General features: G+C 38.2%; 6 protein-coding genes across 9 annotated transcripts; 3 read left to right on the top strand and 3 right to left on the bottom strand.

Moving 5' to 3' along the window:
- Nucleotides 1–47,417: 47,417 nt before the first annotated feature.
- LOC117406061 (gap junction alpha-8 protein-like) lies at nucleotides 47,418–51,045 on the bottom strand. Its single transcript, XM_034009780.3, has one exon. It carries the CDS (start codon nucleotides 51,039–51,041, stop codon nucleotides 49,917–49,919), a length of 1,125 nt encoding a protein of 374 aa, XP_033865671.2. The 5' UTR covers nucleotides 51,042–51,045; the 3' UTR covers nucleotides 47,418–49,916.
- Nucleotides 51,046–80,288: 29,243 nt separating this feature from the next.
- On the top strand, nucleotides 80,289–100,485 carry LOC117405526 (gap junction alpha-5 protein-like). Of its 2 annotated transcripts, none has more exons than XM_034008640.3 (2): nucleotides 80,289–80,431; nucleotides 94,910–100,485. In XM_034008640.3, exon 2 carries the CDS (start codon nucleotides 94,938–94,940, stop codon nucleotides 96,015–96,017), a length of 1,080 nt encoding a protein of 359 aa, XP_033864531.1. In that variant the 5' UTR covers nucleotides 80,289–80,431; nucleotides 94,910–94,937; the 3' UTR covers nucleotides 96,018–100,485. The 2 variants fall into 2 exon arrangements, with proteins under 2 accessions (XP_033864531.1, XP_033864532.1); XM_034008641.3 differs by lacking the exon at nucleotides 80,289–80,431 and adding an exon at nucleotides 87,349–87,424.
- A 2,427-nt stretch (nucleotides 100,486–102,912) lies between these two features.
- acp6 (acid phosphatase 6, lysophosphatidic) lies at nucleotides 102,913–109,925 on the top strand. Its single transcript, XM_034008500.2, has 10 exons — nucleotides 102,913–103,765; nucleotides 104,266–104,394; nucleotides 104,974–105,104; nucleotides 105,203–105,282; nucleotides 106,060–106,147; nucleotides 106,989–107,121; nucleotides 107,379–107,479; nucleotides 108,001–108,090; nucleotides 108,639–108,804; nucleotides 109,381–109,925. The coding sequence occupies exons 1-10, from the start codon at nucleotides 103,568–103,570 to the stop codon at nucleotides 109,510–109,512; spliced, it is 1,248 nt and encodes a 415-aa protein (XP_033864391.1). The 5' UTR covers nucleotides 102,913–103,567; the 3' UTR covers nucleotides 109,513–109,925.
- Nucleotides 109,926–119,839: 9,914 nt separating this feature from the next.
- Nucleotides 119,840–217,882, bottom strand: LOC117406352 (B-cell CLL/lymphoma 9 protein-like). 3 transcript variants are annotated; one of them, XM_059029945.1, is made up of 11 exons: nucleotides 217,646–217,882; nucleotides 163,429–163,615; nucleotides 155,877–155,957; nucleotides 134,846–135,144; nucleotides 132,115–132,449; nucleotides 127,984–128,094; nucleotides 127,609–127,795; nucleotides 126,691–126,790; nucleotides 124,106–126,437; nucleotides 122,627–122,848; nucleotides 119,840–122,192 (listed from the first exon to the last, which is right to left on the bottom strand). In XM_059029945.1, exons 4-11 carry the CDS (start codon nucleotides 135,088–135,090, stop codon nucleotides 121,042–121,044), a joined length of 4,683 nt encoding a protein of 1,560 aa, XP_058885928.1. In that variant the 5' UTR covers nucleotides 135,091–135,144; nucleotides 155,877–155,957; nucleotides 163,429–163,615; nucleotides 217,646–217,882; the 3' UTR covers nucleotides 119,840–121,041. The 3 variants fall into 3 exon arrangements, with proteins under 3 accessions (XP_058885928.1, XP_058885929.1, XP_033866204.3); XM_059029946.1 differs by lacking the exon at nucleotides 217,646–217,882 and adding an exon at nucleotides 165,555–166,005 and having other exon boundaries at nucleotides 127,609–127,735; XM_034010313.3 differs by lacking the exon at nucleotides 217,646–217,882 and adding an exon at nucleotides 165,555–166,004.
- A 23,712-nt stretch (nucleotides 217,883–241,594) lies between these two features.
- Nucleotides 241,595–251,133, top strand: LOC117405384 (Golgi pH regulator-like). The gene is made up of 14 exons (XM_034008399.3): nucleotides 241,595–241,801; nucleotides 242,448–242,507; nucleotides 243,082–243,185; nucleotides 243,835–243,941; nucleotides 244,314–244,415; nucleotides 244,607–244,727; nucleotides 245,350–245,430; nucleotides 246,753–246,862; nucleotides 247,471–247,559; nucleotides 248,063–248,155; nucleotides 248,887–248,982; nucleotides 249,518–249,607; nucleotides 249,865–249,930; nucleotides 250,397–251,133. Exons 1-14 carry the CDS (start codon nucleotides 241,760–241,762, stop codon nucleotides 250,601–250,603), a joined length of 1,368 nt encoding a protein of 455 aa, XP_033864290.1. The 5' UTR covers nucleotides 241,595–241,759; the 3' UTR covers nucleotides 250,604–251,133.
- A 52-nt stretch (nucleotides 251,134–251,185) lies between these two features.
- LOC117405154 (Na(+)/H(+) exchange regulatory cofactor NHE-RF3-like) lies at nucleotides 251,186–259,084 on the bottom strand. Its single transcript, XM_059029944.1, has 9 exons — nucleotides 258,993–259,084; nucleotides 257,669–257,880; nucleotides 256,886–257,114; nucleotides 256,543–256,679; nucleotides 255,890–256,085; nucleotides 255,232–255,428; nucleotides 254,110–254,352; nucleotides 253,436–253,855; nucleotides 251,186–252,695 (listed from the first exon to the last, which is right to left on the bottom strand). The coding sequence occupies exons 2-9, from the start codon at nucleotides 257,876–257,878 to the stop codon at nucleotides 252,645–252,647; spliced, it is 1,683 nt and encodes a 560-aa protein (XP_058885927.1). The 5' UTR covers nucleotides 257,879–257,880; nucleotides 258,993–259,084; the 3' UTR covers nucleotides 251,186–252,644.
- Nucleotides 259,085–263,436: the final 4,352 nt, after the last annotated feature.

The raw sequence follows: 263,436 nt of genomic DNA, 5'->3' as shown, positions 1-263,436 counted from the left end.
TCGACCACTGGCCTGCCGTTGGCTGGATGTCCTTTGGGTGTTGGACCATCCTTGATACACATGGGAAACTGCTGAGCGTGAAAAACCCAGCAGTGTTGCAGTTCTTGACACACTCAAACCAGCGCGCCTGGCACCTACTACCATAACCTATTCAAATGCACTTAAATCTTTTGTCTTGCCCATTTACCCTCTGAATTGCACACATACACAATCCATGTCTCAATTGTGTCAAGGCTTAAAAATCATTCTTTAACCTGTCTCCCCTTCATCTACAGTGATTGAAGTGGATTTAACAGGTTACATCAATAAGGGATCATAGCTTTCACCTTGGATTCACCTCACCAGTCTATTTCATGGAAAGTGCAGGTGTTCCTAATGTTTTGTACACTCAGTGTAAATAAATTATATATATATAATAATTTAGAATCCGACCCTTCCTCACCAACTACACCACCCAGCTCCTGGTCCAGGCCTTGGTACTCTCCCGCCTAGACTACTGCAATTCCCTCCTGGCTGGCCTCCCTGCATCCGCCACCTGTCCGCTCCAGCTCATCCAGAACTCCGCTGCTTGCCTGGTGTTCTCTCTGCCTCACTTCTCCCATGCAACCCCACTGCTCCGCTCACTCCACTGGCTCCCGATCACCGCTCGCATCCAGTTCAAGACTCTTGTACTAGCCTACAGATGCCTTGACCAGACTGCACCCAGCTACCTCCAGACCCTCATCTCTCCCTACACCCCCACTCGACCTCTCCGCTCCGCCTGCACTAGAAGACTGGCTCTACCTCCTCTACGCTCCCCTGCCTCCAGAGCCCGCTCCTTTTCCACCCTCGCCCCGCAGTGGTGGAATGACCTTCCTACAGATGTCAGGACTGCCCAGTCCCTGACCACATTCCGGCGCCTCCTCAAGACTCACCTCTTCAGAAAGAAGCTGTAGAACTCCTCTGTTTTTCCCCTGGGACACTTATCACCCTTCCTTAAATGTGCTTTACTTGCTCTTATCTGCCCCCTATTTTACTGCATTTAATCCTGTACTTTAGAGTACTGTAATCTGCCAAGTGTTATTTAATCTGTAGTATTTTGTATTTAATTATATCCTGATGTAACTATCACTGACACTGTTATCTGCTGTATTATTGAATCGTATTTTGTCACACTTGTACTTGCTTGAACCAAAGTCATTGTATTTATCTTGCTCTTAATTGTATTATTACTTGTACTGTGATTCTTGAAATGAACCTGAAAGAAAAACCTGAACTACTACGAGAGCCTGAGGTTAGTGGGAGGAGAGAAGTGTACTTGGCAAGCGTCCGTCAACAGCCAGTGAAGGCACTGTCAAGGTGTGACCTACCGCCATAAAAAGCTCAGCTGTTTCCACCATTAGGTGCCTGTTGTCAGGCAAATGTAGGGGGTGACCTACAGCAGCCAGTGGAGGTGCTGCCACTGAGAGGAAAAGTACCCCTGCAACAACAAAGACCCAAGATGAGGGGTGCAGTCAGGAAGTTAGGAAACAGGCTGGCAGAGCAGAGAAGGATGGCAGAGACAGGTGCATCCTGTTTTGTTTGCAAGAGAGACGTGGAGCATGCGACAACCTGTCACTTCCAGAGCCAAATCCCAACCCCACAGTCAGTAGAAGGAGTACTGTGTGACCTGGAGCAGTCACTAGAGGTACTGCTGAGGGAGATACGATTAGACAGACCACCACAGGAAGAGCAGTTAGCACCAGTAATGGATGGTTGTTTCCAGAAGAAGGGAATTGATAACTAACATCAAGTGCAGCAATCAAGTGAAGACGGTGGAGACAAATTTTCATGGAACAGCTGAAGGCTGATCGCTCCCAACAAGAAGTAAACCGGGAACGAAGAAGGAACAATAAGGAACTGAGGATACAACATCTGGCAGAACAGACCCGGTTGGTGGATAATGGTGCTGTGTTTTGTTTCATCTGTAAGGCGTATGTGGAGGATGAGACTAACTTCCACTTTCAGAAAGTAACAGAGTTACTAAGAAATACAGGAGAAGAATTCCCACCAGAAGGAAGTGCCGACTGGCGGATTTAAAGTGCCTGAGTGTCAGGTGCCCAAGAAGGGAGAACCGCAACCATCTTCTGTGACAGAGAGAGACGGCCTGCTCTTCTGTTCTCCACCACCAGAGGAAGGTGACTGGGTGGAGATGGCACCGTCCATAGGAGCAGAAGAGAAGCTATTTCAAACTTTAGCGAAGGATTCCCTACAGAAGGAGCCAGAATCACCATCAAGCCTTCTCGAGGTGTCGTGGTCTAGTCGACGAAACACCGAGGATGGAAGGTGCCCACTTGAAGACTCCAGAGATGTACCCTACTTAGCTCAATCCAGATGGTTGTCATGCTGATGCGCTGGGGAGACCGCACTGTGGTTGATCCCCAGAGCCAGCGTCGCAGCCGTTGTGTGTGCTGATGCGCTAGGGAGGCAAATAAGCTGATCCCTGGAGCCAGCATTACACTTCAGCAATCAACACCAGGCAGAAGGATATCTACATCATCATATGGAAGGAAACGCAAATGGATGGAGACACAGATGGATCACATTAGTTTACTGTAAAGCTACGTATTAGTTGGTGCTTATCTTGGCGAGAGCCGAGATCAAATCAGCATGAAGTTTTAACATCTACTCTCGTGTAATGGAAATCATAAATCGAAATATTAATTTAAATGCAGATCAATATTCTATACAGCCAGCACCTCACATCCAGAGTCTATACTTACATTTCTCTGAGATACCTTTGATTTATTTCTAATCTGATTTAAGGCTGAACTATGTATCTAGTCTATTCACTGTGTTCTCTTTTTGAGGTTGAAATGTATATAAAGAGTTCGGAGTTCAGCTTTTGTAGGGAAGGCACATTTTTCAGGCTGCTTTGAAATTGTGTTACAAAATCCTGAGGGATAACATATGTTGAATCATTATTGTGGACCTCAGCACTGTAAAAGTGTCATTTACTGCGCTAAATCCTCTATCGTATTCTACCGCAATGAATCCAATCTCGCAAACAGCATGTGCTGGCTGATGATCTGTTTCTCCCAGGGGCTGGCTGCTGTTGGGTTTGTGTCATCCACACTTATCTTGCAGCTCTGAATAATTTGTGAGAAAAGCCACACAGGGCACCTTCACTAAGACTGCACAACAACTGACAAGCTATGCATCTGACATGAAGGGCGACGGATGTATCTGTTTTCCTCATCTGGTGTGCATTTCTCTAAACCATTCAAGTGAAGAGGACTCATCGTCTTTTTTTTCCATGAGCACTTATAGCCGAGGTTGATGTTAAATGTACTGACAAAGGAAAATTGAGCTTTACTTCTCTCCAGTGCTGACTCAAATGAAACTCGGGTCCTCAGAGATTCTAAATAATTTATATCTGATGTTAGGGAAGCAAAATACCCTTACCTAATGCCTACCTGATTCCAAAAGGGAAATTTACATTTCGACTAAAGACTTGCATGTTAAGCAGCTGAGTAAGCGGGTAGGGTAGTCTTTTACTGGTGTAACCCTTGTCTGGAGATAATAATGCTGATCTGGTATTCTAGTGGGTAGGCCTTGTTTTATGGCCATAGTTAAAATATATTTGGTGCTCCTGAAGATTGTATTTTATCACCCATGGCATCTTAGTTTAATCTCCTGATGGCAGAAGATGGGCAAGATGGTTATCGTCTTGGAGGCTAGCTCCTCACAGACAGTAAAGCGCTGAGGGTATGAAGGCCATCGCTTTGAGATTCTGCCATGTTCCCAACTAGCATAAATACAGTACGTTTAGAAGAAGGTCCTACAGGGTTTTGGGAGATCAATGACTTATTTAAAAAAGGGTCACACTGTGACTGCCCTGCAGTAAATTCTTCATTATGACTATGTATTAAGTATTCTGACTTTCTCTTCAGATGTAACTAGGATTGCACCATCAACTTGAATTTTCTGTTTCTTTACTGTGATTAAAAGATCGAGGGACAGCTTTGACAGATGAAGTATAGAAATGTAGTATGGAACGACTGGACTCTGGCCCAGGATCTAACCAAAGTCTGTACTTTCCAGAGAGTAAGCTGTGTGCTTGTGATAGGAATCACCACACATAGATTGGTAGAATGTGTCAGAGATCTACCAGTGTGATTTGTGAGATGAGAAATGCCTTCTCTTTAAAGGCAACAGAGGTTAAGGTTAATGGAATCTCTTCACAGGTGGGTGGTAATAGGAAATGCTGTTAAAGAAAGGGTAAGAGCAAACAGACTCAGCTCCTTCTGCCACCTCCAGTGCATATCACACAGCTGGGGGTATTACTCCCAGAGAATTGTTAGAATAAGAATTAGTGAGCCAGAGAGATTTTGAAGTATGGGGGCAAGATCAAGGATTAAGGGTTTTTGGCTCTCTAAATACAGATAACTGTCCCATCTTCTTAATCAGCTAAATACAATGCATTATATTGACTGAGTTAAACATTCTTTTTTTAAATTTTACTCCCCAAAACAGATTTCTGTAATACTAATATGTATATGTTTATAAAGTGGTGCAGTATATATTTTTTTTAAAAAGTTGCAATACAACATTATTAAATTAAACAGGTGGGTTTTAATTGCTTTTTTGAAAAGCTAGCCATGATTTCAGTTGAAAGAATCTCGAGTGCCTTTGATCTAAAGCAAAACATGAAAGCCACATATGAATGCATGAGAATGCCCTGTTATCTTGACCTCCTATACTTCATAAAGATTCAATTTAACTCCTGTGCATTCAATTACATTTTTTTTTTAGCAAAAACTCAATCAGAGTAAAACCCTGCCAGGCTCAGTAAAATACCTAATTATTAAATTACTATAAAATGTAACCGGGAGTGAAACACACAGGAAATAGTATACCCATAAATGGAATGATTACAGTTGAGTACTTGCTGTGAGGGCAGTCTGAGGAAACAGCTGAATATACTGTAGGTGCAGCTTGCCTGGAGGATGTGACTTTGGAAAACCCCAGGGTTATCACAAGTAGTCGTGTACTGTATAATGTGGAAATGTTCAAAAGTAACAAACACGTAGATTATTCAGCATATTCATTAAGTATTTCATAGGGAGTGTACGATCCATATTTTGTTTTATGAAGAAGTTAAACCGTTTGCATAGACTTTGCCTATTTCTTTAGGCAATACATTCTGTATTGTCATCTGTAAAACATTTTTTTTAATCGCCCTGCACAATTTAAATTGATCACAACTGATTTTGCTCAAGCATTCAAATTATTATTGTTCAAAGAGCGTGCATTTTTTGGCAATTTCCTCATCAGAATGATGTCAGGAAATTGAATGACCCATATGTGGGGGACTGCTGGTGTACAGTGACAAACTGTTGCTTCTCTGAAAAACAGCTTTTTAAAGTACAGTGTGCTGAATATTCATCTATTTAAAACAGTACACGAGGCCCCTATTCCTAAATAAAAAAAACAACTTTACATTTTCCTTTCTGTGTAAAACTGCATCATTCCAATTTGTAGTGAAATTATAAACTCTGGAACGTATTTATTAGCATATTTGTAATTGCTTTTACTATCCTGTTTTCACTGAGAGAAATACAATTTCATGCTTTTGAGAATTAGCATATTTAACAATGTCAGTGGACTTCAACATGCATAGGCCACCACCAGATATGTCTAAGATTTTTCTTGCCCCTTTTGTCCTATTTACTGACATAGCTGGTGGTGCTGTGGCGATTTGGTTTTATTATTTCTTTAGTTTGTGTTAAAGGCACAGGAATTGATTCAGCTTTTTTTTAAAACCCATAAGAGCATGCATATGGTTAATGATGGTGCAGTATTTAATGTTTAAAGTATATTGTGAAATAAATATTAGATAAAAAAAAAATTACAGGTTTGTATTGCATGTCTGTTCGTTATCTTTGAGCTAAATTAAGTATTTTTGCGTTTATTTAATGCTGTACATATCTCTTGGATGTTTTTGAAGATTATGTTTACAGTAGTAAGCAGAGGGTTTGAGTGGGGGTAAAACGAGTAACCCATTCACAACTTTGTTTGTTCTCTACTTACTCATCTGTCCCAGCATTTGTCTGAGGGTAGAGTACAAAGTTGTGTTTCACCTGGATGTGCAGCATCCAGAAAAAAAGGGTTGCTGGTGGATGATGCTTGAGGTGGAACATGTATTTCCCATTGCATTAAATCCACTCAGTCAGCTTGTTTACTAAATATCTTGGTATCTTTGAATATACAACTGTCCTCCTCCTCAAAAGTAGGCAACATATGTTAATAAACAAGACATCCCACAAAGGCAGTGGCCTCACAAATGTCATTAATGTATTACCAATACAGAAAAACTAGGTGTCACATTTGCTCCTCCTTTTACCTCAAAAAACCCTTTCCGCAAAGATGACAGATAAGACAGGCGTCACATTTATATCAGTCTGGTATGGTACCCATCTTGGCAGTTACCATTGTAGAATCCATTTTTGGTGGTAATATGAAGAACACATGTCCTACGAAGTCCTTCTGCAATATTTTATAAGAAGGGATGACTATCTACTCAGGTATATTTAGTTCTCAAGGGGTGAGTGGGGTAAAACAGGCAAGAAACCCTAAGAGCCCCAAACTAGCCATGGTGGTCCAGCGGTTTTTCAAGGAAGCTGTACAGTGCTTGTAACTTTAATCAGTCCTGAGTCATGTTTCAAAACTGTTCAAAAGCATGCCTTGGGTTTTCACAACTCTTGGACCACAACCCCCTACTGTTACCTTAGCTAAGGTATTTCTATGTTAGTGCTAATCGAGGTCTGTGAAACCAGATGTTGGCATTTTTAAATTCAGTACAGCCAATTCGTAGGATTAAAAGCCCCCACTCTGAGATCTGGGAAACAAATCTTCTTACCAGTGCCAAAAAATACTTTTGCTGTAAATTGAAAATGAATGTTTCAACTGAATCTTTTCTTTGGGGAACCTTAGCACTGATCTTTAAGCAAATATATAAAAAAGTTCACATTTTTTTATCAATGCATTATAAACTAAAATGGAATGTAGCAGGTAATAAATTGCTATAACATCTGCTACTATTATATTATGACACACATTTCTACTGTATGTACAGATTTTAGTATATCAAATGAAAGCTATTGACCACATGATACAGTAATGTATTGGAATGTTTGGTGGGGTAACAGTTGCCATCCACAACCTTAAACAAAAACAAAACAACCGCTGAGTTTTAAGTTATGGTTGTCATGAGATTTCATATATTGTGGCACTTATGCCTGCAAGTAACATCACAGTCTTGGGTACTACCAAGACTATATACCCTTGCTAAATAGATCTTCCTGGAAAATTAAACGTGTCCTTAAAAAGAGAAGCATGCAAATCCTATGTAATATAAGCTTTTTTTCAATTTACACAAAATGACCTGTGAATTTATTTTAATTCCCCAAGGTTCATGGTCTACAAATGTATTAAGTAATAAGGAAACTCAGATTTACTAAAACATATATTACAAGGACTGGTACCTTGTCTGTTGTATTTTCCTGCCAGAAGTTACTATACTGCACAGCCACCAATATGCAATATCATTGATAACACTTTATTATGTGACCATAGCCAAGCAATTAAGCCAATTAAAAGAGCACTTTGTATAGAGCTTCTATTTAGAGTTAAGACAGCTAGAAGTGTGCACTTAATAAAAAATCACAGAATCTTTTTTTTTTATAATGGAACAAAAGTTCCTTTTAAACGGCAGGAAACCCCTAAAAGAGAATGATAGTCATTGGCAATGTACCAATATGACCTCATTTAGCGTCTGGAAGGGTGTACCATTCAGGCAGTTAGCTGCAACAACATGCTGCCTTGTCAAATTGATTGAACGCTTTATTGCTGATAAGATGGTAAAATAAGTCTCTCATGTTTTGATTTCAGGTTTAAGTTCTGTTTCATTATCAACTTCGACATGTTTCTTGCAGGCTTTCTTATTGTTTTTAGCATGTATTTGTTAATATGGCACTTTTGTTTCCTGGACTGAACAAATAGCCTTTTGTGTGGGACTGCTGCGGAGGAAATGTGTGTTGAAAACTCTTTCTTCCTAAAACACACTGCATAGGCACTGCAGAGAAGACCAATGAGAAGTTAAACAAGGTGAGTCCAATAAAATGTTTAGATTAAGTATTTAGAACAATTAACAAATATTCAAAGAAAAAAAAATATAATTGAACCCACTGTAATCCCTGCATTCTTCTTTTTTCCCCTCCACCAGTTAGTCTTGCCATGTAACACAATGGATGCCTGTGGTGCACAAAAGTGGAAAACGTACATCACTTGTCTCCCACTAGATGGCATTATCAAACCTCAAGGGCTCTTGTGGACTGTGAACAAGTTCAGTCTGCCAGGGTGTATATGAGGTTTGGGTCCTCATTAACTGTCAAATAACCGCAGAGTTATTGTTTTCACAATCAGCAAGAATGGAACCGGTGATATTTTGAAACCCCACAACTGGGATATCATGTGCAGTAATTGTACATTATTGCATTTGAAAGGGTCTAATATAAGGCAACCAAGATGAGGCTTTCAAGATTTCATTTATGAGGAAAAGATAAGGAAGTTGCTATTTTTCCTACTATAAAATTTGACCTAAAAGATGTTTAAAACTATAATTAGAAAGACAAATTGCTGACACTAGTAACAAAGTGGATAGCTGTTTCAGTAAATGCATTCCTGTTTAAACTGATTTAAGGTGTTGTTATGAAAGGTAAGTATTGACATTTTGTATTTAGTGTTCACGTTATTAGATTTCATTTAACTTAGATGAACAGATTAACATCACATTTACCAGATAAAAGCTAACAAGTGCTGGGAAGAAGATTGCAGGCTTTCCCACTATTGCACAAGCCTCCTACATACGTCTAGACAGCTGGTCCTACACTCTAGCCCATCCAATAAAACCTTATCCACACTACTTAAATAATGTGCTATCATTAAGCTTTCAAAACGTCATTGTGAATGAAATGAATGGCAATGACATGGATTCAATTTGTGTTAGAACTGTCTCTCTATATAGATGTCAGGTACATTTCCCAGTACATACTTTCTGTAAGAAAGACACCTGGAGGAGATTAGAGTTTTAATACCACAGGTTAATATCCCCCTCCTGGCTGAACTAAACACAAACACGAACCCAGTGCATGTTCCCAAATTCACTACAACACAGTACATTGCATCAAGTCAGCTTCCACAATCCCACACACTGGTGCCCAAGGGCAGCTATGGGGTTCTCTGACACACTTTACTGTACACCCAAGGATTTAAAAAAGGCCAGTAACAGAAACATGCAATTCAGATATTTTCTGTATTGGTAATGGTGTAGACTTGTCAAAGAAATGCAGAGGTTGTAGAAATTATATTTTTATATCTGTTTTACACTGTAAAGATACAACCATTTTTTTCCATATCTACCTCAAATAAAAATGCCATGCATTATCAGTTGGTTTTAGAAAATCTTTAGTTTATTGAAACGATTTTTGAAGTCCTGAGCCAGCAATCATTTTTAAGCACAAAAGCCTACAATCTTCTGAGGTGTCTGGCCACATGGCTGACCGTGAACAGCGCCTCGTTTTTATGTAGGATGCAGAGTATAATTGCAACTAAACATTGTGCGCTATACAAGCGCCTTTTCTCCTCGCTGTGCACATGTTTCTTTTGTTAAGTGGGGGTCCATGGCCCTGCCTGGGACAGTATGACTATAAACTGCCCCCTGCTCTGATTTGATGTGTTCTGATTTGCGGATAGGGTCTTGGAGGCAGTGTGGTCCAGTGGTTAAAGTCCAGGGCTTATAAGCAAAAGGTCACCAGTTCAAATCCCACCACTGCCACTGACTGACTCAGTGTGTGACCCTGAGCAAGTCGCTTAACCTCCTTGTGTTCCGTCCTGTGGATGCGATGTTAAATCAATGTCCTATTGTAAGTGACTCTGCATATAATGCACAGTTCACAGCCTACCTCTGTAAAGCGCTTTGTGATGGTGGTCCACTATGAAAGGCGCATATAAAAATAGATATTATTATTATGGGCGTGTAATGACTTGACGTTTCTTTTTTCTTTCTTTTTTAAACCTGTTTTTAACTGCCTGTTTTCAACGGCTGGGTTTACATGCACATGAAAATCAACTCTTCAGTCTTGACTCTGTGACGTTGTCACACGAATCTGTGACGTTGTCACGCAAAACAGCAAAAGAATGATCAGCATGACTTTAAGGGCAGGGTCAATCGCTTTCTCACGATAAAAATAGCTGTAAAAACTCAGGTAAAGCAGAGCAGGAATCGTGCTTGTGTCTCATGAGATTTCAGCAGTCAAGATCCCGTTTTTCTGACTATCACGTAACCTCCAGCAGAAAGGCCGTATAAAACATTAACACCGCCCAACACACACACACACTGTACATTTATGGACTACTTCAACACTAGAACCGCTGCGGTTATACCTACAACCGCCGATACATTTTAAAACCATCAATATTAAAATAAAAGATAAACTATCAAGTACAACTCAAAAGTTTTATTCCAGCACATCATATCAAACATATGCACAGCCAAAAGCCGTATTTAAAAGATCAATTAAACATAAAAGGGTTTATGTTTAATTATTTTCTAATTTACCACACTAGTTAAAAAAGCACTACTTAAAAAAAAAGAAAAACTATAATAAAATAAACATTTAAACAGAAACTAGTGTGTAAACAGGTATATACATATACAAAACTGTAAAAACAAAAGCAGGTTTTAATCTAAAACCAAAGTAACATGATTTATCTTGTGTATGTGTCACTCGCAGCACAGAATCCAGGTTGAGCTGCTGCAGCCTGCAGCTTTGCAGGTTTGTGATCCAAATGTTTCTGCTGAAGCGCTCTGGTTAGCTTCAAGATGAAATCTCTCCTACCTTGTACAAAACAAAGGAATTGATGGCTGCCAGGTCCAGTAGAGATAAAAACAGGCTTGTATATTGTGTGTGTGTGTGTATATACATGTATTGTAAAAGGCTGTTCTAGTGTTAATGAAATGTAACTTTTAGATGTTCCACAAACACACACACACACACACACACACACACACACACAGACAAATATAAATTCTAAGTAGTAAAACTTGTACAAATTATATTTTATATAATTGTGTGTGTATATGTGTGTATATACTGCTTGCTTGTGTCTTTTCAACAATGCATTGCAACATAACATTTGGGCTTTTCTTAAATTTTCACCCAAATTGTGGACTGTTAAGGTACTCTAACTTGCGTTATTTATTTTTTGTGTCCATCCCAGTTCGTTTAGAACAATCTATAGACATCTTTTTCGTGTTAAAGTTCATTGTAGTTTATTCTGGATTCCTGCTTTGTTTCAATATGTTTCAAATGTAGTTTTTTAAATTATTTTTAATCCTGTGCTTGGCTTTGTCTCCCTCTTCTGGCCAGATTCAACAGAGTGATCAATTGCATTGATTGCCACCAGCAACTGTTTCTGCTATTGCCATTTTGCTCTCCAAATTAAACTGGATATCATGCAGTGGACCTCATCCAATCTATTATGTAATAATACAGGTATTTACTTTGTAAATTGCAATTATTACTTTTGACACACCAGGCTTCTGTTTGCAGACTAATGATATTTGGCCAATGATAACTGCTACTGATAAAGTATGTAGGATAAAATGTCTAACGGTTTTCAGTATAGGAGGTTCAAACAACACATAGCTGTGCTCTCACTGTATCAAGCAAACAGTTTTAGTGTGACTTTGAGATAAATCAAACGACATATCTTCCCAGCAGAATCCTCTAATATGTTATGCAATGAACACCGAACAAGCAAATTAAGTTTACCCACAAAAAGATGTGTGCTCTTGTTCACACTGTGTGAATGTGTGTGCAGGCAAGTGTGAGTGTGTGTGTGGCCTTCTGCTTGCATAGCAGAGAGTGAGGCTCATTTCACCACTTCCTGTCTATACCCTCTGCTAGGAAACTGTAAACTGGCCATTTAGCCTTTCACTCAGTTTTGCATCTATGCATGTTCCTTAAAATGTATACTTGATCAAGTTAAGTACAGAGAACAATGTACTGGATGCTAACTTACTTCTGTACCAATCAAAATAATGAGGAAAAATGATTGCCTGTAAGATTTACAGCTGACTTTATTTATATTATTTATACCAAAAGGTGCTAAGATATGTATGATACTGATGCACAATTTATCCATTTAAAAACTTGATGAAAAGCTTATTTTGCTGAGAATGCTGCCTGCAGACTTCTCCTACAAACACATCTGATGCTTTAAAGTGGTCTAAGCTCTTCATAGTGATGAGAAAACCACATCCTATCGGCATTACCTTTCAAAGCTCGTTTGTGACCTCACCCAACAATATATTTGTACATTGCATAAGCTTTGCAGTGTTTATAATACAGAAACATCATTATAATACAAGAGAGTTGGTGCTGTTATAAAATTTTACCAGGGTAAATTTTCACTTTTCACAATATATATATATATATATATATATATATATATATATATATATATATATATATATATATATATATATATATAGGTATAAAAGGTATTGACAATGTCGACCCACGGGACTTTTTCGACCTGAAAAAAGAAACAAGGACCAGGGGTCACAAATGGAGATTAGATAAAGGGGCATTCAGAACAGAAAATGGGAGGCACTTTTTTACACACAGAATTGTGAGGGTCTGGAACCAACTCCCCAGTAATGTTGTTGAAGCTTGATCCTTCAAAAAGCTGCTTCATAAGATTCTGGGATCAATAAGCTACTAACAAGCAAATGAGCAAGATGGGCTGAATGACCTCCTCTCGTTTGTAAACTTTCTTATGTTCTTATGTTCTGATTATATATATATATATATATATATATATATACACAGTATATGCTTTACACAGTATCTGAATTAAAATAATGCTAATAAAAAGAAAAGGTAGGGTTAGGGTTAGGGTAACCTCTTTTATATTTCAGAACAGTCAGTAGTGATAGCTTAGTGTTTAGTTCCTACACCCTCAGTTGAAGGTTTAGTACACTCCTCTTGGATCAGTTGTGGGAGTCAGGGTTTCAGGCATGATAACAGACCAAGACCTTCACCTGCTTCTAGGAATGAACTAACTGAGTAAATGAACGAGCTGCACTTAGTGATTTCTCTGTACGGGTGGTAGTGGAGAGGACCAGGCCCAGGAGGCCATATCTTTAGATCTAATCTATGTTTAGAATTACTTTCAGGAAGCTAAAACGGTACATTCTCTTCTATGATGACCTATTTAGTCACCCATTTAATTTATACATGATAAAAACAGGTATGACCAGAAGGAGCTATCCAGTTTTGGCTTGATAAACAACATATTGTACTGGTTTATTTATAGAATCACCGCTCTTTGGCATTAACAGGGTTTAATTAAACACGTACAATCTATAAAGATAATTATGTACTGATCTAGTTTGACCTTTATTAAATATCTCAATTGCACCTTTGGATCCCAAAAGAAAGTAATTACCATTTAAATACACCAAATGTTTCATGTTAGCATTCTTTCTCTTGCTCACAAAGTTGGAAATTTTTTGAGCTCTTGAAAAAAACCTGAATCAAACACATGTCGCCGAGCATTTTTTTGTCTCCCGTTCTTGCTTCACCATTCTGTTAAATAATGTGCATGTCTTGTATATTCCTGCTGGATTTTGTAACGTGTGTAACCCTTATGAAAATAACCTATAGGTTACTGTGGCAGAAATATAATGAATCTTGGTTGTAAATCGCCCTCCCGGCCTGTGGGGGCGCTAAGCAGCAAAAATAAAGTTCTTTGGATGGGCTGGCCTGACAGTTCTTTCCTAGGGCCGGGAAGTCAGTCAGTCTGGAAAAAGGCGAGACTCCGTTGCAGGAACGAATTGACCCGGAAGGGAAACGACGTAGCAGCTGCAGATTGTAGAGACAGCTGCACTCGTTTACCAAGGGGACGGAGAATTGCAATCTACTCCTTCGCTTGGTTTTGAGGGAGCGAAACTGGAAGGACCGGGAGAAACCCAGAGAGAATAAAAAAAGGATTTGTGTTTTTTTGTTTGTTTGTTGCTATTACTAATTGTCTTTTGTTTTGTAAATCACTAGACAGCTAACATGTATCCAGAGCTGTCACCCTGGTCCAGCACTATCTGGAAAAACAACACCACAGTCACTGTATAATTGTTATCACCCACCGTGGTGACCGTGTACAGTATTATTGTGGGGCAGATAACTTGTGTTTATTATTTGGGCTGCAACCCATTATTATGGTTACCTCCGTGCTTTACACATTGGTGTGTAGTGCCGGAGGTTTATTGTTTGGTCGCCAGACCGGGATTACAAATAAAAGACCCCTTTTTCCAAACAGATTACAGTTTCCTGGTTTGTGATTATTTCTGCACTGCATCACCTCTGCACCTGTTCTCACTCAGCAGCCACTTTTCCACAGTTACCTATAGAATACTTCTATAGGCTATTGTATTTAACCTATAGGTTTTTATAGAGAATTGGGACATTTGGCCTGTAGGCTATAGAAACCTATAGGTGCCTATAGAGAATTGGGACATTTGGCTGATTGGTCTATAGAAACCTATAGGTTATTTTCGTAAGGGAGGGGTAATGTGATAATTTAGTTTGACATTTGAAATTAACATTAAGTTAACCCTAAGAAACAACCATTATGTTTGCCTCTGCCATTGTGATAGCCCAAAACACACCCGCCGGCTAATTTCATAGTACATAGCGATTTAACTTTTGATGTGTTGTTTTGCTTTAGTTTTATTAACGTTAGTTTGTCTGTTACTTTATTATAATAGTTTATTAACATACTTGCCTATTGTTTTGCTTTTACTTATTCAGTTCATTTCATATGTTGATGCAGATGCGCCATACATATGTATTTATTTATTGATTGATTCATATTGTGTTCTGAGAACACTTCACTTGCTTCGTGAGGGTGTTCTCTTTTCCGGAGACTGCAGTATGTGAGGTTAGTGGGATATTAATGGACCAGTAAATGGAAGTTAAAACTGGATTTTTTAATTTTTATTAATAAACAGAATTTTAACACTCAAGTTTGAATCACATATGTCATCATTATCTAAAATACAAATTGGTTCTCATTTGACATACATGGTTAAAAGTTACCTTGCCCTAATCAAGCCCTTCTCCCCGCACTTCAATTCATTTTTTGTGTTTTGTGTTACAGTAAATATTTTTAACAAAATGTACTCCCTATCTAGTCACACCCATACTCGTAATCATGCTTATCTGCTTTGTATTGTAATTCTGCCTCAGCCCTCTCATCCATGGCAAGCATTAGTTAGATTTCTGTTAGTCATGCAAGATCTAAAGTCATTCATCATGTATTTCATCACAGAAAAGCCTCTTTCACATTCCAAAAAAATTCTAGAATTGAATGTTGCTGGCCCTATATGAGGAACCCTTGCACTAGAATCTAGCGCTATAGCACCACATTTGCACCCCTGTATGGGCTTGTGTGCATTGCTTGATCATTGCATCTGATTGATATACATGATCAATATTTATACTCAGTGTAGACTGAATGTAGACTTTGGTTAAAAAACACTTGCTGGAATGGTACTCACTGGTCATGCAAATACAACTGTATATGTCTAATGACTGAAAATATAATCATAGTCATGCACATGATGTTTCTGAACATGTGTGTATAATGATGGGTTCTTTATAAAGTCATAATGTAAACTATGCTGAATTAGAATAATAAAATAAAAAAATAAAAACAGTAATGTAGTAAAAAAAAAAATATTAACTGACCTAAACCATTAAGTATATGGCAATTATTTCTTATTTTTTAATTTTTCTAGAAAAAGTGCATTACTGATTTTTTTTTTTAAATTAGTGATGCAGTCATCAGTTCCAGCTCAGCTCAACCCATCCTCTCAATTTGAAAAACAACAAAGCACAGTTAAATCACACCTGTGAAGGAGCAACATGAATTCAAAAACATGGTTCAGACCAACTCTGCAATTACTAATCTACTGGACAGTTCTACTATTTGCGAAAGGTAAAAAGCTAACCTCTTTTAACTTATCAAATGATTGTGGTATTTATAATTCTAAAAACAATTACAGTTCCCCTTTCTTTAACACATGTATGGCTGGTTTAATACATCCTAATAAGCACTAATCTTGCACTACCTTATTTAACCAGTTGTTTATGCACTCTTACAGCGTTGGAATGATTTTTATGCATTAGTATTTTTTTTTTTTTTGTCAACTTAAGTAGCATTATTTATGTTTTATTTTATATTGCAACAAGTTTTGTTTTTATATACTGTATTATTATTTGGTTCATCAATTACTTAAAGACAAAATACATGAATATTTAAAATAATAATAATACAGTCAATAACAAATAACATTTTAAACATGACTATTTTTTTAATTCAAAAAGTAGTTTAATATTCATTTCCAATCCAATCAAATCTGTCCAGTTCTTGAGCCTTACCGTAGGAATCGCTTAACTCTTAATTACAGAAAACACAAGACTTAAAGGTCTGTGACAATTCTTCCATTTGCTTGACTTGATCCACCAGATCAAACCTTTTACTGGAATCCATCTACTGTTTTTGTAATCCCACCATTAAAAATACATTTAAATATAATGCAAATGATACTGTATCAAGACTGATATGAATTTACAGTATACACCACCATTATTACACCAAGCTATCACTTACAACAGAACCTCACTGCAGTTTCAAAGTTTGTATTTTGATATATATTTTGTTGATCCTGTTATCGGTAGCATCTTATGAAGATAGTTAGTGCCACATTCCTGTCATTTTTGGCAAATGCTGAGACTCTTACTTGGAAGCTAATTTAGTATCCTAAATTTCCATTTTATTAATTGTTTTAAAATGAATATTATTCAGCATCGGTGTTGGGGAGTGACGCATTACTGTAACCTGATTACATTTTCCAGCAACTTTAATGGTTCCTTTTTCAGTCAGGTAACGAAATATGGTAGTGCCTTACATTTGTAAGTGTCTAATTACTGTGTATTTACATTGTACAATTGCTTAGTAATTACATGTATACTTACACATGACTGGAATGTTATTATGCATAGTTACAATGTACTTAATGTATAAGTCTTTTTGCACTATTTATGTAAGTGCACAATTGTATTAAACTAGGGTTAGATTTATTGTTAGGGTTACGGGGGTTAGGGTTAGGTTTATACTAGAGGTAGGGTTAGGAATAGGGTTAGGGTTAGGGTTATATTGTGCAAAAAGATTTACACATTAACTAAATTGTAACTATGCATAATAACATTGTAATTATGTGTAAGTGCACATGTATTGTGGGTTCGATAGCTGGATCTTAGTTAAGTTTGTATTTCCAATGGATAAAATGTGATTTATTTCAGGGAAATGTAACAGTAAATATTAATAAAATCTCACTCCCAGTGTCAGTCAGTATCTGTTTTATGGCCTCATTTGTTCTTTGAGGTGAGTGTTGGTATTTATTTTATATACTGTATAGTTGGCATGATATGGAAAAATTGCACCTACTCTGTTTGTAAGAGATGGTTCATGAACAGTATAGATGGGAGCTAGATTATAATAAATACATTATATACCAAAGACTTCCTGCCTTTCAAGATATTTAGGCCTATTTTGCTGAAACTTTATTTTGGAAATCAGTTGTTTTTCTTTCATTCAGACCACAGAAGAGCAGCAGCATTGACCAGCAGGATTGGTCTTAATACGTCTGTGGGCAAACATGTCACTCTACAATGTAACTCTACACATCTTCAGAATATAAATCAAATAACTTGGCGGAAAGATTATTTTGGAAACAAGACATTCCTTGTGAGCTGCCGATCAAACTGCACTTATGGAGCCAATGTGACAGAAAGGATAAGAGCGGAACCTGCAGACCCAGCGAAGCTTCAGATTAGCGATGTGCAGCTCTCCGATCAGGGGAACTATACTTGTGAGGTTACATCATCTCTGGGCCACTTCATCACAATATGGAATCTTGTTGTAGAAGGTATGTTTTTGTGCAAAGGCTGATGCATCACGAGTGATTTGGAATTATACACCACAAATATTACTCCAAGCTATCACTTACAACAGAACCTCACTTCAGTTTTTAAGTTTGCAATTCAATATATATTAATATCCCAAATTTCCATTTGATTAATAGATTTTTTTTATATAATTATTATTCTTCAGCATCGGTGTTGGGGAGTGACGCATTACTGTAATCTGATTACATTTTCTGTAACATTAATGGTTCCTTTTTCAGACATATAGCAAAATGTGATAATGCCTTACATTTTATGTGATAAAAAAATGCAGTTACATTTAGTTACGATTTTAAAAAAGGACTATGAATAACGCATAACATAAACTGGAAAGTGCTTCAACACTGCAAGCCAAACCTCACATGTCACATGAATGCGCTTTTCATATCATCTTGCTGGAAAATGGTGTCAGCATGTGGGTTTGATAGCTGGATCTTCAAAGTTAAGTTTGTATTACCACTGGAGAAAATTTGATTTATTTCAGGGAAATGTAACAGTAAATATTGATACAATCTCACCCCTAGTGTCTTACTATAAAATGAATACAGTGTAGGTTTGTAATGCATTTATCATAATTGAAGTGATTCAGTAAAGCAACCGATATAGGTTGAATTTAACCTGACTTTTCTATTATTCAGAACAAATGATCTTTTTTTCATTATTATTTCATTTTTTCACTTTTCAGAAAACAATGACCTTGCAGAAAACAATGACTTGCTTTATATTCCAGTACTCCCAGCTCTCCTGGTAGTTTGCATTTTTTGCATAGCAATGTACTATAAAAGAAAGCATTGCAATACGGTGAGTACTATTTCAAAATAAAAACATGAAGAAAAAGTTCAAATTTTCCAAGACATTCTTCTGCCTGTCTGATCTGATACTTATGGACTGCAGTGACATTACTGAAGCTGCAGCAGAACATTACTGCAGAGCAGCTGGAAAACAAGTGCAAGCTTTTTTACGTGAATGTTGCCTGATATTAAAATATGTTAAGTGTTGAAAATATGCATGTCAATATATTTCAAATAAATGGTTTGATACATATTTAATCTACTTTTCATATTGGTAAAAAAACTGCTTTAATTCGCGTAATTTCAAACTGCACGTGTGGTCTTCATAAGTGGCTGTGTTGACAAGTCACAAAAATCAACTATGTTTTATTATTTGCACTACTTTTATTAAAGGACTGGATTGTTGCTTCTCTTTCAATACAGTACGTGTAATATGTACATTTTTGCTCCAATATGAACCTTTTTTTTAAATCTCAATATGCCTTTACCTGGCCTTTAGCTGCTTTGAGCTCGTCTGGAAAATTCTGTGCTGGCTCTGACCAGGCTTCCTCATTCCATAGAAATCATGTTAAATTTATGTGACCGTTCAGCTCTCTCAATATAAATGTTTTGATTAGAAATGTATGGGGATGTTGCTCAGCCAGGTAAAGGCTGATTTTGAGGGAAAGAAATTATAAATTATATTATTATGGAGGCTGTGTGGTCCAGTGGTTAAAGAAAAGGGCTTGTAATCAGGAGGTCCCCGGTTCAAATCCCACCTCAGCCACTGACTCATTGTGTGACCCTGAGCAAGTCACTTAACCTCCTTGTGCTCCGTCTTTCGGGTGAGACGTAATTGTAAGTGACTCTGCAGCTGATGCATAGTTCACACACCCCAGTCTCTGTAAGTCGCCTTGGATAAAGGCGTCTGCTAAATAAATAATTACAAGACCACTCAGAATGCTTGAAAATTAAATGTAACAAAAAAAGATAATTACATTTAAAACAACTTACTTAAAGCCCATGGACACAGTTTCGGTTAGAAAGGCAAAAGTTTGCAGTATGTGTTTGTTACACGGTGGAGGCTGGGTGCAAACTAGCAACCCCCCGCTGCAAGTGAGCTTCTTAACCACTATTGAAAAAGAGCCGGGCTCATCTGCATTGTGGTTTTAGAGCTTCTAACCTCATCTCACCGACAGGACAGGACAGAATCTGTGTGTCACACAACACTTCCATTGTATATATTTTAAAGCATAAACTTAGTAGCTTCTAATGTACTATTATATAAGGATGAGTTATTCGTTATCATTATGCCTGCTCCAGTAAAATAAATTCAAGGCTAGTCTATTGCATTTCTGCTTAGCTTTTACAGTTCCTGCTAATAAGGATGCTGTGTACATGCAAAATGAATAGCTGCATTTTTAGAATGTATTGTATACTGTAAATACATACAGTAAGGTAACTCTGGTGTTAATATTTTCAAATTCTAACTTTGGCAATAAAATACTTCAATGAAACACATTTAGCTTTTTTTTTTTGCTCTACGTTCCTTCTCTCCCTGTGTTTTAGTTATAATTGTACCCGCAGAAAGTTCGTTTCTAATGTGTATTGTAAACCTCAGGGATCATCTCAGTCAATCCTATTCTGAGGAGGAGAAAGCAGCAGTATGGCTGAAAATGGTATTCTCTCTCTACACAACAGAAAGGGTTTTGGCTGCATTAAGTACAAGCTAAAACTACAACTTGCCCTTTACAAGGTAGTATCGTATTATATTTACTGTATAACTAGGATATGCTGGCGGCCTGTTCAACATTGCTAGGGAATATATCTAAAAAAGTCATTTTATTAAATAAACAACAGAATACCTTAGGCCTGCACAATACAAAGCACTGCCTGGTCCAAATGTAACTAGTGTAACTGAGTAACTGAAGGAAACAATAATGATCAACCCTATATATATATATATATATATATATATATATATATATATATATATATATATATATATATATATTGTAACCCGGCCGGCACTCACGGTCGTTCGTTTCCCCTTTAAAAGCAGACCCAGGACACAGGAAATGGAGTTTTAAGCGCTTACGTGCTATTTTTAATACACAATCAAAACAAAACAAACACCTAGTTCTAATACACACTACTAAACACTTATGCAGGTCCCTGACTAGCTTGCAGGACGGCTAAGCCGTTTACCTGGCATAAAACAAAACGCAGTTTCCTTTTTGACTGCTCGGAAAGAGAGCATGTCTTCTGTCTCCTTCTACTCAGCAGTCACCTGGCAGTCACCTGGCATTAATTTACAATAGTTACCAGGTGGGGGTGATAATTAAACAATAAACAATTAACAAAACAATAAAACAATTAAATAAAATGTGCATACGCACATGTTTTATGCAGGGAGGATATTAACCCCCTCCCTGCTGTGTTACTATATATATATATTGTACAGTGCCGAGAAAAAGTTTGTGAACCCCAATGATAATTATGGAAATTCCATAGTTTTACCATGATAGCCTTCTTGAATCAAAACCTTTTCTTAAATATCCAATAGGGGTTATATTAACCAATTCCATGTCTTTTGAAACAAAATTATCTATGAATTAGACAAACAATGAGTAATTAAGATTTCAATGAGTAATTAAGACTCAACTATCACAAAAAGACTGAACAAGAATGGTGTTCATAGAAGGATAGCCAGGAGGAAACCACTGCTCTCTACAAAGAACATTGCTGCCCGTCTGAAGTTCACCAAAGAGCACATAGATGATCCACAAGACTTCTGGAACAATGTTCTCTGGACAGACGAGTCAAAGGTAGAACTTTTTGGCCTCAATGAGAAACATAATGTTTGGCAAAAACCAAACACTGCGTTCGAACAAAAGAACCTCATCCCAAACGTCAAGCATGGTGGTGGGAGTGTGATGGTTTGGGGGTGCTTTGCTGCCTCAGGACCTGGACGGCTTGCCATCATTGACACAACCATGAATTCTGCATTGCATCAGAAGATTCTAGAGGATAATGTCAGGCCATCCGTCCGTGAGCTGAAGCTGAACCGAAAGTGGGTCGTGCAGCAAGACAATGATCCTAAACATACAAGCAGATCTACAAAAGAATGGCTGCAGAAGAAGAAATTCCGCGTTTTAGAATGGCCTAATCAAAGTCTGGACCTAAACCACATCAAAATGCTGTGGCATGACCTGAAGCGAGCTGTCCATGCAAGGAAGCCCTCTAATGTCCGAGTTGAAGCAGCTCTGTAAGTAGGAATGGGCCATAATTCCTCAAAACCGATGTGAGCGACTGACCAACAGTTATAGGACCAACAGTTATATATATATATATATATATATATATATATATATATATATCAGATGTGGGAGTCATGGTTCCAGACTCACAGAATAGCACATTCAGCAGCCCCCAGACAGAGTGCACAAGCTGCAGAATTTTGCTTCAGTTAGATCATGCATGGGGGTACAGAAGTGATGATCTACCCAGAAGAGCAGTTATGGTGGGAGCAACCCAGAGTAGACCTGTTCACAGACATTGCTCATGGCCAAGGAGTCTGTATAGCTATACACCATAGTAATCCAGTTCTGGAAGTAAGTGAGTTAGTCATATGAATTTAATATCAGCAAAATACATTATCCATGTAATCTATATGTCTGTTAAACTGTGGGTAAAATCAGACATTGTGTTTTAGTATATATATATATATATATATATATATATATATATATATATATATATATATATATATATATATATAAACAGTTGATGTTCTAACATCGTGGATTTGTTTAAGAACACTGCAGTATCTTCATTTTTGATCTGTTTCTGTTAAATAGATTAAAGTACTTTACTAGTTTTTTCTTCAAATTGCATTACTGTATTTATTTATAGTGTGCTCTTAATATGGCTGTATGCAGCATTGATGCAATTGAGTATCTAAGACTGGTGGGTGATAAAGCAGACGTCAGTACTAAGGCGTTGGTCTTCACATAGCTAACACGTCCCTGTCAATTTGAAAAGCACTTACACAATTATATCATTATACCTGACAAAGAGCAACATGGACTCAAAGACGTGGCTCAGACCAGCTTTGAACATTTTCATCTTCGGGACTTTTTTACTACTCTCTAAAGGTAAAACCTAAATCTTTTATTTACCATTTTGAATTAGCATCGCATTAATAATAAAATAACTTTGTCATTCATCTTTAACATTTATTTTACAGCTTTACTTAATTTTTAAATCAAACAAAAAAGTATTTATTGCAGTTTGTCATAAAAAGTAAGTAACTCGGCACAATTTCACTATACTGTTAACTTAGTTTTGTCAGTTATTAATATTTTAAACATTGGTGTTTGTGTTTTCTTTTAATCTGGTAATGTACACAGGAAACACTTTACTGTATAAATCATACATAGAAAATATGGGGCTATTCTTAGAATGCAGGTACATTAACAGGCAAATAAACGACACTGCAGTTGTATTGTAATTATACTATAGTAACAGTAGTCAAAGGACTGACTAGATGGATAATTGAAAGTTGCATTCTGTGGTTAGTGTTTTGTACATATAATTTTTAACACATGTAATGAAGCAGTTCAATAATGTGCTACTATCTTGTGATAGATTTTGTGTCAATAGAGTACTGAATACTACTGTATTGTGATAGCATGACTCCAGTGTAGTTAATCTAACTGCGTTTTCAGATGTTTCAGATCTAAATTTAGTGACGAGTTTAAAAAATCTAAATTGATAAAAAGGTCTGCATAAATAAAAATAATGAAATGTCTTAATGTTTATCTTTGTTATTAATCATTATGAATACATATTCACAGAGGTATCAACGCCACACTAGCAATGAGCCAGTATTTTGTGCAATCTTAATTGTCCTTAAGATTTTACTTTTGAAGGACCCATTACCTTTATAATACCATACTTTTGTGTATCATACAACATACACAGCTAATGAAATAAATGAAAAAAATGTGCTTTAATTCTTTTGGCTGGTTTGGTCCCCAAAATATATTTTTATAATATTTTTTAAAATAATAATACTACAAAAGGGGCATTTTCTATACAGTTATACTTGATTAAACATTAAATTGTGTAAACCATCTGTTTCTACTATGAATACGAGCTCAGCCGATTCAGAAATAAATACATTTTAATTTATTTGTCATTTTATGTATGTGTTTGTTTATGTATTTCTCTGTCAAATGCAGAATACTCTGAATAGTTTACTTTCTTTTTTGTATTTAAAAGTATTTTGGTGTTGATGATTAAGACTTTGGAAAACACAAATTATACAATGTTATCCACATTGTCAATAAAGTAAAGTCCCTTTGTTGCGAAAGTACATCATGGACGAGAAACGTGCAGCTCTCTTAATTGAGTATTTATCACAGAAAATGTTATTTAAAGATTTTATTTTCAGATTTTATGCATAAATCAAGTTTGATATTTATGAAACCAACCCAGACTGTTGTTAGAAAAAACAAAAACAATATATCACACTGTAACAGTAACAATACATTGTTAAACAGGTAAAGATCCAGTCTATTTGTGTATGTATTATAGAAAGGCCATGTGAAGCTGCACATGTTTTTTGTTCATGTTAAACACAGTATGGTAGAGTAAGTGAATTGTTATTAAAGCATATATTACACAGAAACAAACAAACTCAAGGTGTAATTAACTGTTTATTTTAGGGGCATTTGCAATATGGTCAACTGTAGTGTTCTAATAATAGCAAATAACACAGGAGTAGATTCATAATGATGTAGTGTGGAGTAGTGGTTAGGGCTCTGGACTTTTGACCGGAGGGTTGTGTGTTCAATCCCCAGTAGGGGACACTGCTGTTGCACCCTTGAGCAAGGTACTTTACCTAGATTGCTCCAGTAAACACCCAACTGTATAAATGGGTAATTGTATGTAAAATAATGTGATATCTGTATAATGTGAAATAATGTACAATGTGATATCTTGTAACAATTGTAAGTCGCCCTGGATAAGGGCGTCTGCTAAGAAATAAATAATAATAATAAATAATAATAATGATGAAAAGACAATAGCAGCCTCCTGGAATACAAAACACACAATGAATAATCATGCAAAAATACATTGCATACATTCACTGATCCTGAAAAAAAAATAATACATGCATTTCATTCTCAGGGTGCTTCTGAGCAAAGTGACTCGATAAACTCATTTTGATTTGTTTGTTTAAATCTTTTGTTCTTGAGTTAATAAAAGTGTGTCTGCTTTTCCAAGCTGGCACCATATGTGGTCGTGTGGTGCCATGGTCAAGACTGGTCAGCAACAGGAAAGCAGACACAGAGGCAGGATACTGAAGTTTAGTGCGAATGCACAATTTTATTAACTCAAAAACAAAAGATTTAAACAAACCAATCAAAAGACCAACACCCAAGCAGAGCTATCACAGTGTTGAGCAGGCAGCACACGCTGCTGCTCCAATTCTGTTCCTTAAACTAGCCTGCTAACCAAGGATCTGGCTCTTCAGTTATACAGGTGGCCATCCCCAAACTGACAATCAATTAACCAATTTGGGAATGGCCACAGTCCCATCCCTGCCAAACTACAACAGAACTTATTTACATGCAGGGGCATCCGGCCTGCCACAGGGACTACAATCTTAAGTTTATTAACAGGCTATACATATAGCAAACTGCTTCCCAAAGTACAAAGCCCAGGGAAGCTAGTTAAGGGCTATTTGATTGTCGTAAAACCAATATACTATGCATTCATCTCATATCACTGTCATCAACGTTAGCCCTTCCTTCTTGAGAATGCTGAACATGATACAATAATAGGTGGGTGTTAAAAATAACTGTCTAACGGAATTCTCTGTGACAAGGATTTCACATAAATTAATGTGAAAAGCTTAAGTTAATGCAATATGGTTGTGTCACGTTGACAGTAAATGGAATATGCTTCTCTTCTGATTTTTGCAAGTTTTTAGATCTGAAATCATCTATCATGTAAAGTTTGCATCACCAGCTAATGTAGTGGGATATGTATCTATTGATTTCAGTTACACACAGTTGGTGTGCATACACATTTAAGCAATGCATTTCTTTTGACTATTAGGCAAAGGTTTTAGTCTAATTGATTGTTGTTCAACTTCATTTATTTTTCACACATAGTCCATGCCTATAAATAATAATGCATCAACATTTAAAGTGTTACATAGATAGAATCAGTGTTCTATAAAGAACAGGGTCTAGTATGACTTACGTTAAGTATTACTCAAATTGAAATGTTACGTTTGGTTTAACAATGTAACTGACTTGCATGTCTGCCTGTCACACTCTACCTGCATTGATTTAGCATCACATCTTCACCAAATCTCTAAAGTTGTATTGTATTATACACTAGCCACCAATACTAGTTTCAGATTGCATTATTACATGATTATGAGGACCCCTCTGCACAGTACGTGCCTGCTCTGGTTATTTTTACAGAGGCAGTCTTGATTTCTGCACAAAGCACAGCCTACGGTTCACTTCATACATGTGGGTGTGTTGGGGTGTAGGTGAGCTAGACATTTTTTCAATTACATTATTATTCTGTTTTATAATTTAGATTGTAAATAGCCCTATGATGCTTTTCACTCCTTGTCATGGTAACTGTAAAATAATGTGATATCTTGTAACAATTGTAAGTCCCCCTGGATAAGGGCGTCTGCTAAGAAATAAATAATAATAATAATAATAATAATAATAATAATAATAATAATAATAATAATAATAATAATAATAACGGGGTCATTCAGTTGAGCCAATTACCATTTAAATGACTGTACAGTACCTGTTTATAGCCTCTTTGAGGTGAGTGTTGGTTTAATACAGTAAGTATTTATTTTATATACTGTATAGTTGGCATGATGTGGAAAAATTGCACCTACTGTTTGTAAGAAATGGTTCATGAACAGTATAGGGGAGAGCTAGATTATAATATGCATGTAATATACAAAAGTGTCCCCGCCTTTCAAGATATTTAGGCCTGTTTTGCTGAAATTTTTCTTTCATTCAGACCACAGAGGAGCAGCAGCATTGACCAGCAGGATTAGTCTTAATACATCTGTGGGCAAACATGTCACTCTACAATGTAACTCTACACATCTTCAGAATACAAATCAAATAACTTGGCGGAAAGATTATTTTGGAAACAAGACATTCCTTGTGAGCTGCCGATCAAACTGCACTTATGGAGCCAATGTGACAGAAAGAATAAGAGCGGAACCTGCAGACCCAGCGAAGCTTCAGATTAGCGATGTGCAGCTCTCCAATCAGGGGAACTATACTTGTGAAGTAACATCATCTCTGGGCCACTTCATCACAATATGGAATCTTGTTGTAGAAGGTATGTTTTTGTGCAAAGGCTGATGCATCACGAGTGATATGAAATTATACACCACCATTATACTCCAAGCTATCACTTATAACAGAACCTCACTTCAGTTTTTAAGTTTGCATTTCAATATATATTAATATCCCGAATTTCCATTTGATTAATATATTTTGTTTATATAATTATTATTCTTCAGCATCGGTTGTTGGGGAGTGACGCATTACTGTAATCTGATTACATTTTCTGTAACATTAATGGTTCCTTTTTCAGACAGATAGCAAAATGTGATAATGCCTTACATTTTATATGATAAAAAAATGCAGTTACATTTAGTTACGATTTTAATAAAGGACTATGAATAACGCAAACTGGAAAGTGCTTCAACACTGCAAGCCAAACCTCACATGTCACATGAATGCGCTTTTCATATCATCTTGCTGGAACGTGTGGGTTTGATAGCTAGATCTTCAAAGAATATTTCAAGCTGCAGCCTGACCAAACCGAAAAACATACATCTGTAAAATGTAACCTGTGCCTGAGGAGTGGCTGTTTGTAACTGTAACAAGTTACAACTTTGTTCAAGAAACTTAAGTAACGTTCCTGGTGTTATTTAACACTGAAAAATGCACACCACAGCTGCAACAGTATCCATTGGTTACCAAGATTTTAATGTCCAATATGATCTCTTAGTTAAAAAATAATGTGCTTTGAAATAAACATTTGCTTTTTTTTTACTTTGCAGAAAACAATGGCCTGGCAAAGGACAGTGTACTGCAACATTATATTGTTTTGTATACACCCCTGGCTGCAATAGCATTTTTTTCTGTATCTTTGGTCATCTTCTCTACAAGAAAAAAAATGTGTTTGTGAGTACTGTTTTAAAAAAAAAATCTAAGGACCAAGTTGGTGATGCACCGAATCCAAGTGCACCGAATCCAAAAACTGTGAAGAAAACTGAAGGAAACTGTTGAATGAAAAACAGACTGGCAGCTACTAACAAGGGTCGTGCACAATCTATCATTTTGAGCCTTTTATTTTATAGTATTTGTATTACGAATGGAAATATATCCCTGAATAAGATTTCAGTTTGAAAAATGTACCACTAACCCCCTCCCCCCACAACAGAAATGTCAAAATACAGAACCGATTTCTTTACCTTTACAAGAAAGGAGAGCTGCATCGTTGCCTAACCCTCTATTTTCTTTAATGACTTTTCAACCTGTGTCACATGATCTGAGAGCTATGAAGAAAAAATTACCGTGATGACTGACCTGAGTTTAACTGCGAAATAAAACCCACGTTGATTTAAATGCACCGTGTGTGTAACATCAAATAGGCTACGAAATAGTTTTAAACATATTTTAATAAACAACAGCAGTTCCCAAATGGTTCAACTTGTATTGGCACATTACAATAACATAATTTAATTTATTGTACATCTGACAGTTATAAAAGTTATAAAAAATATATATTTCTGTGCACCGATTTTTATTTATTTATTTATTTTATCTCAGCATTGACAGACAAAGCAACAAAGCACAAAAGTCTACAACAGTTTGCTGTTACTATATATATATATATCACATATATCAGGTCAGATGCCAGGAAATGTATGCTGTATAAATTCCTCCCCCATCTGGGTCCAAGTTCAGTTTGAAATGTTAACCACATATACAAATAAATGATGTATTTGTGTTTGCCAGAACGACCAATAGTGAATCGGTGCACATGGACAATGGTCTTTAGCCTATGTAGTCGTAACCATTCCTTATTTATATCAAATGTTAGTATTTAATGTGTCATTTTTTTCTTCCACCAGATCACAACCAAGTGAAGAAAGTCACAAAAATAAGGAGGTATGCATTAATCTTATTTGTTCTTAAAATGTTCAATACTACAACACCTTAGCTTACTTTACAATGACTCCGTAAAGTCATAGGCCAGTGCTTTTCAACCTCAAGTCTAAAGTTCTTAGGTCATGAACAATATTAAAAACATTACCATATCTACAATATAACGTACAAATATATGTGTAGATATAAACAATAAAAAAACAATGTACATTTCAGTGAACCACAGCAATAACAAGATAAGTTTGTTATTTCACTGTTTTTTCTATTTTTTCTTTTCCAGAACGACTGCAGCAGTAACACAAGACAAGAGAACAGCAGTTTTATTGAAAGAAAAAACTCTTTTTATGAAGGAATAATACCGGCTAAAGAATGTCACATCTCAGGTGCTTCAAATGCATGAAGTGAAGAACAGTTATTGAGAAAACTCTCTTGTTTCTGATTTATTAAACTACATGTTCATTTATCTGACCTTCAACGTGATAATTATCACACAATAAGAAATGATTTATAGAAAAAAATATCTTGCAGTCATTTTTTATGATTAGTTTTATGAATACTGTGGCCCAGGCAGCTAAGATCTTCAACCTTGTGGGATTCAAAGCATACAGTAATTGCATGACTCACAATCAGTGTTTTTATTAAGTAACTGCAGACCCCAGAGTCAATTTCCTGAAGTCAAGTCTCTGTACAGTATAAAATATTAGTTTTTTTTTTAATTGAAATTGTTACTTTTATCACAATATTTGACTGTTTTTTGTTTTTCATTTCTATTTTGTATGCCTATTTTTAGTCTATTAAAATGTAATGCTGTATTTTAAAATAATGTACTGTGTATCAAAACATAAACCTGTAATATTACACTGGCTATGCTAGAAACAAGTCTAACAGCACACATGTCTGAAAGAGCTCTTCAGACTCTCTTAGTAGTGGGAACAAACTAATTAGCTGTACATCCACCCCCATGGAAATAAAGCTTTTTCCATCTGAGTAAAAGGTGAAACGAAAATAAGGATGTTTATTCTTAGAAACAAATGATCAGCTGATGTTTGTTCAGCCGTGGGCAGTATGACATCCGTCTGATTTGATGTTTTCAAGTTTGTTTGCACTTGATGCACCTTGTTAAAATTGCAGTAAAATCGACAGCATTCATGCAGAAAGCAAAGACCAAAATGCAGAAAAGTCTTGGGTGTCTGTTCAATGGATGTAAATGGTGGCAGATTTCATTTTAGCTATCTTTTAAATCATTAATAGAAGTGTGCCTTTAAAAGTAAGTAAAATAACAGGTTTGGTTCTAATTTATTACTGAAATGGTGGCTGAATTTAGATCTGCCTCTTTGTGCAGCTGTGTGCTGTGAGCTGAACCACTGATTGATTGTTAGGAATCCCAATTTGGAAAACATGTATTTGCAACAGTATAGTCGACAGAGATTGAACATGTTGTATAAAGTAAAACTAACAGGAAAGTAAAATAAGAATATTTGAGAGTCAAGAAAACTCCTCACTCATTCAAAACACAATATACTGAAAACCAGAAACTGGATTTAGTAGCTTTGGTCATTTACTGTAGATGTCACCATTGTTTAATATCTTGCTGTTGTGTTAAAAGGTTTATTGCTTGTATTTACACACTGGTAATTACATGTGGAATTATGTATTATATTTAATAGTTCCAATGCATGCATTTAAAAAAATAACTATAAGACATGCGTGGACATAAAATCTCTAGTTGTAGAAAAAAGAAAATATTAAACACTGACCACAGAAAAGGTTTGAACCTGGTAACCTGTCGATAGCTCATTCAATCACATCATGGCACTCTGCATACCATTATGCAGGTGGTTTTGGAATCCTTTGATCTTTTATTTGAAGGCCTATTCACGGCATATCTAAAAAAAAAATTATAATATAGGTAGTATGTGCCTTCTGATACCACTGATAAGAACATCAATCTCTTGAAGTCTAGTGATTATCGCTATCTAGTGTTCCAAATAAACCCTTATCATTCTATATAACTATCCAGTCAGATCATGTCTTATTCAAACCTTCAGACTGAATCACCTGACTGTCTTGCCTCCACACAGAATATTGTGCTACTATATCTAGAAATCACTGGTTCCCTAGGGCCCTATTCCCAATAAGATTATGGACATTTTAAGGACTTTAAAACATATTTTTTTATTAATTCGGTTCAGCTTGGTATACATTAAACTTTTCTAGACTTCATATGGAAGTTGGTAGTTGTTTACATGCTGTCTAGGAAAGTGTTAAACATATAAAACCTTATTTTTTGAACAAGGCGAGATGATTAAATGTCACTTTTGTAATTTACCAAAGAAGTGGACAAAGAAGTGTAAACAGCCACCAGAGCTCAGACCATCACACTCAGACCATCAGTGGAAGAAACCTATCACAAAAAAATAGTCTCGCATCTGACAGGTTAGAATGTTTTTCCATCTTTTAGGATATTATGCTGGTGAAGTTGTGTAGTTAAGAAATCTTTTCCTTTCTTACAATATTTTTTATCTCCCAATGGTCAATGGGCTCAAGGCTAAAGTTTATTCTGTTGGCCCAGGCCTTAGTGTATTTTTGGAAGGGGAAATAAAGGGTAAGAGGTTACAGCTTTGTATAGATATTGGCACTCAGGTTTTGTTATTGGATTACCGGTATTGGCAGAGGCAGTATACAGGGAGTTCTGAGGAAATAAAGGAGTATAGAAAAAAGATATATACTGCGAATAGGGGTCATTTAGAGATTGAGGAAAAATGGGAGGTTTCCTGCAATTTTGATGGGTTGTTACTGAATATTGATTTTCTGGTTGCTAAAAACTTGAGCCAACCTTCTCTGGTTGGAATGGACTTCTTAAAAAAAATAGTGTACAGAATTGGATTTAGTTAGAGATTGCTGGTGTATATTGGGGAAATGGCTCCCCCTCGTGTATGGGTCTGGAGAGACATATGTTAGGCTAGTGGTTATGGGAAAGGATATTATTATTATGCCACAAACTGAGATGATTGCATGGGGGTGGGTTGAAGGTAAGTCGGGTATGGTAGAGCCTGTAGGGGGCTCCACAGAAAGGCATGATGTGCTAATGGAAAGGGTGATGACTAAATAGGATCAGGGTTATACTCCACTAAGGCTAATTAATGTAACCTTGGAGTCGCAGGTATTACATAAAGGAATGAAAATGGGTGAATTCCATAGCCGAGCTGTGGTTATAGATAAGCTGGGGGAGGATCAACAGTGGGAGATGCTAATACTAATTCCATAAAATGTTGAAATGTCCCCAGAGCGTTGCATAATCCAAACAGTAAAACATTAAACTCATATAAACCCTGCCCGGTTGTAAAAGCAGTCTTTTCTCAATCACTAGGGTCAATCTCCACCTGCCAGTAGCCGCTGGCCAGGTGGAGGGTAGAGAACCACTTTGCTGCTGCCAACGCATCCAGTGTGTCGTCAATACGGGGGAGTGGGTATGCATCTTTGCTGGTTACCTCGTTCAAATGTCTGTAATCGAAGCAATCAGATGGGTGGTTTGGGGATGTATGATACGTCATAGCTGGATGACAGCTTCAGAGGAAAAATAGATCGAACTATTGCCCTAACATCCTTACACCACCAGTCAATAGTCTTGGTCTGTCATGTGATTGGTTCACATCACTGTCAGTCCCGCCCCTTTTTAAAGGAATGCCCCCCCCCCCCCCCCCCCCCCCCGTAGTCTTCATAAGAAAAAATGTTGAACACTGATTCTATGAGTCAACTGAAAATTAATTACAAAACATACTACAGAAGAAAGATGCTCCAAACACTAAACTGGTGATTAAAACGTCACTGTCACTGTTTTCTGACTCTGAAATTTGAACAAATTCAACTCATCTAGTGCTTGAACTGCAACTCCCTTGTCTCTGAGTCTCACTCCTGCAAATAGCACCGGGCCCACAGCGCTATCCTGTCACAGTTTAACGAGTTTAAGGGCCGCAGTATTTTGACGTGGCGCTGCTTTGATGATTCAATAAAACACTGTACAGTACATGTATTTTAATTTGCTTCATTACCTCAAAGACACAGACGCACAGACGGAAAAAAAAAATTGCTAACAATACAGTATGAACTTAAAAAAAATGTTATGTTATTTGTTATTTATTTATTTACTTATGCTGTATCAGCTATATTTAAACAAAAGACTATCATAGCATTATAGCCCCCTGTCAGTAACAGGACCTCGGAGCAGTATTTTCTACTATAGCCCTCCTCTCCAGTACATATATATATATATATATATATATATATATATATATATATATATATATATATAGTAGGCTACTTGCTACTTGCTCACGTGCAACCCTGTTTGTTGTGTTAAAAGTAAAACCTCGTAGCGACTTGATTTTCACTACAATATAAGTTTCAAATTGAGCAGGGCTGGGAGACTGCGGCCTCTGCACAGTTTCATCGCTAGGTGGGGCTGTTGTTTCTTTGTAAAGATACATTCTGTGTGTGTCAGAAGTACTTTCAAAGCAGTTTTATCGAGTTCTTAAAACAGAAAGTCCATATCAGTTTCAGGGCTGATAATAAACTCTCTACTTTAATTGTGTGACAGCAAGGGAATCACAGACAATGACATGCACATTGTAGTATCGGCCCATTTATAAACTCAACAGGCAAGGATTCTTACATACTTAATTTTAGACTAGAGAGGCCTATATAGATAGAAAATCTATTTAATATAAACTACATATTTAATCCACAAGCGTGGGTATATCTAGCACATGCTTATCGTGACTAGTTTCTTGCATTCAAATCCAGCGGTGTACTGCTGAACTGTTGAAAATGAAAGTAAAGATCCGCCACTTAAAATAATCCCTGAATTAACTGATTTAAAATGAAATTGGTAAGTATTCATTTGTACTCGTTAATCGCCACTGCCCTACTTCAGACAGTGCGCATTGTATTCATATGTCATCTTTTTATAATTTACCAGTATATGTTCTTCCAGGTCTTTGTTCCATCAATGTCATTAATTGCCAAATGTTCTACAGGAAAAGCGCTATATAAAAATACAATTGATCGATTGCTTGATAACAAACGGTGGCTTCAATTGAAGTAATTGCTTCTGTTACCCAGGTCGAGCATGCTTCGTCAAAAAGCAGTGTGAAATCGCGTCGCCGACCCGCATTACACCGGGTCACAGCCAGGTAGAGCATGCCAGTGTCAAAAGGGCTTAAGTTATTACATATGCAGTATCATTAGAGAACCCGGTTGATCTGACTGATTTGCTTTGAACTGTGTCTCAGTGGCACATGGACGTATGGCACGTGATGCTTTGCAATGAAGGAATTAATAAATACTGTGTGTTTCACCTGGTTCTCAAATTAACAGTGTCTGCTGATACTTTTTTTTTCAATCAGCTCAAAGTTTTATCTGATACGAGGGCTCCAAACTCCAGTATCTTTCGTACAGTGATACAGTAACTTGAGCAACTGTGATGCATAGAAACTGATTGACCTGCAGGCAAGACCAGAGGAAATCTGGAGGAGAGGAAAACCTTGTTGTCCAGGCTAGACATTAACAGATGTGCAATTCTGAAGGGACTGGCAGCCACCAGCACCTGAAGTGAGGATGACTGTGGAACATCTTGTATAGAAGAATGTTTATTTCCAACAGTATTTAGGTTTTTATACAGCAATATAGTATAGTAAAGTGTATTTTATTTAAATTGTATGTCATACCAACCTACTGCATTAATGTCCTACACAGTGGTCGTTCATTACCTGCTAGATAATTGACACATAAATTGACATTTATGTGTCCCTAACCAAAGGGGAGGGTACTTAACATAAGAAAAGGTCAGTTATCTACAGTTAATGACTGCTGCATTGAACGTTAAAATACTGTAATTGTAGCTAACAAAATAAATCCATACATCTTACCCACTGTGCACCTCCATTAGAAACATAGGTCTCACCCTCCAAGTGAAATGAGCCAGGAAGTGCAAAATGATCTAAAACTATGGCTTGGGATTTATTTAACCTACCTGTTATTATTATTATTATTATTATTTATTTCTTAGCAGACGCCCTTATCCAGGGCGACTTACAATCTGTTATTTAAGCTGTAGTGTAATAGCAGATAACATGTTTAAAATTAAAATACATGTTTGATAAAATTGTACAGTGCAAATCATCTAAATGCATACTGAAGGTTGCTTCTGTTTCTTTGCTGTTAGTAGATGAGAGCCAGTAACACTGCAACATTTTCCACACTATTGAGGTATGCCTTGCAGTGCAGCTTGTTTACACAAACACCCTGGCAGGATGTGGTTTATAGCTTCACACTTCTTAACAAAGTTTAAATGTAGAGTGTTCTAGGTTTTATTGGTATTAGTACCAGTATTTAACAGTTTTGTTTTGCTCTTTCTCAGCTTTTGGTTAATGCATTTGGCTGGTGAAATAAGCATTGTGATCTGTGCTGTGATTAGAGGAATACATTTTTTTTTTCTCTGAATTGTGCTTTCGATATGAAACCCAGCAAGATAGTCTAACAACCTTCACATCTGTAGGTTCAAAATAAAAAACGCTTTGGTAGGCTGACAGGATTCCTGGCAATATGTTCAGTCAGGAAGTACTTTCTAATACGGCAGATGACCTTTCAAAGGGATGGATGTGCCTAGTTGTCTACTTGTGACTGTAGCGCCTTCTCAGGCAAGATATGACCATTTGTATCAGTCCATTTGATAAGGAACACTAATAAAAAATCTTAAAAATAAGAAACAGTATGATAACCCTAACAGCAGGCAGCTCTAGAACATTCTGCTGAGAAATCTTTGGGGTTATACCTTAGTACTGTTGTATCAAAAGTGTTTTTCCAATGGGGTCTTGGAGATAATGAAGCAAATGAAATATACATATACTGCACAATGTTTTATTGAATCACACAACAATATAATATATCACGTTTGCAAATCTTAATAAGCCAGTTTTCAATTATATTTAATGGAGTACAAATGATTTAATGTGTGAAATATATTTTATCATCAAAGCAGCGCCACGTCAAAATACCTCGGCCCTTAAACTCGTTAAACTGTGACAGGATAGCGCTGTGGGCCCGGTGCTATTGGCAGGAATGAGATTTAGAGACAAGGCAGCTGCAGCTCAAGCACTAGTGTGCACATTTATTAAACACAGACACAAAGAAAAAGGGCACAAGGGCCAAAATAAATGTTCAAACAATAGACTAACCAGTTGTATGTTGGGCAATCGCCTTTACTACAAGTAATCAAAACATACATACCTACAGTACAGTAGGGTACAAAAAAACTCACCAAACTCCCTACACCACCACACAAAGGCTTTCTCCTCTCTTATATACAGGTGGCCATTCTCCAATTAGCATTCAATGACAGATTTAACCCCATCCCTGACAACCTTACATTCCCCCACACACTATTTACACCAGCAGGGCTTCTGCCCAGCCACATTCTCTAACACAGACCTTGTTCCATTGACTTTGAATTGTCAAGATCATTACAAAAAGACCCCAGTGTGTTTATTTAAGGGGACCTAGACATACACAATTTATTTTTGCTTTTTTGGGGAAAAATAGGTAAACTGCACTGGACAAAAAACTATAGTCAGCAAATGATCCCACTATTGAAAATCGATTGATTTTATTTTTTCCTCCAAGACTGTCCACGCTTTTTGTACCACACTCGTAGGCTCCTTCTGGTCGATATTGGTCAAACATGCCAGTACGATCAGGTCCACAGGAAGCAGCTCCCTCGGGTTGTGTGTCTATGTTGTTACAATCTCTCCATAGAGAGGGTTGATTTTTTCAATATAGGTACTATCATAACTATTACGTCTAGTGATATTTTCAGGGGGTTCCTAGAAAAAAGAAGATATGCATTATTAATATTATTATTATTATTATTATTATTATTATTATTATTATTATTATTATTAGTAGTAGTAGTAGTAGTAGTAGTAGTAGTGGTAGTAGTGGTAGTAGTAGTAGTAGAAATATTAATATTAATATTGAAGTGTATTTATTCTAATTAGTTTGTTCCAATTCAAAATTTATACTGTTCCAATTCTAGAATACAGGCATATGATAGCTGGAACATATTTACTCTTCGAGAATGCCCTGATGTTAACACTAACATAAAATATGTTTTGCACCATCAAGTATATATGTTGATTTAAAATAGTAACATCTAATTGGTTATATATATATATATATATATATATATATATATATATATATATATATATATATATATATTTGTATTTGTCTATTTACAAGGTAGTGATTAAGCTGTCTGCTTTACCTGTTATACTAGTGTGGATCATTTTAAACAAGCACAAAATATATGTTTATATATTACCTGCAGCTGCTGAATATCATTCCCATGTGTTTGCTGGGATCCATTGCTGAGAACAATAAGAGAAAATACACTATAGTAAAAAAATAGTCAGATTGACAATTTGTATAAAAAGCAGCAGAAAGAAGAGTTTAGAAGTAGCAGGGAGTGCACATGTTGTGAAATGAAACAACACGACTTTGCAGCTAGCTCTGCTAGCCCCATTGTGTATCTCTTTGCTAGCTGTTGTGTCTCCTTCTCTACGAGACCTGTGTATTACTCTGGTTTTATGTCACTACCTGACAATGATTATCACTCACAGGATATGAAATCTCTGACGACAGGGATATACAGTAGAAGTGGTGGTTGTATGTAAGTTTGTGTGTACTATGTGTCACACTTTACATTTTGTAGAAAACCACTTATCCAGCATTGATGAAACATGGTATGGTATTAACATTATTAAACAAGTTAGTGAGAGTATTCAATTCTGAGCATATATGGGGTATCTGTTTGTCAGTACGTCCATCTGCATATGTCCCAGTTACGTTTGTCATAGATCTGGAAAACAGCTTGTTAATTTGTGGTACTGCCGTAATTAGCATTAGGTATTGGGTGTATCAGATTGTGGGGATATGTGGCGGTGTCTGTACATTCTTGCCACTCTCTACATGTAGTTTGAAAACAGAAGAAATAAGTTCACATACAGTAAATTAGACAATTTAATATACTTTACAGTGATACTAACACTTCATTTGCTTACCTAGTGACATATAGGTCTTTACTACCACCTATCCAATTTTCATTAAACTGTTCATTTCCATTTCGTGTTCTCTATAATTATGTGGAGTACATGCTGTTGATGTACATCATGGTAATCATTTTTTGTCAATTTGAATTTATAGTTGTGTCGAGGATGTATGTTACTGATGTAAGCGTTACTTATCTTGTTTAAGAATACAATTAAAGAATGTGACGCAATAAACAATGGTACATTTTATGTGGGCATATTTATGCCAGAATATTGCTTATATATGTCAGTTTTCTATAATTTATAGTTTGAATGCTTTGTAGTCTGAATCTTACTAAAAGTACACCTTTGACTTCATGGTTGTCTCACAGAGTAATAATACAATTTTAAATTGGGAAATAACAAAAAACAAGACACCACAGAGTGTACTGTACAGATATATATATAAAAAAAAAAACTTTAGAAAAGCTGAAATAATATAAATTGTAATGCTATGCGATGTAGTACATACCCTTTAGCCATCCTTAAGAGGGTGACAACAAGAATGAAAAGACCAATGAAACAGGGTACGGCTGTGGAAATAAGGGTCATTCTTGCAAAATAGTTGATGGCCACACTCACTGTGAAATCTATGAGAAATATTGAAAAAGATAACAGGTTCTTGATAGAATATAATTAGGGGAAAATGCTACAGTTTAGTTTAAGTCAACTGGGCAATCCTCTTCACTGGCTATGTGATGTTATACACTTCATTAATGCATTATATATAATAGTGGACGGAGTTGGCAGGGAGAGACTCAGACACAGAAAGCTGCACGGATAAAATGCGCTCTTCAATAAACAAAATAAACAAAAATAACATGGTAGAATCTGTAACAAAAACAGACTTAACAAAACAAAAGGGTTTACAAAAAAATCAAGAAAACGCAAACAATCAGACAGCCCAGCACGAAACACTAAACACAGACCTTCTCCTCTATCACCATCAATTCCAATAACTCCCTAACACCCGTCCACACCTATTGTATACATCTGTGGCTGGAGCCTAATTAATCATTTAATCATTTATGCAGTTGTGGGCTCCAGCCACATTCCTAACATACCAGCAGGCCTCGATGGCTCAGCTTAACAGTAATACTAACAGTAGAAGCATACAGTGAAATGTGAAACATGTACAGCCCAGGATGAAAGGATTGACACCCTATACTTAATATACGATCATTCAAGAAAACATGTTAAATACAAGCATTTAGTGAACATTAGCCACTAATTTAATATGACAAAGACCAAAAAGCAAAATGTCTGGTCTTTTAACAAACAATCTTTATAAAAAAAACAAATGCAGTTAAGCAAAGTGCACAGCAAACCCCTGAACATGTATCGAATGAATCAACGAAGCCCGCACTGTATGACAAAAGTACCTTTTTTGTTAAAACACAAATACTGCACATTTGAAAATATTATTGAGATACCTACTTGATGGAGGCTGAGTTGTTGAACTGTTCTCAGATTCCCCTTTTGTAACTGAAAGTTAAGAAATACTGGAACAGTAAATCAGTGCCCCAACTGATTACACATTTTGAACTGGATGAACTATAACTAAGAATGAAATATATCCACCTTAAGGAAATAAACAGTACACATTGCTGCAATAACTTACCAATAATAAAAATAACTGTACATGTTTAAAACCTCGGAATTAGCCATGTGAACTGTTCCGAATGCATTTACCAGTTTCAAAATCACATGTATTTAATTGTACGCATACATTTAAACAGATTTAAACTGTACCTGATAAAAGTATTATGATCAGAGTTAGCATTTTCAATGAGTATTCTGACTTGCTGGTTGACAAAATGAAACTGACAGCCTTGTATCTGTCTACAGTGTGTTGTATAAAGAAGGAAATGGGCTGAACTTGAGGAACCTTAATGCAAAATAAAAAAAATGCAGCCAAATCAATAATTTCACTTTGAGTGGGATGTACATTTTACCAGTCCTATGATATAGTTGGCAAGCACATGTCAATAGGGGCACTACACCTTGTAATTTACTTTTACAATGATTTCAGGTTTATTAGTTTTACTATAAGCCATACAATAAAATGCAATACAGTCTATAGATGTATACTTAGGTTGTTAAAGGGAATATCTTATTTATCTTGCTAGAATTTCGCTCCCCAGGCTAACTATGCACTTTTTGGGTACTTTCTGGTATGTTCCTTGTATAGTGCCATTTCTTTCCTATCAGGAGCTGTCAACTTGGACTCTACAGGCACTTATACTATTTTTAGGTCATCAAAGAATATTAAAAATGAAAAGACACCAAGAAAAGACACTAAGGGGTAGATGTACTAAGATGGGCCAGTCGCAGCGCAAACATACTGCAATTTGCATTTTTTTGCGACAATTTGCAAAGTATACATTTTGTTGTAAGCACTAAGAGCAGCAATATACTAATTTAAATATTTGTTGTGTCTTCTTAGTGAGATCTCTAGCATACATTGCGACATATGTTCAAATAAATCGCAGGAGTTGAGTTGTGGTTTGCTGCAGCAGAGAGTGCCCGAAGGATAACGTCTATATATGTAAGTGTGCTCCTGTAGACTCGGTGTCTCCGGGTGTGCATTTTATGGCTAAAAGCACTTAAAGGCGCTCGGTGATTACACCCTCTCAGGAGGGCTGTTCTCCCCGAATGGAGCCTTAATATTGTACTGGAGGCTGTCACGAAGGCCCCGTTTGAGTCCATACAATCCATAAAGTTGACCTTCCTCGTGGCTATCACCTCCGCTAAGCGGGTCAGTGAGCTGCAGGCGCTGTCTGTGCACAGCTCCTGCATGCGTATTTCGGAGGATGGCAGCAGGGTGTCTCTACACACCGACCCTGCTTTCCTCCCCAAGGTGATCACAGCCTTCCACATTAATCACTGTGGAACATTAATCACTGTGGACACAGTCTCGACTGTGTATAATGGTGCTGGCCTGTGCCCACCTGGGAGGGTAGCCGCACACTCCATTAAAGGGTTGGCTACATCTTGGGCCCTCTTCAGAGGGGACTCGCTGTCCGATATTTGTACTGCGGCTAGCTGGGCTATGCCGCATACCTTCTCCAGATTCTACTGCCTTAATGTGGTAGACCTTGCCCTGCCTTCATGTGGCACGAGGGTCATTGAGGGTGTAAGTTCACACCGCTAACCCCTGGGTTAGGCAGTGCTAGTGCGTCCCTCATATGCTGCCGTTCCTTCTCCCTCGCGACAGCTCTGGTATACATTATCCCATACGTATGTCATTGGTGGTCGTCTTTGAATTGAAAGGGAACGTTAGGTTACTTACCATAACCCTGGTTCCCTGAAAGAAAAGACGACCACCAACCGTAAGATTGCATCGGTCGCCCTCACGGGTTCAATGGAAAAAGAGAAATGGCTTCCTCAGGATGACGGTTTTAATCCCTCGGTGGGCGTGAACAAGTGCATCATTCCAGGAAGGGGCCTATCGGCAGCTCTGGTATAGAGAGCTCAGTGATACCTACCCAATGGGCAGGCATATCCCATAAGTAAAGTCATTGGTGGTCGTCTTCTCTTTCAGGGAACCAGGGTTACGGTAAGTGATCTAATGTTTATTTTCTAACTTACCACATATTAAGCACATTAGTGTGTAAACAGGTATATGCACATACAAAACTGTAAAAACAAAAGTAGTTTTTAATCTAAAACAAAGTAACATATGATTTGCCTTGTGTGTGTGTGTCACTTGCAGCACAGAATCCAGGTTGAGCTGCTGCAACCTGGCTGCAGCTTTGCAGGTTTGCGATCAAAATGCTTCTGCTGAAGCGCTGTGGTTAGCTTCAAGATGAAATCTCTCCTACCTTGTACAAAATGAAGGAATTGATGGCTGCCAGGTCCAGTAGAGATAACAACAGACTTAATATATATATATATATATATATATATATATATATATATATATATATATATATATATATATATAATTGAATATTGTATGTTATATTCAGAATAAAAACATGTATTGTAAAAGGTGGTTCTAGTGTTAATGAAATGTAACTTTTAGATGTTCCACAAACACACACACACACACACACACACACACATATAAATTCTAAGTAGTAAAACTTGCGTGTGTGTGTGTGTGTGTGTGTGTGTGTGTATTGGAAAGGTAACCAGACAAACAAGTAGCTAATGTGCGACGCAATTCAGAATGTGTGTGTCAACACGTTAATTCATGTACCTTTTAAATGTTTTTATCTTCATGACAATGCATGCAAGCTCTCCTCACGATATTAAAAGTTGTTCTTTCCCTAATTAGTATGCAGACAGGGACACTTAAATATCCCCTCCCCTAAATCACTATGACTGCAGTAATTTGCATTGTCATGGCCCGATTTGTCCTAAATCATAACTACATGGAAACACAATTCCTGATAAGTACGGTCAAAACATTGTCAGGAAAACTGTCATGACTTGTCCATGTAAACACTGTCAATGTTAACTATTTTTACTAAAAAAATCTGTGGTAGTTTGTCCATGCTAGAGGGTTCATCCATTGCCAGTATACCCCAGTACTTCTTTCCTGTCATCACTGACCACTGTGCATCAGGCAGAAGGTTGCATGATATAGAGCTAAATTAAAATAACACTTTTCTAGTCAAGCTGCTACAAACCACATCCTAGATGTTATAGGCTACACAGATCCTTCAAATTAAGTTATCAAAAAATAGAAACATTCTTGCATGTTATGCTTCATATTTTGTACTAAACTCGGACGTTTTACATCATCCTGTAGTTTACAGAAGTATTGTGCCTGATATTAAGTATATTAAAATGACACCATGTTAAATAACTTTTTTTGTGTTCTCAAGATACATGTTAAAATGTAAATGTGACATGCCAACAGACATATGTATAGTCAGCGGTCCAGATAAGCTGTGTACCTGCTGTTTTTATGCATTAAAAAATCCCAAATATGCACTAAATATTTATTTCATGTTGTGACAGAGATCGAATGAGTCTTAGTGTTAGATCTCCCTCTCGACCTGTGAGGGCACGGTGCACGAGGAACAGAGTACCCTTAATGAAGTGGCACAACAATTTATTCCGTAGGGTAGATGGAAGTCGGTCAGTTCGGAAAGGGGCGGAGCTATGGCACCCGAGCTCAGTGACCCAGACGGTAAGCGGCGTGGCATCCGAGGACTGGAGGAGCGGATGCGCTCGTTAACCTCGGGGTCATGGGCGAGGGTATAAATAGGGGGCATGGCTTGAGTGATCTGTTCCTTTGCAGATGGTTAAACCAAATAACCTAGAAGGAGCCCGTCTTGTTTGTGCTAAAAACCGTGAGTGATTGCTTGTTTGTGTATTTACACTGTTTGTCTTGTGTGTCGTTTCTCACAAAGATTACTGAGCACGATCCGGAGCTGCAGCCGCCGGCCAGTGAAAAACCCGGACTTCACCACGCACCTTTGCACTACAGGAACTGTCTTTTGTTTGCACCTTTAGCACTTTAATCACGCACTGTCTTTGTGTTTGTGTTTAGTGTGGGTGTCTGGACGGGACTTTGGGGTTGCAGGTCAAACCCGTAGGATTTACAAATAGAAGTGATACACGCCGCTGTATCACTTCCAGCACTATTATTATTTGCAGGTTTTGCCTTAAGGCTCTGGACATTTATTGAATTAAATAAACACCCTTGCACCTGTACCAACGTTGTCTGTGTGATTCTTCTGCACTGCACTCACCTGCACGTCATTACCACTTTGCCACACATGTGTAAAAATATGCATTGAAATTTTGCTGCACAGGCTGTCTGCAACCACTCCCGCCTCCCCTAAAACTTCCACTAACAACTACATCTCCCAGAATACAATGTCTTCAGTTACTAGGAAACTGTACACTAGAAAAACCACCCTAAAAACATTATCCAATCTCTGGTTAGCCCTGTTGTCTTTGCAGCCAATCACAGTAAGAATAAGAAAAAATCGAAGCTACACAGGTTGACGCATAGGGGTGCTCTTTCCACCCCCAGTGCCCCCCTAAAAGGACAGAGAATCTGCAACAGGGGACCCAGGAGACGTGGATAGGGTCACTGGAACGCAGGCTGGTGACTTGGCAGCTGCAGCTGCAGGCAGAGATGAGAGCCTTGACGACGTCTGGTTCACCAGGGGGAGCAGAGCAGGTGTCTGGGCGAATGACCATGCCTGGGGGTGTGGAGACATGAAGATTGGGTGTCTGGGAGCACGGGCCGGGGGAGCTGACCCCTAGGTGCCGGATTGGAGCGCGGGTGTGGAGGTCGAGGCTGTGGTGGAGCTGGTCTCCTTGACTGCTCCACCTTCAAAAGGGCTTCTCAGGGACGGCCACACCAAACAATAACAATTTAACAGTATAGTTTTCACAGTTTTAACTGTATAGTATAATTGTGTGCTCATTGTAATTCCTCCACAAACCTTCAATTATCCTATAATATTGTTTCAGCTCCTCCTCTTGTTCTGTATAGCTATGGGGGGGCTCTACAGAGCGATTTTCTTAGCGGGCTGGTAGGATCTACTCTGGATAGCTCACTATCACACATCTTGCTTACTAACTAAGAAAGTGTCTGTAAGGCAGGAAATGACTTTTCACCAAAATAGTTAAGTCAGTTTCCATGTCCTCAAATAGCTTGTTTAATAAATGATAGTGGTTGTGAAACTGAATCCTACTGCCTTTGCTTGTTTTCCTGCCTAAGAACATCTATGACAACTTGACCAACACTACACAGGGGGTGTCAAATAAAGCACAATGATTACCTGACATGTGTGTCCAATAATATCTAAATGTAATAAGTATGCACGGAAATGATGATGTTTTAATTACTAATGCTGTACACTGTTTTCTCCACCTTGGCTACCAAGGTATTGTAATTGTGATACTTGTTTTCTTTTGGTTTCTCCCGTCTAGATAACTTGGTGTGGGGCAGTCGCTGAATTATATTCCTGTTTCCCGGTAGTGCAAGGGTGCCCAGAACACGGCCCAACAAGCCCTTTAATGTGGCCTACAGAGTCTCCCCAACTGAACCTTATATGTGGCCCGCAATGAACCAGGCAGCTGCCAAGGACTTGATTTACAGTAGCCTTATATAGCAGGCAGGAGAGCAGGATTACGTAGGAACTCGCATGATAATATAGGAATAGATTCTTGCACGTACTACAGATAAACACTAATGACAGAATGATTCAGCTAGTAAATAGTGAATTCAGTTACGCAAGCAATGGCAGCAGCTGGAAAAAAAACCGAAAAGCTCAAGAAGAGTTTTGAACATTTCAAGACCAATGGACAGAACAATATTTTGTAATCGAAAAATTCTGTGCAAACAGTCCATTGGAGTCATGAAAGACTATAATGTTAAACACCACTATGAAACAAAACACGCAGCATATGATCAATACGTGGCTGAGCAGAAGAAAAGGCGGGCTGGAGAGTCTTCGCAAGGAATTAACAACGCAGCAATCATTTTTTTGAAACTAATGACATAATTAACTCTCCTTTAACTTGAAATAAAACATGAAAAAATGCTAATGATTTAATTTTACAGTTTATTTAATTGGCTGTTACTGTTACTGGTATGTTTTTAAAATAATGTCTTGGGTTAATGTTCTTGACAGAGGGAATAAATACTAAGAAATGGGTTAAATGTATTAAGTTTGTAATTTATTAAGCTACAATATTAAATTGGTTAGCAACACAAATAAATGCACTTGAAAAAGGTACTTGAAATTTGCAATCCATGCAATTTGGTCACTTTGTGGCCCACTGTAGCCTTGCTCTTCGGCCCTCTGCTCTGTAAACTTCGGGCAGCCCTGCGGTAGTGAGCCGCTGACCTGTTTCCCTGTCCAGAAGGGGCTGCAATAGGCTTCATCTCCTTGTGGCAAGTCCATTTTTTTAGAGCACAGATCTGACAGACTTTGATATAGAGCTGTAACACTCAGAGGGGCTGCTTTAAAATCTCGGTAATTCATTTTTAGGTGTTTTTGTGTCTGTGGTGATCTTGGTCAATTTTCTCATTTTTGTTCAACCCCTGTGCATGTTGCGGTCTGTGATGTAAAATCAATACAAAGAAACACTTTTTCCTTGACCAAACAACTTTATTGGCTGTGTTCACAGTTTTCAAAAGAGGATACTTTCACACAACTATGATTAAAGAGGACTACATGTTAGTTAAAACAGTTGGCTAATATTAAGAAACTGCAGTGATTAAAAAAAAAAAAGGAACTGAGTATATAAAACAACATTGTTAAAAACCTACACATTTAGTATGGGTTTTTAAGGCATGATATCAAGATGCTGGTTATTATTTGTTTTATAGTAGTAATGTCAATTTAAAAAATAAACAATTATATATAATAACAGAAGAATTCAACTCAGTATAACCTCTCATGCATCCATTCATTCTGTCACTTGCACATCTGTTTAGTATATATATATATATATATATATATATATATATATATAGTGCGCCCTCACTATAATGCAGGTCTCGGGGGACACACAATATGAGCGTTATAACTGAAGAGCGTTATAAATGGGGGAGGGGGTGGGGGCGCCACGGGACACAAAACAACACCCATGTGACTAAAATACAAAAGAAAATAACTCCCTCTCTATATTGCACATATACTGAAGCAAAAATGTAACTTTCTGTGAATGAACCATGCATAAAGCACCATGTAATCAATGCTATATTTTTTACAAAAAAAAAGGCAACATTCCCACTCATGGATCATTTTAATTAGCAGTTTTTAAACTATAAATAGCCTGGCTAAACGGCGGTCGGGAGTTCAGTTCGAAGTGACAGACAAGCAAACCAAGTGCGAGAAGGAGAGCGGATCGGGCGAGGGGAAGAGGGAATGGGCTCGCTCCAGGTTTACAGTTTGAACACTGGCACTGTATTTACTGTAGAAATATTGCATGAATCACTAGCATAGGGAATTGGGGGACATGCTGTAGGAGCGTTATATCCGAGTCACGTTATAACCAACAGCCTTATAGCGAGGGAGCACTGTATGTGTGTGTATATATATATATATATATATATATATATATATATATATATATATATATATATATATATAGTTAAATTATTTAGGATATACCTGATTACTTGACTCTTGGGGTCAAGTTTCTATTTATTTATTTATTTTTAAACTTAAACTAGCAACACTAAATGCACAATTGAATTATTACAATGTTCAGAGTATTATTCCAGAGGATTGTCAGCATCCAGAAACTCCTTGGTCTTTCTTTTTAAATATTTTTCTGCTGCAGAATTCCTTACCAAGGAAACAAAATTTTCAGTGAGATTTCCTAATGCACTTAAATATTTAAAATAAATTAAAAACTTCTAAAGCAAGGCAAAGGTTGAGTAACTGGAATATGTGATCATATAGTTTATTATTATTCTATTAAAGATAGTCTCCTTTAGATTGTGCGAGGCCTTACACATCTTTGAATGAATGTCCATCTTTCTAGGTGCCTGTAAATCCTGACAGTGGCCATTTTATAAAATAAACATAAGGTACTTTAAACACATACATATATAATCTCTCAGGCCTTCTTATTGTTTTGTTGTAAACACACATGCATTTGTGCAAATGCAATTACATGAAGGCAATTTTGGTGCAAAACATCTTTTTTTTATTTTTTTATTTTGCTTATAACTGCCCTTTTTAAATGCTTTGGGTATGGCTCGAGTCTCATTTGTAGGTGAAAGTACAAATGCCAGCATAGTTTTAAGAAAATTATTCCATACTTGAAATATCTTAAAGATGTGTTTTAAAGGTACACAAATTACTCCATTCAAGTCAGCTAAAACAATACAATGTTCCATATACAATGTCTAAGGCATGTTTAAAGACAGATACGATACCATACTTTTTTTTTCTTTTCATATAAGGTGCTTGCTGAAATATGAATACCAAGCAATTGATTCCCTTGCAGTGACATAAGCTTATTAATAATCAGAAACAATAAATGATGTCTAGTATTGTATAGTATTGACATTTTTGTGAAGTTTTGACCCTGTAACATACAGAGATTTACACTTAAAGCAGTGTTTTATTTTAGGCACTTAGGACATTATTGTAACTAGGAACTTACATGGTTGCATTTTTGTTTTCTAATTTAAAAAACTGCTTTGTTTAGACACTCTTAGTTACATGTGGCTGTTGTGATCCCTGCGCATTGTTGATAACTGAAGCCCTGAATACTCTTGTTTGAGTAAAGATATATGGAGGATGCTGTGTAAAATTGTAGTAGTCAATTATTTGCCAAGTTGTAGGTCTAATGTATTGTACAACACTGATACATAGTGTGTTCTGGAACCTGAACAAAAATGAATTTTGAAAATGATGATTTTAAGAGAATTTGTTTCGATTTCTTGTTGAACATGTGACTGCAGTTTATTTTTCTGTCTAAAATATGCTGTAAGAATATTACAGCAGACAAACACAACTAGTGTAGCTTCCAAAGAGAGGCTGTTTAATGCTTAGATAGCGTTAATCAATACAGTATACTAAACTTTTCAATGTTTTTGTTTACTTGTTTGTTTGCTTTCAGGCTTTGCTTTTTAATTTATAGAATTGTTTTGTAAATCAGTAACAACACATTAATACCTTAATATATTACATTTCAACATTACACAATTTATATTTAACCCCAATATAGTTCCCATAGTATCATATCCAACCACAATAATCATGGATAACAAGAGATCCCTCAGGACTGATTAAAACCTTTGCTATGTTTTAGCTGTGTTTCTCATTTTGGATTTGTTAGAGACATATTGAACTAAATTGGGTTGTAAATAAAGAAAAATATATTGAGAGGAGCATACAAAATTATTATATGTCTGTTTCACGAAATGAGTGAATGTTGGTTTTATATTATTATTATTATTATTATTATTATTATTATTATTATTATTATTATTATTATTATTGTCTCTAGCTAAACAATACTTTGTGTTGATTAAGCATGATCTTTATCAATATGACAAGCTGTTTCTATAGGAATAAAGGGGAGGATTTGGGCCAGCAGTTGTTGCCACAGTTCAAATTCTCAATTCAAGTGCTAAAAAGTATGTTCAGACTGCACCATTTCTATAATCTTCTTTCTTGTTTTAATAAATATTGTGTTCAGTTCAGAAAATACATTTGATATATATATATATATATTTAGTAAAAAAAAAAAAAAAAAAAGTTTGTTATATTTTGGTTAACTAATTGAAACTCAAAAAAGTAGAATATTAGTACTCAGTATTTTAAGCCTGATTGTTTCATGTGAATCCCCACCTTATGCTAGATATTTAGTAAGCCCAGTTGTAAACATAGACATCTTTGGTAGCTTTTTTAACTGAATGTATCCTTTCAGAAGGAAAATTAGCATATTACTATTAAAAAAAGTAAAACTATTTACTGTAAAACTGATCATATATGACTTCGTTCAACCTTGTTTTTTTTATTATTTTATTACTTTTATCAAAAATGCAATTCAATAACAATATATTTGTTTTTAACGTGTTTTCTTACAAGCTTGCATAGTTGTTTCACCGAGTGTTTATTATGCCTAGTCAGTGCCTGATTTCATTTGTAGTAAATTGACCTCCGCTTTATAAAATTATTAATAAATGATTTGCTTGACTCATACTGTTAAATCATCTGACCTGGCCCTGCTGCTTGCTTTGCTTAAACTGCTCAAAGGTCTTGTATCTTCTATCGTCTCAGTGGCTTCTGCGGGTGGTTCCTCTTGAATTTCTTCTTCTTGCTCGGTAGTCTGAACATAGGATGGTAATGTTTCATCATAGACCTTGGAAACATCTTGCACAAGACCTGCGTCATTACTCTTCTCTTCAAAAGTTGCAAATGGTGCTGGCAGGTTACTGGTTTCCATCCCGACTTCTGTCAAAGGATAGAAATGAGACACAGCCTTGTCTTCCTCGAGGAGCTTGTAACCCTTGGCTTTCTGGATAGAAGAAATAGCAATGGAGTGCAAAGGCTTCTCAGAAACCAGCTCCCCTTGCTGCTGGGGGTGCTTCCTAAAGGCAAACCTAATTTTCTTCATTCCTAGGTGACTGATCTCCACAAAGTTGAGAAAGAGTGACACCGAAGCCACTGCCAACATGAAGATGACAAACACCGTCTTCTCCGTCGGCCTGGAAACAAAGCAATCGACTGTATTGGGACAGGGCCACCGGCTGCATCTGTACAGAGGGAAGATGCGGAAGCCATAGAGAAAGTACTGTCCCACCACAAAGCCAACCTCGAAGATGGTTTTGAAGATGATGTGGCATATGTAGGTCCTCAGCAATGTTCCTTCCAACCTGAACTTCTTGTTGCCTTTCATGCTGGTTTCCTTGGTGGTTCTCACACTCCCTTGATCTGGAGCCAGAGGCAACCGCTCCTCGTTCATCTCCTGCTGCCTGGTCATCTCAACTTCCTCCCTCTCCTTCCTCTTTTCTTCCATCCTCACATAATGGACAGCATGGCCCACATAAACCAGTGATGGTGTGGAGACAAATATGATTTGGAGAACCCAAAGTCTGATATGAGAAAGGGGGAAAGCCTCGTCATAGCAGACATTCTCGCAACCAGGCTGCTGGGTGTTGCAAACAAAGTCTGACTGTTCATCTCCCCAGACAAACTCGGCAGCGGTGCCAAGGATTAAAATCCTAAAAATGAAGAGCACTGTCAGCCATACTCTTCCTATCACAGTGGAATGTTCATTTACTTCTTCTAAGATGTTTCCCAAAAAACTCCAGTCACCCATGGTCGTATTCTGTGAAATAAAGAAAACAAACTAACTTAAAAATATAAGCATATCGACGCAAATGTGCTGTTCACATTTACACCAGTCTCCTAAGAATCAAAATAATAAATATTTCTAATTTAGCCAGTTATTTCTAATTGCAATTACATGCCATGCAATACTGTCTTGACTATTGACATGACAAATGTAGTTAAGTTGTGCTTTAAAAGAAAAATACAAACAATATTCAAATATTTTTCTTGAACATAAATCAGTAATCATTTAAAACAGTAATGCAGACTGTATTAACAGAACCTCCAATTAATATCCAGCTGAAATAGTGATACAGATTAGTGCTATCAATTGGGCAACTTGCCACAGAGAAAGCTCCGGTGTAGGCCTGTGGTGGACAGTGAACTTGTTTCTCTCTCTTTCCTGCCTAAAGCCCTGTCCTTGTCGCACGACTGAGCAGATGTGACTGAATTTGGTCTGATGGTTAGTTTTTAGTTTGCTGCAATATTTAAGCTCAGAGCCAGACAGTATTTACTGAGTGGGCGACGTTTGGTGACGCAGAAAACAAAAGGATCAAAAAATGAATAGGAATGCATGGGACGCTGCTGTGAGAGATATGAGCATGTATACCTGAAAATGTGTAAGTCAAGTGCATAGAAGTAAATGATCCCTCAAGTTATGTCTGATTTCTTCTCTTTGTGATGTGCTATATTAAGAACAAGAATAGTACATTTTAATCCAGTGTACTTCAAATTGATATCAGATGTTAAGCATTATGGAGAAAGTAGCAGATAAGATACTGTTTCTTAATGAAATCATCAATTGGAAGGTAAATTACAATATTTTGTTTTCTGATTACAAGTATTGTGTATTTTTGATTGTAATAAATGGTTGTACTGTGTGCTTTTTAAGTGTTATTAACATGCTAACAACGATGTACAATTTAGTGCAGATTGAAAAGAAACATATTTTACACAATATCCTTTAGTTCCATGCTGTCTTACACACTATAACTAAAAGACAACACACCTGAGTGTAACATTTTCAATGCTTTATTTCCATACTACATTTTTAAGGTTGTTTATTCATTTCTCAATATTGTAATTTCAGAATTAAATTGACATGAATGTTCCCTAAATCTAGATGTTGTGGACAGAGGGGTAATAATAATAATAATAATAATAATAATAATAATAATAATAATAATAATAATAATAATATACAGTACTTTATATGGCTACCGAACTTGGCTGGCGAATGAAAGAACCAGGGTTAGAGAAGTTAATGAAACTCCATTTCTTTGTTTGTCATGTTGGCTCAAGAAGCTCTATAGTTCAGTGTCAGGGTCACAGCAGTGTCAGTTTTCTATCCTCCTCTTGGATTATTGGCTTGAAACAGACAGTCTTGGTTGTGGTTTGTACCAAAGCCCTCTAGAAGAGGAAGAGAGTTACAGATCATTTGTCTGTTTTTCATAGAATACAAATAGCTTGGTACTGTATGTTTGGTTGTTTTGCACGTTTACAGAAAATTACACATTTTGTGCTTTCCCTATTTGTTTTATAAAACTATGCTACTGACACATTTATTATCATCAGGTTGGGTCCATTTTCAGACAGTGGTTGACCTCTTGTGCACTTCCTGTTCACCAACTCACTACTGAGAAAGAATACTAGGTTGTGTATTATAATCCAGTAACACTATTAAGGGAAGGAACACACATTTCAACACATACTGTAAAAATATGTCCATGTTTAGTACTACGTGGACGTGATGGCATTCACAGCAATGACAGTTCTAGCCTCAAACATCATTATACAGGAGTTCAAATACAGTAAAAACAGTTGGACGTGAAGACCATAAAAAAAAATATGACTGTGATTAATATAAATCATATCGGCATAGAATAATCACATCTAACATGAGCAGTAGGGATTGGCAAGAAGTAGACTAGCCTGTGAGCCACTCCTAGATGTTTTTATTGGTATGCCTAAAAATAAAATACAGTTTTAAAGAAATTGCAATATTGTGAATAAACCAAACAGTACAGAGTGTGCTGCAGAACAGATGTATCCTGTGCCTTCATTTTATGTTGAAGTACCTGTATATGTAATAAAGACATAATTAAAAAGGTCTGTACTGGTCAACAAAATCTTGGAAGATGTTTTGAAAAATCTGTTTTTCTACAGCAATAAGTAAATGATGTTCAATCCAAGACAATCTTATTTATGTGTGCAACTGTGGGCTTGATTCTCAAACTATTTTTTTTTGCGCACTTTTGTAAGTAAGTTGTACGTTTCTGTGAAATTCTAATTTAAAATAGCCTGCTAGCATTTCCTTTGTGAACCAGAGTTCAGAAGCTGTCTGCACTTCTAGTTTCTAGTTGTTGCTAACATCCTATAAATATTATCCTAACATTATACATTCAACCCCTTCCCCTTCCTTCATCTTAAATACCTCCCTCGTTGTCCTAGCCATCATTTAAAAAAAAAATTGTAGCCCACATAAATAAGGAAGACTGGTCTTTTAAAAAGCTGGGCCAAGCGCATACAAATGGAATTGCTTAGTATCTGCCTGTTTTAAATAGCAATTCACTGTTGTTTCCAATTTGTTGCGACAGTATGACACCATGATTTAAGCACTCCATAAATGAACAGACCTAACCTCGCATGCAGCTGAATGCAGCCATTGTAGTGTTCATAATATCTTGTAGTGTAAAAAAATCTTCTAGAAAACTACATTACAGATATCTTTATATAGAGTAGAGTCTAGCATATCCAATCCTGTAGGATACGATACCCTCTATTAACCGATGGATCTCTGGCGTGTGTCATTCACACATTCTGCTACCAACTGAACAGTACTGATGGAAACTGAGCAATGCACATTGTGTTATGGGTTGAGAGGATTTGATTTCAATCAGCTTTTAAAACAGTCAATGCAGAAGTTAATCGACATGCATTGGTACCCAGTTGTAATGGTGAGGGAAGGACAGCTTTTCTTGCTTTGCAGTCAACACATTAACTTTCTTTTTCAGTGCTTTTATTATATGCTTTGAAATCGGACACATTTAGCCTTCATTACACCTTCATGAAAGCTACATAAGACTGTATAACTATGTGCAGAATCCCCCACAACCACTTTGAAAACAGACATAACATGCATACAAGTACACATGTTGTCATAGTATTTGTTACATTCTGTACCGAAAGTATTGCAATAAAAAATTGCAAATGCATTTCTGTGACTTGTAGCCATTGACACATTTACTGATAATAATATATTTGACATTATTGTAACAAACATTATGCATACTTCTATATGAGGATGTTATGAATGTTACATACTATTGTCCTATTAAAAAAAAAAAAAAAAAAATTGTAGGAGCAGTCAAAGCAATGGTTCTGGACCCTCCCTTTTAAAGCAGTACTTGTTGATATAGCAAGCGGTACCAGCTAAGCTGTATGTAGAGCTGTGATGAATGCAGTTGGGATTTCTAACAAAGACATGATGTCATGATTGAGAGCGATGCAGCTATTGAATAGGGGAGCTCATGCGTGAGGCGAGGTTGTGCCAATAAAGCAGCCTCTGACCTCGGCTAATCAGAGTGCCACTTTTAACAAAGCTATCTCACGCCGATCTGCCTACATGTGGCGCGCCACACGCTTCCTATTCTTGGTGACTTCGCTGACTACCAAAAAATAAAAATAAAAACTTTGCAATAAAAAGATCGGACAATTAGGAATTGATCAAGCTTTGTGTAAGTAAGTTTTACTTACAAGTAGCAGATGCACAAGCCCCGCCACCAACGTGTTGTGATGCAATGGGGTGATCTGTGCGACAGTGTAAGGGTCTATTGCAGGGGACTATTCAAGCAGCCATTCAGTCTCTTTAAATCCAGACCACCCGTAAAATGAGGCAGCTATTAATTATGCATTTCCATGTGGGGCAGGTTTTGCTGAACAGGAATTTGTTATGCAGATCTACAACTACGGCCAAATGTTTTGCATCACCAAGAATTTTAGGATTGAGACATAATTAAAAAAAATAAAATGAATATCATGCAATCAAAGAAACTACAACATGATATCGCAAAATGGAAGCCATAATAGTAATACAGTATTTCATGTTGGATTTTGTAATGTCACATTTTTCAATTTTTGTCAGTTTTTCATTAAGTATATGGAAAACTACAAAGCGGTATGTAATTCAATATGTTAAAGTAACATTATTCAGCAGGTTTCATTCGACTTTATGAAGCAAAATTAGTTAATTCTATAGGGTGATTTATATAGGGCAACAATTTTAGCCGTACAGTTTCACATATCCCTCCTTCAATTTACTGAAATGCATTTCAAATGTTGTTCAAGTTCCAGATTCCCTTATTATTTGCACTGGCAATATCACTGATCATCCTTTTATTCTGCTGTTTCTGAGTTTCAGTGTTAAAAGTCAATTCCTCCTGGTATGATACCACACCCTGTGCTGCAGCTCAGTTTCAATCCAATGGTCCGCTGTAGCTGCAATAAGGCAGTCTGACCTAACCAGGATTTATTTTCTACAGCATTGTACTTGACAAAACAGTGTGCCTTGAATTTGAGTACTGTAAATAAAAGCATAGAACTTTAGTTAGGACAGAAGGACTGGCTCCACACTAATTATGTCATCTACCAATCAGACACCCCTGATTATGTACAATTGATTCACATCCCTCCACCTCCCCCAATTGCTACCCCTGGATACCATTCATCCACTACCATTTCAGAATGGATACCATTCATCCACTACCATTACAGAATGGATACCATTCATCCACTACCATTACAGAACGGATACCATTCATCCACTACCATTTCAGAACGGATACCATTCATCCACTACCATTTCAGAACGGATACCATTCATCCACTGCCATTACAGAACGGATATCATTCATCCACTGCCATTACAGAACGGATACCATTCATCCACTGCCATTACAGAACGGATACCATTCATCCACTACCATTTCAGAACGGATACCATTCATCCACTGCCATTTCAGAACGGATATCATTCATCCCCTGCCATTACAGAACGGATACCATTCATCCACTGCCATTACAGAACGGATACCATTCATCCACTGCCATTTCAGAACGGATATCATTCATCCCCTGCCATTACAGAATGGATACCATTCATCCACTGCCATTTCAGAATGGATATCATTCATCCACTACCTTTACAGAATGGATACCATTCATCCACTGCCATTTCAGAATGGATATCATTCATCCACTGCCATTACAGAACGGATACCATACATCCACTGCCATGGCTGTAAATTCAAAAGTAGATCTGTCAGTTAAATAACAAAGCAATCATCTTGACCTAAATCCACTGTATGTACGGTCTCAGACATATGCCTTCATATAGGTGTACCCCTAGATTCTGCTACTTTCAGCAGCTTGTGCTGAAGTATGTCCACTCCAGGCCAAGTTTTATCACAACTGAATACATGCTTCTCTAGATGTAAAAACTTTGTGTGACATACTGGTGTAGAGACAAACACAGTGCCTCCTTATACTGTGGATTGTTGTGCTAACAAAAATATCATCATCATCATCATCATCATCATCATCATCATCATCATCATCATCATTGGATAAGCGCTTCTCCAGACACATGAAAGAAATGTGGGCTATACAGACAGGCAGCCTCTACATACACCCAGTATAATGAAACACTCTTGGTTCTCTGGATATATGTAAATATGTAAGTGTGACATACAGACCGTCAGACAGACAGGAGAATGTGTGGTCCAGTGGTCAAAGAAAAGGGCTTGTAACTAGGAGGTCCCCGTTTCAAATCCCACCTCAACCACTAAACTCATTGTGTGACCCTGAGCAAGTCACTTAACCTCCTTGTGCTCCGTCTTTCAAGTGAGACGTAATTGTAAGTGACTCTGCAGCTGATGCACAGTTCACACACCCTAGTCTCTGTAAGTTGCCTTGGATAAAGGCTTCTGCTAAATAAACAAATAATAATATTTACCCAAAGATAACAATAATTCAGTTACTTGTGTGAAGGAAGGTCCTTCGCAAATGTTGTCTCTATTGTACAAGAAGGTAAGAAAATGTATTTTAAAACTTCTTTGACCTTTTTCCCAACAATTACATTTCCCTTCTCTCTCACTCAACCTTGATGAAGAAAGATTTCCCAACAACCCATTCTCAATAGTGAGGCCTGAAGGAACATGCATGAAACAGTATGCTCATCGAAGACACTTTCCAGGGTGGTTTTGGTGGGTTAATAGTGCCTGCTCTATAAGCCTACATAAGATGAGAGAATTCAGTCTCTACTACACAACCTACACAATCCTTATTGCCAGACTGAACAATGGATCTCCCTTGATTTTATTTCTCACGAACTGACTCAGCCTATGACTTTTGTTTTCTACAGTCAGAATAATAATTATAAAATACTGTTGATCCCTTACTCAGGTATACTGTAACATACAGTTACTATTTACTTTTTACAAGAATAATGCCATTATATTGCATAAGTGTTACTCCAGAAAACCTACTGCATCCAAAATTCTGCACTGTTTTTTGTAAGGTACAGAGCCAAATATGTAGTGGTAATGCAGGGATTGAAATAAGACTCCCATTGCATAGCAGTTTGATCCATTCCTGGTTTCACTATGAGTCTTATAGGACACACCTGAGCTTGTTACCTACACATGTGGATAGTCGAGCTCGTACAAAACCTGGAAAAGGTGAAACTGGCAAAACATTTGGCGACATCTAGTGGATTTACTTAAAAACTGCAGGCAACATAAAAAGAAAACATCTCCAAAGTGTTCAAATATAAAACAAAAATGGTTTAATGAAATGTATCTGTGAACGGATGGCAACTGTGTCAGTATAAATAACAAATCTAAGAACTACGGTGGTATGTGTACAGTACTACTCAAGTATAATTCCTATACAGTTTGAGATCTTATATAAAATCCCCCCAAAATATTTTTACATGGTTACTGCCTGGATTTGCCCCCTATGTTTTCTGCCTTGGTCATTCTGAGGGATATCCATTTTATAGCTGCACTCGCTAGCTGTTTGGTATTTATTAGCTGTACTACTCTCAGGGCCGGATTTAAGGGGGGGCAACCGGGACATTTGTCCCGGGCCCTGAGCTGCCGAGGATGCCCACAACCCTGGGCTGGTGAGGGGGCCTTCAGCCCAGGTTAAAATAAATACATAAATAAAAATCACTATTTTACAGATGAAAATCCAATCCACTTGCCCCGTGATCGTGCTAGCTAAACACTTGCGTCTCTTACTGGTCATGCGCACGCTGGAGGACGGCTATAGAGAGAGAGAGAAACTAACAAAAAAAATTGAAAAACTTAGTGCAGCGGAAAAAAAAAAAAGAAAAGCAAGCTAGTGAAAAATGCCTGTTGGAAAACATTCAGAGACTATCAAATTCTAGTTTTAAATCCTATAAAAATGAAGTAACGACAACAACAAATTAACCTGAATAGCTGTTCCAAATAACGAGCCTGAAGAATTAAAAAGTAGTACAGAACAAGGAGTCGGACCCAGTCAGCCCACATTGCCAATTAACGATCAAGGTACTGTATCTTCAATCTGTCATTCGCTTTACCCACAGTATGGAGCCAGCTGAATGGAATGTGGACGAACCGTTTCACATACAGGACGAGGCCCAAGTGATTGCTGGAATTGGCTTGACACGAAAAAAACGAAAAAGGCCATAGCTATCATCTGCCTAAAAACATTTTTAAATGCAGACTTCACAACGGGGAAGAAGTTGACCGTGAGTGGTTGTTGTACTCGCCTTCATAAGGCTGTGTGTTTTGTTTTGCATGCAAGTTGTTCTCCTCGAAGAAAAGCACGTTGTCTGATTCTGGGTTTGATGACTGGAAACATGTTGCAGTCAGATTGGTAGAGCATGAACAATCCCCAGAGCACAATCAGTCTATGCTTGTGTGGCGTTCGAGAAGACGGGAAGCTGGGCGAATTGACACCTCACTGGAAATCCAGGTCAAAAAGGAGCAGGGGTTGGGGGCTCCCGAGTGGCGCATCCAGTAAAAGCACTCGCTGGTTCGAGTCCAGGCTATTCCACAGCCGACCGTGGACGGGAGCTTCAGGGGGCGGCGCTCAATTGGCCGAGCGTCATCCGGGGGGAGGGAGGGATAGGTCGGCCAGGGTGTCCTCGGCTCACCGCGCACCCCCGACCCCTGTAGTCTGGCCGGGCGCCTGCGGGCTTGCCTGTAAGCTGCCCAGAGCTACGTTGTCCTCCGACACTGTAGCTCTGAGGCGGCTGCACGGTGAGTCTGCAGAGTGTAAAGAAGCGGGCGGCTGACGGCACACTCTTCAGAGGACAGCGTGTGTTCATCTTCGCCCCTCCCGAGTCAGCGCAGAGGTGGTAGCGGTGAGCTGAGCCTAAAAAATAATTGGGCATTTCAAATTGGGGAGAAAATAATAAAAAAAAAAGTAACTGGCAATGACTAAATTAAAAAAAAAAGGGAGCAGGGGTACTGGAAAAATGTACTGAAATATGTAGTTCATGTAATTATATTTGTTGCTGAACGTGGTCTGCCATTTCGTGGAGACGATGAGACAATTGGTTCACCACACAACGGAAACTATATAGAAATACTAGAGCTCGCCTCTCAGTTCAACCTATTCCTGTCTGATCACCTTGCACGATTTGGTAATTCTGGAAGTGGGACCACAGCTTATCTTTCCTCCTCTATCTGTGAAGAGCTAATCAGGTTAATGGGTAAAAAAGTCATACAGACAGTCATTCAAGATATTAAGGATGCAAAATATTTTTCTGTTCACTTTGACAGCACCCCCACACACAGATCAGCTTACCGACTTTCAGAACATTTCAGAATATGACATCAAAAACAAGGCTGCTACACTTGTGCAAACCTATCCTTCAAATATGGATGAATATTTGCCATCAGAAATATTCATTTACTAAATTTGTTTCTGGCAAAACAGCGTTTGTCCACCTTCAACTTATTCTGAATTCTCAAGTGATTTCCACGTTTCCAAATATCACCACTGCTCTGCGCATTTACCTATCCTTAATGTGCACTAACTGTTCTGGTGAACGATCATTCTCGCGCATGAGACTCATTGAGAATGAACTGATAGCCACCATGAACCAGGATCACCTAAACAGCCTTGGCATCATGTCCACGGAATGTGGTCTGTTCTGGTTCCTTGTCCAGGGGCCCATGATACCAAAATCCGGCCCTGACTACTCTATTCTATCTGAGCACATACCAGTGATGCCAATCATAATACTGAGGCTTAAGCCAATTCAGACTGCTGTGCTTCTGTATGTCAAAGTGCAGAATATAATATTGGATAGAAAAAAATGGGTTGAGAGTATTAGGAGGTATGTAAAATAAAGTAAATCTGCTGAAGATTAAGCTTGAAGAAGGTACAGTGAAGTCTCGGGGAGACAGTTGTGTGTTTTACAGACGGGTAGCAAAATGTGAGTTTGCTATTACTGATGGACACATGTCAGACACGAGTATTAATAGTCTTTGACTTTAAAACCACCTGGCTAGCCAAATAAAGATCAAATAATTTGCCCTTCAATTAGCATGGCATGTCTTCTCTTTGTTATGCACAGTTGCTCACTATGCTATGCCTTATTTTTTCTTTGATTTGTTTCATGTTTAATCCATGAACAAATGTGTCCCATGTTTTATTATATTTCACCAGAGATAAATTCCATTGGATTAGACAAAAAATAGTCAGTTCTGCAAGCGGTTATGTTTCTATTTTTAAGTACATTTTTAACAAATATATTTTAGGGGTTTAAAGTTTAAATCATTTTAACACAAAAATAAGACTTGTTTAGAATATTAATCATGTCCACACTGTTATGGGTAATACAAAAACAAGAGACCAAAAAAATCAATAAACTGCTAAATTGATGTTAAATCTCACATTCACCATAAGCATTACAGATGCAGCATTGTGCTGTAAAATGAAATGTGTTTATTTTGGATATCATGGGGTGATCAGTACAACCCTGCTTCACTTCCCGTGCCTGGGTAAAGCTAATAAAAGCTTGCCAAGTTAACAGAAAAGTAATACCCAGTAGAATTTGTTATCTCTGTTTTGAGCGCATTCATTGTTTTGCATGAGAAGTTTTAAAATGCTTAGCTTGGACAGAGTGAACCACGTTAAGTTTATACGTCCTGATTGGGGAAGCCAAAGGATATACAAATAAAATACTGCCCTCCTGGTCCAGGGGTTAATACATGTTTGGCTTCTTGGATTGTTTTACAATCACTACCTGTATTTGTGTGGCGTTGGCTCTTTGGGAGTAGATTTCCCTTCCCATGGATTTTTACCATGCCACTGCAGTAAGGATGTTTGTGGGAGAATTCCTGTTTTAGTCATGGTTTTCAGTAAATAGTTTACACAATAAGGAATTGGGATATCACTTTTGTAACACTAGTATTTGTTAAGTGTGTTGTATTGTATTGGCAATGCATTTCAAAAGTAGTAAACAATAAAAAAAGATCACTTTTTCATTTTCTAAGGGATAAACATTTAAATAAGCATTATGAGACCTTTTTTAATTATTGTGCTGTGGTTATAAGGTATTTACGTATTAAGGTCAAATATGATGTTATAAGTCACACTTTTTGGAATTAGTTTATATTTTCATCCTTGAAATGATCAATGTGAATATCACCTCACTGATATAACCCACTTACTGATCAGTTCCTGCTGTCACGCCAACAGTAAACCAAAAGCTCACTAGGTAAGCTGTGGAGACTAACTAGGCAGACTGGAGACTGAAGATTTGTAATTGAGATTAAACATTGGGCTGACTTGCCTTAATAGTTTATGGTTAGCTTTTAAACAAACAGATGCTTAAAACTCCATTCTTTCCAAGTTAGTTCATGGGCTGTAATGTCACTTTTTTTAAAAACACTAAGGGTATCAACTTAGTCTGTCTCATCATTCTATTGTTGTGTCAAACATAATACATCAACGATCCAAAAGTTCACAAGTCTTTTTGTTCTTTAAAGCGTCTCCCATGAATGAACAACACAATAACCTTTTCGAAAAAGTGCTTAGTAAACTTGAACCAAGAAATTAAAAACGATCAATTGTCCCCTCCAGTTCATTCAGGGCAAGCAATGGAAATGGCGCTTCCTTTTAACATGGTGGGATTATTGCATAGGGTTGAACAATGATGTCTGGGACAAATAATGTCACATTGTTCACAAGCTTAGAAACTTACTTGAAAATCACTTTCAGGCAAATTCTATTTAAAAGCGCTTTGCCATGTTAGCAGACATATAGCAACAAAAAAAAAAGGAAGAAAAGATCAATTGTTCTGTACAATCTGTGAGGAAGTGGAGATGGTGTTTCCCATTAGGTTGGTGGGCTAAAACAAACATAGAGAGGAAAAAAGAGCACAATAGGTTAGCACACAGAGGAAGAGAGTGGAGGGGGCAGAACTGTTGCGGGGGGCTGTGAACAAGCCTCAACAGCACACTAAACCCTATTCCAAATATGATTTCACTTGTGTGCTCATTGCCAACCCCAGAATATAATGTTGTCAGCGGATACCAACACCTTGACTTGTCTACAGCCTTCACACAATTGCCATTGTCTGGACTCACCCTTTCCACCAACCTCTCATGTGTTTCTGACCTGAATAATGCCTGTCAAATGCTAGATATACAGCTGCTGTGGCTCCCATGTCAATGGTACACACTTTGTTTCATGATAACCTTAGCCACCAAGGTGGTTTTATCAGTCGAATGTGATAAAGTACAGGGTGTCACCTGCTGTGGATATAAAAATAGGTTGCACTGCATGATCAAGTGTCTAAATGATTTTATTTTTCACACATACAGAGCGATTGTTTTCCGAGAGATTTATAGCTGCAGTCGCGCTGATATTAACGTTTTATCGGATAAGCCTGGTCATAGCATTCCTTATTCTGAATCTGCACCTCAGCTGTGATACATGAAGTGGGGCTATCACCCAGTTTGATATTATACAGTACATTTTTGCTGAATAAATCAATTGTTGTAGCTGCGTAAAAAAAGTGTTTTCTGTGTTTTATAGGACTATTTCGGAACTTGAAAACACATACATCTCCTGTGTGTTAATGTTTAATATAAATAAACATGTGCCTTCATTCAGTTTTCTCTCTGCCACTGAACAAACATTTCTGGATGGGATATTTCAAATAAAAGCTTATGAGTTTTTTTTTTATTTATTTATTTATTTTTTTTAGTATATACGATTATATTGCATTGCATTATATTCACATGGTTTCTAAAATGTGTTTTATACTTAATGGCTTTACTGTTTTAGAAGCAGAATTCTGTAAAAAGTCTCTAGATTTGGCATCTCCATTTTGAACCTGCCTCCATTGAACTTGATTTGTGAAGACAACTTCATGTGACCAAAAAGAGGCAGTGGGTTTTTAAATAAACAATTTTATGAGTGATATAGTACATACAGACACATTTATTATATATTTTTGTTGAGTTTTTTTGGCCATTGGGACACTGGGAGAATATAACAATGGACTCTGAATGAAGCATGATGTATCGTATATTTGAGACTCTTGTCTGACAAATCTGACTGACAGATAGACATCGAGATATGACAGTCATTTCAGATAATAATATTGGTACAAAGGTAAAGGCACATTTACACTGTGGAATAAAATATGTTTTACTGTATAGTATAAATTCGATAACAAATTATTCAAGACAATAATTGAACTGATCCTTCTTTCAATGTTTTTTCATTGAACTCGTAATGGAAGGAATAGTGGATGGATACCAAAACCAGCAAAAGACTAATTAACTTATTCACACCATTAAACCAACAGAACACAACAGCAAATTTATATAATTTAATTACGAAAAGCAGTAAATGGAAGTCATTATATAAAGGTACACACTTTACAAATGGCAGAGCTGCTGTCCAAGCTGTTCTGAAATCAATATGTTAAAGTGTTACTGAACAGGCTGTAGAGTTTAAAACACAATTCATTACTTTCGCTAGCTTTCTGCTTTGTTGCAAGCTGTTTACTAAATCGACAGTGACAATGCATGAGATTGTCACTATTGATTTAGTAAACAGCTGACATGAACGTCACTGTCCTCCACAGAAGGTGGCAGTATTTGAACGACAGGTTACTGCTAATGAGGTGAGCAGGTACATCTTGATTCCTGCTCTCTTTAGTTTGCGGTCTCAGATCCACTCTCGCAGCTATTTTCAAAAACAAGTCAGCTTTATTAAACCACTCTGCAGGAGGCAGGTCTCTCCAAAATGGAAATGCCTGAGAGTGCAAAACACAGAAACACAAACTCCTTTTAATAAGTAAGGTACAAGTGTTCATAATTTAAAAAAAAGCATGCATGTAAAACTCATCATTACAAACAACAATTACATTTTACTCAATTGTACATTTCTGAACATAATCTGTTTGATGTAACTAGGACCGTGCTATTAAAAATAAAGAGGGACTTCCTGTTCCCCCTTGTCTTGTGTTACATCATCATTCTAGACCAGGCCTGGAATGAATGACAGATTGTTCTTCCTTATATTTAAAAATATAAAGAAATTGAAATAAGTATACAAATAAAAGGGAACAGTTGTTCTGGCCAGTACTTGAAGAAAATAATATACATTGTGAATATTACAAAGAGAAAAACATTCCCTTTATTATACCATGTTAAGAAATTAGTGGCAAGACTGCAACAGATAGAAAAACATTTGATAACAGTGTTAAAAGTGACTGAAGATGACTGCTCCAGTACATGTCATATACTGAATAGAATTTTTGGAAAGTGAATATTAAATATGTAGAATGTATTCATCCATAACTTTAAAACAACTTACCGTATAACAGGTTTATCGACCTCAACTGCGTTACTGTAGCTTTTAATACTACTGCATCTGTATATCACTAAAGATGCTTGGAAACCTAGACAGGGTTTTTTGGTAGACTTTAAGGTTACATTTCAGATGTTCTACATTTGTGTTTGAGATCAAAAGTCTGTAAATTAATTTAACTGCAAACATTTGCTGGACGCCGAGAGGTTAATAAGATTGGCGGGGGTGGTGGTGTGTGTGTGTGTGTGTGTGTGTGTGTGTGTGTGTGTGTGCTAGGTCAAGTTTAAAACACATTTGCTCATCATAGGATTATAGATGAAAACTCATGTTGGCAGATTATTTGATCCAGTACAACATGAAGAGTCAACGAGGGACAATAATTAATTTGAGACATTAATTCAATCTTACTGGCAGAGGAGAGAAACCCCAGTAAAGAGAGAAGTTCTGAGTAGACATTGTGACCAATATGAACTGAACCAGGGTCCATGAAGGTCTTCTTATGAAGTAGGTGACAATTGGTAGCTCTGGAGGAACGAACAGGACCCAGAGCAGATGTCAAGGAACACAAAGTATGGGAACAACAAGTAGAATAGTTTCCCTCAGAAGTTTGGTGGGCCAGGGGTCAATGGAGCAGGTGGTATGGTATGTCTCAATTGGCATAGCATCTTAGTGGCAGCTGTGCCAGTGATCCTGAATTTATCCTGGTTGGATACTGTGCATTTACCAAATGCTGACAGAAATAGGAAGTAATGTAAATGGAAAAAATTAAGCTTGACCTGGTAGATTTTGTGAGAAAGAATACAATCAACAAAAAGTATAAAACACTAACAGCCATCAAGACTTTCACTCACCTCTGAACACCATTATAATTATGACACAGGTAATGTCTTTGCAAAAACCAAGCAGGGTTTTCTTTCCAGCTACGTGCTTCAATACATGCTCTTTTGAATATGGCCGTTTGCTATTCATTCAGCTTTTGTAAAGCTTCTTAGCTGGTGGCATATTTGAATGTTCCCAAGTGTCCTTGTGTTTTTGTGGGAATGTGATTTATTAAAGAATTTTCCATTCCAGAAAGGGAGTTGAGACAGAAATTACTTTAAGGAGAATAAAGTTTAAAATTAACCTACAATGTACACGTAAAAACAAAAACAAAAAATGGAAATGTGAGACATAAAATGTAAGTTTGCCTCAATAGCTAGCTTGTAAAATATCAAAGATAGATCTTGGAAAGTCACTTGACCTCTTTATTTTTCAGTGTCCATCTACAGTAGACCAAGGGCGGACACTATATTTTGTCTATGTTGGGCTTGGGAAAATCATATGTAAATAAACACTATGTAAGTTTAATTTATATTTATCCATGGTTAAAGGGTTGTTTCCTACTAAACACTTATAATGTAGACACACTGGTGGTAACAATAGTAAACATAAAAACGTTGCACAAAGACTCCATTTTGGAAATACTTTTGTTAAGAAGTTAAGCAGTGCTGAGTTTGCAGTGGCACAAAGGCATACAGCAGGCATGTCAGGTATAATATGTTTAGAGTTGAATTCCCTATACAGTATTACCATGTATGTGATATTTTTGAATTTGAAGTCTATTTGTTTATATCTTCCAGTCTGAACAGAACATTTTATTGGCAGAGGAATATGAAGGACCGACTGGTGTAATATTAGAATAAATATTGATAAGAGGTACACAGATAGTGCATGTGTATTAAGAAAAAATAAAGTACTGTGCCCTAGTATTACAGCTTCTATTCAGAACTGTTATCAAGAATGAATCAGTTCATATCCTCATATTTGAATTGCTTGTTCTGTGCAAGTACTCATGATACACCTCTTCCTGTATTTGTTATTTTCTATACCAGGGTGGTGGTCCTAGCTACAGTATTTTAGAAACACTTTACTATGCTTGACTTTGCACGTTTCCTAATCTGATTAACTTTGTTGTGTTGTTGGTCAAATGTACTATGTTTGAAATACTTACATTTGAGCTTCGAATAATTCCAGCAGCTAACTTAAAGTGAGTGGAGTTTTCCCTTTTGAAATGTATTTTAGAATTAAGAAATAAACAAAAGCAAGTGAAGGGGAACTGAGGGTAAAATAACCGATTTTCCTATTGCTCACTTGCGACCCTACTAGCAGTTTCGCTGTCACAGACTACCTGGACTGCAGCCCCGCTCAAACCTTTATAGCCTTGGGCCTGCCCCCACCTACAGTAAGTGCAGGTCCATCCATTCACTCAGGCTACTCCAACATCCCACGACTCAGCCACTCACTTTGTATGCTTGACTAAAAGCCCTCCCCCATGAAACACAACAATAGAACGACCCCCCCCCCCCCCCCAATCTAACAAAACACTCACCACCCCCCTACATACAATCCCCTTCACCCCACAGTCCAAACTACCCTGACCACTCCACTTCCCTGTGTGGTGCAGTGGTTAAAGAAAAGGGCTTCTAACCAGAAGATCCCCGGTTCAAATCCCACCTCAGCCACTGACTCATTGTGTGACCCTCAGCAAGTCACTTAACCTCCTTGTGCTCTGTCTTTTGGGTGAGACATAGTTGTAAGTGACTCTGCAGCTGATGCATAGTTCACACACCCTAGTCTCTGTAAGTCACCTTGGATAAAGGTGTCTGCTAAATAAACAAATAATAATAATAATATTATTATTATTTATTTCTTAGCAGACACCCTTATCGAGGGCAACTTACAATTGTTACAAGATATCACATTATTTTGACATACAATTACATTATTATTTTTTTTTTTTTTTTACACATTATTTTTTTCACATACAATTACCTATTTTTACAGTTGGGTTTTCACTGGAGCAATCTAGGTAAAGTACCTTGCTGAAGGGTACAGCAGCAGTGTCCCCCATCTGGGATTGAACCCACGACCCTCTGGTCAAGGGTCCAGAGCCCTAACCACTACTCCACACTGCAGGCCAATAAATATGACCTACTCATATGACCTTGTTAGCTTCTGACCTTGATTGGTTAGTCAGCACTGGAAAAAGATACATGAAATTGAGAATCGTAAATGGCAAGTCCTGGTGATGCTGTGTAGAACCCATGTCATTGATTTCTATATGGAGCTGATCCCCCATCTGTTGGGGAAAAAGTGTTACTGCAGACCAGCAGGGTAAAGCTTGTTTTAGAAGTGCTCATTTACATACTGTGAATGAGTTCATGGTGAACTGGGATTATTTCATGGTTATTTCCTTTGTTTCTTTTTTTTATTGGGGAGAAAGATTAAATGGCAAGCCCACTGGATAAGTAAGAATGGTAATTTTGCAGGAAATCATTATGGCTGCAAAATCTGGAATCCCTGTGCTTTATTTAGTTCTCTCTGCCCGTGTAATACCACTGTATGTCTGCAGTATGTGACCGTACAGTCAAACCTTCACAGTATTATTATTTTATTTCTTAGCAGACACCCTTATCCAGGGCGCCTTACAATTGTTACAAGATATCACATTATTTTTACATACAATTACATTATTTTTTACACATTATTTTTTTTACATACAATTACCTATTTATACAGTTGTTGTTTTTTTTACTAGAGCAATCTAGGTAAAGTATCTTACGCAAGGGTACAGCAGCAATGTCCCCCACCTGGGATTGAACCCACAACCCTCCAGTCAAGAATCCAGAGCCCTAACCACTACTCCACACTGCTGCCCTGTATACTTTTAAAGCAGTCTGACAACTGAAACAGTTGTCCTTAGGTTTATGACAACTAAGCACGTGCCTTTCCCATTGTAATACATTTATATATATATATATATATATATATATATATATATATATATATAACCTGTGAACGTATAGACTTCACAGTGGATTATAATTGATCCTTGTGACAACTGCCACTACAATCTTTAATTTCTATTTTAAGACAAAGGTTACAATATAGATAGTATGTATCAGGTTAGTTCATCTTTTTTTTTGTAAGACCTGTACGAGAAGAACAGCAATGTAACTGTAACCCTATAAGATGTTTTAGAGAGAACAGCTGAGAGGACTTTGATCCCACAAGCCCTGTGAGGGGACCTTGAAGCACCCCCACTCTGTCAGCAGGGTATTATATATATATATACATACACACACACGTGTCAAGGATCATGTGGCATATACTGTAATTTTCTAACATTTTTTTGACTGTCATTTTCAAACATGCACTTGTGAATAATGTGAATAACAGAGCATCCTTTGGTTCCATCGCTTGTGTAAAACACAGTAAAAACACTGCAACACGTGTATACTGTGCACCAATATAACGTGCAAAACATGCAGAAGCTCTCCAGATATTTAAAAAGGGGGTGCATTATACTCACAGACTTACAATAAGTTACTTGTTAACTAGAACTAAAAACAAAGTTATATCATTCAATTCTCTTAAGCAATCCAGTTGCTTATTTTATCGGCTTGTAAGATTAACATATTTTCCAAAAATAGGAGTTAATTACAGACTGCAGTAAATGCTTTATATGGCAAAAAGGGTCCCAGGCACTCGAAACAGTGCATTTGTTTGTTTGATATTTTACATTATCTATTTTATTTATTTATTTTTTTAAATGTGACTTTTTTTTTTTTTTTTTGGCAGTGTAACTTTGTTCCATCCCCCAGTACATGGCCTAATCTTACAAACTCTTATGTTGTAGAGCCTTTAACCTGCGGGGGCAGTGTGTATATGTATGTATGCAATGCACTCATTGTACAGTGATTCTGTGTTTGTGTGGAACAGAGAGTGAGCGTAAATTTGTAAAAGAGACCTCAAACCTTTGGTGACCTCTACCTTATTCACTGGACAGTAATCAGCTTCATTTAGATATACTTCCTGTAGATAATCTAGACCACTGTTGAACTGACACGTGTGGTGAGACCTACAGTACTACCAGCTTGATATGACCACACTCAAAAACAGGCTGTTCAGACTTGGAATTGGTGTGAGGATGTGTTGCTCACAAGAGCCGTGTGAACATAATGCTGGAAATAAAGAAATGTTAGAGAACACAGTGCAGCTGTTAATTATCGAAAATGCGAACTAGAAATTTCATGGATCTGCAGCTGCAGTTTTATTTGTTTAAGACATAGGTCTAAAATAAGTATCCTTGAGGAAGTCTGGAGACCAAAACAAAAGTAACATATAGTGCATTGATATGGCACTGTGGGTGCTGACATTGATGCTGTCAACATGTTCAATAATATGGGGTGTAAACAGGAAAAAGGGAATGTCGACACAATCAAATGCCATCACCTAGTGTATTACCAGCAGGCATTCAAGGTCATGTGGTGAATGAGATAATGTTAAATAAGCAGGTTACCTGACTAAATCAAAGCCAGACATTTCTCGGAAAAGGACTATTTACATAAGAGGACACGCATCATAAACAATACAGAACAAGGTTTTTTTTTTCTTATATGTTACATGGTAGATAGCTAAGTCAAATAGTGTTTTTTATTATTATTGTTTTGTTCAAAATATTATATTTTCTATTTCCATCAATTATTAAATAAATTAAATGAAAAGCAGATTTCTTTATTTTTTCATTGTGGACATTCATCATGTCTCTGTTGTGAGGCTGACAAACAAATCTTAACTTTTTAAAGGATGATGTTCTGTTGCGTGCTAATATTGTCTCTTTGTATTGTCTGTGTGTGGATTACCCAGGAATAAAGAAACCTTATTCCTTTTTTCCTTGTTTATTATCTGAATGAGTTAAGGTACTGGAAATCAATTTTAGTTCATCCAAGTTAATAGCAGTAGTTATTTGTAATGTGTTGGACATTTTGTTAATATTAGGCAGGGTGGGTGGGTCACGTCATTAGGCATACAAAGGAGGTGTCACATGTTTGACAGTTTCAAAAAAAGAAGTGTGAAATTGGTTGAAGCAGATTGATGAGGGTTTGAGACTAAACAGCTTCTACTGTATACGACACAGTGATAAGTCTATGACTGTGCAGTCAGAAATAATTGGTCCCTATTTTCATCCAAGTTGTTTTATGCCATCCTACAGAAGCATTGATACCCATAAAAGAATGTCAGTTTCCATGGGGGCAGGGCAGTGGGTGAGTATTTAGCTTGCCTTACATCGCCAGCCAACGTCTCCAGTGCTTTCAATTCACCACATACAGTAGCAACAATGTACTTTTCTTCATGGAAGTAAACACTGCAATTACAAATACCCTAACTATCATAAGAACAGCCTCCTTTGTGCCAGTATTTATTAATAGTCACTTTATTTAAATCCAGAACTTGCACATCTAGAACATACTGCCTTGGCACATGGTGGTACAGACCTTCCGCATGCTGCTCCCAGCCCCTGCAGCATTCTGCTGCTGTCATGAGTGCAGATTAAAAAGGGGGAAACTATTTTATCAGGTCCCTTGCAAGGCGAGGGAAGATGAGATAAGAACGTGTTAAAAGTTAGTGAGGTGCCGTTGACAAGAAGGAGAGCTCCGGCCACACGTCCAGCAATCATGTGGCTAGATCCAGTGTAGTGAGCACATTGGAGTTGGCTCTACATAAAAAAAGGTGTGAATCTCATTTACTCTTTGCAATAAAAGTGTCTTCCTGCTATCCAAATGCTACATAACACCAACATCAACTTTACAAGAACAATTACAAGACAAACATTATTATTATTATTATTATTATTATTATTATTATTATTATTATTATTATTATTATTATTATTATTAATTAATTAATTAATTAATTAATTAATTAATTAAACCTCAGAACTTTCCTCCACCAATCAGAAAGCTCCATCTAATGGCACTGCTAACAGAGCAGAATATCAAGTTTTAGTAAAACAAAACGATAGTAAAACATTCAAAAGGTAAATTAATCTGCAACTAAAAGATAAACAAAGATAAAACAACAGCAGTGTCTAATCTCAATAATAATAATAATAATAATAATAATAATAATAATAATAATAATAATAAAGATTTGCTGGCATTGTCTTGTTGAACTTGCCTGTAGGGCTGATATTTTCTTCATGTAATGTTATAATGCTGCTGTTAGAAAATGTTAATTCCAAATCTATAATGTAACTTTATTTATAATACACATTACATAGCTCTCATGACTGGCATGTCATTTTAAAAAGAACAGTTCTGCAGCAGAGTGGTATTTCTCAGAGTGTGTACATACAGTACAGCTATTTTCCATTACACTAATTATTTCCAAAAATGTAGTTTGAATGTGAGACATCAAACAGAAACTGCAGTGCTGGTTATCTTTTCGGTAACACTTTACATTAAGAGCCTCTAATTACTGTGTATTTCCATAGTAGTATATTCATGTGTACTCACACATAATTACAATGTAATTATGCATTGTTACACTTTACGTAATGTGTTAATATTTTTGCAAGACATAACTCTAATCCTAACCGTAACCCAAAATCTAACCTTAACCCTAACCCTAACCCTTTTCTGATACATGGTGCAAAAATATTTATACAATAAGTACATTATAACCGTGCATAATAACATTGCAATTATTTGTAAGTACACATGTATTTATTAGGTAGCTGCTATGCAAATACACAGTAATTAGCGCCACAATGTACCATGTGTTACCATCTTTACACTGTGTTACCATCATTTGAAATTTGTATACAATACTGTTTACAGCTATCCTCCAGCGATGTCAGCTGTTTTCCAGCCAAATATGGCTTGTTTTGAAAGCATCTAATGGTTCAATATTGTCTAAGGCCATTTAGCTATTTTTATAATATGTTTTAAGAGAGAGCACGAGCACGAGCACGAGCAAGAGCACGAGTGAGAGCAAGAGCAAGAGCACGAGCACGAGCAGGAGCAGGAGCAAGAACAAGAGCAAGAGCAAGAGCACGAGCAAGAGCAAGAGCGAGAGCAGGAGCAAGACCAAAAGCACGAGCGAGAGCGAGAGCAAGAGCACGAGCGAGAGCAGGAGCAGAAGCACGAGCAAGAGCAGGAGCAAGAACAGGAGCATGAGCAAGAGCACGAGCACGAGCACGAGCAAGAGCAAGAGCACGAGCAAGAGCATGAGCACGAGCAAGAGCACGAGCAAGAGCAAGAGCACGAGCACGAGCACGAGCAAGAGCACGAGCAAGAGCACGAGCAAGAGCACAAGCAAGAGCAAGAGCATGAGCAAGAGCACGAGCAAGAGCACGAGCACGAGCAAGAGCATGAGCAAGAGCAAGAGCACGAGCAAGAGCACGAGCACGAGCAAGAGCAAGAGCACGAGCAAGAGCATGAGCAAGAGCAAGAGCACGAGCAAGAGCATGAGCAAGAGCAAGAGCACAAGCAAGAGCAAGAGCACGAGCAAGAGCACGAGCAAGAGCACGAGCAAGAGCAAGAGCACGAGCAAGAGCACGAGCAAGAGCAAGAGGACGAGCAAGAGCACGAGCAAGAGCAAGAGCACGAGCAAGAGCACGAGCAAGAGCACGAGCACGAGCAAGAGCATGAGCAAGAGCACGAGCAAGAGCAAGAGCACGAGCACGAGCACGAGCAAGAGCACGAGCAAGAGCACAAGCAAGAGCAAGAGCACGAGCAAGAGCACGAGCAAGAGCACGAGCAAGAGCAAGAGCACGAGCAAGAGCACGAGCAAGAGCAAGAGGACGAGCAAGAGCACGAGCAAGAGCAAGAGCACGAGCAAGAGCACGAGCAAGAGCACGAGCACGAGCAAGAGCATGAGCAAGAGCACGAGCAAGAGCAAGAGCACGAGCAAGAGCACGAGCAAGAGCACGAGCAAGAGCAAGAGCATGAGCACGAGCACGAGCAAGAGCACGAGCAAGAGCAAGAGCACGAGCAAGAGCACGAGCACGAGCACGAGCAAGAGCATGAGCACGAGCAAGAGCACGAGCAAGAGCACAAGCAAGAGCACGAGCAAGAGCATGAGCACGAGCAAGAGCACGAGCAAGAGCACGAGCACGAGCAAGAGCACAAGCAAGAGCAAGAGCACGAGCAAGAGCACGAGCAAGAGCACAAGCAAGAGCAAGAGGACGAGCAAGAGCACGAGCAAGAGCAAGAGCACGAGCAAGAGCACGAGCAAGAGCACGAGCACGAGCAAGAGCATGAGCACGAGCAAGAGCACGAGCGAGAGCACGAGCAAGAGCACGAGCAAGAGCACGAGCACGAGCAAGAGCAAGAGCAAGAGCGAGAGCAGGAGCAAGACCAAAAGCACGAGCGAGAGCGAGAGCAAGAGCACGAGCGAGAGCAGGAGCAGAAGCACGAGCAAGAGCAGGAGCAAGAACAGGAGCATGAGCAAGAGCACGAGCACGAGCAAGAGCACGAGCAAGAGCATGAGCACGAGCAAGAGCACGAGCAAGAGCAAGAGCACGAGCACGAGCACGAGCAAGAGCACGAGCAAGAGCACGAGCAAGAGCACAAGCAAGAGCAAGAGCACGAGCAAGAGCACGAGCAAGAGCACGAGCACGAGCAAGAGCATGAGCAAGAGCAAGAGCACGAGCAAGAGCACGAGCAAGAGCAAGAGCACGAGCAAGAGCATGAGCAAGAGCAAGAGCACGAGCAAGAGCATGAGCAAGAGCAAGAGCACAAGCAAGAGCAAGAGCACGAGCAAGAGCACGAGCAAGAGCACGAGCAAGAGCAAGAGCACGAGCAAGAGCACGAGCAAGAGCAAGAGGACGAGCAAGAGCACGAGCAAGAGCAAGAGCACGAGCAAGAGCACGAGCAAGAGCACGAGCACGAGCAAGAGCATGAGCAAGAGCACGAGCAAGAGCAAGAGCACGAGCACGAGCACGAGCAAGAGCACGAGCAAGAGCACAAGCAAGAGCAAGAGCACGAGCAAGAGCACGAGCAAGAGCACGAGCAAGAGCAAGAGCACGAGCAAGAGCACGAGCAAGAGCAAGAGGACGAGCAAGAGCACGAGCAAGAGCAAGAGCACGAGCAAGAGCACGAGCAAGAGCACGAGCACGAGCAAGAGCATGAGCAAGAGCACGAGCAAGAGCACGAGCAAGAGCACGAGCAAGAGCACGAGCACGAGCAAGAGCATGAGCACGAGCACGAGCAAGAGCACGAGCAAGAGCAAGAGCATGAGCAAGAGCACGAGCACGAGCACGAGCAAGAGCATGAGCACGAGCAAGAGCACGAGCAAGAGCACAAGCAAGAGCACGAGCAAGAGCATGAGCACGAGCAAGAGCACGAGCAAGAGCACGAGCACGAGCAAGAGCACAAGCAAGAGCAAGAGCACGAGCAAGAGCACGAGCAAGAGCACAAGCAAGAGCAAGAGGACGAGCAAGAGCACGAGCAAGAGCAAGAGCACGAGCAAGAGCACGAGCAAGAGCACGAGCACGAGCAAGAGCATGAGCACGAGCAAGAGCACGAGCGAGAGCACGAGCAAGAGCACGAGCACGAGCAAGAGCACGAGCACGAGCAAGAGCACGAGCAAGAGCACAAGCAAGAGCACGAGCAAGAGCATGAGCACGAGCAAGAGCACAAGCAAGAGCACGAGCAAGAGCACGAGCAAGAGCACGAGCACGAGCAAGAGCACAAGCAAGAGCACGAGCAAGAGCATGAGCACGAGCAAGAGCAAGAGCACGAGCACGAGCACAAGCAAGAGCACGAGCAAGAGCACGAGCAAGAGCACGAGCACGAGCAAGAGCATGAGCACGAGCAAGAGCACGAGCAAGAGCACGAGCACGAGCAAGAGCACGAGCACGAGCAAGAGCACAAGCAAGAGCACGAGCAAGAGCACGAGCACGAGCACGAGCAAGAGCACAAGCAAGAGCACGAGCAAGAGCATGAGCACGAGCAAGAGCACGAGCAAGAGCACGAGCACGAGCAAGAGCACAAGCAAGAGCACGAGCAAGAGCAAGAGCACGAGCAAGAGCATGAGCACGAGCAAGAGCACGAGCAAGAGCACGAGCACGAGCAAGAGCACGAGCACGAGCAAGAGCACAAGCAAGAGCACGAGCAAGAGCATGAGCACGAGCAAGAGCACGAGCAAGAGCACGAGCACGAGCAAGAGCATGAGCACGAGCAAGAGCACGAGCGAGAGCAGGAGCACGAGCAAGAGGACGAGCACGAGTACGAGCGAGAGCAAGAGCACGAGCGAGAGCAAGAGCACGAGCACGAGCGAGAGCAAGAGCACGACCACGAGTACGAGCGAGAGCAAGAGCACGAGCACGAGCGAGAGCAAGAGCAAGAGCACGACCACGAGTACGAGCGAGAGCAAGAGCACGAGCGAGAGCAAGAGCAAGAGCGAGAGCAGGAGCAGGAGCAAGAGCATGAGCACGAGCACGAGCACGAGCATGAGCACGAGCGAGAGCAAGAGCAAGAGCACGAGCACGAGCACGAGCGAGAGCAGGAGCAGGAGCGTGAGCAGGAGCAAGAACAAGAGCAAGAGCAAGAGCAAGAGCAAGAGCACGAGCACGAGCACGAGCACGAGCACGAGCGAGAGCAGGAGCAGGAGCGTGAGCAGGAGCAAGAACAAGAGCATGAGCAAGAGCACGAGCACGAGCACGAGCACGAGCACGAGCACGAGCAAGAACAAGAGCGAGAGCAAGAGCACGAGCAAGAGCGAGAGCAGGAGCACGAGCACGAGCACGAGCGAGAGCAGGAGCAGGAGCATGGGCAAGAACAAGAGCAAGAGCAAGAGCACGAGCGAGAGCAGGAGCAAGAGCACTTATTGCCAGTGACGGGACTGTTTTACTGTTTGCTGTAAATATACATAAACCACAGGAGACCTACAGACATATTTGAAATACAGTGTACAATAGGTTTGCTTATTTATTTCAGTAGCCTAATATGTTATTATTGCACACATGGTTATATCCAAGGTAATATTAACACACATTTATATGCAAGACAGAGATACCAAGGGGTGGCTGTCCTAAAGAGTGAGATTCACAGCCCCAAAGAGTGAGATTCAAGGACAATAAGAGACCTAGGTGGCGTGTTAGGTCATTGCTTAAGACAGGGACTCTCATCTTTGGTCCTTGGTGACATCCATTTTAAAACAAACTTAATCGTTTGTTTTAAAATGTACACTGATTAATATTGCATATGAAACTCTTCAATCAGCTAAAATAATTAATATTTAACCCTCAGTAATACGGTACAGTTTGCAGGCACATGCTACGTACAATCAGAATTTGATTTATATTTTATCAGGACAATTGGCAGCTTTAACTTAAATAATATACATAATAAGAAACTTGTGTACTTGCTGTTCATAAGCCACTTCTCTCACGCGACTTTTAAGAACATATTCTGTGGTAGAAAGGTATAAATTGGCAAAACCGAACATGCAACACAATTGTTTTGTTTTGCATTGGGACAGTTTATAAGTATAGAAACTACCATGCAAATGAAACCACTGCATTAATGAGGTGTGGAATAAATAAAAACATGTGTTATTATTTTCTTTAAATTAGTGTTCAAACTATTTTCTTGTAGGGATCAGCTGTTTGCACAAAATCTCACCCAGAGTATTCCGACCTAGAGTTTATGCACGTGTGCAATTGTTTCAAATGTAGCGTTCTATAAATTAGAAATGTACTTTTAAAGTTTGCCATCTGACATCACAGTTAGCAAAAGCATCAAGTACAGTAAACACTCGTAGCGCTTGGTGCTGATAAAATCACTGATAGGTTGAAAACAAGAACGCCCGCCCTTGCACATTATTGCTTAGTGCCAATTGGTTGAAACGCTAAATACCAGCACCCGCATGGCAATACAAGTGGCTGAACAGTTGCTCGTCTCTCCTCTCACAGGCTCTTAATGTAGTAAGTCATTTGAAGTCTTTTCTATTTGATTAATCTACATGCACCAGAGCTGCCAGATGGCCAGTCTGGGCCTGCTTACTGGTGTAGAAAGCAAATGCATTCATTGATAAAGGACACACAAGGAGGACAAAACAACCAGGTTGAAATGTTCTTAAAACAAAAAACAAAACTAAAATAAATTATCATGTGATTTTTTGGAGTTTTCAGCAGGCAGGTTTTTGAATAAAACTGAAAACCACTTCCTATCACGCTAATGCTCTATGAATACAGCCTTTTGTATCCATGTTACCCAAACAGCCACTGGAAAAGTACAGAAAATTCCCTTATCTAACCATGTATCACATCTCCACACTGGTGACATGGAATATTTTAAAATAGGAGCAAAATATGCATATCAAGAAAAAGACTACCAACAACACTGAAGATTAGAAATCATTTTCCCTCACATTATAAAGTTAAAAGTGTATATATTTATTTAGCGCCTTTTACACAGTGTCCCGAAGCACTTTACAATACAATAAAATCAACAACAAGAATACAGTAGAATTGAACACAGAGTTCAGAAAAAATAGTAAGACTGATAACAAGAGAGGAGTAAAATAACAGTTATTAAGCAATAATCAAAAGCAATAATCAAAAGCAACACAAATACAGTGAAAGAAAAACATACAGTAAAATTAATAAAAAAAAGAGAGGAGTACAATTACCATATTAATAGACTGATACATAGAATCAGGACTCAAAAGCTAATCTAAAAAAAAAAAAACTCTGCTGGCACTCTAGTCCACAATCTTGGTGCATTATAGCTAAAAACTCTTCTGCTCTCTCTTTGTCTTACAGTCTTTGGAATAGCCAGAAGGCCAGCATCAGCTGACCTTAGAGCATGGACAGGTGCATATGGGCACAGGAGCTCTTTTAGATAGTCAGGATCCAGACCATGGAGCACCTTATAAGTCAGCAGCAAAATCTTAAAATCAATTCTAAAACATACTGGAAGCCAATGAAGTGCAGCCAACACTGGAGTTATATGAACATTTTTCTTTGTTCTACTTAGCACCCTGGCATTTTGAACAAGCTGCAAACAGAATAAGGCATGATTTGGTAGCCCAGATAACAGAGCATTGCAATTATCCAGTCTAGATGAAACAAATGCATGAATTAGCTTCTCAGCATCAGACAAGGATAGAAAAGACCTAATCTTGGCAATAGTACGTAAATGACAAAAATACATTTTAGTGACATTACAAACATGAGCCTCGAAACATAAATCTGAGTCAATTGTAAATCCCAGGTTTCTGGCCTTGGATGTTATATTTGAATTATATTTACCAACATTTATTTTTATGGAATTTGCCAGCTCCAATTGATGCTGAGAACCTAACAGCAAGACGTCAGTCTTACCTGCATTTAATTACAGAAAATGTTGGGACATCCAGCTTTCCACCTCCGACAGACATTCAATTAGGGTGGAGACAACTGATTTATCCCCAGGTTTTACAGAGATGTAAAGTTGTGTGTCATCAGCATAACAATGAAAATGTACGTGATATTTACGGATAATCACGCCCAATGGTAGCAAGTATAAGGAGAATAATAAGGGGCCAAGAATAGGGCTGGATGGTTGCTACCAAAGTCACCTCCATTATTTGTATGAATTTGTCATCTGAATTAGTCTGTGAATAAAACTATTTCAACTACTGCTATTGTGAGAAAGTAGAAAACAGAAACAAAGGGAAAATATTTTGGTTGCAATTTCTAGCTGATTAATGACCTAAAAACTGCCAAATGTAAAAGCCCCAATGTATTTGATTATTAGATAGTAGTTTATGTTATTAATTTAGTTTCCAGTTGCATGTTGTGTTGTAATCTTGCTGTGTCTGAAGGTGCTCTGTGGGAGATTTAATAAAGAATATATAGATAATTGGGATTATTGGGATCTATTGGTATGCAAAATAACAGGACGTGGTCAGACTCAGAGTGGCAGGGGCTGACTTTTTATTAAAATGTAGGACCGTAAAAAACAAAAGTTAACAGCACTTACTAGCTATAGAGTGTACTTGGAGACAACGACCTCCCTAGATAGTAATAAAACCTTTATTATGAGTATCTGCTTGTGCACTTGATGTGCCCTATCACATCCATAAATCCATAGGCATTTACAGTACATAGTTATGTGCATGCATACATACAAACTGCGCATGCTTACATGTATAACAATGTATAAAAAGGAATGCATGGTGACAAAGTACTACTGAAGCAATACAATGAGAGTACAATTCCATCTTTTCCTTGTTCATGAATCAATGAATCAAGCACTGCTTGTTATTAATGAGGCCCACACTGGAAACTCTGGCCCTCAGAGAGGGGAGTTGGAGATTTGTTTTAGAATTGCCTTTGTTTTCTAAATACAATCTAACTTCCCTTCTGATACAGATGCATTATTCTAATAAAAATAGAGTACCAGGGAGACGGGGGGGGGGATGGAGGAAATGCTGAAGCAATGCCAAGTATTTCTTACAATGCACCCTGCATAAGATTACATTTATCCTAATCTGTAAGCACTTCTTTAAATAAAAGTAGCCTGCAGACAGCTGCCACCGTTTGTCAGCTTGGGGTCTCCTCTACTCCGTCTGCCTTTTAAATAGTTGGTCAGAAATGCAAATAGAGAGAACCTGTCCATAACTATTCTTCCAGAGCCACAAGTGGAGTCAGCCTTATGTCTGGCAGCCTAACAGGTAACTTACCAGATGCATAAATACTTTCATGAGGCTGTTATTTTATACCGTTTAACTGGGTGTTGAAAGCTGGAAGTATCTCATGTACCAGACAGTAAGTCATTGCTGTGATATTTTAAAGTCTACAGAAATTGTTACAGTTGTTTTTAATAAATGTGTATGTTCTGTTATATATTTAACAGTTGTTAAAAAGTGCATATATTAACATTATGCTCATTTAAAGTGTATTGATACTTATTTATACTTGTTCAATACCGTACAAGTGTCAATGTTTGTTTTATTTAGTGTCGGGCAGTACTAGAAACACTGGTAACAATTTGAAATTTAGAAATGACTTGTTGGAAAGAAACATTATACTTTGAATAAAAAGTTATTATATAGTACTTTGGCATTTCTATTTAGTATACATATTATGTTATATATGTTTTGTTTGAAGTCAAACACATTCATTTTCAACTTCAAAGGTATATTATTGACAATAACCACATACATTGGGGAAAGTTGAAAAAGATGCTGTTTTCCTTTCATTTTCAAGATTTACCGGCCATTAATGAAAATAACTAGTGCATGTTGGTGTAAGTTAATAAAATATACTGTTTGTTTTTTTAAAGATCATTGTTGGCAATAATCAAGCATGTTGGTAGAGGCTGAAAAAAGATCATATCCCACATGCATAGAAATTGGTTTATACCATTAAATATTGAGCGCTCACAGTTCTGGATGTGAAACCAAAAACTTCCAGTGAAACGAAAGTTTAATTATTGACAATAACTACATTGAGTCCAACATAAAGTCTGTCCTTAAGCAAGTAAATATAACAGGGGAAGAACAGGGATACATTTACCACGTGATGGCTGTAACACTCGCTACAAGGAACAAAATGACGGATGGCAAGTCATTTTCCATGGAATTTAATTTTTCTTTAACATGCCTTATTCAGAAACACAATGATGTGATCATATGATAGCCTCTGGTGTTCAGCAAATTAGCTTATGAGTGTTGTTTTTTATGTCCAAAACCTGGAGGGTCGGGTCAGTGATGGATGTAACTTAAATTATGAATTACCCTGGTATTTGGCAAACCAAAATTATTTCTGAGAAAGTTTTGCTAAAAGTTAAATATCTGTTTTAATAATGGCAGTTTTTTTTATGTCATTCCAAATATTGTGTAAATACTACTGAGACCAATATAAACACAAACACACACACATATATATATATATATATATATGACAGGGTTGTGTAATATATACGCTTCAGGAGTGTTGAGGTTCATGACATGTCAGTTCAAGATTGTCACAAAAAAAAAAATCATACCAAAGAAACTGGTTTGATAAAATATTATTTTGTTCATTTTTTATTTGCGCTTGATTAATAAATATATTGATAAATATCCACAAAAAAGACTTTATAATGCGATTTTACAAAAAAAGACAACCAGGAAAAATGAATAATTGTTAATCAAATATTATTTTGTTGATTTTGTATTAGTGTTTGAATAATAAACACCTAAATAAATCAATAACTACAGTATAACAATCCTATAATGCCTCCAGAGAGAAAGCTCAGTGTCTGCTACTCTTGTCACACTTGTTAACAGATCTTCTTCAGCGGAAACACCCTGATATATGTGTCTGTGTTTGAAAGTTGCTACAGTTGCAGGGAAAACTGTGTCACAGACAAAGCCAGGAAGCGTTTAGAGAGCAAATCAGAAAGTATGCACACAACATGGATGCAAACAAATAATCCTAAGAAATGGCGTGAAGGATTGTGCTTTGTCCAAATGAAAAACAGAGCCGATTGGGCACCAATCATTAACAATCTGGCAGCGTGGTTTAATATAGAACCTGTCATGAACCCAGCTGAAACCCCTCATATTCTATCTGCAAGGGACTGGACAAGGCTTCACTAAATGTGCTTGCAAATGTCATGGCAGCTTGACATCCTGCAACAAATAGAAATTGTATACATGCCCAGCCTTACACAATCCATTTTAGAATCAGGCAGGTGTCAAACACAATTTGAGAATGTCTGTCTTATTGTTCAAAAATATATACTACTCAAACACTAAAAATTGAAAAAATAAAATAAATAACACAATGAACATACAGTCAAAAAAGTTGTTAAGGCATTAGCTTTTTTCATCTTCTTCAATACATTTTGCAATTGCCCCTCAGTTCTGATGCAAGATAATGCCTGCTGTCATACTGCCAGGATTGTCACTCTCCAGCAAGAAGTCCAGACCTTAATTGAGTATTACCACCTTTAGGAGCTTGTCAGACGTTGTGTTTGTCAGCATTGCTACCCTCCATTGACATCAGAAAGCATGGTTGGTATTGCACTGACTGAAGAATGGGACAAGATCCCTGCTGCCTGATTAGAAGCAAGCCACAGGAGCCAGTACTAGATACTGAGACATTTATATGGACCATTTTTAAACGGTATGAAAAATTGATCTTCACAGACCAAGCCTAGAGGCATTTTGATTTGAATGAGTCTTGTGTGCAAATGCATGACGCTGATTTTACTATTGCATCATTTTACTCTGTACTGAGCACATGCAATTACATACAATCAAAGATAGTTAAGCTGTTGAAATATTTCCATAATAGTGGGGACAATACTAAGGTAGATAGAAGTAACATTATATTAAGACAAATGCTGTGTCCACACATACACATTTTGGTTCATGCATGAAATTATTCTTGAAAAGAATACAACACAACATTTAATAAGAGGATATTAAAACATACTAATAAATCTGTTAATAAAATAGGCTATTGACAGCCTCATTATTATTATTTTTTATATATAATGTAAAGGGTTTGAAATGTCTTCAAAAATACTTCTGTCAGAGGACATACCATATAGGTAATAAAACAAGAAAAACAAAATTAAAATGTACCATTAGCCTGTATCACAATGACATTAAATGATGATGTCTGCTAAATCTGTACTTGTAGTGCATATTTGAAACAACTGAATAAACAGGGCACATTTTTCTTGCTGCTTTTTTAGGAAATACCTATGGTGTCAATAAATGCTTGGCATGCTTTTGATATCTGTGCTCATTCTCGCTGTACTTTGTTCACTTGGTGAACAGCTTCCTGTATCTAACCTCCTGCGGGTTATTGCAGTCTCTGGCAGGTGCGAAACTGTAAAGTTCATTCAGTGGAGCCAGGTGTCTGAATTGAAAACCTGGCCTCAATAGAAAACTGTTCTGTAGCCCATTTGATTGCTAAAGCCAGACTTCTTTGATTTTTAATGAATGCGTGTTTTGGGTGTCTATGGGAATGATTCGTGTAAATCTTAACATTTGTGTAAACTTTCAAGAACACCAACTCCTTGGTTTATCATGGGTTTATCAGAGTTTAATATGAATCCGCTAATGTGGGGCCATGCTATATAACAAGACACAGCGTATTACAATGTACTCTGTAGATACATATTTAAACAACTATATGTTGCTAGTAATTAGTAATTATGTTGTATGCAGCAGTGAAAGTACAGCACAGCGAGAAGCAGCATATACTGTAGCTATATTAATTGCTACTAAAATGTTCAATGGTATACAGTCTCCTACAGTAATTAACACCAATCAGGCATTTTTCTGGTGGTTAAATCTGTTTGAAAGTCTATTTAAAAGATCAGCCATAGCCAGAAGTGTAGTATACCCGAAATGCAGTGTATCGAGGAGTGGTACATTGAGGCGTGGATGTACTTTGTGAAAAGATGCCCCAGGATGGACTGTTGACTTGAATTTCTATGCTTCTAAAGAAGTTTTTTTCTTAGATATGAAACGTAACAACATCAGGTTTCTTTTAAAGTGTCATTACAATTATTTTCCCATGGGTTATCCCAAATTAGAGACTTGTTGGTTACAGTCTACAGCTTGTCTGATGTGAACAGAATGCCACACAAGACCTCAGTGTCGGAGCTGGGATCCTTGGCAGTTTCTAACTGCAACTGTCAGGTCATGCCTCAAGCATAATGTGTACATTTCAATAAAAACATACAAAGAAAATGACATGCAGTTCAGTCAGCCGGTCCACATGATATCACATGCATCAGCGCTGTAGAGAACATATTGTTTGAATGCTTTCATTGTGAGCTCAGCAGCCTGCAACCACAGTTGGCATCTAGCTTTAAACAAGTAGCACCCTGTTATTTAATGTAACATTAAGCAATTAACTTGAAAGCTAGGCTTAGAAGCACAATCCAAACAAGTACCATCTCTGCATCTCATGCAATCTTTAGACCCTAGGTGCAATAGAAATACCAGTGTCAGGTATATAGGAGGCTGTGCTTTGAAACACTTCAGCACAGTGAGAGCAACACATTGACACTGACTGGATATAGAGAAGGTCTTGAGGTTTGTGTTGCTTACATTGCAATTTTTGTTGGATTGTATTAGAATCTTTTAAATATTGGAAATACACCAATACTGGCTTTAAAAACAAAATCTGATTTATTGACTATGAGGTACATCAAAATTAATAGAGTTCCAAAAAAGTTACAACATATGCCATAGTTATTTATTTTTCATATTTGAGATGTACCATGATGCAAACAAAATAACGTAAGAGGAATGGAGGTCTATCATCATAGATAAATAAAACAAAGATTATTTGACCAGTCTTTCCCAATGGCTTATAAAGACTTCTAGACACATTTTTTGCAATAGATTGCTGTCATTATTTCTGATCATTATTAAAGGGCTTACTGTGTTAAAGAAGACATATACAATTTAATATTAATGAGTAAACTGCTTCAAATATAATTTAAAATGTTTTGCCATTAAAAACTTCCACGGATTTAAACAACAATCCTGTATCACACAACTTATATTAGATAAAAAAGTACATAAAAATACTATTAAACAAAAACAACTGCTTCTTAATAACTTCGTACTGTACAGTGACTTCTGTAAATATATATATATATATATATATATATATATATATATATATATATATATAAATGATTATGCTATCTATATAGAATAGTATTCCTGTTATGTATTACGTATCCTCCACTACAGATTATGGGTTTAGATTTTTATACTGTATCTGTTTTGAATGTATATGAGTACATGACTGTATTACAAGATCACATGTATGTCATTTGAAAATGTATTGTAAAATATTTTAAAAGAACTAAATGGTAAACCCACAACCAAAAGGATAGGGTGCTGAATAAGGCAGTATAACACCACTCCAGGATAAGGCAGCCTACCAATGTGCACAGCTGCTCGAATCTCTCCTGGTGCCATACATACCATCTTGACTCACACTGAGCCCTACCCGGTATTCTAAAGTAGGAAGTCATTTATTCCAGTAAACAGAACCTGTTCTTTACTTACTATATCTGGCAGGTGTACTTTCGCTGTGTTTTATCATTGTAACCAGTAATTCTGACAGCATGTGGCAACACGCGCTTAAAATTGTTTACATTTTTAAAGCTAACTTTTACAGAGCTACAGAATTCCTTAATGGGTTAATAATATATGTACATATAAGAATACTATTGCAGGTCACTTTGCATGTATATTCTGCTCCATTTCCCGTTTAGTCTAACCATATGTTTGTTCATATAAAGAATTTGTCCTTTTCAATTCACTGTAAAGCTGGTGCTTTCAGGTTGTTTTCTAACGGGTTAAGTTGTTGATTCAGCTGTAAGCATTTTAAATACTTATGCTATGACTTAGCTATAAACCTCTGTGTTGTTCATGATCTTTAAACAAACATCAAATAAAGGTGGTGTAAATCATTCTGGACAGTGAGCCCTGCCAGAGTCCCGTCAGGTGCATTGTTTTGGAAGTTTAAAATATCAGTTGTTCATCGACCCTCTTCCTGTCCTTTGCCTTCTGTTGCAATCGGCTCATTCAAACGATATCCTTTGGCAGTCAGAGTACTAGGAAACTATATTGTTTAAAATGACTTCCTTCTGAAAAAACACATGACCAAATAAACGTCTCAGCTTTGAACAGATGGATATTTCCTACTTCCCTGATAACCGAATATCATGTTCTGTTCCCACAAGCATAACCCCATTTGCATCGATATAGTCAAAAGGCAGGGTGGTGTCCAGATTCTTTGGAAATGTTAATGTCTCATATAGTCATACCAGGTTCAGTCCTCCAGTGGGCAGTGTTATAAAGTGTTTCTAAATCTATATTTTCAAGGTCTATGACTTCAACTTCTTGAATCTTAACAATTACTAGACAATGACAGAATCTGCCCTTTCTAGGAATAGTGGCTACGGACTAATTACAATTTTGTAAAAAATGTTTTTGAATTCTGTACCTGCAAATTCTTAACATTTAAGATGTGCATGTCAGTACTGGGACATAAAAAAATGTAATTAAGCCTTTCTTGTTGTATAATGCCTTGCTTACTCATTTTATTACAATGAAGAAATGCTCTAAAAAAAAAAGCATTGGCTCAATGACAGTTTGCATGATGAGTTGCAATGGACTAATATAGCTCAGGATCCCCATCTTAACATGATGACCTACAGTGTGGCACTGAGTGACACTCACACACACACACACCACTACTGACTGACATTTTAGGCTCTTGTAAGCTAAACACAAACTGTGCCACGTTTCAGATTTAAAATGCATTATTTAAAAAATAAAAATGTTTTGAATTTGAATAAAGTAGACTAAGTATGAACATACTTTAGTGGTTGATGTGTCTCATACCGACCCATTATTAGTAGAGCTTGATTTGTTGTATTGATTTATTTCAATTTGTGTCTGTATCTTCTCGTTTAGACTCCTCCAGTGTTAAAAAAAACAGACTTCCTAACAAACACCCCCCCCCCCCCTCACTGAACACGCATAGATTATATGAAGCCTTGCCCCCTCCTCTGGAAACTCTTTAAACACAAGTGCTGCTTCTGTCCATGTATGAGCTGAGAGTTCAGGAACATCCAGTGACTGCTGCAGTTTACTACTGTCTCAGTGCTGTTCCTACTTCCATTGGAGCTGGTAAGAATTTGTCAAGTTTTTTAGGTGCTGGGTACTGAACTGTCGGTTTCCAAAGCTGTGCTGTTTTTAACAAATATTAACTGGAGTTTGAAGAACATGTACTTTATATATATATATATATATATATATTGTTATAATCTATTATAAGGATCTTCACTGGCCTTGTAAGTAGTACTGTAAAGTGCTTTAACTGTATAATGGTTACCTATGGAATGACATCTTCAGTCTGGACTTCTGAACAGTGTACTGGTGTGATTATCAATGTAGGTGTTAAGGTAGCATAGTAAGCAAGTTCATTCTGTGGTTTTATTAAAGGTTATTTAAAAGAGGTAATCCACAACTCCGCATTTTTGTATGGAGAAAAAAGCTACCATATTTATCTAACTTCTAAGTAGATGTTATGGCCAACACATAATGTATTGCATATGATGTTTTGTAGGCTGTATTGTAAAGACAATAAACTAAAGAGGGTATAAGTAATATACAGTATTATATGGGATACATCAATTGGGACTTTTGTGGTGTGAGTTTTGTTTTTAGAAGAACAAACAAGAATACTACCCCTATGACTGGCTGCTACTGACGCGTGAACGAGAGTTCAAGTTGTATGGAGTGTACTAGAACAGTTATTCAAATACAATATTCCGATATGTTTTCTGAAAAATATCTTTACTATATGACAGGATCAGAATTACTTTTTTCTTTTGTCCTAAATACTGTACTTGTCTAATTGTATATGTAGGTTACGGTACCTTCGTTTTTAAAAGTCAGTGCAGCTGCAGAGTTTTCACATTTACATGTAAAGTTCAAACTTGACAGTGTCATTGGTGAAGATTTCTGGATTTTGTCCTAAGTTGTGGCTGCCAAGCTCAGCCCTTACAGGGGACACATTTGGCTCACAGGTGGCATGCTGGCTAATCTTGAGTCTTGTAACGCTCAAACCTACTGGAGAAGCGGGCTGGCGTCATTCACGCTCCACTCAGTCATTACAAGATGGTGTCTTGTCAAAATTCTTCTCAACATGTTCCTGTTATTCAGAATGTCTCTGATATTTCGGCAATGTTTTGGCATCTCTTGGGGGCCTTTCTGTGAATTACATTTTTACATTTTCTCAGAACGTTGATTTGAATGTCATTGACGGGGTAGCTAGGGTATAAGAAACAGAGATTTTTTTAAAAAACCAACATCACAAATAGTGCAATCACAAAAACTGCTATCAATTATTTTAATGTACCCTCACTACCTTTAACAGGATGAAGATGCTAAGTTTACTATGTCTTTAAATAATGTATTACATTTAGTGTACGTATGTTTTTGACTGTAAATTAGCCAAATTAATTCCATTAGTATCTTCTGAAAATATATTTACTCTTTAAAGGCTTAAAAGGATCTATTCACTGTTTAAATTGTTTAAATATAACTGAAGCCAATTAAACGTATAAAAGGGATTTTAAGAACCTGGTTAATACACCTGTGTATAGCTTCAACATAATTGGTTAAAAAAAAACAATTCTTACTTTGTCTCACTATGTCAGTGACATAGTGAGATGATTGACGTAATAAAAAAATATAACTGCAGTTCTCAGGACCCCCCCCCCCCCTTGTTGGACACCAGAAACATAAAAATATTGTGCCTCTGATTCCCACTGACCCTTCTCCAAAGTAGAGCTCAGTCTATGTTATGAGAAAGGTTGTTGCTGTCTGCCCAGGGCTGCAGAGTTCTTCAGTTTTCACAGAGTGAGGCTGCTATTTATAAACTGCTGACATGTTGTCAGACCTTCCCCAGGGAACGATGCTGAACTTTCCATTCTCTAGAACCAGAATGTCACGAAAACCTCTCAAGGCAACTCTAGTAGAATTTCCGAGGAGAGTATAAACATTGATACTCCCTTCCAGATAAAAGCACAGTATGTATTATATGTGGTTTTCAGAGCTGAAAAAAAAATCCTTTGAAAGTTCTGAAGGACCAGGTAGTCTATTTAGCTAGGGAATGTGGACTCAGTGAGCTTGTTAGATGGTCAATCTGATGTAGACTGTCTCCCATATTGAAGTGGCTACCTCCTTGGCATGATTGAAGGAGATGCTTGGGAGTTTTATTACTGTCAATGGCCCTGGGGTATATAATGACAGGGAAACCCCTCCCAACTATCTCTAGTAACTTTCAACATACTGGATTGCACTACTGTCCAATAACTATCAGTAATCTTGCATCAGAGAGCAACTGCCTAAGAGAGGAAGGCCGTGTAGCTTGGTGTACATAAATTGCCAGCATGCTACATTAATTTATTAACATGTTTTAGTAAATATCTACAACAAAGTATGCTGAACTGAATCATGATCTGAAATTGTTTATTATTGTAAGTGAACAGGGGTATAAGTAGGGCCCTACTTAATTCGCGATATTGCGTAAATTGCGGATCCCGCAATATTAGGCTTCTACCGCAATGTCTAACAGTGCACCGGAGCAGCGTTGCAAAACACGGAACCTCTGCAAGTGCTACCTCTGCATGTTACAAAATCTCAGGGCTTGACTTTTACTTCACGGCACACACAATCAGCTGCTGGAATTTGCAACGTAGCCTGATTATTCTCCCCGACTTCCCTCCCCAGCAAAAATGTCCACGTTGGCTCAACAATGGCCCAACATGGGCTGAAATATTGGCCCATAACTGGCAGCCAGTGTGTGCTCCACGTGGATTTGCACATAGGGGCCATTGTGAGCAGCCAGCACTGTGCCATTGTGAGCAGCCAGCACTGTGCCAATGTGGGCAGCCAGCACTGTGCCAATGTTAGCAACCAGCACTGATCCAATGACTTGGGGCCATTCTGGCAAATCCACGCAGGGCCCACAACGGCTGCCAGTTATGGGCCAATATTTCAGCCTGTGCTGAGCCATTACTGGGCCAATGTGGACATTTTTGCTGGGATGTAGATTTGACTATTTCCCCCCTCATGTACAGATCAAGAAGGCGATATGACGTTATTACAATGGAACAAGAGTCTAAAACAAGTACTCTGTGTCAAACACAAAAATAAGACACTGTATTAGCTAACTGCATACAAAACACTCCGTGAACACATAAATATTTCACAACATACACTAATCATTTTAACTTAATTAAACCTCCTTTTTAGTGTTTTTTACCTGAAACTTTTTTTAGTATTTAATCAACATACCCCAGTTCCCGCCATTCAATTTTTTTGGAATTTTTTAAAATTTTTTTTATTTTTTTAATAAATAAATAGAAAATAAAACTAATTATGAATTTCCAAGACTCACAGAAAATAAAGTACCAAAAAAAATAAGAATCTTATAACTTAAATAATTATTTATCACTAAACAAATTAGTTACTGCTGAATCTCGTAACTGCCGCTTCTACAACAGTAACAAACTCTCCCAGTCAAATCACTATACTAAGATGTCAATCATGATGGTTGTCTATTATGATTGGTGGAGTGGCCAGGAAAAGGTGGGTACAGGCAATCTGCAAATTATTATTTATTAATTATTTCTTAGGAGACGCCCTTACCCAGGGCGACTTACAGTTGTATACAAAAAAATATATACTGTATACATATCAAGAATTGCAGTACAATTTGAAGAAAACTTTTGTGATATTTTCTTAACAGTCTATATTTTTATTTTCACTGAAAAAATATCTAATGAACAGAATATAGGTGGTTTGTCTTCATCTTTGTCATGATATTTATTTTTTGTTTTGAATAAAATTTGATTACACAGAGTGGGGCCCTCACTGGCCCATGCATCAGCCCAGCTATGGTGACTGTAAGCTGGTACACCCGTGTTGGTCCAGTGCGGGTTTTACATGGGCTGCCTATGCCCATGGTGCTCGCTCTGTGCCAGCATGGGCCCAATGAGTACATTTTTGCTGGGTCCTAAACTAGAGTAGTAAGGTACACGCCACATCTTGCGCTGCTATTGAGTTTAACAAGGTGTGTGTTATGGGATTGTGACAGACAGTGCCACATACTGGTTAGGGCTCTGGACTCTTGACTGGAGGGTCGTGGGTTCAATCCCAAGTGGGGGACACTGCTGCTGTACCCTTGAGCAAGGTACTTTACCTAGATTGCTCCAGTAAAAACCCAACTGTATAAATGGGTAATTGTATGTAAAAAAAAAATATGTATGTAAAGAATAATGTGATATCTGTATAATGTGAAATAATGTATAATGTGATATCGTGTAACAATTGTCACCCTGGATAAGGGTGTCTGCTAAGAAATAAATAAATAAAAATACTGTACTCAGGCATATAATGAAGTACTATGTAGTCTACGTCCTAATTCGGTGCATATAACCTGCACTGCACACATTCGAAGTCTGGCTAGCAATCGGTGGCATAACATTTTTCTAAAGTTGACAAATTCACTGCTGCAATGAAAAACATTAAAACACTGCCCAGCTCACAAACAGCGTTTTAAAGCTTTTCTTGCAGAAAAACAGTAGACCAGTCATGATCAAGAGCTTCTCTGTCCAAAACCAGTGGTTTCAAGCAGTTCTATACCATGCTGAGCATGTTAATGTATACAGCGAGTTAATTGAAAGTGAAATGAGGATTTCACCTGATACACTATTGGGCACTTTAATCTCACTTTAAGCAACACATATTTGCCGCTTGACATTGAGTTCATTACACAGAATGCCAAACCATTGATGAAAACTATCAGATCTTTTGAGATGTTCTGCTTATATCTATGACGTATAGATCACCTGTAGTTCTACAGTGGTTTCCAAAGTTAACAAACAGCAAAGCGATCTCTATCAATCTTGCCAAATTCTGTAAATGTTGAGCGTGCAGCATCTCGGTATGGACAAGTCTTCACAAAGCAATGACAGGACGTGCATGAGAAGACTGCCAGTGGGTGTTCTGCTCTGACCTTCAATGCTTCTAAAATGCAAAGGTCTAAAGATAACTGGAGTCGATATTGTCCAGCATTTTTGTTACAACTATTAATACCTTAAAAAATGTACTGGGGAGACTATAGACATGTTTTTTGTTTGTTTATTTTGTTTAGTATGAATGCATAGTTACGGTAAAAACATTTCTGGTTATGCAAATACATTACACTATGTAACACAATTTTTGTTCCTGGGTAGTAAGTGTTATTTCCTAATTGCTTATGCCTCAAAAGTATAGAAAATAGCTATTATTCCCCACAAACTTTGCCTTTGTGACCAGGACAGTGATATTTTGAAATTTACCTATTTCCAATGAGAAAACGGGCGAATTTGTGTATTTTCGTTCACATAAAGTCAGAAAAAAACAACATATGAATCCAAATTAACATGTATTTATACTAAAGTAATACAAAAATGACTACAAAAGATTTAGAAGTGAGTAGTTTTTCGAGATTTACGATTATACTGTAAATCACTTTCAGGAATCAGCCCCCAAATGTAGTCTCCCATCATGTTCTCGTTATACTGTCCTTGGTAGCGGCGTTCAAAGTCCAGTATATCCTGGTGGAAGCGCTCGCCTTGCTCCTCCGAGTACGCTCCCATGTTCTCCTTGAATTTATCAAGATGAGCATCAAGGATATGGACTTTGAGGGACATCCTACAGCCCATTGTGGCGTAGTTCTTCACCAGAGTCTCAACCAGCTCCACATAGTTTTCGGCCTTGTGATTGCCCAGGAAGCCCCGAACCACTGCGACAAAGCTGTTCCAAGCCGCTTTCTCCTTACTAGTGAGCTTCTTGGGGAATTCATTGCACTCCAGGATCTTCTTTATCTGTGGACCGAGGAAGACACCGGCTTTGACCTTTGCCTCAGACAGCTTAGGGAAGAAGTCTTGAAGGTACTTGAAGGCTGCCGACTCCTTATCTAGAGCTCTGACAAATTGTTTCATAAGGCCCAATTTGATGTGCAGTGGTGGCATCAGTACCTTCCGGGGTCCACCAGTGGCTCCCACTTGACGTTGTTCCTCCCCACAGAGAACTCGGTCCGCTGTGGCCAGTCCCGCCTGTGGTAGTGCGCCTTGGTGTCCCTGCTGTCCCAAAGGCAAAGATAGCAGGGAAACTTGGTAAAACCGCCTTGGAGACCCATCAGGAATGCCACCATTTTGAAGTCTCCTATGACCTCCCAGCCGTACTCATCATACTTCAAGGCGTCCAGCAAGGTCTTGATGCTGTTGTAATCCTCTTTGAGGTGCACCGAGTGAGCCAGGGGAAGAGACGGGTACTTGTTACCATTATGGAGCAGCACGGCTTTGAGGTGCATTCTTGCCAGTCCGACGTTTGGAAGGGTCCACCATGCAGAAGTAGCAGTTGCTTGAGTGGTCAGTGGGTTCCCACCAAATTCTTGGGATAGCGAACTTCATGGCTCTCTTTTCCCCTCTGTACCATCCTACAAAAATACATTTATTTCACCCATGACTAATGTGTAAGAGATTCGCAACATTTTTCATATATGATATATTTTTTCAATAACATTGAAAATTGTAAAACATTTGAAAATTAAAAACTTTTACAATTTTAAAAATTTTAACAAATTTTATAACATAAAATTCCGAGCAACAATTGTCCATCCTACCTTCCAGAGTTTTTTAGCAGTGCTCGCAGGTGAAATGAGGTGCCCAGGGTTTGTCTTGATCCCCGACAGGCATGCCGAAATATGCCTTGTAGGCCTCACACATCTTAGCAGATGCTTCCACGGAGTACTTTTTCGCTCTTGTCTTGATAAATTGGCCTCAGACATAGCAAAATGCGTCTGCCGGATGCTTGCAGCCTCTTGATGCCATCTCAGAAAAATGCAGATATGTATCCACTTAGGCAGCTGGAACTAAACTGAACTGGTGGGCTTAAGGCCCCTGTATTTATACTACTATTTATATTACTGGAAAGTTCTAGAAAGTTCTAGAAGTTACTCCAAGTTTACTCAGCACTGAATCTATCTGGAATGTTCTGGAAAATAGGTAAATTTCAAAATATCACTGTCCTGGTCACAAAAGCAAAGTTTGTGGGGAATAATAGCCATTTTCTATACTTTTGAGGCATAAGCAATTAGGAAATAACACTTACTACCCAGGAACCAAAAAAAAAAAAAAATTGTTACACGGTGTTATTTGGCATACAAAATAATGCTACACTGTTTTTATCATTTCAGCACATCATTTTGATTTAATAAAAAAAAAATGAATAGCTTTGGATTTTGTAAATTACCGCAATTATTAAAGAGCTATAATTATTTTCTGCAATTTTTCTTACTTTGCCCGCATGTGAGCCGCAATTTTTTTTTTTTTTTTTTTACAGTGATTTAGATAGGGGCCTAGGTATAAGCCTATAAACTAGGAGATAGGCTGAGATAGGCTGAAGCCACAACAGATGAGCTGATGTTCAAAATTAAGTTCATGAGGTTTGACAGAATGCTGATGCCTCGTAATAACCTATCCAGGTAAATATGTGTACTGGATGAATACATATTTAATGATAATAAAATATTTTTTTCTGCCTTGTTTTTGTTAGGCCTCTTCGCAGCTAGGTGCGAGCAGTAATGGGTGACTGGAGTCTTTTGGGAAACATCCTTGAAGAAGTACAGGAGCACTCAACGATAGTGGGAAAGGTCTGGCTCACTGTGGTCTTTATTTTCCGTATCCTTGTCCTGGGCACTGCAGCCGAGTCCTCCTGGGGAGATGAGCACAGCGACTTTGAATGCGATACCCTGCAGCCTGGTTGCACCAATGTGTGCTACGACAAGGCTTTCCCCATCTCACACATCCGCTATTGGGTTCTTCAGATTATATTTGTTTCAACCCCCTCCCTCATCTACATGGGACATGCTATGCATACAGTCCGCATGGAGGAGAAAAAGAGACTCAGAGAGCATGAAGACAGGGCCCAAGGTGGCAAAGAGTATCTAGAAGACAAGGTGGACGTATCAATGAAAGAAGAAGCCACTGTCAAGATCAAGCTCAAGGGGACTTTACTCCAGACATATGTCTTCAGTATCCTCATCAGGACTGTTATTGAGGTGGCTTTCATTGTGGGTCAGTATCTTATTTACGGGATCTTTCTGAAACCCCTCTACCACTGCCGTAATTGGCCTTGTCCTAATCCTGTGAACTGCTTCATGTCCAGGCCAACTGAGAAGAACGTCTTCATAGTGTTCATGCTTACTGTGGCGGTCTTCTCACTGTTTCTGAGTGTGGTGGAGCTTTACCATCTTGGATGGAAGAAGTTCAAGCAGTGTTTGAGAACCTACAACTCCTCCCCTAACCCTGTTGCAACTGCCCCCATCTCCAAGGAACCTGACGCACCAGCCAGACCCTCTCAGGCTTGCACACCTACACCAGATTTCAACCAGTGTTTGGTGGCGACCAATGGCCATTGCAACCCTTTCAATAACAAGCTGGCCCACCAGCAGAACTCTGCCAATATGGCCACAGAGCGTCACCATAGTCGTGACAACTTGGAGGGTAAAGATTTTCTCCAAATGCACTACCTGCAAGGAAGTGAGACCTCCAATAGTTCAGCTGCCCCTCCTGGGCATGAGAACCTTTTTAAGGATAAACGTAGACTCAGCAAGGCCAGCGGGTCCAGTAGTAGGGTGAGATCTGATGACCTAGCAGTATAATCCTAAATGCTGAAGCCAACCCATTTATCCCTATGGGTTGATTTATTGCACTGTAGTAGTGTGGTTTAGCAGCAATATATACTTTCTCTGGGCTAAGTGTGTTGTCAACTTTCCCTTCCTATTGGAGTGCTGGTCGGTCTGCAAGAGAAAACTCAAATTTGGAATCAAATGTTACTGTATGTCAACTATAGCTATGGATTTAACAATTAAAGAAATTAATTTCATATTACCCTTTTAAAATGAGGATCATAGATAGCCTTTCTGAGATGTGCAGTGGTTCACTGTGTAGAACAATACATTGCAATACATACATATAATACAGCAATGTCAGAATGATATATTCTCCTCCTCAAAACGAACTTAAAGCCACATGGAAAGCCCTTATCAATTGTTATTTAATAAATTACAATGATTGGTTATGTTGCATAATAACCCAACCCACATAGAAAACAGACATACACAGATGCAATTTTTTGTTGGTAGATTTGAACACTTTACTTTTTTTTTTTTTTTTTTTTTTAAATTAAGTCGTTGCCAATTATTTTTTATTATTTTCTCCCAATTTGAAATGGCCAATTATTTTATTACGGTCGGCTCACCGCTATCACCCTGCGCTGGAGGGCGAAGACGAACACACGCTGTCCTCCGAAGCGTGTGCTGTCAAGCCGACCGCTTTTTTTCACACTGCATACTCACCATGCAGCCCAAGAGCTACAGCATCGGAGGACAACGCAGCTCTCGGGCAGCTTACAGGCAAGCCTGCAGGCGCCCGGCCAGACTACAGGGGTCGCTGGTGCGCGGTGAGCCGAGGACACCCTGACCGACCTAACCCTCCCTCCCCCCGGGCGACGCTCGGCCAATTGTGCACCACCCCTTGGAAGCTCCTGTCCTCGATCGGCAAAGGAATAGCCTGGATTCGAACTCGCGACTTGCAGACTATAGAGCGCATTCTGCACTCACGTGGAGCGCCTTTACTGGATGCGCCACTCGGGAGCTCCCCTTGAACACTGTCCTTAAACAGAATATACGTATGGTGCGCCATTTGTGCAAAAACTATCCAGCCATTCATTTGTCAATTCATTTGTCAATTTGTTTGTCAATTCATGAATTGGTCCATTTGTCCAGCAATTCGTCCATAAATTCATCAATTCATACAGTAATTCATAAACGTATTTGTTAATTCATCTACTAATTCATTAATTAAAGCAGTAAATACAGCTACTGCTGATCACACGTCATAGATTATAACAGCTTTCGGAAGTAGGTAACGGGAAATTTAAAAGCTATATCATATCAGATATATTTTATTACTATTTTAGTGTATGTTAATTATTTGTGAAATCATTTTATAACAAATATACGGATGAACATTACGCCCTTTCTAATAAACTGCAATATTATTGGCTGAAGCAGTTCTGAGTGAGGCTGGATTTTCATTGGTTAAAATATTAGTGTGTGCTCCCATTGGCTAGAAAGGCTGAGTGTTTTCTGCACAGTGCAAAATTGACAGTTGGAAGTTTGTCTGTTTGTTGGGAAGTTCGTCTGGTTGATTGGAAATCTGCAGGTCAAGTGCCGAGCAAACGCTTCAAACTAAAGTTCGTACAGCCTTTCGTATTAATGACCAATTCATGAATTTGCAAATTAATGGCTGGATAGTTTTGGCACAAATGGCGCTCCATACATATGGAAACTACAAATATGTGAAGTGTTCTTTTTCTAGAGAACTGTCCTAACGTATCTAGAGTATCCCCACACGCCTAATGATAAGATAGCAAAGGTGGGAGATTAACCTCAGCTACTGTATTAAAACTAAAGCACTCCAAACGAAGCTCTACCAGGTGGTTCTTTATTAATGGTTATTTATAATCATTTAAACTGTAGTATGGACCCAATCATTCAAACTGTAGTTTGAATCCAAGCATTAAAACTGTAGAGCTGGGTCCAAATTACTTGGAACATTCAGAATTTCTTCTTTGTGTTTTTTACTCTTTTTATATTTAACCACATAGTAAACCACATCCCGCAGTAAGAAGATCCTCCAGTTTTCATCATTAGCTACAACCAGCGGTCCAAATAAACTCTGTACCTGCATTTTTTACGCATTAAAAAATCTGAAATACACACTAAATTTAAATGTAATGCGTAAAAATATGCAAAATAGCAATTTTTTAATGCCTAAACCATTATCATTAAAGATTGTACAGTATTTATCGAGATTACTCATGACTTTAAGGTAATGTTGCATTTTACCCCCTGAAAATACATTTTACTCTCTCAGTGTTAAAATTAGAGGGTAAGTTACTCCCAGACCCAAAACCTTATCTGGATTGCTGGCTACAAACATCACCTTTTTACTGTGATTATTTGATTGATTATTTCATTTTTTTGTAATATGAAATGTGGATTTGTTTTTGGTCTTTAAATGTTTGTTAATAATTGCACTGGATCCATTTATATTAATTTGCCTCTCATGGCCACAGTTCTCAATAGCTATAAGCTCAGTCCTATGCAGTATTAATAATAATGATGGTATGCATTATTCTTTAAATACTGAATACATGTGCTGCAGAACAGAATATGTAATCGGTTTGCTTGCAATACATTTAATACTTCTTCCTTGTGTGTTTTGTCTTAGTGTTGTAATATGCAGCAATCATCATCAGTAAGCACAACTAAAAGGACATGTTCTTGCATGTTTCAACCTAATGGACAGAAACAATATAATCATATAGGTTAAGCAAGTCATGCCCACGCCTGCCTGTATGCTTTGTTCTTTTTAAAAGCTTTGTTTCATTTTTTTTCTTTCTTTCTAATAATGTGATGTGATGTGTTCCCTTACAGTGAAGTAGTTGGATATGAAAAGTTTCATGCCTAATTTCTAACATTTCTAAATTAGGTGAAACTCATTCAAAATGGGTGTTTATTCAGATACTGAAATTAACATTTGTTTTCTCTGGTTACTTTGGTTGATGATTCCACAGTTTCAACAATTCTATAGTTTTAAGTTGAATTGTAAAATTAATTTAAAGCCTAAAGAATGATGCTTAAAGAAGATTTCTGAAAATATCAAACTTCATTAAATCAGTTCTAAATCAGAGATAATTAAAACTGCTTCAGAAGCCGTTTTATAGCCTGATGTGGAGTATGATTGACATTATAGGGATTTAATTGTTAAAACTGTTACCACAGAAAATTGGTGACTATTTTAATGTACATTTTGCTAGTTCATGTTTTTGGAGTAATTGTTCAGATGTGATTTATACTGCCTTTTTAATGTCCACTTACTATATATATATATATATATATATATATATATATATATATATATATATATATATATATATATATAGACAGAGGGAGTAGGTGGGGCTGAGAACGATGACACTGTTGCATTGAATGGAAAGAGGAAGACTTTGGCAGTTATGATTCCACAGACTGATTTATAGATAAATTATAGTAGCTCAGTATTGGAGCAACACAACTCAGAACCGCTCGGAATTATTACAAAGACCAAAAATTAAAGGGATACAACAAAAGTGAATTTAAAATCACTGTATTGCTGTTTCAGTGATACAGCACTGAATTGAGAAATTCCAATTGACTTGGTTACTGAACTTCTGATGAGAAACAGAATTTATTTGGCCACTAGATGGAGACTTTTTTTTTTGTTTGTTTACCTTGTTAAAGGACAAAACATTTAATAATGTATATTTTATATATAGATGTGCAGCTCTTTTCTTAAAATTGAATTATTATTAAACATGTATTGCATTGTGGTATCTAAAATCTGAATTTAAGTACATGTTTAAAGATGTAATCGTTTTTTTGTGTTTTTTTTCATTGTTGATTGAAAGTGTATCAGTTCAAATTAATGATGTTATTGATTGATGATTGGTAAAGAGGATGTGGTGGTGTATATTGCGCTCAATGTTCCTGAATGCATGGCTGAATACATTTTTACTACTCCGATGAGTTATTTCCATGCATTTCATATGAGAATATTGTGTATCTTTTCTTACTGATTGTTGAGACCAGAAGCAGTAAAGGCTCCTTCTTGGCTTCTGTTATATTAAAACTACAAAACTCATTTTGCCAATGTAGCTACTACTGGATTGTATTTTTCCCCATTTAACTTTTTGTTTTTTACAACTTTTTTATATTTTACAAACTGATTTGAGTTCAGATATTTGAAAGTCTTTTTAAAGATGGAAAAAGTGAGGGAAAATCAATTTTGCACTATATTTTGTATAAAGTTTTGTTTACTAATTGCTGAAGTAGACTTGTGTGTAAACCATATACTCTGCCTTGTTTAGCTTTAATGCTTTTTTGTTGTTTTCAATATTTTGTTGACTGCAAACTTGAATCTTCATTTAAAAACATCTGCATTGTTGTGTGCAAGTTTAAAATGTGTTATACAGTACATCCTGTACATTATTCTACAAAACGAATAAAGTTCATGCACAGTTTATCTGTGAGTGTTTGTTGTTATTTAATTGAACAATTAAAGCTGGTCATCAAATAACACTTCATTTTAGCTTACCACAATCCTATCCTAATCACCACTGGGAAAATGTATTCAAATTTATGAGCGACTCTATTTTTGTTGTTTTTAAATATCCTAGAGACCTACAATAGCAGTAGTCACATCCTTTCAAGTGGGGAGGAGTGGCGGAGGTCTATTTTAGGTTGACACAGATATGAATAAACTATTTTTATCCCAGATGGTTTACAAATACAGTGACAGAACATTTTTTTGTGAGATGAGTTAAAATAATCAACCTATCAAAAAGTACCAAAACTCTGCTGCAGAGTATACACAAATGTAAAATGATTAGCGTCTATTCAATCTGTTCTGAAAGATTATAGTAACAGGCAAGAAGAAATAGAACAACATTTGCTATTTTGTTGATGGGTGTGATTTTGCCAATTACAATAACAGACACAGAATTTTTAAGAACAAATCTAATATACTCACATCACAGTTGTGCCCCTTTAGCAGTGTATCATAGTAAAAGCAAAGCAAAGTGTAATAAATTATAGTGAGAGCCTGGTAAAACATAGGTAAGCATTGTAAAGAATAGCGAGATATGGTAAAGCATATTAACAAATATGGCGCAAACTACAGAGTAAACTACAGTAAATGCACAGTACGACCATGGGAAAAGCATGTGCATAAATGTAGTTCGAATATACTGTGGCAAACTTTTATAAGGGTACCCAGAAACCAATTATTGACCTATCAATCTTAAGAAAGTAAACCAGGCCCGATATGATCATTGTGGTGCAGACCAGAAAAGTATGAGTTACTGTTATTAATCTGTACAGAGGATACTGTTAGAAAAATATTTGTGGGGGTATTCTAAAGATATATCTCTATGTGCTAATAATGTAGATGTAACATGTATGTATTAACAAGTAGAGATAGATTATAAGATGATGTCTAGAAATAGCCAGTATGTTTACTAGAACATCGTAATATCAAAATATTTTACTTCACACTGTCCATGGATGTCCCTGGGGTCATGCTTACAATACACCCGGACAACGGATATGCCAACACTTTCACGAAAGAATGTTATTTAAAGCATGCACTGAGTATGTTCTCATTAAACAAAAAATGTATTTCATTTTCATAAATGAGAGACCCAGTATACATATATATTATTATTTTAACAGCTCAAAACATTAACAAATAATTGCACAAACAGTTTCATTTTACAAAACAAAGTGCAGATAGAAACTAAAAAAAAAAAAAAACGCAAACTCGTTTTCAGTTAAATGTGGCTGCTCGTTTTCACTGCATTTTCTCAGGTACAGCTAACCAAAGATATTGTATGTATTTTTATTCTATTAAATAGAATCTCTTTGAGCTAACCGTAGAAGTATTGCGCTACGTCAAAGGTCAAACGGCATACAAACATTCAAACTCGAGTCGTACTGAAAAATGTATCAATGTTCTATAAATGTGTTGGCTGCAAAAAAAACGTAACAGACAAAATATATATATATATATATATTTTAAAACAACCTTGAGTGACAAATTCAGCGACATTTTCAAGTTGTGTTAACTTTTTTAAGTTATGTTGACATACTATTGAAAAAGAATGTGTAATTTCCATATTTTGTTGCCTTAAATCAATAAATCGTATACAGGAGGCAAACCTTAAATGACAAAGTTTTTGTATTTTTCTTTACATTTCTAATACTACGTAGAAATAATTATGACGTTTTGAAACCACAGATACCTTAAAATGATTAGTAAATTGTACTAACATCATATATGCAACTGAATCGCTAGGTCAATGTACAGACTAGTATAAGATTATAATTATGCAATATCAGAAAACATTAAGCTGACAATTTAAGGCAGAGGTGTACATATATTAATCTTTCGAAAAAAGAGGAAAAGTTTTTTCTTCTTTTTTTCTAGTAAATGATGAGATTATACTTGTCATGTACACTTACTTTAATATAAATCTAATAACATATTAGACAGTTTCATTTGACTGCGCCAAAATTAGGCTTTGCTGACATCTTGCGGTTCATCGTTGTAACAATTTTAAATACACATACTATTACAAATTACTATTTCCTGCTTCAGATTTTATTCAATACATTTTACAACTGTATCAAGACTGAAAATATTCATTTCGTAATTAATTTCATCGATTGACTGTCCTTCGTATTTATTGTTTGGTAACATAAATGTATTTTATAATATTAAAAACCTTTTGGTTCCGAACATGACAACCGAATGCTCGAATAAGATGTCCCGCTTTTGTATCACGTCACTAGATTTGTGTACGCATCCTCCAACAATTATTAACCATGAACATTACTGTCCTACTGTGTATGCAAATACTGACTCATAGCCAACACCACCTAACACCAAACACCCACCTTATCAAACGAAAACACACAAAGCGCACAATACAAATACATTTTTAAAAAGCGCACGACATGATGCGTTTTCAAATGTACTATGGGTAATGTAGTTCGGTTAACAATTATTTAATTTGCCTCGATTTCAACATCATCTTTAAAAACTACAAATCCCAGAATATAACGAGTTTTGTAATATACAGTAAAGGAAGGAACAGAATGCAGAAGGGTGAATGATTTCGAAATAAACATCTACCAGTTTGTATTCCTGGGTCTTTTAAACAGTGTTATAAGTATTTAGAGTATAAAGCTTCGTGTATGTTTGATAGTTCAAAAGCCTACGGAATAAATGTGCAGATTCACATATCTCACGAGTATTTCAAGGGTATGAAACAAAGGTAATTGAACATATGCGGTAGAAACTTAGTTACTGGTAACTTTAGGAAAGAAGTCAGTTGTTTTCCAGTGTGCAAATATAGAGTAAAATGACAGTGTGCATATTTTAAGGCTATGTAATTTGATATGAATAGTTAGTATTTACAGGTATTTTCTTTCAAAGCGTGTTTTATATGCACGTAGATTGAGTTTATTTTACAACATTGCGTTTTGTAATTTGTTTAACAGGAAATTTGTATTTATATTCCCAAACAGTAGACATTTCATTGAGAATGGGTATTTGGGCTAGAATAGGTGCTTTAAGTACAGTAGCGTGTGGTGCTGTTGTGTACTGGCTACAGCCACATAAGAGGGTAGTACAGGCAGATCGTGGTCGTGCACACCCTTTTCCGTATGAACTCAAACTGGTTCAGGTTTTGTTCAGACATGGGGCCAGGACTCCGTTGAAATCGATACCGGACATACAAGTGGTAAGAAACGACTGAAGTTGTGTTTGTTATTTCACAAATATTTTTATATTCATAAATTATATTTTTTTACCTATATTCATTACAGAATAATTGCAGTGTATTGGTTCTTAAGACATGCCTTTTTAACTTATTCTAAAGTATACGTTTCTTAGTTTGATATACTGTGTACAGACTGAGTAATGTCATTTTAATTGTGTCATTGTAGAAAACTAAAAAAATAAATAATAATTTTGCGCTTGGCTGGTTCCAAAGCTGTGTTTACAATCTCCTTGATGGAGCTGAATAAAGTGCTTTGGAGTAGACTGTAGCAATCAGCGCATACTGAAAAGATGGCTTTTGCCAGGCAACACAAAGTCCCATAAAGTTGCTGAAAACCCAGACAGAAGAAAGTTGAGACTGAAAAACAAAAAAAAATATTAATGAGGGATAACATAAAAAAGTACATCTTGTAAGTACTGTGTGTGTTCAAATTAATGCACCCACTGTTTGTTGTACCACAGGCTGAATGGGTTCCAAACCTTTTGAAAGATCCTTCTCACACATCTATGAATTATGTAGTCACTAACCTGAGTGGTGGTCCCAAACCACCCTCCCCGATTGAGGACAGCTACAGAGCGCACACACTTACGGTAAGGTGGGTCTACCTTGGGTTGAAATTGGCGTTTGAGACCTCTGTATGTTGCGCAAACCTTTGTTTGAATTGGTATTACTATAAATAATGTCTTTGGATCAGTAATGTCTTAATCACCACTGAATTCACATAAAATCTGAAAGGAGAAAAAATCATGTAAATATTATAAAACGAGAAACAAACACCTTCAAAATATTGAAGAGAACTTGGATTATAGTACTTAGTTTGTAGGTTCAAGTTTTGTACAATTAACAGGCAATTTACCTCTTTCAAAAAATAAGTTTAATTAAAGACTGGAGAAAACACTTTGAAAATGAGGCCAGTAGAGTAAATGATGTATATCTCATGCTAGTTTTCTTTTCTCTTTTATTGCCACTGTCAGCAGTACAGTGGATGAGCAAAGCTGCAACAGCCTTGTTGGTGATTAAATAATTATGGCCAGAAGTAATTGCTGATAAAGTTGTATATTAACCCTTCAATTTAAACTATAAGTATTGCTTGAGCTTTGCTTTCAAGTATATTATTTTCTCATGTACAGTACATGTGAGCCATATAGCCTGTTTCTTTTCTACTGAAGGGAGGGACATTTCCTGGCCAGCTTACCACTTTAGGAAAGCAGCAGCTGTACGATCTGGGAGCCCGAATAAGAAAAACGTACATAGAGGAGTTCAACTTTCTCTCCCCGATCTTCAGGTCTTCAGAAGTCTAGTAAGTAAAAAAAAATCTGACTGTCTGATTGGGAGATCGTTAATCTTTTTTTTTAATTGCCCTTCTGCTAATTCAGTTATGTGCATTTTATCACCCAGTGTCCGTTCCACTAACATTGTACGAACCATCGAATCTGCAACGTGCTTGCTGGCTGGGTTATTTCAGCAGAAGCAGGAAGGTGAGTTTTATTCTCCTGCACTGGGGGAGTAAACAGTATGTATGTATGTATGTATGTCACACCAAAGAGTTTGCATGCCCCATTTATCTTATTGTAATGGAAATTAGTGATCTATCAGAATCTGGGAGTAAGACGTTTCCTTAAATCACGGGACTAAGAAAGGGCTCTGTCATATGAAAACAAACATCAAAACTACATCTAATCGTTATATTATGTTGAGCATTTGCATAGATCTGTCATATTGACATGAAACTAATGTGTCTGTACATAATCCGTCCAAACCAATACGAAACAAGGCCAAACTATGAATTCTGTGTATACATTCGTCACACCACGCTGGCAAAACGATTGCAGGCTATTTTTCAATGTGCAGTCAGACTGGACAGTGTTCTTTCTCAGCAGGCCGTTTCCCTTCCCTGGGCCCTGCTCTCCGGTAAACCAGTTGCTGTGTTTATTTCCCTCATGAGGATGGCTGTAAACAACACACCCTCCCATTTTGGGGGCTGATCAGTTATCCGGCTTTCCTCAATTGTAGAAAAGCTACATGAACATTCATGGAGTAGTCTCTCTATATAGCCTTTTGGTGAATTTCCACATATGGCAATTGCTGGGAGGATTTGAACAGTTTCCGGAACCTTCCAATACTGACAAGTTATACATTGTGTTGAACTTTCTAATACCAAATAATAACACTGCCTGGTTACCTTACACATCCTTATTCTCTGATGTGATGTGTGAAAGAGTGTTTTAATTGATACAGTTCAATTACCTCAACAGGAGCAGTGAAAATCCAAACTTCTGAAGCAGAGACAGAGATTTTATACCCCAACTACCATGGATGTAAACTGTTAAAGCTACTGAGCAGGTAATTCATTAAAGCAGACCTATACCATGAGCTGAGCGCTTTGTTGAAATAGAAGTGTGTTATTTGCCTTGAGTAAATCAGATCTGGTTACAGATGCAAAGAGTTTGTGCATTTGAGAATCTGGACTGTTCTTTTAAATATATGTTTAAAAGAACAGCCTAGATTATATAGCGTGGCAGAGAGTGTTTTTGCACCCCCTTTTGTTTAAAAATGTTCATGAGTGAAAGCTAACCCTGTGATGCCCAAGTATTTTTGTACAGAGAAAAGCTTTTATATGAATCCAGACCACTAGGTTCCTTAAAATATGGATGTATTTTATGTGAAATGTTAGCTTTTCTGCCTTGATTGTAAACACTGTATACTACAGAGGATGTCAAAATGTGGTATGATGTGCACTATTGGGCATTACAGGGGTTAAAGTGTTCCAGAACACCCTGCAGTGTTTATCTTTACTGTGTCCCATGTGGGTCCGTATCACAGTGTTATCATTTTAAACATACTGCCGACTCTTTTAAAAATGTTAATCGTACATCATGGTTCATGATTTAAATAAAATAGGTAATATATTTCTCAACATTTACTGAGGAACGTTGTCCATGAGAAAACAAATGTCTTCAAAGGATTGTACCCAGACCACCCTCCCTCCTGCAACATTCATTTCAACCAGAGCACCAGCATTATAGCAGCATAATGCATGTATTTATTTATTTTATACAACAAAAAACTAAACTAAACTAAACTATCAGGAATATGTTGAAATCAAATTGCTGCGATGTGAACAGCATGTAATAAAGCAAAGGAAAGGCGTTCTTGAACACTTTAAAGTATCCTTTTTATTTAGACACAGATGGACTGAATCTGCTTTACTCCCGGACATCGCTGAGGATCTGAAACGGATACAGAGCTTATTGGGGATTGTTGGGCACAAACATGTAGATTTCATTCAACTACGGGACGACCTGGTGGCTAGAGAGGTAATACAGCAGCTGTGTTTTTTTTTTTTTTTAGCCCTAGATAATGGTTTTAAAAAGACAACAACAAAAAGCTTCTATTCAAATACTGTAACACAGCACTAGGTAATCCACAGTACGGATATACCTCAAGCCAAGCAGCTCTATGTTATACAGCTAAATCACAAAAGTGCACTGCAGAGTTTTAACCATTGGTTATTAACAGACTGTCTTGGAAGGCATCACAATACAACGTAAGACTGTGTGCCTGCTTGTTTCAGGCTCATGGTTTACCGTGTCCCACCGTGCTAAAGAACTGGCAGAAGACAGTTGAAGAGCGAGCTGTGGAAATGGTATATTACATCTATGAGCCAAATAAAAGGTGAATATATGCAATCAGCACTTTTCCTGTAGCTTTTAGTACTACATCTCAAGTTCTGCCACAGAGAAGGGAAGGACTGTTTTTACATTATCAACATTGCTTTTAAAGCTATTTTTGTAAATTGACCTTGTATTTCCTTAGTATTCTTATTGCAACAAAATCTCAGATGCCAGGACTGGCGCCACCTTAGTATTCTGATGTCAGATTAGGTCACAAAAAGTTAGGTTACAAAAAACTTTTCAAATATAAACTTGTTGATGAAATCATCACGCCTTCTTTTCTCATTGTTATTGTTGGAAATATTCTTCTCCAAGATCACTGTATTGATTATCAAGATTGAGGCCAAAACTAAATACTCTGACTGGCTTGAAATAAAAACATTTAAAAAACTGACATAAACAAAATGTTTCTGTTAAGTATATGCATCAGTACGCGTACATTTGTGACTATTCCTAAATATTGTTCATTAATGAATCAGAAAAGGGGGTGTGCGTTTATTTGATTTATTTTTTCTCTGCTAGTGAAAACCTTCAGTTGTCTGTCGGACCATTGCTTCACACCTTGATGGCCAATATTGAGAAGAAAATTGAGAAGTCTTCAGATGATTCCCGGTATTTATTTTGATTTGTATGAGCACATGAAGATATATATATATATATATATATATATATACACACACACATGTATATACTCTGTGTGTGTGTATTTTATATATATATATATATATATATATATATATATATATATATATATATATATATTATATATATGTATATATATATATATATAATATTTCTTCATGTGCTCATTCAAGTCAATAGTTTGTGAATGTGATAACTCTTAATATAGTAAAATAAAAAAAATATATAGCAATCGAATTATAATTTTTTTATTCTGAAGTAAATTTTTAATTAACAGAATCACTAATGAGTTTTGGTACTAGGGGCTTGTGTGCTTTAAAAAAAGTTTAGGTTAAGGCCTAAGGGAACAATAGTAATTTACACAATACATACATCATGTCAATAAAATGTTTCTATTCATCACTGAATCCTCAAACCATATGTTTCAGACACAAAACACAACAGAATGGTGTTGCTCCATATGCCTCCTCGAACTAGCTGCAGTGTGAAGTTTTCTTGTTCATCTTGTCCCCTGGTAGAAAGCTGTACTTATATTCAGTACACGACACAACTCTGATGCCCTGTCTGATGGCGCTCGGCATCTTTGACATGAAATGGCCTCCATACGCTGCGGACATCGCCCTGGAACTGTATGAGCACCGCTCTACCAAGGAGGTCTATATCAAAGTGTCTTATATCGGTCAGGTAAGTGGAAATATTTATCAGTGAAGGATTAGTCATTATTAGGGGTGTGCGGATACTCGTACCTTAATTATCTTTAAGAAGTATTTATCGACAGGTATTAAATAAATCCATTACTTAATGTGTTGATTTCAAAACAAAAAAGCTGTCCTTCCCTCACTGTTACAATTGAGTTCCAGTCAATGGCAATTAATTTTCACATTGGGTCTTAACAGCCGATCGGAATTAATTTTCCTCTTACCAAAGGCACTGACATTTTTACAGCCATACTGAGGCCATAAACTGACAATGAAAATAATATTTTATTTTATTGATAAATACTATGGCTTGTATAAACCACCACTATTTTCTCACTCTTGTTACAACAGAGACATGGATTTTAAAAATAAATACTGTAAGCCATAGGAAATCATTACAATTAGATTCCAAATAATGACAGGTGTTCAGTAGAACTTCACTAGGCACTTGGAAAAGACTTGCAAACAAGAATGTGTATTGTTTGGTTGTTGCAGTGACATTGAGCTAGTAAAAAAAATGTTTTTTTTTATTTTTCACTGACTCTTTTTCCCTCCAAATTAGGATCAGCTTGTCAGAGGCTGCAGTGATGTCTTCTGCCCACTGAATGAATTCAGAAAAGCCCTTTTACCCTACATGCTGGATTCCAAGAGACATGGTGCTCTCTGTAATCAAACTGAAAATATTACTAAATGAATAGTGGTTTACTTGAATTTTAGTATTTATTCATTTTCTGACAATACCAGATCTTGGACTTGGGAAGACAACAGTAGTGCTAATCAGGGTCTGTGAATCCATGTCAGTATTTTTGTTTTCATAATTTTTGGCATCTTGCACTGAAATAACAAATAAATGGGATGGTATTTTCAGTAGCAAATATAGGGCTTGAGTATTTACTTTGAATTTGATTTAGAAAGTATAGCTTAAAACACTCAATGAGATAAAACTAGAAAACAAATCAAGTTGCACACAAATATTTATTCTACCGTTTTATTTTTTATGCAGCTTGTTTTTGAGTTTTATTTTTTGTCACAATCGAACCATTTTGCTGGATCTAAACAGTTTGAATATAAATATCAAAATAATACTTCTGACACTGTACTGTGGCGTTTTGCCTGTTGCCTGGTTACCTGCTTACAGTACAGTTTTTTAAAGATTCTAAATTGACCTTGCTGTACAGCACATAAGCAGTAAGACACGACAGGATGTTGGTTGTGCTAGTATAACCACACGCTCAGTGCCTTTAGCCCTGGGAAGTGCTGTTATTCTAGCACAACCAACACCCTGGAGTGTCATATTGCGCTTATAAAATAGGTTATTAGTTTTTAGAAATAAAGATATAGACACATTTTTATTTTTTCCTAAATATATTACTACGCTAAGAAAAATAGTTCCAATAAATGTAATAGTTCCAATGAATTTAATAGATAAATTATTTTTAATAATAAATTAAATAAATATTCAGAATATTTTCAGTATTTGTGTGAGGAAGTTGACTGTACCAGGGAATGTATAGTTTTCTCAATTAAATGGGTGGTTACACAGTTAGACAGATTGTGCAGTAGGTGGCACTGTCTGCCTTTTGTTTACGAGTTGATGACGGTACTGCAGAGAGGATGTAACTCCAGGACTTCCTGTCTCTCAGCTGGTGCCCAATAGCTTCTTAAACTACCTTATCAGATGGGTTGGGAGATATCTGCGTCCTGACTACCGATGACTTAAGTTTGTTTAAGTCTGTTTGGGATACAGCAGGGTGATGTTGTGACTTGTCTTTTTGTTGTCGCGTGTAAGTTTTCATGACAGAAATGAAGACGCTGTTTGCTGTTTTAAAGTGGGTAACTGAAATTAGGTTTATAGTACGTCCAACTGGGAGAATTTAAAAAACGATTCAGACCAGCTCGCATTAAGCTCGTGTAGCTGCTAACTGAATACTGTGTGCCAGCTGATTATATCACTTCAGCAAAGAAAATGTGTTTATTTCAGTCTTAGATGCAGTTTTTTTTTTTTTTAATTTAGGGGTTGCCAATTATTTTTATTGTTTTCTCCCCAATTTAGTAATGTCCAATTATTGTTGGGATCAGCCCACCGCTACCCCCACTGCGCTGACTCGGGAGGGGCGAAGATGAACACACGCTGTCCTCCGACGCGTGTGCCGTCAGCCGACTGCTTTTTTTTCACACTGCAGACTCACCATGCAGCCACCCAGAGCTACAGTGTTGGAGGACAACGCAGCCTACAGGCAAGCCCGCAGGCACCCGGCCAGACTACAGGGGTCACTGGTGCGCGGTGAGCCGAGGACACCCTGGCCGACCTAGCTCTCCCTCCCCCCAGGCGGCGCTCGGCCAGTTGAGCGCCCCCCTCCGGGAGCTCCCGTCGGTCAGCAAAGGAATAGCCTGGACTCGAACTCGCGACATCCAGACCATAGGGCGCATCCTGCACTCCACGCGGAGCGCCTTTTTTGCGCCACTCGGGAGCCCCTCAAATTTTTTTTTTTTTTTAAATGTTCTTAAACGCTGGCCGCAATAATAGCTGTTTGTAAAAAGTCTTTGTTGCTGGGACTTGTTTTTACCCATTGGTTGTACTGTAATGGCTTGGAATGTCTATCAGCCAATCAGGACGCAGTTATCTCCCAACTCATTTTATAAAGAGTAAACAACAGCCCTTAATAATAAATGCATAATATAATAATCCATGTGATAGAACTAGGTTTTTATCTGGATTTTTCTACTATGACATTTCATATGTAACATCCCAGGAAGTTATTAGGTTAGTAATCCACATTTCTGGCATAAATGCAAATCTATTTTACATTGATTAAGGTATCAGTTAAATAATAACATAAGAACATAAGAAAGTTTACAAACGAGAGGAGGCCATTCAGCCCATCTTGCTCGTATGGTTGTTAGTAGCTTATTGATCCCAGAATCTCATCAAGCAGCTTCTTGAAGGATCCCAGGGTGTCCGCTTCAACAACATTACTGGGGAGTTGGTTCCATACCCTCACAATTCTCTGTGTAAAAAAGTGCCTCCTAATTTCTGTTCTGAATGCCCCTTTATATAATCTCCATTTGTGACCCCTGGTCCTTGTTTCTTTTTTCAGGTCAAAAAAGTCCCCTGGGTCGACATTGTCTATACATTTTAGGATTTTGAATGCTTGAATCAGATCACCGCGTAGTCTTCTTTGTTCAAGACTGAATAGATACAATTATTTTAGCCTGTCTGCATACGACATGCCTTTTAAGCCCAGGATAATTCTGGTTGCTCTTCTTTGCACTATTTCTAGTATCTAACAATATCCATTTTGTAACGAGGTGACCAGAACTGAACACAATATTCTAGGTGAGGTCTTACTAATGTATTATAAAGTTTTAACATTACTTCCTTTAAATTAAACACTTCTCACAATATATCCGAGCATCTTGTTGGCCTTTTATATAGCTTACCCACATTGTCTAGATGAAGACATTACTGAGTCAACATACTCTCCTAGGTCTTTTTTATAGATTCCTTCTTCAATTTCAGTATCTCCCATATGATATTTATAATGCACATTTTTATTGCCTGCGTGCAGTACTTTACACTTTTCTCTATTAAATGTCATTTGCCATGTGTCTGCCCAGTCCTGAATGCTATCTAGATCATTTTGAAAGACATTTGCTGCTGCAACAGTGTTTGCCACTCCTCCTATTTTTGTGTTGTCTGCAAATTTAACAAGTTTGCTCATTATACCAGAATCTAAATCATTAATGTAGATTAGGAATAGCAGAGGACCTGATACTGATCCCTGTGGTACACCACTAGTTACCTCGCTCCATTTTGAGGTTTCTCCTCTAATCAGTACTTTCTGTTTTCTACATGTTAACCACTCCCTAATCCATGTGCATGCATTTCCTTGAATCCCTACTGCGTTCAGTTTGAGAATTAATCTTTTATGCGGGACTTTGTCAAAAGCTTTCTGGAAATCTAAATAAACCATGTCGTATGCTTTGCAATTATCCATTGTCGATGTTGCATCCTCAAAAAAATCAAGTTAGTTAGACACGATCGCCCTTTCCTAAAACCATGCTGACTGTCTCCCAGGATATTGTTACCATATAGATCTTATTAGTTTCCATAAGTTTACATATAATAGAACTTGAATTAGATTCTTATAGTTTTACCCCTGATGGAGAGGCATTTATGTATGCAGTACATAAAGTATTGTTTTCAGTTAAAAATGTATGTTATACAAATAATGACCTAGTGACAAAAACCTGTTGACTTTAATATCACTTTATGTGATGTGCTTGAAAGGACAATGGGTATTTTGCAAGTGACCAAAAATTGAATATTTACTGTGGAACTACTATAGGTCAGATTTCCAGAAATGAAATGGTCTGTTGCCACATTGCTCTTTATCCCCATATGTAATTGAATCCTATGTAGGCCAACATATCTAAGCAACTTTAGTCTTCAGTATTTTGTTAAGCATTATGAGATGTGATCAGCATTAAAATATTATATTGTTTCAAAGATGGCGCTTAAATAAAAAAAGATGGATGCAAAGTAGGAAACATTAGCCACATTGCACAAGTGGGACTACATAGGATTGGATACACATGGATAACATAAGCATGTCAGTAGACAAGTTCATTTCTGCAAATGTAAACAGAATCCATGGTCAACATGTCATGATTAGCAGCTACAAAATTCCCATCTGGCAGCTCCTTGTCCTGTACCTGGGGATAGTATAGTTGTGCTTGTCAACAGGTGGCTAAGTGATATTTACCCAAAGGTTTGCATTAGGTCTGTGAAACTGAACAGGGCAATTCCATGGCTAAACAACCAGGACTGCTCTGACCATTGCAATACATGTGTATTGTTTGTGTATTTGCTAACAGCATAGACTGTTTCATCAAGATATCTTGAATAACGGGTCCTAGAAGCACAGTACCCATATATAGATTATGAAAAGTTGGCCATAGCAATCATTTTTAATTTTATTGCATTGCACAAATTAAAAACATTGCTATAAATGTCTAATTGTTTTTTTGAAAAAAAAAAATCATGATTGGACCTATTAAACAATAAAATTGTTGCTTAAACTCCTGTTTGTTGTTCAAAGTTGACCAAAAGTTCAGGTTTTCACACAGTGAATAGAGGGTACCATGTTTACAGCTGCATGTTTCTGCGAATACATTGCTGGTTGATATTGTACTCTGAAGAAAATATAAGGTGAAAATGTGGTTGATTGCTGTAAAAAGACCCAATGCTTTTATTCACTTGTTTTCTAAATTCCACTGATAATAGTGAAGAAAAAATAAGTATCCTGATAATAATATACGAAAACAGCAGTATCAAATTCTCTTCATTTAGTGAAACGCCTCAAAATGAAAAACACGTTCCTTTATGTAGTTGTCTGCACTAATGCTCCATACCAAGAAGATGGGAAGTCTTGTAGCCTTCATGTGAAGTACTGGAGGATAAGAAAGGGAATTTGGCAGCTGTCATGGTTGCACAGTTAATTTGGAAGTAAGCCGTCCACAAAGATCTTTTCGTGAACATCAATGTTAGAGAATACTAGCGTAGCCATCCACCAGATGGTGCTGTCTCAGTTTGAAGATCTCTGTCAGTACTGTAGATGGGTTAATTAGATTTACAGCTGCCTGGCTCTGGTGGGAATATTAACGTTAATACCCTGCAGAGATGAGGACGTTTATTATGCTTAGTCTCTGAACAGACACTAACGTATTCTAGTAGTCACCTCCAAAATTATTGGAACCCTTGATAAAGATGAGCAAAAAAGACTATAAAATAAATAATACCAGTAATGAGCTATATTGTAATTTTCCAACATGGAATATGTTTGACTTTATTAATGATTCAATAGAATCAACCAAAATTACACATTTCTCAAATTATACATTTATTTCCAAAAAAAATGAAGTGTCACAATTATTGGCACCCTTGTTTTCAGTACTTAGTGCACCCTCTCCTTGCAAGGTCTTTTTCTATAATGTTTAATGAGATTGGAGAACACATTGGTAGGGATCTTAGACCATTCCTCCATACATAATCTTTCCAGATCCTTGATATCCTTCGGTCTGCGCTTATGGACTGCCCTCTTCAATTGAAACCACAGATTTTCAATGGAGTTCAAGTCCGGAGACTGAGATGGCCATTGCAAAATGTTGATTTTGTGGTCAATTAACCATTTCTTTGTAGATTTTGATGTGTGCTTGGGGTCATTGTCTTGCTGGAAGATCCACTTGCGGCCAACTTTCAGCCTCCTGCCAGAGGCAACCAGGTTTTTGGCTAAAATGTCCTGGTACTGGGTAGAGTTCATGATGCCATTTACCTTAAGAAGGGCCCCAGGACCAGTGGAAGCAAAACAGCCCCATAACATCAAAGAACCGCCACTATTTTACAGTAGGTATGAGGTTCTTTTCTGCACACGCATCCTTCTTTCGACGCCAAACCCACCACTGGTGTGCATTGCCAAAGAGCTCTGTTTTCGTCTCATCTGACCATAGCACTCGGTTCCAATCGAAGTGCCAGTGCCGTTTAGCAAACTCCAGCCGCTTACATTTGTTGGTTGCTCTCAATAAAGGCTTTTTTTTTATGGCAACCCTTCAAATAGCCTATTGGCATGGAGGTGGAGTCTAATTGTAGATTTGGAGACTTGGTGACCCCAAGATGCAACCAAGTTCTGTAATTCTCCAACTGTGGCCCTTGGATTTCCCTTTGCCTCCCAAACCATCTGCCTCACTGTGCAAGATACACTTGTGTCCTCTACCAGGCAAGTTTACCACTGTTCTAGTGGTTTTGAACTTCTTAAATATTGCTCTAATAGTGTTAAGTGGTATATTTAGTTTTTAGCTATTATTTTGTACCCATTGCCTGATTTATGAAGGTCAACAACCATTTGTCTCTTCATTTGTGAGTTTTTTGCCTTTCCCATGGTGATGGATGACAAATGGATTTCATATGCATGTTACCTCATTTTTATACCCCAGTGAAACAGGAAGCCATGGAAGGCCACAAAACAGTTCCTTAAGACTGAGATGAACTTAAAGAAGTAGAATGTTAATGCAGATTTAATTTTGTTTGATTTTATTTATAAGAATCTTTAAGGGTGCCAATAATTCCGGCACGTATCTTTTTGAGAAAAAAATCTATTGTTAATAACAAAAACTTTTTCTCTGAGCAATTGTATTAGAATAAAAGAATATGGTTTTCCCATATATCTTTATCATCTTTATCAAGGGTGCCAATAATTTTGGAGGTGACATATATATATATATATATATATATATATATATATATATATATATATATATATATATATATATATATATATGAAATTATAATTGAAACCATTTTTTTTTTGTCATGAAAAGAGCCATCATTCTTTCTTTAGGACCCCTATTTACAATTAAGTTTCTGTTGTGACAAGTGCAGTCATCTGCTGCTGAGATAGCTCATGTTCCTTTGAGAGAGAGAGAGAGAGAGAGAGAGAGAAAGAGAAAAGAGCAGGTAACAAAAATGCTGCACCACCATGAAACATTTCAAATACTGATTTGTTCAGATGAATCTCAGTTCTCAATAGCATTATTTTTTTACAAACTTTTGCCTAGGTCATGGGTGGGCAATTCTGGTCCTGGATGGCCAGTATCCCTCCTGGTTTTTGCTCCAACTATACCCTAAATTAATTAATTTGACCAATTGAGTGCTTATTAGCAGGGGAGGAGGGGAATGCAAGCCAGTTAGCCGCAGGCATTTCTGCTTTCACATTTTTTAAATGGTCAGTTTGAGAAATAAACTTTGTTCAACAGCTGACCCTGCTTTAGTACAAAGCTCATGCTACATACTGTTTTACATAATGGTAACCTTGCTTTTAAATTACTTCTGGCTGATTCTTTGGCTGAAGAGATTATCAGTTCATCATCTAACCATGGAATCTTGTGCAATTAAATCACATAAACTCCTGACGGTAAACAATGTAACAAAATCTACCGGGATGCAAGACGCAAGAGATGAAAAAAATCTATTCGTGATGACTCAAAACTTTATTTAGGCACTCTACGATTTGACTGGCGAAAGATAACATTGGTTTATTAGACTTCACAAAGCTTGGTACGGTAACCTTTTCATGTCCTTGTTTAATTCTTGTTCCTTTTTGCTGCATTACAGCCCTTCATCAATTACATTAAGTTTTCAGGGCATTTTGTTAATGGCATGTGTGCAAGACACAAACCTTAAAGTGTATTTTTATTTGTTGCTGTTCTTGTTCTACATTGTCTAAACAACTGTTCATTTTAAGCTACTTTTTTTAAACAACAGTTCTCATACGTTTGGTCACCAACTGTTACAAGAAACTGGGGTTCATGTATTCTGCTGGTGTTAATATACCTGATGAAAACACTTTAGTGTCGAAAAGCATTATTTTTTTTTTTTTAAATCAATAGAGATTTTGATGAAGAATATAAATGAGCGGGAGTCACCTCTATGAAGCAAAACGATAAATTTTGTTAGGTAAGCAATTTAAATATAGTTTGGCTGAAAGAAACAGTGGCGACTCATGGCTTTAAAAACTGGTGGGGCACAGCAGCCCCCCCCCCAAGCGAAACTGTGCTCAAACCCGATGCCTGATTTTAACCATTTTTATGTAAACATTAAGCTAGGTTTCTAACATTACCAGATCTTTCATCACAAACAGTTCTCCGCCAGATTGTCACAATCAAGAGAGCTGCAAACACTTTACAGGCAAGGGTCTCATCGACAGACAGCTGCACCTGCACTAACCTGAGCGTTTGAAATGGAAGTATCGTGCCGTTAATAACATTCTGAACTACAGAAGAGTCAGGTTCGGTTTCTGTTGATGTCTCTGGCATTGGTGGTTTAGCTTTTTTGTTGTAGAAAAACTCCAAACGTAGCTGTTTTTTTTGCCATTTTAACAGAGCTATATCAAATTCACATATTTCCGCTGACTGAAAAAGTGAGTCTCACACGAGAACAAATATAACGGTGAAGGGTCTTAGACAGTCTTTGGTTGTCATTAAGGTTTGAAAGTTTGAAAAACTGCACACTTACGAAAAACAGCAGAAGCGTAGCCAGGATTTTTTTTTCGGGAGTGGATGGAAATGGTAACTTTAAGGTGGGTAATCACAGTGGTGCAATTGGCAACCTGATTTCTTATTCGTGCATTGACGTTTTATTTTCGAAAAATAAAGATATAGATATAGATATTTTAACAGTTTATAACACTTCCAATTAAAAACAAAAAAAGGAAATACAAAGCAAAGGACTTGAACTTTTAACATGCGCATCAGATTTCAATTTCACATTATGATAATAAATAAAAATAACTAATTTCATTTGTACTTATGGTTGTTCATTTTTGTTAATTAACATTTTGTGTTCAAAGCAAAGCATTTTATTTAATCTCACTAATCCTGACATATTTCACGTCTCTCACTCAGTGTTATGTAACGTTGCGCGTCCATTTGGACTGTAAAGTGTAAAAGCTGTGTGCATTGTCCAATCAGAAGAGTTCAAGGTTGAACCTCTCGTGAATAACAGTAAATGTCCCAATAACAAACAGAAATTTGAAACACGCGCTTTGGCAGACAGTAAGCATGTCATTGGTCAGTTGTGAGTGGCGGTTCATGTGTATACTAATTGAAAGTGGTACTGATTGAAGCATATTGAGGCCACCAAAAAAAAAATGGTTTTCAGCACTTTTTTCCTGTACTTGGTTGCACAGAGTAGTGGCAAAGAAAGTAACTAACTATTGTGCACATTGGTCTTTTTTGTGTATGACAGTTTAGCGTGAGGTACCGGTTGGACATTTTAGTTAGACAGTGTTCAGAAATTAGGATTTTAGTTATGTTTTTGTGCACATTGTACTGTTTTTACTCAAAGTGATTCCTGTTCAGATATTTATGAATGGGAATAATAAGAGACATGCACTTCTTTCTTGTTTGATGACCAAGAAAAATAACTGCATTTCTAAAATGTTCAAGTATACAAAGGTGCCTAATTTAAAGGATTGATAAAAACGTCTGTTTAGTTTTTGAAATTTATTTTGTTTACATTTTTTTTTATTTTCACTCCGTGCATATTCTATGTGATTTCACAACATTTATTCAAATGAATAAAAGACAGTTTAGATTAGGTTTATTTATAATGTTACAGGTTTAAACATATAAAATGTTTTTAATTTAACATTTTCCCAAGGAGTGCTAATAGAGGGCAGTGCCTAATGCAGCTCAACAGGTGGGCCTCGGGTAAAAAAAAGTTTGGGAACCCCTGCCCTATGTCATCCTATATATATATATATTATCTATCTATCTATATATATAGTAATTGATCAATATTAAATCATATAAAAAAAAAAACCTTTCAGTTCTAAGATCAAAAAGCCTTTCTAAAATGAGCCTGGAAACTACCAAAGGCCTGGCACTAGACCAGAAGTAGGCAACTCCACTGCAAGGACAATGCTGTGATTAGGTACTGCAGTGTCCTGGTCAGGGGTTTAATAGAGTACATTTATTAATGAAGCGCATGATTGGAACGGTGGAGGTTTCCTACATGAACGCTCCACCTTAGTCAAACACAATGCAACAGAAGTGCACGAGTACCAGAACTTAGTAAATCCCTCGTTAACACAACTCTGTCTCCACCTGCACCTATTGTGTCCGAAAGAAATCCATTACAATGAATGGATTTGATTGTTAGGGTCAAATTACTAATCTGGAGTCAGATGCGATTTATTGTAAAGTCTTGAGGTTTGGGCTCAGATCTGACTGTCATCTAAAAATCAGAAAGCCTTATCCCTTTCTAGCTGCTGAGAGACCAAATGTATTCATAAGATATACTTTTTTATGATTAGATTAAGGATATCAAGAAGTCATTGTTACCAATTTCAACACTATTCAATTTTAATATGCAACAGCTATCAACTTCACAGGCCAGGGAAATTAGAGACATTTTAGTTGATATAATCCACGAGGTGCCCCTAAGAAAGACACAGGGTACTGGCCACTTTATACGAAACAATATATTTTATTTTTCTTCCAACACCACAGCCCTGGCAAGTGGTTCTGTACCAAATTTAATGGAGTTACACATGACAGTTTTACATGTGGGAGAGGGAGATAAAAGAAAGAAAAACACAAAACACAGAAATTTTACAATAAACTGGATTACTGGACATATCCAGATCCACTCCCAATGCAACAGCGGTCTTGGGAAATTCTTGAACAAAATGATACATACTGCAGCAATTAAAAAAAAGAATCCTGCACTGTCACCACAAGGTTTGTGACAACCCTCAGTCAAAACAGGATCAATGATTTGAAAAATGAGGTGCGTAGTTTCTTATTCTCTAACCCCCCCCCCCCCCCCCTAAAAAACAAAAAGATATCGCAAGAAACGGGAGGACAAACAAGATTCCACTGTTTCTACAATTATTTTGCCCTTAATGACAACTTTGACAATAAAAAACACTTTTACAGTTAATCCATTGTTGTGCTTTTAATACTATTATCTGTATGAGGTCATAGTTCGGTTTGTTATACACTGGAATTAAAAAAAAAAAAAAAAGTGATCATGGTTGACCCTGCCCTAGTAAACAGACATGTTTAGTGACTGGTGCAGCATATTATTCGGCAAATTGCTCCCCCCAAAAAATTAAATTTGTAATGAGTCACTGCTAAAATCCCTTTTACAATACAAGTACAGTACACAAATACAAAGATTATTTGATTTCCAGAGGAAACAGATCCATGACGTAAACACACAGCAAGAACGGTGCAACTTGTGACAAAATGGCGACCCTTTGTTTATTTTAATTATTTGTAAAAAAAAAAAAGGTACAGCTACAGACTGCTAAACCTGGAGCTTTTTTTCCCCCCACATCCCGAGTCCACAAAAATTGATTAAAAAAAAACAAAACAAAAAAACTAGGAACTGTTGTACTAATGATGTAAAAATTCACCGTAGGTTAATCTCATACATTCAGGAGTTTCCAAAAAACAAAAACAAAACTCTTCTGCTTTCTTGTTTTTATATACCCCTCTTGGCATTTGTTCTCCATGTCACAGTAAGACTGTTACACATGCAAGTCACTTTTTGTTTGTTTGAGGTTTCCCCCCCCAACTGTACACTTGTTTAAGTGATGCCCATTTCCAGTAGTTCCAATCTACAATACATGTGCTTGTGAGTACAAGTCTTTTTAGCAGCTTAGAACATTATATTCCCTGGGTTTCCAGGCCCCTGGTTGAATACCATTCCCACATCTGCTGCCATGCCTCTAGGCCTCATCTGAGACGGCATCATCATAGTTTGTTGCGGGCCACCCATCCCGTGTAAAGACATCATCATGTTTGGCGACCCAACCGGTCCCGGGTGATTATAAAGACCCACCGGTCCTCGCTCTTTGCCTTGCATCATAGCTGGGTTACCCATCATGCCAGGTTGCCCAGGCATGCCAGTTTGTCCAGGTGACAAGATCCGATGCTGAGGTCCCATCATGCCTTGTGTAATAAAGCCTGGGGGTCGCATAGGGTTATGGGCTGGGTTTCCCATGACCATGTCCTGAGGGCCCATGTGGCCTGGTCCACCCATACCTGGCATGGGAAGTCCCATTCGAGGGTTTTGCTCCCCCATCATTCCTTGCATTTGTGGAAAGCCAGGGACTGGGCCCGATGGATGGGGCATTTTGCGGCCAGGGCCTTCTCCACGTGGGAAGTATGACAGTGTCTGGCTGGGTTTCTCAGAAGGCATGATCCGGGATAAGTCGAACTCTGGAATCCCTGAAGCACCAGGTCGAATGACCTCCTGCAGATTAGGGTCAGTGTAGACGGATGGTATGTGATTACCCATAGAGTTGAAAGAATCTGGGCCACCAGGTGCATTTGGCTTACAGAGCCCAGGGTCACCGCCTGGGCCTTGCGGCATATTGACAAGACGGGGCCCCCCTTCCCCTGGGAAACCCATTCCATGATGGAAACCGCCTTGAACCCCACCAGGACCAGGGCCGTTGTGGGGGAAGGGAACGTGTTGTGGTGGAGATTGCACTGGTGGAAAACCCTGTTGCCCGTGAGGAAATCCCATTCGACCTTGAGGTAACATATGGGGGTTGCCGAGCCCCGGATCTTGAGGGCCAGGATGCATCATCATGCTATGGGGCATCATACCTGGTCCCATTGGGCCACCGTGTGGAGGGATATTGGGCCCCATTGGGTTTGGAGAGTGCATCTGGTTTGGGAGTCCATGCGAGAGAGGCTGGGACCCAATAGTGTTCATCCCCATGGGGCTGAGGGATGGCATATGTCCCGAAGAGTTTGGAGCCATCATGCGAGGGTGGTTTGGGTGGTGATTGCCACCCACGCCTGAAAGAAAAAGTACGAAGAAAAAATGAATACATTATGAAAAACTATATCAATTGAAGACCCTGGTTATTAGCACTAGTCTAGAATAAAGCTACATGAATATGAAAATTTTACACACTGATGCACAGTGCTTCTCAGTTTCAACTGATCATTTTTGATCCAGATGAACCAACTAAATAAGTCATATCCAAACCAAATGAAGACAAACAGCTTGAGTTAAAAGCTACTCCTACCTACAATAAAAACTATTCCTACCTACAAAATATTATATATAAATTTTAGTAAATATATAAAAATCAGCACAACTACACAACAAAATTATGCAGTAAAATGAATGTATTGCTCCAAATAAAAAATATATATAAATAAATAAATAAAATAAAATAAACAAATAAATAAAAACATGGACTTAATGTTTGAAACATATTCTCTACCAGGTATGTTGTTCATGGGCGGGAGGTTAGGTGAGCGGGCAGGTGGCGAGTCATCGTCCGAGCTTGCAACTGTCTTGATGGCATCATGGTAGAGGGGGGTGGAGCTAGGCATAGCAAACTTTGACATACGGGACATCATAATGGAGAGGGGGTTCTGGGATAGTGTGGGCTCAGGGGGCATGGCATAAGAGCCACTGGAGGGAGGGGCAGAAGGTGGACCACCTGGGTGAAAAAAATTTCAGAATTTTGTTTTTAATAATGCTCAGGTGAGAAGTCTGTCAGTGTGTTTGTGTTGTCCTATTAAAGTGTATATCATTCACAACCACTGGTAAAGGACATATCTTTAAAAGCTCAAGCTATTAGAAACTAAACCAAAAATACCAGTACGTTTTGCATTCATTGCAGAGACAAAAAAAGGCTGCAAGTGTTTTATCTACAAAAAAAGGTCTCTTTGAAAAACCTCTTTTGGGTCTGTGGGATCCTGTTTTTATCTCATTGGAAAGCTTCTGTAATCTTGTGAGAGGTCATAACAAATCTAATGCAACTAGGGACAGATTTAAAACCGTGGTGCAGATGGGTAAGATCTCAGGTTATTTTTTCAGCAATCTGCTTTAGAAAATATGCAAGTATAACCTTGAAATACAAATACAAATCAAATGTTACAAATCTTCATTCTTACAATATAATTTGTTACAGTGTACAGTTTTTAAGCGATGTTTCAGATTTCGGATACCCCATACAAAAATCTATATGTTGTTTTAACGTTGGTTGTTTAACAAAGATTATTAGAAAACACGCATTTTCAAATCGCTTAACAGAAGTGGCACTGGTCTAAAGAAATAGCTTAAATGAATTTGGAATTTGAAACCATCTTAAATGAGAATATGGAGAACAAGTTATAACATGCCTTACAAAAACAAACAAAAATATATAGAATACACAGTGAAATTCCTAGAATACACAGTGGAATTCCTACATTACGGCAACTAATAAGATAGTCCTAAAAGGGAGATCTTTGGAAAGAGAACTAAAAGACTAGCTCACCATTCACACCACTGTTGAAAGGAGCTGGAAAAAAAAGATGCTCTCTCCAAATGAGTTTACTATAACTAGATGGTTTCTGACATTTTTGTGACATTACATTTAAAAAAAAAGGCTACATCTATGCAGGAGACCACCAGGTGGAGCAGTTTCCCAGTAATTATGGTAGAGGGTGTAATAAGAGAAATGTGTTGAGTGGCTAATTTGTAACCAGCATTTCTAAGAAAAAGCCCAATACCCAAACACAGGACTTGACCTGATTTCTTTTCTTTTAAAAGAAGCAAATAGACGATTTAATAAAGTTAGTAAACAGCCAATTAAAATGTACCTTAAAACGGCTGGTTTCACAGGCCTCGGATCTTGGACTAAATTAGGTAAGGTTTTCCCAAGATCAGAGCCATACGTTTTGTTTTTTTATATCATGTAAAAATGTGTTACCTTGCTCTACATTTCCCATCATGCTTGGTGATGTCATGCTAAGCGAGGGCTTGCTGGTTTGGGGGATCCCAGGGCTCTGCATCAGAGGTTTGGGAGAGGACGTCCAGCCTGGAGAAGGAGCAGAGATGGACGGCGACTTTAGGTGGACGGGGGAAGCTGCTGCTGATCCCATAACAGGAGGGGACTTGATAGAAGCAGCCGCTGCGGCAGCTGCAGCAGCTGCAACAGACGCCACGCCAGACAGCATCCCGGCCAGCTGGGAGGGCGTCTGAGGTGACTTCAGGTTTGTGGAGGGGGAGCCCAGCATAGGTGAGTGGACTTGCCTGAGCGTTGGAGACTTGAGGGGGTTAACATTGGGCGAGTTGACCTGGCCAGCAGAGACACTAAGGTCTGAGGGCTTGCGGCCCAGGTTTCGTGGATTACCAGAGGGGCCTGCATTAAGATTGGAGTTTGGGGGTTGGTTTAGAGGTAGTGGTGGCATATGACTAAGCCTGGCATTGCCTCCCATGTTAGTCCTGTGCTCAGGCCCAAACGGATGTTCTCCCCGGGGGCCCCTCATGCCTGGCCCTTGAGGCATGCCAGGAAACTGTCGGTTGGGGCCCATGTGGAATTCCTGTGGTTGGTCTGGGAACTGGTGTGCTTGAAGCATCTTTTGCTGCGGCCCCATATGTTCAGGTGGGCCACCACCTTGACGCATTTTCATAATTTCCTCAGGACTCATGTTCATGGGTGCTTCTCGCATTTTGCCCATCATCTGGGAGTTGGAGCTCATGCTGACATTTAGGTTCATATCCACCTTCATGTTCATGTTCATGCCTCCAGGACCCATGCCAAACTCCATGTCCCTCCCAGGTCCTTTCACAAAATCCATCCTGGAGGGGCTCATAGGGCCATCCCCTGGCATCCTGGGAAACATGACTCCACCACCATTACTTCCAGGATCCATGGGCCTTTGGTTAGCCATCATTCGATTAATGTCCATGGGCGGTCCACGCATGTTGTCCATGCCCATTCCTGGCGGTAAGCCAAGCTGCTGTTTTTCTGCCATTTGCTGCTGAAATATTCCTTCCTGTACTGCCTGTGGGTTAGGGAACCTCTCAATCCGGCCTCCTGGACCACCAAAGACTCCTTGGCCAGGAGGAAACCCTCTACCATCCCCCATCTTGGGCATGTCCTCTGGCCAGTTCATGCCTGGTCTTGTCATGGCATTGGGGCCACCATCCATGTCTGGATTCATCATGCCAGGGAAGCCTGGCATTCTCTGCATGGGATGGGGAGGCATGCCTCTTGGGGGAAGGTTCATCTGGTCACCAAACTGTTCAGGCCCCCCTGGCCCCCAAACCTCACCAGGGTTCATCTGATAAGGGGGCGGGGGCCCCCTTATCATGCCCCTGGGGCCATGCTGATGAAGCATCATATCAGCCATTGGTCTGTGCTGAATTTGCTCCTGCTTCCTCTTCTTCTCCTCATAGAACTCCTGCTGCAACTTCAACCATGCTATTTGCTCTGGGGTCATGTGGTCTGAGTGCTCAGACCCAGACCCTGGTTGTGTGTTCATGGGCGGTCCAGGTGGGGGCCCCAGGTCATCGGGAGAGAAGGGCATATCGCGAATACTAGGCTGCCCAAACGGAGGTCCTTCCTGCCTAGGGCCAGGAGGCTTGCCAAGGCTTTGGGACTGGGCCATCATAGCCTGGAGGGGTCCTTGATCAGACTTACTGGGTAAACCTTCCATCATGCCTACGTTCTGGGGAGGAGCCCCAGCATTGCCTTGCCCCATGGCCGACAGGTCTTTAAGGGCAAAGTCCTTGTCGTCGGGAAAGAGCATGCGCTGGATATCCCGCAGGGTCTGCAAAGAGCGCTCCCGGTGCTCAAGCTGCTCCTGGGAAAGACCCTCTGGGTTCTCCCCCATGCTGGACAGAATTTCATTAGCTAATTGCTGGTGGTGCTGCTGCTGCTGCTGTTGTGGTGTTATTTTCAAATCTCCCTTCATTTCCGGAAGGAGGAACCCAGTTTGAGGGCCCGGGGTGGAGGCCGATTGGCTGCCGGCTGTACTGTTGGGATTAGCTCCCTCATGAGGAGTTGTGTTCCTGGGGCTACTGACTGGCAGGCTTTTATTGTCCATGCCTCCTGCACTGTCCTGTGGCAGGTTTCCAGACTTCGGTCCTTGCTGCTGCTGCTGCTGCTGCTGTGGTGGTTGAGGTTGGGGTTGCTGTTGCTGTTGGCTGGGCTGTACTTTGGATACATGTTGATTTCGTTCTGGTGGATGAGATGATTGCTGCTGCTGCTGCTGTTGGGGATTGGACTCATTTCGAACAGGTCCTAGTTGGTTGTTCTGAAACAAGTAAAACGCCATTAGAGCTTTTAACAATCCAGTATTTAAAAAAACACTAACAATATTGAGAGATTCAAATATAAAGCAATAGGTAAAATAGTATAGTACCTGTAGACAATTCATTGAAAGGATGCTTATTATTTCCAAACTAGGAGGACTAAGGTGGGTTTACAAGAAAACTGTTATGGGAACTGGAGAGAATAGCTCATAGTTCCAAGTGCCGAAGGCCAGATTTGCTAGACTTTCTACTTACCACAGGGAGATGACTTTTTTCTGTCTTGTTGCTGGATATATTCTGCATATGGTAGGCAACAATGGAATCGGAATGGCCTTTGATAACAGCATCTGCAGCCCTAAAAGCAGAACAAACAATTTATTTGGGTTTTATTTATTTTCATACCAAAGTTGTATTTATTTATTTATGTAAAATACAGTTTATGTACTGAACTGTCAGAATTTCAGTTTGTTTAAATCAGTTTTGGGTTTGAATATCTTTAAAAATAACACTAATAACAGTTAGCTGACCTAGACAGGGCTTTCTTCTGTTTGATGATTCACGCAGCTTCTATGGGAAGCTTTATGACCTTGTAAGGAACTATACTGGGTGCATTTTTTGTTGTTTAAGCTTTCATTATTGACAGCCCCACCCCCTCTACCAAATGCCATTAAAATTAAAGCTATTTTTTTCCACTAGATGTAATCATGTGTCTGTGTTACATTTCCAAACAACTTAAATGTCCTTCAACTATTTCTATCAAGTGAAGTACCATACCGGTGAATGTAAATCTGAATCTCAATAAGTTCTCCTGGCTAAGTGAAATAAAAATAAATAATTAAAATAAAAAATAAACTGCTGTCTCGTCTAGCCCTTGTATTCCTTTTGCAGCCTTTCAGCAAAAGACAAGCATTGAGATTCGATTTCTACAACATGTAAAAAAACAAACAATTATTTTTGGAGTAAGTAGGAGCAGCCTTGGTTACTTGCCTTGTACAATGTTAAGTCATTTTTTGATACGTAACGTTACTAATGGTTATATGACCCAAACACAACCCTTCATAAGAACATACTGCGCTAACAGACAGTTTTAGGCATGAGTAGGCTGCATATGCACCCCCCCCCCCCCCCCCCCCCCCCCCAAAAAAAAAAAAATATATATCTATATATTTTTACCTGTTGGCCATCTCTGTGGAAAAGACGTAAACAACTTTAGTTGGAGCCTTCTGACTGCCTGTTGTCTCAGAGGTGGCATTCTGTCCACCAGCAGAATTATGGGACGGCGTGGAAGATCTACTTATTCCTGCATTGGAAGAGGGAAGGGAGTGAGAGTCTTGGGGCTTCACATCGCTGGAATTACAGTCTGTAAAAAACACACAGGCAGGCAAAAAACTTATACAAACTTGTACATGATACATTTCAAAAAAATATACCGACAGTTACATCATGAATCGTATCTATTATTTCTCAAATAATATGCAGTTTCTTTGGTAGTCCACTTAGTGCTCCACACAAGACCATAATGACTAATGGCTATAACGACAGACTTACTGAAGAAGCCTTGCTCATCTTCATCACTCTCGCCCCCAGAACACCAATCTGTGCCACTGTACGGCTGCCTCCTCTCTGCTACACACATCCTTTTACTTCGGCTTCCTGCATCTGGGAAAAGAAAAAGGTAGTGGTGTCTTTTTTTTAAAGGTGGCAGCTTACTTACAGGACAATGGGGTTGGTTCTATGCACTTCTGTGAGTACATCATTTTGATCGATATAGTGCTGCAAGACTCCTGACAAGAGAGTTAAATCCATGACAATAATGCAGGGAGAGGAAGACTGTAACTTGAGATTTCCTGCTTCGTTAGGCCAGCGCGTGCTGCTAAACCAAGAACAGACAGGAGAGGCAGCTAATGTTGGTTAAACTGCACCAAGTCAATCTAACCTTCCCTGCAAGTATTGCTTTCTTTTTTTCAGAGGCTAAATGTAAAACTGTGCATAGACCAGGTAATTTAGACAGTGGTCATTTTAGCTGTGTTGCCGAAACATATGGTTTTTAAACTGGTGGTTTGCACAGTTTAAATGTTTCGTTAAAAGGGAAGTAGAACAACTGTTGTAATGGTGCTACATCAAGCAGTTATGCCTATGTATATTTTAAAAACATCCTAACGAAAAATTATAGACACCGAATTTATTTTACAGTATCTACCGTATTCCTTAGTTGGTTGCTGCTCACATCCATATCTGAAACATGCCTGCTTGACTGCCGCGGTGTAGTAGATGCTATAGTAAAACATATATACACACCCCATACTAACAGTATAAAGCTGAACAAAATCAACCTAAACACGGATGTGTACAAAATGATACAACACAAAAGTACATGTTTAACATTAAAACTATTAAGAACTCCCAAAGTTCCATCCAAAGGGGTATATTTAGAGGTGCCAGCCCCCGAGCGGGTGGTAGGATGTGGTAGAACAGAAAACCACACACATGGCCAAGGCACAGGCTAATCAAACAGTCCAGTGCCACAAAAGGCGAAGCACTTAGCCAACCACTCTGCAGTGATTCTCAAGCTGGCCCCTGCAGACTCCTGGCAGCATTTAATGAAACACAGTGCTACTGTCCTCTGCTAGTTAGTATAAAAATAAAATCAATTTCTTTCTGTTTGCAGAAAGTGTGCCAGAGAGAAGAAATGTCTGGGATTAGCATCAGACTAGAAACGCTGATCAGCAGCTGTAATAGAAAGGCGTTTGCCTAAATAATGAATTAGTGCTTAGTTTGGGTGAAAAATGTAGCCAATGTGCAGTGAGCACGGAATGCAATGGTGACCTTCAGGACTTGGCTGGACTTGTAGACACACTGTCTGTGGTTCCGCAGTGTTAGGGTGACCCCCTTCTGAGAGACTGGGGCGGACTACAGTGACTCAAAAGTAACAGAAGACATGGTTTAGTGGTTCGGTTGTCATTTTAAATCGCACATCCCTTAGAACAAGCATAGAAGTGTAACAAATCAAGTTGTAAAATTGTTCTGGTGTCATAGACAATATTATTACTAATTCGGATTGAAAGCAGGCTTTATTGTTAGCGAAGAACAATATCACTTTTAATTAGGGAATACACCAAAAATGCCTTGAATGACTGCAGCTGTCTTGTGTTTGCCCTATTATTTATTTATTTTTTTAAAATTATTACTATTAAGGCAATAAAGCTAAATCATATATTCCACCAAAATATATTAATTCCACCTACAGTATTCAGTATTGGTCTAGGTTTAATCAATTCTCCTAATGGGAGATAAAGAAGAAATTGATGGATATAGATGTTGAAGATGCAATATTCAATTGAAAAAATACACTCTGGAATTCAGTGTACACATCCTCATAAACAGATACATAAACAAACAAGAAATTTGAGCTTTTGTGAACAAAAACAAAGCACTGCCCGGTAGAATTTAATGGGCATGTCATATAAAATTAAATGGTTTGTAAACACAAAGAAATATGGAAAACGCATTATTGAAATGTCCAGAGGTTAAGGCAGTGAAAAGGTTCATTTCTACTGGACGCCACCTCTAATGTAACTTTATTGAGAGAAATATAGAATACAAGCGTGTACCAGTTATAACCCTATGTCAAAGCATGTGGTTGATCGATATGACCAAAGGTTAAAGCAATTCGGCAGTGAAAGGGTCATTTTAATGGACAGCACTGGTAATGGTACTTCACCAACCCGCTAGAGGGAAGTGAAAACCAATATGGTGGCTATCTTAGGTCACAGGTGAAAGTTAAGGGTGCAGTTAGATTTTGCCTGCATAGATTTCATAACCCTGAAAATGTGTTGACAGCTTATTCGGTTCAAGAGAGATTAATAGTAGTGGGTATTGCAGGTTTGCAAACTCACATCAAAATAAATATATAAATAGGAGATGTGTATTTCAGATTTGATAACCAAAAGGAATGTAAGATTAATAGTTTTTAAACGATTCAAGTTTAATGTGTTGATTTTATAACCAACAAATGCACTAAGGTAAAATATTGTTATAAAATGCTGTATCTGTACTGCCTAATAGAAATATACACGTAGTTCAAGGTTAATCAAAAATGAGGAAAATGATAGCAGAAATTACAACTACTCATTTTGATTCATCATTGTTACTGATGGCCACCCCAAAGGGAAGTGACCTTAATGAAACAGCACTAAAAGAGGAAGCTGCCTGCCTCCAGAGCTACATCAAGGCCAAAAACTGTTATTTTTTCTAGCTGTGCGGTTAACCACGCACCACACATAATTAAAACTCACTGTGGTAATTAAAAGAACTCTTGCCACAGAGTCAAGTGGTTTTTAATTTCCCCTTCCACACGATTTACTGCAAACAACTACATTACACAAGTTTCAGTTCAGATCCCTTCCCTTCCAGCCCATCCCCCACCCCAGTCAAACAGCTGTGCAGGACACAGACAAAGACAATTCACTATGCACAGCGAAGCAACAACTGCTGTGGCTAATTGTTCGGAGGGCTCCGCTTTGTATTGCCAGCCCCTGAAACTCTATCAGTATGCTAATGATCTGTAATCATACTTTAGATGGGAACAGGCTCTCCTGGTTTTCCTTGTATTGCCCACCCCTTTCTCTGTGTCTACACAGTGTTTAAAAGAAAAATGTCCAGCATTAACTGACAAAAGCTTTCCTTTTGAACCACTAAACCTGATAGAAGTGTTGTAATGTTGTGCAACGTGTCAACATTGTAGGTAAAACGTTTCTAAAAAAAAAAACAAAAAAAACACAACACCACACAACATCTCTTGTGTATTTGCTATCTGAATTCAGCAGGTCCTGGATTTTTTCCTTCCCTATGAGAGGTTATTGTTGTGATCTAGAATCTTCCTCACTTTTCCTCTAGGGGTTACTTACTATACACAACCTGCTTTAGAGCACTGCCTGTATGTCAAACATGTCCTCTATAAGAGATCCAAGATCTATGAAGAACATACAAGCACGTTTAAATGTAACTGAACACACTGGTATACTCACACAGCAGGGCTACATAAGATGGGATGCAATGTTAATGCAAAATCAAAGACTAACTTAAGCCTCCTTGCATTCCAGGCTAGTGCTTAACTTCTGACCAATATACTGTAGCCACACGGCACACTTTTCTGCAGTGGCGATTGCAAAGTCAGGCAGCACACTGAATGTCATGTTAGTCTTGCACATATGTGCCCATTGCACATATCTATATTGTGACTACTATTATTTAAATGATCAGGGCTCTCTATTCCCTTGAAGTCCAGCACACCCTTCGGTAGACACTATATTTCTCTATGCCTCTTATTGGAAGACAGGCTTATGTCGCTGGGAGCATTAGTGATCAGTAGTCAGCTGGGGGAATGTAGGGGGAAGTAAACTAGTACCACTAACAAAGAAGGTGTTAGACCACAGGCAACTTCAAAGATAATGCATGCTCATATCCACAAAACTAAAAGGCACAATCAAGATATTTCGATATTACGCTACATCCCGTACCCGAAAAGTAAAAATGAGTTGCCATGTTGACTGTTTTTTCATGTTTAAGCAGTGTGGTCCAAATTGGAACATTTCATATTCACTTATTTTCAGAAATGGCTAAACGTAGAACCACAAAACAATAATAACACAAACGAAGAACTCAAGTATGGGGGCTTACCTTTCAGTTCGGATTCGTTGTTGGGCGTTCCGGTGTCCCGCTGCTCAAACGAGTCGGCTGAAGTGCTCCTCTCCCTCTTGACTTTGCCCTTTGCCCCATTACCCGTGCTGAGGCCCTGTCCATTTTTAAGCCCCATGCTTCCCGTCGCACCTTGGGGCCCCTTGGGAGCATGGCCCCCACTCAAGGTTTTGGGATCACAGGGAGAAGGTTGAGACTGGCCCCCAGTACCACCCTGCTTTCCCTGATTGGGCAGTTTGGAGTCCATCTGAGCGGCGCTGGAAGGGGACATCACAGGGGGTGAGCGCACCATGGCCTCCTGTTTCGATTTTGGACTGCTGCAAAAAAAAAAAAAAAAAAGATTAAAAAAACCAATATAATATTACTATACTAGAATCCAAAATTTGTTACACCTGGCCACAACAGTTCAAATGCTAAATTGTGGTCTCAAGGCTGGTTGCAGTGTTTGTGGGACAACAGTAAGCACAGTCCCCTCTAGCAATAAGGTCACATCCGAGTCCTGTCTGTGAATAACCCCGACACATCCGGCAAGGCTTGAGTGTTACGGTCCAACTCTGCTGTGCTCCCACAAATTAAGAATCTTCCAATCCATAAACAAGCATGGGCCCATGAACTTTCCAAAAGCATGTGCAGTGGTATGCAATACCAGTGTTACCCTAGTGGGTATACCAAAATAGAGCTGTTATAAAAGGTTTACAACAAAGATAATTAGCTTAAAATGAAGCACCCAAGTAAATACTTTCTAGAACAAGCTTCATTCTGTTGGACACCTAATTATTGCAAGCCCTGCTATGCAGTTAAACATCATGGCAATCCTGTCTAATTTCTGGTAGCTTGCCAAAAAACTTACTGTTCAGCAGCCCAGCTGCTTATCAAGAGATTAATGAATTTCTACCCTTGCCTGCGATTACTCCAGCAAATGATTTTATTCAGATACAGCACACCACCATCTGGAGGGAATGTGAGAAAGGAACTACAAACCAGCACAGTAAACAACCACAATGCAGCAACCCTGGGTTCAAGTTTAACAATTACATTATTTGTGTTTGTTCGTTTGTCATGATTGTATTACCTTTTTATTCTTTCATTTGTTGTCAGTTTATTGATTGTGGTAAAGCATTTTCAAAGAATAATGAAATACACCCTCCACCCTCACCTGCCCACCCCACAAAAAATGGAAAACCCTGCCATAAATCATCTCTCAACTCTGCCTACACACAGCTTTTACACAATATATACTGCCCCCCCCCCCCCTCCACCTGAACTAGATAAAAAAAAAAAAACATATTGTTGACACAGTACAGGTTAAAATGCAAGCCTGGCCCGGTCTTATACAAACAGCCCATGGTTGTCAGGATTTATCTGATTCACACAAGAAGCAGCCATCTATTGGCAGCCGCACCTGTCCACAGTGATGAAACTCAGTTTCTATGTACAGAGACACTCTGCAAATATAACGTGATGTAAATACTCCGCACACAAAGATATAGCATTCGGGGTGGTGGGGCATGGGGGGCAGAATTTCAATCATGCAAAAGGATACCACCAAACAGAATATTGTTTTTTTAAAGCTATACCGAAATATTTATTTGAATCAACCACTCTATATACACACCTAATTACTGTGCATAAAGTGCATTGCATGTAGGGTCCTAGCATTGGTAACTACAGAAGGATAACCCAGGGATTTTACTGTAATAACAATAGCATACTGTTTCAGGGGAGGTTATCTTTTCTATACCTGTATAGTGTCAGTAACAAATCTCTACTCTAAGCAACTGCTTGGAAAACAATTGCATCTGCATATACACACACACAGAGGGACATATCAACAGCAACATACAGTAGATGAACAGATCCATGAGATATGACAGGTCTTCAAGGTAAAGAAAATACACATGATATTCCACTGGATATTACAGTACAGAAATATAACATCCTCTTTTTTTTTTTTTTTTTTTTAATCCTTTGAGAGCAGAGATACAACTGAGGCTGCTGAAATCTAGCACTGTGGACTCCCTACTGATAAAGCGTGTGAAAGCAGTTACTACATATACTGCTCAGTTCACACCTTAGGCTCAACACATACTCACTAGGGTTTTGAAATACATTTTTGAGCTTGAAATATTTCCACCAGATGACAGGCAAGTGAAACAGTGAGTGTTTAGCGTTCTGCGCAATCAGGAAGCAGATCTTGTTGTCAGATCAGTATATTTACACTCCCAAGGTTTAATCTACATCTATGGCCAAACGTTTTGCAATACCTAGAATTTAAGAATTGAGACATAATAACAAAAATAAATACACAAATAAAACACACTATATGAACATAATTTAGAAGCTACAAAACAATTCTCTCAAAAGTCTACCGGAAGCCATAATAGTAGTACAGTATTTCATGCGGTATGTAATTCAATATGTTAACGTAACATTTTTCAACAGGTTTCATTCGATTTTATGAAGCAATTTTTTTTTTAATTCCATAGGGGGATGCAAAACATTTGGCCATCACTATATACTGGTACCAACTTCATTTCCACTTAAAAACTTTTTTTTTTTTTTTTTCCTGTAGCCCAAATAAGCATACTCTTAATACTTCTTATATCAGTAAAAGTTTATATACATTTAAGCTATTTTAGTTGAGAGAAAAAATCCAATAAACGCTAATATTTTAAAGGGAAAAAAAGCAGACAGCCAGTGTGGAGTTATTTACCTCTGAGTGTTTGCTGATGGGGAGTTCCTCACTTTGGGGTTACTGGAATGCATTGACGGAGATCCCGAGGAGACAGAGGAGTGACTCAAGTGCTGGTGTGGGCTGGAGTGGGCTTTATGCACAGTCCGGGGGTTCCTCTGGGAAACACTGCGGCTCTCGCGGCCGTCCTTCGCCTCGTCGTGCTCCTTTTTCGCTCGCTCTTTCTTGTTGAAATGTGCTGATCTCTCTTCTTGCACTTCCAGCATTCTTTGTATGTGTGCCTGGTCTCTCCCCAGGAGCCCTTACATCCCTCGGGCACACTACAAAAATAAAAAGACAATTAAATACACTGATTAAAAGTTACCTAACAATCAGCATGCTAAATGGCTAAGGCTTGTCGTGTGGTAACAGATCATGTTGGATTTAGACAAAGAATAGCATGTTAAGGGTTAAAATAAATGTTTTGCAGTATGTCTACATGGTCAGCCTTCTCCTCTTACGTGTGGATATACAGTAGTGTTTCTTTCTCTAAACACCTATAGATTTTGGTCTGGCGACAGCCCTCAAGGCAAAGGTCAGGACAGGGTAGCACATTTATGCATTCTGTCAGCAATATTACATACAATGGCACATTCTGTGCTACTGCAGCAAGAAGTGACCCGGAGCTCACATTCAGATAGGTTTAAATTGCTGGGATTACTGCTAGATCTGCAGCTGATGGAACATACAGCACAATATGGAACAGGTGTGGCTTTCTAGTTTTTATTTCTTTAAAATGGCTTTATCTTCCTTTTCCCAGGAATGGGATTCCGTACTCCCATTGTGCTCATGTACACCCAACATAAGCAATGAATCTAGCCATTTATTTATTTTTGGAATGTTTTGAAGCAGTTGCTATTTATAAGGTTTAATTAGTGTCAATCGTGGACATCCTCAAGTCTATATATATAAATGGTGTTGGTGCTTCAAGGTCTCTCATGTGTGGCTCCATGTGTTTTGCAATGTTGAAATCCACAAAGGCAGATAATTCACTAGAATCTGCACTTATTACCCCCCAAAAATGTATTGTAAAGAAATGGAATGAGTTAAAGGGGAAGGGGCTGCACTTGCCCTGCAGCCAGTTCTGATTTTTAGAAATACCTTGTTGAAACAATCACCTAGTGCCAACAACCAGATCTGTGCTAAACCAGTCTGGATGTTTTGCCAGCAGCAGTTAAAAAACTCCACACACGCGTCAGACTTATCACAATCTGTGCTTCACACTTACATATACTGCATCTAGAGAACCGTTTATCAAACTGTCTTGAACCTTTGTATTATTGGGGGGAGGGGGGGGCTGTCTGTACATCTACAGTACTGTATCTGCCTGTCACACTTACAAAGTCACTTTTCAAATTGTTAATTTAATTGCGATTTTTATTCTACATTATTCAAATCACAAGAGGTTCACTATGTAAAACTCTAAAGTAATAGATACATATATACTTATTTCCTTTTGCTTTTAGTAACAGGAAAAAGGTGTAAATTACACAGGAGACCAAGCACACCAAAGAATTTGTCAGATTTCTGGACCCAGATAATGAGGAACAGACATCATGCCAGTGACTGAAGGGGTGTGAAGCCACAAACTGACCCTATGTTAGCCAGAACAACAAAAAGAAGCATGCCCAGTGGGCCCAGTTCTAAAAATACAAGCTCTCTCTTTTTCACTAGCTTGATGGGAAGATGTGTGTGGCAGCAGAAGGAGGAGGAATACAAGGAAATAAAAACATACTGGTGGGGAAATTCCTTTATATCTTAAATTAACTAAAACTATATTTTCTCCTCCAACACACACACAGCTGGTGTAGCTGAGACTTGAACTTCTGAAGATCTGAAGCTGTGAGAATCAGCCCTGGGCTGTTCCAAATTAAGTGTACTTGAGTGCAGGAACACTCACTGAACACAATACACAGGCAATAACTTGGTGAGCCAAACACTGTGACAGAAAGAAACAAGTGTTACTACATACATTGACACATCAGTCTGACAACTCTTCTTATATGTAAATGTAAACAATAACTTTCTTACCAAGGAAAAAGAATTTTGCTATTCAAGAAAAGCCAAACTAATTAGTTTAATAGCTAACAATAAACATCCGCACCTTTCAATTGTCTACGTTCCTCCCAGAACTGAAGTTTATACACCATATACTAAAAACACATCACAGTACTATTGATGATACAATTTATATATAAAAAAAAAAGCCTTTCATAAATCAAAAGAATTCCTTCTAGGGGCAAATACAGTCCTTTGTTTAAAAGCAAACTGCTTTGGCCCTGAAGCTAGTGTTTTACATATATTGACATCACAGCACTTACGAGGATACACTTTGAAAAATAAAGCCTATATATTTAAATTGATTTAACTTCTGGCTTTTTTTTCAAATTGTAGAATTGTTAGTGGCGTGATGCCTCAGTCTCTCTCAGCGTTTGGTCCAATATATTTCTGGGTTCTGTTGTCCAAAACTCCTGTTGTTGTTTCTGGGTTTGTTTGAGTGTACGTGGAAAACGTGAGTTGACTCTGGGAACGATGCGTTCACAATAGAGCAAAAAACAGACCAAAGATGTCACAGAGCCCCCCTCTGGAGCAGGCTGAACATAGGACTGCTGCGTTTACAAAAACACGCCATCCAAAGAGCTAAGCCACATCAAAGCTGACTTCAAAGTGGCTCGTGTGAACAGGGTGCATGTTGTACTGTTACTGTTAACTCGTCAACCACTGAAATTGAACTTTATGGAGAGAATCATAAAACACAACTGTGTGTGTACTATCTGCGTGGTCTGTATCATTGATATGGCTAGAATTTAAAGCAATGCAGTAGTGAAAGGGTTCATTTTGAGTGGTCAACCCTGGTAATGGAACTTAAGAAAGAATACAGCTGCGTACCAAACATTAAGACAAAGTGTGCTGTCTCTCTGTGTGACGGCTCGTGGTATGAAGTGCGATCTTGTTCATAACTTTTTTTGTTGATTACAAATGTGTTGTCCTGTTAACGCTGTATAATAATATTTCCTGTTTATGCATAACCATTGTATGCTTGGGGTTTTCCAATTCTTTTCATACAGTTCATCATCTGCATTTCTTTTACCTTTTTTTCAGGTACGGGTAGTAAATAATATATTGCTCTCAATACGGTACTGTACAGCCTACAGGCTTTTACATTTTTAACAAAAAATCTACATAAAGGTATTTTATTCAGAGAAGTTAACATATTCTGTTTGTGTTTTCTGTTAGGTTGTGTGTCTGACACGAACATGTTTGATGCACATTATTTTACCATTTGTTTGTAGTCTTATTGTAGTATATCAAATACTAAAATATTTCAAAATAAAAATGGTTTGTCAATTTATTATTTCAAGTAGTACACTAGTTTTTCATGGGAACTACACTATTTCATGTTGGAAATGTTAAACAGAAATGCGATATGAATAATGAAATAAAAGCAGATTCTAAAGCTTGAAAACACAGATTTATAAATGTATGCCTTTATAATATGCAGGTTTTAATGAAGTGCAACCTCTAACACCACTATGTAGTCAATCCACTCATTGGGGAATGTATATATAAGTAAACATGTTACTGGTCTAGCAGTGTTTTGCTAAATTCCTTTCTGGCAGAATTAGACCCCAGAGTCAGTTGAATTTAGGTTTATGACTGACTTGAAGAAATTGTGACAAGCTAATCTCACCAAAAGTACAACTTCAATTTAGCTGAAGATTTTCAACTGACTTTTTCAACTTACATGTGATAAGGCAACAAAAATAAATCTCACGCTAGGACATCTGTTGCATTGCACACAAATTATTGTATTCCACACACAAAAAAACAACTTTACTACTATATCTGTTTTCATCGGCACGCTGAAAGAGAGTCTAGGTTGTATTTAAAGTGTACGCCAATAAAACTAAATGCAATTACAGTGTAAAAAAAAAATATACATCACAAATGGGGTACTTCTTCCAAAGTGGAAACTTCAATGAGATGAACGTTTTAAAATCAATCTGGAAATTACAAGCAGCATATCAACCGCTATTGTTTGTTTAGGGCCCTGTGTTTTTAACGACTTGTTTAACCTGTAATTCAGTCCTCTAGCCCCACAACATCGATATAGCCTCCATAGTAAGCCATGTAATGAGCAATCATTAAACAAAATCACCCATTACATTACTTTCACCATTTGAATTGCTCGTCCCGTTACTACAAAGTACGTATTCGCAGATTAATAAACACAACGCTGTAGATGGCTACTGACATTTATTTAACCCTTACATCCCTGTGAATACGTACAACAGGATTTTAAAAGGACGTTGTTTCACTATTGTATCAGGAGAACTCATAAGTATAAATACATTATTTATAGGTGGGTCATTCTACCAATAGAGTGTCTTGTGTCCCAATGCCATATTTTGGATAAAATAACTGATTCTACTCAAAGTAATTAATACATCATAAAGTATTAAGTAGTTCCTATACACAATCACTAGTAAAAACACACGTTAGCATGTAAAGTGAAAAAAACATCTTAGTTTTAAAGGAAAAATCAGCATTGTGTAATGTATCTATTCATCTTTTTACGAAGTCCTTTAAGAAGGAGGAAGATACCAGAAACAACTTCAGGTATGTGTCTAAGCAGTTTTTCATCTTTTTTTTTTTTTAAGCTATCTTGTCTTTGGGTACAAAGGGTACTATTATAAATGTCAACTGTGTTGCGTGAAGTAGAAAAAAAAAAAAAATCCAAAAATGTACTAGTTTCAAAAACTCCATAAAAGCCTTCACCAGAAGCACACCATGTGCTCCCATGCTCTTTACCACATGGGAATTAAAGGCCAAAGTTTGTTATGTAAATCAACCCTACCAGTCAACTATGTTACATGTTTAGAGTAACATAGTTGACTTAAGGTAACTCTTGATTTTTTAAAATAAAAATGATCTAGTTGTTGCTCATTATTTAATTATAATATATACACATATATATATATATATATATATATATATATATATATATATATATATATATATATATATATATATATATATATATATATATATATATATATATATATATATATATATATATATATGTGGGGGGCAGCAGTGTGGAGTAGTGATTAGGGCTCTGGACTCTTGACCGGAGGGTCATGGGTTCAATCCCAGGTGGGGGACACTGCTGCTCTACCCTTGAGCAAGGTACTTTACCTAGATTGCTCCAGTAAAAACCCAACGGTATAAATTGGTAACTGTATGTAAAAATAATGTATAAAAAATAATGTAATTGTATGTAAAAATAATGTGATATCTTGTAACAATTGTGAGGCGCCCTGGATAAGGGCGTCTGCTAAGAAATTAATAATAATAATAATAATAAATAATAATAATAAATATTACATTTAAAAGTTAATTGATTTAGATCAATGACACTTACTGCTGCAGAAAAACAATGGCGCTACCGTGCACACCGTGATGGAGCTCCAGAATTACTTAATCAAACCCTTAATTAAACCAATGATTTGTCTAAATCAGAGCATTTATATTATTTCTTCAATGGAGATTTCAAGTTACATATAAAATTGTACAAGGAACAGTTAGTCTAATTTAGCAAATTATTAGTTCAATTAAGGGTTCAATTAAGTAATTGAGAGCCCAGTTGGAACAAAAACCAGCAGACACATGGGATCCCCAGGACTAGGGTTGTGAAACACTGTTTTATGGCCATATTTGTTGAAGACATTGTTGAGCTCTTCCACTTTGATAACAGCAACATATTGCTGATGTGTACAGTGTGATATGTTATATCTCGCTTACTTTTGCTAGGGCCTGGCTTCTCTTGTTCATTGATGTCATTTACTGACAGAATTGGCACTTGCTGAATGCACTGTTAAAATAATTTTGTTATATCTGAATTTGCTGATGGGTTGGATATTGTCAATATTCATGATAATAATAATAATAATAACTTGTGTACTAAGTACATGTGTATGTTAACTGTATTCTATACATTATTAAAACGGTACAGTAATTGTTATTAATACCTGTTCGATTAGCCATACAAAATCGATTATGCAAACTAGCATCAGCCCCAATTAGTTCGAATAATTAACTCTACTGTATATCTTCAGCCCTAAACCCATGAAATCTCAAAAAGCCTATTATTCAATATCATATCCAAAGGCATTCCACATACAAAGAGGCCTACTTAATTTTAGAAACAATCACTTCACTAAACATGAAACTAAACTATATTGTCACTATTTACAAACTCTTGCAGTTACATCATACATGGTGGCGGATGGCGGAAGCTCTGGGGTCTAGGCAGAATGTATAATCTATCAAAATACATAAAATAAGTAGAAAAGTGGTACTTACAGTTTCAAGTGATGGTTTACAACTGTATTAATAATGGTTTAAAAAAAAAAAAAAGCGCTATTGGAATTTATATCTTTCAATCACTGACATGGAATAATCGGTATCTGAAAATCGGCCCCAAAACCCACAACTGGTGCATGCCTAATTTATGGTACCTCAATGTGTTTTATAAATAAACGTCTATTCACATGTTATTTTCAAAATACTTGTGGTTACTCTTTTGGTACACCTATAGCAGAGAATTTGTGAAAAAGCATGTTATCACTGATATGGGTAGAGGGCAAAACGATGTAATTGAACTTGACAGAGAGAGTCAAAGAACACATACCATAAATTTGGACATTATCTCAAAATCTATCATACAAAACGAACAACACCCAACATGAAAACCGTATTGGTGGAGAGGTCAGCGTCAAAGTAACATTATGCATGCATCACATGAATAACCCTGCAAATATGAAGCCACAACTAATAGCCTGTAAAATGTGAGGCTTTGAGAACGTGACAGCGGCTCCTTCGTAACATTACCGCCACTAGTGGGGTTTTGTGGCAGCAATTACATTCCGATCCAAAAAGCCTATTTACATCAATGGTCTCAGGAGTGGCCAAAGGTATTGATTGACATTGCATTTAGCCAACCACCGTCCCAACTGGCAGAAATAAATGTATTGAAGGGAATCAAATTTGAATAAATCACAATCAATGCACTATGAATTCTGATCAGAAGAACCCAATAGGAAAGTTCTTGACAGCCGAAGAGCCAACAACCTTCATTATCAACTAGTCAGCCAGACATGAAATACACAGGGCCTGGCCCAACAGGCATGGTAAACAATCCCAGAGTAAATAGAGTCCGTCTGAAACCACAGCCCACAGGGGGAGAAATGGGAGAGAAAGAGAAAAGGGATGGGAAAAGGAAAGAGCAGTCTCTGCAGGCTGTTTGCATTGCAAGAATCCCCCAGAGGCTTCCATGTTTATTCTACAATGTTATAGTCATCTCCAGACATCAGAGGTGTGGGAAAGGGTTAATTGAAAACTAAAGCAATTTCACTTGTGATCATGTAAAAACTGCCTCCAGCCCTAGAAGGAATGTGAATTTGATGGCCAAAACTATATCAAAGGGGGTAAAGTCTATTAAGATGCATCATCTTCTCTCCTGTAGTGATGCATCATAAAGAGAAGTCAAAATAATGCTTTTAGCTTATTGGCGACTTAAAAAATGGATGCTTTGAATGGTACTTTTGAAGATATATATGCAAATACATAGCCTTTGGAAAAGAAGGCACAAGAAAATTCATTATTTAGAGCCGGTTCACTGTTTACAAATCATGCACATCGCATTTCATTTTGAATTTACCGACTTTCCTTCATGAAAACTAATCTACGTCTTTGAGGTTACTAGACGTCCTCTTCTTTTGACCGGCTCTGAGGACACCTGATTTTTAGTCCCATGAGAATCAAGCTGAAGATAAAATAATAAATATCATGAATGGATGTACCCTCATCAAAAAAAACATGCATGAGGTAAGTCATTGGTACCGGAGATGAATTATGGTGGTAATATAGTGCATCTTTATTTCTTCATAAACACATTCTGTTGAACGTAGGTTAATTAGATAATTGTCTAATAATGCACTATCACCAGGAACTACAGTATAATGCCCATAGTAGGGATGTCACGGTATACTGGTTTTACGGTAAACCGTGGTATAAACTGCCACGGTTTTGAAACCGCAACCATTTTTCTATACCATGATTACCGAGTTCAAGGTATCGGCGCATTTTTGTATTCACCGTTTGTTCAGCGGTGAGCCGCATCGGCATTTTGGAGTTTTGTTTGTTTGTTTCCTGATAATTTTAGTTTATGAATGAGCTAGACAGTGATGCAGCAGCTGTTTCAGCCAATTGCCATGCGGGTGCTGGCATTTAGCATTTCAACCAATTGGCACTAAGCAATACTATGCAAGGTAGGGCGTTCATGGTTTCAACCTATCGCTGATCGTATCAGCGATAGGTTGCAAGAGACAGCATTTACTGTATTAGGCATTTACTGTATTATGCTTTTGCTAACTGTGATGTCGGATGGCAAACCTTAAAAATAAATCTAACTTATAGAACGCCACATTTAAAACAAATCGAGAATAAAAATATTTTACTATGTTGTCGTAGCAGTAGTAGCTGAGAGCCTCAGGGGCTCCGGCAGCACGTGCATAAACTCTAGGATTACAGTACAGCATAAACGTCAGGTGAGATTTTGTGCAAACAGCAGATCCCTCCAAGAAAATAGTTTGAACACTAATTTGAAGTATAGTAATGTGTGCTTACATTTATTTCATGCCTCATTAATGCCATGGTTTCATTTGCATGGTAGTTTCTATACTGTCATTTATAAATTCTGTGTATAGAATGTATGTTTTAATTCAGGCTGCGTAATTCGCCCCAGTGCTACAAAACAATTGTGTTGCATGTTCGGTTTTGCCAAGATCGTACCGTATTGTTACTGCATCATAAAGAAAATACAGCTGCATAAGGATTATACCTTTCTACCACAGAATATATTCTTAAAAATCAAGTGGCTTATGAACAGTAAGTAAACAACTTTATTATTATGTATATTATTGAAGTAAGCTGCCAAATGTCCTGGGAAAATATAAATCAAATTCTGTTTTTTACATAGCATGTGTAAACTGTACTGTATTACTGTAGATCCCCCCCCCCCCCCCTCCCCCTCCCTCCCTTTGCAACCTAGTTTTTATTTTGCCGCTTGAAAAATCAGGCTGTTAGCATACAGAAAGCGCGTTTTCACCACGTTTTTTTTAAACTTGTTTTCAGTGGAATCACTATAATCTTTACCAAGCAGAACATACAGTATGCATTGTGATTAAATACCTCCACAAGAGAATTTGAATTGTGGATTTTCTTTTATGCAGATCTAGACAATGTCTGACTGCCTAATAAACATTGCTGATTTAAAATGTAAATCTTCATATCTGCAACATGTCCACCTTGCTGTTCCGTTTAACTCAGATACTGTAATAAAATAAGCATGCAGTCGTGTTGCTGTTAACAGTACACTGACTAGCGATCCGGTACTTTAAGATGTAGGACTACACCACTGTATGTAAGGTTGGTGGTACTGCCAGCATATTTTACTTCAGCCTTGCATAAACAACATACCGCAATGTTTGATGCTATACAGCGATCCTTTTTAGATTTATTTTTCTTAGGAAATGATTCCTCACGCAACTTTGCCTTGCAGAATTTAAGACGCTCAAAATCTCTGTGTGATTCTGCCATTTCTTATGTGTTAGCACTGCTCGCACTACGAGTTCTCACGGGAAGTGATTATCTCACGAGATGATAGCTGACATTTTCCAGTAGACTTTCCCTGAATCAGTTAAACCAAAAATACCAGTGTTGTTGTTCAAATACTGGTTATTGTATTGACTGATAAATATTGCAACATACCGGTATATCAGTATTATCGCGCACCCCTACATAGTACTATCAAAAATGTAGGTGTGGCCTGGAACACCTCCCCTTCCAGTACTTTCATATCCAGGGATATGCACTCTGAAACACGGGCAGCAGTGTGGAGTAGTGGTTAGGGCTCTGGACTCTTGACCGGAGGGTCGTGGGTTAAATCCCAGGTGGGGGACACTGCTGCTGTACCCTTGAGCAAGGTACTTTACCTAGATTGCTCCAGTAAAAAACCAAACGTATAAATGGGTAATTCTATGTAAAAATAATGTGATATCTTGTAACAATTGTAAGTCGCCCTGGATAAGGGAGTCTGCTAAGAAATAAATTATTATTATTATTATTAACATAGGTTAGGGACTCACGTGACTCTGAAACTGTTAATGTGCTACACTGACACCTAACTCTGCTTTTGTGATCAGACGGGGGCAAAGGAATAACTAAACACAAGAAAATCAAATAAATGGAAGAACAGATATAATAATAATTCAGCACCCCACCCCTGACCACCATCTCTCCCCCATTGACAAGTAAAACCAGTTACTTACAGTACCCATAGTACAAGTGCATACAGTAGTTACCATTAGAAACCAAGTTTTTCTGAAATCTTAAACCAATGCTTTATGTCCTTATGGAAATTCAGCACATGCGCACACACTCACTCAGTGATCATGAGGCTGAAAGCAGAAAACTCACAACAATAAACCCTTTTCTATGAAACGTTTGCACTCAAATCTCAGTCTCATGGGACCCTCACTCGCACTCCTAGTTTGGCGACTAATAACCCTGCAGCATGGAAGTAAAGGGTTGATAATTATCAAAGCAGACTAGTGTTCAACAACATCCACTAGCAGTGTTTCTTCATGCTGTAAAATGAAGTCTGGAACAGCTCAGCAGGGGATACTGTCAGTCTGTATCAGCATGATTCATCCTCTCTCCTCCTCCTCCCTCAGGGGGAGATTTTAACCCAGGGAATTTATGCCAAATTGCACTCATTTAAAATTATTTTGAATTTTTAGTAGTCAGCAAAAATAAACCAGCAACACTGGGTACTTAAAAGGCAATTTAATGTTTTTTGTTTTGAAGCTGACAAAGGAAAGGTGGACTACTATCACTATAGCAACAGCTATCTGCTTTCAACTGACTCTTGTCACTGTTTAGCATATTACAAAGGACCAGAGGCCTCTTTTTTAAAGCCAGGTTTTTGGAGCAGTTGCATGAATAGCACCCTTTGTTTTTATTTATTTTAAACCAAATTAACTTTTACCACCAGTTAACTTCCTGATTCAAATCTCTCCTCACCACTGCAACGCATTTCCTGATCAGTATTAAGGTTCAAAAGGCAACGTTCTCGCGGCCGAGCCAGTTTGTCTATTCTCACCCGTCTGTTCTACAGTAAGCAGAGTATGTTAACATGCTTCTGAACCCTTGAGTCGAGGCCCTGCCTGGGAATGAGGTGAGCTATATCCCCAGCCAACGTTTCTCCCCAACTCTGAGGAAGTTAATGCAGCACTCCCTGTGGCTCCCCAGCCAAGATCGGCATCTCATGAACAGAACTCGCACTGCCTGACAATAGGCAGTGCTTTTACTAGGGGAGCAACTGTATAGCAGTTTGTTAACCAACGTGCAGGATATAGTATGAACTGCACAACTAACACAAAACACATTTTGGAAATATGAACCCCCTCATCCCCTTCTTTCAGGATTAAGTGAAACACTGATAGATCTAAGAAGTAATCAATTAAAAAAGTACATCTATTTTTTTTTTTTTTTTTTTTACTTAAAATAATTTACTACTATGAAAAAAAGAAATACAACACAACACAAATCTGTAGCAGTCATTAGTTCAACAAGAACTAATACTAGTGGGGTAGTAATGCGTCCCCCTCGATGTGCGGTCTCGACTGCAGGAGAAAACCGAAGTCGGCCATCTTGGGGGAATTGCGTTAGCTGCAAGAGCTCTGAGCATTTTAAAATAAATAGCTTTCTATAAATTACTGCATATATGTCTATAAGTAGTTTTTTTACATTGGCTTTTCTACCTGTTAATCCATTCGTGTATCTAAATCACAACTGAGAAACGTGTTAATAGTGAAATTGGTTTAATTTACCATATTTGCTTGAGAATAAGTCGAGAAATTTAACCCCAAAACACAATCCCCTTACATCAGCAAACCTTTAATGTCTGCAAAAGTCATGTCTGGTGTGTGGTTACTGCAATCCCCGTCTGTACCGAGCAGGGTTTAGGACCCAGCGGAGCCCTGTGGCAGGCATGCATTCAGTGCGCAAGGCAAGTTCACATACAGTACTTAGCCACGCACCTGCACCCTCGCTCTACACTCCCGATTTTGTATTTTCAAAAGTTGACATGTATATAAAAATAATAATAATGTTACCTTTTATATTGCGTGACCCAGCAGCACAGTGCTTGACATACTCAAACCGGCGTGCCTGGCATCTACTACCGTACCCCGTTCAAAGGCACTAACTGTAAATCTTTTGTCTTGCCCATTTACCCTCTGAATGGCACACATACACAATCCATGTCTCAATTGTGTCAAGGCTTAAAAAACCTTCTTTAACATGTCTCCCCTTCATCTACACTGATTCACTGATTGAAGTGGATTGAATAGGTTACATCAATAAGGGATCATAGCTTTCACCTGGATTCACCACTCAGTGTACATACTGTATATATATATATATATATATATATATATATATATATATATATATATATATATATATATATATATATATATATATATATATACACACATACTGTGTATATATATATATATATATATATATATATATATATATATATATATATATATATATATATATATATATATTTTAGCTCAAAGAGCCAGCCGCCCAACGTTTCGATATGTTGTACATATCTTTCTCAAGGGAGCCTGTGTTTGAATCCAAACATTGGAGGTATTTATAGGTTTTTGACGGCATGACAACTACTTGTTATTGTTTACATTCAAATTCATGATTTATTCTTACATGATGTAATGGTGTTCTATATATTGTGACATCATTTTTACTTCTATCTTTGAATCTGTATTAATTCTAATTAACACTACTTTATATACACTTATATTTTTATTATATCATGCAATGCTGACTCTGAGGATCAGTCTAGATTTGGCCTCCCCAGCGCATCAGCATGCACAACTTTTGAATGAATTTTGTTTATTTATTTAAATGTTATATATTTATTGAAGTTAATTAGTTCATTCTTTTCTGTTGAGTCCCACTGGCATAATCGTGTTCAGCCTATTTATCAATTTACTTTCTTTTATTCTTCTATATGTCGCATTGTCTAATTTGAGCTGTTCTAATACTACAAACTTTACATCATTTATGTCATGTCCCTGACTGGTGAAGTGCTGTACTATTGGTTCATTCATTTTTTTATTTCTAATTAATGAAAGGTGGTTCTGAATTCTTTTATATAAAGTAGTTCCAGTCTCTCCAACATATTTGATTTCATCACATTTTTCACAGGCTAGTCCATAAACAACATTGCTATTTTTACAGTAGGTATTAGTTTTTAGTGGATATGTGGTGTTCTTATGTTTAATTATATTTTTACGTTTGTCTATGTATTTACACACTTTACATCTACTAGTGCATATGTTCGTAGAACCTATTTTGTCAATTATTCTTTTATGTTTACTGTGAACTAAAATATCACCTAAATTAGCTTCTCTTTTGAATGCTACAACGGGGGCCTTAAGAAATACTTTTTTAATTTTTCTGAATTATGTAGAATCTGCAAGTGTTTCCAAACTATCTTAGAAATATTGGGCAATACTTGGCTTGATTCATGCCAAAGCTGCCCGATTCCAGCCTTGCTGAAGCACCCCCAGATCATCACCGATCCTCCACCACATTTCACAGTGGGTGCAAGACACTGTGGCTTGTAGGCCTCTCCAGGTCTCCGTCTAACCATTAGATGACCAGGTGTTGGGCAAAGCTGAAAATTGGACTCACCTGGGGGTGCTTCAGCAAGGCTGGAATCGGGCAGATTTGTCTTTGTGAAGGACGCATGAATCAAGCCAAGTACAAGGTTGTCCTGGAAGAAAACTTGCTTCCTTCTGCTCTGACAATGTTCCCCAACTCTGAGGATTGGTTTTTCCAGCAGGAAAATGCTCCATGCCACACAGCCAGGTCAATCAAGGTGTGGATGGAGGACCACCAGATCAAGACCCTGTCATGGCCAGCCCAATCTCCAGACCTGAACCCCATTGAAAACCTCTGGAATGTGATCAAGAGGAAGATGGATGGTCACAAGCCATCAAACAAAGTCGAGCTGCTTGAATTTTTGCGCCAGGAGTGGCATAAAGTCACCCAACATCAATGTGAAAGACTGGTGGAGAGCATGCCAAGACGCATGAAAGCTGTGCTTGAAAATCAGGGTTATTCCACCAAATATTGATTTCTGAACTCTTCCTAAGTTAAAACATTAGTATTGTGTTGTTTAAAAATGAATATGAACTTATTTTCTTTGCATTATTCGAGGTCTGACAACATCTTTTTTGTTATTTTGACCAGTTGTCATTTTCTGCAAATAAATGCTCTAAATGACAATATTTTTATTTGGAATTTGGGAGAAATGTTGTCAGTAGTTTATAGAATAAAACAAAAATGTTCATTTTACCCAAACACATACCTATAAATAGTAAAACCAGAGAAACTGATAATTTTGTGGTGGAGTGGTCTCTTAATTTTTTCCAGAGCTGTATATATATATATATATATATATATATATATATATATATATATATATATATATATATATATATATATAAAAATCCCAGGTTTGTTTACATCCAGGAGCTGTCGCATAAAACACAGACGCAGTTTCATTGAATTACAGCCAGACCACACCACCTCCCACTGAAATACATACTTCCGTGTGGGCTAGTGTGGGACATTAATAATAACAATAAATTATAGCTGACACAGTTCTGACCTGTAGTTTTTCTATTATGCGTTTTGCTATCAGTGAAGTATGCATGCTTTTTGACACAGTGGGAGGACTGGAAAGAGGACGGAGCTCGCCCTCCGCTGTAGCTGTTATTATTTTATTTACTAGTTGGGTTCTACGGTGAGTTTAATAATCTGTATTGCTGAGTTTGAATCATGGAGTACCTGGATTGTAAAATGAGACTGTTCTGTAAATGTCATAAAACAAGAAAACAAGTAAACACAGCCAGTGTACTTCACTCGTCGGTGTGTGTGTGTCATCCTCCACGCGACTGCAAGTAAACAAGCGCCCACGTGGGTGTGGGGCTTGTGTACTAAAATTATACTGTTGTAGGTGATACAAAAAAACAAAACAAAAAAAAAACACAAGTACTGTATTGTAATACATGTCAAAATGACAAGTCTGGCGGTTCTAGGTAGAAGTGCTTATAAATGTGTTACTTTTGCAAATCTGCTGTGAGTCAAACGCAATCAGGATATGTAATATATATTTAGGAAAAATGGCTCCCGAGTGGCGCATCCAATAAAGGCGCTCCACGTGGAGTGCAGGATGCGCTCTATAGTCTGGACGTCGCGAGTGTGAGTCCAGGCTTTTCCTTTGCCGACCGAGGACGGGAGCCTCCAGGGTGCGGCGCTCAATTGGCCAAGCGCCGCCCGGAGGGAGGGAGGGTTAGGTCGGCCAGGGTGTCCTCGGCTCACCGCGCACCAAAGACCCCTATAGTCTGGCCAGGCGCCTGCGGGCTTGCCTGTAAGCTGCCTGAGAGCCGCGTTGTCCTCCGACGCTGTAGCTCTTGGGTAGCTGCACGGTGAGTCCGCAGTGTGAAAAAAAAGCGGTCGGCTGACGGCACACGCTTCGGAGGACAGCATGTGTTCGTCTTCGCCCTCCCAAGTCAGCGCAGGGCTGGTAGCGGTGAGCTGAGCATAATAAAATAATTGGCCATTCCAAATTGGGAGAAAATAATAAATAATTGGCAATGACTAAATTTATTAAAAAAAAAAAAAAAGAAAAAAAGGAAAAATAACGCCTGAAGTGCATTCTAGCAGTTTCGATTTCAGGAGTTACTTTTGTTTTCTGTTACACTAAACTTACCATCACGATTTCAATAACAAATAAAAAAAAAATGATACACTAATGTTGCCCTCACAATGGCTCAAAAATACGGTACTTTTCTTTCTTCTTCTGTGAAACCACAAAATGGGCTTTTAAATTATAAGTCTTACTTTTTCATTTAAAAATGCAAAGTGACTCGTCCTTTAATTTAAATACAGTTACTAGTCATAACGATTGTAATACTGTCTCCAGCAAAATGCTTTTTTTTCATTAGTCGCTTATTAACATGTTGCGATCTCGTTTGTATGTGGAAAATGAAGACTTGCCCTATTTAAAAGCCCATTAAGTTGTTTGACAGAAAAATAACTAAATTATACCAAATAAATTACTAAATTAAACCGTATATATAAATACTTGTATAAAACAGTGAAGCAATATGAAAAAATAATAGCATTGGCGGTACGATAATGGTCTGTTTTGATTAGAGGGTGAGCATTAATTGCATTACTACAGAAATGTTATGCAGTCTAACTCAAACAGTGCTAAAATCCAAATCGCTAATGTATCCTACTTACTGTATATAAAAGAGACAAGAACTAGTTATGTTCACACCAAACTGACTATTCCAAATACAGTATCATGTTAATTCAAATAATCAATATTCTGTTTAAAATAATAATAATAATAATAATAATAATAATAATAATAATAATAATAATAATAATAAATAAATAAATAAATTTACTAATAGCAATAGTTTGTACTTATCTGACTGGCAGGAGTAGAAGAAAAAAAAAAAGACCATTAAATAAACATAAAATAGAAGTTATCTTCGAGCCTCAGTCCCAGAATAGCAAAAAAAAAAAAAAAAAAAAAAGATCAACACAGACTTCTGTAATCTGGCTCAACAAAAGACATTGAAGTGGAATCCGGTATCTCCACAACTGAAATTGGTTGCAAGCCATTTGCAATCGTCTCAATAATCAACCGTGCTATGTTTAAGCACAAATGTTATCGCATTTATTAACCTCCTCCACGCTAAATCCAACTTAATAGAAGCAGACTAGTCACGTGACCAAAAGCATGCGGGACATTGGGAGGTGAATACCCAATGACAATGATGTAGTCGTTTAAACGATTAAGCAAAACTAAAAACGCTCGACACTCTACTAACGTTTAAACTATAAACGATTTACACCCCTAACTAACACTGCGAGATTCATATGGATGAAACATATTTTACCCAGTTTCCAACTGAACCAGTATCTACCGAAAAACAATTCCAGGGTAGAATTCAGTCATTCAGTCTTTTAGCACAAGATACAGAGGCTACTGAACAAGCGCAGATTCATATTTTTCAAGTGAAAAGGGTTCCATATTTTGTCATTGAGCTAGCAAAACAGCCACAGCTCTTTGGCATTGTAGAAAAAAAGCACTCCCTCTCCTGTTAAACGATCCACGCCGGTAGCTTAAAAAAAAAAAAAAAAAAAAAAAAAAAAGGATCGCCCATTTATTCCTAGTATTATGCTAATACTATTCTGAAGTGTAGCCCTGGCTGATCTGTGAGAAATCCTTTCCCTGACTGCCGGCAGGGACAAAGGCTCACACACACCACAGAGAATTCAACACAAACCACAGGACCAGGATGACTGCCTTCCACTGCTAGCTATCAGAAACAATTGTTAAAAAAAAAAAAAAGAAAAGAAACAAAAACATAAAGAAATGGTGAGCAAATGTGTTCAGCCTCCATTATGTAACATGCATACTACAGCCTATAGGAAGCACTGGTTGGTTTTATATGCTTGTTGAAAGTACCTGAAACAATAACCAGTTAATAATGACACTAATAAACACACGGTTTAATATTTGTAAGAAAAAACAAAAAAAAAGTATTGTACCTTTAACAGTCGTTAAGGAACCAACCTGAGCAAAGTACTGCAGCTTTTTTTTCTAAAAAAAAGCAGGTTTCAAAAGGCAGCGCTTTGCTCCTACACATCAATTAGTTATAAAAGGAGGTTTATTGGGCAGACTTAGCAACAATGTGCTGCGTGCATAAGCCAGATTTAAAAAACAAAAAAAGGAACTGGAAATTCAGATATACTTGTCTGTAATTTGTAATTAAAAAGGTCAAGTAGATGCTATGGCAATTAAAGAGTGCATACTAATATACTCCCTTTTCAGACAAAACAAAGGAGAGCGTCTACATCCTCAACTGAAGAAACGATTGCCAAGCAAGTCGGCATCCAACACTTTCACTGGGTAGGAAAAGAAATGTAAAACAAAATCTGCGTAATGTCCTGCGGTTGACAATTACATTCTAGATGTTCCACACTGTCCGTAGACCAATCTCAAAATAAGCCAGTAGCCACAGAAAATTAGAGTCCCTGATATGCTGTTTATTGGCATTACTGGGGTTACAGTTCCCTGCAGCTTGAATCTGCCAAAATAATAAAACAGCAAAAAACCACTTGATCACTCAGACTGTTTTCAGCTGCAAAAACAGAAACCATTTACAAAACTTTAAGATAATAAAACACACATTATTAGACACACTAATTAGAATACACACACTAATTAGAATATCCAACACCAGGGATGGAAATAAGACTCCTATTGTATAGCAGTAAACCCATTCCAGGTTGATTAGCCTCGGTGTACAGGCAACAAGCTCAGGTGTGTTTTATATTAAGCTCATTGTAAAACCAGGAACGGATCAAAGTGCTATGCAATGGGAGTCTTATGTACATCACTGCAACACCATTAAAAAAGTTTGACGAAATGAGCTTAAAACTGTTGCTACCAAACAAAAACAGAATGAGATTTAATGCATCAGCCAGAAGCTGCTGCTTCTTACCTATACTCACAAAACTGTTTTATCAGTTTAGTTAACCAAGACTAAACCATGTTAACATGCATGCCAGTTTAACAGAGAAAATATAAAACATTTAACAAGTACAATCCAGCCCCACACACACACTATACATTAAAACCAAAACCACTACAATATGGAACTACTGTATGATATACTTTAACAGAAGACTATGTATTTCATATACAAATAATTAAGTAACTGGAACTACATCTAAGTACAAAAACAAAGCCACTTAATAAATGACATATAAGGGCAGTTCCACAAATTAGGCAACCTCAGTGTCAAAATCATCCTAAATTACAAAGATAATTATCTATGGTTTTAGAAATCAGGGCTTAATGTTAAGGTACACACACAAAAAAAATAATTTATTAAAGTTTTGAACATTTTTTAACAATAACAATAAGAAACAAATACTAAAATCTACAAACAACATTTTTTTTTTCTATAATAAAACGAAGAACAAAAAGGCATAGCAATAGAATCCACGAAGATCCATAAAGATCAAAGGTCAACCAACCATTCTATTCAACCAGGCATCCCCCACTGCTCTCAATACTAAAGGAGACCAAATGCGCCAGTATCTATCAGCTTTTTAAACATTTTTTTTTTTTATTAAACAAATGTACAGTGTTGTTAGATGAAAAAGTCAGTTAGTCTGATTTTGTCCAACACCATAGTATTTTATGAGCATTTCTCCCTTATCAAGAAAGGTTAAATTACAGTCCTAATTGGTTGACATACTAGGTCCAAGTAAAAAATGTCATGATTCTTAATGATTACCACATCTCAAAAGTGTCTGAAATGTACATCCGAAATTGTGCCCACAAGTGAATGAAAACTGAATGAGTGGTATCTAATATCATTAGTTAAGCAACTGAGGTGTTAGTATCTTGGTTAAGTGTAGTGTTTAAAACTAGAAATGGGTGTCTTTGTGAACAAAAATAAAGCATCCCTGGGAGCATACTCTAATGTCATATTCAATCAAATGATTTGTAAACATGAAGTAAAACTGTGTACTCTATGTCAAAGCATAAGGTCTATCATTTATATGGCCAGAGTTTAAAGCAATGCATCAGTGAAAGGGTTCATTTTTAAGGGAAAATTATTCCCACTATCGACTGTGACCGAAAGAATCACAGAACACATGTGTACCAAGTATTAAGCCAATATCTATAAGCAGTGTTCTGCCTCTCTATCAGCATTTGCTTTCTTTGGATCAATACATTAGACAATCTAATACACTACATAACTGCTGTGCAAGTCTTTAGTGGACTCAGCTCCTCAGTATTCCTTAACTGTACTACAGCAAACTGCTTGCTAGACATAACAAATAATTGCAATACTCAGGTGTTCCAGATACCAAATCACTCATGATAATGAACAAGAGGTTTAATTAATCCACAGATGCTTAGTGAAGTCAGTGATGACTTTCAAGGACTCATACGTTGGGAAAAAAAAGGCAGTGTTAACAACCTTAAACCCAAATACTAAAGGGAAAAAACGAAGGGGAAATTGAAGGGTTTTATGAAACTGACCAAAGGCCCTACCAAGAAGAGAGAAACACCCTTTTCAGGGAAGGTGCAACACTTCAAAAACACAATTATTTAAATCTATGGTGCAGTCTTCACATGTGAAATGATGTATTTTTCTCAACATGCAAGAATGAATAAGACAGTTGTGTATTAGAAACTATACTGTGGTCCAAGACCGTTCTTTAAAGGGTACATAAGGACCTTTTTATTTTATTGTGTTACATGTTCCCATGTGTTGCTACAACTGTTTACGTAAGGTGTGTGTATTGTTTTACCTTTTTAATTTTTTATTTTAATTTTTTTGTATTTGGACCACTTTTTAAAATTTTTAAATTGCATTCCCTGCCTCAAGATGGCTTCCCATGTACCCGCATGGACCTCTTAGAACTACATTTCCCATCATCCCCCTGCCCACTGGTAAATCCATCTCAATTACATATGTGAGTGGGAGGATGAGGCAGGGAATGCAATTTAAAAGTTTAAAAAAGTGGTCAAAAAGTAAAAAAAAAAAAAATTAATAAACACACCTTACGTAAACAGTTGTAGCAACACACGGGAACATGTAACAATAAAATAAAAAGGTCCTTATGTACCCTTTAATAAAAAACATTCTCACTTTGGATAGTGGAGTCTTGGGATAGTTGCAACTAGTGAGCAACTTCTGATAAAACACAATATGGTTCTGTGGTAGGAAATGTGACTCACCATGTCCCTGTGTGTCATGATATAGCTGTGGCCATCTCTGTAGCTGCACTTCAACGGTACAATAGAATGAAATCCAGCTACCTGGAAAAAGAAAAGACAGGTGTTATGGTTATGACTCATTGCAGTTCACAGACGTCTACAGGATTATATGTTCAAAAACTAAATGATTGGGGCTCCCGAGTGACGCATCCGGTAAAGGCATGCTGCCCGGAGTTCAGGATGCGCCCTATAGCTTGGAGATCACTGGTTCGAATCCAAGCTATGCCACTGCCGACCATGGATGGGAGTTCCCAGGGGGCAGCGTGGAATTGGCCAAGCAATGCCCACGTGGGGTAGGGGTTAGGTTGGCTGGGGAGTCCTTGGCTCACCGCACACCAATGACCCCTGTGGCTGGCCGGGCGCCTGCAGGCCGGCCTGTAAACAATTCAGAAGTACGTGGCCCTCTGGGTTTACAGAGCGAAAAAAAGCAGAGGGCTGACGGCACTCATTTTGGAGGACGCGAGTGTTCGTCTTCGTCTTTCCCGAGTTAGTTTGGGGGTTGCAGCAGAGCGCCATGTTGAATAATAATTGGACATTCTAAAATTGGGATAAAAATTGGAAAAATTAATAAAAATAATGTATTTTCTGAATGCCATTTGAAAAGAGCCAACCCCAAATAACACTTCATTCCACAATGTGCAACAAACCAACCCTATGGCGACTTGAAGGCGGACAAAGTATTTGACCAAATACTTTGATGGATGTCCCTGAATAGAAGTTGTGTTCGACCACACTTGCTATTGTTGCTATACAAATATTATTTCCCTTTGTTAGTCTTCCAGTCGATCCCAATACAATTAAGCAGAATTGAAGCTTAGCAAAAAACTTGCCAGCAAAATATGTACCTATATTACCTAAAGATAATTCTTAAGTTAATATATACAGCTGACTCCTTCCCCTTGGGTCTGAGGAGTAAAAGACAGAGACCTAGACTATATCCTCTAAAAGCAATGCAAATTCTCTCTGTTCTGTGCACCTTAAATAAACATAGCCTTTACAGACCACACATTAGCTATATCCTGTCCTTGAATTACCACAGCTGCTAATGTACTTGAATTCCACGGTATTAAATGGCCGTGATATTTTTCCGGCATGACTCAACACTGGCATGGTATGACACTGGAACAGTGCTAAACTGGCATGCTGTTATTCTGGCATAAATCTTTATTGGCCTGGCATTGAAAAAACTGGCAGGATATGTTGGCATTGCGTTATATTGTCTTGGCAATAAAGAGTACTGACCATTTGCAAAATATGCCTTAAAGCTGTGCCAGTTGCAGCACATTATTAACTGCCTGGGGGATACTGGCCCTTTATACTGAAAACCTGATTAATGTGGTGGGCGACACAAGAAAGTTGCCAGAAATTAGCAAAGGTTTTAAGCCCATCCCTCTATTAGTATCATAAAAAGGGATTCCACATAACCTGCACCCATAGTATGGAACGTATCAAGCTGCATTGCTAAATGTTTAAAAAGAGTTTACAGTGCAAGTGTGTAGCAACAATTACCGGCAGAGACAATTTAACAGAATACCATATTTCGGCACTCAAAAACAAGTTTGAATCGAGGCCTTAAACCTTCCAATGGTCAGAAATACAATTTTGTTGCATATGCGACCAAGGAAATTGTTTGTGCATCTATCATTTGTGTTTTAAAGAATGCATGTGCTACCAATGATGTTTAGCGAGAAAACAATCAGAGTGAAATTATCCGGCAACAATCTCCCCATCCCCAGTTGTACGTTTTTCCTAGAAAAAGGAGAACATTCCGGAGGGACCATTCTACTTGCGAGACGTTTTGCTCATTAAAATAATTAGCATAATTATAAAGAGGAGACGATTATCTAGTCAGAGATACCAGGGTATTTAATAAATAAAGGAGTCTAAGTGGAGAAAATGGACAATACAATACCGACCCCTAGTCGTGCTGTAAATCATTTATTGTTGCCATAATTTGTGCTGGTATTGTGTATATTGGTCTTGCTAGTGAAGTGATGCCATCAGGCCTGGTCTGGCTTTAATTGTTTTAAGATTTTCCTGTGCTGACAGTTGGGGATATGTAACAGATGCAGGTCCCATGCTCCACCAGTAAAATCTTGCAGTTCCCTCACTTTGATTTCAAACAGTTGACAGAAGAGCCCTCCCTGCTCAACAGCTTACTTTGTCACATTTCTGTTGAAGATAAGCCCTCCTGTACAGCAAAAAATTGAAGTTTGTCATTCAACATATGATTGCATGTACACTCCATTCATTGATGGGTTCTTAATTCAGGTTGCAAATTATATAATTATAAATGAACCAATGTTGTTGTTTTCTTTTATTGAGTCAAAATATAATTAATAATTTAGGTCAGATCATTGTCCTACATTTTCTTGAGGAAAGGGGATATATATTCACTCTACTGTCTCAAATAAGTTTTTTTTTTTTTTTTATAGCACTTTAAATACAGTGTGGTAAAAAAAAGTCATACAATGCTTGTGGTTAACAGAAAACTGCTAACAGCAATTTTCATCAATGTGTGTTGGATTGATTTAAATTGATTTTTACAGTATGTTGACACAGTACTAAATTAAGAGTAGCTCTGTGCATACAGTGAGTATCAAGAAGATTTTGAATACTTTAAAAGATCTGCTTCTCAAACTTGGCCCCTTTTCCGTGCTTGTTTTCATCTGTCACGTGCACACCCTCATTATAAGCCCATAACTTCAAAAATAAGGAGACTTGAGAGTTAGTATTTTGGGATTCTTCTTAAAACTCTTCAGGTACATTCACATGCGAGATCAAAAGAATCTGAGAGCGACGAATGTAACACTGGTCCATTTGATGTGGAACGGCTCAAAGGCATAATGACCGGGTGCAGCAGGCACATAAGATATTCAAACATTTCACACAGCATATTGCTGCAACATGACAGCATAGGAGTTTTATACCCCGTTTACACTAGCACACCCGTATCGTGAGGGCTCCACGCCCTCACGGTACGGGTGTATTTACACTAGTAAATACCCGAGCCGAGCCGGAACCAAGCTGTGAAACTCCAGCCCTGCAACGTAATACCCCTTTTCCACCTGCACACCCGAGCTGAGCCGGTGACGATTCGAGCCAGCCTGGTACGGCTCGGGTAGCTTGAGTTGCTTTTACACTAGAGGAAGGTGAGCCAAGCTGAGAGATGTCACGCATAATGAACGTGCTGAGTCGATTCAATTAAATCGCACAGACTGCAAAAATAGAACTAAGCATTAATTTAATAAAACATTTTTATCATGGATTTTTTTTTTTTATTATTATTTTTATTGTGGAGAAGTACTGAAAATGCACGTGTGTGTGGTGGTGGTGGGGGGGGCGTTGAAATACAATTCCCTATAGAAATGCAATATTTCTACAGTAAATACAGTACCGGTGTTCAAACTATAAACAACTTATCAGTGTAACTTCTGTTTCTGTCTCTCCCTTTTGATACAGTATCTGAACTGAAGAAAAGCTGCGCTGGCACTTTATAACACAGACATCTTATTCAGCATTCGTTTTATAACTAAATAGATATTAGGTCTATTACGTGGTTATCCTTCCTAATGTATTTACTTTTTTGCTGCAAGAGGAGCTGCAGCTTTCTCCGGGTGACGAGATGCTTCAGCCCCGCTCTGGCAGCCGAACCTGGGGCGAGCCCATTCCCTCTTCCCTCTTCCCGACCTGCTCTCCTTCTCGCACTTTGTTGGTTTGGTTGTCTGTCGCTTGGAACTGAACTCCCGACCCCCATTTAGCCAGGCTATTTATAATTTAAAAACTGCCGATTTAAAAAGATCCTCGAGTGGGAATGTTAACTTTTTTTTTTTTTGTAAAAAATATAGCACTGATTACATTGTGCTTTATGCATGGTTAATTCACAGAAAGTTACATTTTTGATTCACTATATGCATATTATAGAGAGGGAGTTATTTTATTTAATATTTCAGTCAGATGTGTGTTTTTATGTGTCCCGCGGCGTAAAGGTAAGGATTTAAGAAAACATTTACCAGTTGAGGTCCTGGGGATTGCCACTTTTTCTTGTAATGACGCTGGAGCGTGATGATGAAATGCAATAACCCCGCCCACAGCCTGCTTCTGCCCCGAGCCAGATTCAGATATGTTGCAGGGTTGGAGTTTCACAGCTTGGTTCCGGCTCAGCTCGGGTATCTGCTAGTGTAAATACACCCTTACCGTGAGGGCGTGGAGCCCTCATGGTACGGGTGTGCTAGTGTAAACGGGATATAAATGAATCTGGTTCGGGGCTGAAGCAGGCTGCGGGTGGAGTTATTGCATTTCGTTATCATGCTCAAGCATCATTCCAAGAGAAAGTGACAACCCCCAGGACACTTCCTCTAGTGTAAAAGCAACTCAAGCTACCCGAGCCGTACCAGGCTGGCTCGACTCGTCACCGGCTCGGCTCGGGTCGGGTCGGGTGTGCAGGTGGAAAAGGGGTAATAGTGATACATCTACAATGGAATAGCAAGATGATTATAAAATGTATTGTTAAACTGGCTTGAGTTCACCAAGTTTAAATTAATCATAGCAATATTCTTCCAAAAGTAAAATTTACATCAACTCTGGATTTGGCCAAATACATTTCAGTCAATTTAGTCACTTTGAGCAATGGAAGAAGTTGGCAAACAAATAACTGTCTGAATTGGTTCCCTACATTCGCTAAGTATATATAAAAAATAAAAAAATAAAAAAATAACAGTGCGACTTAAACACACAGACAGATGAATGGACACGCTTCTGCTCATACAGTATACACTGATTCGGATACAGTATCATTAACTTCTGCTAAATAATGTCCTAACCAAGTTTTATCATATTTGGATAACCAATTCTCTAGAATCTGATGCACTCTATAATGTGTAACAGACTAACATATGGGCACACATTTCCACTACACCCCCATGCATCCATTCCCCAACAGGGTATAATAATCCATATATGTAACCAACAAGTATAGAACTGTATTCTAAACCAATTAAAATGTCCTTCTAAATATTGTACAGAAAAGCTCACATCAAGTATGCACAGACACTTCCACTATAAGCCTGTTGCTGGTAATATGATCTCCCACAAAATGGTGATCACACACACACACACACACACACACACACACACACAAGTCCGATTTGCTCAGCCCCTTTTACTTTCCATAGGGCTTGTCGGTTCTAGGGTCAGCATCTAGGTTACTTCTTACTGTAAATCTGTCTCTGTCTCGCCCTTCATTATCAGTAATAAATTGACTGCACATGAATATATGGGATTACCAGCACTGCAGACCGAGGCCTTCTGTCTATCCAGAGGACACATACGCTGTTAACAGCCACACAGCACTCTCTCGTACCGACAGAGATGTCTGTCGAGAGGAGGGGAAGATATCAATCCCCACCCCTTAACTACTGAATGCAATTGGCAGCCTTGCATGTTAACCCTACCTTTACTACAACAATACATTGCTTTCTAATGAAAGTATATGGCAGAGAGGAAATCAAGCAAATTCAGTACTCTTTTATCACAACAGTAAAATAAGAATTTTAACATCAATAGAGTAGACAGAATCTTTTATTATTATTTCTTTCTTTAGCAGACTTTAGTAACTAACAGGTACTAGGGTGTGTGAACTATGGATCTGCTGCAGAGTCACATACGCTGCTTTATAGCCACCTAAGCCGACTTAGGTCCCAATGCACACGCATACCATCTAAATTACAATACGTGCTTCTCGTTCTTCTCTTTTTGTGACACGTCATAACAACCACTGAAGGGATGGCAAGTTTTCCCCTCCCCAAACCACAAAAGTGTAAGAGGCAGAGTGGTATTACAAACAATACAGTGTCGTGTTCATATTGCGGGGACTCATCTTAAATACATACTTATCTTGCAGTCTATGAGAAAAACGTTATTTGTTTAAACAGTGTTTGACACAACATAGCGGTTCCTGACTCATTTGTTATGTGAAGAATTTCACCTTGAGTAAGATAAGTAAAATTGTTGTTTATTACTGTAATAATAAAGACCGTTTTGTTTTCAAAATAACTCTGCTTCTTCACCAATATTATATCACCTTGTATATAATTTTATGATGCAGAAGTCCTTTATTTTTAGTTAAAATAGGCTAAGCAGCCACAGGAATACCGGAGAAAAATCATTTACTGTATACAATTGCAGTTAACAAATTTTATTTTTTCAAATTAGCCTTGTTACAAATAACTACTACTGCAAATGAATAAATAATAATTATGTAAGTACACTATCTAAATTGTTTGCAATGATTCAAAACATTTTGTTCCTTTTTTTAAAAAATGAAATGACAGGGACCTCAAATTATTAAAACAATCTTTACTTAAAACATAACATGTAAAATGCAATTGGGTAAAAGATCAACTATAATCAAAAAGTGCAGAAAGGGGGTTGCACAGATCTTTCGCCAGACCTGCCGCTATTTCTTGGTATATGTATTTATTTTGTGTTTCCGCTTAGAGTGCACTCTGGATTTGAGTTTAGCCCCACAACGCTATGACAGCTCTGCTTTCTTGCTCTCCCCAGTTCACGCCGCGGTTGTCAGAAACAAACAAAAAGAAAACATTTGTAAAAAAAAAAAAAAACTAGTGTGTTTTTAAATAACAATAGAAACAAACAACAAAAAGATTGTGTGTTAAAGCGTGTTTGAAACTAAACCAATAACTAAGTGGTTTACAATAAATAACTGGGAAAAACACAACCCAGGATAGTTTTTGTATAAAATGATTTTTGATAGCGTTGTTTTTTTAAATAATTCTCACTGATATACTCAAATATTACACTTTTGTTTCTTTGACATCCACCGGTGTCTGCACTTGTTTAAAAAGGAAAAAAGTTACAGTCAAAAGTTTACATATCCCAATGTATGGATATTTGGGGTATGTAAACTTTTGACGACAACTTAATAATAAAACGTAGATATTTACAAATACTACCCAATATAAACAGTTAATAATTTCAAACATTCAGGACGCTTGTGTCTCAAGTCGTTCTTCCCTTTTTGTGACACTGCAACGGCACTGCAGCTTCTTCCTGTTTAGATTCCGTGGGGGAGTAGCCGAGTGGCACTCACGTCATGCGTGAGCCCTCCTAAAGTCGGGTGAGTTTACACTGCCTTTCGGACTGACCTAAGCTGGCGCTGAGCCACGTCTTTGGTTGGCTGTTTTTAGGACAGCTGAGAGTAGGCCATGTGCATTTACACTGCAGAAAAAAGACCTGAGACGGCCCAAAGCTGGCCAGAGTAAACGCACCATTACAACAATATCTCGCCCAAAACACAGCAAGTCTGTGAGTGAGCCAGGATTTGAACCGGGGACCTCCTGGTTACAAGCTCTTTTCTTTAACCACTGGACCACACAGCCTCCTAATATTTTTCGGCCAAAAGGGATCACTGAAGGCACCACTTACTACCACCAGTGTGGTCTTGATCCGTACTGTATCTGGTTCCTTTTTCACTGTACCTAAAAGTCATTACCTTGAAAAGCCCCCAGATCCTAATGGCAGTGGCACTTCCTCATCGGAAGAACTTGCAGGTAGATCCCTCTAGGAACAACTGGACTCCTGCTAACAGATTGCAAATTTCAAGTGTAACCCCTTTCAGATCCAAAAACAGCAACCACCCAAAATCCAGGTTCTCTGGTTTAAATAATCCATCCACAAACCTAAAAGAAAAAAGAAAAAAACAAAGATGCAGAGTTTATTGAGAAGCTGTGTCTTATTGCAGTCAATGAAATGTGTATTTAACCACTTTGAGGCAATAAATGACCAACTTTCCTTAAGGGATAGTATTTTTCATTATGTGTCGACCAATGGGGACTGCGAAGGCTGCTTTTGGTTTCATTTAGGTCTACCTTGTGCAATCAAGTAAAAGTGTGCACCCAAGTTTGATTAGTTTTTTTTAAGCCAGAGGGAAAAACACTGCAAGTTATCTATCTGCCTGTGTAAACGGCTGGTCCCTCAACGCTGCGACTGCATTCACCAGCATTGCCCTGGGTGTTAATGGAATGACAGTGGGGGCACCCAGAGCTCAATCTTCTGATTTAACTACCGATTTAAACCACTCTTCCTTTCAAATTCCTGTGTCTGTGTCCGGTTGAGATATTCGCCCTACAAGTGTTGCCCCATTATGGGAAGAGTTAGTCCGCAACTGCACTAACCCAATCCATTGAGACAATCTCAGACTGCTTCAGTGGGTCTTGATGGAACCATTGTTGGCTGTGATCTCTGTCACTGTTATGGAGCGGAATCAATAAAAAGCACGCTTTTTGTACCCAGTTCATGATGCCTTTCTGGAGTTTTGTACATACCACAGACAGTTCACCCAGAACTTTAAACACTCAAGAACAAAATGAAACATTTTTCTTTTTTTATGGTGTTACTGAATAGCTTTACTTTCCTTGCATTTATTTGGAATGGTTTATGTGAAAATAACGTCATATTCTTGGCCACTACTTTGATTCCTTGCTATAAATACTTAATTCCATGATCCAGTTTTGCAACACTTATGACTGATTTCACAGACCTCTATTCGAACCTTTTACCTTACCATGGTCTCTATAACATGGTTGTTACTGATTACTCTGAATGACAGTGTGTAAAGTTTGAGGTCTTCCAAACTGTGCGTTTAGATCCTGTAGATATAGAAACACCTCCTGAGCAACATTTAAATAAGACACACAACTCAATGGGTTTAAATAGACACAAAACATATAACTCCTTATTTGGTATGTGCCCTTTTTGTAAGGCCCCATTACTTGCAAATGTTTTTTATATATATATATATATATATATATATATATATATATATATATATATATATATATATATATAAATAGCCTACAGTAGTACCATGCATTCGCCTTGTTTTACATTCAAGTACTCATAGTATTTGATACAGTAATTGTGATGCACATCATTATGCAGTACTACTGCCTTCTTAACAAGTTGTCACAAATACTGTAGCACCTATAGGACCAGTAAACTGGAAAAGGAGAAACCTGAAACAAACGCCTGTACTGACTAATTCCAGTGGATGTTAGATTTAAGTACCTCTTAGAACACAACAAAAAGCACAAAACAAAAGTTGGTGAAACTACAAACAAAAAGTTGCAATCAGTCGACTGCATTGATTTCACCCACGTGCACAAACATTGCTCATTATCTCTTTAAATCTTAAAGGGCAAGAACCAAATACGCAGTCTGCAGACAAAGAAATGGTAAATCACAAAAAGAGTATTAGAATGCTGAGTCCATGGCCACGTTTTCTAACAATCATTTCCAACACAAAACAGCAGGGGGAAATTACTTAATATTTAAATGGTCTACTAATTCTAAATGTTCTTACTAAACGACCGATACAGGTAAATAAATGTACAAGAAATAAAAACAAAAAAATCGATTAAACTGCTTCAAAACAGTGATAAATACACTAACACGCTTACATTGATTAAGCATCAAAAATATTTTACTCCCGAACTATAAAATAGAACACGACCAAAGGTTTTTTGTTTTTTTCCCCAAACGAACAAATACAAATAAAGAGAGAAAATGGTACTTAATGGTTATTTGTATATTTTAGACACGATATCAATTTAGACTCACCCCGTGTTTAATATATAGAGACCACATTCCATAAGAATGTGGTAGGTACATCCATTCCAAATGAATTTCACACAAACATCAGTAAGAGTATCCCACGATTATCATCTTTTCTTTTTAAAAGCACTCCTCCTCAGACGATAAAAATCCTTCAAAAAAAAACATCCAAGGTGGGTAATAAAAATACAAATTACACACGTTGACGTTAGTTAAAAAAAACACAACGCTGGGACTCCGTACGCCAAACAAACAAACAGAAAGTTTCCCGATGAAGTTAGTTTCAAACTTGTGCAACTTTTTTTTTCAAAGAAGTTGTTCCTGTTTCGCCAAACTTGGGGGAGGGGAGTTCAAACAAGCTCCGTTCTAACATTCAGACAAAAGTTTCTCAGTGAGAAGAGAAGACTGCAGTACTACCGACTCACCAGGATAATGCGGTGGTCGGGAGTTTTCCTAAATAAAATGCATTGTGCAAGAATGTTTTTCTCATTGTGTATTTTTGAATAGTATTAAAACGTGTAACTCGTTCGTACATTTTTTTAACTACATTGAAGCACAAAATAACCTTGGGTATTTATTGATGCATTTGTTCTTTTTTTTTTTTTTTTTATTACCGACGGTGTTTAGAAAGACCAAGGTTTAACTACGGAAGACTCAAATATTATAATATAATACCTTTCTCATAATTTCTGTGTGTAGCTAAAATGTGTTAAATAATATTTTAAAAATAAAATAACTCTTGGCATGACATTCAACTTGGAACTAGTAGTAAATAATGTTTCTGCATTCATCCTTTGATATAATTTAAATTTTATCACATAAAAAATGACCTTTTTTATATGTTTTATGTTGTGATAACGAGTAGTCGGCAACTGTCTCCTTGCACAGTTGCTACATATGGATATATAAACATACCGTTTATTATAATACTCTTTATATGTCCTTCCGGCTAACAAACAACAAAGTAAAATAAATAAATAAATAAAAAATCCTTCTTGTATTATTTACTATCTTTACACCTCTCTCTGTCTTTTACAGCACACCTCTACAGGTCACGTGATTAACTGTATATTTGCAGTGGTGTATATCATTTCATCACAGTGAATAGAAACATATTCAGTAGCCATTAGGGACAATTTGCTGGCATACGCACCCCCGCTTGCTCATAGCAGATGGAAAAGTCCGATTCCAAACAGCGATTCTACGTCGGGTCGGTGTGCCATTGAATACATTAAAACCTGGAATCAATGCATGAGTGTTACAATCATAAGGGCAGTAGCGACCCAGACGTCAGGAAAGCTGCAGGCGCTACATTTTCAGACACACTGCAGTAGTAATTACTGCGGACGTTTACATATTTGTAGTAGGGTAGGATATGGTTGTGTGTTTGAGGAATTTCAGACAAGGAACCCACAGGCCTCCTTATTTAATTTATTCCATTTTGAAAATTGCAAAATTGTGTCATGAATGAAAAAAAAATGTCCATGTTAAAAAAATGGGGAAGTTTTTTTTTTTTTTTTTTTTCCCCTAGTTTTGAAAGTTTACTCTAGTGTTTCCCTTGAACAAAAATACTGAAAATTGCTCATTGAGTACACAGTTTTGATAATACAATGGCCATAAAGCCAACACAACTGTATTTTGGTCACAAATAACTTTGTAGTACACTGCTGTTCTGAGGTTTTTGTAACTCTGCTCTGTCTCTGACTTTGCTGGATAAATATGTAACCTCATCTCCACTCAGCTCTGAATCACAGTTGTAGAATTTTCTTCAAAATATGGTAACCAAACAATTTGGAAGAACCCCTTTTGTTTTCTTTATGTGTGGGTGGAGCCTAAGGTCTAATTTTACAGCTGTAACTCACTTACCCCTCTAGTTAGGGACCTGAATAAGAGTATTTGTTGTTGTCTGTGTGCCTCCTTCCCCCCTTCTTATAAACATGAAACAATTTCAATTAGTTCCCCCTTCTAGGTTCTTTCTTCATGTTGCAGATAAACAAACCACAGAAATGTGATTCCTGTTGGTTTGCTGTTCTCTCACCTGCACACAAAACGTATTTGGTAATACAAGGGATTAAACAATCTGGTTTCTGTATAATCCTCTGTATCTGCCTACTCTACTCTATACCCTAGTGAGTACTAGCACAAGGAAACCAAAACCTTCTACAGCACATGCTTGCTTTCAACAACAATCCCATGAGCTACTTGGATGCACTTGTTTTAATTTTTTATTCACAGGCATTTCTGCCTGCTGTTTATGTAATCCAGCCATTTTTTTCAGCCAGTGTGCCAAGAACAGCTACAAAACAGAGGCTTTTATAAATAGTTTCGAGCTGTGTCGTTTCAAGCTCTTTTGTTAAACTGTTAGATTAATTTGGTTGTTTTCATGAAGGATGTCTGCCGACGACATCATGTGTGAAAAAGTTAAGTACAGTAAGTAAACTGCTTATAATGGTGGAAATTCCTTGTGCAGGGTTAGAAAATGTGTTTTCCTGGGAATGTTTTTTTTTTTAAATTTTATTTTTTATATCTAACAGCAATGTCGAACTAATGTATCCCTCGATATAAAACGTATAAACTGTATATTCCTGTATATTATATTTTTTATATCAATTGTACTCCGCCACTACACAAGCACATTCTATTGAAAGTATATTTCCACCTCATGTTGTTATAAGAGACATATTGATTCTGTGACTACTACAACAAAACAAGCTTTTTAAATAACAGCTGTTTACAGTAAAGGTTTATGTTCTGTGTTTGCAGATGTCAAAAATCACTGCAGGAGGTGCTATCTGGTGATGTCAAATCCAGTAGACAAGAACACATTTACTTTAGGTCACAGCAAGCAAACCATAGAGAACCAACCACTCGAACAACCAATGAGGTGTAAAACCCCAAGCAGCTGATTTCTGCCCGGCAACACCCTCCACCAACAGAAAATCAAAACACAAAGAAAATAATAACTTCCTTTGTTCCACTTACTTGGTTGTAAATGTAGTTGTTTAGATATTCAAGCAGTTGATACTTTCTAGTATCTAATTGTACAAGGACCCCTTTTCTTGTAAATCGGCTTCTACAAAATCATATTAAATTTCCAAAACACAGTTTGTAGAATGACATACAGTTTACAGGGGAAACATTTATTCGCTTCTTTTGCAAAAGCTATTACACTTACCCTAAATTTGATAGTGATAACTAAATGTGCTACTCATTTCCAAAATAATTACTAAATGCAACTTGAATCTTGAATAAAAGAGTTTCGCAATGTTAGTCACATTCAGTGGTTAAAGAAACAGGCTTGTAACCAGGAGGTCCCTGGTTCAAATCCCACCTCAGCCACTGACTCATTGTGTGACCCTGAGCAAGTCACTTGACCTCCTTGTGCTTCGTCTTTTGGGTGAGACTTAGTTGTAAGTGACTCTGCAGCTGATGCATAGTTCACACACCCTAGTCTCTGTAAGTCGCCTTGGATAAAGGCGTCTGCTAAATAAACAAATAATAATAAATAGAACACCTAAAATGCTACTGTAGTTAACCTGTGGATTAAACAGGCTGCAGCGCGCATGCAGGTATCCAGTACGTATTTTAACCACCAGGAAACAATCGGCTGTTTGTCACTGAGGGTTAGTCTGCAATCTGAAATGAGTCTCCTTGAAAAGTTTAAAATGAATAAAACAATCATGTCCAAAAAATAAAATAAAAATAAATTCTCCTGCAAATTAATACTGTTTGCAACTACTAGCATCAAAATTGGGGTTGAAACTGAATCCCCTATGGCATACTGCATGTTTTGGGCAAAGATATGGCACTGTTTCGGCAGAGAAGCTGAAGTACAGTGACATCAGTAATCCTGGAGTCTGAATAGACAATTGTAAAGGACATTTTAACCAACCAAAAGACTTACCAGTAAAAATGTCCTTATTCGCTAAAAAAAAAAAAAAAATTAAATAAAAGGCAGAATAATTTGGTTACATGCTCAATTAGGAGTAGGGTCGACTAAATTACCTGACTGAGACTGTAGTGCCATTAATTTAAGTGCATTAAACATATAACACTTAATATGGAAATGACACTCATTAGCTGTATTTACAGGGATTATACAAGAAGGTGATTAATTTCGTAGCGAAATGTTGTCAGTTAATAAATGTGTCGGGTTATTAGAGCATTTTCACTCTTGTAAAAGCTTCAGCTTAATTTGAGCCAGGTGTCAAGCAGTTAACAAGATATATCTAATTTTCTGTGGGGTGTAGACCTGTGCAGAGCAAGCAGGGTGGAAGATATGAAGGAATTAGTGAGGCATTATCAGATTATTATCTGGTAATTGCAGATGTATATCCAGTTTTACATGTTGTTTAGGAATCAAAGACCACATTCCGTAAGCGCGCTTATGCAATAGTAAGAATAATAAACTCAGTACCATTGCTAATTTGTTAATTAGCAATGATAAATGTATGCCACATTTACATTTACATAAACATTTATTTACCTAATATATATATATATAGTAGCGATCTCGGTTAACGCAGGCAGGCGCATCACACAGGGCGAGGCAATCTACACACAGGCGGAGGGCGGGCGCGAACCTGAAACCTCTCGCACTAAAGCATAGCGCTGATACCACTGTAAAAAACAGCCGTCAACTGCCACAGCCACCCGGGCTGATCGCGAAGAAAGACTTTAGTGCGTCCTGTTGTAACAAATGAAAGGCTTATGGAAAGTAACACAGCTGTGTTCATCCTCTGGGTATCTACTGCAGTTCTAAATAATAGTTTGTCAGTCGAATAACTTTATTTAATCATTAGACCGACTGAATCGTTTATATTTATTTTTATGAAATACTATTGTTTGAATGTGTAAAAAATATTTTCTACAGAACAAAAACTAAACTTTTTATAAGAAAACGTTTTCTTCTGAGTCAAATTGTTGTTCATATTTCTAAATGAGAAAAATCAAACTATGCTGTTGATTAATGATTAATTAATATTGCTATGATAAATTAGTTCTGGCACTGCGTTCTTCCTGAGTTTCAGGTAATTATATTTAACTGGGTGGCTTTGACACGTTTAAACTTAACTGTGATTATTAGTCTCTTGCTGATATTGAACGATCTCTCATTCAAACAACGCAACTCTGCTCAGAAATTTGTAATGTATTACTGCAATAAGAATAAAATAAAACACTGTTGCAAATGTTGGGTAATTGTGAGTTTGCGATTACAGGGAGATTTTTTTTTTATTTGGCGGATTAAAATATTATAATTGCACTCTTATCTTTGAAGCGAAAAGGCTGACAGAAACAATGCAAGCATGTGCTGAAATAAATCAGTGCACTGGGAATAGAATACAGCATTTTCACCTCTAGGTCAATATTTTCATTATAACTCTGGTCAGTAGGGATAAAGATTTTTTCTTAACCTGACAATATTGTGGATTCTGGTACGTTATTTACTCATCTGATTCATTTGGTGCCTTCACCACAAAACCCAAAGGGGTCCTTCTCTAAAAGATGGCAACATCTAGTTCTACCGTGTCACACCCTTAGAGTGAAGTACTGAATCTTAAGTTCCACTGTAAATTTGACAGTAGGGCACTGTGGGTAACGTTGCATGCTTTGTGGAGAAATAGTTTCAAAACTACTGAGTAAATGGAAATAATCTAGAATTTACAGCATGAAAGTGGAGGAGTTTCAGTAAAGCCTACCAGTCCAAACAATCTTTATCTGACACTAATTAGAGGGATGGAAATAAGACTCCTGTTGCACAGAGGTTTCCCTCATTGCAGATGAGCTTGATTATCCACATTGTATACAGTAGGTAACAAGCTCAGATGTGTCTTATTAAACTCATAGCAAACCCAGGAATGGATCAGACTGCTATGCAATGGGAGTCTTATTTTCATCCCTGAATTATAATGAAGGTAAACACAGGGCAGCACGGTGCACTGTGAGATACCAGGACCCCAGTGCAGAAAGCAGCAGAGTGAGACTCAATCCGAAGCTCTCCATTGGTAACCACTGGATGTTTCTCTTTGGTTTACTCTACAAATCAAGTCAAGCACACGCATGGTTTGCGAATGAATGAGGACGTTCTTCTTCTATTGTTTCCAGAAGAACTTATTTCAGGAAAGGACCTTGCAGCCCCCACCCACCCAAGAATGCTGCCCTCCAGGCTCTGCCACTAGTTAGTCAGTCATTATAAAAGGCTTTTTTTTAGACTCCTACACTACCTTCTCCCCTTGAATGCTTTCTGTCTGCATCAAACACATCCATACTCCTGTTGTTTCTCTCAGATATTTAGTAAGTGAGGGAGCTCAAGTAAAATGAGCAATAAAAACTCACCGAAAGTTGTTCTGTTTCAAGGTTGGTGTCCCAATGTATTAGGCAGAACAATATAGAATATGATTTAGAGTTGTGTACGATACAAGATTATATTTAAAGAGGGCTGCCCACAAATGAGCTACTTGGCTGCTTCAGCTTGCATCTCACAGCACCCTATGCTAAATATTTTATAATAGTTTTATAAGAATAATTAAACAGTACAGGTACATCTGCAAGTGACGTCATTTCCACCTGATTCAAATTATGTGACACAAGCCATCTGCCACAAACTATCAAACATGTATGATATGTGAAACTCTTTATACAGGGCAACTCTTTCAGCATTCATGCTCATTTCTAAAAGGGCCCTTTCAGGGGTATCTGTCTGGGAATGTGCAAATCAGGCAGGGAGGCAGTTTTTTTTTTTTTATAAAAGACACAACCTCTAACAGCATTGCACCCCCACAATTTGCAGGGTAGGCTACTGGTAGCTGGAGTAACTGTAGGCGTATGATTGAGCAAGGTTTTGAATTGGGACACTCTTGAGCTGTATTACTGTTACCTTTTGTGATACACAATTAAGAGCGCCGGGCAGCTTCTGTATCCATCCTGGAACCCTCAATGGTTTCCAGCTTTTGAAACCATCCTGTACTGCTGATTGATAGTGACTGAGGGTACGTGTGAAAGACTCTGATAAGGGAGGATAGGAAAGGCTTTGTTGTGTCTCGAAGTGGGCTGACAGTGTACTAAAGTCTGCTGTTACACTCCAGGTATGAAATGCACGACTGGCACAGATTTTATAGCCGTCCCCCCAGGCTAAGGAGTTCCTACCAACTCATTTTTTATGTCGGTCCAATGCATTCCCAATAAGTACCCCTATAGTAAATGAAAGACATAACAGACCAGCAGCAAGGGAAGGGGTGGTCTTCATATTTAATAAGAGAGCAAGGTGGCAGACTGGGACAATTTGATTATTGTTATTTGTTTTTTAATTCTGACAATGGAATCCAAGAAAAAAAAAAAAAATATATATATATATATATATATATATATATATATAGTATTTATTCTGAGGTTAGGCAGAATATCCTTTGTCAATTTTTTTCTTTTGCTTTTATTCAGCAATATCGTATAACGCTCTGCCATACGCAGTCTTGTCATTGCAAGGTAACATCCTCTAATAACATGAAAAGCCATCACCCCCCCCCCCCCCAAAAAAAAAAAAACGGAACGCAGTTGCGCCACTTAACCAAAATAAAAGTAATGAAAATAAATCTATCTGCAGCGAAATTTGAATCAGTCAAAAAACGTTATTTTTAATTTTAAATTATTTTTTAAATTATTATTATTACTTTCCAACAAAACATGTTGTAGCGTTATTTTAGACGACTGTCAACGAGCCAGTAATTAATAAGACAGCAGTATTACTAGAATATTGTGTTCAGTTCTGGTCACCTCGTTACAAAAAGGATATTGCTGCTCTAGAAAGAGTGCAAAGAAGAGCAACCAGAATTATCCCGGGTTTAAAAGGCATGTCGTATGCAGACAGGTTAAAAGAATTGAATCTATTCAGTCTTGAACAAAGAAGACTATGCGGTGATCTGATTCAAGCATTCAAAATCCTAAAAGTTATAGACAATGTCGACCCAGGGGCCTTTTTCACCTGAAAAAAGAAACAAGGACCAGGGGTCACAAGTGGAGATTATATAAAGGGGCATTCAGAACAGAAAATAGCAGGCACTTTTTTACACAGAGAATTGTGAGGGTATGGAACCAACTCCCCAGTAATGTTGTTGAAGCTGATACCCTGGGATCCTTCAAGAAGCTGCTTCATGAGATTCTGGGATCAATAAGCTACTAACAACCAAACAAGCAAGATGGGCTGAATGGCCTCCTCTCGTTTGTAAACTTTCTTATGTTCTTAAGATAGCAGTATATCCAAACATTTTAATAAATCAATTACCGGTATGTAACAAGATTTATGAGTTTGATTAATAACTTGATTTAGTTACTATTGAAACATATATCAAAGTATTCAATATTTTAAATGTTAATAGCTAATTAGTAACAAAAACATATTAATCATAGGCAGCAACTGAATTTTTAAATTAATTATCAAGAACAAAAGTTAGTATGAAAACGTTTCTACAAAAGAAAGAAAAAAACGTTCCAGCACCACAAAACTGAGCCCACGGTACAAATGCATACAAACTCTTGTAGCTGCCTTTTTGTTCTTTATACTTTGCAAACCTGTTCTTTAGTAGTGGATGTGACATATTGTAATTGTATTAATACTGACCACACTTTTTACATCTGCCAGCAGAGCGATCACATGACCTTAACACTGCCCTGTTGTCAGAGCTCTCACTTTACATCCCGCCTACAGGTAGGCAATCTGTTAGCTTTGATTTGTGAATTTCTGCTTTGGTTACAGTCCGGCAAGTCTCCCTTGCTTAACTTTATTTTTCTACAGTTACAGTTGCCGGTGGCGCCTTCTTTTCACTATTAATAGAAATAAAAGACATAGAATGCATTGCTCCCGCGGCCCACCTGGGACTGTGTCCGGACCACAGTTTGGGAACCCCTGCTTTAGAAGACCAAGGACAGGTAGTGTTACTATTCTTTATGTAAAGCTACAGATAAGGCTCACCTTAGAAATATATGTAGCCAGTAATCCAAAGCTAAACATGGGAGTCAATACAATATACATAGGTCTCTTTGTTTTCGTTTTATTTTTATTTTTGATCACTTGATGTCCCTTTAAAGTTATACTGAGCCGACTTAATTAAACTCTTGAAAAAAACAGATAATTGTGAAACAAGATCAATTTAGTTTTTTCTCCCGTAACTTGAATGAGACTAGGATTCTGATAATGTAAAAAAAACATCTCAAAATCGCATGCACATGCAACACATGCAATCACACAGGCCAGCTGAAATACAATGTATTCCTATCTGAAATGTTTCTGTCAACCTACAGCAGTTGAATGTTCTAATTAACCCACATCTATCATCAAGATTAATATCACTATTGACCAAAGGGTGGACTCTCTCTGCCTGTCCTTATCTCAGATACTAGAATATGGCCATTAATTTATATAAAATCATACCATCCCATATTCTAAAGGATTAGCATGCCAGTGAGTGCATAGTGGACTCACTGTACTCAAACCAGTGAGTTTAGGGTTTACATGTTATCTATTTTCCTCTTAAACATAGTCACACTTATTTAATACACGTTGTACAATACAGTCTAGCTGTTCAAATTTTCATGTGCCATAATAAATCATGACAATAGTGTTCATGTAAATCTTACTGTCAACATCTACTATTAGATAGATCTTTTCAGGAATGGCACAATCTATACAAGCTGTCTGTCTGCTGCTTTTTCTTTTTTCTCCCGTTTCTGTAACACACATTTTCCTATAATTATCTAATGTTGTATCTGCTTAGATTAATATTTGCAATGATAGACTAACCATTCTGAAAAGACTCATCAATTGTGAGGATGGGGAAGGATTATTGTTGCGCTATGCACTGAAGCTCATAAGTGAATCAATGTGTACTGAAGCCTGTGCTACACTTATGTTCCTAATAACCACATAATTTCCTTACAATCAACCTTGATGAGCCTTTTGAGAAGCATGTTTTGCTGGAAAAGTGAATTAGCATGGCAAATAACATGCAGAACACACATACCTTTCTACTTGCACTTTATGTAGAACTGTGTGGGAAAAAAAAGAAATTGGTTCAGAAGAGAACCTGGCTCCTTGGAGAAGAAAAGATCCAGCAATGTGCTCTCCTCAAAATCATGAGCAGGGATCTTCAGGTTTTGTAAATCTCCATTCCAGGTATAATACGCAATGAGGTTTACTACAACATTGTGTGGCGGCATGCTGTTCCATTCAAAACTGCCTTGAGGGTCTCCTGACCTTTCATTGATTCAGTGATGAGGCGGATAGAGTCAAGTGGTAATATGTGCCAGATGCTTGATATGCATTGCCAGTGGAATGTCTTGAGATTCTTATCGATCAAAGCCCTAGTATCTGCAAAAATGTCACTCAAGGCAAGGTCTATGTCACTTCTGGTGAGGGCAGTGTTTAAGTGTACAAAGACAGTGTGTAACTGTTTTAAGGATTTTGTTTATTTGTACTAGCCTTGAACATATATAATAGACTTCTATTATCAGGGCACCCGTGCCACAGTATTTATCAAAGTATTTATCGGAATGAAAGATAGTGTATGTATTACAATTACAACAATATTCGTCAACTAGTTCACATTTTAATGAAGGAACAAACCAAAAATGGTGACTGCAAATAATTTTCACTTATGGTAGCCAGTATTTCCCTCAAGTATTCCAAAAGTAGGGCAGAATCTGATTTAAAGATAAAAGTATCCTTGATTAAAGCTATTTACAATAATGTTTAAAATAACAATTTGCCCAGACAGAGAAGCAGATAGTTATATATAATTTATTTATTTTTTCAACAGGCTTACTAAAACTTTGTTCAATTAAACTAGAATATAAGGGCATGTGAGTTTGGTGTATTTTGGGCTAGATTCTCAAAACTATTTACTCCAAATCCTCATTAGCACAATTTTGTGCTGAAAGGAAAAAGAAAACCACTAATTAAGCATCAAAAACTAATCAGAAACAACTTAATATTTCATCAAGCCCCTGGATTAAAAGTTTTAGGGGTAGATGTACTAAGATGGGCCAGTCGCAGGGCAAACATACCACAATTTGCATTTTTGTTACGATAATTTGCAAAGTGCACATTTTGTCGTATGCACTAAGAAAAAATATGTTAATGAAGACAGCCGCAATATACTAATTTAAATATTATTTGCGTCATCGTAGCGAGATCTCTAGCGAGAGTTGTGCGACATTTTTTCAAATAAAACAGTGGCAGTTGAGTTGTGGTTTGCTGCAGCAAAGAGTGCCGAATGATAACGTCTATACATGCAAGGGTGCAAGAATCAAAATAACGTGTTTTTGTTCAGTGGAAACATGAGCAATGCATTCAGTTCCGTCTTCATTTTACCGATTTTAATACTGTTATATATAAAAAATGAAAGGCAGTTTAATCCCATCAGATTCTATAATGGGGCCCCCACCTTCACCCCCAAAAAGCTTTTCATAATCATACAGTAGCCCCTTGCTAAACTGGACATGTTTGTCTGACATAAGGAGGTGTCAGGTTTAAAAACAATACAATAAAATCTCACACAGATACATTTACAGTTCTTGGTGTATTTTAAATATAAATCAATGCGCTGAAATAACACTAATGTGTTTTAGGTAGGCTACACATTACATTATGTAAAAATATCGATATATACAGTATATAGTACATTAGTGAAATCAACACTTTTTTGTACTTTAGCCTACTGGTAACACATTGGTGTACAATGCGAATAAAAGATTATTTTAAATTGAAACTAAATGATTTTAGGGTTTTTTATTTTATTTTAATTATTATTATTTTTAACTTGGTCTACTTAGTAGCCTTAGTAGATAAAGGTCCTATACAGATGCTCAGAATGAGCTGGAGGGGTTAGTGGCACGTGTGCCGTCTATTGCTCCCAACTTGCTGGGAAAACCAGAATTGTCATAGAAATTTGTTTTCAAGGCTTGTAAGTACACCCTGACTTTAGTGAAAATTAAGTACTTGGGTGTTCATCTCAAAAATGCATTGAGTACAACTTGCAACACACAAGAAAAAAGCGAACTGGAAAATGCCAGCAACAATTGCGACTGTTTAAAACATGCTTTCAAAAGTTCTTAACAAATTGATGCAATTGTAAGTGTCGCAATTGCCCACAGCTTTAGTGCATCTAATTACAATAGTTTTGATCCCTCATTTGCACTCTCTCCACCCTGTTTTTGTGAATTTCTGCAGGAACACCCAGAATTACACATTCATTTAAGGCTAAAGTGCAAATAAGAGCTGCGGCTGCAAAGCATTCGTTAAATTGATGCTAACAGCGTTTGTTTAGTACATTTCACGCTACACTTCCGACTGGTTTGCATGTGGTTTGCAACGATTGTGACAAACACAACACTTTAGTACATCTACCCCTTAATTGTTTATTGCTGGTTTGGTAACTCTATTGGGCGTGTTTCTAGTTTTTAAAAATGTGTTAATGACGAATTGGAGTAAATAGCTTTGAGAATGTAGCCCTTTGTCTATTAAAGTACTTATTTAGATCGACTACTCATTGTTTTAGAATGAAATGTCCAATGTTACAACGCCCCCCTTTTATTTTAGAAGTGTTGTTTTATTTTTTCTTTTAAAAATGATCCCAGATGTTAACAAACCAGAGGAAGCCTGTAAAGCCTCTCCATTTCAAGCCAATTCCTCACAGTTTAATATAATATATAATGTACTGGTAATTCAATATATATATATATATATATATATATATATATATATATATATATATATATATATATATATATATATATATATATATATCAAAATGTCCCCTCTCCAGCAAACACAAGCACAAAAATTCCCTGCCTAGCCCAGATTTCAAATGAATGCAAGCCAGTCTGAACTGGATGAATTCCAGATAAATCGGAAGAGGCAAGATTTGCAGAGCTCAGATTTGAATCAGAGCCAATTGGCCCCCTTCTAGCAGTATCTGCATTTCAATGCCTAACTTGTTCAATTTGAAAACTTGCTTGGATGTTTTGTGACATTGGATTTTTCTAAGTGTAATTAGTAAATCAATATTGTTTTCCAACCCTCTCCAATGTGGCAGAGGGCCATTGACAGGCGGTGATACACACCGTTGGTGCTCTTTTAGTATTTCAGGTCCTCGTACGGTATACCAGAATTTCATTCCCAGCACTCCAATGTCAAACTTAAAAAATCTCAAGAACACATTGCCAATCCACTTGCCTGTCTACAGACGAAAGCTCTCTAGATTCAAATGTTCTTTAGATTCACCTAATATTTAAACTGAATTCTGAATGGATGCCAGAGGAATTATTTTGACCGTGAATATGACTGAAGGGATCTTATTTTTAAATACTTCAATGTAGGTTCATTTAGCAGGATAAATGATCATTGCAGTGTTATAAGGCCTCTGTTCAAGGTTAACACACATGTTATTTCCTCATCAGCTTGGCTTATCTGAATACTACCCTCTTTAGGCAGTACCTCTTGCTTTTAGTACAGTGCCAGTGGTTTGTAGGACACAAAACTGCACTCATCATGCAAACAGGTATTAGAATACTAATGAATAGCATAATGCATGAGCAAAATTGCAATGCAAATATAGTTCTTACTGAGTTTAATTGTAACAAAGTTTGTCATGGTGTAAGCTCCAGAACATTGGCTCCAGAACAATGTGAGTCCGCTATGGCAGACAGAGCTTCAAGCTAATACAGAAGTCAGATCCAGTTCAGGAATAGGAATAAGAATAAGATAAATGCATGGTTTTAATAATACCATCACTGTAATGATGTTGTTTATCTTTTGACAAAGTTACTTGTAGTAGGGTGCATTCATAGTATCATCTTTATTTGATGTAGAAAATCAGGAGAGACTGCTAGCCTGCAGGGCGGTGTAATAAGGCTTTATGCCCTGAGGGGATTTCAAGTTGACCACCACCAATTGATTTCTACTGGTAACCAGTTTATAGTGTCTGTATTTTCAAACCCACTTGAATCCCTTTTAATATCAGTGATGCTGCTTCAAAGGCTTTTTGTGTTTAAATATTGTTGAATACCCAATAAATAGTATGTTCACTAATTCCACACCACCCCTGACTAAAAACTAGTGTAATGAATCATCAGTTTAGACTGGTGTGTATTTATATTGTATGCATTTTTTTTTTATAATAAATTTAGTCGTTGCCAATTATTTTTATTATTTTCTCCCAATTTAGAATGGCCAATTATCTTTTCGAACACACACTGTCCTCCGAAGCGTGTGCCGTCAGCTTTTTTTCACACTGCGGACTCACCATGCAGCCACCCAAGAGCTACAGCGTCGGAGGACAACGCAGATCTCGGGCAGCTTACAGGCAAGCCCGCAGGCGCCCGGCCAGACTACAGGGGTCGCTGGTGTGCGGTGAGCCGAGGACACCCTGACCGACCTAACCCTCCCTCCCCCCGGGCGGCGCTCGGCCAAATGTGCGCCGCCCCCTGGGAGCTCCCGTCCACGGTTGGCTGTGGAATAGCCTGGACTCGAACCGGCGACGTCCAGGCTATAGAGCACATCCTGCACTCCACATGGAGCGCCTTTACTGGATGCGCCACTCGGGAGTCCCCAGAAAAGAAGTCTTTAAAGAAGATATTATTAATACATTTCCTTCACTTATTTAAATGATAGGTTACACAGATCAAGACATATTTTAAATGCATGACCAATTGTCACAAAGACGGCCGGAGTGGGTGGCGTCAGACCAGAAGCAGGAAATAAACAGACAGAGAGGTGTGGTTTAGTGGAGCTGAGCGAATGCTTTCGCTCAGCATTTAATAAACAGAACAGAAAATAAAAGGTTGGAACAGACAAAACACAGGGCATGGCACTTGAGGCCAAAATAAATAGACGAACAAAACGGACTAGACAGACAAACAAACACGGTGAGCAGATACTTTAACTATTCACTTTTATATAATTCACAATTACCTCCGTCTCCAATCCCGTTCTCCACTCACCGAACACCCAACCCTGAGTGAAAGAAACGTGCATCTATATATACTGTTGTGCTGGGATTCAATTACTAATTAATTATTCACTTGAATCCCAGCACGTGAATTAATTCTGTGCAACCCCGTGCTCACATATTACATTTAACCAGCACGTGAAGTGATCTGTGCCCTCCTCGTGCCTAAATATAAATCTACATTTTAACTCACACGTGAAACACAGACCCGTTTATATCCCGTGTACCAATCTATACACCAACATTAAAACACGCACGCACGCAACATACAACACATAATATGCACACAGGGGCGGGGCACATTGCCACACCAATATACACCACCTCTGAAAAATATATTTGGTTTGATATTAGTTTGCTAAAAAATAAAATTCACTACTTGCACACTAATGTTTCCCTGGAGGGTGTGTGATTTTTAAGTTATTTATTTTAATATAACTTTGCCAGTGATGACTGCTTATTGCATACGATACTCAGCAATTTTGTTTTGTAAGCTTTATGAATGGTAACCCACTATAGAGGAGCTCAGTGGGCTATTGTATAATCTTACTGGCAAGTCTTGTTCAAGTAATGATCAAAAACCATTATTAAACTGTTCAGGCCATTACAGGTCTCCCTCATCAACTTGTACCTGGTGCAAATAAAATATTTCTGCTGAGTTGCATGTAAAATTCTCATTATTTCAAGTTATGGAAAAAGTCACATTTAAAAGATCTGAACTTTTCAAAAAAGTACTCCAGCTTCAACTAAAATAAAACCCAATGAGAAAAAAGCAAAGAAGGAATGATTTTCATTCATTGCCCATACAGTAAAATCTATTCAATTCAGTGACTTACAAACCTTAGGCCTCTCCTGAGCCTGCAGGCATACAGGGCAAGTGCCGCCGGCCTCCTGTCTATCTGCATGCATAAATCAGACTATGAAAAAGACATCAGGCACCATATCTAACTTTAAGGGCTGCCGTACAGTTGAGGCCAAAGGTCATTGTCACCACCTAACCAGCCCTAGCAACTGTTGACGAGGCCTTACTTGGGTCTAGCTCTTGGGTCAGGACGCCTGCTGGCCTGTGTTCCACCACTGAAGCTGCATGTTTACTTACAGCACTCCCCCCCCCCCTCCCCTAGGGACCCATTCTACATTCTTTCACTGGCCTCCCTGCATTCTTTCACTAGCAGAGCTGACTACACTCAGTTACTTTATCCTCTGAGCAGCCTAAATGAAGCTATTGATTTGTAACGAAAGAAAGAACTGGATATATTTAACATGCTCCACAGTGCTGGGCGCCCTTTGGCCTAGATACAGTCTTTGTCCTGGCAGTCTTGCCAAAGAGATTTTTTCCCCCTTGTCTTTCCTCCCCTGAAAACCAGACAGTGAGCCAAATGCAGTCTACTTTCGCCACTATCTTAATCCACAGGAGCCCGAATGAACAGATGCTCAGTGACTACCAAAAGTATGGGTTGGGCAGGTTACTTTTAAGTGTTACCAGATGACTAATAATTCTTGGTAAAATGGACCCTTGCTACAGTATATACAGAGTCTGTGTATATGCTGAAAATGGGGTAGAACATCATTAAAAACTAAGATTGTTTTGAACAGATAAAAACAAATTACACATTTTTTTTTATAGCTCTATCAAAATGGAACAACAAAGACATTACATAGTTAAGAGGTGGTGGGCTGATCTATACATTAGTGAATCTAAATTCCACCACTGTTTAAATATTAAATTAAAAGACAAACATGCACCTCATACTCTCAATCACTGTTAGAGATTGGCATATACAACAGTCCTTACTGCTGAATATGCTTCATCATTATTTAATATCTATATTCACACAATCCTGCATTGTGTGTATAATGAGATGTGCGTTAGAATGAAGGTAATTGCAACAGGATGTAATGTAGGCAAGAGCCAGCTTCCCACAGACATTTTATTAACAGAGAACCTGATAATGAGTGTGAAGTGTGCATTTAATTCCTCTTAAAATCACCTTTATTATAACATACACTTTATTAAATATTCCACTCCCTAAAACAGTGGTGAATTGTACATCTCTATAGATACAAGAACAGGTCATGATAAAAGATTAGATCTTTATCTAGTAACATTTCATAACCCTGACCTTCAATGGGGTTGCAAGTACAGCATTTAGCATATTGCATGAAGACACTAAAAATTAAGACTGTAATAATTTAGTTAATCTTAACAAAAAAGTGGCATTTAACAAGTTCTCTGGTGAACAAAAGCAAAGCATCCCATCTCACAACAAAGTGACAAATAACAAATGTTCTTGAAAAGTTTAATAAAATGCCTAGCTCCCAAGATATAGCATTTGATTAATCAAGCACTAAGTCACCATAGCCGAGATTACAATGGGCTGCTGATGGGCCGTGACAAGTTCAAAACCAACCGCACTGGAATAGTTCCTGTGTCTCAATGCACTGGGTGCTCTTAATTACAACAAGCTACTGCAGAACTCTTCTGAAAGCTGTGGCACAGCAGCCGTCCTTTTTGTTCTGCTGTCAGTTAAGATACAACATAGAATTTGGTGTTTCCGACATCCCCACTCCTGGTGGGTGGGGTTTGGAAATGAAAACGCAGGCAGCTAACCGACCTACCATTACATGCAGCAAGCCATCGTTCAGTGTTTAGAGGACCTGACTGGCAGTGTGTGTGTGTGTGTGTGGTTAGTGTGGAACATTGACAGGATAAAACTCTTCAGGCACTTTAAACAGATAAAAGCCACTTACATATTTGTTATCGCTCTTTTATACTGTATAGGTTATTTTATACTGTACTTGTATTTGCTTTGATATATTACAAATGGCCCTCCCCCCACCAAAAAAAATCCTATTTTTCTTTTTTTTCTTTTGCTGGTCTTATGTGTCAGGAGGAATGGCGTGTTTTAATTCAGAGGGCTTCGCTTATGTTCGCAAGATGTGGCGATGGGAGTGGAGAGCTTTCTTGACACTTTGGGTGTCTTAATCAGTTTGTTTCATGTTTTCTGCCAGTGAAGTACTGTAGCTGTGCTGATTTAATTGACAAATATGCAGGGTCTCTCTCACATTCAGATTTCAATTAAAGCACTGGAGAAGTAAGAACGACAGCAATTGACGGACAGTCAAGAATCACTGACATTGCCAGGGCTGAGGCCTTCTGGATATGACACCTGCACTTGTGTAGTGAAAGGGGAAACACTGAACTCCAGGTTGCATAATTGTATTTTCCTGTCTGTCACAGTTAAAACAAATCTGTTCTAAATTATTGTTATGGGAATATTTAAATTTATTTTAACACACAAATTACCTGCTAATTGTGTATAGAGCTGCAATTTAACAAACCTGCTGCTGATAACCATAAGCGCTACTGATAAGCAGGACAAAAAGAATGAACAGCCCTGGTATTAATATCCTAAGTTGCATTATAGTTGCAGCTGTTGAACTTTCACTGAACATACCTTTCACAGTCAGCTTAAAAATATCTATTATTATTATTATTATTATTATTATTATTATTATTATTATTATTATTATTATTATTATTATTTATTTCTTAGCAGACGCCCTTATCCAGGGTGACTTACAATCGTAATCTACACATTTACCAAACCAGGTACACAAATAAAGCACAGAAACAAAAGTCTCCTTGGATTAAAACCAATACCATGCTGAGCGTAAATTCTTTGCCCACAGACAAGAAGTTCTAGTTCATCCACTTCCTTTGACATTCCAGAATGTAAGGCCCACATCAGTAGGATGTATCTGGGATGTAACAGTGACCACAGAGTCCCCTGTGTGCTTCGAAGTGTTTATATAGAAGCCAATGGCACACTTCTGACTGTTTACTGCCTTACATACCAACCCTATAAAATTATTGAGAAAAAAAAAGTGAAACAAATGGAGGTGGCAGCCCTTGGGACAGCAAGGCCCACTTTTCTACCGTGTTGCTAAACAATTCATACAGGTGCCACTGTTTGCTCATTACAGGTGACCCTAAGCATTCTGGCAACAACATTGGACTGGACCTCATATTCAGTAAACTATTGTGGTGCTGGGCAATTTTGTGTCTTGTGTGGATATATTGTGTGATATTCCTTCTTTCTTTCTATACCTTTGAGTCAATAGGCCAAACAAATTAGGTCAACTGGCTGTCGCAATTCTCCCACATGACTTTCCTACTGAGCCCTGCAATGGATTTCTGATGGTACAGTAGCCTGCAGCAAATAATAATACATATGCATTCAGGAGCTGTACTGCACAAGAGCATTGTGCTCCCAAGTAACCATAGGAACAGCTGGAAACACGTTCATCTCTTTTGCAGGTTTCTGAATTCATAATAAGTCTTTGTCCTGTCAGTTGTTGAGTTAAAATAACTTCAAGAAAATCTTAATCAATTTGATCAGACCTTCATTAGCTGATGACTCCTGTGCTATGAGTTAAAGCTACATCATTTCAGAATTTACCCTTCTGTGCACTGTGGTTAATCAGAAAACAGACACAGTTGGCTTTCCAGTTTGTTCATGTTATTTTAAATGTAAAGTAGTACCACAATCTCTCAATTTCTGACCCCTACCTCACAGCAATGCTATGAGTGAATAGGTTATGTAGGGTGTCTCTTAGTGTATACTGTGGTTTGGGCTGAGCGGTTCTGGCTGCTCAAACTGTGCGTGCAGGTCAGGTGCCGTGTTGTAGGTGAGACTATTTATTATAAATAAAAGTGCTTTTCTATTTGCAATTTCAGTCATATTTTCTTTGGAGAAACTAGTGTCAAGTTCATCAAAAATTAAAGAAGGAGTTTAGGTAATAGGAAGATCCATTTTACAAAAGGTACCAGGTATGTGCGTGTGTGTGTGTGTGTGTGTGTGTGTTTTTTCCTTCAACATTGGAATTGGGTTCTATGCACAGGATGACATCTGTACACAGGATATGTACTAATTGTGTCTAACACATAGGCTGTGTATAACACGCATGACTGAGCAACCTTGAGTTTATTCCTTGTAACCTGTGTATACAACGTTGCCTTTTCATTCAAGCACACAGTTATATCTTTTTTCTTATTTTCACATTGATAAGAAATAATAAGAAAGGAAACAGGTATAACTTCAAACATGAAAAATCCTACTTGGGACTCTGTTTGACTGCCTGCATTTGGCTGTAAGTTACTGACAGTTACAGCCATTGATCTTCCTCTCACTCATTTAGTGCCAACACACCTTCCCGGTATTTCCAATAGTTCCCTCCGCATGCATAAAACATACATTATTTGTGCTGCAATTCTGTGATTTCAGACAAAAGAAAAACAATGTTGATGTAATAAGACAATCTCAACAAGTGCTCAGTTAGAAGATCACTTTCTAACATACAAGGTTACAATGCAATGCTTCCTGCCTTGCTCTGTCAATAGTCACTGATTAAAGAAAGTTTTGATTGTCTCATCAGGGAATACTTAAATCAAGCAGTTTAAGTAAAGCTGTATCATCCTCAGGGCTCTCAGCATTTTCTACAGCCTCACAAACCAAATAAATGGCTTAGCAAGCTCGGCCCTGATCCCAAACATTAAGTAATTACATTTTTACTAGAGACAACTGGAGCACGAGATCTAAATATAGGAGGCAAATACTTCCTGTACCCGTATTACTGACATGTTGCAATGATTGCGTTTAATTATACTTGGAGCTAATTTGGTTAAATAATCTCCAGCTCTCTTTTTCTAGCTCCACACAGCCACAAAGGAGCCTCACCAGCATATCTAATGTCAAACTCATTTTCTTGCTTAATTTTTGTATTTTGAAATGATTTACCAGGATAAGCATCTTGAGAAGAAGTCTGCTCATTTTCAGAGCCTGGATAACAAGGTTTGCAGACAGCTCACAGACTCCAGTCACAGATTACTAACCATGTATTCTGCATTTACACAGAGAAAGTTTACTTAGTATTATCCTGAGCTTCTTGGCATTTTGTGGTGATAGCCCAAATAAAGCTTAAATTGGCTTTAGCAAAATTAAATACATAGAAATGAATGCATAAATAAAGCTGTTTGAACAGGAAAATGATGTGATACCAGGCTCCTGTTAAGATCCTGCCTGTCAGAATCTCAGTCTTAAATACTCCTGTGTGATTCTCAACACTCACCTGCAGTTGCTTTGGGTGCAGGTGAGAGAGAGAGAGGGAGGGAGGGAATGGAAGAGAGAGAGAGAGCCTCCAACTTTATTTTAACCATTGGTAAAAAAAGAAAAAACAAACAAAAAAACACTGTTTCATTTTAAGATACAATAAGTAGAGACAAACTATGGCTGTCATATGATTTGGGCTGGCTGGGATTCAAAGATAACTGGGACTGCTTTCATGGAACATTGGCATACCACAAGAAAGATGGATAATACCTAAATAGGTCAGGGGCAAGAAGATTAGCTGCTAATATTGAAAATCATTTAGTAAATTATTTAAACTAGGAACTGGTGAGGGGAGGAAGTCTAAAGATGGCTGCCATGAAATTGAAGTCAAGATATCTAACCGGTCCCACTACTCACTGTCATTGGCACTGAGCAGACCCAGGGGGGTGTGTTCCAGTAATCTCCTACATATCCCTGTCACCTCTGCTAAATCACATGCTCTTAGTGGTATCATTCAACGCTTGGCTTTATTTAATGTTAGATCTCTGTTTAATAAAGCGCCCCTAATCAGTGAAGTTTTATTATGGACTATAACCTTAATATTTATATTGAACTGAAACTTGGTTGGGAGGTGGACTTGCCTCTATATTCCGCACTGAATTTAAAATCAAACAGAAAATTTACAAGGGATATCCCTCTTTTGAATTGCTAATGCTAACTATGAATAGCAAATTACCTGTTCTTATTGCAATTATATATCGTCCACCCAAGTATAATTTGCTCTTTTTGAACAAACTAAGTGGTCTTTTATCTATATTGTCTGTTAACTATGACAGGATTCTTTTATTGGGTGATTTTAATATCCATGTTGACATTGTTGAGGCTACTGGAGTCCCTAAATTATGCCAAGCATGTTAAAGCTCCTTCTCATAATTGTGGTCATACTTTAGATCTAGTAATTTCCTGTGAACTGATTGTTCAAAATACTATAACTACTGACCTTACTATTTCTGATCATCTTGCAATTCTTTTTGAGGTTAAATTACCTTCAAATGTAAAGAGCCTGGACCGTATAATCAGAACTCTATATTCGTGAGGCTTTAAGCTTATCGGCAGTCTGTATCATTAGAGGAGCTGATTAACAGCTACCACACCTCCATGACTAACATTTTAGATACTGTAGCACTAGTTAAAACCCGGAGGGTGTTTTCCAAAAGAAGCACACCAGGGCTTAATGATACGACTCGTAAACTAAAATGCGAGTGTCGTAAACTGGGACGCAGATGGAAGGGTTCTAATCTGCATGATCATTACTGTGCATGGAAAAGCCATCAGGTTAACTATACGAAGGCTCTGTCCCAGGCTAGATCTTCATACTATTCTAACCTGATTGAAACAAATACAAATAAGCCTAGATCCTATCCCAACCAAATTATTAACATATGTATTCTGTGTTATTAACACAAGCATTTTAACAATTATAAATGCATCACTTTCCTATGGAATAGTTCCCTCTGCACTTGAGGTGGTGGTGGTAAAGCCCTTGCTATAGGACAATCTCCAATCTGCCATTTTTATCAAAGGTTCTAGAGAGAGTTGTTGCCAACCAATTACACACATTTCTAGCTTGTAATTCTGTATTTGAGAAATTTCAGTCTGGATTTTGTGCTGCACATAGCACAGAGACAGCCCTTGTTGGGGTAGTGAATGATCTTTTGATAAGCTCTGACTCTGACTTTCCTTCAGTTTTAATTCTCTGTTGAATAGTCTTGAAAGTTTAGTGGGTTTGTCAGGAGGTGTCCTATCATGGTTTAGGTCATATCTTTCCAATAGGTTCCAGTTTGTCTCTATCAGGAGGTGAAGTCTGATTTGTCAGAAGCTGTCTGCGGTGTTCCACAAGGCTCTATCTTAGGTCCTTTGTTGTTTTCACTATATATGCTGCCATTAGGTGATATTATCCACAGGCATGGAGTGAACTTCCATTGCTATTCAGATGACACTCAGCTATACTTGTCTTTGGATCCAGGCAATCCTTCTACTGGGGTGCTATTAGAGGCTTGCCTTGCTGACATCAAGTGTTGGATGTCACAGAACTTCTTAATGTTGAATTCTGAAAAAACAAAGGTCATGCTTGTGGGCTCACAGCACCAACTAATAAATGTCGATTTACATAAGTTAGACCTTAGCAGTCTCTCAACGGAACTAAAACTGGAAATGAGAAATTTGGGGGTCATTTTTGATCCTGATCTATCATTTGAGACTCCTATTAGGAACATTATTAAAGTATCATTTTATCATTTGAGAAATGTAGCTAAACTTAGACCTATTATTTCTGTACCTGATGCTGAAAGGCTAATGCATGCCTTTGTTTCATCAAGAATTGACTATTGTAATGCACTTTTTTCAGGGATTCCAGAATGTTTGGTATCTAGCTTACAGCTCGTCCAAAATGCTGGCACAAGAATACTAACTAAAACCAGAAAAAAGTGAACATGTTACCCCTATCTTGGCCTCTTTGCACTGGCTCCCTGTACAGTTAATAATTACTTTTAAGACTTTCCTTTTAACTTATAAAGCTCTCAAAGGATTAGCATCTAGTTATTTACAGGAATTGTTGACCCTGTCGCACTCTTAGATCACAGGATTATTATTATTATTATTATTATTATTATTATTATTATTATTATTTATTTCTTAGCAGACGCCCTTATCCAGGGCGATTTACAATCGCAAGCAAATACAAATACATTCAAGTGTTACAATATAAGTCATACAATAAGAACAAGAAATACAATAATTCTCAAGTGTGACAAACCACAATTCAATAATACAGCAGATAATAGTGAAAGTTACATCAGGATATGATTAAATAGTGATAGTTACATCAGGATATGATTAAGTACAAAATACTACAGATTAAACAGTTGGCAGATTACAATATTCTGAGGTACAGGATTAAATGCAGTAAAATAGGGGGCAGATAAGAGCAAAATAAAGCATATTTAAATGAAGGGTGATAGTGTCCCAGGATACAACAGAGGAGTTCTACAGGTGCTGTTTGAAGAGGTGAGTCTTAAGGAGGCGCCGGAATGTGGTCAGGGACTGGGCAGTCCTGACATCTGTAGGAATGCAGGGCTGCTGGTTATTCCGAGGGTGAATAGACATAGTATGGGAGGAAGGGCCTTTTCTTGTGAGGCTCCAACACTATGGAACTCTCTGCCTTATTCTGTCGGAGAAGCTAGGACTCCTACTGCGTTTAAATCAAGACTGAAAATGTATATTTTACAAACTAGCCTTCTTATCATAGTTTTTTTATTATTGTAAAGCACCTTGGGGTCCATGTGACGTAAGGTGCTATATAAATGTGAATAAATAAATAAATACATATTGGCGGGATGATCAGGTTTCCCAACTTTCTAGTAGTATTATTATTATTATTATTATTATTATTATTATTATTATTATTATTATTATTATTATTATTATTATTCTGTTTTCTAACATAAGAAAACTGAATGCAGAATCATAAAATCCAGCTGCAAGCACATTCATGAATTGCTCCCACAAACCTAAGTGGCAGTAATAAGTAAATTGTTGCAAACTACCTTCAATCAATAGACGTCTAAGTTCATCTAATGACATAGTATCCATATGCTATGACACAGCTTCTTTTTTTATTCAGAATTATTGGCTAGTCAGTGTGGCCTGCATACAAAATATAAGCACAATATTATAAATATTGCAGTTACAGTTTTGAGCTACCTGACTGGCTGTTTTGGTTGAATGGTTGTGTGACATCACCAAGTTAAACTCTGGTAATTCTGCTAACAACAGCTAGAACATGTTTTTGTAACAGGTAAAACTTTTTTGTTTTGTTTTGTTTTGTTTATCTCTTCCTATTTCAATGTCCAGTGCCAAATATATTTCATTTCACTGATGTATCGCTTTTCTAAAGATCCAATACAGGTAAATGACCATGAAACTGAGACCTCACATACTGTATTTGGTAATATGCAACAACATGTTGTTGTACCGCTCATAAGAATACAATGTATTTAAAAAATAAATCCAACAATTCATTTTCTACCATACATAAACTCCCCTTTAATTAGGAATTCATAATTAGGAATTCAATCAGTCAGATTAGACAAGGATTAACACAGCGATGTGCTTTTCAATCAGGAAGGCAGTGAGGATCAATAATTAATGATTATCATGAAGATTTGGCCATTTAGCATAAAGATTTGTAAAGGATCAATATTCAAGAAATGTGTATGAAGAATGTGAATGAATTCCAGCCCCCTTAGAAATGATCGAGAAAGTTTTAATGAATACCAACTTTTATTAATGACTCCAAACCAAAAAAAGTTATGAATTTCCTCATGCATTCAGAAAGATGCTCAGTATAAATTACCATGCTGAAAATACAGACAGATGTTTATGATAAAGTAGCCTTAATATACATACAGCACAGTCGCCCTAATATACATTAGGTCATGTGACTCAGCTCCTTTCCATAATGTTGCCTCATGATGTACCTAATTTGTTTCCCAATAGTTCCTAGTAATTTGGACATACCCTGCAGATATATAGCCCAAGTCCGTTAATAAAACATCACAAATACCCAAGTTACACTGTGGCAAGGCTGAGACCTGCCCCTATAAATAATGTAAATTTGGTGGTGGTTATATTATAAATAAAGTGTTTTTTGTTTGTAAAATAGTGTGTGCTAGATATGGCAGGGCAGTGAGATTACACTTCCTTCCCTGTTTAATTGAAAAGGAACATGCAGCAGGTGGCCAGGTGTCAATTGCATAATTGATGATCAATTAACACAGGTCACCTGCCTTTAAAAAGGGCCTGGACAGTCAAGTCCTTTGTTCTTCTTTGTTTGTTCTTGGGCGTGGCGTGGCGTGGCGTGGCGTGGCGTGGCGTGGCGTGGCGTGGCGTGGCGTGGCGTGGCGTGGCGTGGCGTGGCGTGGCGTGGCGTCTCGCGACTGCGTGCTTAACCACGGTGAGCTACGGGTTATCACTGTGTGTAGACTGTGATACCTGCAACTTTACAGTAGGGATACATTTTGGGGATTTTAATCCGTCCCAAATTTATGTAGGGAGAGAGCTCCTGAAGCGAGACCTCCCTTTTAGTGGGAGTAGCGCTTGGCCTGATCTTTGCCACCTTTTGTTTACTAGCTTTGTTTTTGTACAGTGTTTTATTGTGTCCTCCTGCACTTGGGATACGATTGCTGGTACCCTAGTGGCAGTCACCAACCACTGCAAGTGCAGTAAATAATTTGTAAATAAAACCTGGACGCCTGAGCAGCAGTTTCAACTGCAAACCCTCTGTGTCTCTGTAATAACTCAGCAGATACCCACACTGTGACAGGATGCATGTTACATGCATCCAACAAATCCAACCAAATGCCAAGTCTTTGGTCTGGCATCTTGACAGAGAGCCATGAACAGTACACTCTACCTGAAGCCAGTAGGTTTTGTTCCAGTACAGGTGATTGCTGCTGGAATATGTAGCTCCAGTCTCTTTATGTAATACCGTAGTTATTTGTTGTATTAATATTTGTATGCTGATACTGTTGCACTGCTTGGTGTAACTGCACTTTTGTATTTGTATTTTATTCAGGACTCGCTTGGAAACAAGATTCTCAAGGGCATATATTGGTTAAATAATTAATATATAAATGCACTCTGTAATCCCTTCAACTAGTTTGGAATATCAGGAGCCATTTGATACTGTTACAAAGAACATGACAACATCAATTTATTGCATGAGGTCTACTTGCTAGTCTGCTCATCCCCTTCCCAGGCAGCTGCCTTTTAAACCAAATTGCTTTCTGTCCTCTAGCCCACGAGGAGGTTAGGTTAAACAGACATTGTAAAGCAAAGGGCCACTATTCGTCCCACTACAACCAGAGCTTGCCATAAACAAACAAAAAATCTCTTTACAAGCCTTGATTTTAATTTGTTTAAAAATAATCACAAGAGAGAGACGAAACAGGTGGATACACCAAATGATGAGCACCAAGATTCCTGGAGTACAACTACCTGCATCTGCTATATGGACACCATTTGTCTCAGATGATAATTTAATTCAAGATAACATTAAAACTGTAATGTGCAGATTTTTCCCATGGACTCGCAACATATTGAGGATTAAGAAGGATTGTACCACAGCAGCAATGCAAATCACAAATATAATTTATATGTTTTAATTTCTTAATTTATTATTTGCAAGCACCAATATGGTACATGGACTATAAAAACATTTTAAAACCATTTTGGAAGCTGCAGTGTACATATGAACAATTTTTTTTATTCACGATTGCTGTTTGTTTAAAATAAATAAATAAATAAATAATAAAATAAATCGCATTGAGTTTGCTGTGATGCTTTCTGCTGACAGTCCAATATTCCAGCAAGGTTTTTACCTGTGGTGGAGAGAGTATTGATTGGTCTGCCATCTCCAGTAGTTTGAAGCTTTTAAAATGCTTTATCTTGTTTTACTTGGTAGGTCTACACATCACTTTCTATAGGAGTATCTGACAAACTGCTTGACGAAGCAAGCTGATCGTCTATCAATTGCACCCAAATGTCAATAATCCTGGTACATTTCCACATTCAACATGCAAAAACAGGGAGGCATTGGGTTTACATGTTTGGTTTCACTTATTAGTTTTTTACTTCTAATCTGTTCTAAGGATCTGTGAAAAGCTAGTGGCTGGTGCTCTAGTTGGAAAGGGCTCACAAAAGAAACCAGCAATTTTCATCTATTTATAGAAAGAAAATCGGGGTTTTTAGGTAGGCAGTGGGATGCAGTTACCTTAGCAACACTGTTGGTGCAGTAAACAAAAGTACTTAAAGCTAAATGTGAGAGCAGAATGATATTTCAGAAGGCTCCAAGATTTTCTATAGTTATTATGCACATGCCTGATTTTTTAAAATTATTATTTATTTCTTAGCAGACACCCTTAGCCAGGGCGACTTACAATTGTTACAAGATAACACATTATTTTTACATACAATTACATTATTTTTTTACATACAATTACCCATTTATACAGTGGGGTTTTTATTGTAGCAATCTAGGTAAAGTACCTTGCTCGAGGGTACAGCAGCAGTGTCCCCCACCTGGGATTGAACCCACGACCCTCCGGTCAAGAGTCCAGAGCCCTAACCACTACTCCACATTGCTGCTTTTAATAATATGAAAGCACTGTTTTTGCCTGTTAAGGGTCAATGGCAGTTTTTATTAAAGTACAATCTACAATCCATAGGAAAGACTTTTTGTTAACCTCATACAGTATGTTTAACATATTTACACTATGAGTGTAGGTGTTCCAAAGTGTATTTCATTTTCATATTGCAACGGCCAGCTTGTAACAGTGATGTCACAAAAACAGCTTTGCCGGGCTTGAATTCAGAGCTCACCACAACAGCAAGTCATAAAAACAAAAAATGAATTGCCTTACTAAATCATCATAAGTACATTATGAATTACACACGGGATAAACCGAAAATATGTTTGTTCCTCCCAGAACCATTACATATCCTCTTTATAGTAGGGCTTGATAGCAGGTAAGGCACAAATGGGCAATTTATGTTTGAATGATCACATCTGGTTTAACCTCCAATCCAGCAAATGGCACATGTTATCTTGGCATTTGAAATGATAGTTTCTGGTTTGCATGTTTAAAGAGATATATGTAAATACTTTATTAGCTTTATAAACTTTTAAAAGCTACTGTTTTCAATGCTCTGCTGGAAAATAACTACACAAAGTCTGTAGATCTCCTGTCTTGGAGAGATTCCAACTTTATGGCTATCATTTCCCATGCTGGAGGGGATCCGCTTGCCTCATTGCATTTTTTAAATGTATTTATTTTTTCTTAATGAAGCATCAATCCAACTAATTGGTTTTGACAAAATCATGAACATCATAGGGAGCAAATTACCTCTATGATAAATGACATCTTTCAAAGGTTAGGAATGTAGAACATAAATAAATCTGTGTTTTGTACTGGGACTCAGCATCACTTATGCTAATATGCACTGCTCACATTGGACTAAGTGTCAAACCTGGGATGACAGTGAAATGATGACACCAGTACTACAAGATACTCACATTGTACCTGGATGCAAGCTAGCTATGCATGTTTGAATGCAAAGCAGTGGTCACTGGCTTTAAATCCTCAATTGTAATGGGAGAGTTATTTTTGCTTGTATTAGTCAGGGGTCTAAACAGTGGTGGATCTCCAATGACGCTCTAAAACTGATCTTGCTCCATCGCTGACCACTTTTCATTGTATTTTTTTTATTTAGAGACATTAATAAAGGTGTTAATAGAATGAGGAAAAACACCCACAGGAGTTAAAAGGTAGCGGTATAGAGACACAGAGTGAAAGACAAGAAAACAGAATATCGTTATTAACCATAAAGATCCTGTATGTCTCGAGTCTGCCTCCTAGTAGAGCTGGGATATATATTTTAGTATTTAAAGTGCCAAATAAACACAGCAACATCTCCTGGCTGGGAATATTTTGTACATCTGGTTCTGTCACTCACTGTGTGCTACTTGCAGGCTTCCTGTTTCTGAGACCATACTTTTATAGCATCTAGTTTTCATAGCCCTCCCAGACCTAGGCTTGATCATGACTGAGATCCAGATTTTGCCATCTTTTGTTTAGAGTTCTAAACCATCTTATCTGTAACATTGCCTTTAAAGTATTCACCTGATGAATGGCCCCTGCACTGCAAGTCCAAGATAGTGGTCGGTATATTAATCTCAGTAACACTAGTGCAAGCCCTATATATAACTGACTCTTACTAAATTTATTGAGATTAAAATAGCCCCCAAGGTGTGATGGTACTACCAGCCAGCAATCATTGTGACACACAATATCCTCAGTCTAGATTAGGGACACACTGCCTGTTGGCAGCAGACTCTTGTACATCGCCTCCAGGGTTTGGTAGGTTAGTCAGTTTAGTCGAGAGTCAAGCCATATATCAGAATTTTATCAGAACTTTTGAAAATGATATAAACACTAGCTTTGTTGTGCCATACAGTATCTAGGAAAGTATGATCATTAGATAAAACAACAACAAAAAACACTAACGAAATTAAACTTGCCAGTATTGTATGACTTCAATGTGTAGATTTCAGTTCTGTAGAATGAATAACAAAGACCTAGCTAAAATACTCAAAATTCTACTCAAAATAATAGTCAAACAAAATTGAACCAACAATAGCTGATGTATTAAATAGACAGCATTATAGTACATTTATTTCCACTAGTTAGGAAAGTAAAACCTTCTTGTGACTTCACCACTCATGACAGTCTTCTGATTTTTCCTTTTAAAAGAGAAAGAAAAAAAGTAGAGATGGAGATAGTACTTGCTGTGCATGCAAAGCTAGCACAGAGAAAAAATAATTTGAAAAAATTATACATTCAAGCATATCATTAAAAGCACACAAAGAAAACTTAAAGCATACAACCCAGAACAATTTCCCTGCTACTAACTTGTTCAGACACTTTCTGCCCATGGTCCCAACCCACAAAAATAAATAAAGTCTGCAGACACAATAGTTCAGTTTAGCTAGCTTCACACGAGCCTGGTTTAAAAACACCAACATGTGCTTCCAAGGCCACACTCACTGCTTCACTATTCATTTCCTGAAAATACTTTCCCGGGCTCTTATCCACCAGCTGCTGAATGGTGCTTCCTATGTAGGTTTTCAGCACACCATCCCGTGCCTCAATATGGATGGGCTGCACCCCCATCTCTCTGTCTCATTATTTGCTTTTCCTCTAGAGATCTCACCACACTGGGGGATGAGTCACTTTGTGAAACTCTACAGTTACACATCACAGGTGGCTTGAATATTTCAATTTCAATTAAATAAGCTTTTAAAAGAAAAGCGTTCATACAAAATGCAGACCAGCTGTTACTAATACTGAGTAAGAAGTTGTGTGTTTGATTCATTGCACACTTTTCTCAGCCAGAGCTTCACAGGTTTGGACACATTTCATTTCGGGTATTAAGTGTGCGTGATGATGTTGTCTATAGGAACCATTTTTCTCCTACAATGCAAAAATGTATTTTTTGTGAAAAAAAATGCAGTAAATATGCACTAAATATTTGGGCCTAGTCCTACAGTATCCTCAGAACACATTCTGATTGATCATCACACCTATTCATCACTCTGTAAAAGGCTCTGTTCACAAGTTCAAAGCTTCAGTCTATAAATCACTCTGTGCACCTCTTCACATCACATTCAGCCATCGTTTCTTTGGTCAATTCCTACAACAACCGCATAGTGGGGTTCCCTGCATATCATTTGTCAAGCCAGCCATTTTGAATCTCTTGGCCTGCTTGGTTTACCAGTACCTAAAAAGCTGACATGTTTTGCTACTGGCTCATAAAAGAGCAGAAAAGACCACACTGCCTATCATGAGAGGACAGTTGTCTCATTCCTGTGAAATAATCTATTCTGTATTTAATCTTCTATTTTCCACAAACACTGCACCCAGATGAAAATAAACACACTTACTTTGCTTTTCATGCTGTGCACGATTATTTTTCTAGCCTCCAGTATAATTACATTAACTGAGGTGAAAGAAATAAAGATATCAATCCAGTTTCCCTTTTATTTATTCTGTTTAGAATTCCTCCCACATTAAAAGTTTTGGTTTTCTTCAGCAATACAGAGACACACAATCTTATACTCCTCTTGGATCGTGCTGTTGTTTGATCTGCAGCATTGGAATTGCTGCTCGGTTTCAAATTTCATGCAAGTGTACTCGGGATCAGAACAATAAGGGAAGCAAACACAATCGCCCAACCTAAGCTCTTTAAACCCAAACATCGATTATTGGATTACTGTGAAAACAAAGGTACACTTTGTCTAAAAATCTCTTATAGTTTAATAGCTGCAGTCTAGCAGTGTCCAGTCCTTGTCTCTCCCCTTCTCTTTCTCCTGTAGTACTGCCAAATTGAAGAACATTCCCTGTAGGACTTGGTTTTCAAAATGAGCTAATCAGGCTTCAAAAGAGATTTCCATTTCCAAGTTCCCTGAAGGAATGGTCACATATTCCTCCTGAGTGATTTAAATACGACACAGATTTGTCACATCACATCAGCACTGTCCTGGCTGCAGGGAGGGCACAGTGTAATGGCAGGTGTTTCTGTGCTATACAGTGCACGACCTGAATACAATTTGTTAATTTAGAATAGGGTACTGGCAAGGGTTCTCAGTATGTCTGAATACTTGTAATACAGTATCTTGTGTGAATCTTACAATGCTACATAAGCATTCTCTTTTGGTCTCAGAAACTGAACCGTGTGTAATCCTTGATTTAAATTCTATAAACAAGAGCTTTTTGTTTTTTAGAAACACAAAGAAAAATTGCAACATTGTGCCCAGCAGCCCACTGTTTTTAAACACTGAGATTCCCTGCCTCCCATCCACCATGTAGACATAAATGGTCAACAATTGGATTTGTTTTCAATATACTGGACTAAAATGGATGATCTGGTGCACTAGAAATTAATTCTAGATCAGGGCCTAGCTGTATCAACAGTGACTCATTTCAATCAGAAAACTGTTACCCCAGTTCTAGTATGGGTACTGGTACAATGTGTACATCATTTCTTTGCCTTGTTTAATTATTTTTATTTAGCCTCTAGACCCAAAGGGAACTCCGATGCATCAAGCAACAATACTACTTGCTTTCAGTACTGCAAGGGGCCCTGTTTTAAATGCACCTGAACTATTGTTGTGCCCTCACTTGGAAATCTAGCACCGCAGAAGCATTTAGTGGCAAGACAAGGAATGCAGTGTATTTTTCAGCTTTTTTTTTTTTTTTTTTTTTATCAAAATCCCTGTATCGAACGGGGAATAGATTGAAGTGATTAGCCACCCATACTGTCTGACAGAAGGTTTGCAGAGGGCAGTGAATTATGTAGCACAGTGCAATGGTTATCAGACAGTTCATAGGCTGAGTTCATTGACTTAATGAAAATTCAATAGATTCAGCCATTACAATACAAGAATTTGCAGCATTGATTTTTAACACAACAACATAATATGATCAACAACAACACCACATTGGGGCTGGCAAGGTTTAGCTACCCTTGTCGGCAGTATCCAGCTCTGTGTTTACAGGATGCTGGAGACACCCGTCCAAGGCTTCTAAGAAATTAAAGAGAAAAATACCCCTAGAGTCTGCGAGAGCGGGGGTGGAAGATGACTCAACATTGGACAACACGGTTAACGACTTAGGAACGGAAACGGATATGAGTATGGAGAGTACTTCACAAAAGACTAGTTCAAGATCTGCAGTTAGCAAATACATGGAACTCCAGGTTTGTGTCTGTGGCTGGAGCAAGGTGACAACAGTCAGGGGTTTGAAGATTCATCAAGGGAGAATGAAATGCATTGATCAGTACTTCTTACGAAGCGACAGGAAGCAAACCACAGTTCGCAGGATATCAGCACCCCTGTCATAGACGTGAGGAGGACTTGCATGGACACAGTTAGTGATGAACCTAATGATCCTTGTGAACCCGGTCAGACAAACCAGAATAAGAGAGAAAAGAACCTCAACGAGCACAAGCCTGGAGTTAAATGGCCAAGAGCTTGTGAGAAAACTGCATGGGACACAGTAAACACAGATCTCTGCTTTGCGTTGGAAAGGTTAAGTGGAACAGTTGAAAAGAAGCTGGATAAATTTGGGGACGTCATCTACGCATATGGAAGCGAGAGGTTTGGAGTTGAAAAAAGGAAGAAAAAAGTACAAACATATTCCTGGAAAGTCTAGACGGCAGCAGGAGATTGAATGCTTAGTTAGAGAAAGGAGACAGCTGAGGAAGCAATGGAGAAGAGCAGAACAAAGACAGAAGGAGGGACTCAATCTCTTACAAAGGGTCATAAAAGATAAGCTTGCAACATTGCGCAGAGCTGAGCGCCTACGGAAACGCTACAAAAAGGAGTGTGCTAGAACTAACTTTTATAAAGACCCATTCAAATTTGTAAAGAAGTTATTCACCAGTGAGAAGAATGGAACACTAAAAGCATCTAAGTTTGAGCTGGAGAGATATTTAGAGGAAAACACATACAGATTCAAAAAGGCAGGAACCTATGGCAATTCCTTCAGACATCCCACCTATCAATCCACCAGAATACCAAATGGAGGACTGTGCACCTAAATTGGAAAGAAGTAGAGCAAGCTGTGAAAAAAGCAAGGGCTTCATCATCTCCAGGGCCTAATGGAGTTCCGTACAGAGTGTACAAGAGTGCTTCAGGAGTTCTATGAATCCTGTGGAAACTGATGAAAGTGACATGGGAAAAACAGATTGTACCAAGAGCATGGTGCCGAGCAGGTATACCTAAAGAAAAAGATTCTACAAGCATCAGTCAGTTTTGCCCTATTTCCCTATTAAATGTAGAAGGCAAGATTTTCTTCAGCATTATTGCTCAGAGATTGTCAACTTAACTATTAAAGAACTGCTTCATTGACACGTCAATACAAAAAGCGGGCATTCCAGGTTTCCCAGGATGCTTAGAACACATCAATGTGATCTGGCAACAAATTCAATCAGCTAAAAAGGAGAGGAAGGAGCTCCATGTGACATTTCTGGATTTGGCTAATGCATATGGTTCAGTGCCACATGAACTTCTTTGGGCAGCATTTGATTTTTTCAGTGTACCGATGACAATAACAAATTTAGTGAAAGCCTACTTTGGAGATTTGCAATTTAGTTTTTCAACTTCAGAATTCAGCACTACATAGCAATGCCTAGAAGTTGGAATAATGGCAGGATGCACCATTTCTCCACTGGCTTTTACCATGGCAATGGAAGTAATCATTAGGGCATCAAAATGGGTAGTGGGAGGAGAGCGCTTGGCTTCTGGAATGCAACTATCACCAATTCGAGCATACATGGATGACATGACAACCATGAATACAACAGTAGCCTGCACTAATCGGTTATAGGGCAAATTAACCAATAACACTGAATGGGCACGAATGTAATTCAAGCCCACTAAATCAAGGAGCATCTCTATAATTAAAGGTAAAGTAGTAGATAAAATGTTCTTCATTAATGGTGAGGCAATACCAACAGTGTCTGAGAAGCCAGTGAAGAGTCTTGGGAGATGGTACGACGGGGATCTAAAGGACACAGTTTGTGTGGGAGAAGTTAGACAACAAGCAGTGGAAGGGTTGAAGAGCATAGACAGCAGTGCTTTACCAGGCAAACTAAAACTCTGGTGCTTTCAGTTTGGTCTACTGCCGAGGTTGCTGTGGCCACTGACTGTGTACGAGGTTTCTTTGACAACAGTAGAGAAGCTGGAAGCTTTAATCAGTTCATACATCAGGAAATGGTTGGGTGTTCCACACTGCCTCAGCAGAGTGGGACTTTATGGTAAAGGAATACTGCAGCTACCAGTCTCCGCTCTAACCGAGGAGGTTGAAAACTGGAAGAAAGTGGGCGGCAAAGAAAGCTGTGGAGGATGCAAAGGCTGCCCTTTGAATTGGTGATATCATGGGGCAAGTTCAGCATGGAAGAGGGGGTCTTGGTCTCAGTTCAGCTCCTCCTACATGGCACAAGGCAGCCCCAGCTCAACGGAGGAAGCTGGTAGTCAACGAGGTGCAAAAGCAGGAGGAGAGGATGAGGTGAATAAAGGCCATTTCCCAGGCCAAGCAGGGAGAATGGATGAGATGGGAGAGTGTGGAACAACGCAAGATTGGCTGGAAAGACCTATGGTCAATGGAACAGAGCAGGATCAGTTTCCTCATCAGGTCAACATATGATGTTCTCCCATCACCACAGAACCTAAACCTCTGGGTAGGAGAGAATCCCTCATGTCCTTTGTGTTCATCACCTGCAACATTAAGGCACATTTTGACAGAATGTAAGGTGGGTCTTAGCCAAATACGGTTTACTTGGCACCATGACCAGGTGCTGCGATGTTTGGCCTTAGCATTGGAAGACAAGCGTAACATGATCAATAAGTTGCCACCTGTTCCATCAAAACATTACACACAAAAAACAACATTCCTCCGCCCAGGAGAGCAACCACCAAGAAAAGGTGTTAAAACCAATCCTCGCCCAGGACAACTGGAAGCTGCTAGAGACTGGAAAATGCTGGCAGATGTTGGTCAATGGCTTATTTTTCCACCTGAGATTGCCACCACTAACCTTCGACCAGATATTGTCTTGTGGTCTGGATCAGCATGCCTTGTTCACCTGGTAGAGTTAACAGTGCCATGGGAGGATGCTGTAGATGAGGCGTATGAGAGAAACTGCAGTATGCTCAACTAGCCACTGAAGCGGAACAGCAAGGATGGAGAGTCCGGGTTTACCCAGTGGAGGTGGGTTGTCGAGGATTTGTGGCACACTCTACAACCCGGTTTCTCAAAGACGTCAGATTCAGTGGCCAAGAGTTGCGTCGCACAGTGAAGAACTTATCTGAAGCAGCAGAGAGGAGCAGCAACTGGCTGTGGTTGAGAAGGAAAGATTTTGGCTGGGGATCTCAAGCACAATAGAAAGAAAGAAACGCTGATGTACGGGTAAGTAAGCTGGGCTGAGTTGAGTGGGGGACGGAGGGGGGTGATGCTGGGACGCCAGAATCACAGTCGAGCCCTCTTGAGGTGTTGTGGGCTAGTCGACGAAACACCGAGGATGGGAGGTGCCCACTTGAAGACCCCAGAGATGTACCCTACTTAGCTCAATCCAGACGGTTGTCATGCTGATGCGCTGGGGAGACTGCACTGTGGTTGATCCCCGGAGCCAGCATTGCAGCCGTTGTGTGTGCTGATGCGCTAGGGAGGCAATAAGCTGATCCCTGGAGCCAGCATCACACTTCAGCCATCAACACCAGACAGAAGGATATCTTCATCATCATATGGAAGGAAGTGCAAATGGATGGAGACACAGATGGATCACATTAGTTTACTGTAAAGCTACGTCTTAGTTGGTGCTTATCTTGGTGAGAGCCGAGTTCAAATCAGCATGAAGTTTTAACATCTGCTCTCGTGTAATGGAAATCATAAAGTAATAACCCAAAGCTATGTTCTTGTCAAACTCCTAAAAAATGATATAATAAGAGAAGTCCAGACTGGGAGGGGCAGACAATACCTGTCAACGGCTACTGTGCATCCAGTAGCCGTTCAGCAACCAGACTCTGCCTTATCGAAAGGGAGCCTTCTCATTTCTCTCTCTTGATGATTGTGAAGTAAAAGTGAATATTATCTATCTATCTATCTATCTATCTATCTATCTATCTATCTATCAGGGATTTTAATCTTGATATTTTCCATTGATAGATTAATCATCCAATGTGTCATCAATCAATTGATTAATCATGCTGATTTTCTTTTGCGCTGCACTGCCTGTTTGTGTGTCATTCAGCCAAATGCCATGTCTATAAAAAAAAAAAGATTTAAAATAAATCAAGAGCATATATGCTGTAAATTACCAGTTGCACTACAAGCTAGAATATTGTATTTAACAAATCCATTTTTTGTATACCATAAGGCTTCAAGTTTCAGACATAGCTCTTAATTTTCTGATACCGTTTGAAAGAAATACACTGAATAACAAGATAAATCTTTTTATGTGTGACTAAGATGATACGATAAACTTGTAATACTGCCGTGAAAGGAAAGCACCGATGAGCAAATGTTGCAAGTTGCAGTCTTCCTGTCTTCATTCTGAGATATTGTGAAATTTTGGGTACACTTTTCAGTTGCTCTTTTGCCAAGGTCTTTAGAAGTACCCTCCGCCATTTTTCAAGATTCATTTTTTTAATCGATCAAAACCCACAGGTGTGATTAATCGATTAATCATTAATCAATTAAAATCTTGAAAAAAAAAAAAAAAAAATATATATATATATATATATATATATATATATATATATATTATTCAGTGAAGAACATCATTTTATATAATGAACAGAGACAACAAGAAGACATCATTTCAGAATACAGGAGTGCATCTACACCAACTACAAGTTCGAAGCTGAGATGGGCTTTTAAAACCATGACGAGAATGTAAAGAGCTTCAGGATCTCAGTTGCTTGAGGGTTATATTTGGTATCACAGGGCAGTGAGAAGACAACCTTTAGATAAGGCATTGCCTGGTTGCTGAACTGGAAGAGTAACCCACAGCTGCCTCTCCCACTCTGGCCTTTTTGTATTATAATACAGTAGAAGGATGTATCACTTGTAGCTCTGAAATCTTAACCTACAATTTATAGGTCAAAGAGAATGCGTGTCTAATATCTATACAACAATTCAACTGCTCATAACTGAACTCTTCCTCCTGTTTTATATGTTTTGTCCATGTATCAGTTTATCTCCCTCTGTGTATGTAATGCTGTAAATACAATCTTTATTCAGCTATCTACTTTCACAAATATAAACCTGGGGAAACCATTTATCAAAAGGCAGGTTAAGGAGGGCAGTGGTGGGGGGGATTAAAAAACTGTCTTTGAAATTCATTGACTAAAAAAACATAGTTCCTTTCAAACGAAAAAGAACAGCTGTATAATAAAAACTCTTCCTGAAAAAAATTAAAAATGTATTAGTTCCTGCTGTTTGTATTACAAGTGTCTTTAGAGGGACCTGATGAGAACAATGTGTCTGATGCTACCCAACTGACTTTGAGGACTTCGATGGAGAAAAAAACCCCACAGAATCCTTCCCTGCTGAAATACTCAGTGGCCTGCTTTTCAAACAGAATGGCAAATGGAGATTAAAAGCACAACGTGCAACACTTCATTATTTAAAAAGCGTTAATTCCCTTGGTCTGTAGTTTACCAGCAGATCTTGGGCGGCACAGTGCACAGAGGTTGCTGCTTGTTTCTCACAAGTAAATCAGCTAAGCCATCCTTATAATAAATGTAATAATAATAATAAATAATAATAATAATGTCTCAAAGGGAAAAAAAGATGATCAACTGAACCAGATGACTCAAAAACAGATGTTTTCCATAGTAAATGGGCCCAACCTTGACTAGACATTTAGGCACCTCTCTAGACCAAGAGTACCTGTTGAAGACCAGAGCCTCTGAATGTCAAGTCTACACCTGATCTAGCGAGCAAGACCCCGTTTTCGATCCATGGTTCTACTGAATTACTGCTTCCGTCCAAATAACTTTAAAACACTCGTACAGATTAGACAGCTGTCCTGCTCCATTTAACTGTTGTTATTTAAGAGTTTTAATATGTTAACATTGTTATTTCATTTCTGGTTTAATTCGATTCTAAAAGTAACATGCTTTTAAGATGGCATGCAAATAATCTCAGGGGCCTCTAAAAAAGAGAAAAATAAACTACACATTTAGTGCTTACACCAAATTCTAATTGGAGCTACCCTGAACCCACATTGAGTTCAAATGTTGCGCAAACAACGGATCAGCTGTATATGTATATTGTAAGGAATTGGTCAATAAAACAGGGAAAAACAAGATAAACAAACTGGTTGGTAAACACTGCTTGTTGTGCAGGGACAATACATGGCGGCATTAGGACCGTGTGGAAGCTACTGGAGTCAGGGTTGACTCCAGTCCAAATTAGTTAATAATTTAATTCAACATTTTGTTAATTGTCTTCAACGATGTAATTGATTGGTATTTAAAAACTCTGTGTGTGTGTGAGTGTTGGACGAGGGAGAACGTGAGGAGTTTGGTTGGTGATTGGTGATTGGTGATTGGTGATTGGTAATTGGTGATTGGTGATTGGTGATTGGTGATTGGAGAGTGAGTGGAAGAAATGATTTGTTATTTGGGTTACTGGTAAACGAACACTGAAACAGGTATTTGGATTTCAACTTTTGGATTGTGATTTGGTTTTGATGACGAGGGAACAGGCTTAGCCTGCCTCCTATTCAGATAGTATCAACACCTGTTTAGATGGGCTCGAGAACGCCCAATCCAAGGTGAACAAATGCTTCACAATGTGTCTTTATCAGATGTATGTTGTGTTTGTTTTGATCTGTTAAGCTTTAACATTTTTAAACATGTTATAACCATACATCAGGGATGGAAATAAGACTCCTGTTCCATAGCAGTTTCACCCATTCCATGTTTTACTACAAGCCTGGTTAGCTACTGTGTATAGGTAACATGCTCAGGTGTGTGTTATTAAACTCATAGTAAAACCAAGAATGGATCAAACTGCTGTGCAATGGCAGTCTTATTTCCATCCCTGTATATACTGTAGTACCACATCATTCTGTAAATAGTGTTGTGTGTGTGTGGTAATTACAAAACAAACAGTACATTATTCTTACTGATTAAAAATATCTAATTGAACCTCACCATTTGTGTCCTTAGGGATATCACAGATCTGAACAGCTAATTATACAATTGCACTTTATTATTTATTAAGTATAACAAAAAAAGGAAAAGATTAAAATTCATTTGTAGCAAAAGCTTTGCTTTTGGGATGAGGAAAAAAAGTTACAAGAAATAGATGTCTACAATTATTTATTTCAACGATTGTTTTGCAAAACTCCAAACATGTTAAATCAAAAGTATTCATACCCTTTGATGCTATGATAGTATTGTCTACAAGGTGCTAGAAATTTCAACATGATAATGCAAAACCTAATTCTAGAGAAGTCTAGAAATTCTGTATTGTAGGTGAACATCAGTCTGGAAGAACGTTCTTGCACCAAGAACAAGTAGAAGAATTGTGAGGAAGGTTAATAACAATCCGAGATTGACTGCCAAAGATATTCAAAGTGAATTGGCTGCAAGTGGGATGGGGTTTCCATTTCAACCATAGGTTGAGTATTGCATGGCGAAGGTCTCAATGGTCGCAGACCGAGGAAAAAGCCACTCTTAGGAAAACGTCTCAAGGACGTTCTAAGAAAATAGTCCCAAACATTTATTTTTATATAACAAACAAGGATGACATACATATAATGATAAAAACAATTAATTTTTTCGATTTAAATTTTATATAACTCGTTAGGGTTTTGAACCCCTATTTATAATCTGGACATTACAGTCCATGTACGATGGAGTCTGAACTACAACTACAATCTCTCATTAAATACCACTCTAAAATGCCTCCTAACTCACCATGTTTCTACCTTCAGCCAAACCCTTCCTCTCCTGAATCTATATGTGTGCATACCTAAATTCAACGGTACTGTTGAGCGTTGACTCAACAAAAACGTCACTATTGTCACAACACCTCCAGGTATTTAGGAACACTTCATTGATCAGCTCACCAGCTTTGAGAGTCGGTGAGTTCATTGAGTCAGCGTTGAGCCAACGCTGCGCATCACTAGCTCTCAACGGTGAATTTAGGAATGATTTTAAGAGTTGTTGCTTCTCAGCGTTGAATTTAAGAACGCAGCCAAAGTGAATACGTAACTGTCTGCGTCTTGCTTTGTTGTTGTTGAAAGATGCTGTGTCTGCGCTCCAGTCGGGCTGACAGTCTGTGATTGGCTCTCGGCAGTTGCAGGTACAGGATTGGTTGCTTTTGTCGATGCAAAGTATTGATTGGCTGCTTTTGGTGGATAATAAATTAATTTGGACCAATTGTGTCTTTGTTTAGTTTTACTGTCCAATAGTGAACTACGCTTAAAAATACAGCAAGTCAAAAAGAAAAAGCCAGCACTTGCGCGGATTCATTTTTAAATTTGATTCACAGTTGGTGCTGAGACATTCCAGCGGGCAACTACCATTAGAACTGGAAGATGATTGGCTGACGGTACTGAATTGGGGGGGCACTGGACCTAAGGCCCGCCCATAACACCGGGCCTGTTAAACACCATTTCTGTCTCGGGTTAACACACATTTGCTGTGCAAAGAATATATATATATGACAAACTCTGTTTTTGAGCAGGTGCAGTGACTTTATATTGTGCTGATTAACAATTGACATCACGAAGATGCTGCAAAATGACAATGTCAATCTTGGGCAGGTGTTGTGACTCTTGGTCTCCCAGTTCGTGGCCTGTCATTGACAGAGTGTGTCTGGTTATACCGTCTCGCCAGGTTTGAAATTGCTGGCTGTGAGCACCCAAGACGGAGAGCCACAGTACGCTGCCTAGTCCAGTCTCCATCATGCAGATTGCACGAAGGCGCTGCTCTCTTAAGAACATAAGAACATAAGAAAGTTTACAAACGAGAGGAGGCCATTCAGCCCATCTTGCTCGTTTAGTTGTTAGTAGCTTATTGATCCCAGAATCTCATCAAGCAGCTTCTTGAAGGATCCCAGGGTGTCAGCTTCAACAACATTACTGGGGAGTTGGTTCCAGACCCTCACAATTCTCTGTGTAAAAAAGTGCCTCCTATTTTCTGTTCTGAATGCCCCTTTATCTAATCTCCATTTGTGACCCCTGGTCCTTGTTTCTTTTTTCAGGTCAAAAAAGTCCCCTGGGTCGACATTGTCTATACCTTTTAGGATTTTGAATGCTTGAATCAGATCACCGCGTAGTCTTCTTTGTTCAAGACTGAATAGATTCAATTATTTTAGCCTGTATGCATATGACATGCCTTTTAAACCTGGGATAATTCTGGTTGCTCTTCTTTGCACTCTTTCTAGAGCAGCAATATCCTTTTTGTAACGAGGTGACCAGAACTGAACACAATATTCTAGGTGAGGTCTTACTAATGCATTGTAAAGTTTTAACATTACTTCCCTTGATTTAAATTCAACACTTCTCACAATATATCCGAGCATCTTGTTGGCCTTTTTTATAGCTTCCTCACATTGTGTAGATGAAGACATTTCTGAGTCCACATAAACTCCTAGGTCTTTTTCATAGATTCCTTCTTCAATTTCAGTATCTCCCATATGATATTTATAATGCACATTTTTATTGCCTGCGTGCAGTACTTTACACTTTTCTCTATTAAATGTCATTTGCTGTGTGTTTGCCCAGTTCTGAATGTTGTCTAGATCATTTTGAATGACCTTTGCTGCTGCAACAGTGTTTGCCACTCCTCCTATTTTTGTGTTGTCTGCAAATTTAACAAGTTTGCTTACTATACCAGAATCTAAATCATTAATGTAGATTAGGAATAGCAGAGGACCTAATACTGATCCCTGTGGTACTCCACTGGTTACCTCGCTTGACAGATGTGGCATGTTGTTTTTTTTTCTGTGATTTTCTTTATTGCTTTTATTCAAGCTTGCAATTCAACAGCTGAAATCACTCCATATCCAGAGTCCAATCAACTGTCTCACTAATTAGGTGATTAAGTGCATATACTTCAGTCATAGTCACTCAAGCGTGTCATGGTCAAGGATGAATGATCGAGTGATTAAAAAAAAAAAAAAACATTTCATCAATGTCCATTATTTATATACCTTATTTTTTTCCGAAAATAAATGTGTTATAATGGTGATACGTTTCTTTTGATGCTCGGTATGTAGATAGATAGATAGATAGATAGATAGATAGATAGATAGATAGATAGATAGATAGTGTGGCGTGTTATCTGATGACATCATTTGTCAATACAGAGATAGTTTCTTACTTTCTTAATATCCTGTTGTTTGTGTTCTCAATGTTATTTGCTATGCTTGTTAACTATTCCAGCAAAAAACTTTCTGAAATAGCTCCCCAAAGCTTACTTCAAAAAACCAGCTTATTCAAAAGCAATTTTGTTCAGTGTCAACAATGCCTCCCCATTTGAAAGTTTTATGCAAGATGAAAAAAACTCGGTGGACTCACATTTTGTAAACCCAATATATTCCAAATATTCTGATATAAATGTAATGACACTGTTTTGAATATGTAAAAGTCTCAGCTTCCACTGAGAATATCAGGTATAGGGTATTACTGGGTATCAATTTAAAAAGCCTTGTGTCAGTTTTTAATACAGGGATCCCACATCCCACCATTCTGTTTGAACTTTTTAAAATAGTTAATATGCATGTAATGAGTCTTTGTGGTCTCCTTCTCAAACATTACTCCTCTCTTTTGAAGCTCCTTCAGATTGTATATCCTTACTTTTACTTACAAGAAAAGGTTGCATCGCATAGCAGGATAGAAGCATGCCCTTCATGTTCACACAGCGATTGAAATCTCACTTAAGTATCTTCTAGAATGCTTTTGACGCATGGGAATGTTTTTTTGATTATGACTAATACAGTTTACTTAATTTATTTGCAAACTAGCTGGATTGTCATCAAATAGTTAACAACATATTAGTTGCATTAACATGTACAGATTCTGCAGATCATTACAGCTTTCAGTCAGGACACTCTTGTGTTAAATAACCACCTTTATTATAATACAAAATCTTAGATTTCCAAAAAACATTGAATCCAAACAATGGGTGTAGAAAAATAAAAAGAGTTGGAACACAGCCTCCTCCCTTGGAGCATCCTGGTGCCGCCTGCTAAAAAACAAACAATAAAATAATAAATCTATGTGACATGTTCATCCCGGTGAACAAAAGATATTAGGCAGAGGAGCATCATATACTCCCCCCTCCGGACAAGGCTGGGAGTGAGGTGGTGGTGGTTGGGGAAGAGCTGGTAATTCGAAAGCACGGCAAGACTGAGTTTGTGAAATAGGCATATATACGTATAGGTTAATTGGAATTTGCTGGTAATAAGCTTGTAGATTAACCAATGAATGTACTTATTCTATAGATTTCCTGCCTGAAAACCTTGCATGCTTTATATCAAATACAGTTTTAATGACGTTTGTATTTTTAATTTACCTCATCCTGTCTACTACAGTGCAGAATACCGGAATACTTCAAAAAGTAGAGGATTTAAAGCTAGCTGACAACACCAGTTAAATTAATATTACATTAATAGTTTTTGTTTGTTTGTTTGTTTGTTCTTGAAAGCTTAATTTGATGATCTTGAGACCAGTAAGTCACTAAGCTGCAGAAGCAGGCAACACAAACTATGTTAACTGTGTGTAGAATGATTTATACCACACGCATGGATGGAATGCCTGTGGTTTGTAAATCTCAATGGTTCTACTTCTACTTGAGGACTAAGCATGTGGAATACATAGAACAAACCACAGGGGATTTGGTTTTATCCAAGTGATGGTTGACCTTGATAACCTGTTGACACTCCATGAACTTCAGTTTCACAAAGACTGTCCACATTGAATATTTTTAGTAAACCATAGCTCCTCGTTGTATACGAGTCACTCTATATCATAGTAAATGTCTAAAAACAACAACGTTTTCTCCTAGCACCGTGAATCCATTAAAAAAAATAAAAAAACTGGTTTACACATTTTGTACAAGATGCCTCCTTTAAGTAGAGACAGCATCCCCATAACTTAAATACAAAACAGATTTTATATGAATTTAGACTACTTATTTAGACACCACAAAATGTAATAACTTGGTCATTCACTTTGGTGTCGAAAGGATATACATGTACAATTCCAGCAGAAAAAAAAAAATCGCTTTCATTTCAATTCCTTTTTATGGTTGCTAGTCAATGGAACAACTCAAACTGGGTTTGCAATGTTGACTGTAACATTGAAATTGACAACCACAAGACAGATGTCACATTGTGGAGCAGTATTCTTACCCTTAAAACATCTCACTAACAGTTTAGTGTTAAACACTGAATGAGAATAGGCCTACATACTGTATAAGGCAGAAGTGCTAGGCCTTGGAAATACTGATACAGCTGTTGGCCAGCCAGAGAGATATATTATGTGTTAATTGATAATAACAAGATAAATCACTCATTGATCTCCATAAAAAAGACAAGATTGCTGACAGGGAACGGAACTCTAGGAAGTCATTGGAATGTCATCTTGTTGCTCCCGAAAAGTCAGACAGCAAAGCAATAGCTTTCTATATATTTGTCTCAGGCTTTATGTCTTACAGGATTCAATTCATATTTCTTAAATGCACCAAAAATATTTATTAATAAAACCCACATTTTCTAATGTGGGACAGAACTGAGAAGAATTATGTTGTTAATAAGGAGAACCATATTGCTTAAAACATTTTAATCCTGAGCAGGGCAGCATGTCATTAAATTTATCAGTATAACATTGTAACGTGGTACTTCATTTAAAACATTTTTTTATTATTATTATTGCTATTCTGTCACTCAAGCATTTCCTTAGTGTTATCTTTTATTTTACTCCAGAGCAACAGCACTCCGTGTTAAAGCACATGATGTACTTTTGAAAGCTGTATTCTATCGCTGTTTCTTTTATCTAGTTCTTTTTCAGATGTTCCCTCTTGTAGGTCAAGTTGTCCTCCACATGTGAAGGTGTGTGGGTATCAAGCTTCTACAGGTTCAGGGCACTCTACAGAACAGTACAAATCGAACAGCATACTGTGCCTTCAGATGTTTTCTTTGCAATAAATTGGAATTGTGCTGCTGCACAACCACTTCAGAGAACCCATTAAAGAATTGTATGGGTTTTTGGATATCTGACTAATTCTAATCATGCTCTGTAGATATTGTATAATACTGTATAATGAAGACTGGACTATTAGAACTGGCAGAACTGAATTTTTTTACAAATGTCCACTAAAATAACCTGCAATACATGTCACTGGTGATATTGATAATATGAACAGAGGGTTCAGGACATATAGCTTTTGGCAGCAGGTATGGCACACCTCAGCATAGTAAGTTTCCAGCAGTGTAATTGAGACATAGACTCAATTATTTGTATAAAAACTAGGGACCTATTTGAATGGATTGACTTTGTATCAAGGAACTGTACTGATGACACTTGACCCAGCTCAGAAACTGAAATACCCTGCTTCTACAGGACATGTGTGTTCTGTGTGGATTTGTAATGCTGTGCCTGAAATACCCTGCTTCTACAGGACATGTGTGTTCTGTGTGGGTTTGTAATGCTGTGCACGCTACTGGCAGGGAGAGAGACTCCGACACAGAAGCTGCAGATTTGAGCGCTTTTGCGCACATTTAATAACAAATAATCACAAACAAAAACAACAAACAAAACACAGGAACAAACACACAGAGGCACGGTGGCCAAAATAAACAGTTGAACAAAACAAGACAAATACTTTTAAATGCACCCTGTGGTTTCCCCTAAACACCAACTATACCCACGAACACCAACAAACACTAACCTCACCTTCACCAGCATTAATCCTCCACATGAACTCCCTACCCAACACCATTAACACCCTATTTATACCCTGTGACTGGAGCCTAATTAATCATCACTTATTCAAATTACGGCTCCAGCCACATTCCCACGTGCATCTGCAGAGAGGAATTTAACCCCCTCCCTGCCAACCCAATATCCCCCACACACCCACACCTGTGCACCGGCAGGGCTTTCACCCTGACACAATGCTTGTGATTGCTTCAGTTTCAAATAGTCCTGGTTTAACAAACAAACCAATAAAAAATAGCATGTCAGTGTAGAAAATGTAGAAATCTCAAAATGTTAATTTTTGAAAAGTGCATACATTTCACTGGAGCTGTAGCTCAGTTATCAACCAATCACTACTGACCCAAGGGCAAACCTGCTAAAAGAGTTATATGTATTTAAATTATGTATAGGCCTATATCACAATGTATTAAATATACATTTGATTGGCTGTTGCTTGCCTGTGTGTGATTCCCAACTTCCCACAAGGCGCCTTTATGTACATTGAAGGTCTTGAAATAAAACATGCTGTGCTATAAAAAATACATGAAAATCATGCTTTGTGTAGGCACCTATGTGTCATGCTGATGGAGCACTTCATGTTGTATTGCCATTAACTGAAATGTAGTGACAGTTTATTTGCATTACTATTATTAACTAATATTATTCCAGGGAGGGCGTTGTGGCCTAGTGGTTAGAGTTGTGGACTGCATCCCAAATGAACACGGTTTCCCTGCTATTCATTTTCATCTTGGAGGGAAGTACAGTTTAAGGCATTGGTGTAACTGTTACTGAATTTTAATTTAATTCAATATTTAGCATGATATCTTAAACAAATTGAACACGTAGCCAGGGGATTTTTCTTTCTGCCAATTAAACATTGAGTACAGACATTCCTGCTGTGGACTAAACTTGCTAAATAAGTCGGGCAACATACACATACAGTACACATGGCCTGCCAAATCCTAACAACATCTGGGTTAAGCAGGTCTGGAGCAACGGCAGGTTCGACCACAGTGCTGCTTAGGGGTCGTCTGCTTTTGGAAAGCCATGACATGCTCTGGCTTAAATAATACAAGGGAACATCCAACATTCTGGATGATAACTAGGGCAGCAGTGTGGAGTAGTGGTTAGGGCTCTGGACTCTTGAACGGAGGGTCATGGGTTCAATCCCAGGTGGGGGACACTGCTGCTGTACCCTTGAGCAAGGTACTTTACCTAGATTGCTCCAGTAAAAACCCAACTGTATAAATGGGTAATTGTATGTAAAAATAATGTGTAAAAAATAATGTAATTGTATGTAAAAATAATGTGATATCTTGTAACAATTGTAAGTCGCCCTGGATAAGGGCGTCTGCTAAGAAATAAATAATAATAATATTAATAACTACATCCCCCATCATTAAAAAGGGATCCCTGTCAAAGCAGCACAGCCTACATCCAAAAAAACATTCTCATCAGAAGTCCCTTACTGCCAGTTTGGAACAGGCATTCGTGCTTGCAGCTCAGCAATGTACGCAATGTATTCAGTAGGAGAGCAGTTGTAGCCCTGTGCTGAAAGGTAATAAAAAAAAGCATATACTTGTCTAGGGCCACATTTTACAATCATAGGCAGCTTCGAAAGGCAGGGGTTGAGATAAGAGTAATTGAGGAATGTATCGTTAATTGATAAGAACTCTGTTGAATTCCTGAATATGGAAACTCCCAGAAGAGAAATTAAGCATGAAAACTAAATTGAATGTACTAAAAGAACAAAAAATCTTTAATAGTGGATTTGAGAATGGCTTTAGGCACTAACAACTATACAGTCCAATATCACTTTATTCATAAGTACCAAAATGAAATTATTCAGTTTCTTTCAAGTACTACATCAAAAAGTTGTGGCCAATTTCAAACCTGCTAGCTAAACAACCTGATGCATGGTCTATGCTAGTTCTAGGATCCAATTCCATCACTAACCTTGGTTAGACTGCTGTCACATATTGTACTTGCTGTTGCTATTTTAAAGACAACAGAAATCCATTATATGTTGGATATTTCTGCATGCTAGAAAACATTTCGGGGGCTGTTTCAAAGTGAGTGTGGATTTCACATCATGCAAAGTTCAGCGAAGTGGGATTGCTGTTAGATGTGGTGTTGGGTATTGTTTTATTCTGCAGGAACACTGTTTAACAGTGTGTCTAACATTGCAAAATCTGGAATTTTCCAAACAGAAACTGGGGGGCTTCTGCACTTAGAAGATGCAGTGTTCACAATCATGTTAAATTTTACATTCAAATATGAGTCTTTTTATTACAATGTTCTATAGTCTAGCCTTCTGCACTCTCTATATCACAACACTTTAGTGACAGTCCAGTTTGTTTACATTACACAGTTTTAACTCCGGGAGACACAATGTTCCTCCTCTGTTGAAACCTTGTCACTACCACTACGTCAAAAAAAAAAAGAAACACACTCCACTTAGGAGGTTAAATATGACATCTCCAAGTCATGTTACATCTTTAGATGCAAAACAGAAATTAAATGTGTTTGAGTTTATGTAAAAATACTGATAAAGCAGAACACAAAACATAGGGCAGAGACTTTCAACTTAATAACTTTCAGTAGACTCAATGGGTGTATCCTGGTGAAAAACTCTCAACAAAGTACATTTAAAATGAAAGCAATCCTTATAGAAAAGTTTACTGTGATGAGTTTGCACAATAATCGATTACTTTGCAAGAATTCTGTATGCTTAACCACGTTTTACTGTGCTTTAGTACACTCTACTCCACTTTACTACGTTTTTATTGTAGTGTACAGCAATAAACTTTTAAAAGGGAAGGGAGACAGACAAAGAAAATGTACTGTTGTGCATAGCTTCTGCATGTGTGGGTACCCACATTCTGTGTTGGCGTATTTGAGTGAACCTAAAAACATAGACACATTCTCAGACTGGACAACCTGTTTCTGGCTGCCTGTTACCCACTTTTGGCACGTCCATGTAAGCCAGGAAAAGGAAACTGTAAAGGTAGCGTCAGCAAAAGAACAGCTTCTTTGGCTAGAGAGCTGGGTCATGCATCAAGAGTGCCAGCCACTGAATGTGAAAGCAGATGTCTGTCAGCAGGGTAGAGGGTGGCCTGGAGCAAAGTGTGTTGTCTAATGGCTGGTAGCAGGACAGCAGGGCGCAGGTTAGTTCAGCCAGCTGCTAGTCTGCCTGTGTAGGAATAGGTGGGGGGGAGTATATGAAATGCATGGAACAACAGGGCTAAGAACAACAAAGCCTTGTCAACACAGACAACAAACAGTTTTCATGCTCTGTGCTACTAGACCTTTGTGACTACCACCAGCACATTAGGGGGACACAGTATACAGTATGTGCCTGGTATGTGTGTTTGTGTATGTATCTGGAGGGTGACGTAAAACAGCAACTGTGTCCGTAGATTTGCTGCAACGCTTTTTAATAATACTGCTGCATTTATTTCCCCATTTGCTAATACAGTACTTTTTTTATTTTAAACAGGCATCTACCGTACTATATGGCAAATACATCGTTATTGTTTGCTTTAAGCATCTGTTTTGAGAAACTTTGAACTACAGAATATCACTACCCAGTCACTGCATTTTTAAACTTTACTTCAGCCAGCAAGGATGTTCCATTTTGCCATGTTTAATAGTTATGTAAACCTCATGTTTGTTTAAGTGTGTGTGCGTGTGTGTGTGTGTGTTATTTTATCCAGTTAAATTGTTACTTTATACACACACACACACACACACACACACACAGTTACACAAACACACAGTGTATGTTTCAAGATGTGTAAAGATTAAAAAAAAGCTCTATCTGTTTTCTGCTAAATGTTATCAGTATAAAAAATGTGATTAAACAAAATAAATGTGCTTTCTTAAGAACAGCAGAGCTTATATACAGTATATAACCCACACTGCTGTAAACACATTTGGTGGATCTGTAGTAGGAAGCAGCATTTAGGAGTTGAGACATGTAAACAAATGGACTATCAACAAACTACAGGTGAAATTGGTAACCATCAATTTAAAATGTAAAATTTAACCAGGCTTTTCCTACACTGCACATTTTATTATTGCACAGAATATAGCAAAAGCATAATAATAATAATAATAATAATAATAATAATAATAATAATAATAATAATACATTAAAAAACACAATAGCTTCCACAGAAATGTCAAATATTTAGGTTTTTCACATTCACTAATTTTGCCTAACAGAAACACACCTCCAAATGCAAGTTTTTTAAAGCCTAAAGCAGGCTAAAGGCACACCAGAGCTCTAGCATTCAAACTATTATCATTACTACCAACACCGAGCTGAATAATACATATAGATTACAATTAACATGTGTGCTTTAAAAAAAGAAAGAAAAGATCACTTTAAGTTCTTCACTTATGAGCTAAGTGGGGCAGGCAGCCCTTGAAATAAAACAGCAGAAGAAAAAAAAAACAGTGTAATTACTGCAGCTTTCTTCAGGAGCCCTTTGTATGAAAACAGACAAAAAATCTACTCCTTTACATTTTTCTTTTTTTTAAATACAGAAATGAAAGACCTGTATGGGCCAGTTATCTTTAGTCCCAAGAAGCTCTAAAAGAACACAACCCTTCTAATCAGCCCCCTCCTATTAAGAAAAAAATGCATGGGGGTCCAAATGAAAGGAGGCCAACCCATTCTTAGGCTATTAGCGAGACTTTCCAGCGACAGACCGAAAAAAAAGAAGAAAAAAAAACGGGGCTAAAAAGTAGCCTGGGACTGAGTGATTTGTAAGGACCCCCCTGGAATCCACAGCATTCAGTCAATCCAACTTCAGCATTATCCCACCGATATATAAAAGCAATGAAGAATAGCATACCTTACCTTTCTGTTGCTGCTGTTGCTGCTCCAAAAATTCTACAGGCTCATTTTGTTTTTCATATATATATATACATATATATATTGTTTTTGTGCTGAGGGGTTAAAAAAAAGTGCACACATCCACACAAAGACCCTTTTCCCTGCAACCCCTGGCCCCCTTAGCATCAAGACACTAGGACAACATCAAAGCAACTTGGGGGGAACACTTGAGGGGCCTATTGTCTGGTCTGGTCTGATCTGTTTTTCTTGTGCCTCCCCCCTCCCAGCACCGCTGCACTTGGTATGGCCCAGGCATTCATGCCAAGTAGCTTTCACACATGGAAGAGAAGCTTGTCTCAAGCAATTGCTGACAAGCCACAAACAAGACAGCCTCCCCCTTTCTCCCTCCCTTGGTCTCCTTCAGAATGTGAGACTCCCTAACTCCTGTAACAGACAGGCAACTAGCTCGAGCCCACAGCTCTCCTGTCTAAAGCTTTGGGATCCACATACACAGCCTAGAGCTTGTTGTTGTATATTCACGAAAGCCAGAGCTTTGAAAAAAAGAGAGGCGAGAAGTGGGGGGTTGGGTGGAACTGTTCCTCCTGTCGTGCTCCTTCAGCAGGGTGTGTGGAGAGGGAGGAAGGGATCGAAGGAGGGGGTGGGGGTGGCAGTGCTGGTTGGTGAACAATAAAACCAGAGGCTCTTTAGACATATATGTTCCTTGGCGTGATTTTACTTTAACCTTTTGATTGCTGATTTTTTTTTTTTTTTTAATCTTTGCTGCTATTGCTGCTATGTATATGTATGTATATTGTTTGGCAAATCAATGCAGGAGTAACATTTTGGAATTTATACCATTAAAAAAAGAAGTTTTAAAATGTTTTATAAATTTGGATATAGAAAATGTTTTCTTTAAATTCCTTTTCTGGGAAGGAGAGTGGAATTTAGCTGCATAAGAAGATTCTACTTAGAATGCATTCTTTTTAAAATATAAACAGAACAGTAAAAAAATCCCCTAAATTAAGAACAAATAAGCACTGTACAATTTCTCAAATCCAGCTCTTTCTTATTGCAACTGTTTTACCTTCTTGTTTAAATTTCTTGTTTGAGATAGCAACTATAGTTTTAAGTTAAACACATTTCCTGCTTATAAATGTATCAGTCTATTAATACAGAAATGCAGGCAGCATTTTTTGAGCGTGCATGCTTGTTTACAAAGAAGCCCTGTTCTCCTTCTGCATGCTGGGGAGGAGTGGGGGCTGAACCTCCTTGTGCTGTGGGATTTTTACCATCCGCACAGCAGACGGGACCTCGATCGTACATCTCAGGCAATGGACACTGCCTTCAACAGCACAGCACCACATTGAACACAAAAGTAATTGATGCATTTTATCTGAGGAACAGCTATCACCTGTACCATTCAAACAGCAGTGTGGAGTAGTGGTTAGGGCTCTGGACTCTTGACCAGAGGGTCGTGGGTTCAATCCCAGGTGGGAGACACTGCTGCTGTACCCTTGAGCAAGGTACTTTACCTAGATTGCTCCAGTAAAAAAACCAACTGTATAAAATGGTAATTGTATGTAAAAATAATGTGATATCTTGTAACAATTGTAAGTCGCCCTGGATAAGGGCATCTCCTAAGAAATTAATAATGATTCAAAAGTATTAACAACCCTTACAAAACACATACAACATGATATTAAACAGGTAGGGTCAAACTCACTCTATCCCGTGACCTAGAGCTGGAACAGAACCTTGCTTATCGCAAAGTTGTAATGAACTGGAGGTGCAAATAAGGTTTGATCCACCCTTCCTAAGTATTCAAGGACCAGGGCTGGGTGGGTGCCTCCTTTATTGGGATAAGAGAAACCTAAGTGTGTGTATGTGTAGCTTTCATTTTCAACAATGCTTGCTTTGAATTAGGACAACCGATCGAACTTCACAGTGGAGCCCGATTGTAATATGCAATTCGTTATCTTTATTCATTAATGTTCACTTTTATACTGGACATGTATAATGCTGTATTATACATTTCATTGAGAATCTGTAAAGTACAGTTGTTATACCCACATGCTGTATTAATGTAAAGAAGGCCACTTTCTTAAGCTTTACCTCAAATAACTTTTTGATTGCAGTTTGATTTTCTGGATTTTCTAACATTTAGAGTTTATGGAAGAACACGACACTTTATATCATCACATTTAATTCCTTGCATGTTCGATAATAACAATGGGATATTAAACTGGTAAGAAATGAAATGTAGGAAAATGTTGATGATATAAAATATACCTTTAATTAATGAATGTTAGAAAAAGACTTGAAATGACTCATGAGTTAAATCCAAAAGGTCTGTGTGATCTGAAATTGAGGGTGAACCCTAAAAATCACAAATCTACTAAAGATGTGCTGTATAAGGGCTCTCAAATCATACATCAATATGATCCTGGCACAGATACCCCACAGTAATGGATATGAAATCCCAGTGATGTTCCTGGTCTGCAGACGAAGGAGGCTCCAGAGAGGAAAAGGTTAAGCATTAAAGCAACTCCCTGCCTGCCTGACATAGAGGAGGGTGGGGGTGCGGCAGAGAAACCAGCTTCCATTGAGAATAGGATGTGATTGCTGTGTCTGAGATTGAGCTGAACTACTGTGTGCTGAGAAGCAGGGGGTTTCAAGAGGGAAGCATATTTTATTGTTTTACTGATGTTGAACCGGCTTGAAGACACAGCTCAGACACATTTGCATGTACAAGTTAACCCAGTACAAGCTGAGAGATTATAATATATGGTTCAATAAAAAATTAATAAATAAATGAAATACTGCAGGCTTTAGTAATTAATATTAAACTGCACTGTCCCCCTCCCCCTTTCAAAGCTGTACAAGTAAAAATATGATGTCAGGAAAAACAAAATGTTTTAATGGGGAATACTATTAACTCATGTTAAAAGCTCCAAAAACTGCTTGTTTTTAAGGGAAGCTATGATTGAGACTTAATAAATAAATAATACATGCTTAAATAAATATCATTGGTTTTGACCAATTGCATTAATTATATTATGGAACAAGGAATATGGGTATGTAGCTTGGGTATGTAGCTTAGTTCAGATTTAAAAACATTTTGTAGTTTGTTTGTTGTCCAGTTTGTTTATTTTCCCTAACGGCTGCGACGTGCTCTTGCTATAACTTACAGCAGAAATAAGTAAATACATTAAAAAAAAAAAACCTTGGAACACTACAGATGAGTGATTTGCTTAACCCTGTCTTCTTAATGAGAAAATAGACACATAACACATAAGTAGCTGTCAGATGTCATCTTTGTGTATGAAAGCTGTCATTGTGCACTACAAACTGCAATTCCAAAGCGCTCTGTTAAGGGAAGGGGTTAAATGTTTTACTTAAACAAATGTAACTTCAGTCTCTCATTTATGAGATTGCTTTGTGTTATCATGTGTGCTGCCCTCATGCCTGCCCTTCTGGAACTCCAAGTTCCTGATGTTTAACAATAACCTGGTTCTGAATGTTTGGACTCCAATATGTTATGAAACAACAAAGTTGCAGATAGAAGAACAGGTTGGTAACCTTTTACATTTGCATTCAATTTTGATGTTTGCCGAGACGACAGAGGACTTCATTACGTTTGAGGGGCTAGGATGGCATCCACGCACTTTGAAAACATGCGGGGGGCTAAGGAGAGGCCGAATGGCAGCAGGGAAAACTGGAAAGCGCTTCCCTGAAAAGCGAAGTGGAGATATTTTTTGTGCGCGGAACAAATATGGACGTGAAAATATGCGTCCTTTAAGTCCACAGTGGTAAACCAGTCGCCCTGCCGGATGGTGCATGAGCATTTGAAAACTCCTTTCCCTCAAGAACCCATTGAGGTATCTCAGGTCTAGGATGGGCAGAGGCTGCTGTCTTTTTTTGGCACTAGAAAATACCTTGAGTAGAACCCTTCCTCCTCTTGAGAGTTGGGTTCTACGAGGCGGATGGCTTGTTTTAGAAGTAATGTATTTACTTCTTGCCGGAGAGCCAAGACCTGGAAAGGGTTGCTCACAGATGTGACCGTGATCCCTCGAAAGGGAGGAGGGCCCGCATGGAATTGCAGTCTGTAACCAGTGTGTACGTTAGCGAGCACCCAAGTATCTGAGGTGCAAGTGCACCAGTATTGCAGTTGGTGTTGTGATAAGGGCACAAGCCTTCAAGGGCCCTGCTGGGGCTGCTGAGGCTGAGGTGGAGCCTGCTTTGGAGGTGCTGGGGCTGTCTCCTTGTGGGCTGCTGCGCTGGGGCCCCACATCCCGCATTTCCCCATCTTTCCAGGCGATTCTGGTTAGCTGCTGCAGAAGCCTGAAGGTGATGCCACAGGTTGCTGCACGGCGCAATGGGAATCGGGACCGTCCATGTCACCATTTGTGTCGTGGGTGGACGCCAACACCTCGTCCTGGCATCGAGGCCACCTGTTGAGACGCCACCCTCTCTTTGTGGGTAGCATTGCAGGATCTCCTCCACTGCTGGCCCAAATACAGATGTGCTCAAATTTGTTGGTACCCTTACAGCTCATTGAAATAATGCTTCATTCCTCCTGAAAAGTGATGAAATTAAAAGCTATTTTATCATGTATACTTGCATGCCTTTGGTATGTCATAGAGCAAAGAAGCTGTGAAAAGAGATGAATTATTGCTTATTCTACAAAGATATTCTAAAATGGCCTGGACACATTTGTTGGTACCCCTTAGAAAAGATAATAAATAATTGGATTATAGTGATATTTCTAACTAATTAGTTTCTTTAATTAGTATCACACATGTCTCCAATCTTGTAATCAGTCATTCAGCCTATTTAAATGGAGAAAAGTAGTCACTGTGCTGTTTGGTATCATTGTGTGCACCACACTGAACATGGACCAGAGAAAGCAAAGGAGAGAGTTGTCTGAGGAGATCAGAAAGAAAATAATAGACAAGCATGGTAAAGGTAAAGGCTACAAGACCATCTCCAAGCAGCTTGATGTTCCTGTGACAACAGTTGCAAATGTTATTAAGAAGTTTAAGGTCCATGGAACTGTAGCCAACCTCCATGGGCGCGGCCGCAAGAGGAAAATCGACCCCAGATTGAACAGAAGGATAGTGCGAATGGTAGAAAAAGAACCAAGGATAACTGCCAAAGAGATACAAGCTGAACTCCAAGGTGAAGGTACGTCAGTTTCTGATCGCATCATCCGTCGCTTTTTGAGCGAAAGTGGGCTCCATGGAAGAAGACCCAGTAGGACTCCACTTTTGAAAGAAAAACATAAAAAAGCCAGACTGGAATTTGCTAAATTGCATATTGACAAGCCACAGTCCTTCTGGGAGAATGTCCTTTGGACAGATGAGTCAAAACTGGAGCTTTTTGGCAAGTCACATCAGCTCTATGTTCACAGACGAAAAAATGAAGCTTTCAAAGAAAAGAACACCATACCTACAGTGAAACATGGAGGAGGCTCGGTTATGTTTTGGGGCTGCTTTGCTGCGCCTTGCACAGGGTGCCTTGAATCTGTGCAGGGCACAATGAAATCTCAAGACTATCAAGGCATTCTGGAGCGAAACGTACTGCCCAGTGTCAGAAAGCTCTGTCTCAGTCGCAGGTCATGGGTCCTCCAACAGGATAATGACCCAAAACACAAAGCTAAAAGCACCCAAGAATGGATAAGAACAAAACATTGGACTATTCTGAAGTGGCCTTCTATGAGTCCTGATCTGAATCCTATCGAACATCTATGGAAAGAGCTGAAACTTGAGGTCTGGAGAAGGCACCCATCAAACCTGAGACAGCTGGAGTAGTTTGCTCAGGAAGAGTCGGCCAAACTACCTGTTAACAGGTACAGAAGTCTCATTGAGAGCTACAGAAAATGTTTGATTGCAGTGATTGCCTCTAAAGGTTGTGCAACAAAATATTAGGTTAGCGGTCCCATCATTTTTGTCCATGCCATTTTCATTTGTTTTATTATTTACAATATTATGTTGAATAAAAAATCAAAAGCAAAGTCTGATTTCTATTAAATATGGAATAAACAATGGTGGATGCCAATTACTTTTGTCAGTTTCAAGTTATTTCAGAGAAAATTGTGCATTCTTCGTTTTTTGTGGAGGGGTACCAACAAATTTGAGCACGTCTGTATATGGCCAGGGGAGATAGGTGTGTCTAGCAAGGCAGACTTGTCCGTATCTGGAACTCTTGCTTGAGATAGCCAAAGCTCTCTTCGTGCCACTATGAAGCCTGCCAGACTTTGACCCAGGGCTTGCCCTTGGAAGCCTGATATTTGCAGCAGTGTGCCTGAAACCAAACGTAGCTCTGAAGCTACTGGTTTAGGGAGAGGCGCTGTTTGCAAAATGCCATCCAGGTAGGCCGTGAGGAGACCTGCCGTGTTGGCCAGACGCGTGACCTGCGTTTCAGCTGCATACACCCTTTTAATGTGGGTTTAGTGTGGGTTCTTAGCCAGACCTCCTACAGGAGGGGCTCGCACCAGGGCTGCGATGGGGAATCCCGCTAAGCCCAATGCCTCCACGCCTTCCAAGGAAGCCAGTGGAGCTGCGTGTCTTGAGACACTTTGTGCTGAGGCCGGTTGGTGCCAAGAGGACTGTATTTCTTCCAGAAAGTCTGGGAAAACCGGGAAGGGCTGGGGGAGGGGGGGGGGGTGCGGCCTGCGCCATCCTGAAAATGGAGTGCCGCTGTTGAGGCGCTGCTGTCCAGGAAACCTGGAGGAATTTGGAGGCTCACTCCATAAGTGCCATATTGCGCAGAATGTTTCGTCCCCCAAGGCGGAGGAGGTGTGCTGCATGCCCAGGCACTGTACACAGAGTAGGTGCTTGTCTTGTGGAGAGAACATCCTGTCACAGAGTTGATCAAAACCCTTGAGCCTGGCAAGGTGTGGAGAATATATAAAATAAATACTTGTGTTCAGGTAGACTCCTTGTCTAATCTGTTGTTGCAAATACCCACTGACTGTGAATACAGCACAGAGAAGTGGAAAGTGGCAGACATGGAGGCAAGTCCCTATTATGTAAAGACATTAAAATGGCCCATGGTGTGCCCAGAATAATGTATTTATGTGAGCAGACTGAGATGGACAAGTATGGGACTTTCCATAACTGTCCTGCAAGGGATTCCAAAACATTTGGTTTCCAGGAATAAACGAGCATCTCCGAGATACTCAGATTGTAGTTGTGACAAGTGCCAGCAAAGACAGGGCCCATCTAAAAAGAGAGTTTGTACAGTTTGCTCCACTGGAAGATGTTGTGTTTATACTGAGGTTAGCTCAGGAGAGTCAGTGTTTAATTTCAATGGAAAGGAAATAATAAGAGCAACCTGTCTCAAGTGTAAACAGCCAGTAGACTGGACAGCCATGGGAAGCATGGTATGTCTGCAGTGTAGGGAGCTTACTGAGGGAGTTGCAATACAGGTGCCAACCAGAGAGAGATCACCATTCCTGTGATGTAAGATACAGGATGCCTGGGACTAGCTTTACTGTTTGAGGGAGAAGAGAACAGAAAAATATTGGGTCCCTCTTGACCTTGTGGGACATATTCCCTAAATATGATAATACATGAATGTGTATTAGAAATGTAACTGGATTCATTAATGAAACTGTGTGTCTTGAGAAACAGGGCAAACTGCTGTGTCTTGAGAAGGGGGCCTCTGTTTTGCAGACAGACTGAACTATGTGACCTGCTGATTAGAGGACCAGCGCCTGAACTGGATTAGGCTGAGCGGACAGTTGAATTATGTACAGATAATTCACACGTGCAACAACAATCGTTTTGACGCAAGGAAGACATAAACTAGTGATGTCCCGTGGAAAAGGACATTAAAACATCAACGGACTGTGAGTTTAAAAAAAAGGCAAGCTACACAAATTATCTCATGAAAGTGGCTATTTAGCAGAGTGAAAAAGACTATAAATATCCAAGCAAAACTGAACATTTTATGCTCCACATCGAATGCTAAACAAGGTGCTGTCACAAAGCTGCAACTCCAGGACTCTGCCTGAAAACGGACCCAAGACGAGGAAGCAAGCTGCAAGCGAGTCAACGACCACAAGCAACGAGATGGAGGCCCGGCTGAAGGACTGCCGTAAAACTTACAGAGACTTATCAGACAAACCAGTCTAGGTCTGCTGTACACCTAAAACCACAGTATCCAAAAGAAACTGTGCCCTGCTACTACCTGCGTAGTTAAAAGATTCAGTGAAGAGGACAGAGGGGACGGGCGCTGTTGTGGATCCTGTACCGGGGACTGAAGACTTTGTTGCAGCTGTTTGTTCATTCTATCGAGAATTGAAAGCTTTGTTGCCAAGTTTCATCCAATGTGGGATTGAAGACTTTGTGAGAGAAGAGCTTTTTGTACTGGACACTTCAACAGATTGAGTTTCCAAAACAGCAGACCAAAAGTCTAAGCTTCGAGGAACTGTTGAGTATAATTCCAGTTGCATTTTCCTTTCATGGAACTAAATTAATTAACTGTAACACATTCACATAGAATTGAACTGTTAATTATTTAGTTTGCACACGTTGCGTGTGAAATACCTTTTAGTGAAACTTGATGAAGTAACTATAAGTAATCTACCTCATATTGTTGTATGAAGAATTTCTTTAAAAGTAAACTTGCCATATCCTTAATCTATATACCATTAATAAGTTTAATGTGATATATTCTAAGATTGTCTGCATCGTCTCAGTTGAGGCTGTGATTGTATGTGGGCGTGTGTGTGAGCTAGCTGTTCGAGTGCTGCTGGTGTGTGAGGAGACAGGCGGTGTCATATTTCAATTGCCTGCTAGTCAAGTTAAGGCAGTGAGAGTTTTGAATTGTGTTTTGTGCTTAGAGACTAAGACATTTACTTTCTGACTTTTCTGATTTCTGTTTATTATTTGTATAAAATACTACTACTATTGATTAACCATTCCTTGTGTCTGCACGTGAATGTGTGTTCATAGTAAATCCTCGATCTTTGTAACACGTCAGTTAAATATTGTTAGTAAGAGAGCTAATCAACCCAGATAAACATTAAATTATCAATTATTGAATTGTTCTTACAACCTGAAGAAAAGAGCTTGCTTGCTTGCTTGCTGCTAAATAGTTTAAGTATAGTTGTATACTACATTTTCTACAATTAAAAATAGACCTGTGCTTTCTGGTCACTAGCACCAGTTTCTCTGAAAGATGAACTATAGCTGTCTTTTCTTTTAACACCTCTTCGGGGAAGCAGCAACACTTCAAATGTTTATAAACTAGGCAAGAGCTGGGGACTTTTTCTAACTAACCATTTTCTCTGAAAAATGAACGTATACCCCGTAATGGCCATCTAAGCAGTGTATTTTTATCAATCAAAAGGTCAAGGTGTTGTTTGGTCTTGTAATATCACTCGCTAGAAGCGGGTTTCTGAGGAAATAGGCTGAAGTCTATTTTTTGTGAAGGTGTTAAGACAATGCTAAATTTACTAATTAAATGTGATAAGCTTATGATTTATATAAATACTCAAACTAATGCATTATAATTATATAATGTATGTGCATTTTTGCTTGAACTTGCTAAATATTTTGTAGTATGAATTTAAACATTTAGGTAAGCTTGATAGCTAGTAGACACATTGTAACCACATACAGCATGAGCAGGGGGGTTGTGGTGACGTCATGAAAGGTGGGTAGTCAGCTGAAAAATTGGACATAAAAACTTTAATCAAACAATACCAAAGTGTTTTTTTTTCCCCAACCTCCGATCCTCAACTTAGCTCATGATTTGAGACTGCCTGACAAGCCTTTACCTACTGTTTGATGTCACCAATCCGCTCTGAATCAATTGCACCTCAAAGAGGAGGGTAAGCATATATTTATTGCCTGAAATATAGATGTCCTAGAAATGAGAATTAATACATACATTGTATAGAGTGGTTTAGTTAGATTAGTATGCCTGAATGAAAGCAGTAACTGGTTTTAATTGATTCTCGTTCGATTGTTCTTTAATACTTGTATGATATTTTTCAAATGTGATAAAACATTGTTAGAAACCTAAGTCTTGCATTATTGTTGCAGTAATATTCCTAATTAGGAACGGTTTGGGATAAAACATGTCTGTTCATGTCTGTTTTTGTTTCTCATAAAGTTTAGTGGATTCAATGTGTTCATTTCCCTCGGGCCCAGTGCATGAAAATTAACCTCTAGGAGTACTGTTCCCTCCTGAGTTTTACCTTTATAAGACTTGAACGTGACAATCCTCCCACAGGATGTGCAAGGGTAGAACTTGGACATCTCTTGACATGCTGGGGTGAAGCACTGAGGCACGGAGCGTCCACTCACTGAGGGAGCCGAAACACTAAGACACTGAGGCTCTGAAGCATTGAGGGCAGTGATGCAGGGAGCGTCTGGACACAGTGGGTGCTGAAGCATCGAGACACAGAGGCTCTGAGACACAGAGGACACTGGGGCACTGATGCAAAGCATGTCTAAGCACTGAGGGCTGAAAACCCTGACTTGAGGCGTCAGGGGCACCAAGGGCACCGTGGGCAACGAGGGCTTTGATGCCGGGAGCATTAAGCACCAGGGGGCCGAAGCAGAGGTATCGAGGCTCTGAGGCGTCGGGAGCATCGAGGGCACCGAAGCAAGGAGCGTCTAAGTACTGCGGGCATCAAGCACCGAGGCACCAAGGCTCTGAGCCGTCGAGGGCACCGCGGGCAACAAGGGCACTGATGCAGGGAGTATCTAAGCATTGTGGGCATCCAGCACCGCGGTACCAAGGCTCTGGGACACCAAGCATCAAGAGGACAGGGGCGACTAGCCTGGACCAAGCGTTTAGCTCAGTCTTCAAAAGCTGAGTTTCTGATTACGGGGAAGTGGCAAGCCAACTTTCAGCAATAATTGCAGGCAATAAATTGCAGGAGAACTCCAGAAAAACACCAGTGAGAGCTCTTTTAACAGACTCAATCACAGCAACTGGACAGGTTAGTTATACCTACCTTCACAAACCTGCGATGAGAGAAGCAAAACAGGAAGTGAGCTCCGTTGAGTGACTACTTATTCTCTCGGTAGGTGGGACCGAGGATGTCACTCCCCAGGGGGCGCCTATCGGCAGCTCTGACATAAAATGCTCAGTAAATACCAGACCTATGGTAGGCATGTCCCAAAAGTATTGGTTGGTGGTCGTCTTCGAATTGAAAGGGAATTGTTTTGTTTAGTCTTGCTTCATTTAATCGTGATTGTAGTTTTCTGTGAGAGATCGGAGCTGCAGTGTGTTTTACTGTTTGTGACATCATTGCAGAAGATGCAGTTCGTTAAGAGCTATCCAGTTGTGGCCAGTTCCTTTTTCACTATGGGATTTCCACTTTAAATATTCAAATAAACAGAATAACTGGATAATTACTGGGCTATTTTGTGTACAAACATAAATCCAGAATATACAGTAATTACCTGGTGCCATCTGAAAATATTTGCAGTACATATTGAAACTAGTTGAACATTGTTGTTTCCAAGCAACTTGGTGGTTTTTACTCTGACATGGCGGCCTGTATGTTAATGCTTTACTATACTTCTCTGGGATTTGGCTTGCTTGCATGTAGTAGTTTATGATGTCATAGTATTTTCACAATGTTTGGTTGTACTACTATATTGTGTTTTGCCTTTAATGTTGTATCAGCTAGGATTGATAACCAAAGCTTTCAAATCCATTTCTGACCTCCTACAAGCACTAGTAGTAACATTATCTCTGACCCCTTTTTATTTTCTTGTGCTTTAATACACACCTAGAAACATTTAATTGTAGAATATGTAGTAACATTAAAATAAACTTGACATTGAGAAATACTTAAAATCCAAACATTTGGTAAAGAATTTTAATGTAGATAAGCATCACAGTTTGCTTCTTCCCCATGGTCTAACTACACACTACAGTCATACCATGTGACCTACAGCACAGGTTGTGATTGGATAAAAAAAGAACAGCGAAGACCAATAGATCCAGAAGGGTGCAGTGATAATGTCACAAACATTACAGTAATAAGAGGCCAGTTAAATATATTTTGGTTATCATGCCTTTAACTGTAACATTAACATTTATAGTGACTGCGTTTAAAGACTCTGTTCTTCACTGGAATCTGTTTCTTGAAATTAGTATGGGTATTGGTAGCTCAGTCTGTAGAATGCATGCCTCTGGGTCAGAAGGTCACCGCTTTGAAACCAGCTTACGGATATCCTGGACATAATCCACTGACCAGCATCCAAGCTTATTATGTGAAGGCAATGTGCTGTGAGATGTGAAGCTAAGGTGCTGCATGTATCACAACCCCTGACACTTGCTGAAGAAAGGCAGGGTAAATGAGTCTCGAGTCCCATTCTCCCATTACAAGGTATATTTGACACTCCAAGAAGGATTTGTTTAAAAGTGAGCCAGCATTCTGAAATGGCGTCTCTGTTCAATTTCATGTGGAGAGATTTCCGGACACTGAAAGTAAATGAAAGCTGTAAAAGCTTGTTTTTCTACAATTTTGTAAAGAGAGTTCTTAAACTCACCCCAATTGCTGGTGTCTAACCTTTCCTTTGAGCAAACACATCTATTATTATGATGTACTTACAGCATTTTCTGATTTGAGATCGACTGTGCTTGCTCAGCTGTGCACTGTAGGATAGTTTTCATTATATTAGGTGGCAGGTTTACACAGTGACATTTTTGTCCTGTTTTTAATATACATGTATAATGCAAGTGATGTTAGCCATTCGATACAAGGAGATTTCTGATTGTTGTATTGCATTGTCAGTGACCACAAAACATTACCAGTATATAGAGAATATAGGAAAGGGCACTTGTACAAGCTCTGCCCATCAAAAGGTGCTATACCAGTTTATAAGTACATTTGTAATTTATGAAGCTTTGCTCATCACGAAAATAAAGCAATGCTGGCTTCAATTACAGATTTAATGGTGCCTAAGGGAATCCGTTGTAGAACCTGAACAATATACACCACTCACTAATTTGCATGCAAATCCTGCTAAGTTACTATAAATACACTTCTGAAAGAGCTTTGAGCACAGAGAGTATGTGACTAGCTATTCAATTGAAACCGAACAGCATGTCAGTTTTGTAAGGTGGAGAGAATAGTTTGCCAAAAGCAAGTTATTTATGAAAACCATTATATCAGACTTGACATATATAGTGATTGAGTTGCACTCTCATGTTCGTTGCCCCTTTTAAATATGACCCAGGACACAGAGAAATTGAGTTTTAGCACTTTTAATATTTATAAAAAGAATTAAAACGAAAATAAACACCTAGATCTTTTTCGAGCACTAACTAAACACAACAGGAACTATATAACAGGACAGCTAAGCTGTTTACCTGTTAAAACAAAAATCAAACCAAAACAAAACACACAGTTTTTAAACAAATAACACAAAAAGGCTTTACACAATACCTTTGACTTTCAATACGCTTGAGCACACTATCAAACAGGCTTCTTCACACACAGCAGCCCTGAGCAGACTGGCTGCTTTCTTTAAATAATTAATAACTATAATAACTAACAACACAATTAACAAATGTAATTAAAGAAATTAAGGCTTTTCAGCCTGTGACCTTCTGGGAGGTGTAGTCCTTTGCTCCCCAGGACTACATTTTGTCACTATATATATATATATATATATATATATATATATATATATATATATATATATATATATGCTGTATTATGTATATACTGTATGTATGTTGTATAGTATAAAATAACTACATATGGAGTGAGAATCTCTTGCTGACGTGAAAGAAAATCAACAAGGTTTCTTGTGTCATATAATGAATAATACAAGAATGTTGACCTTCCTGAATTTGTGTCGTTTGACACAGCTGATTACCACTAACAACGTGTGTTTCAGAAACCTTTGCCATACAGTATTTCAGTGATCTTTGTCATTCGTTTTTTCAGGAAAGTCTACTTTATTTTATAAAATTGCCTTTATTCAGAGAAGACAGGGGTATTTTTGTCAATTTGACCAGTAAACATCTAAAATGGATCATGATTTGTGTTCTCCATGCCATCAAATCCTTTTAATATCCCTCCTGTTAATGTCGCCCTCCACTTCTTATCAACACCTCGAGATGGGAGTCAGCAAGGACTGTTTCTGCCCTGTGATTCTGAAGCAATATTAAAAGGCTTGTTTGGAAGTTTAATCTAACAGATTTGTCTTGAGATTTGAGTTGTGATACTAGTTTATTCATGTTAAGTCATGTTTCTAGGAACAAGATTAATTATTTAATCTAAAGGACACAGTTCGTGTGGGAGAAGTTAGACAACAAGCAGTGGAAGGGTTGAAGAGCATAGACAGCTGCGCTCTACCAGGTAAACTAAAACTCTGGTGCTTTCAGTTTGGTCTACTGCCGAGGTTGCTGTGGCCACTGACTGTGTACGAGGTTTCTTTGACAACAGTAGAGAAGCTGGAAGCTTTAATCAGTTCATACATCAGGAAATGGTTGGGAGTTCCACGCTGCCTCAGCAGAGTGGGACTTTATGGTAAAGGAATACTGCAGCTACCAGTCTCTGCTCTAACCGAGGAGTTTAAGTGCGCCAAGGTCAGACTGGAAATGACATTAGTAGAGTCACGCGATAAATGCGTAAGGGAGGCAGCACCTGTGTTGAAAACTGGAAGAAAGTGGGCGGCAAAGAAAGCTGTGGAAGATGCAAAGGCTGCCCTTCGAATTGGTGATATCATGGGGCAAGTTCAGCATGGAAGAGGGGGTCTTGGTTTCAGTTCAACTCCTCCTACATGGCACAAGGCGGCCCCAGCTCAAAGAAGGAAGCTGGTAGTCAACGAGGTGCAAAAGCAGGAGGAGAGGATGAGGTGTATAAAGGCCATTTCCCAGGCCAAACAGGGAGAATGGATGAGATGGGAGAGTGTGGAACAACGCAAGATTGGCTGGCAAGACCTATGGTCAATGGAACAGAGCAGGATCAGTTTCCTCATCAGGTCAACATATGATGTTCTCCCATCACCACAGAACCTAAACCTCTGGGTAGGAGAGGATCCCTCATGTCCTTTGTGTTCATCACCTGCAACATTAAGGCACATTTTGACAGGATGTAAGGTGGCTCTTAGCCAAGGACGGTTTACTTGGCGCCATGACCAGGTGCTGCGATGTTTGGCCTTAGCATTGGAAGACAAGCGTAACATGACCAATAAGTTGCCACCTGTTCCATCAAAACATTACACACAAAAGACAACATTCCTCCGCCCAGGAGAGCAACCACCAAGAAAAGGTGTTAAAACCAATCCTCGCCCAGGACAACTGGAAGCTGCTAGAGACTGGAATATGCTGGCAGATGTTGGTCAACGGCTTATTTTTCCACCTGAGATTGCCACCACTAACCTTCGACCAGATATTGTCTTGTGGTCTGGATCAGCACGCCTTGTTCACCTGGTAGAGTTAACAGTGCCATGGGAGGACGCTGTAGATGAGGCGTATGAGAGGAAGAAACTGCGGTATGCTCAACTAGCCACTGAAGCGGAACAGCGAGGATGGAGAGTTCGGGTTTACCCAGTGGAAGTGGGTTGTCGAGGATTTGTGGCACATTCTACAACCCGGTTTCTCAGAGATGTCGGATTCAGTGGCCAAGAGTTGCGTCGCACAGTGAAGAACTTATCTGAAGCAGCAGAGAGGAGCAGCAACTGGCTGTGGTTGAGACGGAAAGATTCTGGCTGGGGACAGGTAAGTAAGCTGGGCTGAGTTGAGTGGGGGACGGAGGGGGGTGATGCTGGGACGCCAGAATCACCGTCGAGCCCTCTTGAGGTGTCGTGGGCTAGTCGACGAAACACTGAGGATGGAAGGTGCCCACTTGAAAACCCCAGAGATGTACCCTACTTAGCTCAATCCAGACGGTTGTCATGCTGATGCGCTGGGGAGGCCGCACTTTGGTTGATCCCTGGAGCCAGCATCGCAGCCGTTGTGTGTGCTGATGCGCCAGGGAGGCAAAATAAGCTGATCCCTGGAGCCAGCATTACACTTCAGCCATTAACACCAGACAGAAGGATATCTACATCATCATATGGAAGGAAACGTAAATGGATGGAGACGCATATGGATCACATTAGTTTACTGTAAAGCTACGTCTTAGTTGGTGCTTATCTTGGCGAGAGCCGAGTTCAAATCAGCATGAAGTTTTAACATCTACTCTCGTGTAATGGAAATCATGAAGATCTGGATACGTCCAGTGACTGCTGTGAATAGTGCAGCTGGCAACAAGGGAAAGACCTTGTGACAGCCTGGAGAGACAGCTGACAGGCGGAAAGAGACCCCATTGGGGCTGGTAAGGGTTAGCTACCCTTGTCGGCAGTATCCAGCTCTGTGTTTACAGGATGCTGGAGACACCCGCCCAAGGCTTCTAAGAAATTAAAGAGAAAAATACCCCTAGAGTCTGCGAGAGCGGGGGCGGAAGATGACTCAACGTTGGACAACACGGTTAACGACTTGGGAACGGAAACGGATATGAGTATGGAGAGTACTTCACAAAAGACTAGTTCAAGATCTGCAGTTAACAAAGACATGGAACTCCAGGTTTGTGTCTGCGGCTGGAGCAAGGCGACAACGGTCAGGGGTTTGAAGATTCATCAAGGGAGAATGAAATGCTTGAGGGAGAAGGGACAAGGGCCTCGCATTGATCAGTACTTCTTACGAAGTCAGTCAAGTCAGTCGAATGAAATCCAGCGACAGGAAGCAAACCACAGTTCGCAGGATATCAGCACCCCTGTCATAGATGTGAGGAGGACTTGCATGGACACAGTTAGTGATGAACCTAATGATCCTTGTGAACCCGGTCAGACAAACCAGCATAAGAGAGAAAAGAACCTCAACGGGCACAAGCCTGGAGTTAAATGGCCAAGAGCTTGTGAGAAAACTGCATGGGACACAGTAAACACAGATCTCTGCGTTGCATTGGAAAGATTAAGTGGAACAGTTGAAAAGAAGCTGGATAAATTTGGGGACATCATCTACGCATATGGAAGTGAGAGGTTTGGAGTTGAAAAAAGGAAGGAAAAAGTACAAACTATTCCTGGAAAGTCTAGACGGCAGCAGGAGATTGAACGCTTAGTTAGAGAAAGGAGACAGCTGAGGAACCAATGGAGAAGAGCAGAACAAAGTCAGAAGGAGGGACTCAATCTCTTACAAAGGGTCATAAAAGATAAGCTTGCAACATTGCGCAGAGCTGAGCGCCTACGGAAACGCTACAAAAAGAAGGAGCGTGCGAGAACTAACTTTTATAAAGACCCATTCAAATTTGTAAAGAAGTTATTCACCAGTGAGAAGAATGGCACACTAAAAGCATCTAAGGTTGAGCTGGAGAGATATTTGGAGGAAACACATACAGATTCAAAAAGGCAGGAGCCTATGTCAATTCCGTCAGACATCCCACCTATCAATCCACCAGAATACCAAATGGAGGACTGTGCACCTAAGTGGAAAGAAATAGAGCAAGCTGTGAAAAAAGCAAGGGCTTCATCATCTCCAGGGCCTAATGGAGTTCCGTACAGAGTGTACAAGAGTGCTTCAGGAGTTCTACGAATTCTGTGGAAATTGATGAAAGTGGCATGGGAAAAACAGGTTGTACCAAGAGCATGGCGCCGAGCAGGTGGAGTCTTTATACCTAAAGAAAAAGATTCTACAAGCATCAGTCAGTTTCGTCCCATTTCCCTATTAAACGTAGAAGGCAAGATTTTCTTCAGCATTATTGCTCAGAGATTGTCAGCTTACCTATTAAAGAACTGCTTCATTGACACTTCAATACAAAAAGCGGGCATTCCAGGTTTCCCAGGTTGCTTAGAACACATCAATGTGATCTGGCAACAAATTCAATCAGCTAAAAAGGAGAGGAAGGAGCTCCATGTGACATTCCTGGATTTGGCTAATGCATATGGTTCAGTGCCACATGAACTACTTTGGGCAGCATTTGATTTTTTCAGTGTACCGATGACAATAACAAATTTAGTGAAAGCCTATTTTGGAGATTTGCAATTCAGTTTTTCAACTTCAGAATTCAGCACTACATGGCAATGCCTAGAGGTTGGAATAATGGCAGGATGCACCATTTCTCCACTGGCTTTTACCATGGCAATGGAAGTAATCATTAGGGCATCAAAATGGGTAGTAGGAGGAGAGCGCTTGGCTTCTGGAATGCGACTACCACCAATTCGAGCATACATGGATGACATGACAACCATGACTACAACAGTAGCCTGCACTAATCGATTATTGGGCAAGTTAACCAATAACATTGAATGGGCACGAATGCAATTCAAGCCCACTAAATCAAGGAGCATCTCTATAATTAAAGGCAAAGTAGTAGATAAAACATTCTTCATTAATGGTGAGGCAATACCAACAGTGTCTGAGAAGCCAGTGAAGAGTCTTGGGAGATGGTACGACGGGGATCTAAAGGACACAGTTCGTGTGGGAGAAGTTAGACAACAAGCAGTGGAAGGGTTGAAGAGCATAGACAGCTGCGCTCTACCAGGTAAACTAAAACTCTGGTGCTTTCAGTTTGGTCTACTGCCGAGGTTGCTGTGGCCACTGACTGTGTACGAGGTTTCTTTGACAACAGTAGAGAAGCTGGAAGCTTTAATCAGTTCATACATCAGGAAATGGTTGGGAGTTCCACGCTGCCTCAGCAGAGTGGGACTTTATGGTAAAGGAATACTGCAGCTACCAGTCTCTGCTCTAACCGAGGAGTTTAAGTGCGCCAAGGTCAGACTGGAAATGACATTAGTAGAGTCACGCGATAAATGCGTAAGGGAGGCAGCACCTGTGTTGAAAACTGGAAGAAAGTGGGCGGCAAAGAAAGCTGTGGAAGATGCAAAGGCTGCCCTTCGAATTGGTGATATCATGGGGCAAGTTCAGCATGGAAGAGGGGGTCTTGGTTTCAGTTCAACTCCTCCTACATGGCACAAGGCGGCCCCAGCTCAAAGAAGGAAGCTGGTAGTCAACGAGGTGCAAAAGCAGGAGGAGAGGATGAGGTGTATAAAGGCCATTTCCCAGGCCAAACAGGGAGAATGGATGAGATGGGAGAGTGTGGAACAACGCAAGATTGGCTGGCAAGACCTATGGTCAATGGAACAGAGCAGGATCAGTTTCCTCATCAGGTCAACATATGATGTTCTCCCATCACCACAGAACCTAAACCTCTGGGTAGGAGAGGATCCCTCATGTCCTTTGTGTTCATCACCTGCAACATTAAGGCACATTTTGACAGGATGTAAGGTGGCTCTTAGCCAAGGACGGTTTACTTGGCGCCATGACCAGGTGCTGCGATGTTTGGCCTTAGCATTGGAAGACAAGCGTAACATGACCAATAAGTTGCCACCTGTTCCATCAAAACATTACACACAAAAGACAACATTCCTCCGCCCAGGAGAGCAACCACCAAGAAAAGGTGTTAAAACCAATCCTCGCCCAGGACAACTGGAAGCTGCTAGAGACTGGAATATGCTGGCAGATGTTGGTCAACGGCTTATTTTTCCACCTGAGATTGCCACCACTAACCTTCGACCAGATATTGTCTTGTGGTCTGGATCAGCACGCCTTGTTCACCTGGTAGAGTTAACAGTGCCATGGGAGGACGCTGTAGATGAGGCGTATGAGAGGAAGAAACTGCGGTATGCTCAACTAGCCACTGAAGCGGAACAGCGAGGATGGAGAGTTCGGGTTTACCCAGTGGAAGTGGGTTGTCGAGGATTTGTGGCACATTCTACAACCCGGTTTCTCAGAGATGTCGGATTCAGTGGCCAAGAGTTGCGTCGCACAGTGAAGAACTTATCTGAAGCAGCAGAGAGGAGCAGCAACTGGCTGTGGTTGAGACGGAAAGATTCTGGCTGGGGACAGGTAAGTAAGCTGGGCTGAGTTGAGTGGGGGACGGAGGGGGGTGATGCTGGGACGCCAGAATCACCGTCGAGCCCTCTTGAGGTGTCGTGGGCTAGTCGACGAAACACTGAGGATGGAAGGTGCCCACTTGAAAACCCCAGAGATGTACCCTACTTAGCTCAATCCAGACGGTTGTCATGCTGATGCGCTGGGGAGGCCGCACTTTGGTTGATCCCTGGAGCCAGCATCGCAGCCGTTGTGTGTGCTGATGCGCCAGGGAGGCAAAATAAGCTGATCCCTGGAGCCAGCATTACACTTCAGCCATTAACACCAGACAGAAGGATATCTACATCATCATATGGAAGGAAACGTAAATGGATGGAGACGCATATGGATCACATTAGTTTACTGTAAAGCTACGTCTTAGTTGGTGCTTATCTTGGCGAGAGCCGAGTTCAAATCAGCATGAAGTTTTAACATCTACTCTCGTGTAATGGAAATCATTTTTTCAAATTAAGTTTCAAAAAAGAAATGTGTATTACATGCATCTTAAAACTTGTTTAATGTTTTGCTTCCAGTCATCACACTCTGTTGACTTTTAAAAACACACAAGTTTAAAGCCCACTTTTGGCCTCAAAAGCGCTCCCACATGTCTTCTCTCTAAAGCCCTTTTCACACTGGCATGCTCTACCCGGGTCGGAACCTACCCGGGTCAGGACCCGGTGTCACGCAGGTCGGCTACGCGATTTTACATTGCTTTTGATAATGCAGGGTAGACCTGGATGACAGACGCAAGTAAACAATACGCGTATCAACGCCACGGAAGCAGCTTGTTATGGACGCTTCCATCCCAGCTTCTCTGGATTGAACTGTCGGCCCAAATGTTTCTTCATCCCTGCTGCAATCTGGCTCATGGTGTGTCTAAGCAACACAAATATGGCTAAACAGAATAAACAAAAACATTCCTTGTGGACGTGGATGTTTGTTATTTCAACGTCCGTCATGCATTTTGTCTCACTCAGCTTGGGTCAAAGTGTGTCGACCCACATCCTGAGGTGGGTTGCTGGGACCCAGGCATGTGGTTTCACAATACACGGGATTGTGACCCGGGTAGCCAGAACCTCGATAGAAGTGCCAGTGTGAAAGGCGCTTAAGTTCAGCTGCTACATTAACCATTAACCTGTCCCCCTCGGTCCCAAGTGGATATTTGTTGATGTGGTATTATTATTAATTAGTCATTTAGCAGGTGCTTTTATCCAAAGTGACTTACAGAGACTAGGGTTGAACTATGCATCACAACTGCTGCTACAGAGTCACTTACAAGAGGACCTCGGTTTTACGTCTCATCTGAAGGACGGCTTCTCTGCTATTTAGGCTCCAACACTCCAATAGTTTAGAACACTGAAGCCACAAAAGCAGCTGTTTCATAATGTCTTGTATTCTTTATAACTTTGAACTTAACCAAATTCGTGAATTATGGAATCGTGCAATATTGAGGGAGCAGCGTAGTTACCAGGTTATAATACAGTACAGAAATTACAATTTACAAAAAATACAAGAGCAATTACAGAATTCACGTAAAAGGATGCGAGAAGATTGAAATAGCAAATGAACACATTTCACACTGTAGAAATCCCCTTTCAGATATACATTGTGTTGGTTGGTGGGACCCACACTGAACGTGCCTGGGATCATTGTGTTTAGAATGTATACTGTACAAACTGTGCACATTAGTAACACACTAAGCAATAAACTGAATGAATGTAGATCAAGTGACTGATAGACTGTGATACATTCTACAGACGGAGCGATAGTTGAATTGATGGATGGGCGGGTGGAGGGACAGCAGAAGAATGTGTATATTGGGAAAGAATCCTTTGTGTACAGACTTGCATATTTTGTTTCTGGGAGCTTCCCCTTTAAAAGCAAGATTTCTCCCAGCAGCCTCAACATGGTTTATCAAAGTTACACTGACAAAGAAAGGCCTTCCCTGCTCCCCCTCCCTAAAATTCTTGCCTGTATTCTTACCCATCCCCCCTCCCTACCACAGAGGTGCCCCCATTGATGTGCAGCCTGACTGATAATAGCATTAGGAAGAGAGATGAAGCCATTCCTCAAGGATTACAGTTTGTTTTTAACACATTTAATAAAGGGGATACCGTGGGAGGAGTTTGTGAAAGGGAAAACCACAAGCAATGCTTTAACACCGAAAGACACAACTTGATGGAACGACTCGTGATTCTGTGGTTCACGTCACTGATGGTGTTATTCCCTTTATATCATCATTCTAAACTGTTAGGTACAGTACAGGCTTATCTGATTTTCATACTGCATTCATTTGAACCATGCCAAAAATACACTGGGGAAGCTGGAATACACAGAAGCAGATATTATTATTATTATTATTATTATTATTATTAATTATTATTATTATTATTATTATTATAAAACAATTCAGTAAACATTTATAACAGGAAATAATAAAAAAAATAAGTTGCAATATCTTAATGATTTAACTACTTCAGCACTGTACCTTGTTCCAACAATGGAATGGACTCAGTGGTCCTGGAATGGAACAGCAGTCTCCATCTGCTCAAAGAAACCAGTCTGCTATATCAAACTGGGGCTGTTCCTGATAGTAACATTAAATGAGAGCCCTCGTTTCAACAACAACAACACAATGGGTTGTATGTATAGGGTTAATATTAAGGTTCAAATGAGATTTCATTTCCAAAAAGAAAAAAAAATGTACAGTATACAGTAATGGTGAATAAGTATTCATTTTATATGCAATACATGCTGATTTTGAATAAATATGTTAATATATTAAGGTTCAATACTTAAGATATTCTTATTCATGTTTACATTATTATAATATGTTTAAATAATTGATAAGTAATTGAAATCAGAGGGTGGCAATACTGAAAGAAAATAGGAACCTACGTTTTTACATTACACTGTAGTAGAAAAAAATATTCGAAAATATGACTGACAGTGGCATCTTCTTATAATACTCTTACGCATCCCTCGGGCAATCATTTTTAGCTGTTTGTATAATATAGAATATCATTTTGCAATACAGTATATATTATTTTTAGTTCTATATTTATTTAAAACATTTTACTGTGGCTGCCGGTCATAGGTTATTCTTGAAATGTATTAGTAGTCTATGAAATATCACTATAGAATATCTAGTATATTTTTATTCTGATATTGAGTGTGTTGTTTTAAGCCTCTTTGAAAATGCGCTTTTGCCAGTGCTTATAAAAATAAGGTCCACTGTGGAGATCGCCATCAAGTGGTTACATATATGTGTAGCTTTCGTACAGCCCCAGATGCAGATGTTGTTCCAAATGTTTTTATTTTTATTCAAATACATGTACAATTCTAAAACAAACAATTTTTAAACAAAGCAAAGTGAGAGGAATTTCGTTAATCACTTAACGTTTAATTATACTGGTTAAAGTAATTGTAACCAACAAAATATTAGCTACATAGGTCTAAAATGTGCCGTTTTTAAAAACACATAGTACAGCAAGTATTTTAATCTTCAAACAGACGTCTGGTACTACACCAGGTTAAAGCAAGTCCAGTCTGATCGACCTGCTTAGTTTAAATGTAAGTTTTAAAACAGTTTTGCAAGAAACAAACATGGATTTAATTTAATGCTGCGGAATATCATAGATCTTCACGTGCTTTTTTCACTGATTGCAGCAAGGTACTATCGTTTTAGGAACTGTGTGTCCTTAGTTAAGTACACCTTCTAAAAGAAAAATAAAAAAGTATTTTAAAATCGCTTTTTTTATTTTCCGTCTCACCCACTTGATGTTCTGATCGTCATGGATCTGACTTAATAGTAATACGCAGATGCAGGGGGTCTACTTACCAAGGGCAAAGTGTGACGGACGTAGATTTTTTTTTTTTTTTTTCTTACTGTGCTTAACATGAATTCATTAAAATGTGAAGTCAAGTGACTTGATTGTGTTGCAAATGAAAAATCTGTTGCCTGCCTACACTATTTTCCTAAGTTCCGCTAGGTGGCAGAACAGAGACACAAGCACTTCAAGGCAAATCAGTTACTATAGCAGGCATCTAGAAAGTCTGTGGTTTTTACATCACTCTGCGACACAACTTCCAGATCCGGGTTAGGAATGACGCATTGCCAATGCCATTGGTTGTGTTGTTTAATTGAACGAGTTTTCATTCACTAACAAAAATAACAACAGAAGCGTAGTTGCTGTAGATAAAAAAAACAACCCTTCCACCACTCGTCGTGCACACATCAAGATGTCATTTCTTGTTGATTCTGTAATTATGTTCACCTCCCAGGTAATACTAATAATAAACAACGGTACAAGGTAACACAGCAAAAAATAAGTGAAAAAAGTGTACGCGAATCTAGATATTACTGTAATACCCCCTGTGGTACGTTATTTAATGTAAAGCAAGTTAAAGAATTTACGTTGGAATCAATTAACAGTTATGTATGCAATATGTGCTTTGAAGTGCCAATTATTGGAAATATTGAAAGCTGTAATATTTAAAAAGGTATGAAATGCGTCAACGCATTTGCAAAGACATGTCTTCCTGAATATCCATTTGTGTTACAGTTGATATTAAATGCACATGTGGAAAATACCACCTTCGTGGAAAATGTCATCGTGAAAAGAAACACAGTTCTCTGCCAAGATACACGTTATGTAAAATACAATAGCTGGAGAATTGCTGTTTGGAATTGCCTTGAATTACTCAGGATTCGGTTTGCCCATAAATGTGCATCTACTGCACTACAGGTAGTAATTGAAAACAAAGTGTTTTCTGAAACTTGTAAAAAAAACAAAACAAAACAAAAAAACTACACTGACAGTCTCAAACCAGTTAGGTCTCTGGGACCTTTGTTATAGTTTGCTAGTCACTTGAAAACTTTTGTCTTGTTAAGATTTTCAGGTGGAAAAAAATGTCTCGTCTTTCACAGGTGCTGTTTTTTGGTTTTGGGTGGCTGTTCTTTATGCGGCGGTTATTCAAAGATTATGAGGTAAAAGTGCAGAACGCACTCAAAACTCCAATGATTTCAAACTGCTCGCCCTCACACAATAGTTTACATGGCAGATATTTAAAGGCTTGTTAATCACACCAGAGCATGAGATTTAGGCCTATTCACAAACACACACAAAATGTTGCTTTGGTTACTAGAAAGGCATTTTATTCACGTGTTCATCAAAAAAGAGATTTATGTATTGATTTTTTTTTTTATTATTATTATTATTATTTCTTTCTTAGGAGACACCCTTATCCAGGGCGACTTACAATTGTTACAAGATACCACATTATTTTTACATACAATTACCCATTTATACAGTTGGGTTTTTACTGGAGCAATCTAGGTAAAGTACCTTGCTCAAGGGTACAGCAGCAGTGTCCCTCATCTGGGATTGAACCCCCAACCCTCCGGTCAAGGGTCCAGAGCCCTAACCACTACTCCACACTCCACACTGATTTCCATAGAACTGTTTCCATAAAATGAATATTATTATTTTTTTTACAGTAATCTGCTTGGTATTACAGTAACTGCACTACGTGCCATTAAGGGTGTCATTTCTTTCCCACAGGTTCGACAGTATATAGTGCAAGTTGTCTTCTCTGTGACCTTTGCATTCTCCTGTACCATGTTTGAACTTATTATCTTTGAGATACTGGGAGTTTTAAGTAGCACGTGAGTAACTGCATTGCTGTGTTTGATGTGTGATGTTACATAATGATTGAGCCCCTCACACATTTGTCACAAGTGGACTTAAAGTGATGTATTTATTTACTTACTTCTTAGTGGTATATATATATTTTTTTTCTCATGGCTATATTTGTAGTGAGAAAAGTGCAATACAGACAGTATGTGTGTATGCTTCCGCACGGAGCCCTATTTTCAAAGCCTTTACTCCAGTCTTCACCTATTAATTTTACAAAACTAGAACCAAACTGCTAAGTTATATTTGTCAAGTTCTCTAAAACACTTTTAAAGTTTTATTTTTATTTTTTATTTTGTAACATCAACACATAAAGAATGGAGGAAACGCTTTGAAAATATGGCCCATGCTGTCCATTGAGGCCTACATGCCACTGTTCCCTAACCTGGGCCCTCCAGCCTTTATGAGGTTGCTGCAAGTCTCCATGCTTAATCAATTCCTTCACTTAACACGATGTAAACTGTTTGCTGCCGCCATCACTACAGTAGCTTATTGTCTCCCACTGAGCATGTATATACCCTGAGATATAGTGGAAGCCTGCATGCTGAGACATTTCACATAAATACCAGATATGACCTTACATTACATACACATGATTATTAATGTATTATTCTTTTTCAGTTCTAGGTATTTCCACTGGAAAGTGAACCTTTATGTCATTCTGCTTGTCCTCATCTTTGTAGTGCCTTTCTACATTGGATATTTTGTGGTCAGCAACATCCGATTACGTGAGTTTTATATAACATTTAATTTCAGGCGTTATTCCGATTTATTTAGATAAAATAAATGATAGCTAATTTAGAGGACATGACAGTTATTGCATTTGAAAGATCTTTGAAAGTTTCTTACCAGTTAATAAACGTCCTCTTGAGCTATTTTCATTTACTGTTACGAAACATAACATTTTTATGCTAATATTCAGTTTGTTCATCCCCCTTTTCCCTTACAGTACAAGAAAGCAATACAGATTTTTGAAAGCCAACCAATAGTGAAAAAAAAAACTGATGGCTTTTTACACAATTATTTTTAAAGGACTAGGCTGATAACCTGCAAGTTCTTGCATTGATTACTTTCATTTCTTCTTGTCTTATTGAGTTTAGTACAGCGACAAAGGCTGCTGTTTGCTTGTGTGGTCTGGTTTACCTTCATGTATTTCTTCTGGAAGCTTGGAGATCCATTTCCCATTCTTAGTCCAAAGCATGGTGAGTAACATTGTTGAAAATGTGATACTTGTGGACAGAGATACTGGATCTGCTGTCTATGGAGGCAAAAATGTTTTTACATATCATGTGACGTACAGTATGTAGATCTGACCAAGTCACATAACCTCAGAAGGGAACAGGGTCTTTAAAGGTATAAATATAGCAGTGTCTGCTTTTTTAATGTCTCTTAGGAATCCTGTCTATTGAACAGCTGATCAGCCGTGTTGGAGTTATCGGGGTGACACTAATGGCTCTGCTTTCTGGTTTTGGTGCAGTGAATTGCCCTTATACCTATATGTCGTATTTTTTAAGGTATGTCACTGCTCACCCCTGCAAAATGATATGGATCATCCTTAGAAATGTTCCTGGTTTATAAATTACTGGTTTCACATAGTATTTTTTAATGCATGACAGCAGACAGTGGAAATTATTACCATGACATAATTTTGGTTTTATATTTTCATAAATACATGCAAGCGTATTTCAGTTGTCTTCTTCAGTTGCAAAACCATACTATTTTGAGTGTGCTTTTTTTAACTATAGAAGTTAAAGCTTTTGGGGAAAAAAGATTGACAAATCGGTTGAACTTTTCAAGATGATTTCAATAGAATGAGATTATTCGAAATGTTTCCAACAGAAGAAAAAATATATTGTATAGTGTTATTGGAAATAATCGTGAAAACCCAGGTGCTTGTCGCCATTTATAAGCATCATCTGAATAAATATTCTTCAAGTTTTACTTCACTGAAATGTTCCAATCCCCCAAAATATAATGTAGATACATATTTAATTGTATGCCGGTAATCAAGAGTTCCAGTTTAGAACCTGACTTTTTCCTCAGCTTTTTTTTGTATGGTATTATATTCTCCTAAATGGAACATTTAACGCTGATTAAGATTTAAAAGACGTTCAGCTGCATTGCAAACTCTTCTAGGAACGTAACAGACAGTGACATACTTGCGCTGGAGAGGAGGCTGCTTCAGACAATGGACATGATTGTCAGCAAAAAAAAGAGGTAAGAGAACCCAGAGGAATATGTGTCTGCTTTTAACTGGAGAGATATGCGTGCTGTGTCTGCTTAAATCTGAACTAGAGACAGGTAGGGATGTACTGGTCTCTTGTCCAGCTTTTCTTCATTGTAGACTCAGAGAACACGATAGAGAAAGAGATTTGAAGGAAACCTGACACCTTGTTGCACTGCACCGCTGGTGCACTACTGTGATATACTTTTACGTCTAGAGGATGGTTGGACTTTCTTTAGTACAAGTTTTTTAGTATCAGAGTAGAGCATGTGTAAATGATTTCTGTTGTAAAGATGCATAGCCCAAAGTAGGAAGGCTTCACTTTTACTTTCAGACTGGAATTTCTCTGCTGCTGCAGTTTTTATTTTTTCAGTAGCACTTGCCTCTTGCAGCAGGATGTGGTCTGTAATTCATGTTCTGTAGAAGACTGAATTTACAGCACATGCCTTTTTTTTAAAAATATGAATCAAGCACCATTTTATGTTCATCTGTGGTTTGTAGGTTTGGTGCTGAAGTTTTGGGTATGTTACAGTGCACAGCAGTGTTTGATTCATAGCCTTTTTAAAAGTCAATTCAAACACAGAAATGTTATGAAATTATAAGAATAAAGTATAAAGTAAAATAGCAGTGAGTTTGCCATATTTTCAAACTTGCGGTTGAAATGGAAAAATCCACCATATAAAAAAGGAACCATAAAAAAACTATATAGCCTGACAATCTAGTTTAGAAATATATATTTTTTAGGTCCTAATATTCAATGTCACTGGTACCTGGGTACAAAATCAGGAGCCATTTCCCTTTTTCTCAATGGAGTGATCTTTAAAAAAATATCCACAGTAAGCACTGTATTATTACAATTACTTAACATACACATAATAAAGCACAAACCTACATGCTGTAAATAACCATAGGATTCACAAATATTTTGTTGAGAATTGCTTTTCAACTTGCTGTACATTTGTGATTGTTTAAGAAATACCCAGTACACAGAGAATAAAGAGAGATGACAAGGTAAAATCGGAACAAATACATGCGCATTAATAACAAGAGTACATAAAAACATTATCCAATTATCACAGAGCCAGGGGGATCTCCTAGACATTTCTGTATCAATTATCAAAGTGAATAAATAAATCATAGCTGCTTTGTGCTTTTTGTCCCCACAAAGACACTGTAATTTATTTATAACTTATGTTGTTCATAGTTTTTGTCAAACTGTTGTCTGGTGCCCTGCCAGCCCAGCCCTGCGGAGGATCGCCCCGGCCTGTTTCTGCAATTGTTATCTACATGTAACACCAATTGTGTCTTCACCTAGGATCGCAATGACAAGAAGAATGATGTACCAGCGTGGTGACGACCAAAACAAACAGACAGGTTTCTGGGGGATGATAAAGAGCGTCACGTCTTCACCCCCCGGCAGTGAGAGTATCCTTTTGTATTTATTACTTATCCCTTTGTATGTATTTTATTTATTTACAAACATTACTGTAATGAAACCTGCTAAGGACATTTTAAGCAAGTTGCTGATACTGAACAGAAAATGAAATGTGTACGGACATACATGTTTCAGTATTTTTGTTATTCAGGTTTCATGTTTGCACAAACAGGATGTCACAAAGTAGCCACACAACAGAGAAAATGATAGTTTCTGAGATAAAAAGCTTTAACCAGTAGATCAGTATTTTCTGGTCACAGAGCTGATTTCTTTTTTTTTTTTTTTTTTTTTTTAGCAGCATACATAGCAAAGTGTGGTAGTATGATCTCAACACAGCTGTTAATGTACAGAACTATGCTAGAACTAAGTACTTTTATTGTCATATACCACACAGTGCCATAAATAGGCTTATGTTGCTATTGGTTGCTATTGGCTAGATCTATTAGGCCTAGCAATAAAAATGTGTTTCCCTGGTAGCTTTCAAACCAGAGTGCTCGTCCTGCACCCTCCTGACTATTATCCACCTTTCCCTATAAGAATCATTGGAGGCTTCTGTCATCCCATCCAAATGTATTTCTTTCCTTGACTTCATACCCAGACCTCTCTCTGATTCAGCAGGAGGTGGATGCTCTGGAGGAGTTGAATCGACAGCTTTTCTTAGAAACAGTGGACCTCCATGCCACCAAGGTACAGTACAGTACAGTACTCAACAGCACTTACAGCAGAAGTGTGACCCACAACAGTAATTACCTTTAGTACTGGTGCAGTATGGAGTTTCTCCAAGGTGGTTATAGATGCATGTCAAATTTGTATTGTAATAAATATTTAGAGACCACTTTTATTAAAACCATAATTTAGTGTGTGTACCATCAATGTGGGGATTGATTTATTTCAGCTCTTTATCCTGTTTTCCAACAAATGTTTTTTTTTTTTTTTTCATTTTGGCATTGAATTGCCCTGGTTTTACTTGTGGGCTGGCGACAGGTTTTCTTACTACTGTATATTCATAAGCTAGTTTTTATTAACAAGGCACATGAAAGCAAGGGTTCAGAAGTCCTCTGAATCTTGTCTTATTGTTAACTCTGAACGTGCCAGAGCTCCAGAATGCTAACAGTTTCTTTAGATTTGTTTTAAAGTATGTTTTTCCAATGTCAGACAAGCTACTCATTTCTTTTTTACTTTTCTACCAGGAAAGAATAGAATATTCCAAAACGTTTCAAGGAAAATACTTCAACTTTCTTGGTTACTTCTTCTCCATCTACTGCGTCTGGAAGATCTTTATGGTAATTTTGTTTTAGCTATTTTTTTGGTTCTTGAAATATTTAAGCTGTGCTCACTCAATATTTCACAATTAGATAAGTCACAAATGTGGTTAATCCATGTTAGTCTGTGTTGACAGTAAATTGCACATGCACTACATTTGACTGTATAAGGGCCCTTCACTAATTTACCCTTTACAATGTTTCACAGTTTATGTAAGTCACGTAGCGCAATAGCGAGAGGGCTCTATTTTCCTCTAGTGATTGCCCTTTATTACTGTAAATCCTACCCATGATTTAAATTACTAACAGTAAGATTGTGGTGCTGCAGTGCACTACACATGTCTTTGTAGTAATTTGCTTTTCCGGAATGTAAGTAATGGCATTCAAACATTACTATCCTTCTAATAAGTTAAAAACCTTTTGCTGTACAATTTAGTTACACAGTGTTAATGTGTTATAACAATAACAACTTTCTTGCAAGACCCTTATCATCTTTCAGTAGTTTATTTAGGTGTCCAGACTGTCTCAACACTGTAGTCTTATGCCCTGTGCAGTATTAAGATCTCCCCCCACCCCAAAAATCTAGTGTAGTTGCAAATAAAAATAATAATAAAAACAAGTCTGAAAAATGATCAAAATGCTTGTTAAAAAAAGAGAGAATGCTAGTCTTTAAGCATTGGTTATTACCCATTTGGGAACTTTGTCAATTATTGTATGAATGAAAAGTAACCATGTATTGTTTCTGTTTACAGGCCACTATTAACATTGTGTTTGATCGTGTTGGAAAGACAGACCCAGTAACGCGTGGAATAGAGATCACTGTCAACTACCTAGGCATACAGTTTGATGTAAGCAAACATACTTTGAGCTATGTGGGTGGGAATGTGGTCTGATACCAGTGGATAAAATGAGTATCTGTGACAGTTATGGTCGTCTTATTAATAGTGTTTCCAGCTGATTGTTCTCTGCATCACAAAACCACCATGTCAATGCACCTTGTGTGCCTGATTGAAAACCAGGGGCTATTATTATACCTGGCTGGACATACATATCACTGGTGATGATTATATACTGTGGGGGAAGCGCTCATACATATTTATTTTTAGTTTTTAATACAGCGGCTGCAAGTTTTTAATAATAATAATAATAATAATAATAATAATACAAGTTTGATTAATTCAGCTTAACTATGGGTCTTATTAGCCAACATGTCTAGGTTAGGCAATCAGGTGTGTCCAAAATCCATATAATAAAACCTGTGGTGGATTAAACTCGGGTACAAATTATCTTTGGAAATATTGTATATTTAAATAGCCTGTGAATATATGAAGGTTTTTTTTTTCTCTATGATCTGTACTTTTTTTTTTTCCTCCTTGATTTTAGGTAAAATTCTGGTCCCAACATATCTCTTTTATTCTAGTTGGAATCATTATTGTTACATCAATTAGAGGCTTGTTAATAACACTCACTAAGGTAGGTGTGCTTTTGCATATTAGTATAATCAAATGTGCTGAAAAACCCAATCAGATAGCAATTTTGTATTTGCCCTTACAAGTCTAATAACAGTTTCTTAGCAGTCTAACAGGCTTAGTAATACAATACAATGTAGTGCTGTTTTCACACTGTAACCCTAGTTCATTGTGTTTGTTTAAATGGTGTTGGCTTTTTTGATTTGTTATACAGACTCCTATTTCTTCATTCAATGTAATATTGTTGTGTTTTCTCTTCAGTTCTTCTATGCCATCTCAAGCAGCAAATCATCTAATGTCATCGTACTTGTTCTTGCACAAATTATGGTGAGTGAGCTGTGAGCTTTTTTGCTTATATATATATATATATATATAATTTTTTTTTCTTTTTTTATTGAAAGGACAGAGAAGTAACTTCTTGTCGTTCATCTTTTTTTATTCCCAAAGTCTAACAGGATTTTTTAAATCATTATAGCTTAAATACCTTTTAATAACATGTGGTAAAGTAATACAATTCTATTCTAACTTGAAAATGTAACAAATGAGAGTAATCCAGTAAACTTTTACATTAAGAAAAAAATCAACAATATGACTATAGAAGATAATAATATCATTAGTTGCAACTTGCTGGTAATATGATTAAAAAAAAACACAAGGGCCATTCGTATATAATATTGCATAGTTTTGCTAAACAAGAACAGTTAGTTTGGCCAGTGACCTGTAAGTCAATTATGTGTGATGTAAGCGTATGGTACGCTTTGTTTGATTTTTGTCCTGCTCTTTTCTGCTGCAGGGGATGTATTTTGTTTCTTCTGTTCTGCTGATGAGAATGAGCATGCCTCTGGAGTATAGGACTATTGTTACTGAGGTGCTTGGGGAGCTGCAGTTCAGTTTCTATCACCGCTGGTTTGATGTCATATTCCTGGTCAGCGCACTCTCCAGTATCTTATTCCTCTACCTAGCCCACAAGCAAGCACCTGAGAAACACATGACTTTGTGATCCAGTGGGGATATTTGTGACAAAGATAGCATGCAGAGACTGTGGCTTACTATATAGTTTCATACCAATATATACAGTATGTTACCAAGCAAGAGTTGTGTCTCGACAAACATGCCTCTTCAAGTTGTTTAAGAATGAATGAGCTGTTCCTGAATCAGGAATTCGTTTATTTTATCACTTTTTGGGACTTGTATTTAAATCAATATTCGTCATTACACTGGGGATTTTGAAAGAATGTATCTCCATATTGTCAAGGGGAGTGAATCGTAATTGGCTGAATGGTATTTTATGTTTTCAGTGTAATTAACAGATAATGGATCAGAGAAACGTGAAAGATACCTGTGGCCTCTTTTTAAATGATTACCAGAAGGTTATTGATTGACACAAATCAAAATGCATACAATGCTTTTTTGCAACCGGTCAGTATGTTATGTTTGTTTGTTCTTTACTTTTATTTACCAGTATTTTAAAGTGATTTTGCATAGATTGACATTAAAGACATTAATGGTATCTACCTCATTCTGTAAAAACCCCTCCCCGTGTTTTGTATTTCTATTGGTGTACGAAACTAGAGAATGAGGGTTTGGTACCGTAGTATTTTTTTATTTTTTTTTAAGCACCACAAATAACATTTTTGAGTGTTTGAAAAAGTTAACACTGTTTAAAATGCATCCAGTACTTTAAACATTCACAACAATCATATTCATCTATAACTTCAGAAAGAAATCATGCAGCTGGTTATTCCACGTACACTTTATGTGCAAAGGTAGTTTAAAGTACTTTATGTAATTTATAATGCGACTGTAATGATTTTTAGCAAAATGAATTATTATTATTATTGTTATTATTAATAAATAATAATAATCATGAGGAATGCCATGCATGTTGGTGCACAGAGCTTCAGATATTCAACAACAGATACAACCTTTCCTGAATCGTAGGCTAAAAAATACAGACTCACACCCCATTTTGCTGAATAGGCGTGGCTGCTTCAGTGTAGCTTCATTGCTTATCGTCGCCTCAGAGGCATACAGTAAGTACACACTCTGCTTTTCAGCAAGCTTATATTGCTGGCTATGACTTGTTCCTTTTTTTTGTTGAGGCTATGGGACCAAACAGAACACTCTGGTCATGATGACAATCATTTATCATAATTAGATTTACATATCCAATGCCCTATTATGTTCACCCACATGTGTAGTGCATGTCGAATGCTGAAATATTGTACCTACCACCATGCAGAGTGCCCTGGAGAGATGTAAATATTAAAAATGATACTTTGCATAAAATGTTTCCTTTTTTTTCAGTTCAGTATATTTAAATTCTATTGGCTACATCTAGAATATTCGACTAAAATGACAACAAAAAAACATTAAAATGAACACGAGTGTTTGAGTAAAGTCGACAAAATTTGTGTTGGCAGTAAAATTGTAAATACAAACAGATGTATAGTTTTGCAGTAAATTTAAGTGAAAGCAAATGGTTCTGCATTACCACGAAGCACTGTACATGTAGAAGAAAATGAGTAAGTTCAGTAAATGGATACAGTGGGGAATAAGTTGAGAGAAAACATCAACTATTAAAGAAAACTGGGTTATACTATAACTACTGATACAAGGTTTGTATTATTGTAAAAGGCATAAACAGATTTGTAGAGAAAAGGTGAAGCACAATTATGCAATTCTAATCTAATATACTGAGAAAGCAAGGACTAAGTGGTAAATCACAAGCAGGCAGTAAATTAATCCAGCAGTATACTGTGCTTATGTATTCTGATTTTAAAATGTCTAAGATTGAGTATCTTGATATACCAGTATTTTATATGTACTGTGTAGCTGAGGAGCATTTATAAACTTTAGAGTTTTAGAATAATGCACTTGGAAATTCTGTGAAACACCAATGGTTGTGTTTTGGTGAATGTCCTCTTTGGCCCAAATCAAGGTTTTTCAAAGTCCATGCTCTTCTTAACAAATCCTGCTGTTGTTAAAAATGTACTGCTCTACTGAAGTTAGCTGGGCTTTTCAACAGATAGTGTACCTCTTCAGAACCTTTCATCATCCCCTTCTGATGCTGAGGATGAAGATGAGACTGACTGTATGGAAGAAAGATAGATTTGTTAACTATCAGGTAACATCTACTACACTGACACTTCTTTATCAATGAACGAACACAAACTAATTAGTACACCTTTACTAAATGCCCAAAAGTAGAACCTGTTATTAATAAGGTACTGGTAAGTATGTGATAAATGTATCTATTCTAAGTGTAACCTGTGCTTTCAGAAAGGGATCTATGTGACTATTCAAAGAATTCAGAGAAATATAGGGACCTATTTAACTCATGAGTTAAATGCTTTTGTAAGGCTGTTTTACTTATTTAAAGACCAATATTCACAATACTGTTCCCAGCCTTTTTGTAAAGTAACCGAAAAATGCTCTTTCATGAATATCAAGCCTTATTTAATTCAGCAACATACTTTACAAAGCATCATGAGGTAATGGTTAGTGAAAAGTACACTCACATGCTACAGCACTGCTTTTTTCATCCAGCTGAAGGACTTGAAGTCCGAAACATCCTGATATATTTTATTTTTGCATCAATTATTCACATTATTGTATCCCTACATTTCCTTTTTCCTTTTGATTTGTGCTCATTTTGGTACACTGCAGTTTTACTTTGTCAAATTATATACACACATATATATATATATATATATATATATATATATATATATATATATATATATATATATATACAGTATATATATGTGTGTGTGATGTGCTATTGTAAACAATTTGTGAAGGACAGTGTAATGAATTAAGGAATGCTTACTCTCTTCCTCGTCTCCTTAGGACTATCTTGAGATGGGGCTGCAGCTGGAGAGGGGGGTGGAGTTAGGTTTGCAGCTAGGGTTGGAGAGGGGGGTGGAGATGGAGATGGAGCTTTGGCTGTGACTGGGGCAGGTGCTGGGTGGTCTTCCTGTTTTTTGGGTTCCTTTGCCTTGACAGGGGGAGTGGCTGGTTTGTTTGTCTTTGATGTTCCTATGAGAGCTGTGGTGATGGGTATGTTCTTATCTTTGAAGTAGTCGTAGGCCGCCTCCTCGATTACTAACATTTCAAGCCTGTTGCCACTCTTCTTGATCATCTCTACCACCTCCTCGTACGATTTGTTCTCTACATTATCTCCATTCACCTCAATTACAATGTTATCATCTACCAAGCCAGCTTTGTCTGCAGGACTTCCACTAGCCACCTGTAAGATTTTATGAGTTAAAATTATATCAGTGCAGAAAAACAATGAAAATATGAATAAGTACAACAAAAAGTGTAAAGTAGCATTGAATATCCTTAAATATCAACAGTTAGGCTTCTGCGAAATATCATGATTGATATTACCACATAAAATAAATGCTCCTCCAATCTAAACTATTTAGCATATGTTCTGTTTAGTTTATGTCCGACGTTTAACTTGTTTTTAGTGAATATACTTTTAGAAGACTCTTTTACCTCCTTAACAAACTGGCCAGGCAGTCCTTGGATTGCATTGAGATGGAAACCGAAGCCACCTGATGTCTTCTCCAGCAGGCAGAGTCTGGGTTTGTGTTCGCTGCTCTCCTGACTGGGGGTGGAAGCAGCTGGTCTGGGTTTGTGCTCACTGCTGTCCTGACTGAAGGTGGCTGGGGCTGGTTCTGCAGCTTCACTGTGAGAATCCATGACCTCATCCCAGTACAGCAATGGAGATACGCATGCCTGTTGAACACAAGGAGTACAGAGGCTGACTGGAACCGATTCTCCATTTATTGTGATGGATTTGGTTTATTCCTTGCCCAGTTATAAATACCTATTGTTTGTATAACATTTTAAACAAAGGCTTGAAGATTGGAGAAGAAATATGAACCAATTAAAATATCATGGTCATGCAGAACTGGCCTTTTTTTGCTTCTGAATCTTGGTCTTGAAAAATACAAAGAAACTATGAATTCAATGACAAAATGTTTCAACATCATTGTTAAAATGTTTTGGATCAGTTTATTATATCCTTGAGTAGTGTTGTTTCCACCCACCAGTGTGTACAACAGTGGTGGCCAATCACAGTGCTGGTGGGCCATTCCACTCCAGATTTAACAAGTAAAATCGGATCATCAACCTTCAGGGCCTGGATGGAGGTTTCATTTGGTTCAAATAGACCATTTATAACAGGGGGTTGGAACAGACCAGGAGTAGAAGGGCCAGCCCCTGCTCTGGAATATGCAGACACTCATTGTGCATGTATTACATTAACCTTGTAAATCGCCTAACTGTTTCTTGGCACATGAGGATTTTGATTACTATCAAGTTACTAAGGAATAATAAAAGATCTGCTCATACTCCATACCTCTATCTTGTTAAACACCACATCTTCACTATCAATGTTAAGCCAGGCATATTGTTTTAATGTATGTTTGATTTACCAGAATTATACTCTTACAACTTTTGTCATTATAGGCTTTGACCATTAGAATTTTAGCAAGTTCAGTCCAAACTACCTGGGTTCTTGCTTGTGAGATAAGATTTAAGCTACAATGCTTTTATTCCTGGAATAAAATCTTAGTTGTCTGATAATTAATAAATAGGGAAATCACTGTGTACCATCTTATACATTTGGTCAGTTTCTCCATCCACAACCAGTAAAGTACACTTTTTGCCACACTGCCTGATCTTCTCCACAACTTGTTTATGCTCCAAGGAATCTACAGGGTCCCCATTCACAGCCACCAGCCTGTCCATGTCCTTCAGTCCAGCTTTATCTGCTGGACTGCCGGCATCTATGTCCTTAATAAAATGACCTAGAGAAAGAACAAATAGCTAGTCATTTTTATATATATATATATATATATATATATATATATATATATATATATATATATATATATATATATATATATATATATATAAATGACTAGCTATTTGAAATAATCCCTTGAAATAAATAGCACAAGAAAGGGAAGCTACAGAACAGAACAAAATGCAAAAAGACAATAGCATGAGAAATAAGTGTTTCCTTGTCCCTTGTTCCTAGATATGTGCATGCAAACAGACCCTGTCTATTTGGTATATTTTCACAGAGACACCACCCAATGCAAAATTAAATGCTTTCTTCAATTTTTGATATATGTAGAGGGCATGGTCATGTGTTGCTTAAAATATTTCCTGAAAATGTTTCCCCTTGGTTTCCTTGTGTACGCTACTATCAAGAAATAATAACTGCATATTTTCTCAAAAATGATGTAATCTTAGAATTACAGACCTAGCTTAGCATGCTGTTGCCTCAGGTAGAAACCATAGCCATCGGGGCCCTTAGTGAGCTCCGCTATGCGGGGTTTATGTGGAAGGTGCTTCACGGTGGCCATCCCTCCAGCCAGCTTTATCTGTTTGTTCTTGTAGTACCTGTCAGCCTCCCCGTCCACAACCAGAAACACAACGCTGTTGCCAGAGGCCTTCACCTGATAAGCACATGTTGTAAAGATTAAGAAGATACAGTGTAGTTACTAAACAACTAAACAGGTAACCTGATGGCTTTTGACAGAGTGTTCACAGAGGATGTTTTAATTAAACACTACTGGCTGGTTTGTGACATCTACAGGAATGTGAGTTTTGGACAACTGGGTACCATAGTTTGTGCAGAGACTATCACTTTAAAAAAAAAAATAAAGCAGACAGTTTATAAATACCAGTGAACTATCTCAGGATTACATTTTTAAGAATGAAGTGAAAAAAACAGAGAGGCACTGAACTGCATTTATCAAGCATTAACCCGCTTCCAAACACATTGCAGTCCTGTACATTCAGCGACATGCTAATGCTTTATAAACACAGTGACCATGATCACTTCTAAGAACAAGGGTGATACCTGTTGTGAAGTTCCACTACAGAAAAGGGTAAACAATTCCTCCTAGTTACCTTATCTACAATCTGTTCATGATTGGAGCTCTCAACGTTATCACCATTAACTTCAATAAGCCGGTCGTTGTTTTGAACACCTGCCTTTGCTGCAACCCCAGACGGGTGCACCTCAGACAAGAACATCCCTTGAACACCTTGAGACACGGAAGGGAACACAAAACTTAGTATTAAGAAATGGAAGTACATCTATATTAGGGGAAGAATATCAAGGCAACAGAAAAGAAACCTGTTAATAAATAAATCTGTTAGGCCATCAACTGGTGCATTAAAAAGTAACATAGAGACATGGTAAAATCAAAGGCATTAAGTTAAGATGCTACACTGTGCTACAGAAGCTTACCCCGTGTAGATGTTAGTGAGAATCCATATCCTTTTTCCCCCTTAACCAGGTAGCACAGTTTGGGCTTTGGTGTTGCACCTGCCACTCCATTCATCACTGGCTGTTGTGTTGGCCTTGCTTGCCCCTCTTCAGACAGGCTGATCCCTTTTTCCTTTGCCATCTCATAGGACTCCTCATCCAGGACTTGAAAGGTGACAGACAGTCCACTCTCTTTAACCAACTCCACCACCTTCAGTTCAAGAAAATACATTAATGAAGACTGTGTTGCAGTTTAAAATCTGCTTACTATATCTGGCCATAAAATGAAAGCTAAATTGTGGGCAATGGGACTAATATACACTACTGCACATGTCACTATCACTGAAATGAGTTCGATTGAAATCAGAGGACGTCACGGGCATCATTTCTTGATTTTGGCACAGAATACCCCATTTACAATTTCCAGTTGTTATGCACCCTGATCCATAGTCAAGTTTCGGTAATGCAAGTGTACCTCTATGATGAATACATATTTAAGAGGTATGGCTATAGACTTATGGTATAGGTATAGATTCTCATTTTGCCCCATATAAATATATACTTTCAATGGTCATCAAACTAGCACAATTACGGACTGAAAAAAACACTTGTTACTGTTACAAAAGAATACAAATAGCCGAGGGTAATAGATATAGGTTATTTTCAGGACTCAAGTGCCTACTGTATATATTTGTTCTTATTAGTTTTTAAATATTACTTGAATGGGTATTACCCTTATAAACATGGCTGCTAGGAAAGGCTTACCCTGGTGTGCTCCTCTTTGTCCACAAAGACCCCATTCACTGTCAGGACACGGTCACCATCCTTCATCCCAGCCTGCTCTGCAGGACCCCCCTTCTCCACATTGCGCACCAGGTGTCCCTCCTTTCCCATTTCGATCCGCAGGAAGAAGCCATAGCTCTGGCCGTCTTGCTTGGTCAGTTTCAAGACACGGGGGTGAACAGAAGAGGCCATCTCTGTTAAAGGTAAACAGAGATTGGGTAACTAAGGATTTTCTTTGTGGCCAGGATACTACTTTGCTTTGTTCTTGACACACACACACTTTGTACACCAAGCATTTACTACGAACATTTTTCAAGTGTTTCAGTTTTCAGGGGGCAGCTGACGCATTTTTGGGGGTAGTAGCTGAGAGATCCTTTTGTAAAAACTCAGATAACTCAGCAATGATTTTTTGATGCTGTAAAGAATCCGCTCTAAAATGTGCGTTAGTCACCTTACAGATATGAGTGAGGAAACATAAATTAATTAACATTAATATCTGTAAACAGGAAGTCACACAATATCTGTCATCACCACACTGGGCTTGCAATGTAACCACAGAGTAGCAAAAAAAGCACTGAAATGAGATACAAGCAAAAGCTTATATTAGGCTAATGTTAGCTGATCTACGACATTGCTAAAAAAAAACAAAAAAAAAACCACAAACACATTTATGAGTTTCTTCAGAATAGGCTAAAGGTCTGTAACTTTTAAACTTCTGAAGTCTGAAGTTAAGAAATTTGCTGACACCTGACATTCAGGGAATCAGTCAGGGAATCTCTTGTTCATTATTAACTGAATGTAGAGGGTGTAAATATCATGAAGAATGGTGTTATGAAACTCATTTTTTTCTGAGGACCTCTGCTCTACTATAAATAAAGTGAATTTAGTCCTGATGCTGTGATAATGTTTATATTTGTTCTTTGTCTATAATTAAATATTAACAGAGTTAGCTGTTCTACTAGTATAACACACTAACATTCTCTTTGTTTTCAAACTACATAAACTGTTAAAAAAAAAAAATACTTCAAGGCAATTAATCTGTACTGATAGCTGCAACTTTGAATGTAAAATGTACTAACTAAATATGTATAAAAAAAAAAAAAAACAGTTTCACTCCGTAAAACAATCTGAATTATTGCTGGCATATCACTTGTTACTTAGATTTCAGTTACTACTTTGTCCTACGTATCAGGAAATTGTTTATAAATGACGCTAAAAACATATAAACCTGACACATAATGCTGCCATTCTTTTTACATTACATTATATTAGGATGCATTTATATAAAAGAAAGCAAAACACTCACTTGTCTCCTGGGAGGTGCTGATGAAAAGGAGTCTTCGACTGCCTTTCTTGAGCTGCTATCGGTCCACTTCTGGACTTTGAGAGACCAAAGGTTGGTTTAAAGGTTTAACGATTTAACTGGACCCTGTGGGATATATCTTTGATCACTCAAAAGAGACTTTCCTTTTTAGGTAGGGTCAATGAGTTAACGTGTCAGCTAGAAGTCATTATCAAAAAGAGCATTTTAAAAGGAGCTGATATTCTAAAAATAGGGATTGTATGATTTGGTGAATTTAAGCAGATACAGTAGGGTTAATATTGAATGGTGTCCGATATAATTGGTCCTATTGGGCATTATTCTTAAAATTAAATTAGTAATATCAGTATCAGTATATATCGCCAAGGTAACAGTGTCCATCCTGCTGGCCTGGCGAGGATCTCATACCTATTAGATCCTTGTCAAGTTTGTATTTCTGTCTCTCCAGAGGGGCAAGGAGATTGTCCAAAACAAACTGCTACCACCACATTATAACTCTCTACAGCCATGAAACATACGACACATATACAGTACATTCTGCTGATACATCCAGCGTACCAGCTGTGAAAAGTGGAACACAGTAACTGTACACACAATCAGACTGCTTGCTGAATCACTTTAACTACAACTCAGCTGAGCAAGGTTCATTGTGTACAGGTTAATATCTTATCAGAATTTATGTTACAGGGCAGTAAAAACCTCTATAAATATTGTTTTCCACAATAATACTTTATCAGATTTACTTTTCAAAAAAGACGAGCCCTGATCTTTTTTTAAATTATCTATCTTTAAGTAATGTCAACCACTACCTTCAGCCCACAAATAACCTTTTGTTTAGACCGCACACTCAAAGCACTGCTAATACAGCTTGCAATTAACCAGTCCTGTGACGCACCTTTCTCTATAAAGCATTGCTTTACTTTTCTGTTTAGTGGAAAAAAACATGTTCTGCATGAAGTAACCTTATCCAGTCCTACTGCTATTGACACTTGTTAAAGAGCTCATCACACAGCTACATGAGCACATTTTACTAGTATCACAACAACACAGATTTTGTTTAGATTTCAGGATGTTTGAGTTTATACAGGCAATATCAATTGTATCCTGTTCTTAATATCGTCAAATGTCATTGTATTTTTGCAATTATTTTGAGTGGTTCTGGTTTCTGATCCAATATTGAGTTATTAGCATTTTCTGTAAATCTGCCTTTGATTGAGCATGTTTCCTCATTCCATTCAACTTATGGAACAAAATGGCCTTTCAACTTGACAGGTCCCACCTACAGTACTCGCCCTGTCTATATAGTAATTGGACAAGGAGGACTGAAAGGTCACACTGTCACATGGTTGGCAGATGATAACCAAGTAGCTTATTCTATTTATTTGCTCATCCTGAAGACTTGGAAAAGAAATTAGGGGGGAAAAAAAGGTATATTCATTATTACTATGACAACTGCTTTAAATAATTGGTCCACTTCCATTTTTAGTGTCATCTCGATATTTGTACACATTACAAACTTCTACTTGTACATAACATTTTTTTTTGTCATTGCTGTTGTCGTTGCTGGTACTGGAGGTGAGAGATTTCAAGACCTGATAAACCACACCTTCTTTCACACCATGACCATAACAGAACCAAAACGGTCTGAGAGGAAGCGAATGGCTAATAAAAGTTTGAGGCAAAGCTTGTGTGAATAGAACTGGCTGCAAAGGTCAGTCAAACTAAGGGCTCTGGTAGGAAAAAGAGCTTAAAGCAATTTGGTTTACTTGTATACTGCTATTCAACGGCAGATTTTTCCTATTCAGCCTGTATTGTGAATATCTTAGCATGGCCTCAGGCACTGGAACGAAAAAACTCTTGATTGCAGTGGTGGTATTCCTGTGCGTAGCAAATTTAAAAGGTAAGAAAAACATAGTTCTATAGTTCTTTGCTGCTAACTGTACTGTATGAGAAAAGTTACCAAAACTAATACATTATATTATTCAATTAATTGAATTGACAAATGCACAACTTTTGGAAACATATCTAAATGTACTGAAGATGTTTCCTGCTTGTGCTTGTTTGCAGGAGACCTTCAAGTAATTTACCCGTCATCCAATATTTCAGTTGAAGAAATGCGGTCTCTGGTCCTGAACTGTACTGTAAAATACAAATCTAATAATCACACTAATATTCCTGAGGTATTGTGGTGTAAAATTGAGATAATCAATCAATGCATCAAGCTTCAAGATCACCCTAAACACCTCATCATGGTATCTGAAATGGACGATACTGATGAGAACACTAAACGTAGGCTTGTGTCTGTTCAAATCAACAACCTGACTGTATCGGACAGTGGAACTTACCAGTGTAATGCAAAAACCCCCGACTTGAAAACAGCCATGGGGCACTTTATAACACTGACTGTCCAAAGTAAGTTGGATTAAACATTTATAGAAGTTGAGGTTTCTTATGGCTCAGGTCCACGCTTACTCAGCCAACACGGCCAAGATAAGACACTTTTTTCACACGCAGCATAGCCTACTCAGCCTTTTCTCAAGTCTTTGTACAGTAGGTTTACCCTTCTTTAACGGATTGCTTACTCAACGGCTTCAAACTTAACAAGTATTCGCAAGAACTGTATTTTTCAAATCTGTTTTCAAAGGTTTATATGTAATACATTTTTTTTCTGAAGTCTTATCCCTTTATTTGGTCATGAATAATTACAGTATGACAATGATTCAGAAAGGTGCTGAAGTAACTTCAGTAATACAGTACATCTACTGATTCCTTTGTTAAATGTTAATACATGAATAAAACATCTGCTCTTGATTAATATACTGGTGTATTTTTTGATGCTTGTAGTTTCAGATGCATTCATTTTAAAATGGCACAGCTTTACTTCTGTATTGAGCTCAATGTGATCATACTGTCTCTAACATTTACTTCCTCATTACTGGTTCTTAAACCTGGGCTAAAATGTTATGACAAACCCTGAAGTAGCTGGTATTCCTATAAACTATGTTCAGCAGAAAGAATGTATATTTCCTAACATTTGCTCTTAGATCAACAGACTATAATTTTCTGTGCTGTATAACAGGGTGATTTATGGTTTGTTTTCAGTGGTTTGTACATACTTTGCTGTATTCGAGGTTAGATCTAACCTTTGAGAGTAAGAGAACAAGCTGTTTTTATAGTTTGTTAAAAATTAACTATTTTTTTCTGTAATTAAAGTGAAATCCCCATGTATATCCCCAAGTCACACGAAAATTAGCCGTTCAGTCCAAGACTTCATGTCTAACATTCAAAACAAAATGTAATGAACAATACACATCAGACTAAATTCCGAGAGAGGGAGAGAGAGCCATTTATATATATAAAAAATAAATGTTTTTTTTTTTTTTAAATGGCTCTCTCTCCCTCTCTTGCATACATTTATGGAATTTATATATATATATATATATATATATATATATATATATATATATATATATATATATATATATATATATATATATATATATATATTCTAATCCATTTACAATTCAAATAAGATTTGTATCGCCCGAGTAGGGTACAATATATTATTTTTCACAGGGAAGGTTCTGGAAGTTTCAAACACCAGCAGCTGGGGACTGATCAAGGCAGACCTAACCTACTTAATTTTTTGTTCCTTTGTGTTTCTTTTACAACTGACGGAATATAAGACCTCCCTATTAAAACTTGACTGCAGTATACTAATGTAAAAAACAAGTACATAGAAATAAAGGAGAAACACAATGGAGGGTAATCCAAATTACTGGGTGATGTTATTATTTATAGGGCACATTACAATTAAAATATTATTGCTAGGTACTTACTATTTTGCCCATTACATGTATTTAATGGTTTTGAATATTGCAATATCATATTTTTACAATGAGTAACTGGTTTGTCAAAAACCACAGTGCTCAATGCAGTCATCTACAGAGAGCCGAGGGTAGTACATTTGACATGTTTGAGTAAAAAAACCAAAAAAAAACCAAACACACACATGGTAAGGGCTCTTTGATGAAAACTATCAAATGTACTCAATTATGTAAAACAGGAACCAATGTGTTACATGTTTTATATCCCATTCTTGTTTTACAGGTACACACCTGGACAAGATTTAGAACCTCACATCACTTTCACTTGTCTCCTTGGGATTTATATGCACTCTTCCAGCATGTTAGCACCTGTTGTTAATTGCTGATAAAATAACTTCTGTTTACATTATTGGGTGCCATTGGGTTACAACATTATATATATATATATATATATATATATATATATATATATATATATATATATATATATATATATATATATATATAAATCTTTATCAGAAAAATCATAAATTAAACAATTCAACAATACAAAACAGTGTTGTACATTAAATATTTGTTAAAATCACATCCTCATGGATTAA

The sequence above is a fragment of the Acipenser ruthenus genome, chromosome 9 (assembly GCF_902713425.1).
Source record: "Acipenser ruthenus chromosome 9, fAciRut3.2 maternal haplotype, whole genome shotgun sequence".
Classification (NCBI taxonomy): domain Eukaryota; kingdom Metazoa; phylum Chordata; class Actinopteri; order Acipenseriformes; family Acipenseridae; genus Acipenser; species Acipenser ruthenus.
The sequence above is the reverse complement of the archived record's forward strand: the minus strand, read 5'-3'. Positions and strand labels throughout refer to the sequence as shown.

Excerpts from the sequence above, each read along its gene's own strand:
- LOC117406061 (XM_034009780.3), bottom strand. The coding sequence starts at position 51,041 with ATGGGTGACTGGAGTTTTTTGGGAAACATCTTAGAAGAAGTAAATGAA.
- LOC117405526 (XM_034008640.3), top strand. The coding sequence starts at position 94,938 with ATGGGTGACTGGAGTCTTTTGGGAAACATCCTTGAAGAAGTACAGGAG.
- acp6 (XM_034008500.2), top strand. The coding sequence starts at position 103,568 with ATGGGTATTTGGGCTAGAATAGGTGCTTTAAGTACAGTAGCGTGTGGT. Across the intron at positions 103,766-104,265 it reads CGATACCGGACATACAAGTG|GCTGAATGGGTTCCAAACCT; the intron begins GTAAGAAACGAC and ends GTTGTACCACAG. Across the intron at positions 107,480-108,000 it reads ATCTATGAGCCAAATAAAAG|TGAAAACCTTCAGTTGTCTG; the intron begins GTGAATATATGC and ends TTTCTCTGCTAG.
- LOC117406352 (XM_059029945.1), bottom strand. The coding sequence starts at position 135,090 with ATGCTGGAAGTGCAAGAAGAGAGATCAGCACATTTCAACAAGAAAGAG. Across the intron at positions 127,796-127,983 it reads AGATGAGCAAGGCTTCTTCA|ACTGTAATTCCAGCGATGTG; the intron begins GTAAGTCTGTCG and ends TGTTTTTTACAG. Across the intron at positions 122,193-122,626 it reads GCCCATGAACAACATACCTG|GCGTGGGTGGCAATCACCAC; the intron begins GTAGAGAATATG and ends TTTTTCTTTCAG.
- LOC117405384 (XM_034008399.3), top strand. The coding sequence starts at position 241,760 with ATGTCATTTCTTGTTGATTCTGTAATTATGTTCACCTCCCAG. Across the intron at positions 248,983-249,517 it reads ACCTAGGCATACAGTTTGAT|GTAAAATTCTGGTCCCAACA; the intron begins GTAAGCAAACAT and ends CCTTGATTTTAG. Across the intron at positions 249,608-249,864 it reads TGTTAATAACACTCACTAAG|TTCTTCTATGCCATCTCAAG; the intron begins GTAGGTGTGCTT and ends TTTTCTCTTCAG.
- LOC117405154 (XM_059029944.1), bottom strand. The coding sequence starts at position 257,878 with ATGGCCTCTTCTGTTCACCCCCGTGTCTTGAAACTGACCAAGCAAGAC. Across the intron at positions 253,856-254,109 it reads CTGGCCAGTTTGTTAAGGAG|GTGGCTAGTGGAAGTCCTGC; the intron begins GTAAAAGAGTCT and ends AAAATCTTACAG. Across the intron at positions 252,696-253,435 it reads CTAAGGAGACGAGGAAGAGA|TCAGTCTCATCTTCATCCTC; the intron begins GTAAGCATTCCT and ends TCTTCCATACAG.